This window comes from Carcharodon carcharias, chromosome 7 (assembly GCF_017639515.1).
Source record: "Carcharodon carcharias isolate sCarCar2 chromosome 7, sCarCar2.pri, whole genome shotgun sequence".
NCBI classification, from domain to species: domain Eukaryota; kingdom Metazoa; phylum Chordata; class Chondrichthyes; order Lamniformes; family Lamnidae; genus Carcharodon; species Carcharodon carcharias.
This window is the reverse complement of record NC_054473.1, coordinates 19879511-20167868: the sequence shown is the minus strand read 5'-3', so window position 1 is coordinate 20167868 and position 288358 is coordinate 19879511. Positions and strand designations below refer to the sequence as shown.

At 43.2% G+C, this 288358-nt stretch overlaps 5 protein-coding genes across 10 annotated transcripts; all 5 read left to right on the top strand.

Annotated features, from left to right (window-relative positions):
* The first annotated feature begins 31704 nt into the window (after positions 1 to 31704).
* LOC121279974 (hyaluronidase-1-like) lies at positions 31705 to 49402 on the top strand. The gene is made up of 5 exons (XM_041191597.1): positions 31705 to 31721; positions 34178 to 34293; positions 35120 to 35994; positions 48369 to 48458; positions 49082 to 49402. The coding sequence occupies exons 1-5, from the start codon at positions 31705 to 31707 to the stop codon at positions 49400 to 49402; spliced, it is 1419 nt and encodes a 472-aa protein (XP_041047531.1).
* An 18823-nt stretch (positions 49403 to 68225) lies between these two features.
* On the top strand, positions 68226 to 113979 carry LOC121279734 (hyaluronidase-1-like). Its single transcript, XM_041190992.1, has 5 exons — positions 68226 to 68339; positions 72977 to 73096; positions 107069 to 108049; positions 109858 to 109947; positions 110265 to 113979. The coding sequence occupies exons 2-5, from the start codon at positions 73022 to 73024 to the stop codon at positions 110586 to 110588; spliced, it is 1470 nt and encodes a 489-aa protein (XP_041046926.1). The 5' UTR covers positions 68226 to 68339; positions 72977 to 73021; the 3' UTR covers positions 110589 to 113979.
* Positions 113980 to 132100: 18121 nt separating this feature from the next.
* Positions 132101 to 173008, top strand: LOC121280370 (interferon-related developmental regulator 2-like). 3 transcript variants are annotated; one of them, XM_041192308.1, is made up of 13 exons: positions 132101 to 132414; positions 140854 to 140913; positions 151855 to 151965; positions 154286 to 154370; positions 154459 to 154583; positions 155105 to 155262; positions 161281 to 161331; positions 163327 to 163505; positions 164512 to 164620; positions 165612 to 165746; positions 168446 to 168574; positions 169384 to 169479; positions 170490 to 173008. In XM_041192308.1, exons 1-13 carry the CDS (start codon positions 132378 to 132380, stop codon positions 170568 to 170570), a joined length of 1356 nt encoding a protein of 451 aa, XP_041048242.1. In that variant the 5' UTR covers positions 132101 to 132377; the 3' UTR covers positions 170571 to 173008. The 3 variants fall into 3 exon arrangements, with proteins under 3 accessions (XP_041048242.1, XP_041048243.1, XP_041048244.1); XM_041192309.1 differs by lacking the exon at positions 140854 to 140913 and having other exon boundaries at positions 132102 to 132414; XM_041192310.1 differs by lacking the exons at positions 132101 to 132414; positions 140854 to 140913 and adding an exon at positions 140965 to 141069.
* A 1918-nt stretch (positions 173009 to 174926) lies between these two features.
* Positions 174927 to 188518, top strand: LOC121280372. 2 transcript variants are annotated; one of them, XM_041192312.1, is made up of 5 exons: positions 174927 to 175112; positions 176155 to 176310; positions 183076 to 183220; positions 185065 to 185328; positions 187149 to 188518. In XM_041192312.1, the coding sequence occupies exons 2-5, from the start codon at positions 176164 to 176166 to the stop codon at positions 187328 to 187330; spliced, it is 738 nt and encodes a 245-aa protein (XP_041048246.1). In that variant the 5' UTR covers positions 174927 to 175112; positions 176155 to 176163; the 3' UTR covers positions 187331 to 188518. The 2 variants fall into 2 exon arrangements, with proteins under 2 accessions (XP_041048246.1, XP_041048248.1); XM_041192314.1 differs by lacking the exon at positions 176155 to 176310.
* An 8532-nt stretch (positions 188519 to 197050) lies between these two features.
* On the top strand, positions 197051 to 265167 carry LOC121279658 (monocarboxylate transporter 5-like). 3 transcript variants are annotated; one of them, XM_041190876.1, is made up of 9 exons: positions 197228 to 197268; positions 231503 to 231556; positions 236673 to 236805; positions 238268 to 238411; positions 239153 to 239314; positions 245165 to 245836; positions 253898 to 254109; positions 259801 to 259894; positions 264073 to 265167. In XM_041190876.1, the coding sequence occupies exons 3-9, from the start codon at positions 236688 to 236690 to the stop codon at positions 264306 to 264308; spliced, it is 1638 nt and encodes a 545-aa protein (XP_041046810.1). In that variant the 5' UTR covers positions 197228 to 197268; positions 231503 to 231556; positions 236673 to 236687; the 3' UTR covers positions 264309 to 265167. The 3 variants fall into 3 exon arrangements, with proteins under 3 accessions (XP_041046808.1, XP_041046810.1, XP_041046809.1); XM_041190874.1 differs by lacking the exon at positions 231503 to 231556 and having other exon boundaries at positions 197051 to 197268; XM_041190875.1 differs by lacking the exons at positions 197228 to 197268; positions 231503 to 231556 and adding an exon at positions 209891 to 210030.
* Positions 265168 to 288358: the final 23191 nt, after the last annotated feature.

The following is a 288358-nucleotide window of genomic DNA, read 5'->3' as shown; positions in this document are numbered from 1 at the left end:
TTACTCTTCTTCCAACAGTGCCATGGGTTCTTTTACATGCAGATTTAACATTTCATCCAAAAGACAGCTCCTCTGACAATGCAGCACTCCCTCAGTATCGTACGGCACTGACGTTTCAGTTTCTATGATGGGCATGACACTGGAAGGGAGTTTAGATTTACTGTTAAAAGGATAGATCACTGAAGCTATTAGCGCAGTGCATGGTAGGAGTAAAGAGAGCACATAGGTCCTTGGCAAGTACAGATAAAACATAGAGGAAAATTCTCAGGAGGTGATTATGTTGCATAGAACATTGCTTCATCCCTACTTGCAAGTTCCATGTACAATTCTGGTCCTTTATATTGAGAAGGACACCCACACATTGAAGATAGGGGTGTGCAATGAAGGACAGTTAAATTATTACCTGGGATTTGGTACCTGAATCATAATGAGATGTGTTTATATTTGAGACGGCTTTAAGGGTAAAATGATTGAACTATTCAAGATCCCCAGGTGTATCAACGAAATAAATGACAATATGTTTTAATACAGCCACAGATTCTGCAACATTTACAGAGCAGCATTAAACTTACAAAAGGAAAATGATAATAATTGTTGACATTGAGCTATGCAGAGGTCTGTCAATTCTTTTGAATTAATTCTAGAATAGGTGCTTGTCTGGCAAGGTCAGTACTTATTGCTAATCCCTAAGTGTCCTCTAAAAGGTGCTCGTGAGTAGGTTTCTTGAACCACAGCAGTGTTGTGAGGTGAAGGTGCCATTAGATAAAGGGTTCCGTGATTTTGATCCAGTGACAATGAAAGAATTGTGGAATATGACCACATCAGGAAGCAACAATGTTTACATACACCTGCCTTGGCCTTCCAAGTGGTGAAAGTTGTGGATTTAGGAAGACTTGCCACCCTACAGAGTGTACAGATTGCAAACATGGTGGTGGGGGATTGGATGTTTACACTAGTGGGTGAAGTGGGAATCAAATGGAATTCTTGGCCCTGAATGATGAGAGTTCTTGCAGCTGCTCATGGTGATGAGTCATTTACTGTAGAATATCCAGCCTTTGACCTGTTCCAGTGGCTGCAGCATTTATGTGGTTGGTCCAGTTGAATTTCTGGGCAACCATGACCTCAGGGTGTTGATTGCCAAGATTTTGATGACGGTTATGTCATTGAATGCCAAAGGGAGATGGCTTAGGTGCTATTCTTAGAGACAATCATTTCTTATTAATTTATATTGATTCCAGTTCATGTTAAATTAAAAATTGCAATAAATGAAATCTTGTTGGTAGTTTCTTCATTTGGTACTCGTTGGGTAAGTTTCTTTCTTTTGGTTTATGGATCCCCACAGAAATCATAGCAATGTGATCACTTTCAGTTTGTTCCTGCAATGTTACTTTAACTAAGGTTCCTGATTTTAGGGTTATTAATAAATGTAAAACAACTCAAATTAATGAAAGTGACCTTAGCTACAATCTGTGCTGGATGCCATCATGAATAAAAACACCAGGCTTTGTTTCCAGCTTACAGTTACATGACTGAGGTAATGTGTCATGGAAGAAGACAAAATTCATTTTGCTTTATGTAAAATCTCCTTGATGACAGCAGTAATGTGTGGAGATGGATGACCTCAAATCCAGAGGGGAATATAATTGAAATTTAAGGAAAAGGGAGATCTGATGTCAGTGATAATGTTTATTTGATTGGATTCTAAGGAAAAATAAGTTGGCATTGGTAAAAATTAATCAATTGTCATTGGGCAAGGGGTTTTTATTGACATTCTCTGTTTGCATGACATGTACCATAACTGATAGAGGAAAAACGTTGTGTTCTGTACTGTACAGAAGTTTTGTAAAAAAATCAATTAACATTTAGAGATGAGACTTTAATGAACTAACTTATCAATATTGAAACAGTGGAGTGAACATTTTGGTGGCAAGGGGAAGAGTCACAAAAGGCTTGGCTTTTAAAGTTGCCTTTCAACTTTGTTTTTTAACAGGTACTTTAAGACATGAACTACAATAGCACTGTCTGCAGCGGCTCCACCACGCTCTTCCCACCAGTTGGTGACACTGTCTGCAGCGGCTCCACACCACTATTCCCTCCAGTACATGGCACAGTCTGCAGCGGCTCCACGCCACTCTTCCCTCCAGTACATGGCACAGTCTGCAGCGGCTCCACGCCACTCTTCCCTCCAGTATATGGCACAGTCTGCAGCGGCTCCACGCCACTCTTCCCTCCAGTCAGTGGTGCTGTACCTTTGAGACTGTTGCCAGGTGTGGGGGGTGGTAAGTGGGGGGTGGCACATTTTCTTCCCAAAATCATTGTCGATCGGACAGCTGTTCGCTGCCCTGATTGACTCACCTTGTAGTCACCTGATTGGTCATTCCGTCAGTACGCTCCAATTGGTTAATCAAGGATTCCACGGATGAGCTCATTTGAAGGTATTGTGTGTGGCAGAGTGGAGGGAGCTTTCTGGAAGAATTCACCAGGGTAAAAAGAAATCATCTTTTAACGAACTATATGAAAATTACTGAAAAAAATCGGCGACTTAAAATGTTTCTGAAGTATCCGGGAATAATGGTGCTGCTAGTAATTTTTGGAGGTCACAGGGTTAATTTTTGGCTTGTGCTGGGGTAATTTATAGGAGTTAAAGGGGGGAGATTGAGAGAGACAGAGTGGGATGGGGAGAAAGTACAAGACAAAGTGGGAAAGGAAGGAGGAGTAAGATCCACAGAGTGGAAAAGGGAAGGAGAGTGAGAAAGACAGAGGTGGGGGAGAGTAAGAAAGACAGAACAAAGAAAGGGGAGGAGAGTTCTATTCTCTGACCATTAGTCTGTTGGGGGGACCAGGGATAGCAGTAACAAAATCAACATGTTAGTATCTGTTGGATTCACTTCAATAATTTGTGGTGTCACAGGAGCGAGAGATCGAGCCTTCACCCTGGACTCAGATCTGTCTGTGGGGAATGGCCTAGGCTTTGCCTGAAGGGGCTTGGGGCAAGCCAGGTCCCAAGACTGGGAGACTTGCCGCGAAACATAATTCACCCGGGATCCCATTGAAATTCTGTATGGAATAAAGTGAGAACATTCTGTGATTTGGTGACATTAAAGACCCAGTAATGAGGAATGTGCAGGATATTGTGTGTGTGACACTACAGGGCCAATAATTGTGAATGCTGGGACAGAAAGCATGGTGAGGCTCTGTGAAACTAGTAATATGGGATACTAGCATAAGCACAGTGTGTAGCACCACAGAACCAGAATACCTGTCAGAAAGCTTAGTGTTTGGCAAATGGATGTAGAAATTGGAAATGCTGAAACATGAACAATCTATGTAGCATCTGCAGGACTCAGAAATGTCAGGGACTGGCAACACAGAGCCAGGAGTTGGAAATGTCATGGAGCAACAGGTAGTTAGGTATTATAGTCCTGCAGTTAGCAATGCCAGAGGATAGGGCTCAGACATTAGTGCCTGCAATCAGAAATGTCAATGCATGAAGTAAGGTTGTATCTGAGACACTGCAGAGCCGTGGGTGAATGTCCTGCCATTTGACAGTTTTGTGCTCGTTTTCCAGTGCAGTTGCAGTACTTAGTTGTTCAGTCATGGCATCTTGTGTTTTAATGATCCATTTTTTCCTCTTTGGAATCAGTTACAGTCCAGAGGGAGGCCATTTGGTCCATCATGTCTGTGCCAGCTCTCTGTTAGCAACTGAAGTAGTCTCACTCACTCATCTTTTCCCTGTAGCCCAGAAAAGCGTTTTCTCTTCAAATAATTATCCAATTTCCTTTTGGAAGCCACATTTGCCACCACATCACACACACACATTCAGGCACCGCATTCACAATCCTAACCGCTCACCGTGTAACAACCTTTATTCAAATGTCACTTCTGATTCTTTTGCCAATCACTTTAAATCGGTGTCTGTTGATTTAAAAAATGTTTCATCAATGGGAACAGTTTCTCCCTATCTACTCTGTCTACAACCCTCATGATTTTAGATACTTTGTATTGTATCCTTTATCCTATTTTGCCATATTATCTAAATGCTGAGAGATTGCAGAGCTCTGAGATGCAGCGGGATCCAGGTGTCCTAGTGCATGAATCGCATAAGGTTCATGTGCAAGAACAGCAAGTAATTAGGAAAGCTAATAGAATGTTATCATTTATTGCAAGGGGAATTGAATACAAAAGTAGGAAGGTTATGCTTGAGTTATACAGGGCATTGGTGAGACCACATCTGGAGTACTGTGTACAGTATTGGTCTCCTTATTTAAGGAAGAATGTAAATGTGTTAGCAGCAGTTCAGAGAAGATTTACTAGCCTAACAGCTTGAATGGAAAGGTTGTTTTATGAGGAAAGGTTGGACAAGCTAGGCTTGTATCTCCTGAATTTAGAAGAGTAAGAGGTGATTTGATTGAAGCATATAAGATCCTGAGGGGTTTTGACATGGTGGATGTGGAAAAGGTATCTCTTCTTGTGGGGAATCTAGAATCAGGGGTTACTGTTTAAAAATAAGGGACCATTAATTTAAGACAGAGATGAGCAAGGGGGTGAAATGTTATCGGGGGTAGGCTGGAATTTGAAGTTGAGGTTACAATCAGATTAGCCATGATCCTATTGAATGGCGGAGCAGGCTCAAGGAACCGAGTGGCCTACTCTTGCTCCTAAACCACATGTTCCTATCTTATCGAAAGCCTTTTGGAAATCCAAATGCAACACATCTACCCATTCACCTTTCTCCATCTTGCTTGTCACTTCCTCAAAAATTTCTAACAAATTAGTCAAACATAATTTTCCTTTCACAAAACCATGTTGACTCTGCCTAATTGTATTATGATTTTCTAAATGATTTCCTGCCATATCCTTAATAATGGATTCTAGCATTTTCCCTGTGACAGATGTTAGATTAACTGGCCTATAGTTTCCTGCTTTCTGTCTCCCTCCTTTCCTGAACAGAAATGTTCCAGAATCAAGGGAATTTTGGAAGATCACAGCCAATGCATCTATATCTCTGCACCCACTTGTTTTTTAAGACTCTAGGATGCAAGCCATCTGGTCTCAGAGATTTTTCAACCATTAGTTCTAACAGTTTTCCCAATACTTTTTCCCTAGTAACTGGGATTATTTTAAGCTCCTGCCCTCATTTGCCTCTTGATTTTCTTTGATTCTTGAGATGTTTCTTATGTCTTCTATACAATGAAGGCAGACACAAAATATTTGTTGAACACTTCTGCTGCTTCCTTGTTCCCCATTTTTAAATCCCCAATCTCACCCTCTAAGGGACAAATGCTCACTTTATTTACTCTTTTCCTTTTTTAATAGTTGCAGAACCTCTTACTATCTTTTTATATTTCTAACTAGTTTTCTCTGATACTTTAATTCCTCCCTTCTTATTTTTTTAGTCATTCTTTACTGGTTTCTAAAATTTGTCCAATCTTCTCGCTTATCTCTATTCTTTGCCATATTGTATGCATTTTCTTTCAATTTAATGCTATCCATATCTTCCTTAGTTAGCCACAGATGGTGCATCCTTCTCAAAGAGTCTTTCTTTCTCATTGGAATATATCTTTGCTGAGAGTCATGAAATATCTATTTAAATATCTGCCATGCTTCTGTATTGTCCTACCTTGTAAGTTATTTTCCCAGTTTACTTTAGCCAAGTCTGTCCTCATACCCTTGTAATTGCCTTTATTTAAGTTTAAAGCTTAAGTCTTAGACTCACACTTCTCACCCTCAAACTGAATGTGAAATTATATCATGTTATGATCACTGTTGCCTAGAGGATCATTCACTATTAAGTCATTAATTAATCCTGCTTCATTGCACATTACCAGGTTTGAAAAGCCTGCTCCCTATAGCATACTGCTCTAAGAAGTTGTCCTGAATACACTCTATGAACTCATCTTCCAGGATATCTTTGCCAATCTGATTTGTCCAATCTATATGAAGATTAAAATCAGCCATGATTATTGCAGTACCTTTCTTACAAGCCTCCATTATTTCTTTTTGTTTAGTCTGTCCTACAGTGTCGTTTCTGTTAAGGGACTATATACTACCTCTACAAGTGACTTCTTACCTTTGTTATTTCTTATCTTTAATCAAATTGATTCTACATCTTGATTTTCTGAACTATGGTTATCTCTCACTACTGTACTAATGTCATCCTTAATTTACAAGCTACTCCACTACCATTTCCTAGCTTCCTGCCTTTCGGAATTGTCAAATACCCTTGAATATTTAGTTCCTAGCCTTGGTCACCTTGCAACCACGTCACTAAAATGACTATCAGGCTATACATATTTATTTCTATTTGTGTTATCAATTCATTTGTTTTGTTATGAATGCTGCACTCTTCCTTTTTTAATACTTACAGAACCTGTTACTATCTTTTTTATATTTCTAGCTAGCTTTCTCTCATATTTGAATTTCCCCCTCCTTAGAATTTTTATTCATTCTTTGCTGGTTTCTAAAATCTGTCTAATCTTCTCACTTACCACTAATCTTTGCCACATTGCAGACTTTTTATTTCAATTTAATACTATCCTTATCTCCCTTAGTTAGCCACGGATACAAAGCCTTTTGACGATACCTTCTATCACTTTGCTGATGATTGACAGCAGACCAGTGATGTGGTAATTGGCTGGGTGGGTTGGTTGGACCTGTTTTTTGTAGTCAGGAGAATTCAGGGCAATTTTCCACATTGTCGGGCACTAACTCAAGATATAAAATAAATGAATGTCAGTTGATTTTGGAAACCCTGCACTCGCTTTACAGTGACTACAAATTCCGAACTACCTCCGATTTTACAAAATACTAACTTATGTAACATAGGGTAGAACCTTCTGGTCAGCATGTGGAGGCAGGCCCCGTACACCAACATGTAAAATGACGCGCAGTGATGTCAGGCGTGCGTTCTGAAGTCACCGGGCGTCATTCTGATCTTCAGTTCAGCGGAGTTGACTGCGCGCCCTCTAACTGTCAAAGGCCATTAATCAACTAATTGAAGTAGTTGTCAGGGCTGCCCATCCAACCTTAAGCTTGGTGGGCAGGTGAAGAGCCCAGGCGGCCTTTGCATTTTTCATGGAACCTCATCCACGGGCGGAATGAGGTTTCCTGAAGGGTTTAAAACTTTAATAAAATTTTTTTATTAAAATCCATTGACATGTCCCAGCTCATGTGACACTGAATTTTTAAAAATTCTTTTTTCAAGTTTTCATAATCAAATTAATCTCCCAGAGGTAGCACCGTGCCTCGGGGATTTCTGTGCTCTCTCCTGCATATGCGCAAAAGAGTGCAGATCCCTCCTCCCCCCGCCCGCATAGGTAGCACTGAGCGCTGGGCGAGCCTTAACATAAAATGGCAGCGTGCAGCCAATTGCTGGCGGCGATCAGCTGTGCGCCTGCCCGTGCCTGCTCCCACCCAACGGGGAGAAAATTCTCCCCCTATACTCTCATTGCCATTTCCGTTTACCCAATCACAAAACAGCATTGTCTCTAATAACCATATTTCACTGTGCTATCTATAAGTGGCTATGTTCCAAACCCAATAAATATTCCAATGTAGTGTCTTTATCTTTTGAGAAACATTTTATACACTCAACACTGAACCCTAACAGGGTCAAAACCTTGAAGAACTTGGTGTGAATTTCAAACCATTCTAATTATCCATGGCTGCACGCAGACTCTAGCATGATTAATGATTGAGCAAATAGCAATTGAAGTACATGCACTGTTATTGTAGCAAACAAACATACTTGGAACTGGCAAAGCAATTTTTTTGTATTTACTCTTTCATGGGACGTGGCATCACTGGCAATGCTAGCATTTGTTGCCCATCCCAAATTGCCCTTGACCTGAGTGGCTTGCAGAGGGCAGTTAAGAGTCAACCACGTTACTGTGGATCTTGATTCGTATGAAGCCCAGACCAGGTAAGGGTGGCACATTTCCTCCCCTAAAGGGCATTAGTGAACCATTAGGGTTTTTATAACAATCAATGTTAGTTTCCTGGTCACCATTACTAAGACTGGCTTTCAATTCCTGATTTTATTCATTGAATTTAAATTCCACCAGCTACCACAGTGGGGTTTAAACCCATATCCCCAGAGGATTAGCCCGGACCTCTGGGTTAATAGTCCAATGACATTACCACTAATATTACCACTACACCGCCACCTCCCAGTGACAGTGAGACTGCAGTACTCTTCACTGGATGACTATTGCTCCCGGTATTAGTTCAGTTTCTTCTGTATTGTCAACTTTGTTGCATTGTTGGGCTTACTGACTTCTCCAAATGAATCAACTGATGATCGCAATCTGAAAAATAACAGCAAGAAGGTAGATACAAAAGTTTATGTTAATTGTTAATATCAAGATACTGACGCTCATCCATGCTGTTTACATGACAAAACAACTAGTTACATAAATACAAAAGTAAAGTACTGCAGATGCAGGAAATCTGAAATAAAAACAGAAAATGCTGGAAATACTCAGCAAGTCTGGCAGCTCCAGTGGAGAGAGGAACAGAGTTAACATTTCAGATTGATGACCTTTCATTAGAACCGGGAGCCTTGGAGCAGAGATGGTTGAGGAGAGATTTGATAGAGGTGTTCATGAGGGATCTGTAAAGATTAGATTAGATTAGATTGTTCGCATTGGTGGAATGATCGAGAACCAGAAGACTCCAATTTAAGGTCATTTGTAAAGGAAGAAACAGCAGCTTGAGGAAACAATTTTTTATGCAGCAAGTGGTTCGGATCTGGAATGCGCTGCCTGAGAACGCGGAGGAGGCAGATGCAATCGTGGTTTCCAAAGGAGAATTGAGTCATCACCTGAAGAAGATAAATTTTCAGATCTACAGGAAAAGGCAGGGGAGTGGTTCTAGGTGGGCTTCTCATGCAGAGAGCTGGCCGAATAGCTGTTATGACCACAGCCAGTGTTAATTGCTGCGCAAACCAAATCCCAGAGGGAAACTTAGCTTAAACATTCCAGAGTAGGCTCGGGGTCACAAACTGGTGAGCACATCACTGACACCGGTCCACAGCTGGCGGAGGAAGTGACAGCCGAGGTCTCTGACACCCGGAGGACTGCTGGAGACCAGGCCCCTGCGCAGCCCCATGCAGATGACGAGCCTCTGGATTCGGTCATAAAAGATCTGATGGAGCTGCAGACAGGCAGAGGAACATCAGGCAGATCTGCCAGAGGCTATGCGCAGACTGGACCGAGGGCTGGAGAAGTCCGCCCACATTCTGTCTACAGTCATGTCTCCAACATGCGAGCACATGGCTGCCTCCATGAAAATGGTGGCAGCTGCCTTGGAGACCCAGGTCCAACAGAACATATAGTGGTTGTTGGATATACGCTCAGACCTGCACTCCATCATTCTAGCCATGGATGCAGTGCAACAATGATTAAGCAAGAGGGGGATGGGACATCTCAACCTCTCCCCTTCTCCTCAAGAAGTCAGGCAGCTGCTATCACCCACCCACGGGGAGGAGGAACGCCAGCCAGGCATTCTGGGAGCTTCAGCACAGGAAACTCCAAGGATGTCCTGTACTCAACCTCCCCTCTGCTAGTGACCCCATCAACTCCAGTAGGTCAGGCTGAGGAAGGTGCACCTGAACCTTTGCAGGAAACCCCTAGCAGGCTGGGACCTTCTAGATGACGCCCACCAAAGTCCTTCCAGTCAACATGGCACAGCAGTCAGCAGGCTCTCTCCACCTCAGATGTGGATGCTCTTAGACATAGCGTTAGGGAAAGAAAGATAAAGAAACATTAAGGGCTGAAAGGTACGCCAGACATATAATCACTGTAAATATCAATCACAATAGTAGATATATGTATAATTGCACTATGTTTATGGTTGTACTCTCATCGCGCTGCTAGTTGCTGAAATGATTGCGTGCGTTTAAGGGCATTCATTCCCGAGCACCCGCAGATGATAGGGGCCTATGAAATCACCATTTATTGTCTCACATCATCTGTTGTGCAAGATATAAGGGTCCTGAACTGTGATGAAGGCATCCTTGGGCATCACTGTTGAAGTCAAGGCTTTGGTACGAATCTGGCCACCCAGCAGGTACTTGTGATGCAATTAGGATCCCTCTGAGAATTCTTTCTGAGCAGCCTCTACAGCCGTTGCCTCTTGCTGCTCCAGCCATGGCTGTTCCTGGTGCTGGGCTGCCCTGCGCCAGTTCCTCCTCAGTTGCTCCGTGGCTAACAAAACAGCAAGGTTTCCGTCAGCCATCACCCTGAATGCCTGAGGTGCTCTGTGAACACATTGCAGTGATCCATGTAGTCATTACATTATTTGAAAATTTCCCTTCGTCCCATTCTGACCCTGATCCCTACTGTCCTCGAGGTCACTGATAACCTGATTTTTCATGACTACGCTCATGAAACCCTACAGTACCCGGCCATGGCCATGCGACTCCTACCCTACTGGATCCAACTCTCCACTGTTACTGTCACCATACCTCCGTCTGCCTCCCAGTGCCCTAATCTTAGCCCTCAGGACCCAACCCTCGGCATCCATGGCCTCACTCTTCAGATGATTCCATCTGCCATTGTGACCACCCAGACAGCCCCTCCTCAACCAAACACATGACCAATGCCCAGTTGAGCTGATCATCCTGCCTCTTTTGGCCATAGACAGCCTGCATTATCCTTCTCCAGAGACCCTGCACTATCCCTCCCACTGCCACCACCCTGCCTCAAGCATAGACTGGCATTTACAGATGCTCCCCAAAGAGGATAATACAATGGCAACGCACCGTTAATCATTGCAGAAGCCTACCTAGCCATGTGGACACCGCTGACGTACAATCGTAAATGTGAACCTTCTCATCTCTCACTGACAGAGACGTTCATTTGGAGGGGCACTTAATTCTGGCAAGCTGACTTTTTAATGAGCATGCACGGCATGCAAGTGAATGCAAAAGGGCTTCCCGACGTTGCTCGTTGGGAAGCTAGACCCACCTTTATAGTCCCGAGAACGCAATTGCAAAAGTTCACCCCACTGTCAGGTAGTGGATTTTTGGCCTCCTGCCAAATTAAGATCCCCTGCCTGCAAAGCTCCCGGAAGGTTGCAGCCTATGATCCTATTAACTTTGTTTATCTTTCCACGGGTGCTGCCAGATTTTCTGAGTGTTTCAAGCATTTTCGATTTTTATTTCAGGTTTTCAGCATTGCAGCATTATGCTTTTGCACAAGAAAGCAGTACGGGCATTAGACCAGGAGCTTGGCACTTCCACTTTGGGTGCAATCGGGAAATGGCACCCAAAATGAGCTTGAAGTTGTGCTGGTTAGGTTACAGTTTGTGTTTTTGCAAAGAATTCAACTGCACAACCACAAACGTAAAATCTTCCATGAGCCAGTTCATTTGGGTTGTCTATTTTTTATTAACATGTAATCAATGCGGTATAAAATGAGTTTTCCATCAAAATGGATCATTTTTAACAATGGTGTCCAGTCCTTCCCCAGTGACTAATCTGATTTAAAATTACTAAAAATGGCACAAAAATGCACTGAGCCATTTCATAATTTAGTTTGCGTAAACCAGTCAGTTTCTTAGTAAATTAGATATTTCTTCATGAAAAATCTATTAGGACGTGCCTACTATTGTCTGGGTGCCTAGGAAAATAAGCACAGTTTGAACAGATAAAAACAACAAACTGCGGATGCTGGAAATCCAAAACAAAAACAGAATTACCTGGAAAAACTCAGCAGGTCTGGCAGCATCGGTGGAGAAGAAAAGAGTTGACATTTCGAGTCCTCATGACCCTTCAGCAGAACTGGGTGAATCCAAGGAGAGGGGTGAAATATAAGCTGGTTTAAGGTGGGGGGGAGGGGAGTGGTGTTGGGTGTGGGGAGAGAAGTGGAGGGGGGTGGTGTGGTTGTAGGGACAAGCAAGCAGTGATAGGAGCAGATAATCAAAAGATGTCACAGACAAAAGAACAAAAGAACACAGAGGTGTTGAAGTTGGTGATATTATCTAAACGAATGTCCTAATTAAGAATGGACGGTAGGGCACTCAAGGTATAGCTCTAGTGGGAGTGGGGGGGCATAAAAGATTTTAAAATAATGGAAATAGGTGGGAAAAGAAAAATCTATATAAATTATTGGAAAAAACAAAAGGAAGGGGGAAGAAACAGAAAGGGGGTGGGGAAGGAGGAGGGAGTTCAAGATCTAAAGTTGTTGAATTCAACATTCAGTCCGGAAGGCTGTAAAGTGCCTAGTCGGAAGATGAGGTGCTGTTCCTCCAGTTTGCGTTGGGCTTCACTGGAGCAATGCAGCAAGCCAAGGACAGACATGTGGGCAAGAGAGCAGGGTGGAGTGTTAAAATGGCAAGCGACAGGGAGGTTGGGTCATTCTTGTAGACAGACTGCAGGTGTTCTGCAAAGCGGTCGCCCAGTTTACGTTTGGTCTCTCCAATGTAGAGGAGACCGCATTGGGAGCAACGAATGCAGTAGACTAAGTTGGGGGAAATGCAAGTGAAATGCTGCTTCACTTGAAAGGAGTGTTTGGGCCCTTGGACGGTGAGGAGAGAGGAAGTGAAGGGGCAGGTGTTGCATCTTTTGTGTGGGCATGGGGAGGTGCCATAGGTGGGGGTTGAGGAGTAGGGGGTGATGGAGGAGTGGACCAGGGTGTCCCGGAGGGAGCGATCCCTACGGAATGCCGATAGGGGGGGTGAAGGGATGATGTGTTTAGTGGTGGCATCATGCTGGAGTTGGCGGAAATGGGGGAAGATGATCCTTTGAATGCGGAGGCTGGTGGGGTGATAAGTGAGGACAAGGGGGACCCTATCATGTTTCTGGGAGGGAGGAGAAGGCGTGAGGGCAGATGCGCGGGAGATGGACTGGAAACGGTTGAGGGCCCTGTCAACGACCGTGGGTGGAAAACCTCGGTTAAGGAAGAAGGAGGACATGTCAGAGGAACTGTTTTTGAAGGTAGCATCATCAGAACAGATGTGACGGAGGTGAAGGAACTGAGAGAATGGGATGGAGTCCTTACAGGAAGCGGGGTATGAGGAGCTGTAGTCAAGGTAGCTGTGGGAGTCAGTAGGCTTGTAATGGATATTAGTGGACAGTCTATCACCAGAGATTGAGACAGAGAGGTCAAGGAAGGGAAGGGAAGTGTTAGAGATGGACCATGTGAAAATGATGGAGGGGTGAAGATTGGAAGCAAAATTAATTAATTTTTCCAAGTCCCGATGAGAGCACGAAGCAGCACCGAAGTAATCATCGATGTACCGGAGAAAGAGTTGTGGAAGGGGGCCGGAGTAGGACTGGAACAAGGAATGTTCCACATACCCCATAAAGAGACAGGCATAGCTGGGGCCCATGCGGGTAACCATAGCCACACCTTTTATTTGGAGGAAGTGAGAGGAGTTGAAGGAGAAATTGTTCAGTGTGAGAACAAGTTCAGTGTGTGAACAGCCTTCTCGAACAGTGGAACAACCTTTCCATTGTTTGTGGCACCTGCTGTTCAAATAAACATTTGCTGCATATTGAACAAAAATAGTGATAAGCCTCAGTAACTATTTGATTTGTAATAATTTATAATGATGGTGTGAGGGACTCACTCTTTAAATTATGTTTTAAGTTTCCAAGCTGAATAAGCAAACCTCTTAAATAAAAACAAGTACAATAAAGCTCAGCACCAATTCTCATGCATGAAAAAATTATATTCCTGTTTTTTAAATTATTTCACGGGACGTGGATGTCACTGGCTAGGCCAGCATTTTTATTGCCCATTCCTAGTTGCCCCTTGAGAAGGTGGTGGTGAGCAGCCTTCTTGAACCCTGCAGTCCATGTGGTGAAGTTACATCCACAGTGCTGATAGGGAGGGAGTTCAAGGACTCTGACCCAGTGACAGTGAAGGAACGGCGATATATTTCCAAGTCAGGAGGGTGAGTGGCTTGGAGGGGTACTTGCAGGTGGTAGTGTTCCCCTCTATCTGCTGCCCTTGTCCTCCTAGGTGGTAGTGGTCATAGGTTTGGAAGGTGATTATGAGTTTAGATTTCAAAGTATAAAGCTTAACTGTGGCCAAAAAAGAAATATCATTTGTGTGTGTTAATTTTGCCAATACATGAAAAGTTGAAGAAGAGAATTACTCAGGGATACTTTCTGTATGAATGCCATGAGATGCCTTGTTAGTTTCTGCTGCTTGGGCGTTCTCAAAACCCTTGCCCTGTGTGAGAAATAGAGCTTTTCAGAATATTATAGAATTACTACAGAATTAGCAGGCACAGTATGAGACCATCTGACAGAAGACCATTTTCTTTCTCTCTCTGGAAAAACCCATAAACAGTCCCTAGGAATGTCAAGTTCACTGGGTCCAGGCTTCCATGTTGATATTCATAAGCTGATAATATGGCATCTTGTACCCTCTTATCTATACAAGTGCCTAATGGAGGCTAACAAATGGCTGCCAGCATGAGGTAAACTAAAAGGTCACCTCAAGCTAAAATGATGAACAAGTGGAGAAGTGACCGCCCTGATGTCATGGGTACCTACCCTGTTTCATTGGTTAGTAAGGTTTGAACAAGTGATTGACAAAGGGTGGAGAACCAACCCCTAGAAATAAAGTATATTCACGTGTGCTCGGAGGCAGCAGCCAGTCCTCATCAGGCAATGGCCTGGACTTCAGATAGAGAAAGACCAGGGAAAGTCGAAGAAGACAGAGGGGAAGGGCTATCCAGCACTTCAGCTAGACAGCAGAATACTGCCATCACAATCTACAGATATCAACACAACATCCGCCATCTGTATTCATCCTCTGGGATTAATAAACTGCTCTCACCTTTCATGGGTCATATGCTTTTCCTATCTATTTAGCTTATGCATCATATCTAAACTATAATTTCTTAATAAACTTAATAAACCAGCTTAAAATCACTTACGAATTCTTGACTGCCTATTTTGGGTAACCTGTGACACCTGAACATTAAAACTTACAAACTGGTGTGACGTGGGATTCACAGTGTTCGATGTGACCTTGGCTTGAAATTTGGGAAACTACAGTCTCAGGTTGTAGTTAAGTGATCATAGTTCCTTGGGGAAGCCAGGAGTCACAATGGCATTGACAGAGGGAATGTCTGATAGAAAGTCTAACTGAGAAAACAGACACACCTGGAATGAGAGATATCTTGAGTATTGTAAAATAGCGCAACAGAGATTACAAGTGTATTCTTGATAGGCTTTCTAAAGTGGCTCAGAAAGGCAAGATTAAGGTAAGGTTCAGAATAAGTTGGCCTACGGTGCACATGTATGCACCTTACAACTGGATAAAAAGTACAAGGCGTTAAGGTCAATAAGTTGCAGAAGGAAAGTGATGGCTGGCAGGAGAGCATTGCTGTTCTGCACAACCAACTACACTGGGAACATAATAAGAGTGTGTTATACGAGGAAAAAAACTAGACCAAACACAGGCACAAAATATTGCTTTACTGACCGAAAATACCAGACAAACCAGGGAGTTAGAAGACACAAGTGGAAATTTGAGGGAGTTAATTTAACAACAAAGTATTGCCTCCCCTGAAGCAGACCACTCCCTGTGCTTAGCTAAAATCAAACAGCTTCAGGCACAAATCAGTCAACAGTGGGCACTTGTGGCTGCTGCCAAAACCAGGACAGGTGGCCCTAGCCTTTGCTGGAACAATATTGTTGAAAGCATGTTCCCCTCTGCTCCACCTCTCCAATTGGATGAGGGAATGCCAGTGTGCGGAGTCACATGAGCTAAGGGCAGAGGACAGTCTAAAACAAAGACAGAAAGGGTTGTGAGGAATGGTGAAGATCCATTGACTAGCCAGAAATCTGGACCACCCCAGGGTATTGGTGCTGTGAAGGTGTGCTCCAGTGCACCAATTTATTGCAACTGCTTGGGTGACTGTGACTGCCATAGTAGGTGCATGGTGGAGGCTAACAGTAACAGTGAGCACTGCTTTCCCCCTCCTCCTCTACAGCTGAGTCCTGTCCCTGTCAAGCAGCAATTAGAATTGAGGCAGCAATAGAAGCCATGCGAATGAAGAACAGAGTTTAGCTTGTTGTTGCAGTGCATCAGATGCCTGGACAAGTAATTCCAGACCCCTAGTGACTGCAGCAAGCCTCCCATTGAGAAAGGTTTCTGCTCTCTGATATGGTGGTGGTAGGAGGCCAGTGGACTGCACTGTTGATAATGAAGGCCATGAATAATGAATAATGGTAGTCAGCTCTGACTCCTCCACCACCATCATTCACAATCCCTACCCCAGCCCCATGAAGGATGTGTCCCAAGTTATATCAGACCCTGCCAGGAGTTATGAACCGGTCACCCCTGATGTCCCCGAGGTACAGGCAGTTCTTGAGTCTGTCCCAGGTGTATTCCCAACCCATCTACAAGATTGTGAAGACATGATCAAACCCAAAGATATTAGCAAACCGCTATATGCTCCCATGAAGTAGTATTCTTATCCAACTGACAAGGTAGATGCTGAGAGGTTGTTTCCCCTTCTGGGAGAGTCCGGGACCAGAGGGCATAATCTCAGAGTAAGGGGTCACCCATTTAAGACAGAAATGAGGAGGAATTTCTTCTCTCAGAGGGTAGTGAATCTGTGGAATTCTTTACCACAGAGGACTGTAGAGGCAGGGTCATTAAATATATTCAATGCAGAGATGGACAGATTTTAGTCAATAAGGAAATCAAGAGTTATGAGGAAAGTGGAGTTGAGGATTATCAGATCAGCCATGATCTCGTTGAATGGTGGAGCAGACTTGATGGGCCAAATGGCCTGTTTCTGCTCCTATGTCTTATGATCTGTGTGATTTAATTACATTTGGAGTCAGGTAGACTGCAAGCTTGAAATTATCAGAAGAGGCTAAGTGTAGAAATGTGTTTGAAATGTTAATGAGTAAACATGAATGCTGTCTCAGCATGTAAGGCGCGAAGGGTATTTGCATTTTTATATAAGTGAAGGGATTGTTTGGGGATTTCAAAGGGATGTCAATCTCTTTTACAACTAGCCAGATCAGCAAGGCTAAGGAGTGTGTATATTTTCTCCAAAGGTTACTGACAATATTGGCAACATGAAAGTTTTCTATATTATGGGAAAGGTACAGTTCCAAAGATATATGGAACAATGGAGTTACATATTAAAGAGAGAGAAACATATGTAAATGAGTATGAAAGGCTATGCTGAAGGCCATGTAAGATATTACAGGATTGTTTGAAACAGCCTCAATGAAGTCTCCAGCCATTTGTGCATCAGGCTGTTGTGCCCAATAACTAGAGTTGGAGAAAGCCATTTGGGTTTTTTAAAATCTAAAGCCTATTTTGGACTGTTGTCTTAAAGAGGGTGTGTAACTGGGAGTCAGGTTAACTAGGAATTTTAGGATTTGCTATAGTATTAAATAACTGTGTGTGTTTGAAATCTTTTGTTTTGTTAATAAATATTTTAATTTAATTTTTAAAATCTCTAAATGTCTTAGTGGGCTCATTACTTCTGAATTCAGTGCATACATCTTCTCGTAATAAATACAAATTGCAAACCGTTGCGACAAATTTTACTTGTGGATTTGGTCTGCCTGGCAAACATCATCTTCCAATGTCATAACAGAGAAAGAAGCTAAAAAGTTTGGAAATAGTTTATATTCAATCTAAAATGCTGCATTCTTCCATGTTGAGAGAAATTAAACATGAACATTTTAGTGAAACTGAAAAAATTGAAAAATATTTGAAAACTGAATAACATTTTGAGTTAAAGCTCTCAGTGTGGATTTATTTTGGCCAAATCATACTTGTATCAATTTGAAAGACACCGAAGATGTTTCCCAAATGATAAGTCTGAATCCAATTTGAACTTTTCAAGATACTTGTGCCAGAGTTAAAATAACTGCTAAAAAAATCAAATTAAGTTAAGTAGAACATATCAGAACTTAAAAATTGTTTTAAGGGAGAAAAAAGGATAAATAAAATGGATCTGGGGAAATATCCTGTCCCCTTTGCCACAGTTAAAGTCTTCAAGGTTGAAGGGTTTGTTTAACAGTGAAAGTTGACTTTTCCTTTTATCAAAGTTGAAGGGAAAAGCTAGTAAGTATATTTGGAACAAAAAGTTTAAAATATAGAGTTTTGTGCTTCTTTGATTGTGAAAGTTGTTTTGAAAAAAAAAGTAAAAACGTGTTGCAATTGCATGCCAGGTTTTCTCCTCCCCACCCCCACCCCACCTTGAAAACAAGCAGTTAAATTAACCCTTTCTGCTGACAGCTTTTTTATTATATATACTGCTAAATGTAAATATTGGGAATTATTCAATTTTAAGTTTCTGAATTTACAGATGTGGTTGGACAAATTAACCCAATAGGGTCCTAACTAGAGCCTCAATATACTGTTTGTGTTTTTTTTAACAGTTAACGACGGTTTCCAGCTCCTCGTGAATACAGATGGTGCAGCATGAAATCCAGTTTGAGAATTAAAGCGTGGTCTGATGACAATTTGCACTAAAGGTTTTACCTTTCGAAGAGTTGGCCTTCACCATTCAGACCATTTGTTATCTTCTAAACCAAAGTCCTTGAGAACGGGAGATGTGGAAGTTACCTCTGAACTGGTGGCAAGCACTTCTATCTCTGATGCAAAAGGTGACATACCTCCAAATGTCAAAGTGTCAGTACCTGAGAAGATTCTGTCCCTCCAGGGAGAGAGTCACATTAACCTGTGACATACTGTTTGGGTAAATTGCATCAAATTGTATTGGTGGGCCTCTTATGCCTGTGGCATTGAGGTTCACAGTGGTCCTGAATTTTTTCACCTCAGAGTCCTTCCAGGCATCATATGGAGATCTTTGTTGGGTATCACAGCCAGCCATCCCTCACTACATGAAGGTTTTTACAGATGCTATGTTCAAATGTGCCCACGTGTTTATTCCATTTAGCAAGAGCAACATCAGTCAGTCAGTCAGGGCCAGAGGCTTCGGTAGGATTTGCGGGATTTCCAACAGTGCAAGGGGTAATAGATTGCATACATATGGCAATTAAAGCACCATTGGGACAGCCAGGGGCATTTGTCAACAGATAAACCTTCCATTCCATCAATGCACAGCTTGTATGTGACCACAAGCAAAGGATAATGCAGGTGTGTCCATGCTATCCTGGCAACAATCATGATGCCAACATACTGAGACCCTTCCAGCTGCCAGGGATGTTGTGTTGACTGGAACCCTTGGATGGCCGACTTCTGGGTGACATTGGTCTGCTCAAAATGAAATTTCAATGTTTGGACTGGTCAGGTGGTGCTCTTCAATACTCTCCTGCATGAGTTTCACTTATAGTTGTGATATGCACAACACAGCACCCAGAAAGGGGAAGCCCTGGCAGAGGGGGATAAATTGGAGGGAGCCCCATCCTCTGATGAGGATTCTGACTCCATTGATTGGCAGAGAGCTCTAGCACCTACTCCACTATAAGAGTGAACACGGCCATGTTGGCTGTGCCGCCTCTTGTCCTGGCCCTCTCTCGGGCATTATGTACCCTCTTCTCCTGCAAATAAAGAAGGACATTGTAATGAATATGCTGGCTACAATCATGCTTTCTAATGTGTGACCAACATGTCCTTTGTTGGCATTTCAATGCTTCTTAATGTTCCTTGCTCACTAACAGGTGCTGCAATTCTTAAGCACCTCCACCCCACCACAAATTCCCCTATAGCCATGTAGAGTGGTAGGTCTTGTTCATGTTGGCTTGTGCACTTGAGCAAGACACTTGGCAATCCCACATTTTGACCCACAGCACACCCTCACACCCTTCCATATAGGTGTTGTAGGATGCTGTGTGTACCTGCAAGTCATTATAATGTGAAGGTGCTCGGCAGAGCAAGGATTAATGTGGGACTGGAGAATAGCACTGCCATGGTATGATGTATAGGGTCACATGGCAATAGACAGAGAGAACAGTCTAAAAAGAACTCTCTGGAAGCAGCCTGCATGGAGACAGCAGCACTATGCATGACAGTAAACTGGGACCTGTATATAGTTAAAAATTAACAATAAATGGTTCATGTTTAAACATATAAGTCTCAAGATCTCATCTTTGAGACATCTAAAGAACCCATATTACAACATAGTGATCAGTGGTGATAATACAATATGGTTTGCAGTGCTGGGAGCTCCTAAAAGATATCATGTCATATGGACTATAACATGGTGAGCAGTGGTGGTAATATTAAAGGTGGCATTTAAAATGACAAACCCAAAACAGGATCCTAAGGTATGAGAAACTAAAATCAGCTGAAGCCTGACCAGAGAGATGTGCACCTAAGAAGAAAACCTGAAGAAACAGTTGAAAAAGCTTTGTTACAGACTTGGAAGTTGAGGAATCCACCATTGCGAGACCCCTGAATGTTACAAAGTGAAGATACTTGCTCAGATCACAAAGATGGGTGAGCACAATTACAAAAATTGCAGGACCTCTGAGTGATACAGAGCAAAAATAAGCTCAAATCACAAATAGGGTGAACAACACTACAGAAAATTGAAAGACCCTGAGTAATGCAGAGTCAAAAGTCCTTGACAGTTTACAAGACGGTGAGTAAAAATACAAAAAAGAAGCTTTACTTATATTGTAGAATAGATGGCAGTCCCAGGGCTCAGCATATCCATAGGGCAGCTGGAGGAAAGCTGCAATTCCAGCTAGCATCATGTAAGACTTCTGCAGAGTTAACAGTCTTGAAAGTTTAAAAGTTCAATAAAAAACCTGTGGAAAATGAAGTTTAAATTTTTTTTAAGAAATAACGCCCGCCAAAACTACCAGAAAGAGGGACATTAAAAAACAGTTAATACAAAAAGAGAAGAAATTGCTGCAGTTGCAAAGTTAAAAAAAGCAAAGCAGTCACGATTGCTGGGGAGTCTGCCAAAATCATAAAAGCACATGAAAATCACACCGATAAAAAACGACAAGCTGCAGAGGGCCTGAGTGAAAAAAAGACTAGTGCCTTAAAGGGGCAATAAAGCTGTAACTACAGGTAAAAAAAAACAGCCATTGACAGCAAATTAGAAGAGCCAGGTGCATTTTTGCTACAGAAAGGTCTAAACCAGACCCAAGACTGGTAATCTTGGAGAAGACTGTGTTTAGTGTACAGAAGGAGTACAGGATTAAATAAGGAATCAGAAGAAGAACAAGTTGTTAAGTTTTTATTCATCCTTGGTTCATTTTCTGGTGAAGTACTCCATACCCAATATATATAATCAATACTCGACAACAATTGGTGACATATTAAATGGCTTTGACAGATATTTTAAGCTCCACATTATAGAGAACACAGACCCTAGAAGGAGGTCTAGCATACCCCAATAAAACACCAAGGGCAACAAGAGGCCCTAGAGAGAGGGCAACTCCCAATAAAGCAGAGAGGGCAACAAGAAACTCCAGAGAGAGGGCAACAAAAGATTCCAGATGGACTGCAGTGGTTCAAGAAGGCGGCTCACCACCACCTTCTCAAAGGCAACTAAAGATGGGCAATAAATGCTGGCGCAGCCAGCGAAGCCCACATCCCATGAAAGAAAAAAACCAAGGGCAAGACCCCAGTGAGAAGAAGACAGAAGATCCCACAGTGAGGGAGAAAATATTCAAGCAAAGCACAAGATGGTTGCCGATCATGTCAGTGTGATGAAATGCACAAACAGAAGCATTTAGCGCAGAAGAAAGAAATGTCTGAGATCTGAACAAACAAATTTCAGAGACAACACAAAGGTATCCGATAAGCCTGAAGCATTTGCAACAATCTTTTGCCAGAAGTGCCGAGTAGATGATCCATCTTGACCTCCTCCAGAGGTCCCCGGCATCACAAGTGCCAGTCTTCAACCAATTTGATTCACTCCACGTAATATCAAGAAACACCTGAAGGCAATGGATATTACAAAGGCTATGGGCCCTGACAACATTCCGGCATTAGTACTGAAGACTTGTGCTCCAGAATTTGCCATGCTGCTGGTCAGGCTGTTCCATTAAAGCTACAACACTGGCATCTCCCTGACAATGTGGAAAATTATCCAGGTACGTTCAACACATAAAAATCAGGACAAATCCAACCCAGCCAAATATGTCCCATCAGTCTACACTCGATCATCAGTTAAGTGATGGAAGGGGTCATCAACACTGTTAGCAAGCCACAATTGCTTAGCAATAACCTGCTCATTAACTCTCAGTTGGGGTTCTGTCTCCCAGCTCCTGACTTCATTACAGCCTTGGTTCAAATATGGAAAAAAGAGATGAACTCCAGAGGTGAGGTGTGAATGACTGCCCTCAACATCTAGGCAGCATTTGACTGAGTGTGGTATCAAGGAGCCCTAGAAAAACTAAAGCCAATGGGACTCAGGAGGAAAGCTCTCCAGTGATTGGAGTCATACCTAGCACAAGGGAAGATGGTTGCAATTGTTGGAGGTCAATCATCTTAGTTCTAGGACATCACTGCAGGAGTTCCTCAGGATAATGTCATAGGCCCAACCATCTTCAGCTGCTTCATCAATGACCTTCCTTTCATCATAAGATCAGGAGTGGGGATGTTCGCTGATGATTGCACAATGTTCAGCACCATTTATGACCCCTCAGACACTGAAACAGTCCATGTCCAAAAGCAGCAAGACCTGGACAACATCCAGGATTGGGCTGACAAGTGACAAGTAAGATTTGCACCACACAAGTTTCAGGCAATGACCATCTCCAACAAGAGGGATCCTACCATTGCCCTTGACATTCAATGGCATTACCATCTCTGAGTCGCCCATTATCAATATCGTGGGGGTTACCATTGACAAGAAACTGAACTGGAACAGCCATATAAATACTGCGTCTAAGAGCAGGCCAGAGGCTAGGAATCCTGTGAAGAGTAACTCACCTCCTGTCCACCATCTACAAGGCAGAAGTCAGGAGTGTGATGGAGTATTCTCCGCTTGCCTGGATGAGTGCAGCTCCAACAACACTCAAGAAGCTCAACGCCATCCAGGGCAAAGCCCACTTGATTAGCGCCCCATCCACAAGCATTCATTCCCTCCACCACCTCCCTAACAGCACCTACATCACATGGGCTGCAACGGTTCAAGAAGGCAGCTCACCATCACCTTCTCAAGGACCATTAGGAATGGGCGATAAAATGCTGGCCTAGTCAGCGATACTCACATACAGTGGCAACAGTGTGTACCATCCACAAGATGCGCTGCAAGAACTCACCAAGGCTCCTTAGACAGCACCTTCCAAACCCAAGACTACTACCACCAAGAAGGACAAGTGCAGTAGATACATGGGAACACCATCACCTGGAAGTTCCCCTCCAAGTCACTCACCATCCTGACTTGGAACTATATCACCATTCCTTCACTGTCGCCGGGTCAAAATCCTGGAACACCCTCCCTAACAGCACCTACATCACATGGGCTGCAACGGTTCAAGAAGGCAGCTCACCATCACCTTCTCAAGGACCATTAGGAATGGGCGATAAAATGCTGGCCTAGTCAGCGATACTCACATCCCATGAATGAATGAAAAAAGGAGGAATTAATGAGCCTCAATTCCACAGTTGGCAAATAAAAGCAGGAGTTGGGAAAACTCAACCAATGTACAGCTAAGCAAAACAACAGGCAGAAAAGGCACGCAAATAAGTTGCGACCCTGGAAGACTCCTTGAATAATCAATATATAGCCATGGAAAAACATGAGAAGCTAAAAAGAACGTTGAAACTTACTTCAGAAAGAGCTGCTTTGGAACTGTCAGTAGCAATGAAATGATGCACTAAAGCCCAGAGTGAATTCGCAAGAGGTCAACAAGGAAATAAATGGTTGAAAGAACAGTTGATTGTCCCTCAAGATCAAACGCAAAATTCAGCGACATGAAGCAATGAAGACAGTCTTAAACAGCAGAATGGAAACACAGCAGAATAAACTCGAGGAGACTTTGTTAAATTACAGGAAAACTCAAGATGAAGCAAACGGGCTTCACAAAGAAAAGGAAAACCTGTTGAAGAATCTTCACACGCTACAAGGATGCCTCCGGACAAAGTTTATTCTTCTAGAAAATTACGAAGGGAAGCAAAACAAATTTAACGTCCCTCAGAACAAACTGAACAAGCGGTTGGCAGAGAAAGCTTAGCAATGTTCTACATTCCAGGAGGAAGCCAAAAGCTCCAAGAAAAAACTGAAGAGCAGATGAACCAGCTGGATGGAACTGAGAAGGCACTGAAAGGAAAAACTGTACAACTTTCCAAGCTGCGAGCGGATAATGAGTAAGGGGTAACACAATTCCAAAACTGAAGCAAGTTAAGACTTTGCTGGAGATGGACCTGGCCAACAATGAACCAAAATGAAGGACAAGGACAAAGTTCTGTTGCAGACAGAGAAAGAAAAGACAGAAATAAGATCAAATAAGGTAAACCTGACACTGAAGCGCATGGCACCAGAAGAAGGAAAAGCACTGGATGTCTCTGACGTGCTGAGGGCCATTGAGCTCAATAAAAAAATTCGTTTGAAAATAAAACAGCAAAACAAATGTTTGGCTGAGATTGTGAAGCAAGTGGAAATAAATGTTCCATTTGCAAACCTCCAGAAGCACCTGGTGGACGCCACTGATAAATGCAAGCCCACGCTAGGAACAAACATTCCCCTCGGAAAGAATGGGACAAACTCAGTGTCCGAGAAAAGCAGGCGGCTTGTTAAAAAAGAGAACTGCAACTCGAAGGAGCGCAAAAAATGAATCAAATGGTGGTAACCAAGTACCAGAAACAGAGAGTACTAATCCCATTCCTCCAAACACAACAGGCCAAGATGTGGAAGAACTGTTAAGCCTCAATACCGCCTGAATTCATAAAGTCAGAGACTTGGGATGGGGGAGAAGGGAAAGCAAGTAAAGATTGCATTACAAATAGTTATACTCCATTGGAAGGGAGGAAAGTTTTCTTTAGTGAAGAGAGGGGGATGTTGTATGATGCTGTGTGTACCTGCATGTCATTGTAATGTAAGGGTGCTTGGCAGAGCAAGGGTTAATGTGGCACTGGAGAAAAACACTGCCACGGTATGATATATAGAGTCACATGGTAATAGACTGTAAGAGCAGTCTGGAAAGAACTCTTTGGAACCAGCCTGCATGGAGATAGCAGCATCTTGCATGGCAGTAAACTGATACATAATTAAAGATTAACAATAAATGGTTCATGTTTAAAGATACAAATCTCAAGATATCATCATTGAGACATCTAAAGAATCCATATTACAACAATAGGCCCATCTTTGAAATGGTTACAAACTCACCCTGGCAAATCGTAAGAGGACATTCAGCCTCTTACAACACTGCAATCAAGTTATTTAGATGACCCCACGGCTGCTGACCTCCTCTACGACCTCCATCCAGGCTGCTTTGGTCTATCTGGGAGCTCTCCCCTTCCCTTCTGCAGGCATAAGGATCTCCCGCCAATCACACACAGCTTGGGGGACTCGCAGGAAGTCATTATCAAACCAAGGGGCCCTCCTCATTCTGGCTCCCTCAGCAGCTGGTTGCTCCATTCTCTCTTCCAGCTGTGGAGACACAGAGAGAGTTAACGGGTAGAGTTTGAGTTTTTTCCCTATTCACTTGTTATTGAAGGCCAGGGAAAGCAATACTTAATAAGAATTATCCACAAGATGGATACATAGCCTGTTGCTTTGATTGTACGTAATAGCCTAGGCATTAACAACACTCCTACAAAAGAATAAGGAATATCACTGAGTGAGATTATCTGCAGCTGGGGCATGCCTATTCAAATCAATTGCAATTAGATAATTCTGGTAGGTGTAGCATGTTAGTTATCCTGCGTAATCAAGGAATTAAGGAAAACAGCTTGTATCTTAGAAATGACTAGGTTACCTAAAAATTAGTTGTGAGAAACCAATAAGGATATTTCCTTCTCAAAGTGGGGAACTGTAAAAAATGGTACTTTTCAGAATATTAGGGGGAGATGGTGACACAGTGGTATTGTTACTGGACTAGTAATTTTAGAGACCCAGTCTAATGCTCTGGGGAAATGGGTTCAAATCCCACTATGGCAGTTGGTGCAATTTCAATTCAGCTATAACCTGGAATACAAAGCTAGTCTTATGGTGACCATGAAACTGTCATCAATTGTCAAAAAACCCAACTGGCTCACCAATGTCCTTTAGGGAAGGAAATCTGCCACCCTTACCTGGTCTCGCCTACATATGACTCCAGACCCACAGCAATGTGGTTGACTCTTAACTGCCCTCTGAATTGGCCTAGCAAGCCACTCAGTTCAAGGGTAATTAGGGATTGGAAAGAAATGCGAGCCTTGCAATGCCAACATTCCATTAAAGAAAAAAAAAAATAGAATTATTGCAGAAATAGCAGACATAGTATGAGACCATCAGGCAGAAGGCTGTTTTCTTTCTCTTTTGGAAATACACATCTTAACAGTCCCTAGGAATGTCGATGTACCCTGGTTCAGACTTCCATGTTGACATTCCTAAATTGATAGAATGGCACCATGAACCCTTTTATCTGTAAAAATATTCGTAAAGGCTAACAAATGTCTCCCAGTATGAGGTAAACTAAAAGGTGCCCTCAAGCTAAAGTGTTGGACAAGAGAGGAGGTGACCACCCTGACATCTTGGGTGCCTGTCTTGTATTCATTGGTTGGTATGGTTCGAACAACATAGGGCATACAACCAACTCTTAGAAATAAAGTTTATTAACGGGTGCTAGGAAGCAGGGGGCAGGCCACATTAGGCAGCTAACTGCCTGATCTTCAGATGGAGGAAGGCCAGGGAAGATGGTGGAAGACTGGGTGAAGACTTTCCTAACACTTCACCTAAGGGGCAATAAACTGCCACCACAAGCTTCAGATATGAACACAACCTACACCACCTGCGTTCATCCTCTGGAATCTGCTCTCATCTGTCACAGGACCCATGCTTTTCTTATCTATGTAACTTAAGCATCACTTATAAATTATTGCCTCTTGATAAACTTAATGGTCTACCTTAAAATCACATGAATTCTTGACTGCTTATTTTGAGTAATTTGTGACTCCCAAGCATTAAAACTTAGTCCTGCTTTAAAAACTCCAGTTAGGTTGCAGCTTTTTAAATTGATGTGCGTGCAATCAGTTGAATCTCGCAATTTCAACCTGGAGGGCATGGCCAGATTGTGGGCCTGATTCAGACAAACTGAATCTTGAACCAACATAAAAGATCAGAGAAAACACAAACATAAGCATTCTTGGAAATAACTCACTTAATTCTATACTAAAAGCTCCCTGATCCTTTGCAATCATTCAGCCGATTGAGCTCAAATCTGGACACAAAGCAAATGGAAAACCTGCCTTGAGACGTGGGATCTACCACTCAGATCTGGATTGAACAAAGCATTAAGGATGTCAATGGCTTCAGTCTGCGCCAGCAGACAAGGCTGTTGATGGATTCAAACCAAATTGCATCAGTTTTGTGGATGTTGAGATGTGGGAACTTTTGGCTCAACCAGGACTTGATGCAGGAGAGCTTTGAAAATAAACTTGAAATTGAATAAAAGTGGTTCCATATTACAGAAGCTCTATTTGAATTTCAAGTCCAGTATTCTTTCCAATGTCAGTAGTACCTGATCTTTAAATCAAAATTAGATACGTGTAAATAACAAAATTAATCATTGCTCTTTAGAATTATTTGATCCAATAATCTCTCCATTGTCAGTGTCACCTGTTGTTCAAATATCCATTGGGTGTGTACAGATCAAAAATAACTATAGTGCTCTGTAACTATTTGATTTGCAATAATTTGTAACAATAATGAGTGGAACTTGATTTTTAAATTACGTTTTAGTTTTACATCCATTATAAACAAACCTTTTAATTGAAAACAAGTTAAAGTTTAATACAACTTCTTTATGCTTGAATATATTATCTTTCTGATCATCAGTTTACATTTCAACATATAAAGCTTAACAGTGACCAAAAGAATGGTATTTGTGTGTGTTTATTTTGCTGATGCCTGAAATGGCAAAGAAAGAGAATTGCCCATGAGTGCTTTTGTATAAGTGTCACAAGATGCCGAGTCTTTTTTTTTGCTCCTTGGGTGTTGCCAAAACCTTTTCCTTCTATAAATGCTCCATCTATGTTGCATCCTTTTCATTGATTCCTAACAGCTCCACTCACAGCGGCATTTCACCATTTGGAAAGTTGAATGCTGTCGAAAATAAGACTGTCCATTCTTAAGTTTTTTGACATATTTTTCTAATTTAAGACTGTGCCACCAATTTCTCTCTTTCTCACCTAGATATTACCTGGCTTTGCATCTGTTCCACATTGAAACCCTAATGGGATTGCTATTTTCTATGCAATCTCTTCTATGTCCTTGTGTACAATGTGTGCAAACAAGTCTCAAGTTACAAGATAGGTGCAATAAATAGTGTTTTTGCCTGCAATGCTCATGGCATAGAGATGTGCTTTACTTTTTCTCTGCAGAGTGACTGTTGGAAGCCACCTTCAAAGCAAATGCGTTTCTGAAGAATTCCATGTGTACTGTTATGGGATCAATCACATGTACCACACTGGTCACTCAAGTCATGGCTAAAGCTGCACTGTTTTGAATCATTCACATGGTGACAGAGAATGCAACTTTGTAGTAGAACTTTTGGTCAGTCACAGAGTGATAGGGGATTGGCATGACACAATTGGTCCCTGTGGCATTTCACAAGTTACAGCTTGCCAATCCAAAAAAGACCCATTTATCATTACTCTCTGCTTCCTTTAGCTAACCAATCCTTTATCCATGCTAATATTTTACTCCTTATACCATATGCTCTTTTCTTGCATGGCATCTTACCTTTGATGTGGCACCTTATTAAATGCCTTCTAGAAATCCAAGTACAGTATATCCAACAGTCCTCCTCTAACACCTTGAATGTTATTTCATCAAAAAATTGTAATAGATTAGTTAAACACCATTTCCCTTTCACAAAGCCATATTGGCTCTGCCTGATCACATTGTGATTTTTTAAGTATCCTGCTATAACTTCCTTAATAATGAATTCTAGCACTTTCCCTGTGACAGATATTAGGCTAACTGGCCTATAGTTTCCTGCTTTCTGCCTCCTACCTTTCTTGAATATAGCTATTAGCTATTTTCTAATTCACTCCGCTTTGGCAGGAAGAATAGGAAAGCAGTATACTATTTAAATGGAGAGAAATTGCAGAACTCAGTGGTCCTGGTTCATGAATCACAGAGTTGGTATGCTGGGTGCAGCAGGTGATTGGGAGGGAAAATGGAATGTTGGCATTTATTGCAAAGGAAATGGAATATAGGAGTGGGGAAGTTTTGCTGCAGCTGTACAGGTCCTTGGGCACCAGGATGTTGCCTGGGCTGGAGCACTTCAGCTATGAAGAGGGACTGGATAGGCTATGGTTGTTTACCTTAGAGCAGAGAAAGCTGAGGGGGGACCTATGAGAGACATAGACAGGATAGATAGGAAGAAATTTTTTCCCTTAGCGGAGGTGTTAATAACTAAGGGCATCGATTTAAGGAAAGGGGCAGGAGGTTTAGTGGCCAGCATAGACATGATGGACCGAAGGGCCTGCTTCTGTGCTGCATAACTCTATAACTCTATAAGTTGTCACAAGGGTTTCGATAGAACCTAATGGTGGGCATGTGTCATTTCTGTAATTTATACATTTGCTAAGGGTCTGAAAAATAGCTAGATTTTATCTAACAATCTTCATGGCCATGGGCTGTATTTGAGGATTTTGAGCACTTTAACACTTGATAAAATGCCAGCATTCACAGGCCTCTCATTGGTGGTTGAATGCCTCTCAATTTGACAAGGAAATAGTACTGTTGCCTGTTTATCTCTGACAAGCGATGTTTATTTAATTACCCCCCCTCCACTTCCTCCCTCAGGCTCCTATCCCTTTGGTGTAGTAATCCAAGTGGTGAATCATACCCATATTTTATGGCATTCAAGAGTAGTGGGCGAGCTTGGCTCATTTGGTTGTGCACTTTGATCTGAATCAGAAGATTAGGGGTGCAAGATGTCCTCTGTTACTTGAGCTGATTACCCAGGCGAACATGCCAATGAAGAATAGAGAACGATGTGCCATCATTTGGCTCAGACTTTAAACCAAGGTTCTGTCCGGACTGCCACTCTGTTCCTGGTTTTTTACCTGAATGTTTTTCCCATCCTGTCTCGCCTGACCTTCCGGCTCAGGCTGGGCGAGACCTGGGTAGTGCAGCACGCCCCTGGAGCCTAGTGTCGAGTGCAGCTCTGTTGGATGCAAGGAGGTCACACTCCCTTTTTTACAGCACTAGCTGCTGTAAACCAGGTGTTAAAGGTCCAGCCAAGTTTTAAGGTCCTTGACAGGTCAGGGAGAAGTTAAATGTATAAGGTGAGTGGGTAGTATTTGGGGAGGGGGAGTTTTTTGATGGGGGAAGTCGAGGGGGGTGGGGGGGGTGTGGTCAGGCCTCGGAGTGGGGAGGCCTCAGCGGGTTGGGGGAGTGGTCTGGTCAGGTCAGGCCGTGGCAGGGGAGGTCGGGCTTCAAGAGGGTGGTGGGTTGTGTCGGGTCAGGCCTTGGGGGGAGTCAGGGTGAGAGTTTCGCCTGATGGGGATGGGGGGAAAGAGTTCCCGTGGAGATGGGGGGAATCCGTTGGGTTGGGGAGTTCCAGTCAGAAGGGTGAGTCCCGTGAGCATGGGGGATGTCCCATGGGGGTGTAATCAGGGGGGGTGGGAGAGACTCCTTGGGGGGATCAGGGGTGGAAGTCCTGTGGTGGGGAGCAGTCGGTGGGGGGCGTGTTGGGGGAGGTCCCTGGGGGGTTTGGGAGTGTGGGTTAGTCCTGTAAGGGGGCCAGTGTGGATCTGTGCAATAGCTACCCCGAAGTTAGAAGAGGTTTTAATCCTTCTAGCCTTTTCCAGGTAACTTTTGACGTAACCCAGTCAGAACCATCTGAGGTTTATGTTTTAAATCGCATCTTTGGATGGTTCCCAGTGCAGAACAATTGCCCAGGGGTGGTTTGCACTTCCAGGCAAATGTCATGCAAACCTTACCTGTGGACCACGGAGAGGAGCTCCACAGCTCATCTTTGGGGTACCCACCCCTAATACAATGCCCCGGAGCTCGGATGTTACAGTCCATTAACTGACCACTAGCTGCACTGCTGTTTGTGAGAGCATAGAATAGCTGTCAGATTCTACCCCATAACAGCTGTCACTTTTAATAGTCCATTCAGTGAATAACTTTAATTTGTCTTCTTTAAATCAGAAATATTTTCAGAAATTAATTCTGAAGAACTTCACTAAATAGGCCATACAGAAATCATAGGCCTAAATATATGGGCTGAATTGTGTTCTCTTTTTCAAATCATTTATGAATTTAATGCACAACTGGCTTTTTGAAAAGGAACATGATCTAAAGAGCACTCAAGACCTAATTACCAGAGCAGCTGTTTGAAACAGTCGTTGCATTTTTACAAAACATTACTATTTGGACTTGTCTGCCAGAGGTATTTTGCATTTTGTGAGATCTGCTTTATCTCTGCTAGAGCAAGAATCTCACTTTCGTGCACCTGTACTAGATTGCTGCAGCCTGTGGAGGATGGTAAATAGAGAACAATGGGCTTAGGGTATCATATAGGAAATTGGGAGCTGGTTGTTCTCAGGTTTCTCAGTCACAAGTTGTAGAGTAGGCTTCCTATCCTCCTGGCTCTCCCTCCTGCCTCTCAACCGGGGAATGACGTCCAACACAAGGTAAGCCTGGAGTGATGGGGAGAAAATGATTAATCCAGTCGGTACACTGTTTATGGAATAGGACAATAATGGGTCAATCTGGGAAATATTGTGTCAAACATCACCACTTCATTAGAACTCTAGTGAGTGGCATTGTACAGGAACAGGAACTAATTGGTTGAGACAATAGCTCCAATTTCCTGCTCTGTCAATTTTTCAATGTAACAGATAGTTTACAGTGCGTCCGATCAACGTATCTGCTAATTTTTTGTTTGCAGTGCGCAACCGATTCATTTTAATTCACGGGCCCTTTAAATTTTCTTGCACAGCTGCACAAGTGCAATAACTTATTAGATGGATCAACTTGTGTACGGCCCATTTGGGAACCTTTGGTTGCACGCTCGCACGGCTTAGAGAGCACATTGCATCAAATATGTACAATATTAACTCGTGTGTTTCCCGGTGTAATTCCCATCAATTGTGCCATAACAACACTGGATGTCAGGGAGACATTGTGATCTTTGGAGTTGAACTTTTTGCTGATTATTCCATGGTGTTCACTTATGCTTCATTTAACGAAGCAGCTCAAGTCAGGCTTTAGAGGGACCTGAATAAATTTTCAGTCTTGGGCTAACATGTGGCAGGTAATATTCGTGCCACATGGTGACAGGTAAAATTACCATATTGAACAAAGTAAAGCCCAACCACCTCCCCATGATCACACCACCATCAGCAAGGCCCCCACCATGAACATCTGGAGGTTAACCTTAAACAGAAGATGAACTGAACCAGCTATTTAAATACCATTTGGCTACTTAACAGAGCAGAGGTTGGGGCCTCACTTCATGACCCTTCAAAATTTCCCCACCACCTGCAAGACTCGAGTCAGGAATTTGATGGAATAATCACCACTTCTCTGGATGGGTGCAACCACAACAATATTCAAAATGCTCAACATCTTCCAGTACAGAGCAATTCACTTGATGATACCTCTGCTGCTAGAGTCAGTTCAAACCCCATCTATCGCATTGTGGCTGCAGTATGTGCAATCGACAGAATGTACCACAGCAATTCACCAGAGGTGACAAACAAACCAGCTTCCCCTAGGGAATGTGAGACTGAAATGAGAAGACCCTCTTCAGTTACTTTTATAGTATTTACCTTCCCTGTGGCTGCCACTAAGAGCAACGAGGTGGAGTGAATATTATCATCCTTCAGATCCAAGTCCCCCACTCCCCCCACAACATCCTGTTCAATGAGAGGATTCACTAGCAACCTCTCTGAACAGCTAGGAATGGGTAACAACTGCATCCAAATATCGAAAACCAAATTTTTTTTTAAAGTCTAACTCATTTTGATCGCAGAGTCATCAATGGTACAGACTGCAGAGAATTTCAAGAATTTCATGTTTATATTTCAGATTTCCAGCATCCACATTATTTTGCTTTTGCATCTGTGTATTACTGTCAGTGTAATTAAAGTCACTTGGCATTTGATTGGAAATTATAAATATTAGAACGATCAGAAAAGAGCACTGGAAACAACACCAGTAGACATTTGTGACATGGGTAATTCAAAACCTATGGCTTAAAGGAAAATGGGGCTGTTGATGGTGAGACTCACTCTTTGGAAAGGAAGTGTTCACCTCTCCAAGGAAGGACATTTTAGCAACAATTTCTGGAGTTCTCTGACATTCAAAACAGTGTCAATCAAACATGATAGAAACAAGAACATGCTAATGTGGTTGATGTGACTTAACAGATACAACAAAAAGATGTTTGAGGGTAGAAAAAATTAAAGTGAATGCCTTGTAGACATCCCTCAAATTAATGCTCACCATCCTTCAATAGTCTTATTAAATTAAAAAGTACACTGAAAATATGATGCAATAAAGAGAATGTTTTTTAACAGCTTTTCTTCAATTCCATTGAGAAGCCACAACCTTATTACAAATGAATAGGCCACCATCCAAATCAAGAAAGTCACTGGGACACCATCCAGTTTGACACTACACAGTGATATATATGTATATGGTCTTCAAAAAGCTCCATTCTGCTTTAGGACTAGTTCCAACTTTTGTTATTCCTTGCATTATCAAAAAAAATTCTGCTTTATAGTAGTGTGAAACTTGTTGAGTAACACTTTACTTTTATTGAATTCTAATTTATTCTGGGTGTGTGACCAATTTTCTGGATGGAACCTGATTCTGGCACAAAAGATTGTGGAAACCTGAGATGCACTGAACAAATTTTGCTTTTACAATTCCCCGAACATTTGCACCAGTTACACCAACACTGGGCAAATTGCACCAAGGAAACCCAACATAATCAAATGGGAATTCCAGGCACTTCAATATCAAACTTCAGATGTACATTATAAAGGAAATAGGATTGTACAGATAGAGCCAAACTGTGTGTAGTGTTCTTTTCCTCCCAAAGTTATTTTCTTTTCAATGTCATTATTGCCTTTTTGGGAAGGCACGCCGAAGTAAGTGAGCAGCAGTGGGCCTTCCCCGGGATCGAGGACCTCGGAGACAAAAGGCCTATTCGCCATGAGCAGCTCTTCAGTGCCCAGCAGTGCCACTGGGGAGGCAGTAGCTGCTGCCGGTGCCGCACCCACCCAAGGCCTAGGATCACTGGGGCACCCAGACATGGCTAAGCGATGGCAGGAGCAGGGGCACAGGGTGGGGGCTGCGGTGGAGAGGAGGTTGTCAGCAAGGCTCTCAGCGGGCTCCTGTTCTTGATGCCAGGTCCCTCGATCAGGTACTAAGTGCCTTTGAATGAAGGCACCACCCTCCTCCCCCACTCTCGGAAGCCAGCAAACTACCCTGTCAGGCTTGTTTTTCCAGCTTCCTGCATGATGAGTCCTTCGCCAACCACTGGGTGAATAACAGCAGTGGCTGGATGTGGCCATTAAGTGGGCATCAATTGCCTACCTATGGGCCTCAATTGGCAGCGGGCAGGAAGGCTGTCCACAAGCCTGCCTGCCATGGATTTAATCATGATGGAAGTTGGCCTAGGTGAGCCAACAATGTACCCGGTTAAACGCCCCCAACCCCAGCACCAAACTCACCACGGGAGAGGGCATTAAGTTCCGCCCCACGAGTGAGAACATTAGACTAGGTCAATTGTAGCATCCCAAATGCTGACCTGAGGTCAGCTAACTCAGCACAGAATAGGGATAAACCTTCAGTCTTTTTACACTGCATCCCTAACTATTATACATTGGATCTAGAGCATTTGATTATTTGGCATGGAATTTCTTTGGTTTCCAAAAATGATGTCTTTTTGGTTTGTATCTTACAGAATGATCTACAGCAATTGGGAGAGCTTCATCAGCTGCTGAGAAAAGGGCCACAGTCATGTTATCAGGTCTCAAGCTACTCGCAGGCAGTTTTTTTTATCTCTCCACCCATCCAGCTATCTTATGGGGGGTAGAATCAAAGCCAGCACTGGCTTCACCAATGATCAACAATAAGCCATTTACTGTGATTTGGAATGCACCTACTGAAAACTGTAAAGCTAAATATGATGTTGATTCGGATCTAAGTCCCTTTGATGTTGTTGAAAACAAAAATGAGATCTTTATGGGGAATAAGATTACCATATTCTACAAGGACAAATTGGGGCTCTACCCATACTATACCCAAGAGGGGACCCCAGTGAATGGTGGTCTTGTGCAGAACGCCAGTCTACCCAGGCACCTCGAAGTAGCAAAAGAAGACATTGACAATTTAGTGGATCAAGACTTCAGTGGTCTTGCAGTGGTAGGTTGGGAAGAATGGCGACCACTTTGGGTCCGCAACTGGGGCTCTATGGATATCTACAGGAAAAAATCTAACGAACTAGAAAAAAGCAAAGACCCCAGTTTACCTGATAGTGAGATTCTCCAGATTGCCAAAAAGAAATTTCAAACAGCTGCAGAGAATTTTATGAGGCAAACACTAAAAGTAGGACAGACTCTGAGACCAAAGGGCTGCTGGGGCTTTTATAAATTTCCAGAATGCTATAATTACATAAAGGACAACACACAAAGCGATTACACAGGCCAATGCCCTGAGGAAGTTATCCCTAGAAATAACCAGCTGGCATGGCTCTGGAAGGCATCACAGTGCCTGTATCCCAATATCTACATCCCTCAGAGAGTCGAAGACTCAACTCAAGTTCAAAAGTTTGTTCACTACAGGGTTAAGGAGGCTCTCCGTGTTGCTGCCCTTGGTCGATCCAGTGAAGCCCTGCCCGTTTTGGTTTATGCCAGATATTCGTACATAAAAACACTCGACTTCCTTTCTGAGGTAAGCAAGATAATGTCCAAAATAAGTCAAATGGCACAAATGGCTTCAATTCAATAATTTGCAGTGCTGATTTCACAGATTATGGGGCTCCAGCTTGGATTTTGTGTTCCCAAGTATGGCGTGCAGAGCCGGTAAAATCCCTGGCGCAGCACACCCACCTTGGGAGAAACAGCCCCAAATGGGCAGATTTTTTGTTCCAGCAGTGGGGAAGGTGGATGGGTGCATTGGGTCCATCCTGGAAGCAGTTCAGAGGCAGCCACAAGGGCTGCTGAGCCCGAAGTGGGCCATTTAAACAGCTTGCCTCAGTGTTCTGGCAACTTTTGTCCGAGTTGTCATAGAGTTAGGTCCAATAGCCCTCACCCCTCACACACTCCCAATCCGCCGCCGGGTGGGGTGTAGAAGGAGGACCTGTAAGGAGTTCCTGCTGTGAGGCAGAAAGTGGGTGCAAACGTTGCTGTTAATTGCTCGGAGGAGACATCAATCAACAGACAGGTGAGTACAAACTATAATAATTGTCCAGCTGGTTGTTGACACTGGAAGGGGATATCAAGACCCATCAAGGTATTTTCCCCAGGAAAATATAGTCATTACTGCTGCCTATTCTCATTGCAATGAAGGAGCACACTCTACAAAGTTAAAGTTGGAAAAGCTTCACAACACACAGCATTGAGATGGCAGCACCTTGGTACCATCAGCTGCTCATGATATCCTGTATTGACTCAGATTAGGGGATGGCTCATAGGCATCACATTTGCCAGGAACCTTGCCCTTCCACCTGCCCTCTTTCCAGCCATCTCTCAGGGTACAGCCATGCCACTGAACCTCACAGCTGCATGCTGTCATGACAGAACAGTGTGTCTCGGAGCTTGCAGGTTAGCAGGGTAGTTTGTGGTCAGGAGCGCAACACGCTATCTGCAAGCAAATGCCAGACCACCCAGCATTCACCCAGACCTATTTCTACCACCCCCACTCTAACATTAGGCATTGATGAGATAGAGTACATAGTTTGTGTCTGTGAGCAGGCTTGTGTGAGTGAGACCATTTAAAACTGGAAGCCTTACATGCCCATGTTATTTTTTTCATTTGTCATGTCTGAATTTCACAAAGCAGACCAGTGGGGAAGGGGCAAGAGGGGCTCCCACCCACTTCAGTGGTCAAGGAGGTCAAGAGAAACCCCAACATATTATATCTCAGTGGCTGGCGGAACTAACCAACAGTGACCAAGAGCAGATAGCCTCTGCTGTGGGCACAGCAGGGGACCATGGCCGATCATGAATTCAATGCAGGAAGAAGTTCCATGACTTGCTATGCTCCAGCAAGGTGAGTTGTTCAACAGTAACACACAGAGTTCCAGGTGATGGTTCAAATCTGAATGCTGCACCAATGGTGGGGGGTGGGGGGACCTCTTCTTTGGCGTGGAGGCTTGTATGTCCAAGGTGCTCCTGTAGGTGCACAAAGTAGAGTGTGAGTGTACGCGCTGATGCACTGCCAGATTCAAGAGATTTGTCTCTGGTGTGTAGTTGGAAGATCTGGTACATAAAGGGTTAATGTGGGACTGCATACAGTACTACCCACACAGTGATGTAAGAAGACACCTGACCCAGAACCATGGTCAGTCCAGTGATGGACATAGTTGGGTTAAGACCTAGAACGGAGTCAGCTCCATACCTGTACCTCTACTGTGATGATGTACATGGTAAGGAGTTGTTAATAAAGACTTGTTGTTACCAGACTCCAGGCTGGAATCCTACTTCATGGTGTCCAAAGCAGGATTCTTCATGGTGGCAGCATCAGGATTAAAACTCTCATCCACGCAAAAATGCTGAGAAATTAAGAAAATGGACAACTTCCATGGATTCTGCACGGAACCCAACTCCCAACTGAAGCTACAGATGCTGATAAAATTCACCAGAAAGAAGAAGCTCCGGGGACACAAGTGCCTGGAAACAGACAAGAAAGGTAGAAGTTTTACTCAAGCGGAAGACTCCATCGCATCCCCCTTGAAAATCCAGCTTCAGCAAGCTGCGCTCACAGCCTGCAGGGGTAAGATCTTTTTTTAAATTCCAAGCCAGCTATCCCTGAGAAACCCCTTTTTTAAGTCATTCAGTCAGAAGCGCCGCTTAAATGCAACTCATTGCTAAACCCAATCCTAGACTCCAAGTCTCGGCGCGTGGCTGCCAAGTCCGGCAAGTCCGGCAAGAAAAACAATCATCGTTGACAATTCATTCCGTCTGCTCCAGGTACCTTGCGGCTATCCAGGTTCGGAGACAGCAAGCCCACGGTTCTTTCCCAAGAGCTCTGACTCATAACACGATACCGCCGAATTAATTAAGTCAGCAGCCCGCTGCCCTTGCGCTCCCTTCTTCGGGCAGAGGCGCTTCACTGCCACTTTGAAAACCCCGCCAAAAATCCGGCAAGAGCGGGAGGGTCCTTTGTTCAGCAGCAACCGCCGAAACCATCTTGGAAGCTTGTAATCTCTTAAAGCTGTACCCATGCTTTTTAAAATCTTCAAAAATGGATTGCAATTCCGCACTTCCAGTTCCACTGGGATTCCCGCATGGCCCCGACCAACCACACAACTGGGGCAGAATTTTATGTCGCGCAGGCAGGCGCACATGCCTGACCTGGTCGGACGTAAAATCGCAGGAGGTGACGTGAGGCAAGTGTCCTGACGTCATCGTGCAATATTTTGCTTGGCGGGTGCGTGCAAAACCTGGAAGCGCACCCGCCAACAATTAAGTGGGCAACTAAGCCCAATAACGGCACAATTGCCTCCGATTTTTCGTGGCCCTAACAGTTGGCGGACAGGTGAATTGGCCAGGCGGTGGCCTTTACATTTTTCACCAAACCTCATCCAAGGTCGTGAAATAAAATAAAAATAAATAACTGTGGACAGCATTTTTATGAGGTATATTTTCAGGTGCTTGGTTGTGATGCGTGGATATTTTTTGCAGCTTTTTAAAGCTTTACTTCATCATTTGAATGCCTGCAGCTCCCTGAGGCAGCTGTCTGCCTTCAGCGAGCTCTCTCGCAGTCCTCACCCACGCCCATGGTGACATCGTCGCCCATCCTCTTCCCGCCCTCCCCCCAGCAGCGCTGGGCCTTTCGGGGCGCGTTTCACGCTGACTGGCTATGGATTGGCCAGCCAGTGTGAAATAGCGGTCAGAGGTCAATCGCTGTCAGCGGTCTGTCTCCAAGGCCGCTCCTAGGCCCACCAATCACGCGCGCCTGCCAAAGGTAAATTTCAGGCCTGGAGCCTTTGTGGGGGGGGAAAGGTTTTTAAGATACAACATTGCTACAGGTCTAAATAAAAATTAGAGGCAGAACAAGTTAGAAAATGTCTTTATTTGATTGGACCAATAGCAGACAGCATCAATGCATGATAAGTTATTGATGGATCATCTGCCAAATTAATGATGTTTTGAAATCTTTCGATGTTTATTTCAACTTGAGAGCCAATAAAATACTGGAAAGAGCTAAATTTACTAAGAGAGTCCAGAGCTCTGGACAACCTGTTGATTCTTCATTAACAATCTCTATAGGATGGCAGAAGGATGTGAATACGGTAATCTAAAGCCTTACCTCATCCGAGACAGAATCGTGGTGGGTGTTGCAGATGATTCACTCTCCGATACCCTACAAGCTAAAGATGATCTTACCCTAGACAAGACTATCCAGCTAGCTAGACTGTCTGAACTACATGAACATCCTAAGGGGAGAGAGCATTTCATGGGGAAGAAACCAACCCTCTGTCCACCATATCAGCTCACAGAGATGCAGGGGCCACCCAAGTCAAGGAAAGCAACCCCTGAACCACCCAGTGTAGTGTCCTTGTCAGTGCTGCAGTGTGAAGCACCCTCACAGACAAGATCAATATCCTGCGAGCACTGCCCAATACTCCCACTTCAATAGACAGGGGCACTAGGGCAAGCTGGGCAAGTCAAAACCCCAGCACCACACAGACATCCAAAAGGTCATCCAGGAGGTCGAGACTGAAAACCCTGAAGACACACAGCCATTCTTCTTGGGTGACATCAAAGGATACAGTTCTTCGTTTTGGAATGCTGACATCCTGGTAAATGGTCACCTAACCAATTTTATATTAGATTCAGGTGCCAACATGACAGTCCTGTTAGACAAGGAACTATGGCTCCAAGGCCTTTGGATTCGAACAACAGGCACTCCACTGTATGGAGCAGGGGGAGTCCGACTCCCAGCCATCGGCATGATCCTTGAACCACTGAAGTATGGTGACAAACAAACCGTTGAGCTGGTGTATGTTGACCACAGTCAGCCTTTCCATCTTCTGAGCAGAAGTGCCTGCATAGCCCTCGATCTTCTCCAACCAGCAGGAGATGTTAAGACTGCCACAGTCGTTAGTCGGCCAGAACAGCAAGGTCCTGAGTCCTCAAACACCAAAGACTATTCAGATTCTGATTTCACCTGTGATCTTCCTTTTCTGTTTGTGGAGCAGGTTTGCCCATCATCATTCCAGATCCTGGAAAGTCCCCAGTGGTCAAACCAACCTATCATTCACAACATTATTACTACACCTCCAGTGGAAGTGGTACCAGAGAAGGATCAACTGTCGAGGAGCCTCTACCTCCAACTACACACCAACCACTGTGCACACATGGCAACTTCCAGCCAGCTCGCCACAAGGCATGCTGGAACCTGGTAACAGTCTCACATCATGAACAACAAACAGCAGAGGTGAACATGCCACTCAATCTTCTTCTTTCCACAGGAATGCTATTCCTCAATCTCAGAAGCTTCCCGCCATCCTAAATGGAAAAGAAAAAAGAAAAAAACACGGCCAAGTAGATAAATACCATTTTTGTCCACGATCAAGAGTAACAACAACCATACATCGCCATACCAGCCAGACCAACCAGACATGGTCTAACCTCAAGCAATGAAAGAAACAGATGAAACCATACCCAAAAATCAGTCCAATCTTCAAGCCAACAACAAGAACAAGCAACACCAGAGCCTACCACTCTCCCGACAGAATGGCGAACCAGATATGGAAGGGTTATAAAGCCTCTTCACCACCTTTAACTTCTAGGACTTGAAGGGGAAGATCAAGTAGTGAGGATGTTGTTAATGTTAATACTGCAATGGCAATAATGTTGAAATAGCATTACGTTTGTAACAATAAGGTTAATGCACAAGATTTATAGCAATGTAAGACTTGGAAGTAAACTAAAGTAACTCTATACCCATGGGATAAAGACTTAGGGGAGGTGTAGTAAAAGGATCTGGTACATAAAGGGCTTAAATGGGACTGAGTACAGTATCACCCACACAGTGATGTAAGAAGACACCTGCCGCAGAGCCAGCGTCAATCTGAAATGGACACAGTTGGGTTAAGACCTAGAATGGGGTCATCTCCGTAACTGTACCTTCGACTGCAATTATGTACATAGTTTTAAACTGTTAATGAAGACTTGCTGTTAACAACTCCAGACTGGAACCCTACTTCATGGCGTCTGAAGCAGGATTCTTCATGTCGTACTATACATTAGGCTAACATTGCTCTGTATTTTGTATCGGCCCATAATGCCAGGGAGGTGGCCCAGACTGGGGAGTGGGTCCGTGAGGCTATGGGTGATCAGGAACATGGAAGAGCCAACCATGGAATTAGCCAGGATACCAGCCCAGTTGGTGTCGGGAATGGAGAATCGCCCAGAGCAGTTGCTAAAGGTGGTGGTAGGGGCTCTTTGGAACATGCTGGTAATGGTATAAGTGATCCAGTTAGTTCACTGCGTAGAAAGGGACATTGGTATGAGAAGGAGTGTGAAGGTTGGGTTGCATGATAAGGACACCACAATTATAGAGAGATGCTAAAGGCAATGGCTTATATCAGAGCATGCTCTCACAATGTAAAGAGCTAAATATCATTACCTCCTTTTGTGTCTCAGACAGGTCCTAGTGCCACTTACTCACTCCCTTGCCCTCCCAGCGCCACCCCCCAACTCCCCCACCCTCCTCCAAGGCCACCTCATGCCTCAAGCCTCCATCAAGAGGAGGAAGACATTTTATTTTTATTCTTTCATGGGTTGTGGGCGCCGCTGGCAAGTCCCTCATTTGTTGCCTACCCCTAATTGCCCTTGAACTGAGTGATCTGATAGGCCATTTCAGAGGGCAATATGCTGAAAACTACCAGGGCCACTCCCTCCTGATTGTACACTACCTGTGCCACTACCTCTGATGGATCTGCCCTGTGGTTTTATTTTCATGAAATGTGGGTGTCGCTGGCAAGGCCTGCATTTGTTGCCCTTCCCTAATTTCCCTAGAATTGAGAAACTTGCTAGGCCATTTCAAAGGGCATTTAAAAGTCAACCACATCACTGTGGGTCTGGAGTCACATGTAGACCAGAGCAGGGTTTTATGCCATTCAATGATAGTTTCATAGTCACCATTACTGAGACTAGCTTCATATTCCAGATTATCATTAATTTGAATTCAAATTCAACCAGGTGCTATGGTAGGAATTGAACCCATGTCCCCAGAGCATCAGCCTAGGCCTCTGAATTACTAGTCCAGTGACATTAACACTATGCCACCTCCCTATAACAGAGAGGCAGTGTCACGTCTGATAACTCATACTCCGCCAACACAGATACTAGCACATCAGATGGAGGTAATGTACATATAGAGTCAGTGGCATGTGGTGAAGGGCATCACATCAGAGTGCAGGAGGAGGTGTCTAAGTCAGAGATATTTGTGCACAGTTCCCCTCAAAGAATGGGGGAAACTCATGGTGATGCTCCTGTAAGCAAGGAGGTAGGACCTCAGGCATCACCTTATGGGGCATTAGAGCTTCAGCAGCAGATGTGCGGATAGCTTGTGGAGTTTCCTGAGGCAATGCTAGCTCACTCACTGTGAGTGGAGGGGTCCATGTCTCGATGAGCTAGACTTTGTCTCGGGGGTTCAATAGCATGAACTCCAACTGTGAGTGAATGGCCAATCTCATGGAGAGACACATGCATCATCACTCTGAGTGGGTGCAAGAGCAGTGTAACTCCCTGCAAAAGGTACAAGGCTCACTCAGTGTCTAAGTGCTCACATCCATGGACTACATGAGAAGCTGTGAACCCTTAACAGGACCTTCACACTGGTGGCACAAAGATTGCTGGAATGAATGACTGCTGCACCCCAGCAATCAGCCCCAGGTAACCTACATGGAGGCCAGCCTAGGACTGTGGAAGTTGGTGAGGAAGGCGAAGGTTCTGAGGGCACCTCAGCACCCTCATCTTCTTCTAACTGCTCAGGCTCACTGCCAGCGCCCTTGTTAGCGCTACTTGACCCAGTGACAATGGCTGGCCCTGCAAAAATACAGAGGCTGCAGTCTGAAGGAGGTCCCCAGTGAGCCCCTGAACGACGCAGCTGGCCACCACGCTCCTCAATGCCATATAGCACGAGAGGTGGTCAGACAGCCTCCATCTCCTCCAAGGCAACCCGGGGGTGTGGGGTGTGGTGTGGGGGTGGGGGGGCGGGGGGGGAGGGTACTTCGCTGGAGCATTTGTGAGTGCAAGGCATCATTTTGCCTCCATCGCTGATGGGTTCACCGTGGTTTCATTTCATGCCAATTTGTTTATATCATAACGAAGCACATCGTAAATACAAATCACAATTTCTGAAAATGTTTTGGTCTGCTTTTGTACACTAATACCCTCAATGAGAATGTTTACAGAATAAACAAGCTTCTTACCATTGGCACTGAAGACTGCATGCTGAAGTCCATCTCTCATTGGCATCATCAGGAGAAAAAGTGTGTACATGTATGACTGGTAGTGGAAGGCTGCTTCCTTCTCCAGACCTTCAGATAAGGTGGTAGTACACCAAGGGTTGCAGTTTGAGATGCTCCTTGCAGTATTTCTTGTCCATCAATGTTTGTCTTTAAGGGAGGATCAATGATCAGACTCAATGATCAAATCCAATTTATCAGGCACACTTCAAGCATGAGTGCTGTGTCGAAGGCAGTCATCTGCATGTGATTGTTACACAGTCACTTATGTGGATTTTCTGCATGTCAACATGTATGCTCCTGGGAAGACTGCTTGTGTGGTTTCTGCACTGCGTTTGAAGCTTTGTCTTCCAATTGGTAGAGGCTGTGGGGTCACAGGGAGCCAAGGTGTTGGGCAGCATTGCATGTTGCAGATGTCACACACTCCTGACACCGGATGCTGGTGATGGATGGGTAACGTGGAAGGTAATGGAAGGAGTTGCAGACACAAGTGTGGCATCACTCTGCACAATGTGCAGTCACTGCAGTACTGTTCGCACGCACAGTCAGATCTGAAGATCATGGGTGTAAAGTCATGCTTCCTACTAGCACTCTTGGCATAGCTTACATGGTTGGACTAGATGGCATTTTCTCCGGCTCATTGACAGCCTCTAACATATGTATGCATGGTCCAGGTGTGAAGGACTTCTCAAGGTGTATTTGTGCACTATGTTGAAGCCAAGGGTCTTGATTTGGTCATGATTTCAGCCACGTTGATAGCATTGATTTCAGTATGTGCTGTTGATTTTCTCTCTTTTTGAGGATGGGCATTTCCCTGAGGAAGTGTGACTTCCATGTTAAAGGTTTATTATGTGGAAGCTGCTCACTGGTGACTGGCTGATGTAATTTATGACATCTCAAGAGTCTAGGAGAATCTATAATGAATCAACAGCCTTCTGGCGATGATCACCTCCCGTAAAGAATATGCCATGGCTACATGGGCCTGCCCCTCAGATGGTCTCCCATTGCCGCCTTCTTCCTCCTTCTGTGGGTTATATCAATGACCCTAGACAGGGGCCTCCTCCTCCTGCTCCTCATCCTCCTCATCATCCCTCTCCTCAGATGTTCTTCCCCTTCTGGTTATAGTGCCCTCCCCTGGACCATATTGTTGGGCATGCAGCACATGATGACTATTCTAGTCATGCATGCTGGGGAATATTGTATTGCTCTTCCAGAATGGTCAATGCACCTAAAGCAAGATGCCAATAGCCTGCTCTTCCGTGTTGCCGGTCAGCACATTGCTGTTGTAGTAGTGCCTTTCGGGCTCCGTGTACAGTCAACTAAAGGGGGTCAACAGCCACCTCTTTGTCCCCCAGAAGCCAACCATGGACTTGTGTCGGTGTCTGAAAAAGCTGAGGAATCCTCCCATTCCTCAATATAAAAGTATTGTGGCAGCTTCAAGGATACCATGCACATCCATGCCGGAATGCCCAAGAGTGGTTGCACACCACCTGCACATTCAAGGAGTGGAAGGATTTCCTGGGCATGAAGGTGTCAGGTTGATGACTTGATGCCCTTGTTTGCGATGTGAGTGCAGTCAACAGCCCCCTGTACTAGAGGGAAGCCTTCTAATTCTGCAAATCCTCTGACCCTCTGCACCCGCGGTGCCACATCGATTAGGAGGTTTATGTGCTCCTCCAGGGCATCTGTAACTGCCTAGCTGTACCTGTGTCAGCTGCTTGTGATATGCCATAGAGGACAGCAGCTGATCCCTGGAAAGACCCAGCAGAATAAAAATCCAGAGCCACTCTGACCTGAATTGCTGCTGGCAGAGCACGAACATCTGCAGGCTGTGGAACCAGGTCATGCTGCACAAATGCACATATCATTGTAACCAATTCCTGGGTTAATTTGAGCCTTATTCTGTGCTGTTTTTCCGTCATATCTGGATATGACCGCAGCGGCCAGTGCACTCTTCTTTCAGGGTAAAACCTTGTTGTCCTCTTCCTCCTAACTGGTGCACACTGCACTGCTTCCAACTCTTGGCTCCCCACCCGCACCGCACCCCCCCCCGCCCCGCACCACCCCGCCACCCCCGCCACACTCTGGCTGCAAGTTTCTCCCACATACATGCCTGTACAGCCCAAATATACAAAGGTGTCATCCCCATTTTGCAACTTCTTTGGCACAATGCATGCTTGTCCCTTATCTGGCACACTCTCCTTCCTCCCACCTGGATGCCCCAGTCAGGAGGGCCGGAGATAAATGCCCTTCCAAGGCCGCAGGCCCCACTCTCCAACTCCCTTGGGTGTCGGCCTCACACCTGTGCTTGAAATGGTTAAACTTCTATGGCACTTACTGAAACATTTTAAGGTCTCCAAAAGGGGATCTGACCTTCAGCTAGTTTTATGACTTTTACTCAAATTTGTAAATCCAGCAAGTTGCATTCTGGAAATGACTGCGACTAAAATCACTTCTAATTGAAAGCAGTTATACTTTTAAATGTGCCACTCCTCTGTGAACTGCACAATCTGCCCAACCAACACCTCCCCCCCCATCCACCCCCATTCCCACCCTCGACAAAAAATGCTGGATGCCAGATTTGGGGGTGGAGTTCCAGATTCAGGGTCCAGGTGCCTTTTTGGATAAGGCTCAGAGCCATTCCAACTCTGCAAAGATCCAGCCCTCTCATTGATAAAAGCCAATTCAATACATTTAAATCCCTTCAAGTATCTAATCCCTCATAAAAACAAACATTTACATTGATAGCTCCACACCAAAGACAGCTGAGCACTCAATAATCTCTTGGAGCTGTCAAGCAATCAGTGAGCTAATAGGCCCCCACTGTCATAATGATAGGTTGTGGAAGCAGTGCTAATACTGTAATGATAACTCTCAGGCTCATATCAACAAATGCCTATTGAAATTGCAAGCACTGATTTTTTTCAACTCAGAGGCATAGCAGGTTTTTGTTTCTCAAAATTTAAAGAGCAGGAGATTTAAATAACTTGAGAGCTTTACAGTTCCAGGGACATTACCCATCTTTAATGCACATTCACATCTACTTTTAAAAATCGTAAGTCCACACTGCGAGAAACACTCTTGCAAAAATAGGGTCTGTTTGAACTCAGCACTGAGTTCAAATGGACCTGCTGTGTTCAGGTTTCCCTATGTGCATATCATACGCTGACTCCTTTTTCTCTACGAAAATTATATCTGTCAAAAATGTGGGTGGCATTCCTGGATCCAAGGCCCCAGCACTATTTTGATTAAGACTCTGAAATTCCAGGCTTCAGATTTGAGTCTCAGTTTCAGCTATTTTTTGTATTTGGGCTTTCTTCATGCTGTCGGTAGGTGAAGCACAGGAACAAGCAGAGATGTATTATCTAACTAACAAAAAAAATACACGTAAAATGTCTGCCCTCAATACTCTTACCCCATATACCAGCTGGCCATGAAAATGTCTGGGATTGTTCAGCTCTTCTTCTTAAGCAGTACTTCGGTATGGAGGGTGACTTGCTTCCACTCCAGTTCAATGGGTTCTGAGATGGCTGGTAAGTCCAATTGTGATCTGCATAATCTGCCACTTGCAGGGCAGACATTGCTTGAAGGGTTAGGTAGAAGGGTTGCTTGAAGGTTTGTGCACCCAGTCTGATGACTGTTTGTGTAGGAGGCTTTTTTCTAGCCCGCCCTTACATGATGCGTTGTTAACTAACGATGGGTTACACCAACATACCGCCCTCCATCTGCCTTTGTCATTCAGCTATGCTTTAAGCTCTGGAATTCCCTCTTTACACCTCATCAGCTCTCTTGCCCTGCCATTAAGATGCCCCATAAAACCTAGTTCTAGAAAAATGTTTAAATATTAGTCACTTAAATATTTTGCACAAACCTAGACGACAAGATAAAAAAAGTCAATCTAGTTGGTGCAATCAGCCCTTTAGAACAACATAGTCAGACACCAATACATTGTGTGGTAGAATTTCTACCAGAGATTTGCTGGGGAGATTATTTCCAAGCTGTTCCTCCCCTCTGCATTACTCTCTGCCACTTCTGGTATTCACTCCTGGAATTGATGGGAAGTATACAGTTCCACGGTCAATAAATGTGGAGCCATATTGAAATCTTCCAGCTCTTTCACAAGTACTAGCAGCTGGTATCAAGGCAATAGTCGTAGATAGCAGGATTGATGTCACTGTCCACTTTCTGATAGGTAATGGTATGTGGCAGAGGGTGAAATGAAAAGCTGAGGAAGAGGAATCAAAAAGGGGAGGGCTTTAGTGAGGGGGCAGTGTTCCAGCCTTGAGGAGCATTAAGACTTGGGCTCACACCTAGACATGCACTCACTGTGAGATTTTTAGTCTAATATGAGCTGTATTTGAGACATGGGGAGACAAAAAGAAAAGGCAAACTAACCTTGAGGTGCTTTTGAGCACCACCCACCAGCTGGCTCAAGATCACCTTTAGTCAGCACAAGGGGACTTCTCCATTTAGTTGGTTTTCGTTATCAAGTATGCTGTTGTAAATTACTGTGAAGTAACATGAGAAATATTTTGATCTTCTAATGACTTGAAATCCGGCTCGATCCAGAGTACTTACTGTTTCCAATATGTAATTACCATCTTTACCTGTCATTTTCCAGATTGACTTGGTACATACCATTGGAGAGAGTGCAGCCATCGGGGCCTCTGGAGTGGTTCTATGGGGGAATATGGACTTTGCACACACCAGGGTGAGTATTTCATTCCCAGACATGTAAACACATTCAATTGAGGACATGTGACAAGCGGCTGTGAGCTGGAGACAATATTCTATGATGACCCAACCATGTAACTAATTACAAGTCGAATATCCTTTGTCTGCACATCCAAAAACTGAACTTTTTGAATGGGCTATGCAGTTAATTTGTATGTTAATAAAGCAATGTAATATTATATTACAGATATACAGGTGTTAATTGCTAAGAAGTAGGGCATGTGGGAGTTGGCAAATGGAGAAGCCACCTAGTATTTATAGACTATAGCTAGCCTAGGCTTAGGCTATAGTAATGTAAGTAGGCCTAGGCCTACCATATATACAATAGATCCAAAAATTGAAAATATTTGAATACCGAAACACAATTGGACCAAAGGAATTCGGATAAAGGATACTCGACCAGTAGCACTTAGATGGAGTTGTCCCCACCTTTTGACATCTCTGTCAGATAATCCATTGGGAGCTGCTAATTCATGGCTGAAGTGTTTCATGTGCCTAGAACTCTTGTTAAATTTACTACATATTTGAGAATATTGAAAGTGCTGGATTGATTCTTAGAACATCTCTTAGCATGTGTTTGTGCTTGTATTTTTCTATTAGCAAACCTGTATGGATCTGAAGAATTACATTGACAAGCAGCTTGGAACATATGTTCTAAACATTACTAGAGCTACGATGTTATGCAGCAAGGTTTTGTGTAATGGCAACGGACGATGTGTGCGGAAGGACCCTGAATCCAGAGCTTATCTACATATTGATCCCAAATTCAATAATGTTATCTCTGATCTTATTTCTACTGGCTCTGTACAGCCCCATGAAGAATTCCATTCTGAAGCTCTGAACAGCATGAAAGAGCAGTTTAAATGCCAGTGCTACAAGGGAGGGATGGGGCCCAATTGTGAGGCTGAATCAAATTTTTAGATTGGTAATTCTTTTTTCCTCCTTTTCTTTCTTTATATTTCAACTTTAGGTGGTGATTCACGCTTGCAATCCTCAGATCAGTAGCTGTAATCCCCATATAATGTCTACACCTGTGCACCTTTCAGTAGGCAATCACACAACAATCAGGGGCTGGAATCTTGGAGCCGATGTTGATCAATGGGATTTGACCAACAGAGCGCACTGGTCAGCCAGCCTCAAGGCTGCCACGATTTTGAGGGCCCGGCCATATGTGTATTTAGCAGACAAACTGCAGGGGTCAAATAGAAGTCCTGATGCATTTGACTGCTCTTTGGCCTCTGGAATGTTGGTCAGTCAGGACATTGGCAGAGACCATTAGATAAGAGCTCAGATGGGAAAGAGAGTCAAAGATAGGATGGGGTGAGGCCAGGCCAGCAGCACACTGCAATATTTCTGTGGAGCCAGGAGGGGCACTCCTGTTCTGTCTGACTCCACAAGTAAAGCCGATATCTTTATGCCCTGAATGCCAGTACCCATGGGCGGAGAGTTTTCATTGTACCTTCCGCCTACGTGTTCCATAAAATGGCAATTGAGATCCTACCCTGCCATTTGTGTCCCAATTTGCATGGTGAAAGGCCTATCTCTGTTTCAGCCAGACTCATGAACACCCCAGTGCTAGGGCACCAGCCTATCCTCTTCCCGTCCTATTAATACCAATTTTTCCTCAAGTGAAACTTGATCCCCATGGATGATCTTTATCGCCCATCTGCAGTTGTAACCCCATCACCACCATCCTATGCAAATCAGCTAAGCAGCTTCAGGAATTGAAACCTATTGTAGGAATATTGCCATGTCTCAGCCAGATATTCACAGTATACCACTAAAGATAAGCCATGGAAACAATTTGTTCCAAAATTGTACCCCAAAAAATCTCCCATTCTGCTTTCCATTTGTTCTGCAGCACGCACTATAGCCCTGAAATTGGTCATTTTACACTTGTGCCTACATGAGGCAAAGGTGCAGCCAAATCACAGACAGAGAAGACTTGTGAAGGAATGCAGCTATAAATGCGAAATTATAAGAGAATCCAGCTATAAATATGGAGTTATAAGATTAAAAGGATTGGTTCTCCTATGTAGCTGGGATTAAAAATTAAAAACATAGTTCAGCTGAGGAACAAAAGTTTATAAAGTTTATAAACATGCCTGTGCATAATTAGGTGCTCTAGGACGCCAACATCCTGTGGCATAAGATATGGTATACCCTCTAACACATGGCAGTTAATGAAAAAATAGAAACTGGCCTCTACATCACCTCAGCAAGGCATTGATAACTTGTGATATACAACCAAACAATGGATAATATTAAAAATGCCTCAAAAATCACTTGTCAAACTGAATCCTGGAAATTGAGTATAGCAAGGAAGTAGCCACTATCTGCACCTCTCAGTACCTTGTTTGACTGAAGGATGTTGACTCAAATGAAGGATATTGGTTAAATCAAATGATGTTTTCCAGCATGTGTGTTTAATATGCTACATGCTGGTTCAGCACTTTTATGGTATAAATATTGGAACCATACAATAGGATTTTTAGATTCTTTGGGTTCACTCCAGCTGCTCCCAAGGTAAAGACATGACTGCTCTAGTGTAGCGCTAATAGTTCTCCCTTAATTGGAATGGAGGTATCTCACTAGGCTCAGTGGCTTTCTACTCAAGGATTTAAGGTAAATGCTATCTTAAGTATTGATGGATGTCTTAAATATCTCTCTATAACATTATTAAGACTTGGATTCTCTAATGGAAACAAGATTATACTTACCTTTCCTAGAACTGTCAATGTTGCGATTACCATCAAAAGTGAATTGCATGTTCAGTTCTTTAATAAACTTTTCCATCATTTAGGAAAATATACTGTCTCATATGGTCTTCTGTATCCAAACTCAAAAACACATCTACGTACATTTTTCAGTGGAGAGTGCATTGTTGAGGACAGATTCTGGACCCTTATAATATCCCGGTTGTTATAATCTAGTCTAAACTTGTTTTAAAAATAAATCTATCTGGAGGGCAGTAGTATTCTCTGGTGGTTCCTTTCTTTCAGGAAGAGGTTAGGCCAGTTCTTCAGGCCCCTTTAAGTGTCTGAGAGGCCTGTATTTTTCAACCTTAAGTGAGAGTGATCATCTGAGGAGTAAGCCTGATCCGGAATAGTCCCAAAAAGGGGCTAGGATTTTAATCCACTTCAGACTGGTCACGCTGATAACTGAGTGGCTAAACTAATGCAATAGGCTCCTAGTGCCTGGAAAATAGTGAACCTAAACCCAGTGAAAATATTGAAATACTTTGTGAAGAAGCCAATGGTTTATGGAGACCTTCTCAATTATATAGCTCACAACTTGGAGCTGCACAAGAAGACGTCCAAGAAAAAGCCCTCAATTTTCTCCCCCCTCCTCCCCCTGTACATCTTCTCACCCGCTCAGCCAAAAGTGACACCCAGAATAGGGAAAGCAAAGAGAAGAAAAATAATAAAATACCTCTGAAGTTGCTGTATATACATTCCAAAGTTGCTAAATGTTTCCTTAATATTCCAAAAAAAACCACAATACTTGTGAAGTATTTCTTTAATTTCCCAAGATGTGGGTGTCACTGGTTAGGCCAGCATTTATCATGCGCCTCTAATTGCATTTGAGAAGGTCTTGGTGAGCAACATGCTTGAGTGCAACTGAGTAGCTCGCTCGACCATTTCAGAGGATAGTTGAGAGTCAACCACATTTCTTTGGGTCTGGAGCCACATACAGATCAGACCAGGTATGGACACCAGATTTTGTTTCCGAAGTATATCAGTGAACCAGATTAGTTTTTGCAACAATGCAGAGGTTCATGGTCACAATTAATGATATGTAATTAATTGAATTTAAATTCCCCAGTTGCTGTGGTGGAATTTGAACTCATATCTCTGGATCATTATCCCAGGCCTCTGGATTACTAGGCCAATATCACAAACACCGTGCTACCGTACCCACAACTACTGCATCACTCTATCGAGTTTTTCTTTCGTATACTTCTCTAATTATCCTCAATTTCAAGATAGAGAGGAATAGGGGAAAGAGGTCTTTGTTCATCAGGAGCTAATATAAGTGGTCAAAAATAAAGGTACATTACTTTAATGGCGTTGCTTACAATCCTTTGCAAGCAATTGTGTTAGCACATCTTGTGTCAATAAAATAGTAAAACCTTGTGTCATGGCTTTTCACATGTGAGAGCTGGTTACAAACCTAGCTTCAAATAGATAGGGTGAAAGCCCTCCTCTTTCTCCGATTCTAAACCAATAATTTTGATGTAGTCTCAATCCAGTCCACAGACCCAAATTGTATAGTTCAGTATTAGTTGGCAGACCACACAACTCATGCGACAGTGTGCAACAGTGAGTTTGGACATAAGTGATGTTCTAGTAGCAATGTGGAGGAAGCCACATCTTTTGGCCATTCTATAATCTAACTTACTTCAATGTGCTTAGTGCAACATGTCAAAGAAAGTTCATGCCAACACAGGTAGCTCTCACAATGATAAGCACAAGAATTCACTATAACTAGTAAATATTCTCCAGGGTACAGCCTTACTCAAGTCCTTTCTGGGTTCATTGCCTCATCTTCTGAGCCAAACAGAGCCCCATACTTGCCCATGAGTATCACTAGCTCTGACAGCTGTCAATGGAAAAACTTGATGCAAATGAACATGCAGCTTATCCTGCTGCTTGATATCAAAGGAATGTTTTGAGCCGATTACCTAGTCTATTTATCTGGTGTACAATCAGTTCTACCGGGTAATCTTTTTTCCCTTAATCTTTGACTATTATAGCATTCTCTCTCAATATTCTGTTGATCAGGTGTTTGCAGTATTCTGCAAATATACTTGTGTGAAGACTATTGTTTGATGCATCAAGGCAGCATAGCCTGGAGTGAGAGAATAGAGTTGTGTGCCTGTGATTCCTCACACATTGAGCTCCTCGTTTCACCAGCACTGTTATCAGTTCATGCTAAGAGTCATCCAGATTATCCTCTACAAGGATAGAAATTTCCAGAGTGTGTCAACCCAGAGCTGGCCTGCAAGAATATAGTTGCATCTCTTGTTACAACATGAAAATATCAATGACGATATTTCTGTTACAGGCACCTTAGCCAATCATGTGCACTAGGCTGTCATGAACAAGCTTTCCATCATGAGCTGTTCTTTATTCTTACTGGCTCAAGCCAAAAGGAAAGGGGAAAGCTGATAGGCTGTAATTACAGTAGAGATACATAAAGGGTGGACAGAAATGTTTCAGGAATATGTAGACAACTCTAAATTAAGTATTGAACAGGGGCATCAGATGGGTGAATATGGACAAAACTGTAGAGGGTGCGTAGTCACAGCTTCTACTCAAAGGACAATGGGGTAGGATAATTCACAGCTGTACATCCTAGGCCGCTGCTTAAATACTGTAATCTCCTGATTCTTGCCTGTGCCAAATAAAATCATAACCATTACCAATATGGTGCCAGTGCTGAGCAAGTGAATAGAGAGTCAAAGCTCCAGAGAGCTTAAATGGTTGAGCTGTTTATATGGTGCAGCATATTGAGAATGTGTATGATCACCAGCAAATGAAAGCGAATCTGGTGGAACGCAATCTATGATTCAATACGAAGTCATCCCTTCCTGTGTAATTATGACTTTGAAATTTCAATGTCTAGTGCTTGAGTGCTTATCAATAAACATTCTAAATGGAGAAACAAAATGGTGTGTGTATGATATGTCTGTTGGGAAAGGTTATGTACATGTAAAGGCAGGCTTGGTAGCAGGTAGAGACCTGTGAGATTTCAGAAAAAAAGAGGGAATGGGGGTGTAGTATAATGGGTTAAAGGTTATGGTAATGAGTTACTGATAAGTATCATGATGTAACAGTGACATCAGCAGTCATGTGCTGGAGACTCTGTGGAGCCCATGGAACCATCTGTGCTCATGAGAGATAGACTACCTTGTAATCTATCATGTAAACAGTATTAATAAAGTAGCTTTGAAATAACCCGCCTGAATCAAACCAAAGTTGGTGTTTGTGGGTTTTTGAGGTGTACATGCAGATATATGAATTAAGAGCAGCAATTGACCACCCAGTCCCTCGAGCCTGCTCCACCATTCAATAAGATCATGGCTGATCTGACTGTAACCTCAATTCAACATGCCCGCCTACCCCCAATAACCTTTCAACCTCCTGCTCATCAAGAATCTATCTACTTCTGCGTTAAAAATATTCAAAAACTCTGCCTCCTCATCTCTGTTTTATACGGGCAACCCCTTATTTTTAAACTATGACCCCTACTTCTAGATTCTCCCAAAAGAGGAAACATCCTTTCCACCTCCACCCTGTGAAGACCCTTCAGGATCCTATATATTTCAATCAAATCACCTCTTACTCTTCCAAACTCCAGTGGATATAAGCCTAACCTGTCCACCCTATTTTTATAATCCACCCATTCCAGATATTAGTCTAGTAAGCCTTCTCTGAACTGCTTCCAACACATTTACATCCTTCCTTAAATAAGGAGACCAATACTGTACACAGTACTCCAGATGTGGGTCTCACCAGTGCCTTGTATAACTGAAGCATAACCTCCCTACTTTTGTATTTAACTCCCCTTGCAATAAACAGTAACATTCTAATAGCTTTCGTAATTAGTTGTTGTAGCTGCATACTAACCTTTTACAATTCATGTACTAGGACATCCAGATCCATCTGCATCTCAGAGCTCTGCAATCTCTCAGCATTTGGATAATAAGCTTCTTTTTTATTCCTCCTACAAAAATGGACAATTTCACATTTTCCCACATTATACTCCATTTGCCAGATATTTGTCCACTCACTTAACCTATGTCACTTTGTAGTCTCCTTATGTCCTCTTCACAACTTACTTTCTGACCTATTTTTCTGTCATCAGCAAATTTAGCAACCATACCTTCTGTCCCTTCATCCAAGTCCTTTAAATAAGTTGTTTAAAGTTGAGGCCCCAGCACTGATCCCCGTGGCGTACCATTTGTTACATCTTACCAGCCAGAAAATGAACCATTTATGGCTACCCCCTGATTAGAAGATAATCTTCTATCCCTGCCAATATGTTACTTCCCTACACAATAACCTTTGATGTGACGCCTTATCAAATGCCTTCTGGAAATCTAGGTACAGTACATTCACCAGTTCCCCTTTATCCACAGCACATGTTACTTCTTCAAAGAACTCAAATGAACTGGTTAAATATTATTTCCCTTTCACAAAACCATGTTGATTCTGCCTGATTGCCTTGAGTTTTTCTAAGTGCCTTGCTATAACATCTTTAACAATAGCTGCTAATATTTTCCCTGTGACAGATGTTAAGCTAACTGGCCTGTAGTTTCCTGCTTTTTGTCTCCCTTTTTGAAAAAAAGTGTTACATTCACTATTTTCCAATCTAATGGAACCTTCCCCGAATCTAGGGAATTTTGGAAAATTGAAACCAACACATCAACTATCTCACTAGTCACCTCTTTTAAGACTCGAGGATGAAGTCCATCAGGACTTGCCTGCCCGCAGCTCCAACAATTTACTCAGTACCACTTGCCTGGTGATTGTAATTTTCTTGAGTTCTTCCCTCTCTTCCATTTCCTGATTTACAACTTTTTATGAGATGTTACTTATGTCCTTTCTTATGAAGACCAATGCAAAATACCTGTTCAATTCATCTGCCATATTTTCCATTATTAGTCCTCCGACTCATCTTCTATAGGACCAACACTATTGTGTGCCAATGTGTAAAGTGTGATATTCACCAAACATGAGCCACACTGCGATGAGGTCACTGCTTCATGGTTTTGGAATTGAAAGCACTCAGGGGTGAACTTTGACCTGTAAGACTAAACTCAGGCAGGTTTTGATAATAACAATAATAATATACAAAAAACTGCAGATGCTGGAAATCCAAAACCAAAACAGAATTACCTAGAAAAACTCAGCAGGTCTGGCAGCATCGGCGAAGAAGAAAAAAATTGACGTTTTGACTCGAAATGGCAACTCTTTTCTTCTCCGCCGATGCTGCCAGACTTGCTGAGTTTTTCCAGGTAATTCTGTTTAGGTTTTGATAATGCTACTTGTGGAGTGATTTGCTCTTTCTGGACGGTATAACATTTGGAAGTTCAAACCACTCAAACTTAAAACACAGAAGGAGATTATTTGGCTCTTTTGTTGATGAAAAACTAATCCCAAACAATGGGGAGAATCGTCCCAGATTTGGTGCAGTAGCAGGTGGGTAAAATGACGTTTAACCCGCCGGCTGTGATGACAGGCTTTCACACTGTATCGTCCCAAACCCGCCACCTTACTTATGCATTCCCGGGAAACACGCCATTTCCATGGCTGGCGGGCTCTCATTCATCTGCCTGCCATCACCTCGCTGTTTCATCTTGCCAGGCGCCATATTTAAAGTTCAACGACGCGCACCACATCTCAGTGCTTCCAGCCCACGACTGCTGCAGGGAAGATGTCCACAAAAGGCAAGAGAGCTGCAGCCCCCAGGTTTAGCGATGCAGCACTGGAACACTTTTTGGATGCTGTGGAGGCCCGGCACAATGTCCTCTGTCCCCCAGTATGGCCTAGGATCGCATGTATCCTGTCAAGCCAGTTTAAAATTTTATATGTTTTAATTAGATCACCTGTAATTGTTATAAACCCTGGGAAATACATACCTAGTCAACTCAATATCTCCACATTCCAGGAACCATTCTAGCAAGCCATTGTTGCACTCCCTCTAGGACATGTATGTCCTTCCTTAGGTAAGGAGACCAAAACTGCACACAGTATTCCAGGTGTGGTCTCAGCAATGCCCTGCATTATTGTATTAAAATATCTTTACTCTTATTCTCAAAGCCCTGTGTAGCAAAGGCTTGCTTGGCAATTGCCTTCCTAACTGCTTGCTGTGCCTCCATATTAACTCACTGTGATTCATGTATAAGGACATCCATGTGCCTCTGAATGCAAACCTTTCCCAGTCTCTCACCTTTCAAAAAATATTCTGCATTTTTATTTTTCCTATCAAAGTGGATACATTCGCACTGTATTTTGACGCACTGTATTCCGTTTGCCATCTCTTGCCCACTCACCCAGCCTGTCTATATCCCTCTGCAGCCTTTTACTCTCAGTTATTTGTATGTACGATTTCTCGTAATGTGAATTGTAACGGGTACCTGTAAAGGGTGAATGGTATTGTTAACTAATATTTTTACCAATCTAGTAATGTAATTAGTGTTTAAGTTGACCTTTGAATCGATCGCTCATTTCTTGTAGCTCTTGTGTTCAGACTGCGTAAAGACAAAAGGTTACATCTTACAAAAAATCTAATAGATTTGTGAAACACTGTGTCGACACTACCTAATCTGGATGGAAAGCCAAGAAATAAAATGGCATAACCTGAACATTAACATCAGGCTCTTCAAGGGTAATATGAGGAAGCAATTCATCACGCAAAGGATAGCGGAAATATGCAACTCTTCCCCCAAAAGGCAGTTGAAAAATTTCAAAACTGAGGTTGAAAATTTTTGTTTGGCAAAGGGCTATTAAGGAACCTGGGAACAAAGTGGTAGATGGATTTGAGATACAAATCAGCCTGATCTGCTAAAACGGTGGAACAGTTTAGAGGGGTTGAATGGCCTAATCCTTTCCTGATTAAAGTCAAGTCATAAGGTTCTACTTCACCAGGACTGAAAATGAAAGCTAATTATTCTGCTTTTGTGCATCCCCTACCAACTGTTGCAGAGGCCCATTGAAGAAACCTTGACATATAGAAGTCAGAATGGACTTTGACATACAGCAGTCTGAATGAACCTTGGCGTACAGCAGTCAGAATGGACCTTGACATACAGAAGTCAGAATGGACCTAGGCATACAGCAGTCAGAATGGACCTTGGCATACAGCAGTCAGAATGGACCTTGACATACAGAAGTCAGAATGGACCTTGGCATACAGCAGTCAGAATGGAACTTGGCATACAGCAGTTAGAATGGACCTTGGCGTACAGCAGTCAGAATGGACCTTGGCACGCAGCAGTCTGAATGGACCTTGGCAAACAGCAGTCAGGATGAGACTTGGCATACAGCAGTCAGAATGGACCATGGCGTACAGCAGTCAGAATGGACCTTGGCATACAGCAGTCAGAATGGACCTTGGCACACAGCAGTCAGAAGGGGCTTGGCGTAAAGCAGTCTGAATAGACCTTGGCGTACAGCAGTCAGAATGGACCTTGGCACACAGCAGTCAGAATGGACTTTGGCATACAGCAGTCAGAATGGACCTTGGCATACAGCAGTCAGAATGGACCTTGGCGTACAGCAGTCAGAATGGACATTGGCATACAGCAGTCAGAATGGACCTTAACATACAGCAGACAGAATTGACCTTGGCGTACAGCAGTCAGAATGGACCTTGACATACAGAAGTCACAATGGACCTTGGCATACAGCAGTCAGAATGGACCTTGGCATACAGCAGTCAGAATGGACCTTAACATACAGCAGACAGAATTGACCTTGGCATACAGCAGTCAGAATGGACCTTGACATACAGAAGTCAGAATGGACCTTGGCATACAGCAGTCAGAATGGCCCTTGGCGTACAGCAGTCAGAATGGACCTTGACATACAGAAGTCAGAATGGACCTTGGCATACAGCAGTCAGAATGGCCCTTGGCGTACAGCAGTCAGAATGGACCTTGACATACAGAAGTCAGGATGAGACTTGGCATACAGCAGTCAGAATGGACAATGGCTTACAGCAGTCAGAATGGACCTTGGCATACAGCAGTCAGAATGGACCTTGGCACACAGCAGTCAGAATGGGCCTTGGCATACAGCAGTCAGAATGGACCTTGGCATACAGCAGTCAGAATGGACCTTGTCACACAGCAGTCAGAATGGACCTTGGCACACAGCAGTCAGAATGGACTTTGACGCACAGCAGTCACATTGAACCTTGGCATACAGCAGTCACATTGGACCTTGGCAAACAGCAGTCAGAATGGACCTTGGCGTACAGCAGTCAGAATGGACCTTGGCGTACAGCAGTCAGAATGTACGTTGGCACACAGCAGTCAGAATGGACCTTGGCACACAGCAGTCTGAATGAACCTTGGCGTACAGCAGTCAGGATGACACTGGTATACAGCAGTCAGAATGGACCTTGGCGTACAGCAGTCAGAATGGACCTTGGCTTACAGCAGTCAGAATGGACCTTGGCTTACAGCAGTCAGGATGACTCTGGTATACAGCAGTCAGAATGGACCTTGGCGTATAGCAGCCAGAATGACCTTGGCACGCAGCAGTCAGGATGAGACTTGGTATATAGCAGTCAGAATGGACCTTGGTGTACAGCAGCCAGAATAGACCTTGGCATACAGCAGTCAGAACGGACCTTGACATACAGCAGTCAGGATGAGACTTGGCACACAGCAGTCAGGATGGACCTTGGCATTTAGCAGTCAGAATGGACCTTGGCACACAGCAGTGAGAATGGATCTTGGCATACAGCAGTCAGAATGGACCTTGGTACACAGCAGTCAGAATGGACATTGGCGTACAGCAGTCAGAATGGACATTGGCGTACAGCAGCCAGAATGGACATTGGCGTACAGCAGTCAGAATGGACATTGGCGTACAGCAGTCAGAATGGACATTGGCGTACAGCAGTCAGAATGGACCTTGACACACAGCAGTCAGAATGGACATTGGTGTACAGCAGTCAGAATGGACATTGGCGTACAGCAGCCAGAATGGACCTTGGCGTGCAGCAGTCAGAATGGACCTTGGCGTACAGCAGTCAGGATGGATCTTGGCATACAGCAGTCAGAATGGACCTTGGCATACAGCAGTCAGAATGGACCTTGGCGTACAGCAGTCAGAATTGACCTTGGCATATAGCAATCAGAATTGGCCTTGGCATATAGCAGTCAGAATTGACCTTAGCATACAGCAGTCAGAATGGACCTTGGCATACAGCAGTCAGAATGGACCTTGGGGTACAGCAGTCAGAATGGACCTTGGCATACAGCAGTCAGAATGGACCTTAGCATACAGCAGTCAGAATGGACCTTGGCATACAGCAGTCAGGATGGACCTTAGCATACAGCAGTCAGAATGGTCCTTGATGCACAGCAGTCAGAATGGACCTTGGCACGCAGCAGTCAGAATGGACCTTGGGGTACAGCAGTCAGAATGGACCATGGCATACAGCAGTCAGAATGGACCTTGGCGTACAGCAGTCAGAATGGACCTTGGCACACAGCAGTCAGAATGGACCTTGGCATACAGCAGTCAGAATGGACCTTGGCACTCAGCAGTCAGAATGGACCTTGGTGTACAGCAGTCAGGATGGACCTTGGCGTACAGCAGTCAGGATGGACCTTGGCATACAGCAGTCAGGATGGACCTTGGCATACAGCAGTCAGAACGGACCTTGGCAGACAGCAGTCTGAATGGACTTTGGCATACAGCAGTCAGAATGGACCTTGGCATAAGGCAGCCAGAATGGACTTTGGCATACAGCAGTTAGAATGGACCTTGGCACACAGCAGTCAGAAGGGGCTTGGCGTAAAGCAGTCTGAATGGACCTTGGCGTACAGCAGTCAGAATGGACCTTGGCACACAGCAGTCAGAATGGACTTTGGCATACAGCAGTCAGAATGGACCTTGGCATACAGCAGTCAGAATGGACCTTGGCGTACAGCAGTCAGAATGGACCTTGGCGTAAAGCAGTCTGAATGGACCTTGGCGTACAGCAGTCAGAATGGACCTTGGCACACAGCAGTCAGAATGGACTTTGGCATACAGCAGTCAGAATGGACCTTGGCATACAGCAGTCAGAATGGACCTTGGCGTACAGCAGTCAGAATGGACATTGGCATACAGCAGTCAGAATGGACCTTAACATACAGCAGACAGAATTGACCTTGGCATACAGCAGTCAGAATGGACCTTGACATACAGAAGTCACAATGGACCTTGGCATACAGCTTTCAGAATGGACCTTGGCATACAGCAGTCAGAATGGACCTTAACATACAGCAGACAGAATTGACCTTGGCATACAGCAGTCAGAATGGACCTTGACATACAGAAGTCAGAATGGACCTTGGCATACAGCAGTCAGAATGGCCCTTGGCGTACAGCAGTCAGAATGGACCTTGACATACAGAAGTCAGAATGGACCTTGGCATACAGCAGTCAGAATGGCCCTTGGCGTACAGCAGTCAGAATGGACCTTGACATACAGAAGTCAGCATGGACCTTGGCATACAGCAGTCAGAATGGCCCTTGGCGTACAGCAGTCAGAATGGACCTTGACATACAGAAGTCAGAATGGACCTTGGCACACAGCAGTCAGAATGGGCCTTGGCATACAGCAGTCAGAATGGACCTTGGCATACAGCAGTCAGAATGGACCTTGTCACACAGCAGTCAGAATGGACATTGGCACACAGCAGTCAGAATGGACTTTGACGCACAGCAGTCACATTGAACCTTGGCATACAGCAGTCACATTGGACCTTGGCAAACAGCAGTCAGAATGGACCTTGGCGTACAGCAGTCAGGATGACACTGGTATACAGCAGTCAGAATGGACCTTGGCGTACAGCAGTCAGAATGTACGTTGGCACACAGCAGTCAGAATGGACCTTGGCACACAGCAGTCTGAATGAACCTTGGCGTACAGCAGTCAGGATGACACTGGTATACAGCAGTCAGAATGGACCTTGGCGTACAGCAGTCAGAATGGACCTTGGCTTACAGCAGTCAGGATGACACTGGTATACAGCAGTCAGAATGGACCTTGGCGTATAGCAGCCAGAATGACCTTGGCACGCAGCAGTCTGGATGAGACTTGGTATATAGCAGTCAGAATGGACCTTGGTGTACAGCAGCCAGAATGGACCTTGGCATACAGCAGTCAGAACGGACCTTGACATACAGCAGTCAGGATGAGACTTGGCACACAGCAGTCAGGATGGACCTTGGCATTTAGCAGTCAGAATGGACCTTGGCACACAGCAGTGAGAACGGATCTTGGCATACAGCAGTCAGAATGGACCTTGGTACACAGCAGTCAGAATGGACATTGGCGTACAGCAGTCAGAATGGACATTGGCGTACAGCAGCCAGAATGGACATTGGCATACAGCAGTCAGAATGGACATTGGCGTACAGCAGTCAGAATGGACATTGGCGTACAGCAGTCAGAATGGACCTTGACACACAGCAGTCAGAATGGACATTGGCGTACAGCAGTCAGAATGGACATTGGCGTACAGCAGCCAGAATGGACCTTGGCGTGCAGCAGTCAGAATGGACCTTGGCGTACAGCAGTCAGGATGGATCTTGGCATACAGCAGTCAGAATGGACCTTGGTGTACAGCAGTCAGAATTGACCTTGGCATATAGCAATCAGAATTGGCCTTGGCATACAGCAGTCAGAATTGACCTTAGCATACAGCAGTCAGAATGGACCTTGGCATACAGCAGTCAGAATGGACCTTGGGGTACAGCAGTCAGAATGGACCTTGGCATACAGCAGTCAGAATGGACCTTAGCATACAGCAGTCAGAATGGACCTTGGCATACAGCAGTCAGGATGGACCTTAGCATACAGCAGTCAGAATGGTCCTTGATGCACAGCAGTCAGAATGGACCTTGGCACGCAGCAGTCAGAATGGACCTTGGGGTACAGCAGTCAGAATGGACCTTGGCATACAGCAGTCAGAATGGACCTTGGCGTACAGCAGTCAGAATGGACCTTAGCATACAGCAGTCAGAATGGACCTTGACGCACAGCAGTCAGAATGGACCTTGACATTCAGAAGTCAGAATGGACCTTGACGCACAGCAGTCAGAATGGACCTTAACATACAGCAGACAGAATTGACCTTGGCGTACAGCAGTCAGAATGGACCTTGGTACACAGCAGTGAGAACGGATCTTGGCATACAGCAGTCAGAATGGACCTTGGCACACAGCAGTCAGAATGGACCTTGGCACACAGCAGTCAGGATGAGACTTGGTATATAGCAGTCAGAATGGACCTTGGCACACAGCAGTCAGAATGGGCCTTGGCACACAGCAGCAGTAAGAATGGACCTTGGCGTACAGCAGTCAGAATGGACAATGGCATACAGCAGTCAGAATGGACCTTGGCACACAGCAGTCAGAATGGGCCTTGGCACACAGCAGTCAGAATGGGCCTTGGCACACAGCAGTCAGAATGGGCCTTGGCACACAGCAGTCAGAATGGACCTTGGCATACAGCAGTCAGGATGGACCTTGGAGTTCAGCAGTCAGAATGGACCTTGGCGTACAGCAGCCAGAATGGACCTTGGCACACAGCAGTCAGAATGGACCTTGGCGTACAGCAGTCAGGATGGACCTTGGCGTACAGCAGTCAGGATGGACCTTGGCATACAGCAGTCAGGATGGACCTTGGCATACAGCAGTCAGAACGGACCTTGGCAGACAGCAGTCTGAATGGACTTTGGCATACAGCAGTCAGAATGGACCTTGGCATAAGGCAGCCAGAATGGACTTTGGCATACAGCAGTTAGAATGGACCTTGGCACACAGCAATCAGAATGGACCTTGGCATACAGCAGTCAGAACGGACCTTGGCATACAGCAGTGAGAATGGACCTTGGCATACAGCAGTCAGAATGGACCTTGGCGTTTAGTAGTCAGAATGGACCTTGGCATACAGCAGTCAGAATGGACATTGGCACACAGCAGTCAGAATGGATCTTGGCATACAGCAGTCTGAATGGACCTTGGCATACAGCAGCCAGAATGGACTTTGGCATACAGCAGTTAGAATGGACCTTGACGCACAGCAGTCAGAACGGACCTTGGCATACAGCAGTCAGACTGGACCTTGGCACACAGCAGTCAGACTGGACCTTGGCGTACAGCGGTCAGACTGGACCTTGGCACACAGTGGTAAAATTGAGTCATGGTGAAAAACAGTAAAAAATTGTGTAATTACTTTAAAATGTTTGGGGATCTGTTATTGTTTTTAAAACTGTTCAAAAAGTACTTTTATGACTTTTTATCACTTGTAAAGGGATCAGTTACACTTTCTGGATAAGAAATATTGGTCCATGTGAGCCGGTGACCCTTGCACTGGAAGCAGTGTCAACAGGAAGGAAGTTCCATGGAGGCCATGTGGCAGCCAGGGGCAAGGCAGAAAGGGGAGAGCTGGAGATATGATCAACAGGCCAAGTTGGAGAGCTGGATTCCTGAGTGGGCAGAAAGCACATTTATGTGTCAGTGCTGATCCTTTCCCTTCCGAATGATTGGATGCCCAGTCTCAGCCATACCATAGAGATGGCTTTGGTAGGTCCATGCTACCATAGCCAATGGCAGCTAAGAGTTGTGAAGGTTTCTGAAAGAAGTGAATCATTGTGCAGAATATTACATGGGAAGCTGTGGTCTACGTGGAAGCTGTGGTCTACAGAGAAACAGCTAAGTCCTTGAATGAAAGTGACTGGAATGCCGCTTGGAGGAACTGTGTGCTGAAACTGTGCGTCCGTGCAGGTGGAATTGACTGCCTATTTACCACATGAGGTAGTGCCTGTTGTATCTACTATCGCATGTGTGATTTGCACTTTGTACTGAGTGTGATTTGCCCATTAATTTATGTTTAAGACCATTTCAAATCATGTTAAAGTAAAATTTGCAAAATGGAATCATGTTGGTAATTTCTTCATTTGGCTGTTGCTCGGTAAGTTTGGTTCCTTTCGTTTATGGACCCCCACAGAAATAACAGCGTTATGATTATTTTCATTTTGTCCCTGCAATGTTGCTATTACTAAGATTCCTGAAAGTTTTTAGGGTCTGTAAGAAATGTAAAACATCACAGGTTAAAGTAGCCCCTCAGTTGTGGGGCTACATTTAGTGCTGGTTGCCATCATGAATAAAAAGTACCGCATGTTTGGTGGGGCTTTGTTCCCAGCTTATTGTTACATGGATGAGGTAATGTGCTGTAGAAGAACAAAAAATGAATAATTGTCCTTGTGCTTGACCATCACAGCCCCTTAGGTAAAAAAAAGTTTTTCCTCACATCCCCCCTAAACCTCCTGCCCCTCACCTTGAACTTATGCCCCCTTGTGACTGATCCTTCAACTAAGGGGAACAGCTGCTCCCTATTCACCCTGTCCATGCTCCTCATAATCTTGTACACCTTGATCAGGTCGCCCCTCAGTCTTGTCTGCTCCAACGAAAACAACCCAAGTCTATCCAACCTCTCTTCATAACTTAAATGTTCCAACCCAAGCAACATCCTCCAGTGCAATTGCATCCTATAATGTAGCAATTAGAACTGCACACAACTCCAGCTGCAGCCTCACCAAGGTTCTATACAACTCCAACATGACCTCCCTACTTTTGTAATCTTTGCCTCAATTGATAAAGGCAAGTGTCCCATATGCCTTTTTCACCACCCACTAACGTGCCCCTCTGCCTTCAGAGATCTATGGACACACACACCTTTGTTCCTCAGAACTTCCTAGTGCCATCCCGTTCATTAAATACTTCCTTGTCAAATTACTCCTTCCAAAGTGTATCACCTCACACTTTTCAGGGTTAAATTCCATCTGCCATTTATCTGCCCATTTGACCATCCCGTCTATATCTTCCTGTAGCCCAAGACACTCAAGCTCACTGTTAACCACCCGGCCAATCTTTGTGTCATCCGCAAACTTACTAATCCTACCCGCACATAATCATCTATGTCATTTATATGAATGACAAATAATAATTGGCTTAGGATTGGAAAAGGGTAAAATCAGTTAGAATTCCTGAGAACAATTATTATCCATTGACATCAGCCGGTAAATGCATCCATATCCATAATGTTTGCAAACAGGATTGATGCCCTATGTTTAATAATCTGCTGACATTTGCACTCTAGGTTTACATGAAGGATGGCCATTTGGACGAAGTACCACAGGATTAATTGAGCCTGTGATACGTTATTCTATTTCCTTAATCTATCTCAACATTCATCCGGCTTCCTGGCCCATTCTTTTTGCAGCGTTGTCTGCTCAATTTGGGTAAATTATAAGTGTTCATAATGCCAATGAAGGTAGGACATACTCATAATATTGGTGATGCTGCTTTGTATGGTTAACAAGCCACTCCACAAATAGCATTCCTCCAGTAACTGAGCTCTAATTCACTCCTCAACTACAGCAAGCATCAAGGAGTCTTTGAGTGGTTTGAACAGAAAGAACTGGAGAAAGAAAAATGTGAAATTGTTTATTTTGGCAGGAAGAATAAAAAAGAAGCTTATTATCTAAATGATGAGAGATTGCAGAGCTCTGAGATTCAGAGGGATCTGGGTGCCCTAGTGCATGAATCATAAAAGGTTAGCATGCAGGTACAGCAAGTAATTAGGAAAGCTAATAGAATTATCATTTATTGTGAGGGGAATTGATTACAAAAGTAGGGAGGTTATGCTTCAGTTGTACAGGGTACTGGTGAGACCACATCTGGAGTATTACATACAGTACTGGTCTCCTTATTTAAAGAAAGATATAAATGCGTTAGAAGCAGTTCAGAGAAGATTTACTGGACTAATACCAGGAATGAGCAGGTTGTCTTATGTGAAAAGGTTGGACAGGTTAGGCTTGTATCCACTGGAATTCAGAAGAGTAAGAGGCGACTTAATTGAAACCTGAGTGGTCTTGCATGTGGAGAGGATGTTTCCTCCTCTGGGAGAAGCTAGAACTAGGGGTCGCTGTTTAAAAATAAGGGATCGCTCATTTAAGACAGAGGTGAGGAGAATTTTTTCCCATCAGAGGGTTGAGAGTTTTTGGAACTCTCTGCCTCAAAAAGCCGTGGAAGCAGAGTCTTTGAATATTTTTAAGGCAGAGCTGGATAGATTCTTGATTAACAAGGGAGTGAAACGTTACCAGGGGTAGACAGGAATGTGGGGTTGAGGTTACATTCAGATCAGCCATGATCTTATTGAATGGCAGAACAGGTTCGAGGGACCAAGTGGCCTACTCCTGCTCCTAATTCATACGTCAGTAGGAAAGTGGGATGTAAGGGTCACTAATGGGGAAGCGAAGAAAGCCAGTACTTAAACAGTGAAAACAAGGAAAGTCAATGATTCGCAGTGCTTAGTTCCCAATATTGTTTGTGCAGTGTTGCACAGCTCAAGTGAAAACCAATTGCATTTTCACTTTTCATCTTTGTGCCCCCCTCCAAAGACAGAGGGAAAATTTTAGGAGAATCATGGTGGATGATTTTTCACACCTTCGGTCTTACACCTGTGCAGCATCATGGTTGGTGAGCAACCAACAGGTCTTAGCAATGGGTGGTGTGTAACACCAAGCTCCTAGAGAAACTGGGAGATTATTTTCTCCTACATTGTTAAATTATTTGGCAGTAGTAGAGTATATATCTGCCTCCATTTTGTTTTCTTTGCTGGTTCAGGTTTTTATTTGTTTCTTTAAACGTTATTCATTCACTGCTCTCCCACCGCTCACACTTCAACTGGACACATCTTATGTCTCTTTCCCCGTTATCAGCTTTCCTTCACTGGGTGGCGCTGTCTGCGGCGGACCCGCTCCTCTCTTCCCTCCAGTTGATGGCGCTGTCTCCGGCGGACTCGCCCCGCTCTTCCCCTTCAGTTGCTGGCGCTGTCGTTGGCGGACCCGCTGCGCTCTTCCCCTCCAGTTGGCGGCGCTGTCGCTGGCGGACCCGCCCCGCTCTTCCCCTCCAGTTGGCGGCGCTGTCGCCGGCGGACCCGCCCCGCTCTTCCCCCTCCAGTTGGTGGCGCTGCACCTTTAACTCGACCAAGGTCTTTTTTTTTCCCGACCGTCGCCGGGTCGGGGGCCCAGGGACGGCAGTAACGAGATGAACACGTTAGTATTCGCTGGGAATCACTTCATTGGTTTGTGGTGTCACGGCAAATTGGCGGGGGTGGGGGATCGAGGCTGCAGGTTGGGACTCAGGCCTCACATGTGGGGAATGGCCTCGGCCTCGCCTGAAGGGGTAGGGGTTGGGGTTGGGGTTGTGGGGGGGGAAGCCGGGTCCCAGGACTGGGAGACTTAACAGCGAAAAATAATTCACCCGGGATCCCATTGAAATTCTGTATGAAATAAAGTGAGAACATTCTGTGACTTGGTGACACTAAAAGAGCCGGTAATGGACACTCCAGAGCCTGGGACTGAAGGGGCTGAGGCTTTGAGACCAGGAATGTGGAATATTAGCATAAGCGCAGTGTGTGGCACCACAGAACCTGGAATACCGGGCAGAAAGCCTAAAGCCTAGAGCTAGGCAAAAGGAGATACAGAAATCTCAAATGGGGAGGCATCAGCACTGTATGTGGCATTATAAAACCAGGACTCAGCAATGTCAGGGACTGGCACCTACAGAGCCAGGAGTTGGAAATGTCACGCAGCAACAGGTAGTTAGTTAGGCACTGCAGTCCTGCAGTTAGCAATGCCAGAGGATGGAGCTCAGACCTTAATGCCTGCAATCAGCAATGTCAGTGCATGAAGTAGTGAGATTGTCTCTGAGGCGCTGCAGGGCTTTTTGTGAATGACCTGTCGTTTGGCATAGCATTTGGCTCTTTTGCCTGTACAGCTGCAGCAGTCGGTTGTTTAGTCCCCACAGTTTCTGTTTTTGTCATCGTTTTTGCCCTGTTGAGAATCATAGAGCTGATACAGCACAGAAGGAGGCCATTTGGTCCATTGTTTCCATGCCAGCTCTCCGTAAGAGCTAGTCCTACTTCCCCACCTTTCCTCTGGAGATCTGCAAATTTGTTCTCTCCAGATAATTATCCAATTCCCCTTTGAAAGCCATGATTTAATTTCGAGTGTCAGTCTCTCTCAGGTAGTGCAGTCCAGATCCTAACTACTCGATGCATAAAAAAGTTTTTCTAAATGTCACCTCCTGTTCTTTGCCAATCACCTTCAATCAGTGCCCTCTGATTCTCAACCCTTCTGCCAATGAGAACAGTTCTTCCCTACCTACTCTGTTCAGATCCCTCATGATGTTGAACATCTCTATCAAATCTCCTCTCAACCTTCTTTTCTCCAGGGAGACCAGCCCCTGCATCATCAATTTACTGTTGTAACTGTCTCTTATCCCTGGGAGCATTTTTTCCTGCTCCAATTCCTTCCGATCCTTAATAAAGCCCAGAGTTGGTCACAGTTGAGACCCAACTGGAGTTTAAAAGTTCACCAAAACTTCCTTGTTTTCATTCTCTATGTCCCTATTTATAAAACTCAAGATTCTTTATGCCTTATTAACCACTTTCTCAACCTGCCACCTTCAACAATTGTGCACATTTGGCCCCAGGGCCCTCTGCTCCTGAACCCCCTTTATTTTATATTGCTTTTCATCGTTCTTCCTACCAAAATATATCATTCCACATTTCTCTGCATTACCACCAACCTGTCTATGTCCTCTTGAATTCTATTACTATTTTCCTCACTGTTCACAGTACTTCCAAGTTTTGCATCACCTGCAAACTTTGAATTTGTGCCCTATATAATCTGCTCTTGTTAACTGAGGCTGTTGAGATTTGTTTTAATATTCATTTTCTTTTGTCTTTACTTTCCCCTGACCGTTCTTTAGCCCTTTCTAGCCCCCCCCCCCCCCCCCCCCCCCCCCGGAAATGTTTGTAGAAATCTGCTTGTTGAAGACATTTTAAAATCTGTATTTTTTGAGCCTTTGATATTCTTCCTGTCTTGAAGGCTGTCATTCAGACAACCAGATGCAGTCACAGGTAGCTTTTGCAATACCTCCTCTTATTAACTATTTTTCATGTGTTATCTAAGACATTTAGAACAACAAGCTTGCATCCAAGATAATCTAGGTTAGTCAAGCCCATAGATATGAGGGGAGATCTGGAGAACATCGATTGGGTAAATGGACTAAAATGTATGGTGGTAAATAAGCAGTGGGAAACAATTCAAGATATTCCACAAGAATATATTCCATTGAAAAACAAAACTTCAGTGAGAGAGATCCACCTATGGATTAAAAAGAGGCTTGTAATGTTGTAATGTAAAGAGTAATAGTAAGTCTGAGGACTGGGAGTGTTTTAGAAACCAACAAAAGGGCCATCAAATGGTTGGTAAAAATAGAATGAGAGAGTAAACCAGCCAGGAAATAAACCCAGATTGTAAGAACTTTTACAATTATATAAAACAAAAGAGTAGCTGAAGTAAATGTTGGAGAATGAGGAAATGGCAGAGATATTAAACAAATATATTGTCTGTCTTCACAGTAAAATATACAAATTACATACCAGAAATTGGGGGTAAGCCAGGGGCCAGTAAGAGTGAGGAAATTAGGATAATTAATATCAACAGAGAAAATGTACTGCAGTAAAATCTGACACAGCTCTAGACTGATCCCTGGGTTGAGAAGATTGTCTTATGATGAGAGGCTGAGTAAATTGGGTCTATATTCTCTGGAGTTTAGAAGAATGAAAAGTGATCGTTTTGAAACATAAAAGATAATAAAAGGGACATGACAGGGCTGATACTGGAAAGTTATTTCATCTGGCTACAGAATCTAGAACAAGGGGCCACAGTTTCAGGATAAAGGGCCAAACATTTAGAACAGAGATGAGAAATTTCTTCACCCAATGTTTGTGAATCTTTGCAGTTCTCTACCCCAGAGGGTTGTGGATGCTCCTTTATTGATATATTTAAGGGTGGGATAGACAGGTTTTTGGTGTCTCAGGGAATCAAGGGATATGGTGAGTGGGTGGGAAAGTGGAGTTGAAGGTCAAGAATAGCTGTGATCCTCTACATTGATTCCTCTACATTGGAGAGACCAAACGCAGACTGGGCGACCGCTTTGCAGAACACCTTCGGTCTGTCCGCAAGAATGACCCAGACCTTCCTGTCACTTGCCATTTTAAAACTCCACCCTATTCTCTTGCCCACATGTCTGTTCTTGGCTGCATTGTTCCAGTGAAGCTCAACGCAAACTGGAGGAACAGCACCTCATCTTCCGACTATGCACTTTACAGCCTTCCAGACTGAATATTTTTTCAACAACTTTAGATCTTGAACTCCCTCCTCCATCCCCATCCCCTTTCTGTTTCTTCCCTCTCCCATTTGTTTTTTCCAATAATTTATATAGATTTTTCTTTTCCCACCTATTTCCATTATTTTTAAATCTATACCTTTTATGCCCTTTTAGTCTTATTTCACCCCACTAGAGCTATCTGTACCTTGCGTGTCCTGCTATCCATTCTTAATTAGCACATCCTTTTCGATAATATCACCACCTTCAATACCTCTTTGTTCTTTTGTCTGTGACATCTTTTGGTTATCTGCTATCACTGCTTGCTTGTCCCTACAACCACAACACCCCACACCCCCACTTAAACCAGCTTATATTTCACCCCTCTCCTATTTTTACTTAGTTCTGTTGAAGGGTCATGAGGACTCGAAACGTCAACTGTGCTTTTCTCCGCTGATGCTGCCAGACCTGCTGAGTTTTTCCAGGTATTTCTGTTTTTGTTTTGGATTTCCAGCATCCGCGGTTTTTTGTTTTTATAGCCATGATCATATTGACTTGTGGAGCAGACTAGATGGGCTGAAAGGTCTTCTCCTTCTTATGGCCTTAATCTGTTCCTCATCTAATGTCTATGAGCATTTCAGTAACAGTTACAAGATGCCGATCGAGAATGGGCAGCAAGGTTTTCCCCCTCTATAGCCCACAGGCACCGAATTCAGTTGAAGCACATGTCAAACTATTTAATTAAGATGCGCTAACTCAGCATAGACCAGGGATTCAACCTGTAGCCTTCCTGATCTGTATAACCTCAGCTGAATGTTGGACAGTAAAATTACCAACTGAACTATCAAAGAATTAATGTATTATAATTGGTTTACTAGGCGTTGTTTTAACACATTTCCTTGGTTGTGAAAACAGATGTTGTAGATGAATAACCCAGTTTCATTTAAACCCCTGAAACTTTCAGTAGTCTGCACCACATTGCTGCTGCAGTGTAATGAGAACTAGTTGATGTGGAGGAGTGTAATGGAGGAAGGCACTATCCAGGACAGTGGAGAGATCTTGTGACACAAAATATAAGTGCCTGTGAGTTGCCCCATTTAAGTTCCTCTTGCAGGGGCCAGGAAAACAGCCACAGAAAAGGAAACAAGAAGAATTCGCCTCAGGGGCCCTTAGGTTAGGAAAGTGGGGGCATCAAAAGGTCTCATCTGCTCAACCTGCTCAATGTCCTGTGACTCCTTCCACGCCTGACGGAAAGTGTATCTGCATTTATCAAGTGATAGCAGCTTTTGGCTGCCTTAATTCTTCCTGTTGTCAAATGACTTGCTGCAACTCATGCATGAAGAATGGCTTTTTGAGCTGCGCACAGTCGGAATCAGTACCCCTGAGAGAGGAGGAGATTGGGGGAAAAGAATTAACAAAAGCAAATAGTCTTATCGTGCTATCTTCCCATTCATTAATGTTGAATTAACAACCTGCAGGCTTTCTTAATCATTAATATCTTGCCCTGATGCAGGCCTGCCTCCCATTGGCTGATTACAAACTTCTGGTTGTTGTGGTTATGTCCAAGATCCGGGCCAGCCCGCCCACAGGGGCTGATAGAAGATGTGCAGAGCCAGGCGAAGGAAAGATCGAGGTAAGTTCGTTGTCTAAATGATTGACTATGTCAGACTAAACAAATACATTTTTGGGTAATGGGTCAATATCTTTAAAATAAACGGTCTGAATCCTAAATCTCTTCATCTGTCCCCCACCCCCCCGTTTAAGTTGCTCCTTAAAACCCACGTTTTTGACCAAGCTTTTGATCACGTGTCAAAATGTCTTTGCATCTATGTCAGTTTTGTCCAGTTATGCTCCTGTGAAATGTTTTGGCTCGTTTACATTGTTATTAACATTTTAAATGTTAATTTTCCACCTACTCTTGGCTTTCCTGGGCACATTATAACTGTCTCTATACTAGTCTGTTAGTTGGGGCACTGTATAGCAGTCACTCTATCACAATTCATCTGTTCTTGTAATTGAAAATATTACACCAAATATGACTGCCTCTTCTCCGCTCCTGACAGAATGTTGACAACCGCTTCTAAATCCTCTTGCAGCTTAAGGGAGCCCAGAAACAGTTAATGTCTCCTTTCCTGGAAAGTAAGATGACCAGTGGAGAATAAATGGCCAAATATATTGCAAACTATTTTTCATGGAATATGGGCAACGCTGGAAAGACCAATAATTATTGTCCATCCCCAGTTGCCCTTGAGAAGGTGTTGGTGAGCAAACCACCTGTGGTACAGGTACTCATAGGGTGCCTCTAGGTAAGGAATTCCAGGATTTTGACTCAGCGACAGTGACAGAACGGCAATATAGTTCTAAATTGGGATGGTGTCTGACTTTGACGGGATCTTGCAGGTGGTGGTATTCCTCTGTCCTTGTCCTTCTAGGTGGGTAGCAGTTGGGGATTCGGGAAGTTTTGTTGAGGGAGCCTTGGTGAGCTGCTGCAGCGCATCTTGCAGATGGTGCACCTGGATGGTGTCAAACCTCTTGAGTGTTATTGGAGCTGCATTCATCCAGGCAAGTGGAGAGTATTCCATCACACTCCTGACCTGTATCATGTAGATTGTGGACAGGCTTCCACAGAGAGTTAGGAGGCAAATTATTGATGCAGAATTCCCAGCCTCTGACCAGCTTTTGTGACCAGAGTGTTTACGGTCCAGTTAAGGCTATGGTCAATACTAATTCCCATGATATAATGGTGAGGATTTAGTGACAGTAATACAGTTGAATATAAGGATTGTTGGTTAACTGTCTCTTGTTGGAGATGGTCATGCCTGGCAGTTGTGTGGCACAAGTGTTACTTGTCACTTATCAGCTTGAGTTCAGGAACAAGATCATGTCTTTCAACTCAGCACTCTACAGCCCTCTGCATTCAACATTAAGTTCAACAATCTTAGATCAGAACCTCTTCCTCCATTTTGTTTTTTTTAACTGGTTGTTTTTTCCCGTTTCTTTATTCCTTAACTTTGCAATTGGATGGCTGCTATCCAGCCATTCACGCCTCATGTGGACATGTTTTTTGTTTCTTTACTAAACCCGTTACCATTCCCTTTGGCTTTTGTACCATGAAACCTTTTGTCGTTTAATCTCTCCTGTCTTCCATCCTATCACAGACCTTCCCTTTTGTTTTTCCCCTCCCTCCTCCATTTCATTTTCTCAAAACCTATTACATTTCTGTCTTTCCTCAGTTTGATAAAGGGTCATCGACCTGAAACGTTAACTCTGTTTCTCTCCACAGATGCTGCCTGACCCAATGTTTATGGCCAAAACTTGCTCTGTGTATCCATGATTCTGTAAGATGGTGGTGGGAATCAATTATTTATTTCTTTTTTTCCTAATTTTCTCTCCACCCTTCTCAGGCAATTATTGAAGTATATTTTGATATGCACTGGCATCACTTCGGTACCATATTTTTTCATGCGTGACAATAAACACTGGCAGGCTGCTTTTTAATTCTTTAGTGGGACACAAGTGTTGCTGGCAAGGCCAACATTTGTTGCTCATTCCTAATTGCACTTGAGAAGGTGATGGTGAGCTGCCTTCCTGAACTGCTGCAGTCCATTGGGTTTAGGTACCCCTACCGTGCCAGTAGGAAAGGAGTTTCAAAAGTTTGACCCTGCAGCACTGAAGGAATGGTGTTATCGTTCCACGTCAGGATGGCTTGGAGGGGAACTTGCAGGTGGTGGTGTTCCCATGCATCTGCTGCCCTTGCCCTTCTAGGTGGTAGAGATCGCAAGTTTGGTTGGTGTTGCTGAAAGAGGCTTGATGAGTTACTGGAGTGCATCTTGTATATGGTATACACTGCCAGCGCTGTGCATTGTTGGTAGAGGAAGTGAATGCTTAACGTGGTAGATGGAGTGCCCATCAAGCGGACTGCTTTGTCCTGGATGGTGTTGAGCTTCTTTAGTGCCTTTCGAGCTGCATTCATCCAGGTGAGAGGAGCTTAGACTATGTGTCTTGACAATGAGTGTCGCTCAGCATCACAACCAAACCTGATTCTGGCATCATCTGGAATCCTTACACTCCCTGCAGAAGCTGCCGTATGACCAATCTGGCCAATTTTCCCTCCTTGAATCCAAGGGTCACAGAACCTAATTGTAGCACCCCTTAGCTGGGATCTGCAAACTCCACACAGACTGGCTTTGAAGCTGAGATTTCCTGATCTGTTCAGCTGAGCTGCTCACTGGATAAACACACTAAACAGTTCAGAGATTTCCTTCAGGTGAAATCTGCCTTCACTTCTGGAAAGAAAAAAAGTGTTACGTTAATACATTTGCCCCTTTTAAAACCACAACTTAATCAATCTTTGCATCTGGAAAATTTTGTTTGAATGCAAGGTCTCAAACTAACCACAGCCATTTTCTTGATCATGCAAGTCAGGTGCTTCAGGGCATTGGGTCATAGAACCATACTGTGTGGACTGAACCTGATCAACAGGAAGGATGCTCTTGGAAAGGGTGCTGTACCCTCACAAATGGAGGCTACTGAAGCTGTGCAGCAGCATGTACAAAAAGAAGGGCCATCATGGAATGGCTTCAACGTTAGGATTTTCACATAGGTTTGTTGGGAGAGAGCCCCCTCAAAGCGGCTGCTCTGTGCATTTGCACCATTTTACTGCCACCTGTGCTATCTGATGATCACTGGCCCAAATCTTCCAATTAGAGTAACAACGTTCACTGCTTTTGTGTGTCAGGACCTAGAAGATGACGCAAAGCATGTACATGCACGATACTTCTACATGAACTTTAAAATTCCAGAGGGCTGCGGTATGCTGCCCAGACCCCTCTGTGGAAGCAAACGACACTGACTCTGCAGTTGGAGACTTGGGCCCGATGCCCTGAACTTGCCCAGAAATTTACACCAAAATGTCTAAACTTTTAATCGCAGGCATAGGACCAGGGTTCTCGGGAAGGGCTTTTTCTTATACAAAATGTATTTGAAAGCAAACTTGAAGAACGATCAATAACCACCCACAATCACCTCTTTTTTTCCACATTTGCTTGCATTGCATTAATGTTTATACAAACTCAAAAACAATTAAAAGTCTTTCAAAGATTAAAAATAGTAAAAAAAATTAGAACTTTTTTAAAAAGGTACTGCAATACTGCTGAATCTCAAGGGGCATTTTTCCACCAGGGCTGTGGCCTCAGCATTTCTGCACCTCACCTGAAACCCTCTTTGCACCCTGACAGCAAATCCCTAAAAGCCCCAGCACAATAACGCAGAAAATCTGAGCCCCTGTCTGCACTCACATGCAGGAGGGACGAGAGAAAACAAAGGGCCACTTTATTTGGAATCAAGCTCTGAGCCAACAGTGTTAAGGTTCAAAGCCATGGACCGTGCCAAGTTTTTCACAGATCATTTTTGGCTCATTTAGTGAGGGGTGCTTGCAGAAGGTGTTTCAGATGGAATACATCATAGAGAGGCAGCAGGACAAGCACTTGACAGCACTTCAAAGGGCAATCAAATTGGCAGGCACAACAATGACAGCTGAGACGTGCCTTTTTATCTTGTGCACTCCAGATTTGGCTCGTCCCTGTTCCCACCTCAGATCTACCTGTTTGGGCAACAGACCCATTTTTCCATCAGTTAAGACCCTGACCTCATCAAGATCCCGATTCACCCCCAACAGAGGGGAGTTGCTGATCTATAATCTGACCTATCTCCATTGGGAAAATCCAGACCCAGGACTTTTGAATCAGACTTCTTGTGGGAGGATTTGTAGTTGTCAGCTGGTGAAGTGAGAAGTTGATGATCAGTACTTTGGTGATCAGTACTTTAGAACAGCAAGGGGTGACTATTGGGGTTACATGATCACATTCCCAAATTGCCATGGACCCCTTCCATGTTTTGTGCCTCTGGCCTGTACAGATATTAAAGTTGCCAAGTAGATTACCTTCCTTTCGAACAAAGAAATGGCCCATTGTCGATCTTCAAGTTCTCGAAGTAAAAAAAGGACAAGTTTCTTTCGAAGAGGGGTGAGAAAAGATCTTGCCAGGAACTTGTAACCAAAATGCCCTTGAAGTTCTGCTGGTTAGGTTAAAGTTCCAGCTTCTGCAAAAATGTATTTGCATAATCAGAAACATAAAATCTTCCATGAACCAGCTTAATCGGGTTGTTCTTTTTCTCCTCACAAAAAGTATTCTTTGATGTTTTTAAGAACGTTAACCAAGTACACTTTTATCAATACAGTTAACAATGGGTTTTTCACAAAAATTAAGTACTTTATAAAGGTGCCTAGTACTCCACCTCTGAGAAACCTGATTTAAAATCACTGAAAATGACAAGTTATATCAAACCATTTGATGACTTAATTTGCATACACTTGTCAGTTTCTTAATAGATTAAATATTTCCTGATGAAAAATCTTTTAGGGTCTGCGCATCTAAGGAAACGAGCACAATTTGAACAGCTTTCAGGAATCCATGCATGGTGGAATCTCTCCATTTCAATTTATAGGCCATGACCAGATTGTGGGCATGATTCAGGTGAATTGAATCTTGAACCAACATAAAAGATTGTGGAAAACACAAACTCGCATTTAATGTTGTGTTTAAAACTCCCTCTTCCTTTGCGCTTGTTCAGCCGATTGAGCTTGAAACTGGGCACAAAACAAACGGAATCTCTGCCTTGTGAGGTGGGATTAAACACACAGCTCTGGCTTGAACAGAGTATTAAGAGTGTCAGTGGGTTCAACCAGAGCAAACAGACAAGGTAGTTGATGGAGCCACACCAAATTGCATCAGTTTTGAGAATGTTGTGATGTGGGAAATTTTGGCTGAACCAGGACTTGATGCAGGAGAGCTTTGGAAATTAAACTTGAAATTGAATAAAAGTGGTTCCATACTATGGAAGATTTCAGATTCAGTAATTTTTCCAATGTTCATCGACTGTTCAAATAAAAATTGGGCTTTGTGTTCATAACCAGAATAATCATATCTCTGAGTAGCTATTTGATTAATAGTAATTTGTAACAATGGTGCCTGGGACTCTGTCTTTAATATATGTTTTAGTTTTCCACCCACTATAATACAACATTTTTAAATAAAAAGTGCAATAAAGTTCAACACAACTTCTCTGTGCTTGAAGAAATTATCTTTCTGATTGTGAGTTTACACTTCAAAGCATAATGCTTATCGGTCACCAAATGAAAAATGGAATTTGTGTGTTTATTTTGCCAATCTTACAAAGTTTAAAAAGGAGAAGTGCACAGGAGTATTTTTCGTTTAACTGTCACAAGATGCTTTGTCACTTCCTGCTGCTTGGGGGTTGCCAAAAACCTTTTCCCTGCTATAAATGCTCCAGTTATGTTGCAATTTTTTTTACTGATTCCTGCAATTCATTGCTAGGATAACACTTCCACACACTCTGGCATTTCACCACTTGGTAAGTTAAATGCTGTCAAAAGTTAGACCAGTTGGATGTATTTTTGAAACTGTTATTAGGATCACAGTGCTCTTAAAATCTGCCTTGTGCATTTTAAAGAAGTGGATGCAGACAAGGACAGACTGTGTCATCAGTCTCTCTCTCTCTGCTAGATATTACTTGGCTTTGCATCTGTTATTGATTATCAGTTAAACTTTGTTCCACGTGGAAGTACAAAAGGGATTGTTTTTTTTTTCGCAACTTGCCTAGCTGTATGTCCTTGTGCATAATGTGCACAAACAAGTCTCAAGCTAAGAGATAAGCGTAATAAATACAGTGCTTTTGGCCGATAATGCTCATGGCATATAGATGTGCCTTTTTTCTGTACAGTGACTGTTAGAACTCGTTTTCAAATCATGAATCATTTCTGCAGAATTACATATGTACTGTTGTGGGATCAATCATGTGCCACACTGGCCATTCATGTAGTGATTATCTCTGCATTTTTGTAATCATTCACATGGCAACAGAGAATGCACCATTGTATGCGACTGTTGATCTGTCACAAAATGATAGTGTACTGGCATGACACAGTTGTCACTAGGATTTCATTAGAACCTAATGGTGGGCATGTGACGTTTCTGTGATTTTTATATTTGTTAAAGATCTGAAAAATAGCCAGGGGCACAAATCTGGATTTTATCTTACAATCTTCATGACCTTGGGTTGTATCTGAGGAGAGCATTTTGAGCAATTTAACACCAATTTTCACAGGTCTCTCATTGGTACAGGAACAATTAGCAGCGATGAATTGAGTATCACACGAGAATCATACTTCTTTAAAAGTAGAGTCAGGCTCAACTGTTGAGTGCCTCTTAATTTCACAAGGAAACAGTACTGTTGTCTGTTTATCTCCCACACTTCTGTTTATTTAATTACCCACTTCCTTCAGGTTATTACCCTTTGTGTACAGTAATTCAAATGGTGGATCATACCCACAGTTTATGGCATTCAAGAAATTTTGCAAGATTTGCTCATTTGGTAGTGGTTTTTGATCTGAATCAGAAAGTTGGTTCAAGCTCTCCTCCTTGAGCTGATTATCCAGGCGGTCATGCCAGTTAAGTACTGAGAGAGTCCTGTATATTGAGCCATCTTTTGGGTCAGAATTTAAACCAAGGTTCTGTCCATCTGTTCAAGAACAGCAATGGCTTCTCCTGGTCTTGTCAGAAAAACACATTAGCTGAATACTAGCCACGCTGTTGTTCGTGGGAGCACAAAATGGCTGTCAGATTTTACCCCATAATAGCCATCACTTCATAAGTAGTCTATTCAGTGAAGAACTTTAATTTGTCTTCTGTAAATCAGAAATATTCTTAGAAATTAATTCTGAAGAACTTCACTAACTAAGCCATACAGAAGTCATTAGCCTAAATATATGGGCTGAATTGTGTTCTCTTGTTCAAATCATTCATGAATTTAATGCACAACTGACTTTTTGAAAAGGAACATGATCTAAAGAGCACTCGACCTAATTACCAGAGCAGCTGTTTGAAACAGTTGTTTCATTTTTACAAAACATTACTATTTGGACTTGTCTACCAGAGGTATTTTGCATTTTGTGAGATCTGCTTTATCTCTACTAGAGTAAGAGCCTCACTCTCGTGCACCTGTACTAGATTGCTGTAGTCTGTGGAGGACAGTGAATAATGGGCTTAGGGTATCATATAGGCAATTGAGAGCTAGTTGTTCTCAGGTTTCTCAGACACAAGTTGTAGAGTAAGCGTCCTATCCTGTTGGCTCTCCCTCCTGCCTCTCAACCAGGGATTTGTGTATAACACAAAGTAATCCTGGAGTGATGGGAGAAAATGATTAATCCGGCAGGTACACTGTTTATGGAATAGGACAATAATGGGTCAAGCTGGGAAATATATATTACACCGTCTGTCCAACAGAACTCTAGTGAGTGGCATTGTACAGAAACTAATTGGTTGAGACAATGGTTCCAATTTCCTGCTCTCTCAATTCTTCAGTGTAACAGGGCACTCAGGTGGATAATGAATCGGGGACATTCTGGAGTTCCTGCTCCAGTCCTTGCCTGTCCACTAGTTTCCTACGCACAAATAGTTTACAGTGCGTCCGATCAAAGTATCCTCTAATTTGTTTCGAAATGCACAACCAATTCATTTTAGTTCACGGGCCCTTTAAATTTTCTTGCACAGCTGCACACGTGCAGTAAATAAGGGCCGACGTGTGCACAGCCTGTGTGGAAACTTTCAGGTGCACGATCGCAAAGCTTAGAGGGAACACTGCATCAAATATGTACAATATTACTATTGTTTGTATTTCATATCATTCTTGAGTAAATTGCATTTATCCAACACTTCCTTAGTTTTCACTGAAAACATTTAAATCAAATATGTACAATATTGACTGGTGCAAATGAGGGAAATGTGGCCCCAGTGTATTTGCCATAATTTGTGCAATAGCGACACTGGATGCCAGGGGTACATTGAGATTTCTGGAATTGGACTTTTTGCTGATTATTCCATCGTGTTCAGCTACATTTATATTTCATTTAATGAAGCAGCTCAAGTCAGCCAATAGCAGGACCTGAATAAACATTAATTCTTGGGCTAACATGTGGCAGATAATATTCATGCCACATGGTGACAGGTAAAATTACCATATTGAACAAAGTAAAGCCCAACCATCTCCCCGTGATCCAAAATGGCACCATCGTCAGCAAGACCTCACCATGAACATCTGGAGGTCAACTTTGAACAGAAGCTGGATGGCTATATAAATACCATGGCCACTTAAACAGAGCAGGAGATGGGGTTCACTTCTTGACCCTTCAAAATTTCTTCGCCATCTGCAAGACTCGAGTCAGGAATTTGATGGAATACTCGCCCCTTTTCTGGATGGCTGCAACCACAGCAATATTCAAGTTGCTCAGCACCTTCCGGTACAGAGCAATTCATTTGATCGTGCTCCTGCTGCTGGATTCAGTCAGTACACACCCCGTCCATTACTGATGCATTGTGGCTGCAGCATGTACAGCTGCATTGAGAGGCACATTTTTGTGGCAGACAAACCCCACCCTTTGTGCACCTGAAGTCTGCAAAACATAAAATTCCAGGTTAAATGTTTTCAGTGAAAACTAAGGAAGTGTTGGATAAATGCAATTTACTCAAGAATGATATGAAATACAAACAGAAAATGTTGGAAAAACTCAGCAGGTCAAGGCAGTCTCCATAGCAAGAAGCTGAGTTAACTTTTCAGGTCGCTGACCTTTTGTCACATTTCAGGTTGCTGAGCTTTTCTTGAATGATAAGTGTTGTGCTGATAATACTGGTAATAAGGCTATTTTCATCTTTTTGTATAAGATCACAAATGATTGAGATGTGGAAAAGTGGTAAAAGAAATCTTATTAATTAGGTTATATTTTCAGAATTTAATAAAACTTTTAATAAAATTTTTGAAGGATTGGGAACACTAATTTGAGAGAGGTCTACAAGACATCTTTTTTACTTTTTCCCTCAAACATTTTTTATTCATTCACAAGATGTCAGCTTCACTGGCTGGGCCAGCATGTATTGCCCATCCCTAGTTTCTTTGAGCAGATGGTGGTGAGCTGCCTCCTTGAACCGCTGCAGTCCACAGGTACACCCGCAGTGCTGTTAGGAAAGGAGTTCCAGGATTTTGACCCAGCGACAGTGAAAGAACAGCAATATATTTCCAAGTCAGGATGGTGAGTGACTCTGAGGGGAACTGGCAAGTGGTGGTGTTCCCATATATCTGCTGCCCTTGTCCTTCTAGATGGTAGTGATTGTTGGTTTGGAAGGTGCTGTCTAAGGAGCCTTGTTAAATTCCTGCAGTGCATCTTGTTGTATCTGGTAAGCCACATCAACCATAGTAGCACAGTCTTGGTTCTCTTCATGTTGGATTTACACTTTTTTGAATGCTGGAGAACTCCTGAAATTGTTGCTGAAAATGTCCATCGGTGAGCTGAACACTTCCTTTCCAGAGAGTGTCATCGTCAGCAGCCCCTTTTACCTTCAAACCATAGATTTTGAATTGCCTATATCATGAGTGTCTATTTCTGTTTCTCATGTTCTTTTCTGATGGTTCTAATATTTATAATTTACAACAAAAGATGAATCCGCTTCAATAACATTGACAGTAATACACACCTGCAAAAGCAAAATAATGTGGATACTGGAAATCTGAAATATAAATAAATACTTGAAGTACTCCACAAGTGAGGCAGCATTTGGGGAGAGAGAAACAGAGCTAACGTTTCAGGTTAATAACTATTTGATTTTATAATACACAGCTGATTTGGTAGAGGTGTTGTGCTTAATGTTTTTAACTGCACTGATGTGAGGTTCTCAGCCTTGTATTTTCCTAATAAGCCACTCACATTTCTTGTCGCTGCTCGTCATCTTGAACAGGTAATTGGAATTAAAAGAAGAAATATGTGTTAAAACATGGCCTCACCTTCTCAGCTCTACAATCCTCCTAGATCTCTGCACTCCAATTCTGGTCTCTTACACATCCCCAGTTTCCAATGCTCGAAAAATCAGTATCCGTTCCATGAGCTGCCTAGGCCATAAGCTCTGGAATTCCTTCCTCAAACCCCTCTACTGGTCACTTCTGCTTTGAAAAGCTCTTTAAAATCCACCTGTGTGAACAATGACCTATCCTAAAGTTTTCTTATGTAGTTCAGCTTCAAATTTTATTTGATAGCTCTCCTGTAAAATGCCTTGGGATGTTTTACTATGTTAAAGGTTCTATATAAATGCAAGTTAGAACATAACATAAGAAATAGAAGTAGGCCATTCAGCCTTTTGAATCTGCTTTTCCTTTCATTATGATTATAGCTGACCTACCTCAATTCATCCTTTCCACACTATTCCCACACCCCTTAGTGTCCAAATACTTATTGATCTCTGTCTTGAATATACTCAAGGACCGAGTATATCCAGAGCTTTCTGGAGTAGAGGAGGAGAATTCCAATACTCCATAACCCTTTGAGTGAAGAAATTTCTCCTCATCCCCATTCTAAATAGCTAACCCCTTATTCTGAGACTGTGGCAAGTCAGGGGAAACATCTTCCCAGCATCACTTTATCAAACTCCTTAAAACATTTTATGTTTCAATGCAATCACCTTTCGTTCTTCTAAGTTCCAGGAAACATAGGCCCAATCTACTCGATCTCTCCTTACAGGGCAATCCCTTCATCCAGGAGTCTGTCTAGTGAACCATTGTAACATGATCAGGAAGGCTATTGTCTGAAGGAGACCAAAACGGTACATATGGGGCAGAATTTAATATGGGTGGTGGGGGCCCATCATACCATATGAAATCTGGTGGCACTCCTGCCAACCAGATCACAGGGAGTCCTGACATAATGAAGTTCCTAATCGACAGCAGGAATCCTGCACCAGGGCTCTTGGCTACTCCGTGGTCATTTAATTGCTGTGCTATCATGTCTGGGGCAGATATTCTACAATGCCCCTGCCCCCCAAGAGCTGCCAGACAATCAGAGGCCAGCAGCTCTGGGTTCTCAGGGAAGGCGCTGCCAACTGGAGTGGAAGGGAATGGGAGTTGACAGCATGGGCAGGGGTTGGCTTCCTGCAGCCTCTACCCCTTCACAATGCCTAATCCCACAAAATGGGGCAGAGGATGCCTGAGGAAGAGTGATCCCTCCCATCATCCCACAAAAGACCGCAGGCAAACCTGACCGGGTTGCGGGTCAGCCTCCTTGGATAGCAACTCCCCCACCTGTCACTGGTTGAATACTGGCGGCGGCAGGATGTGTTGTAAGGTTGTATGTTGCCTCTTGAAGAGGTCTAGAGGCTTCTGATTGAACAAAAACTGTTTATTAATAACATAAATATATACATATAGGATATAATCCTGACTAGGTGCTATCTTCATGCCGACCTCTACCAGTCTCACTACTACACCCATGTGACTCTTCACATAGTAAGGCGGGTGGTGCTATTTCCCCGGTCCCACATTAACCCTTACAGTCCTGAAGACCCTATTACTACATCTGCCCCAAAGTCTTTACCCACATGTTTTTGCAACTATATTGACATGCTATTCCTTCTCCCTCCAAATCTTTGACTTTACAGATTCAGATGGTCTGGAGGTTTTACGACTCCTCCAGATCCCGTTCTTTTCAAGTTTGGAGGAGTGGTAACTTCAACTGCTTTGGGCTGACTTTGATGGTCTGGAGATGAAGTTTTAGTACTTGATGTTGCAATTATTTGGGTTTCTACATCTAGTTCACATAAATGTATGTTAGGAGGTTTGCCAGAAAGGAGGAGGTTTGTCAGGAAGAATGAGAAGACATTTCCTTTCTGTTAGATTGTGCCTTCCGGGGTATGTATTAAGTAAGACCATCATTGATCTTCACCTCTCAGGACAATGATGCTTACTCTGTCAAGGTCCCTGATCCAAACTCTGTGACCTTCGTTTAGCCTGGGCAGGTTTCTAATACAATGCCTCCTATTGTAAGTGGAAACTTGTCGCTGTCTATAGGACTGTTCTGGTCCTGAACCTTCTGATTGTCCTTGACTGCCAACCCTGGGATTAATTTCTTCAGCAGCATGGGAAGTTCAGTGCGAAGTTTTCTGCTTATCAGCTGTTCTGATGGGGCTAATCTACAATGTAGTGGGGTGGACCTATGTCAAAAGCACAGTTGGAAAGACATCATTTGTCTTCAAGAGGTTTTAATAGTGTGGACGCCCCTTTCCACCTCACCGTTAGATTATGAATACCTTGGGCACTGGTGAGGTGTTGAAATCCTTAAATCCTGGCAAAATGATTAAAGTATTTTCTAGTGAAATTCGGCCCTTTGTCGGACACCACCTGGTTCAGGGAGCCATGGATCACAATGATTTCTTTCAACGACCGATTTTGTAATCATTGTGTGTAAATGCTTCACTTCGATCCACCAAGAGAAACAGTCAACAATGATGAGGAAGGACTTTCTTTTGTGTATGCATAGATCCATTAACCAAATGTCCCCACAGTCTGGTAGGGAGAGGTGTGGGGATAAGGGGGCTCCCTTTGGACTGGTTTGTGCAGCGCACACACCTGGCAGTTTAAAATCATCTCTTCAATTGCTCTTAATTTTTCCTGGCCATCACACTTCAGACTGGGCATGTACTCTGCACTTTGTGACACCCAAGTGGTCTTGGTGGATTCATTGTGGAATCTCCAGCTGGAGCAGCACTTCACTTGCACCTCCTTCAATTTGGTCTACTGCACGCAATGCTCTCAATGCGGCCTCGTCCACATTGGAGAGACCGAATGCAGTCTTTAGGTGACCACGTTGCAGAACACCTTCAGTCCGTCCACAAGCATGACACAGACCTTCCTGTCGCTTGCCATTTCAACACCATCCTGCTCTCGCGCCCATATGTCTGTCCTTAGCCTGCTGCAATGTTCCAGTGAAGCCCAATGCAAACTGGAGGAACAACACCTCATCTTCCAATTAGGCACTTTACAGCCTTCCGGATTTAACATTGAGTTCAGCAACTTCAGACCATGAACTCTCTATTTTCAACCCTTTTTTCACAATTCATTTTTATTCTTTATCCACTTATTTTTATTTTTTAAATTATTTATTTTTATTTTTATTCTTTTATTCATTGTTTTATCCCATTTTATTCAATTTTCGATCTTTTTTTCCCACCCCCACAAGGGCCATCTATGTTCTTGTTGTTCTTTGAGTGCTTACCCTTGTTCTGCTATTATCACATCCTGCTTTCTTGCCTTTTTTAGCTCTTAGCACTACCATTAACACCCCCTTTGTCCTTTTGTTCATGACATCTTTGTTAATCTCTCCTTTGCCCCCACCTATCGCTGGCCTCCTACCTAGCTTCACCTGCTCCACCCCCCCTTAAACAGTATAAATTTCATCACATTTCTACTTCTCTTCAGCTCTGAAGAGTCATACAGACTCGAAACGTCAACTGTTTCTCCACAGGTGCTGTCAGACCTGCTGAGTTTTTCCAGCATTTTCTGTCTTTGTTTCAGATCTTCTGTAGATTGGTATACATCCGAAAGAGTATTATCAGCCACACCCATTACTAGTCAATCTCTATGAGCTCTGACTTAAGGTCACCACTGTCACAGCCTTCAGCCAATCTATATAATTTATTTATGAAGGAGTCTATGGTTCCCCAGGCTTTTGGACTCTCTTTAAATTTTGCTCACTCCAAAATTTTATTGCTTCTTAGGTTAATATAGCTGTCAAAGGACTGCATGACCTCTTAAAATTTATTGGAAGATTCATTTATTCTTTGTCTGGCAATTATGTCTTTCGCTTTTGGACCTACTGAATATAGTAGTGTATTCACTTGTTAAGCCTCTGTTTTCTTATTCAAACCTGATGCTATCATATATCTTTAAAAATCTTCTCCATAACGCCCAATTTTGCATCTGGTCTGGCCTTCCCATCTGCCTTAATTGGTCTGGCAGCTTTGATTTGTCATCCATGGCCATTTTCAGCCCAGCGGAATACAGCTTTAATTTTGCATTATTAGCAAACCCAGATACATTACTCTCGGTCCCCTCATCTAGGTATTGAAATATGTTATAAATAACTGAGACCCAAGCATGGTACCCCACTAGGTATAGCTTACCACTCTGACAATGACCTGTTTACTTTCTGTTACTTACAGGCTTCAGTTTGTACAAATATATTACCCTAAATCCCATGTACCCTAATTATGTGTTATAATCTCTTGTGTGGAACCTATTCTTTTGAAAATCCAAATACGTTACATTTATTGGTTCCCTCTTATCTAATCTGCTAGCTACAACCCCGAGAAACTTGGGCAGATTTGTCATAAATCTGTGTTAGCTCTTCTTAATCATGTTTATAATTGCTCTCTTAACTTGCCCCAATAATAGGTATTAGCATTTTCCCAACTGTTAATTTCAGGCTAACCAGCCTGTAGTTCCCTATTTTTCTTCTTTCTTGAATAGTGCTACCTTTCAGCCAATGGGGACTATTCTTGAACCTAGGAATTTGTGGAAGATCAAAACCAATCATCCACTATCTCGGTAGCTTATTGTTTTAAAACCCTCAGGTGCATGCCATCACATTCAGGGATTTGTTCGCTCCTCTTAAAAGTCTCATTAATTTCTCCAGTACTAATTCTTTACATGTATTATCCCTAAGTTTCGCATTTCCATTCGACTCTTGGTTCCCCATTACTTCCAGAAGGTTTTTTTTATATATCTTCTACTGTTCTACACACCTAACATTAATTTACATTGCAATACCCCCTGATTCCTCCTCCTTCTGTAACTCAACTGCTAACCTTGTGTAAGCCAGACATCTGAACTTGTAGCATTTGGCCTGCTGCTTCAATGCCTTGAAAACTGCCTTTAAATTTTAAAAAAATGTTTGCTTTGCATCTGTGTATTCTCTTTTCTACTGGTCTGTATTGTCTCTTAACACATTTTAATTTTGCTCCTTTAATCTGGAGCACTGTGCTATTCTTCATTGCAGCTCTCCCATCTGACATTTAACCTGCTTTATCATGCTTTGTTGTAAACGTCTAGAATTTTTTGCCATCCCCTCACAGGCCCTGCTAATTTTTTTTTAGATTTTCTCCCGGTCTGGTTTCCCACCATCCTGCTCATCATTTTGCAGTTTTGCTCCCCGATTGCTTTTTGCCAAGCTTGCCCCTCTACTTTATCTCTCCCACTCACATCCTTTTATCTGACAGCCCTAGCTTTTTTTTGTCCCTCTTCCACTCCTCATTTTTGCTTAGGCCCTCCAGTACTGGACACATTGTTGCCCTTCCACTCACTAGATCACTCACTAGACCACCCACCAACTTGCCCACCTGGCTTTTTAAAACGTAGTTTCTTCTTTGGGTTCCATTCACTTCCGTTTTTCTCCCTGTTGCCCCAGCTCCAGCCCCTTTCACTTCATTAATGTATTGCTGCCCACATCGAATTATCATTGTTGCCCATTGCTTTAATATACTCAATTTTATTATTAAAATGCTGCCCACTGATCCATTAGTTTCTTTTTAGCTCATCACTATGCTCATTACTATATTTACTAATGGTGTCCATGCTCTCGAAGTATATTGATTCAGTAGTTGCTGGTGCTGTATCAATTCAGTGCTGCCTGCATATCTGTTTTGCAGTGTTCATCAGTCACCTTTAGTTGTTGTCTGGGTGTAGTGATGCATGTGGCCTGTGTTGGTTTTTGTAGTTTGGGTTTTTTTTATTGTAACTGTACAAAAAACATTTTGTTATACCTTAAATTCAAATTTACTGTTAATCTAGAATTAACTATCACACTGACCACTTATGCTGTCCCAATTTTAGGGTTTTCTGACAGCACATTTTTTTGAAACATCAAAATAAAACTGTATAATATTGTATGGATCTTGCCTCCCCATGCACAATGTCCCAAGTGATTTACTGGTATATATTAAAAATAAACCTCACTGACCCATTGAAGAGGAAGACTGGCAAAATGCTAACTTTCATGAGGTCACAGGACCTAATTGGAGTGTGAGACAAAAATCAAATATTCACACAAAAAATGTATGCATTTGTTTTAGTGATTATAGAATGAGGAACCTGGTTTATGCATGTTTCAATGCGACCTGCTGTCTTTCCCCAAAGGTGGACATTCTTTTTCTTGGCACATGAATAGACACTAAATTGAATTCTAACATTTTATTGCTGTTAGTGTGAGAAGATCATTACTGAAGAGTTGAGAGCAGTTCCTCTGCACCACTGTCCTGAGTTTGTGGAGGCCTGTGCAGACCTCATCAATGAAGAATGGAAGAGGAGCAAAGCATCTCGGCTTCATTCACTCCAGAAATCCTCCAATTGTTTCCCAGTTTGTCTTGTATTGATAAGGACTTTGAAGAATGTCTGCAACTCTGGGAATGAAACTAAAGGCCAATTGGTGGGTCACAGTAGGCTCTCCCATGTGGTTGGCAAACCCACTGCCTTGTTTGTGGAGACAGTTGTTATTGCTAAGGAGTTCCGAGGCAAGGGTTACGGTAGAAAACTAATGGAGGCCACTGAAGCCTATGCCAAGCTCCGTGGGTTCAAAACTCTGTATCTCACTACTCATGATAAACAATATTTCTATTCCCATTTGGGATATGTGTTATCCAAACCAGTCCAGAATGCAGGGTCAATGACCACATTCATGCACATGGAATTCCTTGAAAAGCTGTCTCTGAGTTCTACTCTGCAACCCTCATGTAATTCCAGTCACTGCCAATCATCAGGGACAGTTTTAGGTTGTTCAGGTGTTGTATCCTCAGGTACTACTCCCCACCCTACATCTCCTAACTCTTCATCAACTCAGTTACATTTACAGACCCCAATCCCAGCTCCTAATCCTCCATCTTTTTCACCATTTAAGTTTCTCCCTTGCCCCTCTTTACAAATATCTGCTCCACCGATTTCTGCATCTGCTCAAATACATAGACATAATCCTCCTTTACCACATCATCCCATGTCATCTTCGCAGTCAAATGAGTCAATAACTTCTCCAACCACTTCTCTCATTACATTCTCTTCACAACATGGACAACATCAGGCTCCCGTGTCTTGTATCTCAACCACTTCACAGTTAGATGCATGTATTCCCATCCCACCCCCACCCCCACCCCCGCCTCCATCCTCACAATTATCCCAATTTCCTTGTCATTCTGATACACCAGGAAACACGCATAAACCGTTTAAAGGAAAAGGAGGTGATATGCAGAACCAATTGGAGACCCCTTACCGAGATGTCAAAGGCCTTCCTGTCTTCTGGATGAAGAAGGACATGTAACTTGATAAAAAATCTGTTTGAAATGCATTAAATAAGCTGGTTGAAGGATGCCCTTTGAGTCAGCTGGTGCCAAATGAAATGCAATAGGAAACAATCTAAAACGACTACCTTAAGAACTGGTTGTTGGTGGCCTTAATAATTGGATGGTTGCCTAAGTTGATAATTTAGACTGGGAACTATATTACTGTTAAGTTGATATCAGTTAGTTTTTAAGGATATAGAGCCATCTAAACATGGGAGAGAGATTGTGTTAACTTGGGGCCCGCAGTGTTAGTGTTCAGCTGGCATCTTCTGATCAGACAAATACCTTTTGACAGGCCTGCTCTTGAACTAGCTGTTCCGCGCTACCTGTTTGCCATCAGGGATGGACACAATGTCTTAATTTTAAGCAAAATGCATGAACTCTCTTAGCAACACATGCACGATTAGACTTGCTATGTGAGTGTCTTGGTTAGTAAGGATTCTAATATGACAGTAGAACACAAGACTAAGGAAAAGGTACAGCAGCTTACAGGCCACCGAACAATAGAGATGGCAAATAAGTGGAGTTTTACAGGCAGTTCACAGCTATGTAGGAACAGAGTAGTAATAATTGGAATAAAGGTAGCATGTGGTCAAAGTGGGGAATGCTTTTTAAAATGGGCCCAGTACTGTTTCTTAGATCAGTATGTTTCTAATTCAACAAAGAAATAAACATTGCTTATTTCTCCCTGAAAAGTGAAGTACAGAAAATATGTTTTTTGAAAGTAGAGCAAATAAGAAATACTGACCACAACGTAGTAGAGCAAATAAGAAATACTGACCACAACGTAGGTTCAATGTATTAAAAAAAATGAAGAGTCAATGATCAGGGAGTTGGACTGGTTAAAAGTTAAGTTCAATGAGATAAGAGATGATAACTCAAATTAATGGGACAGAAAAGCTAGCAAACAGGTCAATAGATTGACAGTGGGAAATCTTCAAATTTAAGATGTATAGTATGTACAATTCCTAAATATATTCCTAAAAGGCCTAAAGGTATACAACCATAAATAGAGCTCTGTGGATAAATTGGTTAAAGCTAACCTGAACCTTAAAAGGGAGACACAATATCAAACATTAACTCTGATTCGCTCTCCATAGTTGCTGCCTGAACTATTGAGTATTTCCACCATTTCCTGTAACTGTATGAACCAGTTAATATCAGTTGTGGGAAAACTCTTAAAATCCATAATCCAAGATAAAAATAGTATTAGAAATGCATGGGTTTATGAAGGACAGTCAGCAAGAATTTGCTAAAGGCAAGCTGTGTTTGTTAAATTTATTGGAATATTTGGCATAAGGAGCAAAATTGTCTAACATCACTAAAGTAGGCAGCTGGACAAGCATCATTTCATCTAGCTTTTAAGTGTATGAGAATATACTTTACTTAAAAACCCAATCATATAAAAGGACATTAAAACCACAGAAAACATACCACAAGTGTGATACCAGCAATGGAAAATGGCAGGGGTGGGGGGAGAAACTGGAGACACTAGAATGTTTCCAGTGGAACACAGCAGACTAAAAGAATGAGGAGATACACTAGGAAAATTTCTTTACTGGGGCATGGAATGCTTGGTCATGTGGAGTGGTTGAGGCAGAGATTATTGTATCTTTTGAAGTCAAATCAAATAACAGGACAATGGGTAGAGTGAGCTCAGGTTTGGATTGAACAAGCACAGGCACAGTAAGCCAAATAGCTGTTTTCTATGGTATAAACCTCTGTTCTTGTATGTTTAATGTGTGTTCGACCACGAGCACTGAACTAGCAGTTTGTTGTCTGTTATATTTTGTTGATTTGTTTACATGTGAGTTTGAGTACTTACTTGAACTCTTCAGAATAAAACATTGTGTTCCTGTGATACGTTACTTTTCATTCTGCTAATCAATCATTTTGACACTGAAGTAAATTAAATTCTCAATGAGTTAATGTTTCCATGAATCTGCGTTAACTGTTGTTCCCAAGTGGCTGGTATGGGATTGCAAATTTGATGTAGGTTGGGAACCTGCATTTTACCTCTACCCCTGGCACTGTGCCAGCCCGAAAACAGTTAAACAGTTCACCCAAACTAAATTTTTTTATTTTGTGTAATTTATTGTACTCATTAAATATACTGATAAATATAGTGTCATTCGAGTTGCTTTGTAATCTATATAATGCTGTTGCTCTACAGCCTTGGCTTGTTAACTGTTGTGCTGGATGGCACATATTCAACTGAATCGGTGAAGATATCTTGAATTTAATTTTGTTCAACAAAAAAATTAGAGACAGGCTGTAGATTCATTTCAGCTCATTCTCTTCAGTTCATACTCTCTGATAGTTTGTCCATTACTTTTTCCATTTTGCTAAATTTTTGTGTTTCCAGGTGAAATTTCTTTGCTGAAGAATGAAATATCATCTATTCCTGATAATTGTGCTATAAAATTGGATTATCCAGTAATTTGAAATAAGCAATGTAAATAACACACAAAAGTTGGAATTAAGTGCCTAAAAATGATCAGATAATTCAAATTGAACAACTTGAGTGAACTAATTTTTCCACTTTTTTCACCATTTATTAGTATTGACCACACCAAGGTATGGGAGAAAACAGGTTGGATGTTAGTTTAAACTCCTTCCAAAGTGCACCCATTAACATGTCTTAAACTTATTTGTATAGATGTGCCATTTCCATTTCCCACACCAGATCCTTTTGTGCCCTCTAAGTAAGACTGCTAATTTAATAATTAATCGGTGTTAATTTTATTCTTGAATTATACATGCTAGAATTGTGTTGAGGCTTCCTGTAACTGATTTCACTTCAGACCTGTAAAATGCAAAAAACAGATTTCATTCTGTTGATCCAAGCTGAAGTGGATCTTTGGTCACGGTGCTTAAAGGACATTTTTTTTAACCTGTCTGAGACATCCCATCCCTTAACCTTGTTTTGAAATGGGACTTGTATATTCTGCATTGCCTCACCTGTAAGGGCATTCAATTAATTATGTACTCTAAACTTCCACATACAAATGAATATGAACAAGGAGCAGTAGGCCATTCAGCTCCTCGAGCCTGCTCTGCCATTTAATAAAATCATAGCTGATCTGTATCCCACCTACCGCCGATAACCTAGCAACACCTTGCTTACCAAGAATATATCCACCTCTGCCTTAAAAATATTCAAAGACTCTGCTTCCGTCACCTTTTGAGGAAGAGAGTTCCAAAGACACAAGAACCTCTGAGTGAAAGAATTTTGCCTCATCTGTTTTAAGTGGGCAACCCCTGATTTTTAAACAGTGACCCCCCTAGTCCTAAATTCTCCCACAAGAGGAAACATCCTCTCCACATCCACACTGTCAAGATCCCTCAGGACCTTACATGTTTCAATCAAGCCGCCTCTTACTCTTCTAAACTCCAGCGGATACATGCCTAGTCTGTCCAACCGTTCCTTATAAGACAACCCACCCATCCCAGGTATTAGTCTGGTAAAGCTTCTCTGAACTGCTTCCAACACATTTGCATCCTTCCTTAAATAAGGTGACCAATACTGTACACAGTACTCCAAATGTGGTTTCACCAATGCCCTGTAAAACTGAAGCATTACCTCCCTAGTTTTGTGTTCAATTCCCCTCACAATAAATGATAACATCCTATTAGTTTTCCTAATTACTTGCTGTACTTGCAAACTAGCCTTTTGTGATTCATGCACTAGGACACCCAGATCCCTCTGCATCTCAGAACTCTGCAATCTCTCACCATTTAGATAATATGCTTCTTTTATTCCTGCCAAAATGGACAATTTCACATTTTCCCACATTAAACTCCATCTGCCAGATCTTTGCCTGCTCACTTAACCTATCTATATCTGTTTGTAGCCTCCTTATGTCCTCTTCACAACTTACTTTCCTACCTATCTCTATATCATCAGCAAATTTGGCAACCGTCCCTTCATCCAAGTCATTTATATAAATTGTAAACAGTTGAGGTCCCAGCACTGATCTCTGTGGCATGCTACTCATTACATCTTGCCAACCAAAAAAAGACCCATTTATGCCTGCTTTCTGCTTCCTGTTAGCCAGCAAATCATCTATCCATGCCAATGGATCTATACTATGAGCTTTTATTTTCTGCAATAACCTTTGATGGCATTTTATCAAATGCCTTCTGGAGATCTAAGTACACTACATCCACTGGTTCCCCTTTATCCATAGTACATGTTACTTCCTCAAAGGACTCCAGTAAGTTGGTGAAGCACGATTTCCCTTTCACAAAACCATGTTGACTCTGCCTGATGACCTTGAGCTCATCCAAGTGCCCTGCTATAATTTCTTTACTAATAGCTTCTAACATTTTCCCTACGGCAGATGTTAAGCTAACTGGCCTGTAGTTTCCCGTTTCTGCTTTTTTGAATAATGGAGTTACATTTGCTAACTTGCAATCTAATGGGACCTTCCCTGAATCTAGGGAGTTTTGGAAAATTAAAACCAATGTATCAACTATCTCACTCGACACTTCTTTTAAGACCCTAGGATGAAGTCCATCAGGAATAGGCCATCATCCAAATCGGGTAAATTGTGAGAATACTGTCCCATTGAAAGTTGGGCACTACATGGTGTCATACATGTACATGGTCTTCTTAAAGCTCTTTGCTTTAGGCCTAGTTCCAGTATGACAACTCTTTGTTATTTTACTCCTTTCATCAAAAGAACAAATTTCTGTTGTATAATAGAGGGAATGTTGTTCTTTAACATTTTACTTTCATAGAATTCCAATGCACAATCCAAGTCAGGATTTCAAACTAATGTGACATATATGCCTCAAGATTCCCACATGGATATTATTGGGATTCAGAATGGATATTATAGGGATTCAGAATCACAAGTGTTAGTAATGCTGATGCTATAACACCACACTTCTCATGACCATGGTGCTTTTGTTACTTCAATTATTTCTTCAACGAATATCATTTAATTTTTTTAATGACTGGACAGAAACACAGGAATATTCAACTGCTGGTTGGACACTCTTTTGTGAAAATTGCTCTTTATTGCTCATAAAACTTTGAACTGAATTTTATTAATCAATAGACTGTAAGTACACATGTAGTTTACTAGCCATTGCACTGATACTTAATAAGATAAGAGCCCATGGTGTTGAGGATAGTATATTAGCATAGATTGGCCAGCTAATAGAAGACAGGGAATTGGGATAAGGGGGGCATTTTCAGGATGGTAACCTGTAACTAGTGGAGTGCCACAGGGATCAGCGCTGGAGCCGCAATTATTTACAATTGCTCATTTCCCCCCTTCAAGTGGATGCCCTTTGCTCATTACCCCCCCCCCCCCACCCATCCCACTGCTCTCCTTCCCCTCCCCCTCCCCAACCTAAAGATACTACCCCCTTTCTTCCTCCCTGCCTGCACTGTACTGAATCTGGGATCCACTGGGGCCTTCATCCTGGTCCTGCTTGCAGTCACATCGAGGACCTCATCATGTACAGTCTTAACCAAGTTTGAAATCCATCAAAGCCAGTTTATAACTAGATTCAGGTAAAACCACACCTTTTTTGTTGACCCTAAATAATGCATGCCAAAGCTACATAATCAAACAACTGAATACAGCGGTACATAAATGATTAAGTATTTAATGAACTCCATGTGACAACATATGATCTATGGACTTCAATACAAATGCAGAGTGCAGTGGACCTTTCATTTCTGTTCTGTAAATTAAGGAGACCTGCATTTTGCAATGCATTGTTAATTGTATACTGAAATTATCATAATTGTGCAACCCTTTTATTATTTTATACCATTATTATTATTCAAGTGGTTGTCTATAACTATGTTATGAATTACGATTACTTGTTTTATTTGTACTACAAATCACCACAATTGTTCACTGCCACCATAATCATTTTTCAACAAACAATTGCCTATCTAAAATGTCCAAAGGTACTTCACGGGATAGACAAAAAAAAGTCAACAGCAAGCCAAAGAATGAAATAAAAAGGGCTGATGACTAAAAGCTTTATCAAACAGGTAGGTTTTAAGGACCGGCTTAAAGATTGAGATCCATTATTTTAAAAAACAGTTATATCAAAACATAAATGTGATCCCATAGCTGTTAAATTGTGTAAAATAAACCACGTTGAGTGTCAACAGTTCTACAGAAGACCACTGGCTGCGGGGTTTCCCAATATGAAGCAGCCGTTGGCTGCAATGTGCTTTGAAACATCCTCAGGGTGTTATGAGGCAATATATAAAAGCAAATTCATTTGTTTCTTCAGTTTTTCTGCAGGAGATGCAGAAGCATCAGCTTGGGTAGTGGTGAGTAAGCCAGTCATCTTGCACATGTTGGCTGTGTGTAAAATATTATTAACACTTTACAAAATTTATATAATGACAATTTGTAGAATCGGAGCTCCATTTTCCTGACGTTTATCAAAAAATATATAAATATGCTTTTAAGAACAGAGCAACTGCTTGGTGAAGTTTACAAAATAATGACTATTTTTAATTTCTTAACGTAATTAGAGTGCTTACAATGGACACAGTCAATGAAGGGAAAGTCATTTGGCTTCTCTGCAGCAAGAATCAGCAACTATTTTTAGTCAGAGTACTGTTAATGAAGGTGTTAAAAACAGACTGGAGAAAACTGATACTTAAAATGTGGCTTCAGAAAATTAACCAATTGTTGATCATGCAATTTGAATAAAGTATTTTTGCTGTAAATACAGAGAAATAGAAGTTACATCACAATGAAGGTGTGGGATATATGTAGACACTGAGGTTGGACTAAATAGTATGGTCATTATCTTAGTCTATGCTGTATCAAAGGAAACTATTGATAGAGCCAGTATGCATATGCTACATGGCAGTAAAAGCATGGAAAACCATATTTATGCTATATATGTGAAATCCATAGAAGCTTTAGGGGTGTATAGGGAAATTTAAGAAGCGTGTGAGCTGTCTTACCAACCATGAACATGTAATAATGTTTAAGATTGCTGTAAATTTGAGTAAGTGTGATAGAAACCTTGATAATTTTTTTACTACTTCCATGTTTCAAATCATTTTACCAGCCCTTTATAAATAATTTCACACTTTATTTCGACATTTATTACTGGTGAAATTAAACTGTCAAACTTAAATCAATTGTGAAATTTATTGCAATATTTTAAAAGGTCTTTTCATTGTTATCAATTCAGATATACAGGCAAGGCTCATTGCAACCTGGTTGAATTCTTTAATGAGGTGACGAGGGAGTACATGTAATTATATAGGATACTTAGCAGAAAAAGCAGGCCATTTAGCCAAACCAGTCTATCCCAGTGTTTATGCTCCACTTCACAGAATCTCAGAATTGTTACTGTGTAGAAAGAGGCCATTCAGCCCATCGTGTCTGCACCAGCTCTATGAGCATTTTAACTTAGTGCCAATCTCCTGTCTTTTCCCTGTGAACCTGCACATTATTTCTATTTAAATAATCATCCAAGCCCTCTTGAATGCCTCAAAGAATGTTATTTGAGACTCTTCTTTCTTTCCTCATCTAAATCTACCATTGTAAACATCCATTCCCTTCTCCCTCATCTGCTTGTCTAACTTCCCCTTAAATGCATCTGTACTATTCACTTCAACTGCTCCCTGTGGTAGCAAGTTCCACGTTCACACCACTCTTTGGATAAATAACTTTTTTCTGAATTCCCTATTGGATTTCTTGGTGACCAACTTATTTTGATGGCCTCTAGTTATGCTCTATCAAAACCAATCATCATTTTAAAGAATTCTATTAGGTCACTACTCAGCTGACTTTTTTCAAGAGAAAAAAGACCAAGCCTGTCAATGTTTTCCTGATGTGTATACCCACACGTTTCTGGTAATATCCTTTTAAATCCTTTCTGCACCTTCACTGATACCTAACGTTTTTTTATAATTTGGTGACCAGAACTGCACACAATTCTCGTTAACTGTGGTCTAACCAATGTTGAAGACAAGATTAATATAACTGTCAGAGAAATTGCCAAGCCTGGTTGTGAAGAAGGCACTGAGACTAAACGCTTTGGTAGAGACTGTTTATTGCTTGTCATAGAGGTGACTTCTCCACTCCAACACAGTCTCTCACAGTGCTGGCTGTCACTTTAATTACACATCTGAGTATAATTAGCTAATCTATACCCAACATCTGTTCACCTTATTCCTTAAACTACTGGGTATTTAACATCCGTCAACAGAACCCATTAGATACTAACAGATTCCCCTCTTCTTTAAATTAAATTGATATGCAAACAAAAACTTCATAAGAAAAAACACACAATGTCTTATTATCAATATTTTACATATTCCATATTCGCCCCTCAGCTTGAAAACAAAAAAAAAATTAATAAGGTTACAACATGAAAATTTCTGTGTTCTCCTACTCCATTATAACACAAGGCGTCTCTCTTCCAGGATATTCAACAATTTATTTGGATGAGCAGTTCTTTTTGTGAAACAACGTGACAAATGGTGACTTCCTTTGGAAATCTTGCTTTCCAACATCTCTTTTATACTCGTGAGATCAATCCTCAACCTCTTTTGCGTGACACTCTTTGTCGAATGGACATTGTCCCAGAGCAAATGGTTATCTTTATAGCATTCTATAGGCACGTTTTCCCCTGGTTGCCCCTTATGTAGGAATTCCTTTAAATACTCGATAAATACATGGCCATATCTGTCGCTGTGTAAGTGTCTCCACAGCTAAGGCACTTTTAACTACTCTCTATTTTTTTGATTCCCAGGCTCATGGACAACATTTAACATTTCTTCCCAATAAAAATATAATAAATCTTGCTGTACTCGAATAACTATTAGGAAGGTTAGTGTGAGAGACATCACTAAAAATTACTAATTTCATCCCTTCTGGGTCACCTAGGTCTGGAAATCTGAGCATAATTTCTTCTAAACTTAACTCCTTTAAGGTGTTATTTGCTTTTTACACTTCCCCAACTGTAGCAAATTTCAGCATGGTGCTCAATTCTAATATGTCATAGCACACATCCAGTCTAGTTTGTGTGCATAACCAGTTTAATTGCCTAATTAAGCTTCTTAATTGATCTGCTTCTTCCTTGGTTGTAGAGTCTTACTTTTGTGAGGATCTGGCCCGGTTTATCGGAATCCTATTAACATTCTCTAAGTAAGACAGTTGAGTCAATTTAGTCTGCCTAATGTCCAACCCTATATACTTAAAAGCTTCAGAAGCCCAATTTCCAATTTTGAATTCCTTTATAATTTTATCTATCACAAATTTCTCAAATGATGCAGATCCAACACCCCCCCCAACACAGGAAATCATCTACATGTGTTAAGAAAATGCCTGCTAGTTTCCTTAACAGTACCAAAGAAACATTGCTGGATCGGCTTTTAGCTGAGGACAACCAGCTTTTTGTAGGACAGACCTAACTGGAAAAATACCATACCCTGGATGCATCGTTTAGCCCATAAACTCATTTTTTCAGCTTCCATAATTTCCCCTCTATTTCTCCAGCTTCTTTTGGAGGCTTTAAGAATAGTCCTCTTTGAAATTGTTCCCCTTGCAAAAATGCTGCTTTGTCGTCAATGGATTTACATTCCCATGAGTATGTTGCTAAAAGTGCTAGAAAAATCCTTAGACTTACTTTCCTTGATGTTGGAGAGTCTGCTCTAACTTCCTGGTTGCCCAGTTGTTCCTCAGATCCCCGAGCCTTAGCTTTTATGTACCATCGGGAGGTACTTTCTCCATACGTATACATCTATAGGACAACGCTGGTTGTCCGTTGTCTGGCACTTCAGTGTAAATACCAAACACTGTCCAACTGTCAAGCTCTTTTTGTTTTGCCTCCTTTACCAATTTACTAACTTGTTAGTAGCCACTAGAACTTCTCTATCGTAGGGGCTTTCCTGCCCTTCCTACTATGGTGACTTCCCTCCAATTACTAGCCCCTTCTGGCATATATGCCATCCTAATTCCAACTTGTGGTGGTTGACTTTTTGTGATAAATGGCCCTATCCTGATCTGCATGGACAGAGTAGATAGTCAGAAGCTTTTTCCCAGGGTGGAAAAGTCAATTACTAGGGGGCATAGATTTAAGGTGAGAGGAGAAAACTTTAGAGGAGATGTGCGGGGCAAGTTTTTTTACACAGAGGGTAGTGAGTGTCTGGAATTCGCTGCCAGAGGAGGTGGTGGAAGCAGGTACGATAGTGGTGTTTAAGAGGCAGCTTGACAAATACATGAATAGGATGGGAATAGAGGGATATGGACCCCAGAAGTGCAAAATATTTTAGTTTGACAGGCAATATGATCGGCGCAGGCTTGGAGGGCCAAAGGGCCTGTTCCTGTGCTGTACTTTTCTTTGTTCTTTGTTCAATATCACTTGGTCTACTCTCAGTTAGCTCGTAATCTTCTGCCACAATCTGTTGTTCGTACATGTCCAGCATCTGTGTGTGCAAAATGCATGGTTCACAGTTTCCATCTGCAGGCTCCAGCAATGTGTAACAGTGCAAGTAAGTCGCTTGGAACGTACTCTAATTGTTTGGTTAGCATGTTGCAAGATTATCATTTTGCTATCAGCGCCTATAACTTTTCCTGGGCCTCTCCATTCTTTCTGCCCTTCTACTTTAAACCACGCCATGTACATGGGCTTAAAATTCATTTCTGGTGGCCTGATTCGATACCTCAAAGCTCTCCTGGTTTTTTTCCTGAAACCTCTGCCTTAATAAATGCCCTCCTCTCTGCTTTTATGGCATTCAAAAGTTCTGCAAAAGTTGAACTAATGGCAGTCCCCTCCAAAGCCAGGGGATGGTCCCACATTATTGAAGATATCTTCAGATTCTTGCCATAAACTAATTGATAGGGGCTGTAGCCCCCAGCCATCTGGAACGTGTTTTTTTGCGTGTACTGCCCGCAGTAGAGCAGTTGTCAATTTACAATTCAGTTAACCAGCTAAAATTTTTCGGGAGCATTTTGTCAATCACAGAGTGATTTCCTCTCATATCCCATTACTAAAAGGACTTTCTGCTGCTGTGTGCATTGCTACCATATTCAAGTTTTCACACATACTCCTAAATTCAACCCTTTTCTTCTCCGCCGATGCTGCCAGACCTGTTGAGTTTTTCCAGGTAATTCTGTTTTTGTTCTCCTAAATTCATCATTGGCAAGTTCTCCTCCATTGTCTAATAAGAATTTAGCTGTTGCTCCCAGCCCCGTTCCTATCCATCTTTCCATTATTTTATCAGTTTTTTTTTGTCATTGATTACCATCGACAGACTAAATCTAGTCGCCACATCTACAAAATGTAGAAGAATTTATTTTTCTTTATTCCCTACTTTGAGGTCCTTCATTATGGTTCCATTAAAGTCTCTGCCAGTGGAAGACTTACAAGAGAACACCATCATGACCAGTAGTATATTTTACAAATATTACATTTTTCACTAATATCCTTGACAAGTCTAGTGTATTTCTCATCCAGTACCCCTACATTCTTTAATAGGATTTTCAACCTCTGGACAGAGGGATCTGCAAATTGTCAATGTAGTTTGGTAATAATTTGTTTCTTCTGCTTTAAATCCCTATCAACAGCTGCCATTAATTCCTCTTTTTAACACTATGATTAGAGATGATAGGCCTTAAAAGAATATAATAATATCCTGACTGTAAGTTGCAAACCTCCCAAAAATAATTGCTTTATCATGCTCCATGTCCAACTTCATTTGGGCCTTTTTCATTGAAGGCTTACTTTACACTAAAGGCAAGTCACTTGATACCACACCATTACTGATAAAATGATTTACCCATGCTATTTCACACGGAATTACTGTTCTTTTCTGTGATTTCAATGTATTGCCGTCACCGGACCCGAAACAAGTAGAATTGTCAAATTCTTGACTTTTCTTTGGTCTTCCTTATTTAAAGAACCCATGTAACGTCTTAGCCAGCCCACTCCACATACCGTGGACGTACACCCACTATCTAGAACTGCACAATTGAACGAATCTGCGACTAGGATACTCATTACTGGACTGAAGCTGCTGGTGACCAACGCAATTCTTTCTGATAGGTCAGAATCGTCCTCCTCACCTTCCATGGCATGTATTGTCTCAAATCCTCAGTTTTTCATTTTTGGGCAATTCAACGCATAATGATACTTAGAGCTGCATCTGAAGCACCTATTGATCACCCCTTGGTTATACCTGGGGTTCATCATCCTTCCTTAATTGCCCAACTCTCGCTGTCTGCTATAGCTTCCAAAAGAGTCTCTGTCCTCATACTACTTATTTGTAATTCATCTTTCGTATAGATATTTGGGCCCGGTATTCAAACGGTCTCAAAATATTGCTAGTATTGTTTCCTCCATCTTTGATGTCACTGCTGAAGAGCCCATTTGCACCATAAAAGCAGCCAGAAATTAATGCTTTCCCAGAATTATTTATTTTAAGGCTTTGGACATTTGAACCAAAAGCGTATCTTTCTCCTTGAATCTAACTCTGGTTACAATCAAGAGCCTATCTATGTTTGATATCCTTGCACAATTCAATAATTTAAAGGCAAGTACTGATTTAGAAATTTCCAAGTGGAATCGCTGTAATTTTGTATGTAGTTAGTAAAGCTCCACGGTGCATTCTTCTATGAAAGAATCATCTATTTTTTAAAAATTTATCAAAGTCCAACCAAGCCTCATAGAAATTCAGTAAATTTCATATAAATTTTATCCATGAATCTCAAGAGATTGTTCAAACCGCCTTCATTGCCCAGTTCCTGAGCATCTAGTTCTGAGAACACTGAGCAGCTGACCTTGCTCCTGACAGGAAGCGAAAGTGCCAGAGCCATCCATTGCTTGCTTTTTAGTAGAGACACAGCCCCTGTCCATATATCAACTTTTATTTTTCCATTGATCATAAGGTTCCGTTTCACAAAATAGTGATGGAAAATCATATCCTTATACCTCATAGCCTTATACCTGTCTCAGTCATCTTTCTTCAAAGAGTCTGCAATTACAGTTTTCTCTCAAAAGAAAAATATAACTCCAATACTAGCTTTCTGTCTGGAAGTAAATCCTAGTCTCCAATCTTCACTTTCAGGCAACCATCCTCTTCTAGCAAATGTCAGAGAAATTCCCAAGCCTGGTTGTGAAAAAGGCACTGAGACTAGAATGCTTTGGTAGCGACTGTTTATTGCTTGTCATGGAGCTTACTTCTCCACTCCAACAGTCTCTCCTAATGCAGGCTGACTCTTCTTTATATACACACTAATCAATACCCAACACCTGTTCACCTTATTACCTTAAACCACCACATATTTAACATTCATCAACAGAAACTATTAGATACTAACTGTAACTTACCTACTCTGTTATTCTATTCCTCTGGAAATAAAGCCTAGTGCATGGTCTGCTTTTTTTATGGCCTTGCTAACCTATTCTGTCGAAGGGTCATGAGGACTCGAAACGTCAACTCTTTTCTTCTCCGCCGATGCTGCCAGACCTGCTGAGTTTTTCCAGGTAATTCTGTTTTTGTTGTGCAACTTTCAGTGATTGACGTATTTGTACTCTGAGACCCCACCTAGACTTGCACCTTTCAAGTAATAAATGATCTCCCTATTCTTCCTACCAAAATGGACTGCCTCACATTTTTCTGTGTTGAACTTCATTTACTAATTATTTGCCATTCTGCAAGTAGACAAGGGTCCACGGGCAGGATGAGGTTTCATGAAGTTTTTATAAATTAAATAAAGTTTTCCATTAATGTTCCTTGACATGTCCCGGCTCATGTGACAATGACACATAAGGGAACATGTCTTATAATATTTTCTTTTCTCTATTTAGCTTTTAAAAACTGTAACTAAAATCTTACACTGATGGCCTCTAGTTTTTCTTCCCTGCAAGTGGAAACTCTCTCCCAGGGTCTATTACAACAGTCCATAATCTTAAAGGTCACTATTAGACCATACTTTCCATGAGAAAAAAGACCCACTCTGTTCATCTTTTCCTGAAGCTTCTCATACCATTCTTTTAATTTTTTGCACCCTCTCCAGTGCTTTTAAAAACTGTAACTAAAATTTAAAATGAAAGAGCGCAGGTCCGAACTCAGGGATTCCCCCCTCCCCAGCCCACACAGGGAGCGCACAGCACTTCTGGGTGCGCATGACACTAGTTGGGCCTTAATTGGCCCACCTACTTAAATGGCAGCACGGACCCAATTGGGAGCACCGATTAGGTTCGTGCCCGCACAGCCACCCCCCCATCCCCAACGGAGGAAAATTCTGCCCTTGGGGTTTACTTCTAGAGGAATGGAATTGAAAAATAGGAAAGTTATGTGAAACATGTATTGAACCTTGGTTAGGCCATACTTGGAGTACCATGCACAGTTCTGGTTGCTGTATTACAAAAACGATCAAGAAGCATTGGAGAGGGTGCAAAAAATTAAAAGAATGTTATGAGAAGCTTCAAGAAAAGATGCACAGAGTGGGTCTTTTTTCTCATGGAAAGTATGGTCTAATAGAGATCTTTAAGATTGTGGACTATTGTGATAGACACTGAGAGAGAGTTTCCACTTGCAGGGAAGTAAAATAGAGGCCATCAATGTAAGATTGTCACCAAGAATTCAAATTGGGAATTGAAAAGAAACTTCTCTACCTAGAGACTGGGGAGAAAGTGGAACTGTACTGAGGGAAGTGGCTGAAGCAAATATATGTGCATTTAAGAGAAGATTAGATAAGCATGTGAAGGAGAAGGAAATAGAGGGTTATGTTGATAGAGTTAGATAAGAAGCATTAATCCTGTCATGGTCTGGTTAGGCCAAATTACCTCTTTCTGTGCTGTATATTCCAAGTAATTTAACATAATTATCATATATAATTGCTTCTTACATATTGCTTGCACTAGAACATTTGAAATGTATTCCTTTAGAAGTAGCAGGCCAAGATATTTAAAATCTATCTGTGCTATCAGTGCTATCTGATCTTCCAAAGAACCTTGAGGAGAAAATTCTGGTCTGCATGGACTTTTAGTTGGGTTCCTTAATTGAGAAACAGTTTTGGAGATTGATGGAAATAAAGAAGTCATTACAAAGAAAGAACAACCATTTAATAAGCAGCATTTTAATCCACAAGCATGACATTCACCATAGCTTTAATATTAACCCATGACACATTAGATTTGAAAGTCATGACTTTTATGTAGCTGGGATTGTGGCATTAATTCAGCAAATCAATCTTATTTCGTTTCACAGCTGACTCTGACATATCTTCCAGAAACAGCTTAACTTATAGGCCTCTGGTAGGATTTCCAAGGCCAGTGTGGAGTCTACCACAAAGAGAAGGGGCAGAAAATTACTACTGCATTATTATGGCGTCTGCAATAGTTTAAAGAAACCGGTTGCCAGGCAGAAAAACATGAGTCAGCAAAACCTGCTGGTGAAAGGGAGAGTGTGTTATTCACATCGCCAGTAAATTGCACACCATGTAGTGGGCTATTTAACTTCTACATTGAGCTCCAACAATAATAAAACATCAAATGTTGTACACAGGTGTTACTAATGTCCGATGTTGCAAGTAAATAAGCAAAAGTGCACCATTCTGTCATTAGTAGCAGCAGAAAGTTCCTTCATCGCCAGATCTGCAGCTAACTTCGTGCTCTGAAAGAGACATTTGCCTAATGTGCATCCTCCTCTTGTGGAACAATATAGATGATCTGTCCCCTATTAAATAAAGGGAATTTATTAACTAACATTGCAGTGTGGCATGAGCTAAAAGTTATTTTTGTACTATTGCTATATAATAGTATTGAATTTCTAATAGGCTATCATTTAGAATAATAGATGTTACTAATATCATTGTCAGCCATTTGGTGATCTAGAGTTGTTTACTTTATGGCTTGCTCTCCTCTTCTGGTGAAGGCACAGGCATAGATCTTGACTTTGTGCAGTAGTGGAAATAACAATCAGAAGATTAACGGTCACCTGCATTATACTCTTGCACAGAGCCATGATCTATCTTTCATTGGTGCAGGAAAGCTTCCAGAATTTCACTGAAGTGGGCTTTCTTCATCTCTGAGTGAGATAGTGATCAACAAGTTACTTTACCAGAAGAAATTCTTTCCCTCATCTGATATTAACACAGGCACAAATGTTTGAGTCATAGCCATAGCCTAAGCTAGGTTAATTGTAGCATCCCAAATGCTGTTCTGGCTGAGGTCAGTTAACTCAGCACAGAACAGGAATCAAACTTCAGTCCTTCTTCGCTGCATACCTAACTATTCAATGGATCTAGAGTGTTTGATTATTTGGTGTGATATTTCCTTGGTTTCCAAATGAGCTTTTTTTGGTTCATATCTTACAGAATGATCTAATTGGGAGATCTTCAGTTGCTGAGAAAAGAGCCACAGTCATGTTATCAAGTCTCACACTACTCGCATGCACTTTATTTTATCTCTCCACCCATCTAACCATCATATGGGGGGTAGAATTTAAAGCAGCATCGGCCTCACCAGTGATCCACAGTAAACCATTTATTGTGATTTGGAACACACCTACTGCAGGATGTAAGACTAAATTTAATGTTGATTTGGATCTGAGTGTCTTTGATATTGTTGAAAATGAAAATGAGAGCTTTGTTGGGAAGAATATTACTATATTTTACAAGAACAAATTGGGGCTCTATCCATACTATACCGATGAGGGGACCTCAGTGAATGGTGGTCTTGTGCAGAACGCCAGTCTATCCAACCACCTCACGGTAGCTGCAGAAGACATTGTCAGTTTACTGGACCAAGATTTCCATGGTCTTGCAGTGATCGATTGGGAAGAGTGGAGACCACTTTGGGAACGTAACTGGGGACATCTACATATCTACTTGAAAAAATCTGAAGAACTAGTAAGAAGCAAATACCCACATTTACCTGAAAGTGAGATTCTCCAGATTGCCAAGAAGGAATATGAAACTGCTGCACAGAATTTTATGAGGCAAACACTAAAACTAGGACAGACTCTGAGACCAAAGGGTTACTGGGGCTTTTATAAATTTCCAGATTGCTATAATTACTTTAAAGAAGATACGCCAACCAAGTACACAGGTCATTGCAATAAGGAAGATATCCCTAGAAATAACCAGCTAGCATGGCTCTGGAAGGTATCGCAATGCCTGTATCCCAGTATCTACATCCCTGAGAAGCTAAAATCCTCAAATAATGTTCAAATGTTTGTTCACTACAAGATTAAGGAGGCCCTCCGTGTTGCTGCCCTTGATCCAGCCAGTGATGCCCTGCCTGTCTTGGCCTACTCCAAATATTCATACATAAAAACACTCGACTTCCTTACTGAGGTAAGCAAGATATTGTTCCAAATTAAATCAAATGACATAAATGGCATTCAATAAAATAATTTGGTTTGTTGCTATCATGGATTGCAAGACTTTGATTTCAGTCCTAGATTCAGCTGCTTTTTGAATTGGGCTTTCTTCATGCTGTTGGTAAGTGAAGCACAGGAACAAGCAGAGATGTATTATCTAACTAACAAAAAAAAGCAACAAATGTCCATCTTCAATACTCTTACACCATATACCAGCTGGACGTGAAAATGTCTGGGATTGTTCAGCCAGCCTTTAAATGGAACTCTAAGCTCTGGAATTCCCTCCTTATGACTTCTCTTGCCACTCCGTAAAAAGATGCATTGTAAAATAAAGTTCTTGAACCGGTTTTTGGCCACCTGACCTAGTCTTCCTTATTTGCTCTGTGAGGTGCCTTTCATTATGTTAAAAGTGCTATAAAACTGCAAGTTGTTGTTTCAGGAAACTTGTACAAGCTGGCCATGTAGGGAAGGAATTTGAGCTAAGATATGTTGCTATTGAAAAATATTTATTATTATAGTAGCTTAAAGATTATACACACAATTTGAAAGGAAAGGGGCTGGATTTTATGCTGTGGGCAGTGCCCCTGACCCTGGTACAAATGTTAGGGGCAAGTTCACCCCTGCTTTGCCAGGTTCTCCGTCAGCCATTTAATGGTGGGGGGGGGGTGGGGTGGGGGGTGGAAGCACTGGGATGGAGAGAATGGGGCTGGGCCTCCAATGGACACAGGGGATCATTTAAGGAGATGCAATGCCCCTTGCCCAGCCACCAGATTGCCCTGTGTAACCTGCCAGGCTGCACGCTTGGTGTGGGCCTTGCCTGCCGCGAGTAAAATCACAGCAGCGGTGGGAGAGTCTCAAATGGCCCATAGGTAGGCAGGCCTCCCAATGCCACCCCCGCCATTGGTAAAATTGTGGTCAGGGTGGGTTGGTGGATGGCCAATTTTATGCCCTTCTTGTCCCACCTGCCAACTCACTGCTGGGGTGGAGGCAGGGGGTTGGGGGGGGGGGGGGGTGCAGTGGCGGGGTGCTGCTGCTGGAAAAATCCAACCCAACAAAAAAAATCCATCTAGTTGGAGCAATGAGCCCTTTAGAACAATGTATTCAAACACTAATACATTGTGAGGTAGATTTCCCATCAGACTTATGCTGGAGAAATTGCTTCCAAGCTGTTCCTCCCTCTTCATTACCCTCCTCCACTTCTGGTATTTACTCTGGAAGTAACGGGAAATATACATTTCTGCAGTCAATAAATGTGGAGCCATATTGAAATCTTCCAGCTCTTTCACAAGTACTAGCAGCTGGTATCAAGGCAACATTCACAGACACCTGGATTGATGTCACTGCCCACTTTCTGATAGGTAATGGTATGTGGCAGAGGGTGAAATGAAAAGCTGAGGAAGGGGAAAAGATCTTAAAGGAATCAGAAGGGGAGGGCTTTAGCAAGGTGGCAGTGTACCAACTTTGGGGAGTATTAGGATGTGGGTTCACACCTAGACATGCACTAACTGTGAGATTTTTCATCTAATATGAGCTGTATTTGAGACATGGGGAGACAAAAAAGAAAAGACAAACTAACCTTGAGGTGCTTTTGAGCACCACCCACCAGCTGGCTCAAGTTCACCTTTAGTCAGCACAAAGGGGGATTCTCAATTTTATTGGTTTTCAATATTGCATGTAGTGTTGTAATTACTGTAAAGTCACATGAGAAATATTTTTATCTTCTAATGAGTTGAAACCTGGCTCAAACCAACATACCTAGCATCTATATCTGTCTTTTTCCAGATTGACTTGGTACACACCATTGGAGAGAGTGCAGCCATGGGGGCCTCTGGAGTGGTTCTATGGGGAGATATGGACTTTGCACGCACCATGGTGAGTATTTCATTCCCAGACATGTAAATACATTCAGTTGAGGACATGTAACAATTGGCTGTGAGCTGGAGACAATATTCTATGATGACCCAACCCTGTAACTTGGTTGTATTAAGTCATTCCCACCTTCTGACAACTTTCTCAGATAATCCACTGGACCTGGTCATTGTAGTGTGAGAATATAAACCTGTTACTTCATGGCAGAACTCATTAATATGCCTAGATCCCTTGTTAATTTTACTACATTTTCAGAGAATATGAAGATGCTGAATTTATTCTTAAACTCTCTTAACATGTGTTTGTACTTTTTCTATTAGGAGCGCTGTGAGGCTCTGAAGGATTACATTGACAAGGAGCTTGGAAGATACGTTCTAAACACTACTACAGCAGCCATGTTGTGCAGCAGGGTTATATGCAGTGGCCATGGACGTTGTGTGCGGAAGGACCCTGAATCCAGAACTTATCTACAGCTTGATCCCAGAAGCTTTGAAGTTCTCTCTATTCTTAGTTCCACAGGATCTGTATTAACAGCACGTGGAGAATTGCATTCTGAAGATGTGCAAAGCATGAAAGAGCAGTTCACATGTCAGTGCTACAAGGGATGGATGGGGTCCCATTGTCAGGAAAAATCAGGCTTTTAGATTGGGAATTGGGAGGTATTCTTTCTTCCTCCTTTTTTTTCATTATATTTCAACAGAAGGTGCTGATTCACACTTGAAATCCTCAGGTACTACATCTGAATGGATATTCTTATATTAGATGAGAGTGAGAGTTTCAATAGGCTAATTCAATTGTTGCATTCCCCATATAATGTCTACACCCGTGCACTTTTCAGTGGATAATCACAAAGCAGAAATTAAGAGTTGGTACTGTGAAGTCAACGTTTATCTCTGGGAGTCAACCAACAGAGTTTACTGGTTGGCCAGCTTCTAGGCTGCCATGATTTTGGGGCCCGGCCTTACCTATACTTAGCAGGTTCACGGCAGGCGTCAGATCTCATCGATCATTGGCCTCAGGAATGAAAGCTAATTGGCAAAGAGCCGTTGGTAGGTGCTCAGAGGGGAGAAGGAGTCAAAGCCAGGATGGGGAGAGGCCAGGCCAGCAGTGCGCTATAATATTTCTGTGGAGCCAGGAAAGCACTCCTGTTCCCTCTTGACTCCACAAGTGAAATCAATACCTTTATGACCTGAATGCCAGTACCCTTGGGCAGAGAATTTTCATGGTACCTTACATCTATGTGTTCCATAAAATTGCAATCGAGATCCTAACTGCCATTTGGGTTCTAATTTGCATGGGAAAAGGTCTATCTCTGTTTCAGCCAGCCTCTTCAGCACCCCAGTGATAAGGGGACCAGCCTAGCCCCTTCCCATCCTATTAATACTGATTTTCCCCAAGTGAAAATTGGTCCCTTAGACGCTTTTTTACTCTCATCTCCTGTCGTAACTCCATCACCACCATCCTACCTGAATCAGCTAACACAGCTTCAGGAATTGAAACCTATTGTAAGAATATTGCCAAGCCTCAGCCAGATATTTACAGTATATCGCTAAAGGTATTACTTAAAGCATTTCTCTATTTTACTTTGCTCACCAGCAAATACTTAATTTTCTGTCATCACTTTTACAGTCTCAAATCCCAAGAATGACATCAAAACTGCAGATCCAGGATCTGCTCCTTTTTAACGCATTGAACACAAAGGTCAAGATTGGCTGTGTTTCTTCTATCTAGTTGAATAGTCTGTCAGTACTCACTGTAGACACCTTCATCTGAATAATATCCAATTGGGCAAGATAGCTTCAGGACCCATGGAACTGATGTACCTCAGCAAGGAGTCAGCAGCTTCCAGCAGTAAAGAGGGACAAAATTGGCAGAGAAGGGTAATGGATATGTCAACCTGATAGAAAGTATCCATGTCAGCAAAACCAGCTAATGTGTACATTTTTAGTCTTCATGATGATACACTAAAACTTAGTAATTAAGGGAACTATTGCTGAGCTTTTAGGCACTCAGCCTTGGCAACAATATGCGCCAAAATTGTACCCCAGAAACCCTGCTATTGTGTTTCCCAGAGGAACATTTGTTCTGCAACACACGCTATAGCCTGAAATTAGTCATTTTGGGTTTGTGCCTGTATGTGGCATGGCTGCACCCACACCAAGGGCAGGGTGGATTAGTTACACTGAAAACTAAGTGGCCAAACAAATTGCTATAGGATCCTAGTGTCTGGAAAACTGGCAGTAAGACCTAGACCCAATGAAAATATAGAAATAGTAGGTGAAAAAGCCAAGGAAATATTGTTATGATCTTCGTCATAACCAATAACTTATTAAAAAAATAAATAAATCTGAAATCCCAATTATTTACTGAAGGAATTAAGCCACAAGATTCTACAGTTTAAAACAAAAGAATTTTAACCACACAGGAGTCAAACAAAGCAAACACTAAATAGTATCTTAGGTAACCACCTATACTCTTAAAAACCAAAATCAACATAAGTTATACATGAACTAACACGCAAATTGCGGTCGATTATAAACTATAAATTACACAAATGTGTACAACTGTGTTACAACTAAGACTGACCTTATTAATTGGCTCAGCATATATGCCATCAATCTCAGTCACAAAGTCCTTCAAAACTCTGTGTTCCTCACAGAGTTTCAGCTCCTCCTCTTCTAGGATTTAGCCTGACCCCAGCTGACAGCAGCGCACAACCAACCCGAGTTCCCCAAGCACAGTCTTCACCAAAAGTGGCACATGTCTACACAACCTCCTCAACTCTGCTTATGATGGTCTGGAGGGCGTAGATCTATGAATGCTATCTTCAAGTAACAGAAACAGCCACACCAACTGTATGTTTGCGCATTCTCAGCTTCTGGATCTAGCCTCCATCTTGTTCAGCCTGCTAGTACTGCACGACTGGAATCAACACAGATGGCTCTGTGTCCTTTTATATGGGCTGGGATTTTCTGGTCCCACCTGTGCAGTTGCTAATGGCAGCAACCATCACAGGCGGGAACAGAAAATTTGGAGAAGCAGCCAAAAGTCCATTGACTTTTGGTGGGACCAGAAATTCTTGTCCATGGTTTCAACCAGTTTCAGTCTCTTAGAAGTTCTGCTTTCCAATCTCAATTTCAGTCTTAGTTTCCTTAGAAATTGGAAAGATCAGTTTTCTTTCTCAGTTTCTCTTTTCAATTAGGGTCTGTCTGAAAAATACAAGCTTTGAAACCATGTATTCCATCACAATATGGAGACCTGTTCTAAATCATCCACCTGTGTCATTGTACAGCTCACAACTTGGAGTTGCAGAAGAGTCTGGCCTTCCAATGTTTCCTTCCTTCCTCCTCATGTACATCTTCCAACCCTCTCAGCCAATATTGACATAGAACGGGGAAAGCAAAGAGAATAAACATAATAAAATACCTCTGACTTGCTGCATTCCAAAGTTGCTAAACTTTTCCTTAATATGCCAAAACACTCAGTGCATAATGAAGTTTTTACTTAATTCCCAGCAAGTGTCCGCCTCTAGTTGTCTTTGAGAAGGTGCTGGTGAACAGCTTTGTTAAACATAACTGAGTGACTTGCTCAGCCATTTCAAAAGGCAGTTAAGAGTCAATCACATTTCTGTGGGTCTGGAGCCACATAGAGATCAGACCAGGTATGGACACCAGATTTTGTTTCCGAAGTATATCATTGAAACAGATTAGATTTTGCAACAATGCAGAGTTTCATGGTCACAATTACTGATATGTAATTAATTGAATTTAAATTCCCCAGCTGCCATAGTGGAATTTGAACCTGTATCTCTGGATCGTTATTCCAAACCTCTGGATTACTAGGCCAATAACAGAAACACTATGCTACTGTACTCAAAGCTGCTGCATCACTTCAACATAAAAGTGGTACATTGACTTTTTCTTTCTTATACTTCTCTAATTATCCTCAATTGTCAGGACAGAGGGATAGGGGAAAGCGGTCTTTGGTCATCAAGAGCTAATATAAGTGATCAAAAATAAAGATACATTATCTTAATGTGGTTTATTACATTCCTTTGCAAGCACCAGTGTTAGCACATCTTGTATCAAAAAAACAGTAAAAATTTTGTGTTCATGGCTTTTCACATGTAAAAGCTGGTTACAAATCTAGCTTGAAATAGGGTGAAAGGCACCTCTTTCTCCAATCTTACACCAATAAATTTGATGTAGTATCAATCCAGTCTACAGACTAGAATTGCAGAGTTCAGGATTAGTTGTCAAAGCACACAACAGGTGCAATAGTGTGTGATCTTCTACAATTGGACATAAATCACATTCTAGTAGCAGTGCAAAGGAAGCCGTACCTCGTGGCCGCTCCATATCCTCACCTCTGAATCACAAGGTTCTGAGTTTAAGTCCCATTCCAGGGCTTGAGTACAGAATCAAGGCTGACGCTTCAGTGTAGTACAGAGGGAGTATTGCACTATTGAAGGTGCAGCCTTTTGGATGAGATGTTAAACTGAGGTCCCACCTGTCTGGGTGAATGTAAAAGATCCCATGGCACTCTTTTTCAAAGAAGATTTATTGGAGTTATATCCAGTGTCCTGGCCAATGCTTGTCCCTCAGTCATTCTTTCAAAAAGCAGATTATCCGGTCACTATCACCTTACTGCTTCATTCATAAGTGTTGGCGGAATACGAATGTTACTCTGTGATGCCGACCCAAAAGAAACAAAGTGCTTAGTTCCACATATAAAAGGAAGCTTGTGTGAACACGGATAACTCTAACAACAATCAGTACAAAAGTTCATTATGGATAATAAGTGTGCTCCAGAGTACAGCCTTACTGAAGTCCTGTCTGGGCTCATTACCTCATCTTCAAAGCACAAGCATTATACATGCCTGCAAGGGTCATTGGCCCCCAAAGTTGCCAAATGGAAACACTTCATACAAATAACAGTGCAGGTCGTCTTGCTGCCTGATGTTAAAACTAATTTGTTGAGTGAATTACCTAGTCTATTTATCTGTTGTACAATCAAAGCTGTTTTTCCTAAACCTTTGATTCCTTATAGTATTATTTTTCAATATTCTGTTGATCAGATGCTTACAATGTACTGCAGTTATACTTGTGTGGAGACTTCTTTGATGCAGCAATGCAGAAGAGCCAGAAGTCTCAGTTGCATGCTGTAATTCCTCACACATTGAGCCTCTGGTCACACCAGTGCTGCTTATCAGTTTGGTGTTGAGATGTCCAGGTTATCCTCTGCACAGATGGAAAGTTACAGACTGTGTCAACTCAGGGCTGCCCTAGCAGCCAATCCCAAAACCGTACTGAAGGTGATCTAAGCAAAGCTTGTCCACTTGCTCTCTCAACTGCATAGGTACACCATAAGAAAGGGAAAGGGGAGAAAAGGAGTGTACGAAAATATAGGCTTAGAAGAGGACAAACAAGTTTAATGCTCAAAAGGGCTAAATAGCTAAAGAAATCTTCAGCTGAAAAAGTTTTGTAAAATAAACTGCGCAAAAGGCTTAAATGTGTTTTTAGATTACACTGGTTACAGGGTAGCAATAGCTTAAAAGCTAAGAAAAACCATGAGGTATCTTATCATTGCAAACAAAAGAAAAGTCATTGAGTTAAAGAAGTACTGTTGCAATTAAGATACTCATTTTGCTGCAAATGTTTTGCGAGTCTCTGCTAGTTTTCCAATATTAGGATTCACTAGAATGCATTTTACTATTAAGTTTTACTGTACTTTATTCTCATTATTTCTTTATTAAAATTAGTAAAAAGAATGATGTTTAGGCTTGAATTTCTTTACAGTTAGAATTTTATCAGTTTCACAATCTATAGGATGAACCTGCCCAAACAGCCAAGTCTGAATGAGTATCAGCATCTCAGATTAAAGAAGAATAATTGTTGCAGTATTAAAGTGTCACCTGTTGTAGCAAATGCTGTAAGCCAAAAAGAGGAAAGCATTACAACATGAAAATGTCAATAACAAAATTTCCATTATGTACACCTTAGCCATAGTCATCTGCACTAGGGCATCACAACCAAACGTAAAGCTTTCCATCATGAGCTGTTCTTCATCCTTACCGGCTGAAGAGCAAAAGGGAAGGAGAAATTAATGGGCTGAAACAACAGTAGCGATATTAGAAAGGGTGGGCAGGAACATTTAGGATATAAGTAGGGAACTCAAAATTAACTCAGGGTGGAGCATTGAAGGAGGGGCACTTGATGGCTGAATATGGACAAAATTGTAGAGAGTGTGCAGAATGGAGTCACAGCTTCTGCCCAAAGGACAATGGGTAATATAATTTGCAGTTACACATCCAAAACTGCTTTCTAAATACTGGAATCTCCTAATTCGTACTTGTGCCAAGTCATAACAATGACCAATATGGTGTCAGTGTTAAACAATTGAACAGTGTATCCAAGAGACTATAAGAAGGAATTGAAATTTCAAAGAGCTTAAAATATTGTGCTGTTTTTACATTGCAGCATACTGAGAATGTGTTTGATCAGCAGTCAATTAAAGCAAACCTGGTGGAACTACGATCTACATTTAAAATGAAGCCTGATGGCTTTGAATTTTTAATCCATGGTGTTTGGATGCTTATCAATAAACATTCTAAATGGAGAAGCAAAATGGTGTGTGCATGATACTTGCAGTATGTTGGGAATCATGACATGTTTATAAAGGCAGGCTTGGTAGCAGGCACATACTGCCAAGGGAGAGTACATTTTTAAACTTCCTATTATGTTGTTTGTGGTTTTTTTGAGGTGTAAAGTGTGGTTCAACCAAACATGAGCCACATTGCGATGAGGTCAGTGCTGCTTGGCTTTTGAATTGAAAGCATTCTGTGGTGAACTTTGACCTGTAAGGCTAAAGTCAGACTGGTTTTGATAATGTTACTAGCGGAATGATTTGTTCTTTCTGGTCGATATAACATTTGGAGAATGGAGCCACAGAACCTTAAAGCACAGAAGGAGATTATTTGGACCACTTTATCAATACAAAAACTAATCCTGCACAACGTTATATGTTTTTTAAAAAATAATTATTGTTGATGTCCTTTGAGCAACTTAATATATCTCACCACAATCTTGCAGCTGTTATGTACACAGTCATATCCTGCTTTTTAAAGATTGAGAAGTTTTGACATTGAATACCAATCACACCAGAACAAGTGACTCTGTGCCTCCAAATAAAACTAAACCCAAGCAGAAAATTAGAACTAAGTCGATGGTACAAACCTAAGAGTGTTAGGACAGAGTTTCAAATAATTCCAAATGGATGAAGATATTAGTTATTCAACTTGTGACAGTAAAACATATGAACATTATTATGAAGATCAGTTCATCAAGGTTTACAAAACAAGATGTTGTGGCCAAGCACAAAAAAAGACTTGCATTTATGTAGTGACTTTCACTACCTCAGGATATCTTAAAGCACTTTAGAGCCAATTAAGTACTTTTCGAAGTGCAGTCATCTGTAATGGAGGAAAATTGGCAGCCTCATTAAAGTACACAGCCAGTGCCACAAGCAGCAATGTGATAATCACCAGATCATTGGTTTTAATGATATTGAGGGATAAATATTGGCCAGGGCACCAGGGACACTTCCCTTTTCATGCTTGAAATAGTACCATAAGAACATAAGGAATAGGAGTAGGAATAGGACTATTAACATCCTGGGAATTACCATTGGCCAGAAATTGAACTGGACCAGCCATATAAACACTGTGGCTACAAGAGCAGGTCAGAGGCTGGGAATTCTATGGAGAGCAACTCACCCCCTGATTCCCCAAAGCCTGTCCACCACCTACAAGGCACAAGTCAGCACTGTGATGGAATACTGTCCACTTGCCTGGATGAGTGCAGCTCCAACATTCAAGAAGCTGAACACCATCTTGACAAAGTGGCCTGTGTGATTGGCACCACATCCACCACCTTCAACATCCACGACTGAAGCACAGCGGCATCTAGTAGATACACTGCAGCAACTCACCAAGGCTCCTTCAACAGCATCTTCCAAACTCGTGACTCCACCACCTAGAAGTTCAAGGGCGGCAGATGCAAGGGAAAACCACCACCTGTAAGTTCCCCTCCAAGTCACACACCATCCTGTTTTGGAACTGCATCACTATCCTTCACTGTCACTGGGTTAAAATCCTGGAACCCCCCCTCCCTAACAGTACTGTGGGTGGTCTTACAGCACATGGACTGGAGCGGTTCAAGAAGGCAGCTCACTACCACTTTATCAGGGGCAATTGGGGATGAACAATAAAAGCTGACCTAGCCAACGATGCCCACATCCCATGCATGAATAAAAAAGGTTCAGGTCCACTCAGTCATTCAATAAAACCATGGCAGATCTGATTGTAGTCTCTATTCTACTTTCCTGCCTGACCTCATAACACTTGAACCCCTTGTACATCAAAAATCTAATATATATTCAATGTCCCAGCCTCCACGAGGTACAGAATTCTGGAAATTCACGACCCTATGAGAGAAGAAATTCTTGCTTAGATGGGAGACTCTTTATTCTGAAACTGTGTACCCTAGTTCTAGATTCCTGCACAAGGGGAAACATCTCTCAGCATCTACCCTGTCAAGTTCGCTCAGAATTTTAATTTATTTCAATAAGATCACCTTTCATCTTCTAAACTCCAATGAGTATCGGCCCAATCTGCTTAACATTTCTTCATAAGACAATCCCTTTATCCCAGAAGTCAGCCCAGTGAACCTTCTCTGAATTTCTTCTAATGGAGTTACGTTCCTCCTTAAATAAGGAGACCAAAACTGTATGCAATACTCCAGGTGTGGTCTCCTCAATGGCCTGTACAGTTACAGCAAGACTTCCTACTTTTATACTACATCTCCCTCCCAGTCAAGGCCAATATTCCATTTGCTTTCCGAATTACTTGCTGAATCTGCATGCTACTTTTTTGTGAATCATGTTCAAGGACATCCAGATCCCTCTGTACCACAGCATTCTGTAGTTGCTCCACACCTAAATAATATTCAGCCTCAAGGGTCTTTTATGTCCACCTTAGAGGATGTGCAGGTTCTCAGTCTCATCCAAAAGCTGGCACTTCTTATAGTGCAGCGCTCCCTCAGTATTGCACCAGTGTATTACCTTTGCTTTTGTACTCAAGTCCCCAGACTATGACTCTGAACCTACAATCTTCTGACTCAGAGGCAGGCTTGCTACTGCTGACCCATGGCTAAGGATATCTTCAAGGGAGAAGGAACATTAAAAAATACTTTGTGTCTTCAAATTGATCCAACGTCTCATCAAGACAGCTTTTTGTATTCATTCATGGGATGTGGGCATTGCTGATTAGGCCAGCATTTACTGTCCATCTCTAATTGCCTTTGAGAAGGTGGTGGTGAACTGCTTTCTTGAACCACTGCAGTTCAGGTAAATCCACAGTGCTGTTGGGGAGGGAGTTCCAGGATTTTGACCCAGTGACAGTGAAGGAACAGTGATATATTTCCAAGTCAGGATGGTGAGTGATTTGGAAGGGAACTTCCAGGTGGTGGTGTTCCCATGTGTCTGCTGCTCTTGTCCTTCTGGATGGTAGTGGTTCTGGGTTTGGAAGTGCTGTCTAAGGAGCCTTGGTGAGTTCCTGCAGTGTATCTTATAGATGGTAACACTGCTGCCACTGAGTGTCGGTGGTGGAGGGAGTGGGATGACAATCAAGCAGGCTGTTTAGTCCTAGATGGTTACGAGCTTCTTGAGCGTTGTCGGAGCTGCACTCATCCAGGCGAGTGAAGAGTATTCCATTACACTCTAGACTTGTGCCTTGTAGATGCTGGACAGGCTCTGGGGAGTCAGGAGATGAGTTGCTCGCTGCAGGATTCCTAGCCTTTGACCTGCTCTTGTAGCCACAGTACTTTTATGGCTTGTCCAGTTCAGTTTCTAGTCAATGGTAACCCCCAGAATATTGATGGAGTGGGAAATTCAGCAATGGTAATGCTTTGAATGTCAAAGGGTGAATGTTAGGTTCTCTCTTGTTGGAGATGGTAATTGCCTGGCACTTGTGAGGCACTAATATTACTTGCCACTTATCAACCCAAACCATAATGTTGTCCAGGTCTTGTTGCATTTAGACATGGACTTTTTCAGTGTCTGAGGAGTCGCAAATGGTGCTGAACATTGTGCAATCATCAGCGAACATCTTCACTTCTGACCTTATGATGGAAGGAAGGTCATTGATGATGCAGCTGAAGATGGTTGGGCCAAGGACACTACTCTGAGGAACTTGCAGGGAACATAAATGCAGACTGTAAAAGCTTCTGTAAGCATGTATACAGTCTGAAACAGGAAAATTTATAATAGAAAACAAGGAACTGGCAGAGAAATTGAACAACTACTTTAGTTCTGTCTTTGCAGAGGAAGACACAAATAACTTTCCAGAATTACTAGGGAACCAAGGGTCTAGCGAAAAGGAGGAATTGAAGGAAATTAGTATTACTAAAATAATAGTGCTGGAGAAGTTAATGGGACTGAAAGCCAATAAAAAGGCAGGGCCCAATAATCTTCATCCCAGGGTACTAAAAGAGGTGGCCATGGTAATAGTGGATGCGTTCATTGTCATCTTCCACAATTCTATAGATTCTGGAACAATCCTGGCAGATTGGAGGGTGGCAAATGTAACCCCACTATTTAAAAAGGGAGGGAGAGCGAAAACATTGAATTACAGACTGGTTAGCCGAACCTCAGTAGTAGGGAATATGCTAGAGTGTATTATAAAGGATGTGATAACAAGACACTTAGAAAATATCAACAGGATTAGATAAAGTCAAATGTATTTATGAAAGGGAAATCATGTTTGACAAACCTACTGGAGTTCTTTGAGGACGTAACTAGCAGAATAAATAAGGGAGAACCAGTGGATGTGGTGTACTTGGATTTTTGGAAAGCTTTTGATGAAGTCCCACATAAGAGGTTCATGTGTAAAATTAAAGCACATGGGATTGAGGGTAATATCTTGTCATGGATTGAGAATTGGTTAGCAGACAGGAAACAGAGAGTAGGAATAAATGAGTCTTTCTCAGAGTAGCAGGCAGTGACTAGTGGGGTACTGCAGGGTGTTATGACCCCACAGTTGGTAAAGCTGACTTCTTAAAAAATCCCAGAGGGAAAATTTAAACAACTGTCATAACCTATATTTTAAGTGATATGTTTGAGATGCAACTCTAAATTCAGGAATCAGACCACCAGTTCTCAAGAGGTTTTATATGAAACTAAATGAAACATTTTATTAATTTACACAAGTTAAATATATACACATGGCTACAAATTACTACAATCATAACTTTTAACAAATTTCCAAACTGATCTCCATCAAGGCAACAGCAACCCATAGACTTAACCAGACACCAGGCAAAGCATTTTCACCTTACAAATTCAAAATGAGGTTCCTTCTACTTTGGTTTCTGTGGAGATAGTTGGAGGCTTACAGCTACTTTGATCTTACATTGCATCTGCCCTGCACTCACAAAATTGCTGAAGTTATACTTTGCCCATCTCATTGAATGAAAATTCTCATTGTATCACCAGTCTCTTTGAACTCCACCTCTTCCAACAATAAAACCCCTTTCATTGTATCAATTTTATTAGTCTTCTTCTTATCGTGTCCATGGACAGTCTATACACGGCCCAGCCAGAACTGGACACATTTATGCGCCTTGTTGTTGAAACCGGTAAAATCTGCAACAGTGCAGGGTTCCTCTAGCGATAGGCATTGCAGGAGATGTTGCATAGTCCACATTCACAAGTTGTCGGGCTGCTTGTATATCCCCATTCGCTTAGTGACACATTTGAATGACCTACACCAGTCCTAAGTCTGTTAAGGCACTTCCAGGTTGCCCAATTGCAAATAGCTCCTGGGGGAAGGCTTTCATCTGGTAGAATTTCCATCGCTAGGGGTTGTTCGAGACTGGTGAGCCAGTCTTTCCACAAGGCGATGGGGTTGATTGTAATGGAACAACACTGTTCATGAAGCGCTTCCTTGACTTTAGGCGGCTGGGTGTAGGTGTATGACCATGTAGAGGGTGCCTCTCATCTGATGTTTGACGGAGTTCCTCTTTCTTGCTGGCTACCGTTCTTCTTATATCAGGGGGAGCGATACCCACCAGGATATATAGGCTGTTGGTGTTTGTTGGTTTTAAACAACCTGTGATAAGTCGGCAGCTTGCATTCAGATCGGCATCCATCTTCTTGGCATGAGTAGATCTTTCCCATGCAGGGCAGGCGTATTCGGCAGTGGAATAGCAAAGAGCAAGTGCACTGGTTCGCAATGTTTTCGAGCTTGCTCCCCATTTTGTGTTAGTGAGCTTATTCAGGATGTTGTTTCGTGTGCTCACTTTTGCCTTTGTCTTTTCGATGTAGTTCTTGAAGGTGAGGCATCTGTCAAGTGTGGCTCCTAAGTAGATAAGGTGCTCGCAATGCGTCAGTGTTGCTCCACACCAGGTTACTTTAAGCTGGCGTTTGGCTTCACGGTTTCTGAGGTGGAATGCACAAACTTGTGTCTTTGATGGGTTTGGGCGAAGGTGGTCTTCTTCATAGTAGGATCTTAGTCTCTCCAAGGCCACAGAAAGCTGTTTCTTCATGGTGTTAAAATCAGTGCTTTGAGCACTGATACATAAGTCATCAGCATATATAAAACAGCGTGTGACACCGTCTATAGGTTGGTCATTCGTGTAGATGTTGTACAGCAGCGGTGCAAGCACGCTTCCCTGAAAAAGACCATTCTTCTGAATATGCCACCTGCTGTGCTTCCCACCTAGTTCAACATAGAACCGGCGATTCTGAAGCTTCCTTACTAACAGCTCTGTTAAGTGAATATCTTTTGTCATCTCTAGGATCTTGCAGAGAAGACGTCCATGGTTCACTGTATCGTATGCTGCTGACAGGTCTACAAAAACAGCATCTGTTATCATCCCTTGCTCAAAACCATCTTCGATATGTTGTGTGAGGTTGAGCAGTTGGCTTGTTGTTGATTTGCCGGGGCGGAAACCTGCTTGGTCTGGAATGATCTTCTCATCTACAGTTGGTGCTATCCTATTGAGTATCAGGTGTTCAAACAGCTTATTGGTGTGGCAAAGCAGTGAAATTGGCTGAAAACTCTTAGGATCTGAGGGATCTTTTCCAGGCTTTAATAGTGCTATTACATGTGCCTTCTGCCAAATATTAGATAGCTTGTATGTTGCCAGACAGTGGTTGAACAATTGTAGGAGCCATTTCTTTGCTTGCTGTCCAAAATGCTTTATCTGCTCCATTGCTGTGCTGTCAAGACCAATTGCTTTCCCGTGTTTTAGACTAGATATACCAGTTTCCAGCATTTCCATGGTGAATGGTCCAGTGAAGTCAGGGTCATCGCTGTACTTCTTCCTATCTAGTTGTGCTCTTGGTTGTTTCTTGGTGATTTTTCCATTTTGGAGCAACTGGTGTGCAACTTGGTTAGCAGACACATTTGGATGTTGGGCAGCTTTCTTGGGATCGCTTCCAACTTTGCGTATGAGAGACCATGACTTCTTGCTGTTTTTTGTAAAATCTGTTGTCTCTATTAAGGTGTCCCAGGTGTTTTGATGTTCTTGAGAGATACTTAACATTACCCTCTCACCGGTATTGTTTCCTCTGAGAAGGGGTCAGATTCAAACATTGAGACATACTCCCAGCAGAGTTCAGCATTCTCCTTGGTGAGACCAGAGATGTAGTGTGCTCTACAACCTCGGGGGATCTTCCTTCTGGCTGTTTTCTGGACAGCTTTTGCAAACAGGTTGTAGCACTCAGGTAATGGTTTAATGCGTTTAACCTTGTGATCAAGTGCTCGTGTGAACCCATTCCAATCGGCCTTCTTGAAGTTGAAGCGCCTTTTGAATGGTATGACGGTTGGTAACACTGCTGCATTTACCTGGATACCAATAGGACGGTGTTGTGTCTGTGGTATTGGATCTGTGACAAGCTTCTTGCAGAGGCCAGCGATGTTGTTGCTGACAATGGCAAGATCTGGGTTATAACTACACTTCCAGCGGGCACTGTGGAAGGAGGCTGGCAATTTAGGATTGTGGATGAGACTAAGCTGGTTAGCATCCATCCATTCTTCAACTGCTTCTCCATCATTGTTAGACTCCTTGTACCCCCATTGGGTACCGTGGCTATTAAAGTCTCCAATGATGATTTGTGGTTTACTGTGCAGGTTGGGTACAGGGTTAGAGAAGCTGAAACCAGTGCCAGGTGGCTTGTTCACTGAGGTCACTACTACTTTGCTCAGCTCTACAGTTAGAATTTCGATGCTGTCTTCCTGTTTTAGAAGTGGCTTCTACAACTGAACCAGCTCTAACAAATACAGCACTGCCATATTATCGATGAGGTCTTTCAATAACCAGGGACGTTCCTGGTATTTTTGGGCAGTTGTTCTCACTTCCTCTGTGTGTCTCCTATGGGCAGAGGACATCACACTGCAACTCATTGCATAATGTAGCGAGGATGTTTTGTTTAGCTTCAGAGAACCCTTTAATGTTAGCAGATATAACAGTCAATGCCGGTCTTGAAGAAGACCCGTGTTTCTGACATCAACGACTTCCGTCTTCAGGCATGATGTTGGTACTTGATCAAATCAGCGATACGAAAATGCTGTATACTCTACTTGTTGTGCATGGTGGTGGTAGAATTGGTTGAAACAGGGCCGCAACGTGAACGCTTCTACCTTGATCCCAATTTTATTAGTAATCTAAACATATTGCTTGGTCTCTGCTAGCTAGGTGCCAGATTTCACCCCACTTCTTGAATACCGTATTCAGAAAATGCAAATGCACTCTACCTCTCTTACATCTCAAAACTAATACACATCAAAGCACTCAGACTAGCTGGCTTTAATCCAATTAAGACACACCCACAGACTAAACCTCTATTTTAAAAGAAAAATATTTTCCAATAATATATATATTAATAGCTTCATGACAAGAGATAAATGCTTGGGACCAGCTAGTCACAATATATATCAATTATTTAGATGAGGGAACTAAATGTAATTTTTCCAAGATTGCTGACGACATGAAATTTGGTGGGACTGTGAACAGTGAGGAGGGTGTTAAGAGGCTTCAAGGTGATTTAGGCAGGTTGAGTAAGTGGCCAAATACATGGCAGATGCATTATAATGTGGATAAGTGTGAAGTTATCCACTTTGGTAGGAAAAACAGAATGGCAGAGTATTATTTAAATGATGATAGATTGAGAAGTGTTGATGTACAAAGGGACTTGGATGTCCCTGTACACCAATCACTGAAAGCAAGCATGCAGTTGCAGAAGGCAAATGGTATGTTGGCCTTCATTTCGAGAGGACGTGAGTACAGGAGCAAGGATGTCTTACTGCAGCTGTACAGGGCCTTGGTGAGACCACACCTGGAGTATTGTGTGCAGTTTTGGTCACCTTGCTTAAGAAAGAATTTCTTGCCATAGAGGGAGTGCAGCAAAGGTTCACCAGAGTGATTCCTGGGATGGCAGGATTGTCGTATGAGGAGAGATTGGGTCAACTAGGCCTGTATTTGCTGCAGTTTAGAAGAATGAGAGGACATCTCATTGAAACATATAAAATTCTGATAGGGCTGGACAGACTGGATGTAGGTATGATACTTCCTCTCTCAGGGGCTCTAAAACAAGGGGTTACAGTCTCAGGATACAGGGTAGTCCATTTAGGACTGAGATGAAGAGATACTTTTTCACTTTTGGGGATGGCGAACCTATGGAATTCTCTAACACAGACGGCTGAGGAGGCCAAGTCACTGAATATATTTAAGAAGGAAATAGATAGATTTCTGGACTCTAAAGGTGTCAAGGAGTATGGGGAGAGTGCAGGAATATGGCGTTGAGATGGAGGATCAGCCATGATCAGACTGAAGGGTAGAGCAGGCTCAAAGGGCCAAATTACCTACTCCTGCTCTGATTTTCTATGTTTCTCTGTTTCCTGCAGTGATGTCCTGGGACTGGGAAGATTGACCTCCAACCACCACAACCATCTTCCTTTGTGCTAGGTATGACTCCAACCAGTGGAGAGTTTACCCCCTGATTCCCATTGATGCCAGTTTTGCTAGGTGATGCTGCCTTAATGTCAAGGGCAGTCATTCTCACCTCACCTCAGGAGTTCAGCTCTTTTGTCCATGTTTGAACCAAGGCTGTAAATAAGGTCAGGAGCTGGGTGGCCCTGGTGGAACCCAAAGTGAGCATCAGTGAGCAGGTTATTGCTAAGCAAGTGCCGCTTAATAGCACTGTTGGTGACCTCTTCCATTTCTTTACTGATGATCAAGAGTAGACTGATGGGGCGTAATTGGCTGGGTTGGACTTGTCCTGCTTTTTGTGTACAGGACGTACCTGGGCAATTTTTCACGTATCTGGGTAGATGCCAGTGTTGTGGCTGTACTGGAACAGCTTGGCTAGGGGCGCAGCAACTTCTGGAGCACAAGTCTTCAGGACTATTGCCGGAATATTGTCAGGGCCCATAGCTTTTGCAGTATCCAGAGCCTGCAGCCATTTCTTGATATCACATGGAGTGAATCGAATTGGCTGAAGGCTTGCATCTGTGATGCTGGGGACCTCCGGAGGAGGCTGAGATGGATCATCCACTCGGCACTTCTGGCTGAAGATTGTCTCAAATGCTTCAGCCTTATCTTTTGCACTGATGTGCTGGGCTCCTGCATCATTGAGGATGGGAATATTTGTGGAGCCTCCTCCTGCAGTGAGTTGTTTAATTGTCCACCAGCATTCACGACTGGATATGGCAGGACTGCAGATCTTAGATCTGATCTGTTGGTTGTGGAGTTGCTTAGCCCTGTCTATCACTTGCTGCTTATGCTGTTTGGCACGCAAGTAGTCCTGTGTTATAGATTCACCAGGTTGACACCTCATTTTTAGGTATGCCTGATGCTGCTCCTGGCATGCCCTCCTGCACTTTTCATTGAACCACGATTGATCCCCTGGCTTGATGGTAACAGTAGAGGGGGGGGATATGCCGGGCTATGAGATTACAGATTGTATTCGAGTACAATTCTGCTGCTGCTGATGGCCCACAGCACCTCAGTCTTGAGTAGCTCGATCTGTTCAAAATCTATCCCATTTAGCATGGTGGTAGTGCCACTGTTCTGCTTGAAGCTACATGAGGGTATCCTCAATGTGAAGCCAGGATTTCGTCTCCACAATGACTGTGCGATGGTCACTCCTACGATACTATAATGGACAGATGCATTTGCAGCGGCTAGGTTGGTGAGAATGAAGTCATGTATGTTTTTCACTCTTGTTGGTTCCCTCACCTCCTGCCGCAGACCCAGTCTAGCAGCTATGTTCTTTAGGACTTGGCCAGCTCAGTCAGTAGTGCTGCTACCAAGCCACTTGTGGTGATGGACATTGAAGTCTCCCACCCAGTGTACATTCCGCACCCTTGGCACCCTCAGTGCTTCCTCCATGTGGAGCACTGATTCATCAGCTGAGGGAGGGCAGTATGTGGTACAGCAGGAGGTTTCCTTGCCCATGTAATAATCTCAGGATTACTACCCGAGCCACGGGCAAACAGGCATAGTGGAAATAAAGTCAAGCAGTTAAATATGTGGCTCAAAGATTGGTGTGGGAGCAAGTGCCGCTTAATAGCACTGTTGGTGACCTCTTCCATTTCTTTACTGATGATCAAGAGTTCATGGGGCACTGGCACCAGTACTGGGGTAGAAGGGAGCTGTTCTGGTGGGATGGGCTTCACTTGAACCATGCTGGGATCAGTGTCCTGGCGAATTGAATAATTATGGCTGTAGAGAGGGCTTTAAACTAAATAGAGGGGGGAGGGTTTTAGAGAGGGTTACATAGGCTTACAAAGCAAAAGGATATGGCAGTATTGCAGGGCAACTATTTAAGTAATGATACCTAGACAGGAAGGGACAGAATGTACAAACATACAAAACAGCAGCAAATAAAGTTAAAGGTGGAAAAAATGGTAAAAAAAAACTAAAATTAATGGCTCTATACTTAAATGCACGTAGCATTTGGAACAAAACTGCACAAATAGAAGTTAATGGGTATGATCTTATCGCCATTATGGAGACATGCTTACAAGGAGATCTAAGCTGGGAACTAAATATTCAGGGGTATGTGACTTTTCGAAAGGACAGGCAGGAAGGAAAGCTTGGTGGGGTAGCTTTGTTAGTATGAGATGGAATAAGTACAATAGCAAGAAATGACTTTGGATTGGGAGATGTTGAAGCCATATGGGTGGAGGTAAGAAATAACAAGGGGAAGAAGTCTTTAGGCCTCCCAATAGTAGCTATACTGTAGGACAGAGAATAAATCAGGAGATAATGAGGGTATGTAAAAAAGGCAGTACATTAATTATGGGTGACTTTAATCTTCATGTAGATTAGGAAAATAAAATTGGCAGAGGTAGCCGCAAGCAAGAATTCATAGAGTGTATTTGGGACAGTTTCATGGAGCAATATGTTGTGGATCGAACCAGGGATCAGGCTATTTTGGATCTAGTAATGTGTAATGAGGCAGTTTAATAAATGATCTCAGAGTAAAAGATCCCATAGGAAAGAGTGGCCACAACATGGTAGAATTTAACACTCAGTTTGAGGGTGAGAAATTTGGGTCGGAAACAACTAGGCTAAACTTATATAAGGGTAATTACAATGGAATGAGGGCAGAGTTGGCTGGAGTGGACTGGGAAAGGAGTTTAGCAGAAAATGGCAGACGTTTAAGAAAATAGTTCATGACTCACAACAAAGGTGTATCCCAGTGAGGAAGAAGGATTTTAGGAAGGGGATAAACCAATCATGGTTAACCAAGGAAGTTAAGGATAGTATCAAATTGAAAGAAAAAATATACAATGTAGCAAAGATTACTGGTAAGCCAGCAGATTGGGAAAGTTTTAAAAGCCAACAAAAATGATCAAAAAAAAGGGAGAAAATAAACTTTGAGGGTAAAGTAGCACGCAATATGAATACAGACAGTAAGAGCTTCTTTAAATATATAAAAAGGAAGAGAGAGGCCAAAGTGAACATAAGCCTCTTAGAGAATGAGGTGGGGGAAATAATAATGGGGAACCATGAAATTGCAGAGGAGCTGAATAAATACTTTGCATCAGTCTGCATGGTTGGAGTCACAAATAGCTTTCTAAAAATATTAAATAATCAAGGGGCAAAAGTGGGGGCGGGGAGGAAATAAATACAATAACTATCACTAGAGAAAAAGCATTAGGGAAACTAATGATGCTAAAGGCCAATAAGTCCCCTGGACCTGATGGGTTGGTTGCATCCTAGGATATTAAAGGTAGTAGCTACAGAGATAGTGGATACACTGGTAGTAATCTTTCAAGAATCCTTAGATTCTGGAAAACTGCTAATGTAACACCCTTATTCAAAAGGGAGGGAGATGAAAAACAGTTAATTAAAGGGCAGTTAGCTTAACATATGTCATTGGGAAAATGTTAGAGCCTATTATAAAGGATGTAATAACAGAACATTTAGAAATGCATAATATAATCAAGCAGAGTCAACATGGTTTCATGAAAGGGAAATCATGCATGACAAATTTATTAGAATTACTTGAGGAGGTAACAAGCACGATAGATAAAGGGGAACCAATAGATGTTACCTATTTGGATTCCCAAAAGGCGTTCGATAAGGTACCCCCTGTAAGGCTATTTAATAAGATCCCATGGTACTGGGGGTAGTATATTAGTGTGGATAGACGATTGGCTAACTAATCGAAGACAGAGAGTTGGGATAAGGGGAGCATTTTTAGGATAGCAACCTGTAACTAATGGAGTGCCATGGGGATCAATGCTGGGACCACATTATTTGCAATATATATTACGACTTGGATGAGGGAAGTGAATGTACTATCGCCAAGTTTGCAGAAGACACAAAAATAAGTGGGAAGGCAAGTGGTGAGGATGACACAGAGTGTACAGAGGGATATAGCCAGGTTAAGTGAGTGGGCAAAATTTTGCAGATGGAATATAAGATGGGAAAATGTGAGGTTATGCACTTTGGCAGGAAGAATAGAGGAGGCTAATACTATTTAAAAGGAGAAAGACTGCAGAAAGCTGCAACACAGAGGGATTTGGGTATCCTAGTGCATGAATCACAAAAAGCTAACATACAAGTTCAACAGGCAATAGGGAAAGCAAATGGAATGTTGGTCTTTATTTCAAAGGGGATGATGTTTAAAAATAGGGAAGCCTTGCTAAAACTATACAAGGCACTAGTTAGAACACTCCTAGAATACTGTGAACAGCTTTGGTTCCCTTAACTAAGGAAAGATATATTGGCATTGGAAGCAGTCCAGAGAAAGTTCACTAGGTTGATCCTGGGTATGGAGGGATTTTCTTATGAGGAGAAGCTGAATAGGTTGGACCTGTACTCATTGGAGTTTAGAAGAATGAGAGGTGACCTTATTGAAACATAAGTTTCTTAGGGGGCTTGATAGGGTAGATGCTGAGAGGTTGTTCTCCTTGTGGGAGAGTCTAGGGCCAGAAGGCATAATCTCAGATTAAGGGGTCACCCATTTAAAACAGGGATGAGGAGGAATTTCTTCTCTTAGAGGGTAGTGAGTATGTGGAATTCTTTACTGCAGAGGGCTGTAGAGGATGGGTCATTAGGTATATTCAAGGCTGGGATAGACAGATTTTTAATCAGTGAGGGTATCCAGGGTTATGGGGAAAAGGCAGGAAAGTGGAGTTGAGGATTATCAGATCCTCAAGATCTCATTGAATGATGAAGCAGATTCGATGGGCCGAATGGCTGACTTTGGCTCCTATGTCTTATGGCTTAATAGCACTATTGATGACCCCTTCCATCACTTTTCTGATGATCGCAAATATACTAATGGGGTGGTACTTGGCTGGGTTGGATTTGTCCTGCATTTTGTGTACAGGATGTACCTGGGCAATTTTCCACATTGCCAGGTCGATGCCAATGTACTGGGACAGCTTGGCTGGGAGCATGGCTATTTCTGGAGTACAAGTCTTCAGTACTATTGCTGGAATGTTATCAGGACCCATAGCCTTTACAGTATCCAGTGCCTTCAGCCATTTCTTGATAACACATAGTGTAAATTGAACTGGCTGAAGACTGGCATCTGGGGACCTCAGGAGCAGGCCGAGATGGATCATCCACTCAGCACTTCTGACTGGAGACAATTGCAAATACTTCAGCCTTGTCTTTTGCACTGATGTGCTGGGTTGCTCCATCACTGAGGATGGGGGTATTTGTGGTGCTCCCTCCTCCAGTTAGTTGTCTGTCCACCACTATTCATTACTGACTTTTGTCTTGTAGATGGTGGACTGACATTGAGGAGTGAGAAGGTGAGTTATTCGCTGCAGAATTCCAAGCCTCTGACACTTGTAGTTACAATATTTATATGGCTGGTGGCCCAGTTAAGGGAGGTCTTGTGGCACAGTGGTAGTGTCCTTACCTCTAGGCCAGAAACTTTGGGTCCAAGCCCCACTTCAGGACTTGATCCTCAAGAAGGTGCGCTCATAGTGTGGCCAAACAGATTGATTATCAGACTGTAAGTCTTTCCAATATACCTGATGACAGGCAGTAAGAGTGGGAGAGTTGCTTATTCAGCTATACTGCAGAAGGCAAACCACTGCAGGAGTTTGCCAAGCATAATCATGGACCAATCCAATGGAAGTGCATAGTCACCAACACCCTGTTAGGGTATGGTGCCTGAAGGAGGGGTTCAGTTAAGTTTATAGTCAATTGGAATATTGATGATGGGGGAATTGATGGTAATAATAATGAATGTTAAGGGGAGATGGTTAAATTCTCTCTTGATGGTGATGGCCATTGCCTGTTTCTGGACAGAAATAATGGGCAAAATGACAAAAAGGGATAACAAGAGAAAAAGTTAGTTTCAAAAAAAAACAGGCAACAGGTGGGCGGAAACTCCCCAAGTTTTAAATCCCACATAATCCCCGGCACGTGACATGTTCCCGCCCTCGCTTGGCGCCGGCGGAGTCACGTGGGTCCCGCTGCCCGCCAGGGCCGCGAGAGCGTCAGCCAGGATTGTGAGTCCGCGCTTGCGCCACGCGAGCGGGGCATGCCGGGTGATGTAGTTTCACCCCGGGGCAGCGGCCGCTGTCCAGGTGGGAATTCTGGCGCCGGCGCGGACTACAACTCCCGTCAGAGCCCGCGGCGCCGGCCGGCTGGAGAGCACAGTGTGGGAGTGAGAGGAAAGATGGTGGAGGTGTGTGCCTGGTTGTCCCGTCATCATAGCCAGAAAATCCGCAATATTAAGCATTGTAACCAGCGTGGCCGCTCATCTTTAACAGCTCTCGATCGTGTCAAGCCCAGTAACCGGTCCCAGAGGCGCTTGCCTTCTGTTGGCTGATATAGGGCCCCGCCAGCGAGAGAACCGTCCCGGCCGAGTCAAAGCGCCAAACACCAAGAGCGGAGATGCCGAAATCCCGGGGCCGGACTGGCCACAAAAAGGGTGAGGGCCAGGCTCGAGGTTCATTAGGGATATAATTCAGTGTGTACCAGGGCTGAAAGCTGGGGTCAGGTAGGTATGTTAACAGGCCGTGGGCTGGGTTCAGTAACTCCTGGGATGAGGGTGGGATGGGGGGTGTTGGGGTTGGCGTGAGGGGTAAGAGCCAAGCTCGGGGTTTGGTATCAACTGTGGATGAGAAATCCATGGTCTGGGTTAGATATTTACCGAGAGTGAGAGCTGGGGCCAGCGCTCCATGTGTTTGTACCTGGTGGGGAGGGGGATGGGGTGAGAGTCGGGGACATATTGGGCCATCACCCTCCCAAGTCCCCCTCCAAGCCACGTAGCATCCTGACTTGGAACTATATCGCCGTTCCTTCACTGTCACTGAGTCAGAGTCCTTGAACTCCCTCCCTATCAGAACGGTGGGTATACCTATGCCACATGGTCTACAGTGGTTCAAGAAGGCAGCTCACTACTGCCTTCTCAGGAGCAATTGGGGAATGGGTGAAAAACGCTGACCTAGGCAGTAATGCCCATATCCCAAGAAAGATTTTTTAGAATCTGTATGTAATGGACTGAGAGCTGGGGTTAGACTTCAATATGAACTGGGGTCAAGGTTTGATACATACCAAGATGTCGGGGTGGTGAGAGCTGGGGCTAGAGTTCAATAGGCACTCGTGGCAAATGCTGGGGCTAGTGTAGGTGTAGCATTATGGTCAGAGGTGAACTGGGGCCAACAACTGACTTTTAACAAGGTGATCAAATATGCAAAGACTTGTATTATACAGGTGGGAAGATGAGTCCTAAACGTCATTTAATAAAGCCAATGCAGAGTCATGGAATAGGGAAAGGATTATTTTTAAAAAAGCAAAGTAAGGTAAAAGTATGACATTCTACTGGTCATAGGAAGAAACTTGCTTTTATGTAACATTGTTTGGTTTTGAAGTGTAATCAATGTTAGAGTCTAGGGAAACATGGTGTCCAGTTTGCATATAGCAAGGTCCTACAAATGCAATCAAATAAGTAACCAGGTAATAAAAGCAAAGTGCTGCAAATGCTGGAAATCTGAAATAAAAGCAGAAGATTCTGGAAAAACTCAAGGCCTGGCAGCATCTGTGGGGAGAGAAACAGAATTAATGTTTTGAGTTCCAATACCTTCGGAATTGGAGAGAGGTAGAAATGTGATGGATTTTATGCTGTTGAAAAGGTGGGGAGAGGCAAGCGGAGCACAATAGAAGGTAAAGGGATAGGTTAGAAGGCAGGAGAGATTAAATGACAAAGGTGTAATGGAACACAAGACAAAGGGAGTGGTAATGATAGTATTAAACAGTAAAGCTTTGGTCCAGAGTAGGTGTTAATAACAGGATAATGGTCAGCGGGTAAAAACAAAAAAACTGCGGATGCTGGAAATCCAAAACAAAAACAGAATTACCTGGAAAAACTCAGCAGGTCTGGCAGCATCGGCGGAGAAGAAAAGAGTTGACGTTTCGAGTCCTCATGACCCTTCAACAGAACTGGGGTCTGAAAGCAAAATAGCAGAATGTGTTAATAGCAGAAAGAGGGTCAGCACTGTAAATAACCAGATCGTCTGTTTTAAGGTGTTGGGTTCTTTCCCACACCGGGCCTCGTCTTAATGTCTAATCCAAAAGATAGCGACTCCCTAGTATTGTACTGCGCTGAAGTGTCAGTTTGTATGATGGGCATGACACTGGAAGGGAGTTTAGATTTACTATTGGAAGGGTAGACCACTGAAGCTATTAGCACAGTGCATGGTAGCAGTAAAGAGAGTACGTAGGTCCTTGGCAAGTACAGATAAAACACAGGAAAATCTTCAGTAGTTGATTGTGTTGTATGGAACACTGCTTCAACACTACTTGTGAGCTACATGTACAATTCTGGTTCTTTACACTGAGAAAGTATGTACCCACACATTGAAGGCAGTGCAGTGAAGGGCTGTTAAATTATTACCTGGATATGGTACTTGAGTTATAATGAGATGTGTTTATATTTGAGAGGGCTTTAAGGGCAATATGATTGAACTATTCAAGATCCTCAGGGATATCGAGAAAATAAATGACTTTTAATACAGTCACATATTCTACAACAAGACCTCTAGCTAGAAGGGGAACATGATAATAAGTATTGACACTGAGCTACGCAGAGAGCTGCGAATTCTTTGGAATTATTTCTAGGATAGATGCTTAGCTGGCAAGACCAGTATTTATTGCTAATCCCTAAATGTCCTTGAAATGATGTTTGAGTAGGTTTCTTGAACCACGGCAGTGTTGTGTGGTGAAGGTGTTTCCACAGTGCCAATAGGTGGGGAGTTTTGTGATTTTGTCCCAGTGAAAACGATGGAATATGACCACGTCAGGATGATATGTGGCTTGGAAGTACTGATGATTCCATGCACCTGCCTTGACCTTCTAAGTGGTGAGGATTTGGGAAGTCCTGCCATCTTAGTCGTACACTGGTGGTGGAGGGATTGGATGTTTAGGCTGGTGGATGAATTGGCAATCGAATGGAGTTTGTTGTCCTGAATGATGAGTGTTCTTGCAGCTGCCCATGTTGATGAGCCATTTACTGCAGCCTTTGACTTGTTCAGTGATCATGGCATTTATGTGGCTGATGCAGTTAAATTTCTGGGCATTGGTGATCTCAGGATGTTGAAAGTGTGGGTTTTGATGATGATAATGTCATTGAATGTCTAGGGTAGGTGGTTAGGTGCCCTTTATGGCGATTATCATTGCCTGGTACTAGTGTGGCACAAATGCTCTTTTTCACTTATCTGCCTAGCCCTGGATGTTGATCAGGCTTTGCTGCATACAAGCATTGATTATCTCACAAATAGAACTGAGTACTGTGCAATCATCAGCAAGCAGCCTCACTTCGTACAATATTGGTGAGTACATGTCATTTCATCATTAGAAGCCATTATCAGTATGATAATGGCTTCTTGCATCACTTGCTGATTAGAGCAGGTTTAAAGGGTGGTGATTGGCCGGTTGAATTTGTCCCGCTTTTTATGGGCAGGATGTACTTGGGCAATTTTCCATATTGGGTAGATGCCAGTGTTGTAGCTGTATTAAAACAGTTTAGCAAGGGGCATCATTAGTTCTGGAGCATATAATATCAGCATTACTGCTAGGATGTTGTTGGGCATCCTAGCCTTTACAGTATGTAGTGCATTAGAAATACTGTATGTACTTTAGGACATATAGCGACAGGAAGGAGATTAAAACGATGGTGTTTGATGTAGCTTCATCGAGTTGATCCCTGGATGAGAAACTAGTTATTAGGAGATAGTAGATTTTAAAGCAGAAAGAAATATCACTTGCACAGCAACTGTATATGCAGGACATCCCAAAATGCCTATTAACTTTTTTTTGTGTATAACTATTGCCACAGCCAATTGTGAGCAGCGAGATCTCAGAAACAGCAAATAAAATAGATGACTAGATAGCTTGTCTTATAATGTTGATTGAGTGATCATTGCTACCTGGGACAATAGAAAGACTCTGTACTCTTTCAGTATTTCATGGGACCCATCTGAACAGGCAAAAGCAGCCTCTGGGCCATTTGACCATAGGAACAGGAGAACTGTTCAAATTACCCAACAAAGACCCATCAATCTCAGGCTTGTAAGAGTCAGTTGACCCAGCATTCACAGTCTTTTAGTGAGAAATTTCAGATTTCCAATGCTGTATGAAAAGGTGCTTACTGATTCCAATCCTAAATGGCCTGATTTTAAGATTATACCTGTTTGGTTTGAGCTCCTCTACCAGAGGAAATAATTTGCTTGTGGCTTATTCTCTTTAAACAGCTCAATTAGATCACTTCCCAACCATTTCTCAAAGATACGCAGTAAATTTTGTGGCACTTCACCAACTGGAATTCTTTCATAACTGGAATTTCTAACAGCTTGATTTTTTTAAAAAGCCAGTCACTTTCAGTGTTCAGAAAATGCATTCCTTAAAAAAAAACTAATAATACTAACATTGTAAATCTGTAGAAGTTGTTTTTAGCCCTTACATTGAAATTATTGGGCCATTTTTGGTTATTGTGCCTGAACAAAGATATACCACACCTTACTTTGTGTCTGGAGTAATGTAACTCTCTGTTAACTGGCACCACCTATTCCCTGAGCATGCTGGATAACAAAGATTTTACTGTATTGGGCTTCAAGGAGGTACAACACAGAATGATGCGTGGATGTAATGGTTTAAATTGTGACATTGCATAGTTTTGCCTTGTATTCCTTGAATGTGGAAGATTACAGAGTGATCTAATTCAGGAATTTAAGGTGATTTAACCAAATAGATTGCGAGAATATAAGAAATAGAGTAGGCAGTTTGACACATTGAATGTGCTCCGCTATTGAACAAGATAGTGACTGAACTTTGCTTTAACTCCACCTTCCTGTATTTCTCAATTCCCTTTACTCCCAAAAATCTAACAAACTCTGTCTTGAATATACTCAATGACTGAGCATCTGCAGCTGTCTGGGGTAGAGAATTCCAGAGATTTACAACCCTTTGAGTGAAAAAAAATTCTCCTCCTCAGTGCCAAATGGCTGCCCCCCTGTTCCGAGACTGTAACCCTGTGTTCTAGATTCCCCAACAAGGGGAAACATTTTCTCAGCATCTGTCAAGCCAGTTAAGAATTTTATATGTTCCAATGCGATCACCTCTAACTATTCTAAACCTTGAGACATATAGACCTATTCTGTGTAATTTGTCCTTAAAGGGCAATCCCCTCATTCCAGGAACCAGTCCGACTAGCCTTTGTTGCACTCTCTGGGGCAACTATGCAATTCCTTAGGTAAGGAGACCAAAACTGCACACAAAATTCCAGGTGTTGCCTCCGTTACAGTTTCTTGTTATCCAAGCTCTGTGTAACCAAAGCTAACATGCTATTTACCTTCCTAACTGCTTGCTGTTATTACAATTGAGATTACGAACATGCATTCGAATTAGGAGCAGGAGTAGGCCACTCGAGTCTGCTCTGCCATTCAGTAAGATTATGGCTGATCTGATTTTAGCCTAAACTCCACATTTCCTCCTATCCCGATAACCTTTCACCCCCTTGCTTATCAAGAATCTATACCTCTGCCTTAAAAATATTCAAAGATTCTACTTCCACCACCTATTGAGGAAGACAGTTTCAAAGACTCATGAACCTCAGAAAAAATTTCTCCTCATCTCAGTCTTAAATGGGCAACCCCTTATTTTTAAACAGTGACCCCTAGTTCTAGATTCTCCCACAAGAAGAAACGTCCTTCCCACATCCACCCTGTCAGGATCTTATATGTTTCAATCAAGTTGCCTTTTGCCTTTCTGAACTCCAGCGGATACAAGTCTGTGATGTAAGCTTGGATACAAACTTATCCAATGTTTCCCAATAAGACAACCCTCCCATTCCAGGCTATGGCCTTGTAAACCTTCTTTGAACTGCTCTCAATGCATTTACATCCTTAAATGAGGAAACCAACACTGTGTGCAGTACTCCAGATCTGGTCTCGCGAATGCTCTGTATAACTGAAGTATAACCTCCCTACTTTTATTTCCAATTCCCCTCAACAAACAATAACATTCTGTTAGCTTTCCTAATTACTTGCTGTACCTGCATACTAACCTCTGGCAATTCATGCACTGGGGCACCTAGATCCCTCTGAATCTCGGAGCTCTGCAATCTCTCACCATTTAGATAATATGCTTTTTTTATTCTTCCAAAATGGACAATTTCACATTTTTTCACATTATACTCCATTTGCCAGACCTTTGCCCAGTCACTTAGCTTATCTATATGCATTTGTAGCCTCCTTATTAATAGGTTTATAAGATTATTTTTTGGAACTGTGTCTTTAATTTAGGGTAAAATGAAGGGGTTCATGTGACTTGTGCTGAAGTCTGTCTGACATCTGTCTGGGTGGTTTGATTGTTAGAGATTAAAGGGGACCCAAATTGTTTTACTGGGAAAAAGGTGCAAGGTGTTTACACTTGGAGACAATGGCAGCAGATTGCATGCTAATAGACCGTGAATATCCAAAGTCCCAGGAAAATGCTGAGAATGTCAGGCTGTAAACAGTTGTGCTTTAAACTATACATTTAGTTCCAAGATGTAAGAGAGTTGAACTCTTGTGGATAGTTAAATCGGTACTTTTACCTGGATACAAGGCTGATGTGATTCATGTTGCCATACAAATGGGGTTTGAGGGGGTATGGGTTTCTAAGATATCCCTGAACATTCACAGACATGGATATTCTGCCAGGGTCCAAGAGCAAGAGTGCAGCATACCTCTATGGTTCACAGCACTGGAAAAATGAAATTGAAAGATTCACCCAGCTTGCACTAGAGGAAGGATTTCCTGTAATCCTGTCACTGTGAAGGACAGTTCTGGGGTTAGAAGTTCCCAGGCTGAGAAAGGAAAAGAACAGAAATAAACCCTCAGGAGCTAAGAATCATTTTAGACTGATTTCAGAATATCTCTTTGAAGGACAGAGTACCTATGAGGTGTTTTTTTTTGGTTGTGCTAAAATAACGAGGGTATTCTATTCTGGGGTTTAAAGTACAAAATACCTGCAGAGATAATCAGTGAATAACTTCACACGCGTGGCATTGTATTCCATCTGCTATTCTCTTTTCCACTCATCTAGCCTGCCTGCTTCTGTTGCCTCTTTGTCCTCCTCACCATTTACTATGCCAGCTAACTTTGTATTGTCAGCAAACTTGGATATATGATACTTAGTCCCTCTCCTCTAAGTCATTAATTACTTCATAGATTAGAAATACGTGAGGCCCAAGTCCTGATTCTTGCGGTACTGCACACGTTATAGCCTGCCAACCTGAAAATATCCCCATTTATTCCTACTCTTGTTTCCTGCCCTTTAACCTTTCCTCAATCCATGCTAATATATTATCCCCAATCCATTAAGTCCTGATCTTGATTAACAAGCTCTTGTGTGGCACCTTATCAAATACTTTTGGAAATCCAAATACACTACATCCACGGGTTCCCCTTATCCATTTTATTATTTACATCCTCGGAAATCTTAACAGGTTTGTCAAACACTATTTCCTTTAATAAATCTGTGCTAACTCTGCTTAATCTGGATGGAAAGTGGCAAAACTTGAACGTTTAACATCCGGCTATTCAGAGGTAATAAGACAAAGCACTTCTTCACACAAAGGATATGGAAATGTGCAACTCCTTCCACCCCCTCCCGCCCTCCCCGCACCCCCTCAAAAAAAAAGCTTTTGTAAATTTTAAAACTGAGATTAATAAAATTTTGTTAGGCAAAGGGTATTAAAAGTGGCTAGATGGAAATGAGGTCCTCACCTAACAGAATGGTAGAACAGGTTAGAGGGATTGAACGATTCAATTTCATTGAACCCTGTTCTCTGATTGTTGTGCTATCCTGATCAAACCAAGCTACGAGGCATCCCTTCACCACAGTTGAGAATAAAAGCTATTTTTTTCCTGCTCACGTGCAACCGACTGGCTGGTTGCTGAGGTCCACTGAAGAAACTTTGGCACACAGCAGTCAGAGTGGGGGGTGGGGGCATTGTTAAAAACAAGGACAAAATCAACTTGAAATGGTCATTTTAATGCGGTGGTATTTGCCTTTTATTCACACACAAAACCATATGCACATTTGATCACCTTAAAAATGTATTTGTCCTTTTCAGGTAGAAAGCAAGGCAGATAGATATTGCTGCTGGCTTATGCCAGTGAAGCTTACTTTAAAATTAACTTTGTGAAATGACTGCATAAAGGAATAATGTAACGAGGTGTCACTTACTGACATTTTGTTCCTGAAAAATTACTATTACTGAGTTTCTTGAAAGATGATGTGTAAAACAATGCAAAATTAATGGAAATGGCCTCAGTTGTAAGGCTACATTTTGCTGGATGCCAAAACACCAGGTGTTTGGCAGGACTTTATCCCATTTCATATGGCAGTGTGCTGGGGACCTCCGTACTTGCCCTCTGTCTTATGTATAATCTGCTTGATGACAACAGTAGTGTGTGGAGATGGGTAACCTTAAATGATGTGCTCTAACAGACAGTCACCCCAATTCAGAGAGGAATGCCATTGAGATTCAAGGACAAGGATAATCTGATGTCAGTGGTAATGTTTATTTGATAGAAATCTAGGGGATAGATGAGTTGGCATGAGTAAGAATAAGTCGATTGTCATTGGACAATTGCCAGGAATTTTTATTAACTTCTGTGTTTGCATGGCATGTATCGTAACTGGTAGAAGAAAAAAAAGAGTTCTGTACCGCATTGAGGTTTTGTAAAAAAAAGTCAGTTAACATTTAGAAATAGTATTTTAATGAAATTGTTACTTAGTTAAATAGTGAACATTTTGGCAGTGAGGGGAAGAGTCACAAAATGTTTAATTTTTAAAGTGGTTTTCCAACTTTGTTTCTTAACAGGTTCTTTAAGACATGAACTACTACAGCTGAAGGTTTCAGCCAAAGTAGCTCAGCAGAAAGGTACTTGTCATCATCTGTAGTCTGCATGATGCATGGCCACTGTTGCTTCCTTCACCATTTTGCGGGTTTGGAAGAATTGGTGCTCCTGCTCTCTTGGATTTACAGCAAATATTAAAATATAAAGCTGCACAAATCCCAGTGGTCTAGTGTGTCAAGGTACGATTCAGTGTAATACTAAGATCAGTTCGTGTTCTGTTATCTGATCTCAACCCGGTATGTAGTTGAGTGCGATAATTGACCTTGGGGCTGGAAAAGGGTAAAATCAGCTAGAATTCCTGAGAACAATCATTATCCACTGACATCAGCTGGTAAATGCACCCATGTGCACAATGATTTCAAATAGGATTGATATCCTCCTAAATAATCTGCTGATGTTTGCACTCTAGGCTTTCATGAAGGATGGGTGTTTGGATGAAGTACCGCAAGGTGGGGTTGATAATAGTGGTACAAAATTGTTTGTATGAAGTGGACAGGAGTGCAAGTATAAAACCTTATCGGATTATTTTGTTGCCTTTCCTGTTTTCTTAATCAGCCTCAAACTTCATCTGGCTTCTTGGCCCGTTTTTGCTGTCTTGTGTGCTCAATCTGGTTAAGGTGTTGTTAATGTCATCTTGCTGAAGCTGTTTTGTTAACAAGCCAATTCACAAATGCCACTCCTCCATTAACTGAGCTGTAGCCCACCGCTCGAACATCAAGAAGAACAAAATAAAACTAGAGAGAGCAAATGAGGAAAGTGGTATGTGGAGTATGATGGAGAAGCAAAGAAAACCAAAACTTACGCAGGACTTAGTTCCTGATCTCGAAAGCAAAGTCAATGATTAGAAGTGTTTAGTTCTCAATATTATTTGCCCTGTTGTGGGACAGCGCATGAAGAAACCAGTTCATTTTCCTCCTCCTTTGTGCCCCCTCCCAGGACAGAGGGAATATTGTAGGAGAATTATCTTGGATGATTTTTCTCACCTGTCATCTGCATGTTCAGCAGCATTGGTTTAGGCCAACAGCAGCTTGTCATCTTACATCAATGCCCAAGAGAAACTGGGAGATACTTTTCTCCTAAATTGGTAATGTAGGGGGAGTTCTATGGACATAAAGAGGGGTCTCAGCAGGGGAGCCAGTGAGAGACCAGTATTTGCTCCTTTGGGAAAGACCTGCTGAATTACAAGCCAATCAGGGCAACTAACAGGCCATTGGCAGACCTTCCAGAAGGTCAATACCTCGGGCAGAAAGTCCTGCCTGTCGAGATAGCTGGCAGTCTTTTTCCTGGGCAGTGCCTCCAGGGAGGAGTGACCTAGCCAAGAGGGAAGTGACAGCAGGAGGTGTTTCGTGGGATTTGGGTTGTGGAGGGGTGAAGGGGGTTGGCAACAAAGGCAGGGGGTGGGTCTCAGTGGGCACCTCAATGCTGGGCCCCTCAAGCACTGAGTGACTTTGAATGAGGGCCCCCTGCCTGGGAGACCACAAGCAATTTGCATAGACCAAGCACTTCCCACTTGGCAGCAGGATGAGGCCCTTAGGTTGGCATTAATTTCTCATTTAAGAGCCTCAATTGATGGTAGTAATGCAGGAAGGCCATGGGCGGTAGTCCAAGGGCCTTCCTGCCATAGACTTGATTGGTGCGAAGGTGGCAGGGTACCCACCTGCCACACTCCCTGATTAAATGCTTTCCTGCCTCCAAACTCACCACAGGGAGGGCATAAAATACTACCCACAGTGCATGAAAATAGTGGAGTTTAAATCTGTATCTGTAATACTCTATGCAGGAACATTCAGTGTTTGCTCTGCTGATTAACTAGGGGAGGGCCTCGTAAGTGCCACATTGCAGCCAAATCCTCCTCCTCCACCCAAAACAAAGTCCAGACTACTCCCCATCCCCACCCCACTGCCTGCTATTATACAAGCCTGGCAAAACTCCAGGAGTGAGTTGTAAAAGAACCATCCAGGCTTGCCCTGTCATTTGCTATCTATTGGAACGTAATGGATTATTCCGTGTACTATGCAAACTTATGTTGCACTTCTGTTAATTTTGCCTGTTCCCAAACAATTATGACATTCCCAAACAATGTGACAACATATGATCTATGGACTTTAAATACAAAATGCAGAGTGCAATAGACCTTTCATTTTTATTCTGTAAATTAAGGAGACCTGCATTTTGCAATGTAATGTAATTATCTGTATGCTGAAATGTTCAAAATTGTGCAACCTTTTTATTATTTTGTACTTTAATTATCTACAACTATTTTATTAATTATGATTAATGATTTTATTCGTGTCGCCATCACATTTTGGCATGTGCCACCATAGTGATTTTTTTAATAAACCTATCAATGTTCTGTATTCACCTATTTAAAATACCTTTCGTATGCTGCAGCCTTATTTGTTATCTCCATGGCAATGTACTGAATTAATTTTATTTGGAAATTTTATGCTGTCGGTATTTTTAATATAAAGCTGCTTTACTTCTGGTCCCCCACTTAGCATGTAGTGTAGATTGTTTTTGATCTGAGAAAACAAGAAATGCATATCTCCTAGGTCCAAACCTGTGAAGATGCTTAGACCTCCTTTTTGCATGATGTGGCTCACTAGATGGCGTGTTTACATATACGTAAAGGCCCACAGTTTTTTCAAATTGTTTGGCTTGTCCATTAGGGAGGAGAACAATGGAGATTTTGCAGTCTTTCCTTCCTGCTTACGTGTATTTATATCAGAAATGCGTGGGTCAATTAAGGTATTGTTAGCTTAGAACTTTTGCTGCACTGCTTGGAACTGAAGGCTGTATCTGTTCCACTGCCATGGGATGCAACAGTTGTCAAATACTCAGTTTTTGATGTCAGACTATGTTGTGATGGAACAGGACCAAATTGAAAGGTTGGAGCAGGCAGTTCCATTCAGCTGTGTGCAGAAACCTTCTAGTTATCACAACTCAAGTTCCATATCATCCACCATGATGTGAAAACTGTAGGTCAATGTCTTACACTGCAATAACTCATAGAATTACTGCTGATTGAATGAATATACAGTATCAAAACCAAACTATGCCGCTTCCTGATCAGGTGGCAATTTATTTCTGTACTCTGCAGTGGGAAATTGAAGGTATATTGGTTGATTAAAATAACATCTGCAAATCTTTACTGTATAACAAATACAAATAAATTATGGAATAAGCCTCACCTTTATCTGCTAGCCTGCAAGGTGCTTCATGTACTTGAGTAAGAGAAGGTACTTGATGTGCTAGAGATAAATATTTGAGAGATTGAATGCTGTTCAGTGAAAATATTTGTGGTGTTAGGTGAACTGATTTTTCTTCAGTTCTCACCAACAACATATACATGTTTTTGTCAAAAAGCTACCGGGTATGGGAAGTCTCCATGTTGCTGGTCTTTAATCTTGACAGAATGATATTCTGCTTATTTAGTACAAGGTTGCCTGTGTTAATTTTTAAAATGTTGCGTACATCCAGTGCAATTCTAGAATGTTTGTTTTCTTTGTAGATCAGTGCTACAAAACCTGGCTTGTTAAGGAAACAGGAAAATTTATAAAGATTGAGTTAAAAGTTTCTCTGTATGCAAAACCAGATTCCCCTTTGTTCCTTTAAGCTATGGTGCATACACATGTAATGTGTTCCCTAAACATAGTATGAACGAGCCAAACCACTGTCTAATAGTGTCCATTGAATTGCTCTGGAAAGAGTACAGAGATTTACAAGAATGTTGCCAGGACTGGAAAATTGCAGGTATGAGGAAAGATTGGATAGGCTAGGGTTGTTTTCCTTAGAACAGAAGAGGCTGAGGGGTAACCTAATTGAGGCGTACAAAATTATGAGGGGCTTACATAGGGTAGACAGGAAAGACCTGTTTCCCCTAGCTGAGGGGTCAATTACCAGAGAGCAGCGATTTAAGGCGATTGGTAGAAAGATTAGAGAGGATATAAAGAAAAACTTTGTCACCCAGAGGCTGGTGGGTGTCTGGAATTCACTACCCAAATTGATAGTTGAGGCTGAAAAGCTCAACTCATTTAGAAGGTGGATCCTGTATCTGTACCTAAAGTGCTGTACCCTGCAAGGCCTCAGACCAGGTGCTAGAGAGTGGGATTAAACATGAGCTGCTAGTTTCTTTTTTCTCTCTTTTGGGTTGAATGGCCTCTTTCTACACCATAACCTTTCTATGGTTAATTATATCTTTGAGGAATATCTCTGGATTTTGATCTGATACTGAAGCAAATATTGATTTTATTTTTGGGCATGAATTTCAAGCCCAGTAGTTTCTTTCTATGCTTACAGGAACATAGGAGTAGGCCATTTGGCCCATCAAGGCTGCTTTGCCATTCAAATAGATCATGGCTGATCATCTACCCACTTTCCTGCGCTATCCCCATATCCCTTGCTGTCATTAAATCTAGAAATCTATTGATTTCTATCTTGAAAAATGCTCAATGATTGAGCTCTCTCAGCCCTTGGAGTAGAGAATTCCAAAGATTCTCCACCCTCTGGATGAAGAAATTCCTCCTCATCTCAGTCCTAAATGGCCTGCCCCTTTTTCTGAGACTGTGCCCTCTGGTTCTAGACTCATCAGCCAGTGGAAACATCCTATCTACACATACGCTTTATGCCCTGTAAGAAGTTTCTTAAGTTTCAATGAGATCACCTCTCATTTTCAGAATGAGCGCAAAAGAGCGCACTCTGACAGTTGGGGAATTCATTAGCCTTTTTGATTATATTTGGTATCTGGCTAGCAGCTGTACGAAACAGCAGAGTGAACATGAACTTCAATTGGTACGATTTATCATTATTCACAAAGCACTTTTCTCCTTCCTGTCATCTTCCTGCTGCTCATTTTAGTTTTTCTGTATTCTAGGCTGCATTTGAGATAAGCTCGCAGTTATGAAAGGGGTTATTGTTCCAATTCACTATTTCAAAGCTCCTTATTAATGCCAGAGATTTAATTTTCAAAAGAGAATTGTAAGCCAGGTGTTGTAGGGGTATGCCAAATGTATGGTGCCATGAATATTTTAAACATTAATATTGCCTGTTTTTGTCATGAAGTTGTGCAGGACAAGTACTTTTGTATAGTGGGGATAGGCTCCATAAGTTGATAGGCAGCACCCTTGCAGACTACCAGGATTTAGAATGGCATTGGTGAAGGCCTTAGAATTAGTCATGCATTGTAGATGAAATGATGTATACTCTGATAAAAGAATGAATATGTTTCATAACATAAGGTTTTATTCAAAATCACATGGTAGGAGAAGGTTATCAAATGATTGTTTTGAATATTGCAGGAAGAATGAATTATTGTAGTGTTGAAAATGCATCTAGAAGGGATTGTTATTTAGGTATAGATCACAAACTTGCTGCCTTGGCATTGTCAAATCTGAACCTGAGATAATGCAGACTTTTTCCACCTCTACTAATAAGAATATAAGAAATAGGAACAGGAATAGGCCATTCGGCCATAAAACATAGGAGCAGAAGTAGGCCATTTGGCCCATTGAGTCTGCTCTGCCATTCAATGAGATCATGGCTGATCTGATAATTCTTAACTCCACTTTCCTGCCTTTACCCATTATCCTTAATTCCCTTACTGATTAAAAATCTATCTCTGTCTTGAATATACTTAACGATTCAGCTTCTAAAGCCCTCTGCAGTATGGAATTCCACAGATTCGCTATCTTTTGAGAAAAATTTTTCCTCGTCTCTGTCTTAAATGGGCAACGTCTTACACTGAGATTATGCCTTCTCGTCTTACACTCTCCCTAAGAATCTTATGTTTCAATAAAGTTGCCCCTCATTATTCTAAACTCCAATGAGTACAGGCCCAAACTACTCAACGTCTCCCGTAAGAAAATCCCACCATCCCCAGGATCAACCTTGTGAACCTTCTCTGGACTGCCTCCAATGCCAGAATATCTCCCCTTAGATAAGGGGACCAAAACTGTTCGCAATATTCTGGGTGTGGTCTAATGAGTGCATTGTATAGTTTTAGCAATTATTTTTATACTCCATTCCCTTTGGAATAAGGCTAGCATTCCGTCTGCCTTCCCTATTACCTGTTAAACTTGTATGTTAGCTTTTTGTGATTCAATGCACAAGGACTCCCAAATCCCTCTGTGCTGCAGCCTTTCCCCATTTAAATAATATTCAGCTCCTTTATTCCTGCCAAAGTGCATAACGTCACATTTTCCCACATTATATTCCATCTGTCAAGTTTTTGCCCACCCACTTAACCTGTCTATATCCCTCTGTAGACTCCTTGCGTCGTCCTCACCACTTGCCTTCCCACTTTTTTTGTCATCTGCAAACGTGGCGATAGTACATTCACTTCCCTCATCTAAGTCATTAATATATATTGTAAATAATTGTGGCCCCAGCACTGACCCCTGTGGCACTCCACTAGCTACAGGTTGCCACCCTGAAAATGCCCCCCTTACCCCAACTCTCTGTCTTCTATTAGCCCATCCTCTATCCATGCTAATATACTACCCCCAACACCATGGGCACTTATCTTAAGTAGCCTCATGTGCAGTACCTTATCAAACACCTTTCATATTACATCTACTGGTTGCACTTTATCTATCCTGCTTGTTACCTCCTCAGAGAATTCTAATAAGTTTGTCAGTTATGATTTCCCCTTCATGAAGCTGTGCTGACTGCTTGATTAGATTGTAATTCTAAATGCTCTATTACATCCTTTATAATAGACCCTAACATTTTCCCAAGGACAGATGTTAAGTTAACTGGCCTTTCGTTAACTGTTCTTTTGTCTCCCTCCCGTTTTGAATAAGGGGGATATATTGGCATTTTTCCAATCCTCTGGGACTTATCCAGAATCTAAGCATTCTTGGAAGATTACTACCATGCATCCACTATCTCTGAGATTATGCCTTCTGGTCCTAGACTCTCCCACAAGGGGGAACAACCTCTCAGCATCTATCTTGTCAAGCTCCCTAAGAATCTTATGTTTCAATAAGGTTGCCTCTCATTTTTCTAAACTTCAATGAGTACAATCCCAACCTACTTATCCTCTCCTCATGAGAAAATCTCTGTAGCTACTTCCTTTAATATCCTAGGATGCAATCCATCAGGTCCCCTCATGCCTCTCGAATCTGATAATCTGATCGGATTGTAGCCTTGACTCCACCTTCCTGCCTGATACCCAATAACCCTTGACTTCCTTGTTGATCAAAAAATCTGTCAGACTCAGCCTTGAATATATTCAATGGCCTAGCCTCCACTGCTGTCTGTGGAAGAGAATTCCAAAGACTAATGACAATCTGAGAGAAGAAATTCCTCTTCATCTGTCTTAAATAGGCGACCCTTATTTTTAAGCTGTGTCCCCTAGTTCTAGATTTTCCCATGAGGAAACATCCTCTCAGCATCTACCATAGCAAGCTCCCTCAGAATCTTATGCTTCAATAAGATCACACCTCATTTTTCTACACTCCAATGAGTGTATGTCCAATCTGCTAAACCTTTCCTCATGACAACCCCTTCATCCCAGGAAACTGCCAAGTGAACCTTCTCTGAACAGTCTCCAATGCATGTGCATCCCACCTTAAGTAAGGAGAGCAAAATTGCACACAATTACTCTAGGGTGTGGCCTCACCAATGCCCTGTACAGTTGTAGCAAGAACTCCCTACTTTTATCCTCCATCTTTCTTGCAATAAAGACCAACATTCAATTTGTCTTCCTAATTACTTGCTGTACCTGCATGCTATCTTTTTGTGGTTCATAAACGAGGACACCCAGATCTTTCTCTACCACTGCATTCTGCAGTCTCTCTCCATTTAAATAATATTTTGCATTTCAATTCTTTCCGACAAAGTGAATAACAATGCCCACTCACCCAACCTATCTACATCACTTTGCAGACTCTTTGTATCCTCCTTGTAATTTGCTTTCCTACCTATTTTTGTATCGTCAGAAAATTTGGTTGCAAAACAGTCAGCCCCTTCACCCAAGTCATTAATGTAGAATGTAAATAGTTGAGGCCCCAGAACTGATCCCTGTGACACTATTGGTTACAGTTTGCCACATTGAAACTGACTCATTCATCCCAACTCCGTTTCATCTTAGTTAACCAATCCCCAACCAATATATTGTTCACACCAATATATCACTGCCAACGCTATGAGCCTTTACTTTGTGTAGCACCTAATCGAATGCCTTATAGCAATCCAAATACACTACACCTACTGGTTTTCCCCTTTATCCACCCTGCTTGTTACATCCTCAAAGAAATTTCATAAATTTGTCAAACATAATTTTCCTTTCAGAAAAGCATGTTGACTCAATTGTATTATGATTTTCTAAGTGTTCCAGTACTATTTTCTTAATACTGGTTTCTAGCATTTTCCCAATGACAGGTATTAGGCAAACTAGCCTATAGCTTCCTGCTTTCTGTCTCGCTCTTTTCTTGAATAGAGGTGTTACATTTGCTGTTTTCCAGTCCACTGGGAATTTTGCAGAATCCAGAGAAGTTTGGAAGATTACCACCAATGCAGCCATTGTCTCTGCAGCCATCTCTTTTAAGATCCTCAGATGCAGGCCATCATATCTAGGAGATTGGGCAGCCTTTAATCCTATAGTTTTTCCCAGAAGCTTTTCCCACATTATCCTGATTGTTCCTTCTTCCCTTTTGCATCTTGATTTTTCTACTGTTCTTGGGGTGCTTTTTGTCACTTCTGTGAAGACATATAAAATACTTGTTCAAGTCTTTGCCAACACTGTTTCCCATTATTATTTCCCCAGCCTAATCCTCTAAGGGATCAACGCTTACTTTTGCTGTTCTTTTCCTTTTTCTATATTTGTAGGAGTTTTTACTGTCTGTTATATTTCTTGCTAGTTTTCTTTCATACTCTAATTTTTCCCTTTTTTCTTTTAGTCATCCTTTGCTGGCTTCTAAAAATTTCCCAGTCTCCTGGCCTACCACTAATCTTCACAGCATTGTAAGACTTTTCTTTCAGTTTGATTCCATTCTTAATTTCCTTAGTTAGCCACAGATGGTGCATCCTTCTCATAACACTATGCTATTTTAATGCGAGTTAGATCTAAAAATTTGACAAAAATATTAAAAGCATTGTTAAATTAAATCTATTTATATATAGATGTATAGATTCAGTACAGGTTATTTTTATTAATGTTTAAACTCTTGTAAATTACACAAGTGGTTGCCAGCACCTTTCACAAGACATTCAAATTTGAAAACAATAAACTGGCCTCAATTCATATTGAGTGGGTGTTAGACAATGAGTGTGGCTTACCTCACGCCCCAACTGATTGGATGTAGCAGGAATGAGGAAATGATTGAAAAGTAAGCTCTATGATTTATGGGACTGCTTTCCTTGCCAGTATGGGCAGTAAGTTGGTGAGCCCCAGAGGCAGTTTCAGAGATTGAGTGTCCTGATTGGCAGAAAGATCGATAGGCAATTCAGGAGTTATCCAGCAAAAGGAGCAATACTGGGAATATTCAACAGGACTGGCAGAATCTGTGGAGAGAAAAACAGCGTTAACGTTTTGGATCAATGACCTTTCATCAGAACTGGGAAGTTTGGGAGAGGTAACAAAATAAAAGGAAAACCCAAAACCAGTGGCAAAAAAAGAAACAAATTGAGGGCAGAGGTTATGATCTGCAATTTTTGCATGCTTTGGTTTGGAATGGTAACTGTTTGTAATTCTGCCATTTACACTTCCTCTAGGCATATTGTTTGTTTCTCTACTTGCCCCCTTACCGTTTCGTTTTCCTTGCACACCAACCCTTTTGCCATCTATCTCTCAGCTGCGTTTGCTGCCAATGCGGTACATGCACAGTTGTACTGTTTTACTCCATAGCATCATTGTGAGCGACAGAGATTAGAATTAATATCAAATATACTTTGAAGTTCCTTAGATCCTCATGGGCCAAAAATTTTCATTTGTAATGAAAAATAAATTAATATAGTGTGTTTTTAAATTAAAATGGTGGTGGTCATCCATCTCGTAAAGTAAAACTATGTAATCTCATCATTTTCTAAATATTAAAGCATCAATGCACTTTTGCATGAAACAATTCAAAAAAACTTGCAGATCAATTTGAAAGCCTTCAGATATTGAATAAACAATCCTCCAATTCAGCATATAATGCTGTGTTGGCTTAACTATAGATTATCTGGAAAATTCTTGCATAACCAGATGGTAAAGAACCTAATATAACAGATTTGTTAAAAACAAAAATGTATAAATTTAGGTTCTTAAAGATTTGAATGTAATAGTTTTTGGACTGAAATTGTTCAGTTCGAAAATCTCCAAAATAGTTTTTTTTTTAATGGTTTTGCTGGCATTGTCTCTCCGGCCAGTGGGCTGTACATGTGCAGGTATCAGCAGCCATCTTATGGAGAGACAGTGTTATCTCTCCTGCCCTCCAACCAATCACAGCCCTTCTCTTCTGTTCTTTCCTCCACCCCCTCCTCCACTTCATTGACTGTATGCCTTCAAAGCCTGTTACATCTACTTTTCCAGTTCTGCTGAAAGGCCATTGACTTGAAGCATTAACTCTTTTTCTCCTGCTATAGATGCTGCCAGACCTTCTGAGTATTTCCAGCATTTTCTGTTTTGGGTTCAGATTTCCAACATCCGCAATATTTTGCTTTTGTCATCTAGCAAAAGTTCCCCTCCCACACTCAAAAGTTTGCTAGTTACAAGTTGCTATCCAAGTGTTATCTTGGGTCTCCTGGTTTTGTATGATGGAACTTATATTTTCAAAAATATTAAAAGGAAGGAAAACATAGTTCAATATAGCGTTTTACGTGTGCATCTCAAATGTCTGAAAGGTTTTTGCATGCCATGGATTGCAAATTCATGTATGGTACCACACAAAGCAGTGCTTGCACAGATACAAATTGAAGTTAGTCACACTACACTCTTACCTTGGTGCAGGAGCGTAATTCACTTTACTACACTTTGTCTGCAGGAGGACGGAATGGAATTAAAGGGGAGACTCCGGCCAGTGATGATGATCTCGCCAGTGAAGTGCTCAGCCATTGCAGCAGTGCCAGTGAGTCGGCCAGTGTGCCTGAAGAAGGTAATAATGAGATGCATTACCTACAGTGTTTGAAATTTCAAGACCCGGTACATAACTTAGATTTGAAGCAAGGTCTGAGCCCTTAATGTTTAGGAGTGTGCAAGTGCACCATCTGAATGCCTGGGACTTTGCAAAATCAGATGCAGGTTGATAACTTTGCTTTTATGCTTAATTATCATTGAGAAGAGGAAGAATTATCTCCTTCCCCTTTAGAAGTGCTAACTAGAGTTGCATTTGTTTCAGGAGATTAGAAAACCTGGAGAATCATTAATTGTGGTTAACCTGCATGACGTTTTAGAAGTGCTCCAGAACTCATTGCATCCCTAGCCACGCATGTATGGCAAATTTCTCAGGTGTGACTTGTTTACAGAAAGCAGGATAGATTTATATTTGATCAATTACTGCCCCATTAGTCTACTTTTAATCATCAGGAAAGTGACAGTAGGAGTTGGTGATTGTACTATCAAGCAACTCTTATTCAGCAATAACCTGCCCGCTGATACACAGTTTGGGTTCCACCAGGGCCACTTGGCTCCAGACCTCATTGTAGCCTTTGTCCAAACATGGACAAAAGAGTTGAATTCCAGAGATGACGTGAAAGACATTAAAGTAGCGTCACGGAGCCCTGGCAAAATTGAAGACACTGTGAATCGGGGAAAACTTTCTGCTGATTGGAATCATATCTAGCACGAAGGAAGATAGTTGTGGTTGTTGGAAGGCAAGTCATCTCAGCCCCAGGACACCACTTGCCAGTATAAAAGCAAAATACTGCGGATGCTGGAAATCGGAAAAAAAACCCAGAAAATTATATTATATTATACATTAATGATCTAGATGAAGGAACTGAGGGCATCCTGGCTAAGTTTGCAGATGATACAAAGAAAGGTGGAGGGGCAGGTAGTATTGAGGAGGTGGGATGGTTCCGGAAGGATTTGGACAGGTTAGGAGAATGGGCAAAGAAGTGGCAGATAGAATACAAAGTGGGAAAGTGTGAGGTCATGCACTTTGGTAGGAAGAATAGAGGCATAGACTATTTTCTAAATGGGGAGAGAATTCAGAAATCTGGAGTACAAAGGGACTTAGGAGTCCTAGTCCAGGATTCTCTTAAGGATAACTTGCAGGTTGAGTCAGTAGTTAGGAAGGCAAATGCAATGTTGGCATTTATTTCGTGAGGACTGGAATATAAAAGCAGGGATGTGCTGCTGAGGCTTTATAAGGCTCTGGTCAGACCACATTTAGAATATTGTGAGCAATTTTGGGCCCCGTATCTCAGAAAGGATGTTCTGGCCCTGGAGTGGGTCCAGAGGAGGTTCACAAAAATGATCCCAGGAATGAAAGGCTTAATATATGAGGAACATTTGAGGACTCTGAGTCTATACTTGATGGAGATTAGAAGAATGAGGGGGGATCTGATTGAAACTTACAGAATACTGAAAGGCCTAGATAGAGTGGATGTGGGGAAGATGTTTCCGTTAGTAGGAGAGACTAGGGCCTGAGGGCAGAGCCTCAGAGTAAAGGGAAGATCTTTTAGAACAGAGATGAGGAGAAACTTCTTTAGCCAGAGAGTGGTGAATCTATGGAATTCATGCCACAGAAGGCTGTCGAGGCCAGGTCATTTAGTATATTTAAGACCGAAATAGATAGGTTCTTGATTAGTAAGGGGATCAAAGGTTGCGGGAGAATGGCGTTGAGAAACTTATCAGCCATGATTCAATGGCGGAGCAGACTCGATGGGCCGAATGGCCTAATTTCTGCTCCTATGTCTTATGGACTCAGCAGGCCTGGCAGTTTCTGTGGAGAGAAAAGCAGTCAAAGTTTTGATTCCATACGTGCTGAATCTTTCTGGCATTTTCTGTTTTTTTTCAACACTTGCCAATGTTACTTGCTGCTCATCAGCCCAAACCCTGAATATTGTTCAGACCTTGCTGAATCAGGGCATGGGTGGGCTGCTTCATTATCTGATGAGTTGCAAATGGAATTGAACATAGTAATCATCAGCAAGCATCCACGTATGATGGAAGGAAGATCATCTGTCGAAATACTTCCATGTTATTTGTCTCAACCACTCTTTTTGGTAATGAGTTCCACATCCTGAGCACTGATATTTTGCAAGAGCAAATTTTGCAATTGTGTGCTGCACTGCCCTTGAGATCAAATATCCTCCATAGTATCATCTAAATGATGATCAACTTTCAGTGGCAGGTTCTATAATATGTTCTTTTATTTTTGAAAATTTTGTGTGTTTCTCTTTCACATTTTTTCTCATTAATGTCCCAGGGAAAAACTTGGCAAATAACTCTGTTTTCTTTTTATTTTTTAGGAAATGAAGCCATTAATGAACAAATGGCCCAAGAGGAAGCTGAAGATAAATTGAAGGAATGTATTGATAAAACAACGGATAAAAGGTAAGGCAGGTTTGAGAGCATTGCATTTGGCTTTCATAGCTAGAGTTATTTTTCTTTTTTGTTACATTAATCCATTTTCTATTTTTAGTGCAAAAACAAGACAAAATGCCCTTGAAAGCCTCAAGTTAGCATTTTCTTCCAAAATCCTGTCCGACTTTTTGGTGGAAAGAAGAGTCACCCTCACTGACTGCTTGGAACGCTGCTTAAAGAAAGGTGCGTGTATCTTGATAAGCTGAAGTAGAAGGTTCAGAGATATTCAGCTTGAAGAGATGGCTGATAGATCCTTACCTTGCAGGACTGACCTTGAATACGATGAAATGCTTGTAACTCTTCATTCTCACCAGAAGAGCTCAAATTTTGCCATGGTGAACTACAATTAGATTTGAAATAAAAGTGAATGTACTGGAAACACTTAGTAAGTCAGGCAGCGTTTGTGGAGAGAGCAATGAAGGTAGCATTTTGCAATTATGAGTTTTCATCAGAACTGGAAGATGTTGCCAATGAGCAGTTCTTAAACAAATACAGAGCCAGGAAGAAAAGAGAAGCGAAAGGTCTGTGATAGGGTAGATGGCAAGAGGAATTAAATGACAAAAGGGACAGAGGTGCAGGGCAGAAGGAACTGATAATGGGACAAACATGGAAGAGCCTCAGAAGTGGTGTAAGTACGTATCCAGGGGAAAGACTGATTAAGTTCTAAAACAACTTTAGTTTTGTATTTACTTTTATTTTTAAAGGAAAGGGTGAAGAACAAGCCATTGCAGCTACTGTCATATCCTTACTATGTATTCAGCTGGGATCGTGCAAAGAAGGTGAAGATGTTTTCAAAACGCTGAAGTCTGTCCTGATTAATATCTTTACTGACAAATCATCTAGCTTGGCTGCCAGACACAGTGTAAGTACTTTATTTTCCAAGTGATGCACGTCCAAGCTTCAGTACTTAGCCCTTTAGGCCTGAATGAGATCGGAAACCTGTTAGGATTTGCAAAACTGTTCCTAAAGATTTTTAAAATAAACACTAAATTGAATTTTTGCCATTAGACCTGTGGTAATGAAGTATCTTTAGGAAATGGGAGTGCCTCATATTGTGGGAATATAACCATACCATAAGAAATTTTGGGTGACAAGACAGATATTTGTGGTATTGTGTATAAACAAGTGCTGCATTTGGTCTTCAACCCCTATGTTCCCTTAAAAGTCTAGGACCTATCAGTCGATCCACATCCAAAGGTTCTTTTCCTCTCATTGCCAAAGTTGGGGCAATGACGTCAGCCTCTCTATAGCAGTAGACAAGATTAGGCAAATGGAACATTCTGTTTAATTTGACTTTGCCAGATTTTTGTTTCTGTTTAGGGTTCCCAGGAGACAGGTACCAGCACGAATCGACAGAATTCCAGAAAATGCTAAAGGGCTGAATTTTCTGGATGACGTGTGGGTGGCGGGCCCCACACTTCAGTGCTTAAAATGGTGCGCGCTCATGGGCAAGCGTCACCACGGGTCATCGCGATATTTAGCTGGGCAGGCGCACGATGAAGTGCGACGCGCGCCCACCATTAATTAAAGGGCTTGTTAAGGCCCTTAACTCAGCAGTCGATGCCGATTTTGAGGTGCCCGTGTGATCTTCAGCTCAGAGCATGGGCACAGCAGGCAGCCGGGTAATTGACTTTTTAACAAAACTCATCCACGGGCAGGGTATGTGGGCTCAGTGGGATTGTCAATGTTTTATGTGAAGTATTTATTGCAGCAAGTGTTTTAAGCTTGCCTGTGTGATCGGTAGCAGTTCAGATCGATTTCCAGCATCCTCTGTACTTTGAAGCTTCAGCTCAGCAGTCAGTAATCTTTATTGGGCCTGCAGCTTTCTGGAGGCCTCCATTTAGCCTGGGTATGGGTTCTGACATCTCCACTGGATGCAGCTCCTCTGAGGACGAAGGGAGGGCTAGAATAAGGAGGAGGCCAAGAGTGGACAGTCAGCCTCCAGGGGAGCCACCTTTGGGAGGCTAGATGCAGGCACAAGGGGCGCAGGCCCAAGAGGTTGTCCAAGGTGGAAGGGGCCGCAGAAGACGCCACTATCCTGCTGTCAGGGTATATAGGCGGTGAAGCAGCTATCTCAATATGAATAAGGTGCAGTGCCAAAGGAGGCTCCAACTGTCACGGGAAACAATCAACTACATCTATCAGATGATTGGCCCTGTCACAGTTGCCCTCCACTTCTGTGCACCTGGCTCCTTCTAGGGCTCGGTGGATGATCTTTGCATTGTCTCCCAATCAGCTGTCCACACTCATGTTAAGCAGGTTACAGATGCTCTGTTCAGACGTGCATTGACCTTTATCCACTTCCGCTGCGACCAGGCAAGCCAGGCACAGCGAGCCAGATGCTTCGCGGCCATTGCTGGCTTCCCCCATGTCCAGGGTGCTATAGACTGCATACATGTGGCCATCAAGGCGCCAGCAGGTGAGCCCGGTGCCTTCATCAACAGGAAGGGCTTCCATTCCGTGAACATTGAGATAGTGTGAGATCACAGGATGTAGATTCTGCAAGTTTGTGCAAGGTACCCAGGCAGCTCCCATGACGCCTACATCCTCAGACATTCCCAGGTGCCGGGGCTCTTTAGTGCACCGGCTCGGCTGGTTGGTTGGCTGGTGGGTGATGAGGGCTATCCCCTCAGAAGGTGGCTCATGACGCCTCTCCGCTATCTAAGAACAGAAGCTGAGCAGCGGTACAATAGGAGCCATGGCTCCGCAAGAGCTGTGGTGGAGAGAGTCATCGGTCTTCTCAAGATGCGTTTCTGATGCCTTGACCGCTCAGGGAGTGCACACCAGTACCCCCCAGGTCGCATCTGTGATAGTGGTAGCATGCTGTGCTCTGCACAATCTTGCGCTGGAAAGGGCAGATGCAGTTGACAATGAAGACCTTGACGCAGTGGATGCAGCTGCACACGATGAATCCAGCAGTGGCTCTGAGGATGAGGAAGCACAGGGCGATGATGAGGGGCAGCATGCCGACCCGCAACTACACCAAGGAGGCAGGGACACCCGGGACAATTTAATCCAACGAACCTTCAGCTAGCACCACGCACATGGATCAGCAGGACCAGCCTTGCCTGGCACATCCATCCGTGGTACTTAAGTGCTACATCTTCCACTTCTTCAGCTGCAACTAAGGGCTTAGTACATAAACATCAATGTCCACTCAAACACTCATAATATGCCTGTGAAACAGACAAATGCAGCACAAAAGAGACATCCTCAGCCATTGTCACAAATGTGGACTTTGTTGCCATCCATCAGATGGTGCCACCAAAAACATGACAAAGCGTTGCTCTGACGTTCACAAAAATAAATTCCCTAATCTAGGGGCAACAGAAAAGCACCAGTGAGAAACCCATGGAGTGCCTAACGTGCCTTATGCTTACGTTTGCGGGTGCCTCGTCTTGGTGACGCCCCATCGCTCGGAGTGACTTGTGAGACAGCCTGCTGTCCTGTTGGCTTCAATGACCTTGGTGGACATCCTCTGGCCCGTGGAGCCTGTGCTGGCCCTGCCTGGGAGGGAGTGGCCAGTTCCAAAACTGGCACCTCCCCAGTTGTCGCAGCCTCAACGGATGCAACGGTCACTGGCAGAGGGGCGGAGGAGCTGCTGCCCTCATCCGGAGCGCCCTGAGAGGAGCTCATAGAGATGAGAGGCAGCTGCTGCGCTGATGTGAGGTCACTTTGGACCTCCATGCTCACCACAGATGGATGGGCATTGAGCTGGGACACTTGGTGCCCAGAACATCTCCCACATTGCCAATGACCACCTGTGGCCACGAGTGCTGTGAGGGCTTGCATGGCCGAGCGTAACCCAATCAGATGCTGGTCAATCTGTTGGAAGCTTCTCTCCATGAGAGTCGCCAATCTCTCATTGGAGGAAGCCTGATGATTTGACACGAGTTCATGCCATCACTGACACTCTGCCTGGATTCCTCCACCACAGTGACCAAATGAAGCACACCCTCATGCAACCCTGCTAGATACTCCCGCACATCCTGCCGCTTGTCCTGCAGCTGCTGCAAGGCTGAGATCTCCAGGGGCACATCATCACGGCCTGACTCAGCATGTGCCTGGTCCCCTGCAGTCATCTGGCTGCTGGCGCCATCGGCGCTCTCTGTCTGTGCCATCTCCTCCAGCGATTGTGAAGTGCCCTCTCCACTGTGCCCTGGGACACCAGCCGACGTCATAAAACCCACCGATGTGGTAGTCGCTGTGCTGGTGCCTGGCTCGCTGAAATGATGTGACGCTCGTGACAATTGACGCCCCTCAGGTGTGGAAGGGGGACACTGGCCGTCTTCCTGGCGGCCATGCGGTGGTGATGCTGAAATTAACAAGGACAGTGGATGAGTTAGCATTCAGTCAGTAACACAATTCATCCCTTTCCCCCCCTAGGCTCATAATGTGCTCAACCTTCAAGAACCTAAGGAGACAAACATTTGTGGGGTGGTAAATTGTCAAGAGGAGGCCCAAACATTACACACGCATACAGATAGGCTGGTCAGATGGCCTAAGTAATGCCACGTGGAATGTTATGTGGATAAGTGAGAGGTTAAGCACTTGGGCAAGACAAACAAGGTACGGGAATACAGAAGAAATGGTAGGACCGTGGAAAATAAGGACGATTACAGGGGCGTTGCTGGGCAGACCTGTTAAGGTAGCAGGGCAGGAGCATAAGGCGTTTAATAAGGTAAAAGCCAGACTTACCTTTATTAGCCGAGGAATAGAATAGGAAAAGGGAGATCGTATTGCAAGTGCAGAAAACGCTGTCGAGGCCACAGGTACACTTCTGCGTTCATTTGTGACCTGTGCTTCGTGGGAGGGATGGCTTTGGAGTGGAGAGAGTGCAGAGGCTGCTGACCAGGTTGCATGCTGGCCTGGAGAGTTGGGAGTTATGAGGAAACATTGCATATACTTGTGACATTTGCCGTGGAGCACAGGAGATTGACAGGTCACGTTATTGACCTTCATGCCCTCTATGTTATGAGGGGCATAGACTGGGTGGACAGAAGGCAACATTTCCCCTTGGTGGAGGGATGACAAATGTGGTAGCATTTATTTAAGTTGAGTGCCATGAGGTTGACAGGTGAGGTGCTGAGGACCTTTTGGACAGAGTAATGTGGGGCCTCAAAAGCTAAGGCTACCTGCTGGGTTAAATGGCCAAGGCCGATATGGTACTCACCCTTCCAGAGCGCAACAAATCATTGAAGCGCTTGCGGCACTGGGTCCCTATTCGACAGACAACATCTTGGGAGCTGACCACCTCCTGCCAGGCCCGCTTGGTGACGGGGGTCTCCTCCTCCTCCCTCCCTCAGGAAACAGCACCCCTCGACGTGCTGCCATCTCCTCGAGAAGGGCAGCAAGGCAGGCATCAGAGAAGCGAGGGGTACATTGGCCCCCCACTGGCCTACCCTGCAGCCTGCCCTCCGGAGCCTGCTGTGCCAGCCCCCTGCGGCTGTAGCTGGCCATGGTCATCAGCCTAAAGAAGGCTGCCTGGCCTTTCTTTATACAGACTGCCGGTTCCCCATTGGAACTGGTGGTTTGTACACGGCCGCCACAAATTTGAAAATCCCGCTCTCCACGGGAGTGTGAAATGCGCTAGGTGGGCCTTAATTGGCCCACCCGCGCAAAATGGTGCGACGTTTGACTCTGCGCCTGCCCGCGATTGGGTCAGGCCCAACGAGCAGAAAATTCTGCCCAAAGTTGATTTTGTCATGGGCATACAGAAAAATAAAAAGCTGAGCATGAGTTATTATTTGGTACCTGCAGTGACCAATCCCATGGTCGTCAGCAGCCGTATACAACACAAGCAAAACAAAGGATTAGAGGACAAAGCACAAATTGAATTTTAATTTAACTCAGACTCATCTGTACACTATCCATCTACATCAACCTATGGAGTGCATCATGTGAATCAAAATCAAATTAAGTGCCTCACACATGGGCCACCATAACTGCATCAACACCAGCTAAACCTATAAATGTACAAAATGCAATAAAACAATATCTGATGCTTTTGATTGATTTACAAAATTCTTGTTCCTGACCATAAAACCGTGATTCCGCAAACATGCCTCTTTTCAAGCATACATAAAGAATGGCTTATAATAACGTAGCTGAACACAGTTAAAACTTCCAGTTGGATTTTGTAGAGCAACTATCAGCATCAATCAGTGCTGATAAAGCATGAGTCCTACATGGCTCAGAGGACCAAATGATTTTGTATGAAGCTAGGAACGAACCGCACTGAACTGCCAAGATAATGCAACCTGGCACCCTTTTATGTCCTAGCGACTGATTTTTTAAAAATGAATATCAGAAGAATGACAGCACATACTGACACTACATGTATGTAAAGGAAAGAAGATAAAATATAATTGTTTCAAGGATATAGTTATCATTCCCCGGTAGCACAGGTTCCCCTTGACTTATTTTTAAAATGGCTGGAAATAGAGTTTGGTGCCAGTATGGAATCTGGCCTGTTCTGCTTTATGGTATAGAACTGTTGATATATTAAAAATGACAAAGGCACATTTGATCAGTGCTGTTTGGCTGAATTAGTATGTTTAGTCAGCTAGTGTTTTACAACTTTCAGAATTGGCTATGGCTGTAAAACTGTTACAGTACAACCATTGTTGAATATGTAATTGGTCCAAAGCAGTAAAATTATTGAAAGTTTAAATATTTTTCATCCATTGCTCTACATATGGTGAATCTTTTGCATAGTTCTAATTGTAAAGGTTTCAAAGCATCTAAGCTAAGGTACAGTTTTACTAATTTCGACAGATACTAAAATGAGTATTGGGCTAAACCTTCACCCATCCAGCCTTTTGGTTGGGAAATATATTTGGCTAAGTGTAGCTTAATGTCTGTTTTTGCTTCTGTTTAGTGCGCCACTGCTCTGGGAACATGCTGTTACATTGCTGCTAATGAAGCAGAGGTGAGTCTTGATTTGCTAGTTAACTTTCTTTTTCTAAAAGAGTAGACACTTGTTTTGGCATTTGTTCAATAAAACTGATGGCATACTAAATCAATTTGTTAATGTATAGTACTGTGCTGTGGTGCTCATTTTGAGGCTCAAGGCCCACTGCTGATCCTAAAAGAAATTAATTCCTGTATGTGTGAACCTCGGACCGTAGTAGAGCCAGTTACTTTATCCAGCTATGGAAGTGGCATCTGTGGAATGCAGTTAATCAGGGTTATTATAGACTTTTAAATTTGTTATCCTAGAGTTTTGCCAGATTATTCTGGGGATCAGAGAAATTTTATAGTACTTTGGCTTGTTCCTGCTAAATTGAGTAGAGCCCATCTTGGTTGGGGCAAATTGTATGTGGTCTGTAAAAGGAATTGATTTAAATAATAAAGTCTGAACCATACGCATAAAATGTTGGAAATACACAGGGTTGTTGGCATCGATATTGGGGAAGATAATTTAACTTGGTCTGCTTATCTCAGTCATGAATGTAGGTCGCAAATAGCTGGGGTCCCAACACTAATCTTTACAGCACCCCACTAATAACAGTCTACCAACTGAAAATAACCTGTTTTATTCCTACGTTGTTTTCTGCCCTTTAACCAATACTTGATCCATGCTATCATATTACTTCCAAACCAATGAACTATCACCCTCTGTGACACCTTGTCAAATACCTTTTGAAAATCCAAATATATACATCCACTATTTCCCCTTTACTTACCCTGCTCATTACTTCAAGAACATCTAATAGAATTGTCAAACCCAATTCCCATTTCATAAACCATTTTGACTTTTCCTGGTAATGTTGTGATTTTCTAAGTGCCCTGTTGCCACTTTCTTAATAATCAATCCAGCAGTTTGCTGATAGCTGATCTCAGGCTGACTGGTCTGTAGCTCTTTGTTTCCTCTCTCCCTCCTTTCTTGAATAATGGTGTTAGATTTCCTACTTCATAGTTCACTGGAATTGTTCCAGAGTCTAGGAAAGTTTGGAAGATCACAAGCAATGTAGATGTGTCTTTTAGAACCCTAGGATGTAGGCCATTAGGTCAAGAAATTTGTTGGCTTTTAGTCCAATTAATTTCTCCAGTATTTCTTTCTTAATATTGCTTTAACTTCCCCATTTTCATTAAATCTTTGGTTTCCCACTATTTCTGGTACTTGCTTTGTAAATTCCACTGTGAAGCAATAAGCAAATGACTTCTAATTTTGTGAGCTCTGTGATAGTCTGACTGAATGCTGCATGTAATGCTTTGGTTGGATTTGCTGAGGTATCCTACATCAACGCTGATTAGTTTGAAGTAGCTATATGTTGAAGAGCATTAGTTACTATACACAACATGAGACATCTAATTCCTATCAATCCACCATGGGAAATATGTTTACTCTATTATTCCTATAAATATTCCTATTTCAGGATATAGTTGGAATCCAAATTTCATTATTGAGATGCATCAGTGCATCATAGCTGAAATTAATCAGCACCTAGCTAGTTTAGTGGCTTGGATAAGTTGCTAGTGATTAGAAGAAGTAATTCATGAATATATTAATCTGTAATAAAGATTTGTTCAAAACTGCAGTTAATCGTAGAGTGTTCTATTGTGGATTTTTAATACTTCACAAATGCCTAACACTGAAATTCTGTTATGATTGTGCAGGAATTGTCAGTGATTTCAGCTGATCTTTGCTCCATTAGCCTTTAAATGTTGGGCTTCTGTAAGACTACAGGAGATGATCAAAAATATGAAAAGTATTGAACAACCAATTGTATGAGCTAAACTTTGGGTTGGATTGTGAAAAGCAGAATCTTTAAAGATTGAAAGTGCTCCCTACACCAGAGTTCCCCTTTATGATATATAGTTTGTACATTCACATCAGAAATGAACATATCACACTATAAATGTTTCATAAGCTTCCTTGTTTACTTCTAACTTTTTTTTAACGTGTGTTTATCAACTTCAGGACCTTGTATCTTGCCTGACATGTTTGGAGAGTGTCTTTAGTGCTTCATATATAAAGGGGGATGGATCAGTGCCCTCCCACAATTCACAGACTCAAGTCCTTCACTGCAATGCTCTCCAGTCCTGGTCCTTACTAGTTACTCTCTGTCCACCCTCCAGAATTCAAAAGCTGTTGGAAAAGTAAGTGTAAATGATTACTGATATAGGTCTGTTACTTGTAGTTGCATCTTAATGTTTTATTTTAGTACCCGTTTATGGTAAAGACAAGTTAAGTGCCTGTAGATTGATCAGTAATACAACTCTAAAGGTTTAAAAGAAAAATACCATTCTGTGACTTTGGAAGGAGCTCTTTTGAGGCTGCTAAGAAAATGCTGTCAAATCACCCTTTCACATATTCTAGGAGGAAGTAATTTCAGTGTAAATCAAACTCTTTCTCTCCCCTCCCCCCACCCCCAAACTCCCATCCTTAGTTAGTGAACCAAAACTAATTAAGATCTCTACAACACCTTGATAGACATCAGAATTTGGATTGTTTATTGCAGCCTTATGACGTTGTGAAAAGATCCAAATAGCTGATGTTACAGGCAGCCAACAGTTCAGTAATTTTTAATTGAATTCTTGTCAAATATGCTCTTTCCAGCCTGAGCAACTTGTCACTGTTTAACTATGTAAATGAGAGCCCACTCCAGGTCTTTATCAATGCTGCAGTGCAGCTAGCCATTAGAAAGTGAGAGGGGAATGCCAAGGGTGAGTCACCATCATTTTGGTAATCATCAGGCACTGACACGAACTTACCTTGCCAAAAATACCTCAATGGTTAATACAGTTGTCCAGGAGGGATTGCCAATTTCAGAAAGAAAAGATGAAACAACCTCGGATCACTTCAGAAACTTGAAATTAAGATGCTTCTCTTGATTTACCTGCCTGCTCGCATCTGATCTGCCACCCTCCCCAATCCCCATAAAATGATGCATAAGCTCAGCTGTTACCTCAAGCTGAAATTAGAACATCCTCCTGTTGAGTCTGAACTTGTGTCCTGTTACTCCTATGGCAAAGCCCATTGTGGCCAAGATAAGCTGTATGCTCAAAGAAAATCGGATTTCATTATATTTAACATAACTTTCCTTTTATTGTTGATCTGACAGAAATGTTGTTGTACTAATGAATTGTTAACTATATTTTCCAGTCATCTCTCCAAATTACCTGACCTCCTGTGTAGTGATAATGTGACCTTGCGAATAGCAGCTGGGGAAGCGATAGCACTTCTGTTTGAGTTGGCACGCAAGACTAATCAAGTAAGAAGCCCTTTGTATTGTGCACCTTCCTGCAGAGAAATGACACAATCACTTCTCTATGCAAAGAATTCGCTATTTATTTGTACAGATATGTATTAAATTTTCAAAGATTCAGAAGTTATTCTTGTCACCATTCTCATCCCTCTCCCCATTGCGTACCTTCGATTGACAAACCTGTCTTTGAGGGGATTGAAGTCCAACCTTTGCGATTTGAGTTTTTAGACGAAGTAACACTCTGCCTATCTGCTACTCTTAGTTTATTAACTTTCCTGCCCTTAATTTTAAGTCAAAAAATAATGACTGTTTACTTTGTCATTGATTTAATATTATGTAAGCAATTGCACAGGTAAAAGTCCTCTCGATTGATGTCACTGGAGCATTAACCAGACTTCAGTCCTACAGATAATTATTGAATTGGACACACCTTTGTGTTAAAATCAGGCTTTCTTATACCTCTGGGTTGAATGCATGTTTGCTGTTTTGAAAGCTATTTATTAAGTGAGACCTAGGTTGCGCTCCTAGGTTTGAATGTCAAAAAAAATCTGTGGTGCAGTAAAGTGTAAATTACCAACTGGATTTTATGATAATTCCCATTGGAAACATATAAATGTTCTGTATGGTTCTGTTTGGTCTGGTGCTGGCTGGAAGTTCCCAGGTTCAATGCCCCTGAACTGGACAGTTATTGCAGCACTTGTGTAAACTAGCAGTTAGACTGTGCAGCCTAAATATATCAAATTGATGTATGGTAGGAGTGTTTCTCTCTCTCTTTGTGATAAATGTGTTAGGTGAATCTGAGAACTCTCTACTTGAATCTGGTAATAACTGATCCAGGTAGTGTTGAGTACTATTACGACAAAGTTTTTAACAACCACCTACTCTGTCAAAATTGAACCTTGATGACGATGTATGTAAAATCCACTTCGTTTTGCTCTGAAGGCATTAGCAGTTTTCTGTTATATGATCTCGTATGTCTTGCTGTTTTATTTCAAAGGAGTTTTTGTATGATGACACTGATCAACTTTGTGAAAAGCTGAAAGCATTGGCAACCGACAGTAACAAATACAGGGCAAAAAATGATCGGCGAAAGCAGCGCTCCATTTTCCGAGATGTCATGCATTTCATTGAGGTACATTATGTTCAAATTGTCTTGAAGACAGAAAGATAAGTTCAACATTTTATAACCAACAAGAATGAGTGCAACACAAAATTAATGGAAAACTTGTAGAAGCTTAGACTTCTCACCGTTAAGACTCATGCCAAAACTTTATTGTCTGATTACGTTAATGCCTTTGTATGGATGAATTGAGAGAGGCAGTGTTGAAGCTTCAGTGAAATTTGGTGGGGAGGAATTAGCTTTGTACAATCGTAGGCAGTAAAATGTCTATTACAGTTTTTTAAAAAATTCCATAAATCATACCAATTTTTTTTTTTTAAATACTCACTGATACCTTCATGGATAAATGTGCCATGTGCACTGGTACTAGGCTGTGGAAACCATTTTAGCCAGAAGGCAAGTTCTGTGCTCACTGACAGCAGGAAATCTGGAAGAATGGATTTCTCAAATGATCTGCTCCTCCCAGCCCACCAGCAATGTTGTAAAGACACTTTGTAGATTCAGAACCCTTCTCACCCCCCTTTCACCTGCCAAGTTTCCTGAGGCCTGGGAAGCCCAGCTGAGATGAGTTAGAAATAGAATTACTCTTCTAATACTCTTAATGTCTGTCTTCCTATTTTATGATAGTTAAATGACCAAGCCACCTCCCTAAGCAGATTGGTTGCCCACCCCTTGTCCCACCTCTGTTAAAACTGGAAGCAGACGAGCTGGGTTCCTGTTGATTTTTTAAAATTTTAATCTTTGACCTAACTTATCTGTTTTTAGGAGTTAAAATTCAGTCCACAGTGTCGATTGTTAGAATTTTCCTGAGTTAAAGAATTGTGGCGGGTTCGAGTAAAAATTGTACTTGTAATCCAGAGATAAAATAAACCGGTGTGTCCCATACTAGCTTGCATGCTTGGGTCTTCCTCCAGGACATGGGAGGCTTGAACTTGCCTAAGAGGTGTCCCAAGTTAAAGATACCCAGATAATCCAGAAACATAACTATATAATTCAGTTCTGTCCTAAGTTAGGTGTTGTAAGTGCGCTGCAGTTTGTCTCGAGTATTTTATATAAATATAAACCAGTACTGAATGAGCACTACACCGTTGAGTGCCAACCCGCAGATGGGGTATTAAATCAGATAATGTGCCTGAGATAAACAGAATATAAATATGTTTTCTTTCTGAACTGCATACCTTAGCTTATATAGGTTCTATTAAGAAAAATACCACTTTAAAATGCTCTAGAACTGTATGCTGAAAAATGACTATAATTTGATTTACTGCATGAAGTATAAACAAATAAAAAGCCAGTCATGATAATATCACTGATTACTAAACGATGAATGCATCTGAGTGGGTTATCACCAACAAAATCCTGGTGCTAATTATTTACAGCTTGCGTTATCAGACCATTAATCATTACATAATTTAACCAGAATAACCTGCTGTAGATGGAGATTGTCAAACAACACTGGTAGGCATAAGCATACTTCACGCAAACCTGTTTTGGAGGTTGCAGTCTGTTATTAAAGTACCTGTGCCTCCCAGACTGACTGCTGAAGACATTTTATGAGTACAAAAATCCATTTTTGATTGCTGGTTTTGGCTGACCCATGTTGCCTCAGTAGCTAGCTTTCAATGCACTCTGAAGGAAATCTGTAACTGACAAGAAAGTAAATAGAAACCAGATGGTGGGTGTTGCTCATAATCCTTTTAAGGAACTGGCTCAAAACTACTGGTATTTGGGCTTGAGGGTGGTTGTGAGATTGCATTTGGTTGTCCTACGTTAGCCTGTTTGAACTTGGTTGTGTGAATTTCTTAATTACAAAACTGAGTTGACTTTTTCGTGGGGCATTAAATCGAACTATGTTGCAAATGAATTCACTGTTGAGCAAAACAGATATTTGCTTCAGATCTAGTTGTCCTGTACTTGAATCGATAATGCAAGGTCCTGAAAAGGCCTAGGAAAAATGTTCAGTGGTCATGAATTTGGATACCTGTTTAATCAGTTGTGTAAAGCTTTTTTGAAGATGCAAATTGAAGTAGACCTCTTGAACAAGCTGATTTGTTTCTTGGTGTGATCACTTAACAATCTGCATAGCTAACTGATTGGGGATTTATTTGTTTCTTGAATATAAAATGTTTGTTGGAGTGATGAGTGATTAGAAAAATTTCTGACTGAGCTACGGTAGCCAACTGGAAAAACTTAGAACTTACCATGCTAGTGAGATTCTTTTTTAGGACTAATCATACACAAATGTCGCTGAGTGACATTATTACTCAGCCAAATTGGATAATGGGTGTCAGGAACTTAGTTACAAGCTTATAATTCTGTAAAATGGCTTTGAACACATACTACATGAATTTATATTAAACGCTACTGAATACTTGGACTATGTTTCTGCTTTCTGCAGGTGTGTTGAGCTTTTTTGCATGGAAGAAGCAATGCACTTTAAAAGATGTTAACTAATTCATCTTAAACATAAAGTAACTATGACAAGCTCGTTACTTAATCGATCATTTGCCAGAAAAACGGTTTACCTCAAGTAGTATTTTACATTTAGAGTAGGTCTCGGTAATTGCTGTTCTTGGGGAAATTATTGTAAGTCATTTGTAGAAGGACAGGACAGTAATGCATATGCAAACCTGATGCATGTGCTGTATTGATTGTACTTTAATATGGAATCAAAAGTAATTTATAAATGACTAATTTCTATTTCTTTGTAGGATAAAGTGTGTCCAGAGGAAACAATCAAGTTTGGGATTGAGTGCCTTTACATAGATACTTGGGTCAGAAGAAGAGTCTATGATGCCTTCAAGGAGATTCTTGGATCTGGTATCAGACACCATTTGCAGGTAAAAAAGAAAGGTACATGCAGAACAAATTAAGTAAAGCTGACTTGTTTGAAACAACTCGCTATGACCAATAGCTATTGGGATATGCATTTTGACATGGATATATGTGCAGTGTCAAGTAAAGAATTATAAGCAGGAACACACTAACTTTTCTCTTCCATACTCCTGCCAACAGACCTAAAGGCTGCAGCATAGTTTAATGGACCTTTGAGAGTAGAAATTTTGCCCCCATCTGCTGCCCTAGCTGGTATCATCTGACTTGGCACAGGCCAAGCCAGACTCAGGACCTTTCTACTCTGTCTGGTTCAGGACTATATCATTCTGACATTATGGGGAGAACGCCACCAATTTTTTGCTAGCTGAGACTTGATAGTAGGTGTAAGAAATTTTCTCTCGGGCCTTTGACACTCTTGCCATTGAATTGGCTGCTGAGACTACTGTAAGCAGCAATAGTCAGGAAGCTTTTTTTTATCAGGAGCAGATGGGTTCTCCTGAATGGTGAGAAATCACACAATCTTTGTCTAGCCTCTTCTTCTTTTCCCACCTTCTTAAAAAAAACCCCAAAGCTTTTCCACCTCAAACTGTTTGAACACAGGTCAGCGGTTTGTTCCATAGTGGTGTTCTCAGAGATGATCCTGAAGCTTGAAAACTGCTGAACCAATATGCAAAAATACACTATGCATTATTCCAAAGGCACTCTGTACATGTCACATTATAATGTACCAGTTTTTAATTTTAGAATCTCTTTTTGACAAGTTTTTGATTTCAACTCCTCATTCAATTTTGGTTAATTTTTTTTGCTTCCAAAGCATAATGAATTACTGCGGGATATCTTTGAACTGGGTCCTCCTCTAATGCTAGATGCTGCTGCTATCAGGGCCAATAAAATTTCAAGATTTGAAAAGGTAAGCACTTTGGATTTCTCTCTTGATTTTTAAATATAACATATCCCACTTATTTAAGTAGTATGTATCCAATTTGAAATGCTTATAGTATTGGGTTTTTTTCTCATTCTCATTCTCCCTCTTATCCGATTTGCAAAGTAGGTAAGAGGTGAGCATGAATGAGTCATATTTCCCTTATCTTCGGGAGTGGATTCACTGTGATCTAGAACTGATCATACTGGGAATTTTGGACAGTAAATAGTTGACTAGTTGGTCTTGAGACTTGAAATGTGATTCAAATTTAGAAATATTCTCTCATGGATTAGAAATTGCATGCGAGAACCATAGTGATTTTCTGACTGCTCTTCCTCTCCTCTCCCTCTTTGTGTGGAGGTACATTCGTTGTTCAACAATTTAAGGGCTGCATCTTAAGTTACTACCCTCTGCATCTAATTTGCAAGGTTTATAATTGGGATATAGTTTGAATTATTAACTTATGGTTTCCGTTTGTCTTTTATATTTTAAAGTGTTTTAATTAATTAGGCCACTCCATTCCTTTATTGAAGCTAATTGTCTTTGTGAACCTGTTTATTGTAAATTCTTGTTCTTGCCCCAAAGGGGTTTGATGCTGGAGCACAGTAAGAATTACTTAATTATGCATCCATATCCACTTTTGCATTATTTTACGAAGTTTCCATACTGGTAGAGTCCTATTCCGTTGAGGTCTGCCGCATATAAATGTGTTGGCTAGGCGAATGTACAAACTTGCTGTTGGGTTTCTGCCATTCCTGCATGAACTTGATCTTGAAAGGTGTGCTGGTTTTGTGGCAAACTTGGGAAATGAAGTGCCTTACAGGGCATACTTTTACCACCTGTTGCCGCCATCTGATGAGTTTTGGAGGCTGCTAGCATGAACCTATCATTTAAGGTTTTCTTTTACTCATAATGCTATCGCAATTTTTATTATATTTATTTGTGTCTGTTGTTAGAGAGTAAGAGTAATTTGTTGATTTACATCTTTCCTGAAACAGCATCTGTACAACTCTGCAGCATTCAAAGCAAGGACTAAGGCAAGAAGCAAAGTCCGGGATAAAAGAGCTGATGTACTTTGAGAAACCAAAACAGGCATCGTGTCAGAACTCTTTCTGTAAATTTTAATGTCCCTTGTCACTGTGATATAAAGAACACTCAACAGGGTTTTCTGAATTGTGTAAACAATCATGGGGCCTTTTAATTTTGCATACATGCACAGTTCCCCTTGCTGTGTTTGCTTTTTATTTGATTGTTATTTCGCAAAATCAGCATTTTAAATTGTATAAAAATTATATAATTTGTAGGGTCGGTTCAGTAAAAATGTGTTACAATGGATTGATCCAGCCATCAGATTAAGGAAATTAACGTGATTGTCTCCACTTGACCTTTGCCTTGCAGAGTGAACTTGTAAATTTAGTCACTTCATTCAAAATATATTATGGTGAAATTGATTAAATATTTCAAATTAATTTAATTTTGCAAAAAAAAAGAAAAGCACAAAAACAAGTGGGTAGTCTTTTGTAATTTTCTACCTACATTTTGTACCACTATATTTCTCCTTTTTAAATAAGAATGAGTAGTCGCAGTGAGAGCTGGGACTGGAGTTGGGTTTGGAAAAGGCTGAGCGTATAGACTCACCTCTTTGGATGTGGTAACCAGACATTATATAATACCTAGGATTTGATTTTGAAATGGAAAATCATTCCCCTCTGGCTGCCTTCTATTACACACCGAGTCAGTACAACTGATGTCCTGCAAATTTAACCTCATCTCCAGATTTTCCACTTTCCGTGCCATTTAAAGTAGATGAAACCTTGCAAATGAACTTTGACATTGTAATTCCTAGGGCCTCTCTAGATAGTTGAAATCACATGGTACAGTAGAGACCATTTACAGCTGAATGTACGTCATTTTGAAAGTACATGGTTTTGTTATTTGTGGGACTTGTCATGACTCCATGCATCCCTTTTAGATTTGTGCTCTTTCTTACCAATACGTATTTGCAGTACAATATTTCCACACTAGGTCTGTGACACTTCAGTCTTAAAATTATTTATTCAGGGCATACATTTACAATAGACTTGAAGCTGAAATATTGTAAATTCAATTTATATAAAAGAATTATTGAAAAAAATGTTTTCTTAAACCCCAAACATTTCTGTTTAATTTAAACCAAAGGATGAAACAACAGTTGCTTTAATATGATTGCTCTCTTTTTAATTTTTATTTTTATGAATCACTGAAACTTCCTGTAGCCTCTGTCCCAGCCTCTGGCTGGGAGAATTCCACAGGTTTTTCCAATGTTGCTCCGTGGCCATAAGGATTGTCTGAGTGCTGACTGAGGTTGATTCTCTTCTTCCCCTTGGTTCGTCACATATTTAATCTCAGTTCGGTCCTGCACTCAAGCACCCAGCTGGCAGTGGGGTTCTTGCTTTGGGCAGTGTGGGTATGAGATGGAGAAAAACTGAGAAGAGTTATGTTACACCAATGCTGAGATTAACTGTATGCTATTATAACTATTGATCCTGGGACTCCAAATCTGTGATATAGTATACTCACATATGAAATCAGTCAGTCTCCTTGCTTATGCTTTTGTCTATTAACCCCATATTTTCTATAAACATAATATGGAATTACTATTACTGACATTTGGATGTTGATCTTGAGAGTTTGTTTTCACTCTGTCTGACAAACTAGCTGCAAATGTTTTGACCTTGGAAGCCATCTTACCCTGATGCAGATGGCATTGAGTTATTGCCTGACAATATAATTTTGTACTTTTGCTCAGGAAACAGAGTTGGCATACTAAGTTTGTACAATTTTTTTCTCTTTTTACTTGCATGTTTGGTGCTGCCCAGTTGTAGGCTAGAGCACATTCTATGTCCCATCACCCTCATTTCTTCCATTGCCAACTTGAAAATGCCCATTAAAAAAGTTTTGTGTTAACATAAATCAATATTTCAGAAAAGAAACAGGCTCATATTCACACATTGGCAACTAATCAGGAAGAGGGATGGAGATTATTGCTCTCAAATCAAACAACAGTGGACCCAGGAGACGTCATAGATGTTGCATTTTTAAGCCTTCTTAATTCCATTGTGTCTGTAAATGGCTATGTTTGACAGTGCTGCATGTAAGCTTCAAACTTATTCGTGATTTGGCAACACCCAAATGTCAGATGGAACAAATGTTAAAAATGAATCTCTCCTCTGCCCCAGTTGATTGTAATCTGGGTACTTGGCCTTTATCTCCCCATCCTGGAGGATTGGATTTGGAGTTCCTTGGTGCCATCCCCCTCAGCCATCCTGGGTAGATTAAATCTGAGCTACTTGGTTTCCACCAAATTTGATGAGTCTGCCTCTAGCTGCTTCAGACAAGTCATACTTTTATGCAAACAGTTTTTAACAACTAAATCCTTTTCCAAGTCTCTCTCAAGAATAAAGAAGGATTTTTGTGTATGTGCCTTTGCATCATGTATGCTGTATCTAGAAAAGCTTATTAAATATTGCAAAAGTAATGATGTTTCTTTATCTTATTGCTTGGGTGTTGGGTGGAGGCTTTGGAAGCATGGAAGGGTGGCAAGAGGCTGGCAATAAAAGGGATTTTTAAAGAAATTGTCTTTTAAATCAAAGTAGAGGGGAAGCCTTTCAATCATCAACATGGATAGCTGTCATTCCAAAATTCAAAACCTCATTTTCCAATTGGGTTTAAATCACTTGGAAAAAGCAAACTGAGATCAAGTTCAACTGAGAAAAAGGTGTTCATGATAATTTTTTTGCCAACAGATAAACTGCAGCTGCTGCTAATCACAAGTGTTCCTCAGTCAACCATTTATAACAACATGAGCAGTAATTAACATTTCAAATGCAAGATTTGCTTGAAAGTATGCTTTGAGAATTCAACCTGCTTCAAAATATTTTTGAAAGTCAAACTCAAATCCTCAGGATTTGAACATTTATATCAGCTCAGAGACCTACTGACCCAAACAAGGCAAAACTGCACATGCACAGATATGATAGGCAACTCTCATGAGACCTTGAAGCTTTAATGAAAGGCACTAGTACACTCAATTCACTGGGTGAATTAGACTAATTTAATTGTTTTCCCTTTTTTCGGTGGTTCTAACTATTCATTTAGGATTAATTGTTTTCATAAGGTCTTAGTTGCACACAAGGCAGGAGCTTGCTTTTGATTTATAAATTCTGTAACTCTTTAGGTCGGATTTGCTGTTGTTTTACTACGACCAGCAAAGTGTGATTGTGAAGTACTGGCATACAAAGCATGACACTATGCAATGCCAATATATATACACAGTGCGTTTGCTGTATGAGTATGACCCTGAAGGGTCTTGACAAGGTGGATGTGGAGAGGATGTTTCCCCTCGTGGGAGAATCTTGAACAAGGGGTCACTGTTTAAAAATAAGAGGTCGTCCATTTAAAACCGAAATGAGGCAAAATTCTTTTTTCTCAGAGGGTTAAGAGTCTTTGGAACTCTTCCTGAAAAGACGGTGGAAGCAAAGTCTTTGAATATTTTTAAGGCAGAGATGTATAGATTCTTGGTAAGCATGGGGATGATAGGTTATCGGAGGTAGGTGGGATGCAGATTTGAGGTTACTATCAAATCAACCATGATCATCTTAAATGGTGGAGCAGACTCAAGGGGCCAATTGGCCTACTACTGCTGCTTATTCATTTGCTCAAGCAATTTTCTCATGATGTTAAAAATGAATCAGAAGTGAACTTCATAACTTAGTGGATAGAAAACCATACCGAAACACTGATTTCATGTGCAGTTGAAACCAGTATTGCATCACATGGAATTTTCAGAAACCTTGAGTTGGTTTATTTTTGACTGAAAACTGTTCAAAAATAATTTTAAAATGTGTAATTGTTGTCAAACACCAGTTAGAAAAATGTAACTACAAATCAAAAGCATCGTGCAGTCGACCAATAACTGGTAACCTGACAATAGCAAAAGTGAAAGAATTCGGCCCATCATGGCTATGCCTGCTGTTCGAAAGGCCCCATTCAATGACCACTCCACCACACTTTACCTGTAGCCCTGCACGTTTTTTTTCCTTTTCAAGTATAAGTCGACTTCCTTTTTGATACTATGGCTTCAAATGCAGCTGTCGATCTTTGCTCTTGCTATTTATGATTTCCCCTCAGCTCTTGAGGTCGTTGTTGCTGATGGGTCGGCTGGTATTTACTACCTGTTCAGCTGCCCAGTGAAAATGTGCTGCTTGGCAGGATGGCGACAGCTGTCTTACTGTCTCAACCCTGCTCTATTCACAGCTGCACCATTATCTGAAGTGCCTTCAGTGTAAACTAACAGGCTATTTTTAACTCGTTATGTTCGGATCACTCCTATTTTAGAAGAGAATTTATTTAGTAAGTGAATGTGAGTGCTGAGAGCAGACCTTGGTCAGACACAAAAAAAAGCCCATTCAGCTCTGAAAGATCCCTGGTGAGTTTCATTCCATGGGCTGCTTCTTGGTCTGTTCCTTCCATTCTGTTAGAATTGCAGAACTACACAGTCGACGAGGGGAAGAAAATGTAAAAGAACACCGTCTCTGATCGCTGGTCGTGAGAATAGATTTATCCTGCCACTTTTAATCCAGGTAAGTGATTGAGTTTACAAATGGAGTTTGCAAGATGAATTGTTTCATAAAAGGAATTTGGACTTTACATATGGACATAGGAGCAGAAGTAGGTCAGGAATTGATAATGCAGCAGCCACATCAATTGCATGCGTTTGTTTACAGATATAATTTGGTAAATAATTTAGAACCAGATTCAGTGGCATGTCAGCACATGTTGATTCACAAATTCTCTTTTGTAACGTGGGAGATCTCTTAATTGTTGCTACGGAATGGCTAAATAAGTACACGTGTACTGAATAAGGCCATGCAGCGTGGTCCAGTTCAAAACTACACAAACCACTGAACCAGTGAGTGATTAAATTCTTTCGCAACAAAAACAGAAATACCTGGAAAAACTCAGCAGGTCTGGCAGCATCGGCGGAGAACAAATTTGATGTTTCGAGTCCTCATGACCCTTCAACAGAACTAAGTAGAAAAGTAGAAATTAAATTCTTTCTCCGTGCTGTGTTAGCTGATCTGAGCCAGCGACAGTGTCTGGGGGCCACAACTGGGGCCCTAAAGGTAGCAAATATATATTTAAAAAGGCTGGTATTTATAAATCATTTTTAAAATCCTCCCTAATTCCATACTGTTAGACAGAGACACTGGTGTTAGGTGAGGCTGGGATCTTACTCTTGTGCCGTGGTCAGAAACCAGGTTCGTGTGTGTAAATTAAAACAGAATTACCTGGAAAAACTCAGCAGGTCTGGCAGCATCGGTGGAGAAGAGTTGACGTTTCGAGTCCTCATGACCCTTCGACAGAACTTGAGTTCAAGTCCAAGAAAGAGTTGAAATATGAAAGAGTCCAAGAAAGAGTTGAAATATTTCAACTCTTTCTTGCACTCGAACTCAAGTTCTGTCGAAGGGTCATGAGGACTCGAAACGTCAACTCTTCTTCTCCACTGATGCTGCCAGACCTGCTGAGATTTTCCAGCATTTTCTGTTTTTGTTTCAGATTTCCAGCATCCGCAGTATTTTGTTTTTATCACCTGCAATGGTTTCTCTTCCCACTCCCCCACAGTTACTTCTGATGTCCTCCAAGAATCTATCATTGGTCCCCTTCTATTTCTCATCTATATGCTACCCCTCAGCAGCATCACCTGAAAACAGAGTCTGTTTCCACATGTACACTGATGACACTCGGCTCTATTTCACCACCACCTGTCTCTTATCAAAGGTACCATGTAAATACAAGTTATTATTGTGTGGATGGGATATTCCCATGTGCTGTAGCATTTGGGTATTATTGGCACTTAATGGAAAATAGTTTTTAGCTGTGAAATGTACTTTGGATTGGTGAATTCTTCAATGGCTTAGTTGGTAAGTTCTACACTGTACAGCACACTTATCTGTAGAGTGAGTTAACTGATCAGAACTGGATAGCAGCAATACAATTAACCTCAATGCCCCTGGACTAGGGGGAAAGAAAACGGCACTGAAGTTAGCTCACTGCAAACCAGCGAGCTAAACTGGAAGGAATAGTAGATGAGGAGACGTACAGGCTCGGCTATGTTACTTCCCATTCTCAGTCTGGGCTCGTTCATCAAGATTGGCAGTTTGTGTGAGTTATAGAAGGACGGCTAGCAGCTGTGAAATTGCACCCAATCATAGGTCAGAGAGATGGGGGAAAACAGGAATTCAAAACAGAGTATTTGTTACCACTAATTTAGCACTGATTTAATCATCACTTTTAGGCATTGCAGTCTATACCACATAGGTAGGCAATGCTTTGCAAAATAAAACTTTATCACATATTTGGAAAATGAGGAGAGTGTTGATTAGCAATAATATGAGAATTCTCCGCTGTGGATTACATCACATACACAGCATAGAAACAGGCCATTTGGCCCAATGTGCTGGTGCTTATATTCCACACAAGTGTCATCCCAGCCTTACAGCTTTTTTCAATTCTTTACCTCTCATGTACTCATCTAGCTTCCTTTCAAAAACACCTGAGCTATTTGTCTCAACCACTTCTGTTATAGTGCGTTCCACTTTCTAACCACACCAAGTAATGAAATTTCTCTTTATTTCCCTAATGAATTTACGAAGAACTGCCTTGTATTTATGGCCCCTAGTTTTTGGATTCCCCCACAAGTGGGAACAATTTCTCCACTTTTGCCCTGTTCAACACATTAATCATTTTGAAGCATTCTATCATGCTACCTCGAAACCAAGTTCTTCTAAAGAGAAAAGCCCAACCTGTTCAGTTACTATAATCTCTCGATACTTGCACCATCCTTGTAAATCCGTTTTTATATTTTTTTTTCCAATGCTTCTGTCTTTTTTGTGGTATTGAGAATTCCAATGCATAAACCAGGCAAGTGAGTGCAGCATATTAAAATCTGGTTTAGCCTAACTAAATAAAGTGCTGTACTTCACATAAGGATTAGAGAATGGATGGAGAAAATTTCACCAGCTACATCATGCTTGTGTAGTGATGACAAAAAGGGGACAATTTGAGTTTATTTGAAAAGAATGATCAACCCTCTACTTTGTTTCAAATGTGGTTTAGGTTAAAAAAAACGGTACCATGTTTCTTTCCCCTCCTTTAACTGCCATCCTTTCTCTCTTCCTCTTGAAGGTCACTGCTCCTTTGCAGCTGTATAGCTCGACAAATGCTTGTTAACTTCTGCTAATTTTTGAAAAAGATCATTTTCTGTGTATAAGCACAGATAGTTAAGGTTGTTTGAGCATCGGAGACATCATAGCCAAGTCTAGTCCTGTCTTCACCTTGTGGTGTCTACGCACATTCAGTTCTAGCCAGAGTCAGGAATTTGGAATTCTGTTGACTTACTTTCTGTTCTTTCAAGGGATGGGAACATTGCTAGCTAGGCCCGCGTTTGTTGCCCATTCCTAAATGCCCATGAGAAAGTGGTGGAAGTGCCTTCTTGAACAGCTGCAGCCCATGTGTTGTAGGTACACGCATAGTGTTGTTAGGGAGGGAGTTCTAGGATTTTGACCCAGGAAGAGTGAAGGAAACAGCAAAATAGTTCCAAGTTAAAATGGTGTATGGCACAGAGGGGAACTTGCTGGTTGTGGTGTTCCCATGTGTCTGCCGCCCTTGTTCTTTAGGTGGTAGAGGTTCCAGGGAGAGATGGTGGCATAGTGTTATTGTCACTGGGCTAGCATTCCAGGGACCCAGGGCAATGCTCTAAGGTCCAGATTCAAATCCCACCACAGCAAATAAAAATCTGGAATTAAAAGTCTACTGATGACCATGAGCCCATTGCCGTGTGTCACATAAATCCATCTGGTTCACTAATGCTCTTTTGAGAAGGAAATCTGCCATCTTGTGACTACATGTGAGTCCAGACTCAATTATGTGACTGGCTCTTAAATGCCCTCTGAAAAAGGGCAATTGGGTTGAGCAATAAATGCTGACCTAGCCAGCCAGTCCCACATCTCATGAAATGGAGAAAAGGTTTTGAAGGTGCTGTGATAGGAGCCTTGGCCAGTTGCTGCAGTGTATTTTAGATTGTGCATATGAGTATCACTGGTGGTGGAGCAAATGAATGTTTAAGGTGATGGCTGAACTGCTGATGAGGTAGGCTTCTTTGTCTTGAATGATGCCGAGCTTCTAGAGTGTCATTGGGGCTGCAATCATCCAGGAAAATGGAGAGTATTTGATCACACCTGACTTGTTCCTTTTAGATGGTGGACAGGCTTTGAGGAGTCAGGATGTGAGTTACTCGCCACATACTTCCCATTCTCTGACCGGCTCTTCTAGCCACTAGCTGGTCTATACAGTCATCTTGGCACAGAAGGAGACCATTCAGCTCATCGAGTATGTGCTCACTCTCTGTAGAGCAATCCAGTCAGACCCATTCCCCAGCTCTGTCACTATAGCCCTGCAAGTTTATTTAATTAGTGCCTATGCAATTTCCTCTTAATCATTGGCTGTCTCTGTTTTTACCACCATCACAGGCAACAAATTCCATGTCATTACTACTCGTTTCTCACATTCCCCTTTATTTCTTGCCCAACACATTAAATCTGCCTTTTAAGACTGCCTCCTCTCGTCCATGTGTCATCAACCAATGGGAACTGCTCTTCTTTGTCTACCTTTATCTAAACCTATCATAATCTTATACACCTATATCAGATCTCTCCCCAACCTCCTTTTCTCCAAGGAGAACAATCCTAGCTTCACCAACCTAACCTGGTAGTTAAAATCCCTTTTCTGTAGAACCACCCTGGCAAATCTCCTCTGCACCGTCTAAAGAACATTCACATCCTTCCTAAAGTGAGATGACCAGATCAGGACACAATACACGAGTTGTGGCCTAACCAGAGCTTGAAAAAGGTTCAGCTTTTGTACTCAATAGTGTTATTTATGAAGCCAAAGACCTCTTATGCTTTGCTAGCTACTCTTTCGATATGTCCTACCACATGAATCCCAAGTCCTCTGCCCCTGCATACTCTTTAGAACTATGCTATTAAGTCTTTATTCCCTCTCCCCTTTCCTTCTGACAAAATGCATCACCTCACAATGCCCTGTATTAAATTCCGTCTGGCACTTTTATGCCCATTCCGCTAGCCTATTGGTGTCCTGTTGCAGTCAACTGATATCATCCTGACTGTTTGCCACACTTCCAAATCAATCAAGACAGCGATCCTAACACTGACTCTTGTGGAACACCGTTACCCTCCTCTGGTCAGAAAAACAACCATGTACTCTGACCTTTCTGTCCTTAGGCCAATTTTTTGTCCAAGCTGACATTGATCCTCCTATACAAGAGCCTCAACTTTGTTAACTAGCCTTTTATGCTACTTTCTCAAATCCTTTCTGAAAATCCAGTTCAACATCCTTCATCGACCTTCTCTGTTATTTAATTTAAAAATTCAATTAGATTTTTCAAATATAATCTGACTTTTTACAAATCCACGCTGGCTCTCCTTAATTAACTCCAACCTCTCCAGGTGCCTGTGATTTTCTCCCTGATCTAAAACCTTACCCACCACTGACATTAAACTGGCCAGCATGTTGTTAGTAAGAATGTCCTTGCACAATTTCTTGAACTAGGATGTCACATTTGCCACACTCCAATCCTTTGGCACCTGCCCCATATCTAGGGAAGATTGGAAGATCATGGCAAGCCCTTATGCTATCTCTACCCTCACTCCCCTTAGCAACCTGGGGTGCAAGCCAACTGGACCATAAGCCTAGCCAGTCTAAGCATAGCCAGTCTTTCCAGCACATCCTCCCTATCAGTTTTCACTCCATCCATTACCTCTGCCATTTTTGCTTCTACTGATATTTTGTTAGCTCCTCTTCCTCAGTAAAAGCTGATTCAAAGCACTCAGTGAGCATTCTAACCTTGCCCTTTGCCCCTAAGCACACATCACCAGTTAAGCTTATTCTTTTCTCAAAGATTTACTTTATTCATAAGATTTGTAAAAGTATATTACAAAACATTGTGAATTGAAAGTGCAATAAAATTCAACTTTCCTGAATAGTCTTGACAAGGTCGACACGGAAAGGATGTTTTCTCTTGCGGGTGAGTCCAGAACTAGGGGCACTGTTTTAAAATGCCCTTTTAGGACAGAGATGAGAATTTTTTTCTGAGGGTTGTGCGACTTTGGCACTCTGTCTCAGAAGGTGGTGGAGGCAGGGTCATTGAATATTTTTAAGGCAGAGGTAGATAGATTCTTGTTAGGCAAGGGAATCAAAGGTTATCGGGGTTAGATGGGAATGTGGAAATCGAAACACAAGAAGATCAGCCATGATCTTATTGAATGGTGGAGCAGGCTCGAGGGGCCGAATGGTGTACTCCTGTTCCTATTTCTTATGTTCTTATGTACTCCACAAAGCATGTTCCATCTGAGGTGCCTGAACACAAGTTCCATATACTTGATATTCACAATGTACATTCCATGGTAGGCATACAGCCAGAGTGATTCTACGCAGTTTCTAGCCCCCAAGTACACTATGATTGAAAGACCTTAGACAGTGACCTTTCCCCATTGTGCTTCTGTGGCAGCTGCCCCAAGCTTTAGTGTGTGCCCCTCCACATAGTCCTGGACCTTGACCAAGGCTGGACCTTGGTCGAGGATGACTTTTTGCACAGGAGGACCAAGGAGTGTCATTCACTGAGTTGATGGTCCTCTAGTTGCAATTGATGTTTATCTCAGTCTGTGTCCCTGGGAACAGATTGTGGAGCATAGGGTCCTGCTTGGGATGAACCTCGACAAAAACCACTACATCTCTCTCCAGACCCTCTTTGTAAAGGTACGTTCCAGAAGGAGATAGACAATGGCCTCTTCACCTATGCAGCCACCACAAGGGCAACCTGCAGAGGGGGTGAGACTAAGTTTCTGGTCACCCCAGAATGTTGATGGTGGATTCAGTGATGATAAAGTTGTTGATCATCAAAGGGAAATGGTTAGATCCACTCTTGTTGGAGATGCTTACTACCTGACACTTGTGTGGCATGAATGTTACTTGCCACTTACCAGACCAAGCTTGAATGCTGTCCAGGTTTTGCTGCACATGGGCATGGACTGCTTCAGTATCTGAGGATTTGTGAATGGTACTGTATACTGTGCAATCATCAGTGACCATCCCCACCTCTGACCTCATGATGGAGGGAAGCAGCTGAAGATGCTTGAGCCTAAGACACTACCCTGAGGAACTCCTGCAGTGACTTACCCCTCCTAGATCCATTGTTAGAGAACTCTGCATTGACTGGGGTTCTAACCTGAACTGTTCATGGCAGCTTTTGTGTATTGAAACTATTCATTACTTTAGCTGAGTCACGAGGGCAGACTTATGGATCTTCTGTTCGTTGTTAGAAATAATATTGAGAAATATAACCACATTTTTGATTAAACATAGTATTAATATTAAAAAATATTGTTATAAATTATAGCATTCGGTGGTCTTCACCTCCTTAAATTCACACATACACCTAAATAACTTTAACAGCCAATAATCTTCATCTCCCTCCCAGCAACTGCCAGGAAATATACAAAACCATACAAACTAAGAAAGCAAATGAAAAGGTATTTTTTAGTCTAACTAGGAGAGACAGCAACTAACATTGACATACTAGCAATAAGGTAGAAAAAATATATCCCCAACTTCCTTCATTCCACCATTGTTGGCCTTGCCTTCAGATGACTTAAATTCCCTTTCTAAACCTCTCCACCACTCTCTCTTACTTTAAGACACTACTTAAAACTTTCCTCTTTGTCCAAATTTTGGATCACCTGTCCTGATGTCTCCTCCTTTGACTCAATTTTTATTTGATAACGCTCCAGTGACCATTGGAATATTTCACTACATCAAAGCCTCTATATAAATGTAAATTCTTGTTGGTATAAGTGGAAAGATGATTGCCAGGGCAGAGAAGGAGAGACTAGAAGGGGGTGACCAGTGCTTGGTCAACGAGACAGATCTTAAGGATAGTCTTAAGGGAGAAGTGGGAGGTTGAAGGGTTTAAACAGCAAATTTAAACAGCAACATGGCCAATGGTCAAGAATCCTCTTTGAATGCAGAAAACAATGGAATCAGAGATTACCTTTCCCACCGAAGATCTTTCCTACCTCCCTTACCGCCACTGCAACCAGTCCCCCTCCCCATCCCGCCCATACCATCCTGCCCACTACCTGCCAAAGTTGACTATTTGGATTTGTGCATACAAAACCATATGTGGCTGGTGATGATGGCCTTGGACTTGTTCCAAATAGTGTAATATGTGGGAGATGAGAGTGACTATGGCTAGATTGTGAAGTGGCAAGCTTGGTGTCATGTTGGAGAGCTGCTTCATCCACTCCTGTCTGCTGGTCCAACAGCAGCCCCTCAATCATCTGGATCAAGCACTGAGCTCCTTCGAGTAAGCTATTAGCCCGTAAAGACTCTCCGCTGTGCAAGCAGCTTTCACTGTGCTTTAATGCCTTTGTGAATGACAATGGTGTTTTTGCTCTTGTTTTAATGCAGATATTGAAAGTGGCACCTTCCAGTTCAGTTAGATCCTCAATGCAGAGCGACAGTGACCCGCACGAGATTGTACTCCATGTTGTGGAGTCTATTAATGACTTACATCGCACCAACTCCAGCCTCGAGGTCACTAAGTCTTATTCAGGTAACTGCTGTGTTGACAATCTGTGTTAAATATGTCATCAATTCAAATCAATGCATCTGTAATAAAGTGCTGGATAAAAGAATTTGCTTCAAAGATTAAGACATGCGTCAAAGGAATGGCTACAGACAGTAAGATTGACAAAATGTAGCTCTGAGACATAAAAAACTGAGGGGAATTGCAAGTGGACATTGACAGGTTAGGGGAGTGGGCAGATATATGATAAAGGCAGATAAACAGATACTACTTTTTGAGAGAAATGAAATATATCTAAAATGGTGCTCTCAAATGTTTCATATAAATTTCAATGGAGTGATTGAAAAAAAGAGCTCCAAGGATACAAAAACCTATATTTTAAAAAAGGGTAAATAGCACTGTAGACTTTACATAAAGTAGCACCGAGTATGAAAGCAAGGAAGTGATGTGCAAAAAATTGTGCAAACTGTTGATGAGATCGCAGTTGCAGCACCAGATTTTAGACTGGATATCAGATGCAAGGGCAAGGAACATTAATGATCTACTGGAGTGATAACAGGGATTAAAGAAATAGTCACCTGAAAGACCTGAAAAACAGTGATCATGTTTTCCAGAACACAGTGGGGTGGGTGATCTAATTAAAATATTCAAACGTTTGAAAAGGCTTAAGCGTTTGTGTTTTATATAGTGTGTTTCAGAAACTCAGGTGTGTTCCAAAGTGCTTTATGAAGCATCTTTGAAGTTTAGTCACTGCTGTAATGAAAATATGTAAGCAAATTTAAGCACTGCAAAGTCACACAAACAGCAAAAAGATAATAACCAGATAACTTGCTTTTGGTGGTGTTGTTTGAGGGATAAATATTGACCACGGTACTAGGGATAGCTTCCCCGCTTTCCTTCAATATAGTGCCATGGGGTCTTTTATGTACACCTGGGAAAGCAGATAGCCTTGTTTAATATCTCAACTGAAAGACAGCATTTCTGTCATTGTAGCCCTTCCTTGGTACTGCGCTGACATGTCAGCCTAGACTATGTGCTCTGGTGTAGAACTTGAACCTACGACCATTTGGTTTAGGTGCCCTTTGTTTTGGTGACTCTAGATAACTGTGCAGCCCATCTGCCTCCATTTTGCTTCTGTGTTGGAGCCTTCAGCTTACTTGGCCCTGTGAACTGGATTCCCTCTGTCTTTCTACCTTTCTCACTTTCAAAAGCCTGTCTCTCTGACCATTCCTTTGGTTACTTCCCTTGATGCTACTCAAGGGGAGACAGTGGCATAATGGTGATGTCACTAGACTAGTAATCCAGGGGCCCAGGCTAATGCTCCTGGGAGACGGGTTCAAGTCCCGCCATGACAGCTGGTGGAATTTAAACACAATTTGAATGCAAATCCAATCTTAGTGATGGCGACCGTGAAACTACCATCAATTGTTGTAAAAATCCATCTGATTCACTAATGCCCCTTAGCAAAGGAAATCTGCAATCCTTACCTGGTCTGGTCTACATTTGACTTCGGACCCACAGCAATGCAGTTGACAGTTAACTGCTCTCTGAGAGCCACTCAGTTCAAGGCATCGGCAACAAATACTGGCCTTGCCAGTGACACCCACATCCTATGAAAAAACTCATAAAAATCAGCATTCCCTTTCTCTCCTTTGTTTAGCACCTTGACACATTTACAATGTTGAAGGAGCTGTACAGGGCAAGGTGGCGCTTTGTTATTTCCGAAGAAATCTCCCGAAATGTCTGTTGGAAACCATTCCATTCGACAGGTAGATTTCGCACAGAAGCATCGCTCCGCTGTTCAGAGAAAATGATCGCTATTCTTAAATATTGTTGCATTGTTCACTTTTATTGCATTATCATTATTGCAGGTCAAACCCGTTCGAGGCCTTCAACCATCTTGATTGCTCAGGAGACCTCCGCAAATGGGCTGGTGACTGCTCCTTTGCTGGCAGAGAGAGAGCGTGAGCCAGCCTTCAGTCATTTGGCCAATTCAGTCCAAGAGTCCCGAGATCAATGCGAGTGCAGCTGCGTTTGCTGCCAGTCTACCAGCTGTGATAAAGTTTTCTATGCAGTATTAATCACGCTGCTGCTGGTCAGCATTGCTGTTGGAATGTTCACTGTTTACTATACAGGTAGGGTTGAATTGTCTGATCATTTCTCTTCAAACTTGACGCATGTCTTGGCCACTATTGGAAGCTGTGTGTCACCTTGCTTTGCCAACTTCATGCACCTCTGAAGGATTGTGCTTGTTTTTGATTCCGCCTTCAAGAAATCACTACTCTTCTCCTTCTTAGGCAGCCCTTCAGTCCCAGGGGTGACTTTCTTTCACTCTGGTTTGGTGGGTTCTGAGCTGGCTGATTAGTCCAATGTGTGATCTGCAGACTCTGCCACATGTGGGGCAGGGTGGTGCTTGAAGGTTTGGATAGTCGTTTGAAGGTTCGCACACCCTCTCCCATGCCTTGACTTCACTGCTGTTCCCGATTAAGTTCCCCAGCGTGTTCGCTGCCTTCCCGAATGAACCTTCTACGTTTTGGTCGGTCACAAGTCAGGGCCCCGCCACGAGTCGACAGGGATGCTTGAACTCTTCAGAGAGGCTTTGAGGACATCCCAAAAGCATTTCCACTGCCTTCCTGAGAGTCTTTGAATATTTTTAAGGCAGAGTTGGATAGATTCTTGGCAAGCAAGCAGGTGATAAGGTTTTCGGGTGTAGGTGGGATGCAGATTTCAGGTTATTATCAGATCAGCCATGATCTCACTAAATGGCGGAGCAGGTCAAGAGGCTGAATGGCCTACTCCTGCTCCTTGATTGTATGACCGAGTTTCAAGCAGAGCAGTTGCTTTGGGAGTCTAGTGTCAGGCATCCGAATGACCTGACCACCGAGCAGAGCAGGTTTTGAGTGATTAGCACTCGAGCACCTACCATTACAGTAATCAGACTGAAGTTCTTGCTTTTTCTCCCCCCATGACTAGGTCCCCAGCTATCCTCCATCTCAATGAAGTCAAACACATAATTTCAAGTCAGATGGTGTGTTTTGATGCAAGAGTCAGTGACATAGAGTTTCTGAAACAAATAGTGTGCTTCTGGGTGGCTTTAGACCTACCACCTGTGAAATAGAGAGGTTATTTTTTTACTGGACACAAGTTGCTTTGCTTTAAAAAGCTGCAAATTCCATTTTAAAAAAAGCTTTCCCAAATTTGTATTTGAAGTGAAAACTATGTAAACTGGGTGCGGAGCATAGACAGTGGTGTGTGCATGATGGTCACAAACTAATGACGTGAAGAAAGTGTTAGGTTTCTGACACCCCCACATGCTCTACCGGGAGCTGTTAGCACTCATATTGAACTCCAAGCCTTGGGCTTAAAATATGCTTCTCTAGTGGGAGTTGCACATTTGACACTGGAGCCTAATTAGTACTGTGGATTGCTAGCGATACTCGCTTCAGTATCGCATCCTAATTAGAAATAGTGTCAGCACTTGGTGTCAATATTTACGTCGGAATGGAAAGTGTTGCACCCTCTGTGGGTAGATGCAGACAAAATTTTCTTAATGAGGGTCAGCATGTTGGTTTTTAAGTTTCAATGGCCCAGTGTGATAGGATGTTGGGTTTGTGCTAGCAATTCCCTATGAGGCTCAGTTCCTAAACTCAGCTCTTGGCAACGAGGAAGAATCTAACAAGTGATTAGCTACTTTCTTCCAAGAAGGAAGGAAAAGTTCAGGAGAGGAGTGACTCCAGCCCACTCCCACAGATCATTTACCCAACAGTATCAAGTAACATTAGCAAAGTCTGGGGAGCTGTTTGGCCAGTTTATCCTTTATGCCAAGTGCAGGAGTGCACGTAGTCCAGGAGAACTCCACAAAAGAACGGAAGAACTTTTCTAATTTCCAAGAAAATATTCTGAATATGCATCACAGTTGAGATTGAAGCTAATTCTTTTTTATTAACCTAAACAGAAAAAATGAACAAAGAGCTCGCAGAGATTTCCCATCGGTTGGATTCCTTGGACCAGAGTGTGAGACAGGTGAAATTTACAAACTACCTACTACGAAATCCAATGAATGTGACAGAGAGCATGGACACAGCAAGAATACATGGGTTACATTTCGAAGAGAGCACAACTCTCTTGAAAACATAATTATGATGTGAATTGATTGCAACAAGGGGTTCCTCTAATAAATGCTTTGGCTATAGATTGTGTGGTGAAGCTGCACATTAACTAAACACAAACATTAGACTGATATCTCTCCATCTCCGCGTCCATCACACGCTCTGTCTGAGAGGTTGGTGAATATAAGTGGAACATAGAAACGTCATAGGCTTCAATAATAAAAACAGAAAAGGCTGGAAGTACACACCAGGCCTGGCAGCATCTGTGGAGTGAGAAACAGTTAACATTTCAGCTCTGTGACCTTTCATCAGAACTTCACTTTATTTCCAAATTAACATGGAAAACAGGACCATTGACTGCTTCTCCACCCACATTACACATGGTTCCCACATGCATAGATATTAAAAATAAAAACAGTAATTGCTGGAAATAATCAGCAGATCAGGCAGCCTCTGTGGAGACAAACAGGAGTTAACACTTCAGGTCAATGACCTTTCTTCAGAAGTGGAGATGTCAAAAGATTAACAATTTTTAAGCAAGTACAGTTAGGGGTGGGAGGAGGTAGGGTTGGGGTGGGGCTGAGGGTGTTGGAGAACAAAGGGGAAGGTCCATGAAAAGGTAGAGTTTGGAAGTGCCTAAATGACAAAGAGATGAAACCATAAGATGGTGATATGGCACTTGCAAAGAAATAAATGATAGGTGCAAAGGTGGTGTAGATGATTATAACAAAGTGGCTGAGGAGGAGGGAAGCAAGGAAAATCTAGCACAGATTGTTCTCCCCCCGCTCCACCCCATCCACCTTTTTACTGTCTTGTTACTTGCTTATAAACAGTTCTACCATTAACGTTTTCCAGTTCTAATGAAAGTTTACAGATCTGAAACCTTAACCTGGTTCCTCTCTTCACAGATTCTGCTGAGCATTTGTAGCATTTTATGTTTTTATTTCAGATTTCCAGCAAATCAGTATTTTGTTTTCGGTTCTAAATTATTAAACACGCGTATGACATCTGTTTAGAATTTATTAACATTTTTGTCAAAATTAACCTTTTGTTAATGGTTAACAGTGTTTTGCAAATAAAGTGCAGAAATTGCACATTGTAGTGTCCAGTGTTGAATCTTGCAAGAGCAGAGGAAGTTCTTCAATGTGACCCTATGACAAGACAACTCTTTTTGTAATTCAAAATTTCTTTTAAATAAATTGAACATTCCCACTGATCACTGCTCTGTTGCCATGAGTACTATGGCATGTTTCATAGTAATGCAGCATATAAAAATGCATGGTACATTTTAATAATAAAACAGGGGGTCCAAGTTGGAAGTCAGTTACACCCACATGCAACTTTCACGCTGAATGTTATAGCACTTCGTGATGCGAATGATGTAAGGCAGTGAATGGACCGGTCATTTAAGAGATGCTATTGTAGGAACATTGGAAACTTTTTATCTTTGTGGACCATCTATTGGAACAGCACTGAGTCTCATGGGTCATGTTTCCATTGATTTGCATATATATCAAACACCATATCCACTACCAGGTCCGAGTTTTCTGATTCAGGGCATGTTGAGGTCCTAATGTTGTGAACAGTCATTTCGGACCTGTAAAATTAAACACAAGCCAGATAATAATAAATATCTATAAAAATAGAACTGAATTGCCAGGGATTCATGTACCAGGTTACCAAGGAATGCAGGCTGCAGATGCCTATGCTCTGTAGTTTGGACATCCCTGATTCATTTTTATGTAAAATGGAGATGTTAATGGATCAGTGTTAGGAAATTTGTCACCGTAGTTCATACATGTATGGAATATTGTGCCCTGTGAATTTTTGCATTTAGAATGGTTGGTTTATCAACAGTTCTAAATCAAGGTGGTCAGTTATGAAATCACAATGTCCTGTATCAGCCAAATATTTTTCAATCAGTACAAATCCTTGATATGACATTATATTGAAGTACCCGTTCTATAATCTTCTATTTGACACAATATACATCAACAGCCAGAAACTGTACATTACCTCTATTACAGACTGGAAGGTGGGCACATGTCTGAAGATATAAAGATGAATTTGGTCAGTATGTAATCACTGGCTACTTCTGTGCTGTATAGCACCGGTGTTTGTGTCATGGAGCCTAGTCTGATTTTGGTTATCAAAAATCTGTTCTGAGTCTAACATTAAGATAGGAAATAGCTCAGTGTGTTTGGTATCAGTGTGCTGCATCACGCATGACGAGTTTCTAATCTCAGATTTGTCATTGGGGGAAGGTTGAACCAGGACTGTTTATACGTCATAGTTGGTAAAGTTGGAATGTTGACACACGAGGTCAGAGCATGAATAAAGTGATTAGACTGTAAGGGTGTGACTTTATGCTCATAATCCTCCACGTTTAATATCCTGATCTTAATCATGCCAATGAAAGGAAACGGCAAGTCAATCCATGGTTTTACTACACACTGGGGGATGGGAGTAATTGTAAAATCATCCCCTCAAGTATGCGTTGGTTTATTAGGCTACTTCTGTCATCAGGGGATGAAGTTAACCAGCTATATTCTTTTGGAGTTGGTGTATTGCTCACAAGACTGTTTGGGGACAAAAATAAAAGGAGGTTTATCCTTATATGCTTTATTTTTTGAAGTGGTATTGTAAAGGTCTTTTCAGTGGGTAGCTTATTCTCTGAGCCAGAGAATGGTTCATGGGCCAGAGAGAAAAGAATCATCAAATTCATTGAGGATAAAGCATTCTTACTCTAATATCACTGTGCTCATGTGACATCATCTCGCCTGCACTGCCCAACTAGTTGTGAAACAGCAACCCTGGAAGATATTAATCCAATATATGATCTAATTTAAAAAAAGTTAGCAGTTCTCCCATCAATTCTGAAATTCACAATAACGCACACATACATTGAGGTACAATAATACAAATGCAGCTAAGATCTGAGTTCATTATATTTTAGCCATCAAGGGGTTCTGTACTGTACGTAAACATTCTTTGTAACGTGCACTTTGAAAAAATTCATTCATGGGATGTAGGCGTCGCTGGCTAGGCCAACGTTTATTGCCCATGCCATTTAAGAATCAACCATATTGCTGTGGGTCTGGAGTCACATATAGGCCAGGTAAGAATGGCAGATTTCCTTCCCTAAAGGATATTAATGATGGGTTTTTACAACAATCAACCATGGTTTAATCAATATACTTTGAATTCTAGATTTTTATTGAATTCAAATTCCACCACCTGCCATGGCAGGATTCGAACCAGGGTCCCCAGAGCAGTATCCTGGGTCTCTGGATTTTTTCCCTGCCCCTCCCCCCACCCCATCTGCTACAGGGTCATCTGTTATCTGTTCCCTGATGTTCTCTCTCACAATGCTACCCTCGTTCTGCTATTATCACATTCTGCTTTCTTACTTTTATGCCACTATCAGCACCTTTTTTAGCACTAACCACTACCATTAACATTCACTTTGTCCTTTAGTTCATAACACCTTTGTCCCCACCTATCACTGGCTTCTTTCCAGCTCAACTTGCCCCACCCCCCTTAAACAGTATAAATTTCATCTCACTTCCACTTCTTTTCAGCTCTGAAGAATACGGACGCAAAACATTAACTCGGTTTCTCTCTCCACAGATGCCGCTAGACCTGCTGAGTTTTTCCAGCATTTTTTGTTTTTATCTCTGGATTACTAGTCCAGCAACAATACCACCTCCTCCATAGTCAGCATTGCTCCTTCTATGCTGCATGAATTATTGAGTGCTTTTTCTTGCCAAATTTATTTGCCATTTTCCTGTTAATCTGAGGCCATTGCATATGCAATTACATCCATCAATGAGTGACTGAAATGCCATGCACATTACCTTGGCTTACTGTTGCTGATGCTGTTCGCCTGCATTTAATGTCAGCAAGGCCTATTGTTAGTTTAGAATTTAGAATGGAACAGGTGAGCAAAGAATTCTGTGCAGCAGTCAGCATGGCACAGCATTGAAAGCACAAAAGACTTTCTACAATTATCCTAAATACTCATTGAAGGTCAAGAAAGAAATGTATTCCTTGAGTTTTGTTGTATAGTATGCGAGGGGATAATTTTTTTGTTGTGGTGCATAGTGTTACATTATTTTTTTGAATCTAGTCATGATACCGCCGATCAGAGCAAGTCATGCTCCAAGACTGGGAATGAATTGCAGACGTGCACTGAACTTGCCCTTTCATAAGTCATCTGTTTCAAGTGAGGAAGGAATAAGAAAATAGGGGCAATAAAGAAAAGCTACGCTAGTTACATTACAACCATGTGTGGATTGCTGTGGGTATGGCAACCACCTGTCTTCTGCTCAACAATGACAACCATGGCAGACAGTGGGGATTCATGTAGCTCCAATGCACCATTTCAGCTCAGAATCCACAGTAATGTGTTTGGAAATTGTAAATGTTCTGCTGAATTTTCTATTTTTTATCAGGCCTTCAAGGAAAGGAGAGCAATGAGCTGAAGCTCTTCACATCTGGCTTCATCGTATATCCTGATGTTTTCACTAATGAGTTACGCTGAGATTATTTGTGGAGGTAAAAGGATGGAGCACTGTTCAATAGTCAAAGTAGAATTTAGTGGTTTGTGTTTGTGTGTTGGACAGAAGGTGCCTTTAGTAACTCAATAAGTGCACTTGGTTACTACCAAGCCACATAGCTTGGGAAAATAAAAATACCTGGAAAAACTCAGCAGGTCTGGCATCATCTGCGGAGAGGAATACAGTTAACATTTCGAGTCCTTATGACTCTTCAACAGAACGAAGGAAAAATAGAAATGAGGTGAAATATAAGCTGGTTTGGGGGTGGGTGGGATGTAGAGCTGGATAGAGGGCCTGTGATAGGTGGAGATAGCCAAAAGATGTCATAAACAGAAGGGCAAAGAGGTGTTAAAGGTGGTGATATTATCTAAGGAATGTGCTAATTAAGGGTAGAAAGCAGGACAAACAAGGTACAGATAGCCCTAGTGGGGGTGGGGTGAAGGGATCGAAATAGTCTAAAAGGTAGAGATAAAACAATGGATGGAAATACATTTAAAAATAATGTTCCAGTGAAGCTCAATGCAAACTGGAGGAACAGCACCTCATCTTCCGACTAGTCACTTTACAGCCTTCCGGACTGAATATTGAGTTCAACAATTTTAGATCATGAACTCTCTCCTCCATCTCTTTGCCGATACCCCCCCTTTTTTCCCCAATAATCTATATAGATTTTTCTTTTCCCACCTATTTCCATGCTGTTCTCGTCGCATTCTGAGATCCACACTCAGTGCCATGCGCCGCCATTTGAACACACTCGACCTCTCCCTCCAGCAGCACCACCATTCATTTTATTCTTCGTCTCATTCGATGCCTCAACAAGAAACTTTGTCTCTTTCTTTCAGGTGCAAAGGAACGCAAGCTCTAACAACTCATCGACACCAACACCGATCCAGGACCCTCCACCCCTGCCTGTCCCTCTGTGCCCATCCCGTCTTCCAATCCCAGCCCCGGCTGTGTATTCACCATACCCCCTGACCTTCCCCTCTCTGATGCTGAACTTCAGTGCTCAGCAAAGGACTTAGTTTCATAGCCTTGCGCCCTCATCTCAATGAATTTCGGGCTCGGCACAATGCTGAACTCTTCTTCCGCCATCTTCGTCTCCGTGCTCACTTCTTTGGGCAGGAGTCCTCTCCCTGTTCAATGGATCCTTTTACCCGCCTCCAATATTCTCCCTCCACCTGGACCCCTCCCTCTGGATTCCTACCTTCTCTTGATTTTTTTCATTGTTAACTGTCGGTGTGACATTAGTCGTCTCAATTTCTCTGCTCCTCTCACCCACTCTAACCTGTCTCTCTCTGAACTTGCTGTTCTCTCAGGTCCAACCCTGACATTGTCATCAAACCTGCTGACAAGGGTGATGCTGTTGTTGTCTGGTGCACTGACCTCTACCTCGCAGAGCCTGAGCGTCAACTCACAGACACTTCCTCCTACCTCCCCCTGGACCATGACCCCACCACTGAACATCAAGCCATTGTTTCCAGGATTGTCACTGACCTCATCTCCTCTGGAGATCTTCCTTCCACAGCTTCCAACCTGATAGTCTCCCAGCCTCGGACGGCCCGCTTCTACCTCCTACCCAAAATCCACAAACAGGACTGTCCCGGCAGATCAATCATGTCAGCCCGTTCCTGCCCCACGGAACTCATTTCTTGCTATCTTGAATCCATTCCCTCTCCCCTTGTCCAGTCCCTTCCCACCTACATCCGTGATTCCTCTGACACCCTACATCATATCAACAATTTCCAGCTCCCTGGCCCCGACCACCACCTCTTCACCATGGACGTCCAATCCCTCTACACTTCCATGCCCCACCGGGATTGTCTGATGGCTCTCTGCTTCTTCCTTGAACAGAGTCCCGAACAATCCCCATCCACCACCGTCTGGCTGAACTTGTTCTCACACTGAACAATTTCTCCTTAAACTCCTCTCACTTCCTCCAAATAAAAGGTGTGGCTATGGGTACCCGCATGGGCCCCAGTTATGCCTGTCTCTTTACGGGATATGTGGAATATTCCTTGTTCCAGTCCTACTCCGGCCCCCTCCCACAACTCTTTCTCCGGTACATCGATGATTGCTTCAGTGCTGCTTCATGCTCTCGTCTGAACCTGGAAAAACTTATTAATTTTGCTTCCAATTTCCACCCCTCCATCATTTTCACATGGTCCATCTCTGACACTTCCCTTCCCTTCCTTGACTCTCACAGTTACCTCAACTACAGCTCCTCACACCCCACTTCCTGTAAGGACTCCATCCCATTCTCTCAGTTCCTTTGCCTCCGTCGCATCTGTTCTGATGATGTCACTTTCCAAAACAGTTCCTCTGACATGTCTTCCTTCTTCCTTAACCAAGGTTTTCCACCCACAGTGGTTGACAGGGCCCTCAGCCGTGTCCGGCCCATCTCCCGCACATCCGCCCTCACACCTTCCTCTCCCTCCCAGAACAATGATAGGGTCCCCCCTGTCCTCACTTATCACCGCACCAGCCTCCACATTCAAAGGATCATCCTCCACCATTTCCACCAACTCCAGCATGATGCCACCACCAAACACATCTTCCCTTCAGCCCCCCGGTAGCATTCCGCAGGGATTGTTCCCTCCGGGACACCCTGGTCCACTCCTCCATCACCCCCTACACCTCAACCCCCTTCCACTGCACCTTCCCATGCAACCACAGAAGATGCAACACCTGCCCCTTTACTTCCCCTCTCCTCACCGTCCAAGGGCCCAAATACTCCTTTCAAGTGAAGCAGCACTTCCTTCAACTTAGTCTACTGCATTCGTTGCTCCCAATGCGGTTTCCTCTACATTGGAGAGACCAAACGCACTTTGGGTGACCGCTTTGCAGAACACCTTCGGTCTGTCCGCAAGCAAAACCCAGACCTCCCTGTCACTTGCCATTTCAACACTCCACCCTGCTCTTACACCTACATGTCCATCCTTGGCCTGCTGCATTGTACCAGTGAAGCTCAACGCAAACTGGAGGAACAGTGCCTCATCTTCCGATAGGCACTTTACAGCCTTCTGGACTGAATATTGAGTTCAACAATTTTAGATCATGAACTCCCTCCTCCATCTCCAACCCCTTTCGGATCACCCCCCTCCCCCCCACTTTCTTCCCAATAATTTATATAGATTTTTCTTTTCCCACCTATTTCCATTATTTTTAAATGTATTTTTAAATGTATCCATTGTTTTATCTCTACCTTTTAGACTATTTCGATCCTTTCCCTTCACCCCACCCCACCCCCTCTAGGGCTATCTGTACCTTGTTTGTCCTGCTTTCTACCCTTAATTAGCACATTCCTTATATGATATCACCACCTTTAACACCTCTTTGTCCTTTTGTCTATGACATCTTTTGGCTATCTCCACCTATCACTGGCTCTCTAGCCAACTCTACCTGTCCCACCCCCCCCTTAAACCCGCTTATATTTCACCTCTTTTTTATTTTTCCTTAGTTCTGTTGAAGAGTCATACGGACTTGAAACGTTAACTGTGTTCCTCTCCGCAGATGCTGCCAGACCTGCTGAGTTTTTCCAGGTGTTTTTATTTTTTGTTTTGGATTTCCAGCATCTGCAGTTTTTTGCTTTTATATTAGATTGGGAAAATCTCAGGTTCAGTTTCTGATCTATGCTGATCTTTGTTACTTCAATGATGGGCATGATATAATTTGTTTCAGTATCCCCATGATGGAGGGGGTGATCAGCCAGGATCCACTCATCAAATTACCCTTTCCACAGTGAGGTGCATGTCAAAGATAAATCTAAAAAAAACAAGAATTGCCAAGGCTTGTTAGGAGGAGATGGAAAAGGCAGATAAAAAGTATCAGCTACCACAAGACAAACAAGTGACTGATGAATGACTTAAAGCAAGATTTTACCGTGATTGATGGGCTAATAGTTACAGTAGGCTTTCCTAAAATAATAATTTTAAGAATGTGGGGTCTGTCTTTGTTGATCCAGCTAGGGTTGGACATATTCCTAGGGCTGTTTTTATACTTTATATCTTCATGGGACGTGGATGTCACAGGCTAGGCCAGCACTTACTGCCCATCCATAATTGCTCTGGAGAAGGTAAGCTGCCTTCCTGAGCCACCGCAGTCCATATGTTGCAGTTACACTCTCAGTGCTGTTTGAAAAGGAGTTCCAGGATTTTGGCCCAGTGATGATGAAGGAATGATGATGTATTCTTAGGTCAGAATGGGAATGACTTGGAAGGGAACTTGCAAGTGGTAGTATTTCCATGAGGCTGTTGTTGTTCTACTTGACCGGTAGAAGTCATGGTTGTGGAAGGTGCTGTTACAAAACCCTGCTGCGCTGGAGGGGGTGCCAATCAAACCGGCTGCTTTGTTCTGGCTGGTTTTAATTTTCTTGAGTGTTGTTGGAGCTGCACTCATCCAGCCAAGTGGAGAGTATTCCATCATATTCCTGATTTGTGCCATGTGAACAGGCTTTAGGGAGTCAGGAGGTGCAGAATTCCAGGCCTCTGAACTGCTTTTGTAGTCACAGTAATTATGTGGCTGATTCGGTTCAGTTTCTGGTCAATGGTGACCCTCAGGATGTTGATGGTGGGGGTTTCAGTGATGATAATCCCCTTGAATGTCAGAGAGAGATGGTTAGTCTCTCTTTGATGTCATTATATGGCAAATGTGGCCTTATGTGTTTAAGCAAAATATACACATCATAGACTAGAAAGCATAGTGTCATAGGATCATCATGGAACAGAAGGTTACCATTCCACGCAACGAGTTCAAACCTGAATGCTGTCCAGGTCTTGCTGCACGTGGTCATGGATTACTTCATCACATTGTCCTTCAGCCACTAACTAGCCTGCCACAACACTCCTGTTATTCTTTGTAGCCAACTGAAAAGTGAAAAGACGCTATTGCTCGATTGGAAGGTTCTTGACTGTTAACTAAAGAATCTTTTCTTCCCAAATCTAATATTTTTATAACTAATGAACAAAAATGTTAAAAGAACATTTTAAAACCAAAATGATTTTAATAACCCCATGATTTTTCTCTTAGGTTTGCTCCTAGCAGTGTACTGGAAATTAATCCTTTAATTCCTGAAGGATTGGCAATCTTATACCCCAAAGAAAGCTCTGACAGTTTCAGGAAACCGAATGATCTCCAAGTTGGTTCAAGGCGGGTTTGTCAACCTCAGCCGCTAGGGGTGGGCTGTGCCTGTATAACAAGGCAAAGGCTGAGAAGGCACGCTAGAAACAGTCCGGAGAGGGATAGAGGTGGGGATGTAACAGAGAGAGAGAGGAAATCGGCAGCACAGAGAAACAACTGAAATAAAACAGAAACCAACACAATGTCCGGTCCAAGCAGAACCCAACGTGGGAGAGTGCAGGAACCCCCTGAAGGAGGCTGGGGATGGGTCATTGTCTTCGATCTCTTTGTGGTGAGTGAGAAGTTTTACAGCAAGAGGATGAATTGTAACAACTACCTGTTGCAATCTCAGGAGTTGAGTTGCAAGGCAGCGGATTACGCTGAGCCTGCTCTCAATGGAGTGAAGTTTCTGCGCTAAAAACAAAATGCGGAGGACGGTTCTCACTCCAGCAGAGAATTGTTTCTGTGGAGAATTTATTTAACGTCAACTGTGCCTGGAATAAGAGCCTGGTGGAGATCGCGGGATATTTGTTTTCCATCTGAAACAACAGTGAAACTCTGGAATAAGGAGGCTTCCCTGTTTTCGGGTCAGATTCGATAATTAGCAGCAGAAGATGAATTCTAAAATTAGAGTTGGGATGAAACGAGTTCCCCGGTGTAAAGCTTTCTCAAGTTTGTTGCGCAGAGCGTATCTCTGATATTGCTGTAGTTCAGGGTTGAATGAAGTCACATGAAGAGGAGTTAAGTATATACATTCATGTAAATAATTGAGGTGCTAATGGTGTACATCAGTTCTCTTAGTAATGTACTTTGTGAAGAATGTTGTAAGCGATTTTTTTTTTCATTTGTTTTCTGATGGGTAGCTAAAATTGACATGACTACACTTAATGTCAAGTTGCCTTGAAGTTGGTCGGCCTATTCCTGGCGATTGTTTTACAGCTGGGTGGCTGGCATTACAGGACATTGACAGTCTCTAGTCCCCAAATTTGGCTTCCCAGCGCCCATAGTTTCCGTGCTACAGGTACCGTTCCGCTTATACCACCTGTAGCTGGTTCACCGGGAGACGATGTGGGATGGAGGGAAAATAGGATGTGGGGCGGCGGGATGTGGTTCAGGTGGGGACATACCCAACATCTTCAGTGGTTTCAGCCACAGCCTCAATCGTGGCCATTTCAATGATAGCAGGTGCCCTCTGCTCTCTGGGGGTGAAGACTGTACCCAACCCTGAGGCCCTGCGGCCGCTGGTAGTGTGTCCCATTGTCCTGCAAGAGAGGGAAGTGTGCCGACGAGTGTGATAGAGTATGCCTGATTGATGTGCCTGCCATAGTTCTATAGCTGGCAGTGCATTCACATTGAGAGATTTGGGTGTGAGTCTTGTTGCAGTGCTAAGCACTGAGATGAGGCTATGAGTGTTGGGTATGAGTTGTGTTTTCCAGACTATGCTGGTAGATGAGTGATGGCGTTATGGTGCATTGAGCTGTGTGGGAGGATGCTGGTGCAGTTGTTGGCATATGGCATTGGAGGTTATGTTCACCAACCTTGATCTCTCATGCGCCATCACAAAATTTCTTCCTGCAATGCATTCATGTCTTCCAAAGCTACATTGTTGGCATTGACAGCAATTCACTATCTGCGCCCACTGTTTTCTCAGTGCCTGTCTGGAGGGCCACCTGGCCCTTGTGGGAAGACAGCTTCTATCCTCCTGTCCAGTTCCTGCCCCAAGACCTCCAGTGCTGCTTCAGAGAATCTTGGAGCACACACCCTGCCTTTTTGGGATTTGTTCAGAGACTATTCTTCAGCTTTTTCCAGCACTTGCTGCAACCAGAATGCACCTTCCCTATGAGAGGTGCAGCCTGGCTTTAAGTAGTGCAGGCTATCTTTAAGTACTGCTAGCAGGAGGTATTGTGGTGCAGTGGTTGGTGTTCTTCCCTCTGAGCCAGAAGATCTGGGGTCGAGACCCACTCCAGGCTTTGATGGCGATGGATAGTATGTTCACATCAGGCCAAGCAGTTTGGTTATCAGCCTGCAATTCCTTCCAGTATACCTATGGAAAGCAGGAAGAGCAGGAGATCCTGGTCAGCCAGAACCGTGTGGTAGCTGCAGTCTCCCCAGATTAAAAGGCTTCATGTGCAAGCTCTTACCACGTGCTACTCTCTGTTTCAGGTGTCCCCCTCACTTTGAGGGACTGCTAATGATGGTGATGAAATGCTGCCAGCCTTACATGAACTTGGGCCCCCTGCTGAGGTGTATAGCCTGGGCTGCACACCAACATCATATAAAATATCAGGCAGCATGAATGATTGGATATGAGTTAATTACCCATGTCCTGTGCTCATTTTTGAACCTTATCCAAACTTTCCCCCAGATCGCAGTGCATCAGCAGCCCTGATGATCCACGCAATCTGCATATGTACAGCTGGCTCCAGGACTGGTGTCAGTAGTCACTCAATTTTATAAGATATGAGAAGCCACCATATAAATTCAAATTTCTTTTGTTCCTGCTTTTCTCTATGGTTTCATTGCTGTACATTGTTGCTGAAGATTGATTGTGCATCTAATCTATGGCATATCTGGTCAAAGCGTACTTGATGCTGACAAAGGGTATAAAGTAGAGAAGCAATCCATTCGCAAGCATTGCTGTTTCTCAATAGGATGTGCACATTTTGCTCTTAAGCAACTTTAGCTTTGTGTAAACAGAACTGCAGAACACAAGGTGTAAGGATATTAATGAATTACATCCACTTTAATTGCTAAGATAGCTCCACTGATAACCAATGCAGACAGAATGAGTTGATAGGCTTCCTTCTTTACTTAAATTCCAATTATTTTATTCCCGGTGTGTTTATAAGTTTCACCTTAGCTATGAAATATTTGGTGTTTCACTCTAGTTACATCACATGAGTTCAGTGACACGACTCACATATTGATCCCTTGCTCATGAGTTGCTTAGTCATTCTCACCCATTGGAATAGAAACCATCCCCGGTGTGGTTTGCAGCATCCTCTTAATAATCCCTTTATAACCATAAAATTATAAACATTTTACATGATTTCAGTGATACAATAAAAAATAATATTGCAAATAGTATGATTTGTATAGCTTTGGTATTAGAAAATAAGCAGCAAATTATATGAGTCTTGTCAGAGTGGAATGTTAGACTGTGTTTCATATAATTACCCTAGTGAAGAAGGATCCATGAGCAGTCCATTTATATTGAACAGTGTCATAATGAGGGGTGTGTTGTTTTATTTCATTAATTTATGGAATGCAGGCATTGCTGTCTTGGCCAGCATTTATTGCCCATCCCTAATTGCCCTTGAGAATGTGTTATAGTTTCTCTTAAAGGGAACTTAACAACATATGAACCTAGGGTAAAAGCTGTTGACGTATGCATACAAAAGAAGACAATGAACATTTTCATTTGTTGCGATTTACCATATTGCCTCCATATCAAGTTGATGAACTCCAAATAATATGGAGGTTTACATAAGGTGAAGGAGATGATATAATAAAATTCATCTGAAGCAGAGGAGACAATCTGTGCAGTCATCACCTCTCAAACAAGCATAGAATTATTCTATTCTTTGTTGAGTAGCAATATTTTATCTGAGTGCCAAATTTCCTGCCTTATTGTTTCTGAATTTGTTAGGGATGAACTTTAATTATATTATGTTTTGGAGGCTATTCAGTTGCTTTTTATGTTGCTCAGGAATACATTTATTGTTCAGATTCTCTTAGCCTAGCTCCAAGGGAATCCAAGAATGGATTTTCTTTTAATAAATTATTGGGCCAATTATTATGAATCTGGCCAATCAATTCTGCAGCTTTGTTTGGAATAAGTCATAGTTGTAAAGTGAGTTCTCTCATGACTCATCATTTCACTGATCGTGGAAAATTCCCATATATCATTTAAGTTTAGAGAGTGGTGTAATAGAATAAGTTATTTAAAAACCCACTCAAGATGATCTCAACCAGCTTGAGCAACTAACTGAGATGGTCAGTCACTTGCCTGTTTTGCACGTGAGACTGATTGAAAATGTTAAGAGTATAAAAAGTTCAATTTTTCTAAATGGGTTGAGTCTCTTGGAAGAGGCATCTCGGATGGAACATAAGGTGTGATAACTAACCTTCAGCTTAGCATTTCCCTAGTGGCTGGGGTAAAAGGTAAAAACAAAAGCAACTATAAATAGTTTGGCATCGTGTTTGGCACCACTCTGCATCTCACAATCCTCTCTAAATGGCCACAGTGACATTTTCAAAGACATTATGGCCAGGATTTTGCAGTAGTAATGATATCGATGTTGACAATGTTCACCGCCATCACTCCATTGAAACTGACAGCAACCTCTGGAGTCCACAGTGGTGCAGAATAATCCAGAGACTCAGAAGTTGCAATCAGTGATCCTACACTTCTCCTGTGGTACCCCTTCAGAATGCAATTCTGGAAATCAAAGGAATTGGCAAGAATTTTGACTCATATGGTGGCTTACCACCACCTTCTCCAGGGCAATTAGGGGTGGGCAATAAAATTCTGGCCTAGCCAGTGATGCCCACATTCTGTGAAAGAATTTTTAAAAATGCTGTTTATCTCACTGCAAAAAGCCTTGAAAAGTCACACCTTGTTGAATGAAGTGAAACTGGGTTTTTAACAGTGTACTGACTTCATAATTACTGCTAAACACATTCACTGGCCCTGAAAAACTACTTTTATATTTGTGGAACATCCAGTTTCTCCATGATGATAAAAAAAATTCACAAACTGTTAAAAAAGTTCTTAAAATCTGTTTTTTTAAAGTTTTTTTATTTTAGCTTTAACTTAATAAAATCATTATTTATTTTTCTATCTCAAAATTTAAGTTAAAAGTGAAGGATTTTAAGAAATTTTAACTTGTTAGTTTGCAGCATAAGAAGGGTAACAATCACAGGCAGTGGTCAAAACCACCTGTATATGGATGCAGTCAGCACCTTCAGCTCGAACCCACTGTCAGAACGCAGGCTGATGAGCATCTGTGACCCATTTGAACTAGCCTTGGAAGTCAGAGTAAGCTGCTGCAAGAGCCAGGCCATCTTCTTTATTCTAATAAAAGGTCGTCGACTTGAAACATTAACTCTGTTTCTCTCCACAGATACTGCCTGATTTGCTGAGTATTTCCACTTTTATGTTCTTTGGACTGCGTGATCTTTTGTCCTCTTCACTGTATGGTCCAATTACCTGAAGGTGCTGGGAATATGGTTCAAATGGCCACAGCGTGCACCAAAAACTGGGAGGAGTGGATGGTCAAAGTAAAGCAGAACCTGGTCACGTTGGAGTGACTCTTTTTCTCCGTTGTGGGTAAGAACCTGGTCATCAGGTGCAAGTTACTCTCGGCGTTGCTGGATGTTCTGCAGGTCTGGCCCATGCCCGGCCCTGCATCACTGCAGTCGCCAGAGCCACCTTCTATTTTATCTGGAGATCAAGCACGCATCTTGTACAAATCTCCAGATAAAGAATTGAGAAATGTACCCAATGTTGCCCGCATTATGAGTGACTACATCAAGCTGTGTGTAGACCCTCGATATACAAACAACAAATGCTGAGCCTCTGTCTGTTGTGAAGGATGGTTCTGGCCACATTGCTGTGGAATGCTTCATTCAGTATCACCTGCCCCTCTTGGAAAAGTTTGTGCCGATAAACACTTTTGACCACAAGTCCATCAGGTAATGGTCCGCACATAATGTCCCCGAGGCCCTGTGGGAAAAGGAGCTGGTGAATCCTGTCAGATGGGGCTGAATTTTGCCCCCGTTGGGGGTTTTGTGCAGGGGCGGGTGGGAGCGAGCGTGAACCCTATTGGCATCCCTGATCGGGTGCGCGCTGCCATTTTACATAGATGGGCCAATTAAGGCCGGCTCAGCGCGACGCTCACCTGGAAACTCTGAGCGCTCCCTGTGTGGGCGGAGGGAGGAATTCCCTGAGTTAGGTTTGGAAAGAGCACAGAAATCTCCCTGAGGCACGGGTCTGCCTCAGGGAGATTTGTTAAAGTTTTAAACATCAAAATAAAGAAATTAAAAACTTTTAAAACATGTTCCCTCATGTGACAGTGTCACATGAGCTGGGACATGTCAATGAATTTTTTTGAAAATTTTTATGGAGTTTTTAAACACTTCTTGAAACATCAGAGGTTTCATGAAAAATTCAAAGGCCGCCTGGGCCCTTCGCCTGCCCCCCAACCTTAAGGTCGGACGGGCAGCTCATTTAACTATTTTAATTCATTTTTAATAGGCCTTAATAGGCCTTTGACAGTTCGGCAGGTGCGCCGCCCCCGCTCGCTGACCAGAAAATTCTCCCCATGGTTTTTTAAGCAGACTGTCAAAGTCATCTGGTAAAATACCTCAGCACCAGTACTTTCAGACAAGCACCAATCCATAGCCTGGTTGGTGGTGAGAAGGGCCTTCCTCATCAGATCCTTCCTGCTCGGAGTCTCACCCTCTCCACACGTTGCCCTCAAAACAGCTGCAGAGGGGAAGAGACTGTTGCCCATCTCCTTTCGGAATGTACCTTTGCAAAGAATGTCTAGAAAGAGATGCAGTGGTTTTTGTTGGGAGTTCATCCCTGGCAGCTCTGTAACGCCAGACTGTGTGCTCCACAGTCTGTCCCCGGGGACACACACTGAGACAAACATCACCTACTGCTGGAGGAGCATCAACTCAGTGAAGGACGCCCTTTGGTCGGCCCATAACCTGTTGGTCTTCCAGTGTAAAGAGCTGTACATGGCCAAGTATTGCAAACAAGCATGTTCCAAGGTCCTGACTACGTGCTGCAGTGAAGCTTGATGCAGCCACCAAAACAGTCCATCGGGGAAGGGGCCCTCTTTCCATAGCATATTGATAGACTAGAGTCCATGCAAAACCCATTAGGCTGTATGTACCTGTTCGCAATCTGCATTGTAAGTGGTGTAAGGCACTCTAGATGGCCATGCACTGTATTTAACCAAAATGATCTGTATTGCACTTTACAATCTGCCACACCTGAATTGCAATGTACCTTGATAAATTTTATGAATAAATTTTATTTTTGTGATAGAACACACATACTTGCAGCAGAGGAATAGAAATAATCTGAAATGAGAGAGAAATTTCAAGAAGTAGGACATGGAAATAATAACATCAGTCTGATTAGCTGCTCACAGGCAGCCTGTCTGGAATGACGATACCCTGGATACCTCCCCTTTCCTCTTCCTCTCCCTCCTCTTGAGGTGCTCAGCAAAGGCCTGGTGATGAGGCCTATGCCCTCGGCAAAGGCCTGCGCCCTCATGAGAGTCGGTGTGCGGCAGATCACCATGAAATCAGAGACACACACTGGCGAGTGTTGTTAGAGCCCCATCTCCCCTTCCCCCACCCCAACCCCAACCCACCCCCCTTGCAGCCCAGGCAGCAGAACGGCAAATGCATGATGCCCCAGTGGCAGCATGGCTCTCATTGTTGCGCACTGTTCCGTGTGGTCAAGTAAAGGAGGGAAGTCATAAGCCGCGGGTAAAGTGCAAAACCCTTGTCATCAAGTAGCCACCCTCCAGTTCATCATCAGATATGGCAGGAATAGCTGGGTGGTGCTGGATGAAAGCATCCTGGCTGCTGCAAGGATCGCGGGCATTCACTGAAATAATGTAGTGTGCACTGTCACAAACCAGCCAAAGCTTAAGTGAGTGGAACCCAGTTCTGGGTCCCTGTAGAGACATGACAGAATCGCAGAATCTCTTTGAGCATTCAATAGCTCCTGCACCATTTGGAGCCTGGCCACTCTTGCTACATACTGTGAGATGTTGGTGATGTCCCCAGTCCGCAGGGACCTGGGGTGTAGAAATTTAGGGCGACAGTGATCTTGATAACCACTGGCAGTGCCATCCTCTCCCTGCCTGGTGGCTGCAAGTCTGTTTTGAGGAGGTGGCACAATTCAGTGAGCATGTCCTTGGTGAAGCGTAGCCACTGCAGACATTGCTGCTGGCTGAGTTGCAGGTGGGAGTGCTGCTCTCTCAATGCCTTAGTTACATAGGGCCTTCTGTTGAGAACCCTCTTCCTCCGCCCTTTGTGCACAGCTTATCCTCTGTGTTGCCTGTCTTACATCTCCTTGATCTGCTGTAGCACAAGACTGGCTGAAACTATAGCCCTCATGAATGATAGCAGGCTTTATGCTCAGTAGCCATCAAACTCCACTGAACTCCTTGAAATAGTTCAGCACCACTCCCTCCTTACTCCAACAACTTCCTTCTTACTCCAACAGCTTTCAAAAGCTCCTCCAACAACACAGTAAAGAGTACTTCCACTAAGTGCAGCTGCAAAGAAAATCAAAAGCACTTCATCTGAAAGTCCATTGCTGATGCCTTTACAAAGTGCTAGTGGGATGGGTCCTCATGCAGCTGGATGCATATTCAGTTGAGAGTGTTTAAGAAAGGCCGTTAACAGGACCTCTGAAGTCTAAAATGGCAGATCTGGTGCCAAATCACCGGTAGATGCTGAATGACATCACGATCTGCCCACTCTACATGCTTTCACTGTGTGAATGGCATGACCACACTAACGCCCTTTCAGTCATGGCTGACTGTGCCATAAGTGGTCAGAAATTGGTCGGCCACTGCTTTCAGCACCTCCGGGCTCCAGTAGCGTCAACAACTGCAGTGCTAGTGAGCTCAATTTTAGACCCTCATACCCCTCAAAGCATTACTACTTTCTCACCAAGTGCGAGCAGTGGTAAGCATCACTGCTTAATAACTAGTGATAAAACAGATTTATTAATTAGCAACTCCAGCACCACATTTGCAATGTTTTCTTTTTTTTAAGGCAGTGTTTACTTTTTGACAGTGCACTGCAGATTGTTTAAAGCTACATCAGAATAATTTAGTCATAGACCTGGAGCTGGTGCCCTGCAGGAGACACAACAATCACACAGGTCGGTTCTTGGACACAAAATTGACTACACAGATTTTCCCCTCTCCCTTGTATCTGATAAAGGTTGTTAGAGTTAATTGCTTTCTCTCCAGAGAGATATTGCTTATTTTCAAAGCCTAAGTAAATACTTAATTATAAATTGCTTTAATAAAGTATAGCCAGACAGCAGGCAGGGATTAACTTAACATTTAGAAGGTGCTTTGTTAATTTTTACTTACATAGGATATATGGCACAGCAACCGGTCCACCTCGATTTTATTTTCCACTCAAGCCTCCTCACATATTTTCTCAGTTAAATCTACCATTGTAACCCTCTATTCCCTTCTCCCTCATATGCTTGTATAGCTTCCCCTTAAATGCTTCCATGCTATATGCTTCAGCAACTCCCTAAGGTAGTGAGTTCCACACCCCCATCACTCTCTGGGTAAAGAAATTTTACTGGATTCCCTAATGGCTATCTTCATGGCTATCTTATATTGTTGACCTCTAGCAATGCTCTTCCCCACAACAGGCAACATTTTCTCTGTATCCACTTGATCCAGGCCTTTCATCATTTTAAAGGTCTCAAATAGTCACCCCTCAGCCTTCTTTTTTCAAAAGAGACCCAGCCTGTTCATCCTTTCCTGATATTTATGCACACACATTTCTGGCATCATCCCTGTAAACCCTCTCTGCACCCTCTTCAGTGCCTCTATGTCCTTTTTATAATATGGTGACCAACATTGTATGCAGCTCTCAAAGTGTGGTCTTAGCAAGTTTTGATACAGGTTTAGCATTACTTCCCGAACTTTTCAATTCCATCCCTCTAGAAATAAAGCCTAGTTCTGGGTTTGTTCCTTTTATGAACTTGCTAACGTTTGGCGCAACTTGTAGCGATTGTTGTATTTGTACTGCAAGATCTCTTTGTTCCTCTTCCCCACCTGTACTTGCACCTTCCAAATATTAAGTGACTTCCCTATTCTTCTTACCAAAATGTACAATCTCCCTTTTATCTGTGTTGAACTTGGTTTGCCAACTATTTGTCCATTCTGTAAGTTTATTAATGTCTTCCTGTAATTTGTTGCAGTTCTCCTCAGTACTGACCATTCCCCCTGCAATTTGGTGTCAGCTACAAATTTACAAAATGTAGATTTGATTCCAAAGTTCGTGTCATTAATTAAATTGTGAACAGCTCTGGCCCCAGCACTGATCTTTGAGGAACACTTTGTCCGAAGTTCTTCCACTGTGAATAACTACCCTTTTACTCCCATTCTTTGCTTTCTATCTTGAAGCCAGTTCAATCAATTCTGCCCTGACTCTGCATTCTTTGACTTATTTATTAATCTAATACTTATTGAAGGCTTTTTGAAAATGCAGGAAAGCACATCTACTGCATTATCACTATCTACTCTCTCCGTTAAAAAATTCAGTAAGATTGGTCAAGCAAGATTTACCCATTTGAAATCCATGGTGACTATTCATTATTTTATTTTTCCTTTCTAGGTGCTCTTCGGTTCTCTCCATTAGTAAGGATTCCATTATTTTTCCTACCACCGATGTTAACCTGACTGGTCTATATTTTCATGGACCTTTTTTGTCACCCTTCTTAACTATAGGAATTACGTTACCAGTCCGTTAATCCTCTGGCACTACACCTTTTTCTAATGAGTTATTAAATATATGTAGTAATGCCTCTCCTACCTCTTCCCTTTTAAAATACATGGATTCAATCCAGCCAACCAAGGTCTTTATTTTCTTTGAGTTTCATTAGTTTACTCAATATATCCCCATTTTTATTTTAAATGCATTTATCTCATTACCCATCTCATCATTCAATGTCATCTCTCTGGTGAATACTGAAGCAAAATGATTAACTATCTCTACCATCTCTCTATTGTTACTATCCTTGCACTTCCTTAGTGGCCCTATTCCCACCCTAACCTCCCTTTTTATTGATGTGCCTGTAAAATATTTTACTATTTTATAAACATAGAAACACAGAAACTAGGAGCAGGAGTAGGCCATTCGGCCCTTTGAGCCTACTGCACCCTTCATTATGATCATGACTGATCATCCAACACAATAGCCTGCTCCTGCTTTCTCCCCATATCCTTTGATCCTTTTCACCCGAAGAGCTATACCTAGCTCCTTCTTGAAAACATACAATGTTTTGGCCTCAACTAATTTCTGTGGTAGCGAATTCCACAGGCTCACCACTCTCTGGGTGAAGAAATTTCTCCCCATCTCAGTCCTAAATGGTCCACCCTGTATCCTCAGATTGTGGCCCCTGGCTCTGGATTCCCCCACCATCGGGAACATCCTTCCTGCATCCAGCCTGTCTAGTCCTGTTAGAATTTTATAGGTTTCTATGAGATCCCCCCTCATTCTTCAGAACTCCAGCGAATATAATCCTAACTGACTCAATCTCTCCTCATATATCAGCCCTGCCATCCCAGGAATCAGTCTGATAAACCTTTGCTGCACTCCCTCTATAGCAAAAATACCCTTCCTCAGGTAAGGAGACCAAAACTGCACACAATATTCCAGGTGTAGTCTCACCAAGGCCCTGTATAATTGCAGCAAGACATCCCTGCTCCTGTACTCGAATCCTCTCACTTTGAAGGCCAACATACCATTTGCCCTCTTTACCGCCTGCTGCACCTGCATTTGTTTTATGTTCCTTGATAATCTAATCTCATAGTTCATCTTTGCCTTCCTAATTTTCTTTTCTGATTTCTCTCCTAATTTCTTTTTATTCTGTACCCTCCTGTAATCCTGTGCTATCTGTGTACTTACTCTACACCTCTTTCCTAACTCTCAAATGCTCCCTTACATCTTTGTCTATCTTGGAGTCTCACTAATGTTTAGTTTGTTCTTGAATGTTGCTGAAATAGGAGACATGTTGCCAAAGCTTTTCACCTTATCAGGACAAACACAAGAATACAAAATTTCAAACATTTTATATTACAGGAGAAGAGGGCTGTGATTGGTTGGCAAGACGACTCTGACTGACCAAGGCATTGCCAAGGAGAAATCAGTGGGGAACCATAGATTCCCCAAAAGCTTGTGATTGTTTGAAATTTTGTATTCTTGTGTTTGTCCTGATGAGTGCAAGATGAAAAACTTTGGTAGCATGTCTCTCTTTTCAGCAATATTCAAGCTCTGTACTACCAAGCAACTGTTTGTTCTTTCCTTTTAACAGAATATATTTTCCTGCACTCTGTCAAAAGCTGTTTTAAATGTTTCCCATTGTTGTTTTTCATTATTGTTTGCCAATATTGTTGCCAATTTTGTTTTCCCAAGCTCTAATCCTGTTGGGGCTTATTTGACTTGAGAAAAGTATATTGAGGGGTGCAGGATCGAGAATTGTACGTGAAAGTAAGAGAAATTTTCTACTTCAGAATCAAAGGTATGTGAGGCATCCTTCCTTGTGGTCAGTACTGAGCCTGTAATCATTAACCGCTGCAGAATGTATGTTCATAGTAACAATCATTCAAATCATTTGTTAATAAGTTCCACAGAGGCAGTAGTCATGATCACTGACAACTGCATAACAAGGTGAATACCCAGGATTGCATCTGTACTCATTTAGCTAAAACCTCTGGCTGTTGATGCAGAATTATGTGACAAGGAGGAATGGAGGGGTTCTGAAGGGACTTGAGCTCCTGGCCTCCTTAGCAATTATAGAATGGAGGAAGATTTCAGTCATTCTGCCATGGGGAAGAACAGTAAAGGCAGGAGGTTGGTCACACAGGATCACTCCTTTGGATAACGTTGATCCTGCTTTAAGAACGGGCAGAGACGCAAGAGGAGGTTGCTTGGTTTATAGAGAAGCATGTAGAGAATGTTTAGGTAAAGCACACAAAGGAAGTGGAAAGTTGGCTCACCTGAATTAGTAACCAGGTGATCATAATCTCAGTGTGGACAAAAACAATGACATTATCTTTCTTATTTAGTTGTTGGTAGCCATTTGAAGGCATAGCTGTTACTGCAGCCGGACATGGAGTTTAATAATAGTGGCGAAAAATAATCTTAGACTTTGAAATTAAGAAGAGTGGGAACCCTGAGTAGGAGCTGTTTGAAAATAGAACAGAAGCACCGAGCAGCTGAATCTATGAGCAGCTGAAGAGAAAAGGAAATGCAAAGTGATGGCACGGTGAGTTACCAGTAAATATTTAATCCAGCTATAACTTAAACTAGACCGAGCAATTAATTAAAACATTTTAATATATGTTAAGTTGATTTATTACTTTAATTAATTAAACCAATAATAATTTTAAAGTTATATAGGAATGGCATTGCATGAGGTGTGCCGTAACTATGGCATGTGGAAGTTTGTGGAGGGCATTATGATGCTGGATAACCACATTTGCAGTAAGTGTTAACATCGCGAGGAGCTTCAGCTCAGAGATGTTGAGCTGGAATCTGAGGCGCAGACATTGTGGGGCGTTGGGGAGGGGGAGAGTTATCTGGACGCTTTTGTTTCCAGGAGGCAGTCAGTCACACCTCTTAGATTCGGTAGTTGTGCAGATCTGGTTAGTGGCACTCCTCAACCTTCAAACATCTGGGCATTTTATCCTGCCCTGAATCGCGAAGGATGCAAAAATGCGAAGGCCGCCTGGCCAATTGGCCTTTGCGCCAAGTGTGAAAGTGCGCAGGCACTAAAAGTCCCTGTCGATTGGGGCTATAATTGAATTAATTGGAACTTTGATTGTCAGTGGGCATGCTTTCGACACCCATGCACGCCCACCAACTGTGATTTGGCATGATGTTGGGACGCCCACCCAACATTTGCCCGCACGATTTCACACTAGTTTGGGTCGGCTGAGTGTCCGATCGCGGCAAGGAACATTCCGACCCAGGATTCTGAAGGAACTAGGTGAAAACTTCACAGGTGTCCGAATTATATCCCTCAAATGTTTTTTTTTTCAATTTGGGAACCATTACTTTAGATTGAGGAATTGTGCATGTCACTGCTTTATTTAAGACTGGTGACAGAAGAAAACCGGGGAATTATAACCCTCTGTTTAACATCTGTTGTCGGAAAATTGCTAGAATCCATAATTAAGGATAGGACGACTGAACATGTGGAACGTTTTCGGTTGATCATTGGATTTATGAAAGGTAGGTCACGCCTGACAAACCTAATTGAATTTTTTTTGTAGAAGCGACTAAAGTAGGGGAGAGTGGAATGCCTATGGATGTTATTTATATGGACTTCCAGAAGGCGTTTGATAAAGTCCCTCATAACAGACTGTTTGCTAAAAGTTGAAGCCCATGGAATTGACAGCAAATTGTTGACCCGCTTCAGAAATTGGCCGAGTGGCAGGAGACAGAGTCCCAGGTTTTCGTCATGACGAAAAGCCTCTCCCGTCGTGCCAAACAGCCCAGAAGCGGCCAGAAATTCTAAGCCCTGCCCCTGAAAATGGCATGTTGCATTTTCATGGGAGTGGAGTAGGGGCAGGGTTTGTGCATGCGTGGTTTATGGATGCAGCTAGCCATTTAAATTACCAGCTGCCTCCCGTGAGGTGGATTTTGATAGGCCAGGAGTGTGAAACTCAGAATATGCAGATTAGATCGGGTAAGAGGAGGCCTGAACTTGTTGGTTCGTTTAGATAGCCAGGGTATCCCTTTAGAGAGGTAAGGTGTCCCTTTGGATATGGTCCCAGGATACCTTTGGGAGAGCTGAGACACCCATTGGTAGAGGTAATCCCTTTGGGATTATTAAAAGTAAACATGATTGTGTGCAAAAAGTGTATAAACTTATTGGAAATGCCATGGAACTGTCCAGCTGCCAAAAAACAATCAAGGAATGGTCCAGTTGCCAAAGAACTGCCATGGAACAGTCAAAGCTGTCAGGGAACTGTCAAAGTGGTCAATGAACTGTCAAAGTATACTAGGTGAGTTAGCTTGGAGGATGCAAGAGCAAAGGGTGATGGCTGGGGGAATGGGTTGGCAGAGATGGCACTAAGTTGGCATGGGGCTATAAAGGGTCATGGGGATGTGGGGGGCACAGGGGTATGAGAGGCCATGGGGGTGGGTAGAGGGACATGGGTTGGCATAGTGGGTATGGAGGGGCTATGAATGTTGAGTGGAGGGCTTGGATTGGCATTGGGGTATGAGGGACCTTGGGGTTGGGTGGGGGGCATGAGGCAGCATAAGTTGGCATGGATAGGGCATGGGGAGGGTATAGGGGGTGAGGGGTGGTGAGGGCTGGAGGACTTGGTTGTCTTATTCTTTTTAAAAAATTTAATAGTGGCAGAGGAAAGAGGCAGACCTTCTGCCCAGCCTTCCTCCACACCTTGTAGCCTTCTCACCTGTTCCAGGAATGGCGGGCCAGACTTCTATTCCAGCCCACCACTCCCCTGCCCCCACCCCCCAGAATGAAACTCTGACCTGCAGGTGACTATTTTTAAAGGTCATGTTTGCAGAGCCAGGAATTGTCCCATCTCTGCATATCCAACCTGGAAGCGCAAACCTGGGCCAGAGCGTAGGGATAATGGGCAGGGACTCTAAATGTTAGGATGTGACTAGTGGTGTCCTGCAAGGATCTGTATTGGGGCCTCAAATATTCACCGTGTTTATTAATGACTTAGATGGTGGGATAGAAATTAAAATATCCAGGTTTGCTGAAGGCACAAAGATAGGCAGTATTGTTAGCAGTGTAGCTGGAGGCATCAAGTTACAAAGCGATATTAATGGAGTAAATAAATGGGCAAATCTGTGGCAAATGGATTTCATGGGAGGAAACGTGAAGTCATCCACTTTGGATCTAAAATGGATCGATCAAAGTCCTTTCTAGATAGTGAAAAGGTGGCTGGGGTTTGAGGTACATAGATCATTAAAATATCACGAATAGGTACAGAAACTAATCAATTGGGCGTATACTGACCTTTATACCTAAAGGTCTAGAAGTACAATGGGGTAAAAATCATGTCTCAACTCTCCAAAGCCCTAGTTAAACACATCTTGAGTAATGTGAGCAGTTCTGGGCACCACACCTTAAGAAAGTTATATTGGCGTTGGAGGGACTTCAGCATAGCTTTGTCAAAATAATACCTGGACTCCCAGGGTTACTTTATGAGGAGAGGTTACACAAACTAGGGAAGTATTCCCTGGAATTTAGAAGGCAATGGGGTGAATCGGTCAAAGTTTTCAAGATATTAAAAGGAATAGATAGGGTGGATAGAAATTTCCTATTTCTGCGGATTGCAGAGTCTAGGACTGTGGGTGGGGTGGGCATAGTCTAAATATTCGAGTCAAACCTTCAGCAGTGAAATTAGGAAACGCTTCTACATCCATTCCAAGTTTGGAACCCCTTCTGTAAATAACAACTGAAGCTTGATCAGTGGTAAATTTTAAAACTGTGGCTAATAGATTTTGATTATCCAAGGGATATGGGGCAAAGGCAGTGAGGGAATGAGGTCACAGATCAGCAATGATCTCTGAATGACAGAACAAGCCTGAGGGGATAAATGGCCTACTCCTGTTTCTATGTTCTTATGCTATGTGAAGGTTAGCGTATGGGCATTTTATGTTACTTTATTTTTTTCTGCTTTTTTTTTAATGGAGTCATTAGCCTACATAAAATAAAATCCAACACAGAAACTTAGTATTAGTTCACTAATTATTTGCATCACAGCATAATTTATGTTAAAACGGGTTAGCTGCTGCATCAAGATAGAAGATGAATGAATTTTATACAAACGTGTTGAGGGTTGATAAGATAATGTTACACAATATAATACCAAGGCCATAGAACATACATTGAAAGAAAGATTAAAAGTAGAACATTATGTGAGGAATTTCTTATTCATTACCCGGAGTTCCGGCATTCGTTTTGATATCAAGGAGCACAGAACAATTCAATGAAGTTTGTAGAGGAACAAGGTCAACTCATGTAGATATAGCAAATCAATGTTTACTGTGCCTTGTATCACTGTATACCTTGACCAGTTTCTTCCTCCAAAGCAAAGCTATCTAAACTGCAGTCAGAAAACCACATGCAGCTCCCGAGCCCTGTCACACCAAGTTTATTTGGCCTTGGCATGCTATAATCTTCCTGCAGCGCCACTTTATTATTTGCTGCCTCATCACCTTGCAATTTGAAGGGCTCAGAGGTCTTGAAAGCTGTTTTACCGCAATGGTGAATTTCTCTTAAACCAGAAATGCCACTGTCGATCAGCATAAACAACTTGTGATACTTACACAACACAATGAGTGCACTGAATTAAACTTTACTCCATACATAGCCTGAGGTAGATATATGAGCAGCTGCAAAACTCAGCGCTTCGACACTCTTGCTCTAGAATTCTTGATTGGTAACACATTTGTGTTACAGTGAATGTCAAACAAAAAAAAAACTTCCGTATGGAAAAGGAAGGCAGGTTCATGTGTAGGAGCAAGCGTTATGTGTAAGGATAAAGCACAGCCTCCAGCAGTTGCCTTCTCCAGAAACGACTTGGGGTTCTTAATGCACTTACATGCTGTGGCTCAGTTTAAAAAAAAATATTCATTGCAGGCAAGGCTGGCATTTATTGCCATTCATATATGACCAGAGAAGGTGGTGATGGACCTTTTACTGGAACTGTTGGTAATGATTTGCTACATTTTTGCGTGGCTTGCCTGCACCACTTCAGAGAGCAGTTAAGAGTCAACCACGTCGGTGTGGGACTGGGGTCACATGTAGGCCAGACTGCGTGAGAACAGCGGGTTTCCTTCCCTCGAAGACTTTACTGAGTCAGCTCTGTTTTTACAACAGTCTGACAGCTTCATGGTCACTTTTACTGATACCAACTTTTATTTACAGATTTTCCGTCAACTGAATTTGAATTCTCAAACTGCCATTAGTACAAAACTTAGGATTACAGGTAGAGTACCTCAGATCTGGCTATCCGAAAACTGGATATTTTATTTTTGTTCTCCAGTGAACCTTGATCCTACTCGACCCAGCCCGGGAAAGTTCGGGGAGTTGCTGATTACTGACCAGTTTCACTGGCCTGACGTTTCCCATGCTCCAGTGAACGTTGACCCTGGTGCATGTGTGGCAGAGACAATTGAACTCACCCAGGAAAAACAAGGCTCTTGCAGAATCCAATATTTAACTATGTATTGTACTTGAGATCAGGAAATATGCCTGTTCTTGCTACAGTAAAAGACACCTGTATTGAAGCTTGATGTCAAATAGAAGCCCAATGGCTTAAATTTCAAACATTGCATGTGTTTCCCAAACTCCTTTAAGTTCCATGGACACTGGTTGCCTTCTTACAGCTGGTCGAAGTCAGTTCAAAGAGAGTTATTAAAGAGTACTATACAATCTTGCATGAGTAAGAAACAGTTTTCAGTTACAGCTACAGGGTATTTTTAACATCATTTCAATTAGATTAATCTTTTCTCATTTTAATCAGGGTGCGCTGGTGTAGGGGAGTGGGGGAGACATGAAAAAGTTATTGAATCCAGTGCATGAGAAGTGAATTAATACCAGCAGTGACATGACCATTAACCTAAAGGCTTTGCAATTGGTTTTCCTGCACCCGCTATTCACTGAAATAAGGTTTTTGGATTAAGGTGATCCGAATTTTTTCCCGAAAACCAGCAAGTCCCGAAATCCGGGACGGACTTGGTCCCAAAGTTGCCGGATTTGAGGTATTCCTAGGGCAGAATTTTACATCTCGCGGGCAGGCACGCACCTGACCCGATTGGGCGTGAAATCACGCAAAATGACGTCGAACGATGTCATCCCGCATGCAAACAATTTTCAGGTCGGTGGGCACACGCAGGTGTCAGAGCTGCCCAATATCGATTAAAAGGCCACATAAGGCCATTAAAAAGGCAATTGATCCTGATTTTATATTGTCCGTGCACTTGCGCGCTCGTTGCACGGGTAAAACGGGCAAGCGAGAAGCTCACGTTTTGCAAAACCTCATCCAAGGGCAGGATAAAAAGGGTCAGCAACATTGCCAGTGTGAGTAGTGAGGAGTTTAGGGGATAGTTTGCTGCTGGCTGAACTTGACAGCTTCAGCTCCGTTTATAGCTTCATTCTTAGCATTTCTAGTCTTCATTTCAGGACTCATTGGTGTCTCCAAGGCCCACAGAGAATTTAGACCATGTGGATCCTTCCAAGTGTCAGACAGCCTCCAGTTACTCTGGTAATGGGGGTTGTGGTCTCTGCTAGAAGCACCTCCTCTGAGGAGGAAGAGAGGGGCAGAACGGAGAGGAGGCCACATGTCCCAGTGCAGCGTCCAGGGGTGCGGCCTATGGGAGGAGAGGTACAGGCACAAGGGGCGCAGGATCCAGCAGGTTGTCCAAGGCGTGAGGGGCCGCAGAAGACACCACTATCCTGCAGCCAAGGTTTACAGGCAGCGATGCAGCTACCTCAATATGTCAGAGGTGCAATTCCGAAGGAGGGTCTGCCTCTCTAAGGAGACTGTGACCTCCGTTTGTCATTTGATTGGGCCCGAGATCACCTCCAGCTGTGTGGGTGGACACCCAATGCCAGTGGCTCTGAAGGTCACAGTGGCCCTCAACCTCTATGCCTCCGGCTCTTTCCAGGGATCAGTGGGAGATCTGCGTGGAGTGTCCCAATCAGCTGTCCACAGTTGTGTCTAGCAGGTGACGGAAGGTCTGTTCAAGTGGGTAATTACATTTATTCATTTCCATACGGACGATGTCAGCCAGGCTGAGCGAGCCAGAAGCTTTGAAGCGATTGCTGGGTTCCCTCACATCCAGGGTGCCATCGACTGCACACATGCGGCTATCAAGGCGCCAGCGGGTCAGCCGAGTGCCTTCGTCAACAGGAAGGGATTCCCAATGAACATCCAGATAGTGTGTGACCACAAGGCACCGATTCTGCAAGTCTGTGCAAGGTATCCTGGAAGCTCCCTTGATCCTTACATCCTGAGACACTCCCAGGTGCCGAGGCTCTTCACTGCTCCAGCCCGAATGGATGGATGGCTGCTGGGTGACACGGGCTGTCCATTGAAAAGGTGGCTCATGCCGCCTCTCCGCCATCCAAGAACAGAGGCAGAGCAGCGTTACAATACAAGTCATGCCTCCACGAGAGCTGTGATAGAAGAGAGGATCATAAGTCTCTTGAAGTTGCTCTTCCGATGCCTGGATCGTTCAGGGGAAGCACTGCAATACCCCCCAGAGTGGGTGTCACCAATAGTGGTTACATGCTGAGCTCTCCACAATCTGGCACAGGCAAGAGGAGACCTAGTGGAGGAAGAGGATCTTGAGGCAGCTCTTCTTGAGGATGAATTCAATCGTGAGTCGGAAGAGGAGCACAGTGAGGATAATGCTGAGGGCATGGAGGCAGACCTCGGTAATCTCCAGGGAGGCAGGGACATCAGGGACGCCTTGATCCAACGCTCCTTCAGCTGGGCTGCCAAAGATCTGCTTCCACCTCATGTCAGGGCTGCCACCTCCATCCCAGGTGTCTGAAATGACCCTTTCATTTGAACCCAGAGTCCACTCAGTGCCTGTGCAATAAAGTTTAGAGGCATTCACATCCAGCATTACAGACTGACATACCCTGCACCAAAAAAAATGTTGAATCATACTCAGTCCATTAAGACAGAAGCAAAATTTGTATAGTTTTGACACTCAAAGCAAATGAACATTACCGTATCTGGTGTTAACGCCCACACCAGCAAACATATAAACAAAACACCCATGAACAGTCCCTCTTGTGCTCATGGTGCCTTTAACTTATGTTTACGAGTGCTGCATCTTGCTGCCCACTCCCCCCTGCCCACCCCCCACTCCCCCTTGCTGGCAGTGGCATTGGAGACAGCCTGCTGGCTCTGCTGTCTTTTTGACGATGACCTTATGGTTGCCCTCTGGTCAGTGGAGCCTGTGCTGGCCCCAGATTGGAGGGAGTGACCAGTGCCATGGCTGGCATCTCCCCAGTCATCACAGCCTCATCAGATGCCATCGTCACTGGCAGAGGGGCGGAGGAGCTGCTGCCATCATCCAGAGCACCCTGAGAGGAGCCTGCAGAGATGACAAGCAGCTCAAGTGCCAACATGAGATCACTCTGGACCTCCCTGCTCACCATTGATGGATGGGCACCTAGCTGGGATACTGGGTGTCTCATCCATCTCCCACATTGACACTGACCACCTGAGGTTATTGCCTGTGTGAGGGCTTGCAGGTTGCGGGTCCGAGCGCAACCCCAGGAACCCCTGATTCTGTCCCTGGAGCTGCATCTCCATGAGGGTTGCCAATTTCTCAATGGAGGAGGCAGTGCGCTCAGCCTTGAGGGTCAACATAGCGCTCATGTTCTGCATGGACTCCTCCACAACAAAGACCATGGCACGCATACCCTCATGGATCTCCACCAGATCCTCCTGCACATCCTGCTGGACATCCAGCACCTACCGCCTAAAAGTCCTCCGACTGCCAGTGCCCTGGGCACTCTCATCCTCCGCCTGCTCTTCAAGCGAGTGTGAAGTGCCCTCACCACTGTGCACCGACATTCTAGCAGCCAATCTAATGCTCACCTAGGCACTGGTATCTGGTTCAGAAAGTGGATGTGACGCAGGTGCATCTGAAGCCTGGTGGTCCTCTGGAATCAGGGGTAGCTCTTCGGGGTCCTGCATTCGAGTGCGTGTTAGTGAATCTAAGGGAGAACATTGACATGCAATTAATTTAGGTCATCACACTGTCACTGTGCATGCCAGGCGCTATGGTGAGACGATGGAGATCTGCATCATGGTGTCATCGTCCTTCAGTGATCAATGGGGACTCCAGGTTTGAGGCTCCCATTAATGCTGAGACTACACAAGAATGTTTGTACAATCTGACACTCTCACCTCTGTGCATTGCACTCTTACCTTTGTCAGAGACACCGCCTTGCCACGACCGGCTGACAGAGGTGGGTGGCGACTCCCCAGCTCTAAAGCGTCCATTTCAAACCTGGTCATGATGAGGAGGTTGAGCAGGCCTCTGCCTGTCCATGACCTCTCTGCTTGGTTATGGCTCATCTTCTCCTGAAAGGACAGAGGAGCATGGATTAGTCCACTCTCTACCTGCAGCACTATAGCAGCCTGGCCAACACCAGCTGAGGAACACCTTACATGGCACATCCGAGTTGTGGCCCTCGAGTCTCAAGGCACTCAGTCCAAGCAGCCAGGGCTTCACCCCCTTGGCCAGCTCCGGCATCATTGACAGTTGGTACTCAGACTCAAGCACCCCTGAGCTCCACGGGGGTACGGCCAGCCCTTAACACTGTACCACACTGATCCATGCCAACACAGTACTCACCCTTCCTGAGCGCAGCAGGTCGCTGAACCTTTTATTGCACGGCACCCATGTGTGCCACATGGCATTGTGACTGCTGGCCTGCACTGCCACCTCCTCCCAAGCTTTTTTTGGTCTGATGTGGTGGCTTCCTCCTGTCATCCCTGGGAACGAGGGTGTCCCTCCTGGCACCCACCTCCTCCATGAAGACCATGAGGCACTTGTCTGAAAAATAGGGCCTTCCCACCTGATGTCTCCAGCTGCTGTTGAGCCCATTGCTGCAGTCTCTAGGACGCAGAATGATTCCCCTCCCCCCCGGTGCCAATTTTAAACCACCTGCCGGGTCGCCATTAGACCCAGCACTCCACAGGCCCCCGACACAGCCCAGCCCAGCCCTTCCCAAGATGCGTTTCACGCTGAGCGGGCCTTAATTGGCTAGCCAGCGTGAAATTGCGATCATTGGCCGATCGCGGTTGGGGACCTGTTTCCCGTTGCTCCCAGGCCGGCCGATCGCGCCCGCCAGCCAAGGGTAAAATTCAGGTCCTAGTATGATCATCATTGCACTAACATACCTGACCTCCATCTGACTGTGAACATGGGATTTATGGGATAAAAATATTCACTCTGCCCCCAGTTGGAATAAACCGGAAACTCATATCCGAATTGCAGATTTTGAGCCTGTGAGTTTGCATTTTTAAAGATAACTGAAGGAAAGCCATGGGATGGGAATTTGCAAGTTCCCAGCATATGGTCATAGCATATTCCAGGATGGAATGTGGTGGAATAGTCATCCCCATGTGTGATGGATGCAGGGCCTTCTCATGCTTCAATCAAGAACATTTCTGTGTGTACTCTTGAATTTTTTTTATCTCAGTAAACTTGGAAAATGCACCATTTTATATTGAGACATGGATTCCAGAGTGAGACCAGAGCCAGGTTGTCTATGGTAACAATAATTTATCTGATAATTGAGAAAATAAAGGAGATGATGACTGTACCTAATAAATTAATTAGTGACGCAAGTTCTCTTTATCTTGGGCATGGCACTTTAGGGAGTCATTTAAAGAGATTCGGTTTTATTGCTCACGCTTAACATCTTCAGTAAACTGAATTACATACTGATGTGAGGACCCAGCAAGGGATTCTGCTTTAGCATCATAGGACATAGAAGCAGGAGTAGGCTATTATTTAGCTCATTGAGCCTAATCCACTATTCAGTGAGAATATGGCTGATCTGTGACCTAACTCTGCCATTTAGAAAGTCCTGTGATCAATCTGATCTATCTGTTTTAGGACCGAACTGTATGACCTCCCACTTGCCCACATTGAAATCCATGTGTCACAATTAGCTCCATGCACTTAATCTGTTAGTATTAGTTTGTAATTTTATTTTTCCATCTACACTGCACACAATGTTTTGGTGTCATCGGCAAACTTGAATATGTTGCTGTCTATCCCATTATCTAAGTCATTAATAAATGAGATGAAAAGTTGAGAGTCTAACAAGGAGCCTTCTGGTGCACCACGAGCCACATCCTGCCACTTAGAGTACCTGTGCTTTATCCCTACTCTGTCTGCTACTGCTCACTCAGTTTCCCAAACAAGTCAATAATTTTCCATTAATTCCATAAGATTCAGCTTTGGCCAATAGTCTCTTATGAGGGTCTTCATCAAATACCTTCTGGAAGTCCATGTAAATAACATCAACAGACCATTCCTCTGTCCACAACTTTTCTCACCTCTTCAGAAAATTCTTTAGGCATAACCAACTCTTTATAAATCCGTGCTGGTTCTCTGATCAGCTGAAAGTTTCCAAGGTATTCATTCACCCCATCCATAATTACAGCCTCCAGGGATAGTTTTTTTTTGTATGGAAGGGTTTAGCACCCTGCCACCTGAAGAGTCAGCGGGGAATGCATCCATGCCGATCACAGCAGCCCCGCAGCCATTTAATACGCTGAGATCATTAATTGATTGGAGGCTGGAAGTAGTCCCGCCTCAAAGAGCGGCTGACCAATCTAAATGGCCACAGCTCGATAGTCCCAGCAGCGCCACCTTGAGCGGTGTCTGCTTCTGGGACTACAAGCTGTCTAGAAGCTGGAGCCCCCAGGACCAGGGAGTTGCAGGGTCTCACAGCAGGGATGGGAGACGAGGCCGCTGGTTGGTGGAAAGAGGTGGGTGGGGGATGACTCCCTAGGTGCTCCCTCCCTACCAGGCCAGGTAGGGAGGGAGCACCCAGGGAGGGGAGACATTGCAAGTCACCCAATTTGGAAAGGGGACCAGTGATGGAGGTGCACCCCTCCACTTTCCTGACTTGAGACCTAAGCCAGATGATCAGCTGAGCTCACCCCTCAGTCCTTGACCTCCTTGCGCTGAGTGAAAAATTGCAGCCAAGTGGGAAGCACCCCTTAAGTGGCCACTAATTGGCCAATTGAAGGCTGCAATGGGGTTAAAGGTGGACGGGCTGTCCTAGACCTTGCACCCCCCCCCCCCCCCCCCCCCCCCCCCCCCCCCCGCCAATAAAATTGTGGACAGCTTGGGGGCAGGCAGGAAGCTGGTAGGAAGACCACCTGGGGAAATTTATCTGCCCTCTGCCTGGAAACCCTGCCAGCCGGGGACTTTAAAATTCTGCCCTAGTAATTTCTCGGCAACAGATGTTAGGCCAACTGGTCTATAATCAAAGTGAAGAGAGACAAATAACTAAGGGACACAGTGGTCTGCAGTGTCCTGCTTCTTTATACCTATTAGGGAAGATCTTTAGGAATCATTGTCCACAGAACTTACAGTCAGAGCCTGTGACCAAAATGTTATTGGAAAAAATGCTTCTTCTGAGAATGTAGAGGAAGTATTGTACTGCTGCACTCTGTATGTTTTCTGACTGTGTAATTATCTAGAGTGAATGAGTGATGTGTGCTCTGTCGGAAGGCAGCTCCTTGGGCTCCTTCTCAGCTGTTTCACCCTGAGCTGTTTTCTTGGCAGTTTTTATCAGTGGTGGTTTCTCATTGTCTTCCACTGTCAGAAGCAGGGCGAGGAGACAGGTCTCAAGTCTACCTCACCCGCAACAGGAATTGGACCTGTGCTGCTGGCTTTACTCTGAACCACACACTAGCCATCTAAGCCATCCAGCCCTTGTCCCCACAAATATCTTAAATATTAATCAATTTGACAATTGTCTTCGCCCGGACATTATGTTCCCTCTGCCGTGGGTGGGGATGGGTGGGATGTGGTGTAAAATTCGCTGGTTAGCCTTCCCAACTGTTTCTGACCTGTCCACAATTTTACGAGGAGGGGGGTCAGGTGAGGCCATTCAGTGGCTAATTATTGGCCACCTGAGGACAGCTTCTCACCTGGTCACAAGTCTCTGGTCAGTGGGAGGAGCTCAGGATTGGTGGGAGGGGATGCCTGGCAGATCATCCAGCTCGGACTTTGGACAGGAAAGTGGCAGGGGTGGAGGGTGGGGGGCCTCCATCACTAGCCCCCTTTCCAGATCAGATACCTCCATCCCCCCAGGGTCTGTCCCCTGCTGCCACCCCCCTCCCCCATACCCCAGGTGCTCCCTTTCCGCCTGGTCTTGCCATCACAGCCCCATACCCCCACCATTCCCCAGGCTTCTCCTCCTACCCCTGCCACGAGACCTCCACACTTACCTCTTTCCTGGCTCTGAGGCTTAGAATCTGGGGACTGTTTGTAGTCAGAACAGTGGCCACCGCCCTCGATGATACTGCTGGGACTATAGCGCTGCCGGCCAGTCAGATTGGCCAGCAGCTCTCTGAGGTGGAACTTCCAACTGAGTGAGGGGCTGCAATCTCATCTCTAGCCAATTAACGCTCCATAGAGCATGAAATGGCTGCGGGGCAGCCGATATCAGAGAGGATACATTCCCTGCCAACTCTTCAGGTGGCAGGTTGGGAGACCCCGCCACTCACAAAATTCTGCCCCATGAGGATGTAATTTACCTTCTCCCTAAATGAAAGGAGGACACGGTGAGCCATCTAACCCCATATAGAAGGATAATTGCTACCTCTGTTATACAGGCTTTCACATCAGAAGATATCTAAGGATATGCATTCTAGTCCACATGAGATGAAAATCTACGTATGTTAGCTGTTGACATGGGATTGGTTAAAAGTTTGAGAGAAAGTCTAAAGTTGTAACATAATGGATATATGATCTTGAACTTTGTAACATCCATGATATTTTTTGACTGCGTGATACATATGACTTTAAGCAAGAAGGTAAAAGCAAAATACTGCGAATGCTGGAAATCTGAAACAAAACCAGAAAATGCTGGAAAAACTCAACAGGTCTAACATCATCTGTGGAGTGTAAAACAGAGTTAACGAAACGTTAACTCTGTTTCTCTCTTCACAGATGCTGTTAGACCTGCTGAGTTTTTCCAGCATTTTCTGTTGTTGTTTACTGCAAACAATAACCTTGTTTTAAAAGCTTTTTTGGGAATATATCATGTTAGAAAAAGAATTTATCATAATTTAAGGCAGTGGATTTGGTCTCCCTTTCTTAATGAGACAATTTATGCATGACATTCAATTCTTGTCAAGCTCTCAGTTTTGCCACACTCTGTTACAATCCCTTCATATTATTAGGTTCTTGGTTACAGCATTATCTCTAGGGCTGTGCCTCTAGCCATGTTGTTCCAGTACAGCTACAACACTGGCATCTATCTGGCAATGTGGAAAATTGCCCAGGTATGTCCTGTAATCAAAAAGCAGGATAAATCCAAACCGGCCAATTACGGCCCCATCAGTCTGCTTTCCATCATCAGTAAAATGTCATCAACAGTGCTATCAAGTGGCACTTGCTTAGCAATAACCTGCTCACTGACGTCAGTTTGGGTTCCGCCAGGGCCACTCAGCTCCTGACCTCATTACTGCCTTGGGTCAAACATGAACAAAAAAACTGAACTCCCAGGGTGAGGTGTGAGTGACTGTCCTTGATATCAAGGCAGCATTTGACCGAGTGTGGCATCAAGGAGCCCGAGCAAAACTGGAGTCAATGGGAATCAGGGGGAAGACTTTCCGCTGGTTGGGGTCATACCTAGCACAAAGGAAGATGGTTGTGGTTGTTGGAGGTCAGTCACCTCAGTTTCAGGGCTTCACTGCTGGAGTTCCTCAGGGTAGTGTCCTTGACTCAAATATCTTCAGCTGCTTCATCATGACTTTCCTTCCATCATAAGGTGGTGATGTTCGCTGATGATTGCACAACGTTCAGCACCGTTCACGACTCCTCAGATACTGAAGCAGTATCCATGTCCAAATGCAACAAGACCTGGACAATATGCAGGCTTGGGCTGGCAAGTGGCAAGTAACATTCGCGCCACACAAGTGCCAGGCAATGACCATCTCGAACATAAGACAATTTAACCATTGCCCCTTGATACGCAATGACATTACCATCGCTGAAAACTTACTATCAACATCCATTGACCAGAAACTGAACTGGACTAGCCATATAGATACTGTGGCTACAAGAGCATTTCAGAGGCTAGGAATCCTGCAGTGAGTAACTCACCACCTGACTCCCCAAGGCATGTCCACCACCTAGAAGGCACAAGCTAGGAGTGTGATGGAATACCCTCTACTTCCCTGAATGAGTGCTGCTCTACTGACATTTGAGAAACTTGATACCATCCAGGACAAAGCAGCCACTTGATTGGCATCCCATCCACAAACATTGACTTCCTCCACCACCGATGCACAGTAGCAGCAGTGTGTACTATCTACAAGATGCTCTGCAGGAACTCACCAAGCCTCCTTAGACAGCACCTTCCAAACCCATGCTATCATCTAGAAGGACAAGGGCAGCAGGTAGATGGGAACACCACCACCTGGAAGTTCCCCTCCAAGCCACTCACCATCCTGATTTGAAAATATATCACCATTCCTTCACCGTCATCTGGGTCAAAATCCTGGAAATCCCTCCCTAACAACACTGCGGGTGCACCTAAAGCACATAGACTGCAGCGGTTCAAGAAGGCAGCTCACCACCATGTTCTCAAAGAAAATTAGGGATGGGCATTAAATACTGGCCTAGCTAGTGATGCCCACATCCTATGATCGAATCAAAAAAAGTACATTCCATTCACATTATGGACCTCTCAGTTATAAGTGTATTAGTTTTAACTCAGCTTTCCCACCATAATACACTGTGGGAAGTTCCTGTTTATGCAACCTTCATTATACTACAGATACTCATGGCTTCTAAGGAGCATGTTGCAATATCAACAGAGTGCGCAGTGTGTGACAGATGCAGCAGAGGAGGTGCCAACCCAGTATTTATGCTAGAGTGACAGCTTTACATATCCATTATTGCAAAATCACTTCACAGTTGACATAGCACTGGACTTGTTCACTCACTATAAAAACATAAACGCTAAATCATAAATCTCTTGCTTCATAATACGATAGCGGGGCGGGGGGGTGGGGGGTGCGGGGGAGCACATGTTGACTCTTTTTAATAAAAGCAAAATGCTGTGGATGCTGGAAACCCGAAATAAAAACAGGAAGTGCTGGAAAAACTCAACAGAACTGGCAGCATCTGTGGAGAGATATACGGAGTTACTAGGCGGAATCACTCGTGCCCGCCATCGGACATCGGGAACCTCATTGTAATACATCTCCATATCATTATAAGGCTAGCCCGCCGGAATCACCCTCCCGCATTGGATCGTCTGCCCAGGTCAGCATGATTGAATGCTGATATGTGACATGCACCTGGTGAGCTGCACATCACCTGGGACTTCGAGGTGTGTTTGCCTATCTTTCTTTGGACAGCAGTTGCAGTCAACAGTGCCAGGCTTTGCAGACCGCACCACATCACTTTTAGAGGGACTCACGGGCAGATCTCTACCTACCAGACCAGCCATAAGGTGGGTTTGTATGGCTGCAGGAAAAGGGCTTGCTTGGGGAAGGGGGAGAAGTGGCCTCAGGTAAAGAAAGAGGCTGCAGGGTGAGGGCTGCACTGGGGAAGGGGTAATCCCAGGGTTTGTGTGAGAGCACGTGTTGATTTGTACAAGTGATCTCAAGATGGTGAGGGCTGAGGAGGCAGTCTCCAGAGGAGATGAGGCCAGATGGAGATTTGAGAGTGTGTGTGAAAGACTGAGTGGTGATGTCCCTTGAACTGGCAGTGAGTGAGACATCAGTGAATGCGTGATGGCCTTGTGAGTGTGTGAGTTCAGAGTGATGAGACGGTTGCCTTAGCCTAGCAACACGGATGAGATCATTCATACTTTTTCTGCATTGGATAGCCAACCCCTTCTGTGCAGCATTGACGCTGATCACCACTGCCACTGCCTCCCAAACCAGAGTGGTAATGTTGTTGCCCCTCCTGTGGCCAGAAGGGGGGGGCAGAGGAAATCGTGGCGGGCCTCCACAGCATCCAAAAGGCGCTCGAGGGATGTGTCACTAAACCCGGGGCTGCGGTCTTTTTGCCTTTTGGGGCCATGTCTTACTTACGGCAGTCCTGGGCTGGAAGCACTGGAAGGTGTGCACGTGGCTGTACTTTAAATATGGCGCCTGGCGTGATGAAGCGGCGAGGTGATGGCGTGTCTGGTGATTCGGAGCCCATCTGCCATGGAAATGGTGTGTTTTCTGGGAATGCATTATTATTGAGGTGGGTTTGGGACAATACGGCGTGAGAAGCCACCATTGTGGCTGGCGGGTAAAATGATTTACCAACCTGCGACTGTACTTCTTGCAAATCTGGGATGATTCCACCCAATGTTTCGAGTCCAATATAACTCGTCTTCGGAACTGAAGAGAGGTGGGGATGTGATGGGTTTTAGGCTGTTGAACAGGGGAAGGGGCGGGTGGAGCAAAAGAGAAGGTCAGTGACAGGTTAGAGAGAGGGGGAGATTAAATGACAAAGATCTCATGGAACACAAGGCAAAGGGAATGGTAATGATAGTATTAAAAACACAAAGCATTGGTCCAGAGTAGGAGTTAATAGCAGAATAAAGGTAAGCGCTATGAGAAAGCAAAAACATGAGAACACGATACATTCTGGCACTTAGAGAAAAAAAAATCAAAATGCAGGACAGAGTTCATGGTCTGAAATTGTTGAACTCAATGTTGAGTCCAGAAGGCTGTAAAGATGAGGTGTTTTGTGCTCTCATCTGGAACTGGAAATACTCACCAATTTTGCTTCCAATTTCCACCTCTCTCTCATCTTCACATGGTCCACCTCTGACAATTTTCTTCCCTTCCTTGATTTCTCTGTCTCCACTTCTGGGGGTAGGCCATCTCCCACTATTCATTACAAGCTCACCAACTCCCACAGTTCAACCTCCTCACTGTAAGGACTTTATTTCATTCTCCCAGTTCTAATGATGATGAAACCTTCCACAATGGTGCTTCCAACATGTCTTCCTTTTTCCTCTGCTGAGGATTCCTCCCCCACTATGGTTGACAGGGCCCTCAACTGTGTCTAACCCATCTCCTGTACCTCTGCCCTCAATCTTTCCCCCTTCCTAATGTTAGAAGGATTTGCAGATTGAATCTTAACCTATTTAGCCACATTATGAACATACCTTCTTTGCCGATCAAATCTTGGTGTGGGACTTGAACCAAGATCTTCATGGTTTAGAGGCAGGGATTCTACCTAGTGCGCCATAAGACCTCCAGCAATTAAGCATATAGAATAATTGTTAGCAACAACCCTTGTCCCAAGCACTAAAGATTGAGTGGGATAGCAGCAAAAGAAATTACATTACAGTTTGTGTCATCACACTGGTGCAGTGTCCTTTCCAGAAACTGAACAGTTGGAAATATTACACATTTTTCTTTCACAAACATTGTGCAAAGTTTTGATGTTTAAAAAAATAATTTCTCCCACTCTCTTCTGGCTTTGTGGTCTGACGCAGTATTGAACTATGCAAATCAAAATGTCACAGACCATCACTGAGAAATAAAGATTTGCATTTATATAGCACATGTCATAACCTCATAATATCCCAAAGCACTTTATACCCAATGAGGAACTTTTGAAGTGAGTCACTGTTGTAATGCAGGAAATACGGCAGCCAATTTGCACACAGCAAGCTCTCACAAAACAGCAGTGTGATAACAACCAGGTAATCTATTTTAGTGATATTGATGGAGCCATGAAAATTGGCCAGGGCACCAGGAGTAATTCCCTGCATTTCTGTGAAATATTGGTATGGGATATTTTGACATCCACCTGAGACAGCAGCTGACACCCTAGTATAATGTCTCATCCAAAGGACAGCATGTCTGTTAGTGCAGCACCCACTCAGCGCAGCACTGGAGTCTCAGGCTAGATTTCTTGTGCTCAAGTTTCAGGAGTGGGACTTGAACCCACAAATCTTTGGATTACAGAGACAAGAGTGCTGCCCACTGAGCCACCCCTGACTGATTTCAACTAAATTGGCAAGAGGATCACTGCATTTATTTTTGTGCGCAGGACCTGGGCTAGGGAGGGGAATAAGCTGCAATTCTTGTTCCTGATTGCTGTTGGAAAAATGCATTTGCATGGGCATTGCGTAAAGACTGCAGAATGTCATTAAATAATATTCTCCACTAAAGGATTTCCACTTTCCATCTTCTCTATGTAATCCTCCTTCAACTGGGAGGTTTTCTAGAGGCAGAGTTTCTGATATGTGAAGTCAATGCTTCTCTGTATTGACTGAATGGAGACATTCTCCACTGGATGGCAAGGACATTCTGCTAAATATTTTCTGTTGTTTTCTTCCTTGTTTTGTTCAACTGAATGGTCCTTTATCATGAGATGCTTCACAAAATAAGACAGCTAAGAATTGCAGTATTCACTTACAGAGAAGTGGCCACACTCGAATGATACAGATGAAATTGGAATCAGGTTCCGAATGAAAGTCCCACCTGTGTAGCACTAGAGCTAACAGTCCTGTGAATAGTCCTGGAGGTTTCTATCATTGACAACTGATTGGGGCAGGGGAATGGCATTCCTGATATGTGTCATATGTATGGGATTCCTTCCTCAATCAGGGCATCCAGATACCTACAAGGAACATAAGTAACAGGCAGCCGATTCAATATTGCCCATTTTACAATACCACCAACTGTCAAAGAGTTAAAATTACTGTCATAGAGTGTTATTGTACCTTTCATCAGAAAGTTTATATCATAACTTAAATAGAGTAACCAGACTTTGTGTCGAGCCTTCAGGCAATGCCGCATTACCAGAGCTGGAATATAAAGTCATACTCTGGTTTCCAGGGCTCACTTACAGAGGTGGGCCTTGAGTTTCTGCCTTGGGTAAAATCAGTGATTCAGGTGCAAATAGTGCTTGAGTGTACGCTAGTTTTTTTAAGATACATGATTTTTTTTCGCTCTGGTTCCCGTTCAAACCCGTTTGGATATCCCCGGATATAAGATTTTCCCTGAGTCAGTGCCAGTGGGCAGTGTTCTAGAATGTATTTTTTATCTAATTGCTTTTGCATTAAAATCTGTTCCTTGGTTATGTTTGAGACTGGTAACTTGGAGCAGTTTGACTAAAATAGCTGAAAACAGGTTTATCATTGAACAAAATGAGGTTTTTTAATAAGAATGTCTGGTCCACTTCCTGTGAGATACTGAACAACTGAAAATGAGTTTTAAACTCTATATAAAATCTATAGAACCATTTGCTAATTACATTGTAGAATGGTCAGTTTCCTATTAACTTTACATATAATACCGAAAAGTTTCTAAAATGTCTCTACTGGTGTTGTAATGCTTAAACAATGATTAATTTTAAAAGTTTCCTTCAAGGCCTGTAACCAGGCACAGTAAGTGGAAACTCACAATGGTGGTTAATTCAGTCTTGGGCTATGGCCAATTTTATGGGTGGGGCTGGTTTCCAGCACAATGGGCCAAAACCTTTGAGGAAAGGTAATCACAGTCAGATTGCTGCTCCGCTCCTTTGTGCTTACCTTAGTCAGGAGCTGCACATTTCTCGCCCGACTTTCCAATTCAGGTCCGCTAAGAAATGTGCAGTGTACCAGCTCCTGGGACTCTTCTGTGGAGTGTAGCAGTGTCAGGGGAAGTGAAGTCACACACCCTTTTTTATGGCACTAGCTGGCAGAAAGCAGGTAACTTTAAAGCTCCCAGCCACTTTGAGAAGCCAAGTTGGGGCTCAGACCCCGTGAAAGCCCCCATGCAAGGACAACATGCCTATTGCCTGGGAAGTTCAAACTTCCAATGGGCAATTAGCCTGCACTGGAAACTATCCGATACTCCGATTTAAATTGGAGACATGGGATGGTTCTGACTCTCTTAGCAGAATAGTTATCCAGGAAACATTAGAAAGATTAAAAGCACTTTTTACTCTTGAGTAACTATAATTCTGACCTCCAACCCCATGGCCCCCTACATCCACCCCACTGGACTCCACCCCCGATTAAACCCCCAAACCCCGATTACCCTCCAACCCCTCCAAATAGCCCCCCAACCCCTGAATGCCCCCCTACTACCTTTCCCACCCCCCCAGATAACCCCACCCCCACAACTACCCCCCACACTCCTGAGAAGCCAAAGAGAAGATAAGTGAGTAAGGTATGTGGATAGGATGGTGGTCGTGGAGGGGGGTGGGATTGGATGGTTCAGGGGGCTTAGGATGGGTCGTGGGGGGATAGAATGGGTTCAGGGGACAGGATGGGTCATGGGGGCCAGGAGTGGGGGATTGGTGGTTAGTCAGGGGTTTGGAGGGTATTCGGGGGAGTGAGGGGGGGTGGTCGGGGTGACATGAGGGTAGTCGGGGATTGGGAAGGGTAGTCGGGGTGGGGGGGTGGTGGGGTAGTCAGGAGTGTGGTGGGGTAGTTGTGGGGGGTGGAGTTAGCTGGGGGGTGGGATTGGAAGTTTGAACTTCCCAGGCAATTGGCATGTTGTCCATGCGTGGGGGCTTTCTGGGGGTCTAAACCACCATCCCAACAACCCCCCGACTGCATCCCAGGGAACAGAAGTTCTGGGCCAAAGTTTTTTAAACCATTGCAAAAGATCATGGAAAGCTGATTTGTACTCTGTGCAGTTTACACGTAAAATTCCTTGATTTTTTTTTCACCTCTCTGACTGATATGGGGGATTTGCACCAAATAAAACCCAGCGCAACCTCACGGGAACTCCTTTCCATGGTTTTTTATTGTACAACACAAGAAATCAGTAAACTCTAAAAGCATAACACCCTTGTATTACATTTCTGGGGTCCCTCTTTGCATTTCTACATCATGACTCTCAAGATTTCTCTTTCCAACTTGTATCCTTCTCTCCTTCAACTCCCCCTTTTGTTTTCTCCCCTACCTGCCCGTTGTTTCATGTCTTTTGAGATTGCCTATCCTGGCCCCACCATGTCCCGACCTCAGGTCAGTGACTCCCTGTCTCTCTCTCTCTCTCAAACAGGTAAATTGAAGTGACCACTCTTAGGGACCGAGGCAACCTCATCCTCACCCTAATGTGAGTGAAAATATTCTTTGACCTTAAATGAAGTTTGATTGACTTGCAAATAGCATCCTAATAATGCTAAAGTGTTAAGGCTGTAGTGGTGGTCAGTCTGACCAAAAGGTTGTTGGTGAGTGGGAATGAACTGGGGGGACAAGAATGTGGCAACAGGCTGAGTAACACAGGTTTGCAATCGATTTGCTGTAACTGTACCTTGACATGATGACGTTAAATGATTATTACTAATAGGTTGCAACTTGGTACCAATAGATGACATTTGGTACTGTGCCATGTAAATATTGTAAAATGTTAAGACGCCGTAGGGTATTTACCTTTCCTGTAACGATATCTATTCACAAAGTGTAGAATACTTTGGATATTCCTGCCTGGTCTCTATTTTAATTGTAATTTTCATTTGGGTTCCTATGCCACATGACATTTCATGATCTGCAAGCTAACAGCTGGAGAAAACTGTTTGGTCTGTTGTAATTTTGTATTTCAATTGGAATTATATTCGAATCAAGATGAATAACAAACTTTTTACACCTTAGGCTGGAACTTATTTTTTAAATAAGGAATTATATTTCTCTCAGTAACTCATAATGTTTCCTCATTTGCATTTAATTTAGAGATTTAAATAGGCAAGTAAGTCTAACCATGGTATTCTGAGAGTCATTCTGGGAATTATGTAGATAGTGGGTATGGTAGCATATTGGTTATGTTACTGGACTAATAATCCAAAGGCCTAGATTTAATGATATGGCAGCGGGGTAATTTAAATTCAGTTAATTTTTAAAATATTAAATAAAAATCAATAGCATCAGTGATGGTGACTATGTAGCTAACAGATTGTTGTAAAAGAACCATTTGACTCACTAATGCTTTTCAGGGAAGCAATTTTTTTTTATTATTCTTTTGCGAACTTTGGACTTGGCTGACGAGGCCAGCATTTGTTGCCCATCCCTAATTGTCCTTGAGAAGGGAAATCTGCCATCCTCTGGCCTAAATGTGACACCAGACCCACAGCAACAAGGTGAACACTTAAGATAAAAGCTGAATAATGTGGATGCTGCAAATCTAAAATACAAACAGAAAATGCTGGAAAAACTCAGCTGGTCTGGCAGCGTCTATGGAGAGAGGAACAGAGGGTGGAATCCTGTCAGGTTTGCACTAAGTGTGGTAGCGGGCGGGAAAAAGGATGTTTTACCTGCTGGTTGCAATGGCGGCTTTTCACATCATATCATCCTAATTCTGCCTCATTAATCATGCAGCCACAGGAAACATGCCGTCTCACTGGCGGGTGGCCTCTGAATCACCTGCCATTCCGTTACCTCACTGTTTCCTCACTCCGGGGCCATATCTAAACTGCAACTGCGCACTAAGTTCTCAATGCTTGCAGCCCAGGACTGCTCCAGTAAAGGCATGGCCCTGAAAGCTGTGTAGAGTTCAGCGATCCATCACTGGAATGCCTTTCGGAGGCGATGTGATGTCCTCCATCTCTGCTCTGGGGACAGGAGTCCCAGCAATCTTACCACTCCGGCTCGGGAGGCGGTGGCAGTGGTGATCAGTGCCAACACTGCACAGAAGGGGTTGGCCATCCAATGCAGATAGAGGATGAATGATCTCATCCGTGCAGCCAGGGTAAGACAATTACCTCATCACCACTCTAAACTCACACACTCGCAAATCCATCACACATTCACTGGCATCTCACTCACTGCCAACTCAAGGGACGTCACCACTCACTCTCTCACACACACCCTCACATCTCCATCTGGCCCCATCCCCTCTGCCTCCTCAGCCCTCACCCTCTTGACGCCACTTGCACAGATCAACATGTGCCCCTACACACACCCTGGGATACCCCCCTTTCCCAGTACAGCTTTAGCCCTGCAGCCTCTTCCCTTGCCTATGGCCACTTCTCCCCCTTCCCCAAGTAAGCCCAAGCCCTGCAGCTGTTGAAAAGCCTTATGGCTGGTCCGGTGGATAGGGACCTGTCTGTGAGCCCCCCCTAAAAGTGATGTGGTGCTGCCTGTGAAGTCTGGCACTGATGACTCTGAGTGACCAAAGTAAGGTAGGCAAGCAAACCTCAAAGTCCCGAGTGAAATGCAGGTGCACGTCGCTTATATACAGTTGTGCCCAGATGATCCAGCATGGGGGGATGATTCCAGCGAGCAGGGCTTATAATGATATGCAGATGTATTAAAATGAAGTTCCCAACATCTGGCAGTGGGAAAGGCGGCCTGCCATTGACTGGTGGAGCGGATGATCACAAACTGGTTTCATGACTTCATGAAACCAATTTTGAACTTCCCGCCACGTGGTCTGCTCATGCCGGACATGATGCCCGATGCTATTGGGCACGGAAAATTCCGTCCAGAGTTAACATTTCGTGTCCATATGACTCTCCTTCAGACTGTTCACTGCACTTGGAAATGGCCCAGCTAATCAATTCAAGAGCAGTTAGGGATGGGCAATAAATGCTGGCCTTGCCAACGACACCCACAACTGTGAATGAATTACAAAAAGAATGACTTGCCTTATTAGCCAATGAGTGTGAAGTCGAGGCTAGATTTCTGTTTCAAAGAGTAAATGATAAACTGGAATCGGCAATTCATGTAGCGACTTCTATCCTGTGATTCATCAGAAACTTAACAAACCTTTAGAACTTAACCCATCCCCATCTTCTCACCTTCTTATGTGACTTGCATGAATCCTAGAGGAACGTGGTGTGATGTGGCTCCATAAATGTCAAATCAGTGGACAGGTCACCACTGGAAGCTACTGAGAGCCTAGATGGTATGCACCCCATTGGAAGGGGAGACCAAATTAGAGGTAGTCACAGCAAATGTCTCTCACATTTCTCCAGATAATAGTAAACAGCAAAAAGAGATGACAAAAGAAGTGATTCATTTTGGTAGGAAGAGTGGCAAGAGGCCAGATGAAATAAAAAATACAATTCCAAAGGGGCTGAAGGAGCAGAGTGACCTGGGGGCATATGTGCACCCATCATTGATGGTGGCAGGGTAGGTTGAGAAAGCATTTAAAAAAGCATACAGAATCCTGGGCTTTATAAATAGGGGTATAGAGTACAAAAGCAATTCAATTATGATAAAACTGGTTCAGCTCAGCTGGCATATTGTGCCCAGTTCTGGCCACCACACTTTAAGAAGGCTGTGAAGGCATTCGAGTGGTGCAGGAAAGATTCACAAAAATGGTTCCAGGGAAGCAACTTCAGTTACGTAGATAGATTGAGAAGCTGGGGCTATTCTCCTTAGAGAAAAGAAAATTAAAAGAATATTTGATAGAGGTATCCAAAATCATGAGAGGTTTGGACTGAGTAGTTAGGGAGAAGGAAGTTAATGGAAGGATCAAGAACCAGAGGGCACTGATTTAAGGTGATTAGCAATGGCAACATGAGGGGGATCTTTTTTATGCAGCGAGTGTTTAAGATCTGGGATGCACTGTCTGAGAGTGCGGTGGAGGTAGGTTCAATTGAAGCCTTCAAAACAGATTTGGTTAATTATCTAAAGAAATCAAATAAGAGGAGACAGCCCTTAAGCCTCTCTATCCAAGAATTCTACAAAGCACAGAGTATGGAGATCCTAGGAGAAAAGAAATGAAACTCCCAACACTTACATCTTATTTTCACAGCAAACAAAGCAGTTTCTTAAAATCCCCTGAAGGTCTTGTCATTCCCATCTCTGTAATCTCCTCCATTCTGACTACCTCCTCCGGAACCCACCCCACCAAAATCTCTGGCCCCTAGTGCACTACTATCCCCTTTAAGAGCCTGCTTAAAGCCTAAATCTTTGATGAAACTTTTAATAACCCCTTCACTTCCTTTGGCTCGGCATCCATTTGGCCTGATTATATCTCTGTGAAACTAGCGGCAGTTTTCACATGTACACTGACAACCTCCAGCTCTACTTCACCACCACCTCCCTCGACCCACACCACTGTCTCGAAATTGTCAGACAGCTTTTGTGCCATCCAGTAACGAATGAGCAGAAACTTCCTCCAACTAAACATTGGGAAACTGAAATCAGAATCTTCAATCTCTGCCACAGACTCCATCCATCTCCCTGGCGCTTCAGACTGTTTGCAACCTTAGTGCCATATTCGATCACGAGATAAGCTTCCAATCATATAGCCATGCTATCACTAACATTGCCTACTTCCATAATGTGTGCCGACTTTGCCCCTTTCTCCCCTTCATCTGATGCTGAAACTGCGTGTACCCCTTTGTTATCTCTAGACTTGAATATTCCAGCCTCTCCTGGTTGGTCTTCTACATTCTCCCCTCCGTAAACTTGAGATCATCCAATGCTCTTCTGCCCATGTCCTAACTCACACCCAAGTGTTGTTCACCCATGCACGCTCACCTACAATGGCTCCCAGTTAAGCAATACCTTACAATTCCAACCCTTGGTTTCAAATCTCTCCGTGGCCTTACGCCTCCCTTTCTTTGTAATCTCCTCCAGCCCTCAACCCTCCAACATATTTGTGCTTCTCTAACTCTGGCCTCCTGAGCTTCACTGGTTCTAACTGGTGTCTATACCTTCAGCTGCCAATGCCCCAAGCTTTGAAATTCGCTCCGTCAACCTCTCGTTCGCTCTACCTCTCTTTTCTCCTTTTGTCCTTTGACCACGCTTTTGTTCACCTGCCCTAATATCTGTTTATGTGGCTTGGTGTCAAATGTAGATTCACAATGCTCCTGGGAAACACCAAAGATTATTTCCTTTGTTAAAGGCTCTATATATGTACAAATTTCTTGCTGTCATTGTAAAGCAACTTAAAGGTGTGATATAAACAATGTTTGTTGATGGTGGCAGTGGTTTTGTCATTCCAGGTGAATGAACCAGTTAATTTTATGCAAGTGTAGCACAACATTAATGCCGAATGAAGCAACAATAACGCCAGTGACAACTAAAAGCAATGTTGCCCACAGCTGTGAAATAGTAGCACAGTTTGTTGGTTTAACAACAGTCCGTGCTATGTGGGATCTTGATTTACAATCCTCCAATTGATAACCACACGTGCTATGTTGCTCAGCAGTGGGTTGCCATGGGGAAAGTACCAGATTCAAGCTCTGAATGTGATTTTTGTTCTATCCCTTTGATTCTTGTAGATAAATGTGTTGGGAATGGGAATACTGAAATCGTTTGGGATCTTATCTGCAGCACTTCAAGACACATTCCAGGCATCTATGGAACAGATCAGCTGGATTGGGTCGATTTTGTCATGTGTACGTTTGACAGCAGGTATTGTTAATATGTAAGGCTTTTCTCTGTCGTGTAGAAATACAATTTCTAACTTTATAATGTATGAAAAATATTACATTTGCATACACACTGTCTACAAATATGTTGAGATGTTTTTGTCACACTTGCTTGTCAACCTTTTTTCCATTATAAGTTGCTGTATCCACATTTATAATGGAAATTGCTTATTCAATCTTAAAAGTTTACCTTCCTGCCAGTATTTGCACCTCAGTTCTATGCCTGCTAGCTCCTCTGGCTGGGCTCCGAAGATACTTGAATGTTCCTTTATGAGGATGAGGATGAAAGGAGTGGCTCAGTGTCTGTGCTAAGGGTGCTCTATATGGTGAGCAAGGACAGGTAAATTGAGTGGTCAGGAATTGCTAATCTATCTGAATAGGAGCCCAGAGCCACCTAGTCAGTTTAGGAAATCCACCTCAGCTATGCCGGTTTAGCCTACCTAACAAGATTAGCAATCAATCCCTCAATCAACATCACAAAAGCAGATTCTCCGACCATTTTCACATTGCTGATTGTGGGAGCAAATTGGCCGCAGTGTTTCCTACATTATAAAAGCAACTACATTTCAGAAGCACTTCATTGTCTGTAAAGCGCTTTGAGAAGTCTGGTGCTCATGGAAAGCACGATATATAGGCAAACCTTTTTATCAGATTCGTCATCCCGGCCTATCTGCTTTGACAAGCACCCGCAACCCCAAAAGCTAATCCTGGCCCCGTCTGTATATCTTATTCATCACGTTCTAATCAATAGAATTATTGTTAGGAAAATAAAGGTATCTTTAAGTGTGATTTTAAAGAAATATCTAAATAAAATGAAAATGAAGAACAAACCATCAGCCTAGAAAATTCTTGGGCTTGCTCCTGCAGCGGTAATCTCTGCTGCTCAGCGTGTTGGGGTCAGGGGTCAAGGGGGGCACCTAATTTAAGGTGGTCACCAGGAAGAGAAACTGCCCTGTTGGCTCCATTGACTGCTAGCCTATCAGATGTCTGATCGTCTCTCCTGAACAGAATATTGCTGTCAAGGCGTTTAGGAGGGTCCAGGACAGAGACATTCGGACATCTCTGAAGTGGAGGTGACCGTGTTAGCACGCTCAGGCTGGGGATGTGGTGTGTCCTAGTCAAGGACAGTTTTCTAATTTTGCTCTCACGGTCAGTCTACGCCAGGGCCAGGATTTTATGGCTCCGCTGTAGCGTGTCTCTCCCTGGCAGACACAGTGAGCCATTTAAATCCCCATTCAGTTTGGCGGGACCGTAATATTCCACCCAGGCAGGAGGGGCCGTAAAATCTTGGCCCAGGAGTAGGCCACTGAGCCACTGAGAGTCCATGTAGATTTAACACTGGAAAGCTGCTGATGGAAATAAATCTGAATACCAAGTGATCATATCCCTGCTGCTTTCTCCCCCTAAGTAATATTGTTTTGGGCTTTTGCCATTTTCTGTTCCAGGTCCAATTGCTGGTATATTCTGTGCAAAGATAGGCGAGAAGCAAACTGGAATTCTGGGAGCAGTTATGGTATCTACTGGACTGTTCTTAAGTTCGTACGTTGACAGAATTGCCTTCCTGTATGTCACCCTTGGCTTACTGACAGGTAAGAGCAATATTTACTACACTGTACAGGAGAAACATCCTATGTAGTAAGAGTTTACTAGCAGGAAGAAGTGGTTATGAACTCTATCCCTTTATTTTCCAGTGTGAGAGATGCCGCCACAATGGGCCGAAGTGTCTCCTTCCACACTGAATGAGTCGACGATATTGAGGGAGCTATTTAAATATTTCATTTAAGGGGGAACAGGGACTCAGACTGGACGACAAGGCTCTGAGTGAAGCAGAGCAACAAGGCATGGCCAAATCTAACCATTGAAGGTACCCCAAGCAGCCAGTTCCCTATCTGCTATAGGAAGCCCCTCCAACACGCACAGACGCTGGAGCAGAGGGTGTTGTGTAATTGCAGTTCCATGGGCACAACCCGTACTCTAAGGGAAACTCAATGATGCTGCATTTCTGGCGTAGTTTAGTTAGAAACATATCTGTGGCTTTCGTCAAACGATGGTCTTCACGGGAAGCACAGAATCACCGTTTAGCTACGATCCTTTTTTTTTACATATGGGAAGTTATTTCCCTGTTATGTGGGGAATTGTGTGCTCGATCCACACTCCTCCCCTGCTGTGGGTTACAGCAGTAAATCTCCAATTTACAGAGCCTTAGCACTGCCTCTTAATGATAAAATCTTTGCTGTTAAGGGAATCCCAAAGGTAACAAATTGTCTTTCCCTCTGCATTCTCTTGTTCTGCAGACCAAAGGTAAATGTGTTTCTTGGTATGTTTTATAGGGTGTGGATTTGCCTTCCTATCTCAGGCTGCAGCTCTGAACACAACCAAGTACTTCCACAGAAAACTTACCATCGCTTGTGCCATTTCCCGCTCAGGAACAGGGCTAACTTTCGCCCTGGCTCCATTCCTTCAATACCTTCTCGGTGAATATGGCTGGCGAGGTAGGTAACTAACTAAATTCTCATTACAATTGCATTGCTCTATTAAGTGTGTTGCATAATCAGATGCACCTACTGTCATTGTCAAGTGGGTTTTTGCCCTATAGACTGAGCTATCCTTGTTTTTCCACTAAGACTTTATTAGCTAGGCCCACTGGAACAACTTTTGGACATCCTTTATCCTCGCTCTGGCTGCAGGATGGGCTGCGGCGTGACCAAAAAGGCGTGGGAGGCAGTCGCAGCTGTGGTCAGTGCCAATGCCCTTCAAAAAAGTACCTAGTGCTGCAAGAGAATGAATGATCTCCTCCGTTCCACCAGGCTAAGTCTCCTTTCTCATACTCTCAACTCAACCCATCACACATCCACAGGGCCTTCCCTCACTGCCAGTTCACAGGATATCACCATTCACTCTCTCTCACACTCACTGTCATTGTCCTCATCCCATCCATGGGACCACTTAACACCCACACAGGCCAGTCATACTTATCATCTGGCCCAACAGGCATCCTGCTTACACGCTCTATTCATGCAGATCAAGCTGGTACACAACAAGAGGGAGAGGTTGCAGACCAATGGAGTTGGTCTCACCGGGTTGTGATCCCGAGGCTATTCTAAAGCTAGGTCCCACCAAGGTTTGTGTCCCTGCGCTGGTGGAGGGTGTGGGTGAGTGCGCTGTGATGGGTCTTCAGGGAGGGTGCCTTCAGATTTCTCTTCAGAGGTGTCTTCGGGCTTGATTGGAGGCCCTGGATCATGGATCCATCGGCTGTTTCCCAGATGTGCCTGCAGAAGCAAGGGGAGATAGTGCATGGCAGGGGGCTGTGGAACAGGACACATCACTCACAGCATGGTTGACTGATGGATGTTGCACTGCTGGGTCCTCACTTGGTAGAGCTACCCCTTTTCCACAAGGAGTCAGCCTGGGGCCCCCAAGCATCCATAGGGAGGAGGATCAGCAGGTGCACACACCTGGGCCATCCATCCAGGTGACTCTGGGAGCATCCGGCCCATCCAAATCCCATCTTCCTGTGGCCTCAGCAGCTCCATCTCCACAGACTGAGGAGGGTGCCACTGCCACACAGCAGGACCCTGAAAGCAGGCTGGGGCCCTCCAGGTCTTGGCCCTCCTGGGGATGCCCGCCAAGCTTATCACAGACAGGACGCCACAGTCAGCAGGCTGTCTCCACCTCCGCTGTGGATGTCTGAGGAGCACCAAGATGTAGCGACAGAGTTGGGAAAGTTAAGAAGGTGTAGTTGCACAGCCTGGGTATGGGTGCTAATCACTTGTACATACTGTTCACTATTGTCAATAAACTCCCAGGGATGTCTCCCTGCCTGTGGCTCCTTGTTCTGATGAGCAGTGTTCTTATCACTCAGATGTGAAACCTTTCTGCACAAGATAAAAGGCAGGTGTCTCAGTCCAGGGCCACTTCCCTGTGCTCTGTGCAGCCATCAGACCACAGTGATGGTCTGGCCTCACACTCCCTAAACACATTACTGATGCCTGCACCTCGACGGTGCTGGTCGTTGCTACCAGAATATAGTGGGCAGGCGTCACAGAGTTCCATCATTCTCTCTGTGTGCACTCAGCACCTTTAAGGTGGGGCTGGCCCCTATCTCTTCAGCATCTGTGACCAGTGACACTGTGCTCCTGAAGGGCTCAGGTGCTGAAGGCGGACAAAGGATCAGATGCTTCTAAAGTTTCATGGCTGCATCACAGAACGCATGCTCTGGGAGGGGGGGTGGTGTCGGTGGCATAGTGGTATTGTCACTGGACTTGTAATCTAGAGACGCAGGGTAATGCTCTGGGGACCTGGGTTCAAATCCTACCATGGCAGATGGTCAAATTTGAATTCAATAAAAATCTGGAATTAAGCCTAGTGATGACCATGAAACCATTGTCAATTGTCATAAAAACACATCTGGTTCACTAATGTCCAGAAATCAGTTGTCCTTACCTGGTCAGGCCTACATGTGACTCCAGATCCACAGTAATGCATTGACTCTTAAACGTCCTCTAAACAAAGGCAGTTAGAGATGGGCATTAAATGTTGGGCTAGCCAGCAACACCCACATCCCAACAAATAAATAAAAACATTCTCAGAGGCTATGTGAAGATCTATGGAGTGTCCTCACCACATATCATTGTCATCATCCTCCTGCAATCAAGTGACTATTAGGGCCTCCACCATGTCCCATGTCCCCATGACAGGAGCATTATCACAGAGGGTATGCACACTGCCATAAGCCAGACCAGAGTCAAACATTCAGAGATGCAATGTGAGGATTTATGGTATCTCCTCACTGCATGTCATCATCATCTTGCACAAATCTAGCAGCTATGAGGGCCTCCCTTAGCGCACCAGCCTTGTCTCTGGCAGTGCAAGGGCCTCATCGCTGCCTTCGAGGACCTCATCCCCGTCAGCGTCCTCCTCATCCGAGGAGACCTCCATCTCCTCCTCAGCCAGCTCCTCTCCCCATTGGAGTACCAGGTTGTAAAGGGCGCAGCAGACGACGATGATGCGTGGCACCCTCTGCGGACTGTATTGCAGGGCTCCACCAGACTGGTCCAGGCACCGGAATTTCACCTTCAGCATCCCGATGGTCTGCACCAACAAGTTGCGAGTTGTAGCATGAGCCTCATTATACCATTGCTCTGCTGCAGTCTGAGGCCACTGCACAGGTGTCATCAGCCACGGCCTTGTCCCCGAGGAGCCATCCCTGCAGCTGCTAAGGACCCTGGAAGACTTCAGGGACCTGTGACCGACTGAGAATGCAGTGATCATGAGCTCTCCCTGGAAACCATGCGCAGACCTGCAGGATGCGTTTCTGATGGGCGCACACCAGTTGCACATACATCCTTTGCGGCTGATGTAGTTGATCGCATGTTGTGTTGGAGATATGAGCGCCACATGAGTGCAGTCGATGGTGCCCTGTGCCTGTGGGAAACTCCAGATCTGGGCAAATCCAATTGCTCTTGTGTCCTGGTCCTGAGTGAACTGCACAAAGTTGTGGAGAAGATGGCATCTGTGACCTCATGGATGCATTTGTGGGTGGCGGATTGTGAAGTCCCACAGAGGTCACCTGTGGAGCCCTAAAAGGAGCCACTGGTGTAGAAATTGAGTGCCATAGTCACTGGCAGTGGATGCCCTCCCTGTCCTTGTGGCGCCAAATCCTGCTGTAGCTGGCTGGCATGACCGACCAGTTCCCTAGACATGCACAGTCTTCGGCGACACTGGTTCTCGATCATCTGCAGAAATGAAAGGCGACGTCTGTAGACCTTGGGTGTCACTAAGTGCTCACCAGCAACAGCTCTGGCTCTTTGGCAGCGTGTGTGGGAGCCCCAGCCACCCCTTCTTCCTGAGGGTGCTGCTCCTGCCTCTGTGCAGCCAGGAGTCTCAGCTGCTCTCTCCTCTGTCGTCTTTGCTCCCTGGAAGCCACAAGGGATACAGCTAGTTCACCAGGCTCCATGATCCTGATGTATTCTTCCTGCAGGATGAAAGAGAGAGACACGTGTTTAGCATGGGTGTACTAAGAACCTGGTTAAGTGTGGAGGCCCCTTTAAGGCTTCCCAGAGAGTGCTGGCCACCACTTGGATGGCCAGAGATTAGTGTGCTGCATAGCTGCCTGAAACACCACCCACCTCCGCCCCACTCCATCCGACTGATTGGTGGCAGCTTTGCCCACTGGACTGCAGGCTGTGCTCTCAGCTCAGGCACAGGCATTCTCCTCACCCGCACTGCAAGGCTGCGCTGTTAACTTGGACCATGGGGGAGACTGGTCCAAACTGGGATGCTGACATTGCAAGAGGCTGTGAGCATCTCCACCAGTGACTGCTCCATAGCAAGCTTTAGCAAGGAGATTGTACAACGTGCCCAGTCATCCAGCTGTTCTGCAGTCCACTAAAACACTCATTATTTTGCAGTCTGTGCTGGGTGGGGGTGAAAAGCTCTGGAGCACTTGGCGGCACTTTGATGCCTCTGTGTTGCTTGAATGGGCAGATAAACTAGAGGCCTGACTCTAATCATATCAATGGCTGCACCAGAACTGTCTCAGTTGCAGAGGGATGGTCACTTTATATAAGGTGTCCCTAATGGACAGCAGCTTCCCTTGCCCCCCTAGCCCCTGCCCCCTGAATGCTTGTGCACTACATTCAACCACAGGGCACCCCTAGCACCCCCAAGTTGCCTCAGCAGGGCTGCCTTTGCCCAACGCCCCCCCCCAACCCCCCCCCCCCCCAACAATGCTTGAAGTCCAACAGGCGATGCTGGTGAGCACTGCGCAATGTCACTGCGCACTCACTCCCCATTCCCCTCAAAGCACAGCCCGCCAAGTGCATGCCTTATATATGCTGCTGTGAAACACGTCGGTGGGAAGTTGGGGGAATGATCCAGCAGGCGGAGGGAACGATTCCGGCAGGCAGGGCTAATAATAATATGCAGATGTATTACAGCGAGGTCCCCGAAACGCGTCCCGCCATCGGTGGGCTAAGCAAATGATCACGGACTTGCTTTCCCGCCGTTGTGGAACTGATTGCGCCATATTGTCCACTCACGCCATCGAACATGCCCGACAGCCGCGGGCACGGAGAACCCTGGTCATTACCTTTTTATCCCAAGGGTTTGATTTGTATCAGTTGCTGGAGAGAAAGCTCACTCTTCCCGATGGCTGTAATGGTTTGAAGTAAAATACGGGAGGCAGTTTGAGTCCAGTTCCTGGGTACATACGGTCAAAGGTCCATTATTCTGCCAGGACAATTTGCAAAGTGAAGGTCCCACCAGACAGGAATGCAGGATTAAGAGGGGGCCGCTGTACTATTGGCCAATTGTGCAATTTAGGAGTGGATTTTTAGTCCTCCTTCCAGGTGAGCATGGAGGCCGGTAGGCACGGAATTTCGTGCCGCTGATCGATGTGCAAGTTTGCAGGCACCTTCCCGCCCTGGGCCGTTTCCCCAGGGATGGGATTAGGGTGGCTGGGCTACCCTGCCTGCAAGCCGTGGGTTGCCCATTAAAGCTCTTTAAAAGGCTATTGAGGTCTATTGTCAGAGGCTGATTGCAGTTTTCCAGGGTGTGGGGGACTAGGCCAGCTGCCTGGAGACAGCCTCCCAGCTGTAGACTGTTGTGCCAGCTTTGAGTGGCTAGCGGCCTGTCTGGTTTCAGCTGTGGCTGCAGGCCGCCCTGTGGCGGGGTTCCCCCTTCACTGTGGTAGCCCAGTTCAAAGTTTAAAATGTTTGAAAGGGGGTACCACCATCTTGAGGCACCGTCTCTTTAACTCATCTGAAAAGTCAGCCTGCTTGGTGGTTCTTCAGCGATGGAAGGCCTTCTGCTGGTGATCTAGCTTCAAAAGCTAGTCCGCCATCCTTAATTGGATAGCGAGCCTATCCATTGGCCACTCACAGGCCAATTCGAGGAAAATCGCAGCCAATCCCCCCACAATGCAGTCTCCTGACCTCCGTTTAACCCTGAGGCTGGGGTTGCAAAGGCCTCGGGGAAAAATCCTGCCCTTAGTCTCCTCCGTAGCAAGGCCGCACACTGTGATTGGTGCCTCAGAAAGTTATTCCTTATATAGGACATCAAATCTAAACCCCTCAATTAGATTATAACATGTACCTCACCCCCACATATCCAGAATTCAACATATATTAGTCTTTAATTGCCTCACTGTTAAGTATCTGTTATTCTCTGTACAATTGTTCGCTCCATGTTACAAAGTGTGAATATATGTTGACATAATTAATTTTGCACATTTCCAAAACGGTGTTTTTTCTCTCTATTTATGAGAAAGGACATTCAACATTGTACCTTTTAAAGGTACAGGGCTCATCAAGTTAATGATTTCTGCTGCTTGTATTGTACAGGTGCCGTCCTCATCCTGTGTGGATTAACACTGCACCTGATTCCACTGGGAATGCTGAACCGTCCAATTTATTTAAAGCAAGACGTGGCCAGGGCTAGTGATCAGAGCAAATGCCAACAGAGAAATGACAAAAGGGACGTGATCACTACGGGAGTGTCAGGGGCACAGCTACCAATCAGTCGCCCTCCAAAACTTGTCCGAGAATTTCACTCGAGTCAGAATGAACTGGAGGAATCTAACTCCTTACGATGTGATGCGAAAGAGGCTATCGAGCAAAATCACCGTGCTCCCGCTGACTTGTCAATTTTACAACCTGGGGACCTCTCCTTATTTCATGAACCAACTTTATTAAGACAGTTGCATTCCACTGACCTGCAAGGCTGCAAAGTCCAAAATAGGAATTCAAGCCAAGTGCTGGACACAGTTACCGTGCCAACTGACACAAGACACGAAGGCTTCTGTAGGGAGCTTGGTGCCCATCTGAATTCAATTTCAGCTGGTTTGAGAAACCTCATTGACTTTTCTCTGCTGACTGACCCACTCTTTATTATTTTCACTATTTGCACCTTCTTCAGCCAACTGGCCTATTTCATACCATATTTTCACCTGGTAGCCAAGGCCAAAGCTTTGGGCATTGAACCATTCCAAGCCACCTTACTCATTTCTATTCCTGGTAAGTGCTTTATCATATCATTCAATTATATATAGTATAATTATTCACACACTCAGGTAATTAATGCTATCTTCCTATTGTTACTCTATTGGACTTTATCACTGCGGTAAAAAGGTGACAATGTTTGGATGGAATTTAATTGGCAGTAGAAAAATGCCAATACTATAGGAAGTTGCATTCTACTACATTTAGTTATTTGTTTCATAGAATCACAGAATGGTTACAGCACAGGAGGACACCATTCAATCTGTTGTGTCCGTGCTGGCTCTCTACAAGAGCACCTCAGCTAGTCCTCTGCAAATGTTTTCTCTACAGTTGCTTATCCAACTCCCTGGCCTGAATTTTTTGCTCGTTGTTATGACCCAGCAGTTGGTAAAGCTGAATTATTTAAAAATCACAGAGGGAAACTTTGAGCAACTGTCATAACCTAATACTTTTAAGTGGTGTGTTTGAGAGCCAATTCTAAATTCAGGAATCAGACCACCAGTTTTTGACAAGTTTTATATTAAACTAAATGAAACATTTTATTAAGTTACAACACATTGAACACATACACATGGCTACAAATTACTACTATCATAACTTTTAATCAATTCCCAGACTAATCTCCACTAAGGCAACAGCAACCCATTGGGTTTTAAGTAGACACCAGGCAAAGCATTTTCACCTTACAAATTTAAAATGAGGTTCCTCTCACTTTGGTTCCTGTGGAGACAATTGTAGGCTTACAGCCAATTTGATCTTACATTGCCTCTGCCCTGCACATACAAAACTGCCATCAGTTATATCCAGCATATCTCATTGAATGTATATTCTCATTGTATCACCAGCCTCTTTGAACTCTAGTTCTCCTAACAATAAAACCCCTTTCATAGTACCAATTTTATTAGTAATATAAACATATTGCTTGGTATCTACTAGCTAGGTGCTAGATTTCACCCCACTTCTTGAATGCTGTTTGCAAAAATGCAAATGCACTCCACCTCTCAGACATCTCAAAATTAGTACACATCAAAGCACCCAGGTTAGCTGGCTTTAATCCAATTAAGACACACCCACAGTCTAAACCTCTATTTTAAAAGAAAAATATTATACAGATTAATAGCTTCATGACATCGTAAGGTGCGCACGATCAGCGGGGCTGGGAGCAGACAGGAAACGTGCCCCTGACCGCGTTTTCACACTGGTTGGTCAATTATCATCCAGCCAGCGTGAGATACGCACTGGAGAAGGCTAAGCACTGCCGGTGGGGGTGGGAAGAAAGTGGATGCTGGTGAGCACTTCCACTGAGCCCCCTGAAGGCAGACCACTGCCTAAGGGAGCTGCAGACCTCCACAGAATAAACTAATCAACAAAAATACTGCAAAATATGTCCATGCAGCACATTCAAACACCCGAAAGCATACCTTATAAAAAACCAGTCCCCAGATACCTCTTTTAATTTTATTTCCCCCGCAGAGATTTCATCCCTCCCTGGATCGAGGTTTGAGCAAAGATGTGAAGGCCGCCTGGCCGATTGGCCTGTCCGCCAACCATAAAAACTGGACGGGCCGTGAAAAATTGCTTTCTATTGCCTCCTTAATGGGCTTAATTTTGGCGGGCACACTTCCGACTGCCACGTGCACCACCAAGCGAGATATCACATGAGTGTGCAATGACGTCAGGATGCTCGCCTGATGTCATCTCGTGCTATTTTGCCGCCAGACAGGTCAGGCGCACCCCTGCCCACGGGTCCTAAAATTCTGGCCCTTTTTAAAAGCCCCTATTGCATCTGCCTCCACTACACTCTCAACTATTGCATTCCAGATCCTAACCATTCACTGCATTAAAAAAAGACTTTCCTTAAGCCACCATTAGTTCATTTGCCATATATCAGCGTCCTCTGGTTCCCAACCCTTCCGCCAAAGGGAACAGTTTCTCCCAGTCCACTTCCCTGTGGAATGATTTTGAGCATCTCTTTCAAATCTGTTCTCAATCTTCTCTTCTGTAAGAAGAATAGCCCCTGCTTCCCCAATCTATCCACATAAATGAAGTCCCCAATCTCTGGAACCATTCTCATCAATCCTTTCTGCACCCTCTCTAAAGCCTTTGCATCCTTCCTAAATTGTGATGCCCAGAATTGGACACCATACTCCATTTGAGGCCCAACCAATGTTTTATAACGGTCTATCATAACTTTCTTGCTTTTGTACTCAGTGGCTCAACTTATAAAGACCTGGATCTATTGAGCAAAGGGTTAACATCAGAAGCACATGATACTGGTGTAATGAGGATGTAACATCACCATGATTGAGAGATCTGGAGGGAGCAGAAGTTCCAACCTTGTGCAGAGGTCCCAATATATACATGGTAGCTGTAAATAAAAAGTAATGGTTTTAACAAAGCTACAGTCTTGAGCAGCTTGTTATGGTAGAATAGACAAGCCCCGAAGAGTCCCGTCCAGATCCCAAACATGCGATGAAACAGCGTGCCTTATTAACCTCTTTCTCAATCTGCCCTGCCACCTTCAACGATTTGTGCACATATACTCCCAGGTCTCCCTCTCCTGCACCCACTTTGGAATTGTGCCTTTTATTTTGTATGTCTTTCCTTGTTCTTCCTACCAAAATGTAGCACCTCACACCTCTTTGCATTTCATTTCTCCCTGTTCCACCAGAAGCCACACAGGAACAGACTGGCCTGATTTTCCCTTGCTTTCTCTAGAGAAAAGCTTCCATTCCTTGAGCCATCCCTTTCATTGAATCAGGATGGCCCCACTGGACTGGGCGCTCACTACATGAGGAGTTGGAGGCTGTGAGCCGTGCCGTACATTGTATCACACCACTCTCCCTCTTCTAGAATTAAAATCCTTATAAGGTGACTGATTATCATTGACAGATTTCAGCTATACAGTGCTATTGTGTGATGCTCAAAATAAGTTGATCTCTGTGCTTGCCTATTCTAGTGTATCTGTGCTATAAGTGAAAACAATAGTGCGAGTCTGAGAGTGGGCAACTGTCCGTTTCATCTTGAGCTCTGAAGAAGGGTCATATGGACTCGAAACATTAACTCTCTCAGGGATGCTGGATCCAAGCCAATTCCTGACCTGATTAATTCAAATTAGACAGAACCCATCAATTCTTTTTTGCTTTAACAATGTGTTATAACCTAATGAATAGTGAGACAGCTTCACAACAGAACAATTTTTTCTGTTTGGGGAAAAGAAAACATAATTTCAATTGTTGCAAAATACGTGCTGTTCTAAAGGTGCAAGTTAAATTAATTATCAATTGCCCGGGAGGCATTTAATGGTGTAAGGCTGTGGAGCGGGATCTTGGTAACTATTTTGATCCCAGCCATTACAACTTTTGGCAAGAAATCTAGATTGTGTTACAGAAATAATTAATCAGTTCTGCTTCTCTAGCCTGTTTTTAGAATTTTTTTCAAAGTCAACCCTTGGGGTATTCACTCCCTACCCTAGAAGGTGGGTGAGATTGCTGCTCCCAGCATTGCTTTATAATTGGCCATTAGGGGATCTTCAAACAATAGGTACATAGCACCACACAATGGTTGGAAATAGATTTGCAGCTGCTAAGAAAGGAGTGAGGCCATGCATTGATAGCCAGCGCTTTCACATCTCAGAATACCCCAAAGCACTAAGAAGAAAAACAAGGAGAGAGCAAGAGAAGTGGCTGGGATGTAATATATAAGGGAACCCCAAGGTTTTCTATAAGTATGTAAATAATAAAAAGGTGGTAAAAGAAAGAGTAGAACCGATTAGAGACAAAAAAGGGACTTGCATGTGAAGGCTGGAGAAATAGCGGAGGTATTGAACGAGTACTTTGCACCTGTCTTTACAAAAGGAAGAAGATACTACTCAGGCCGAAGTGAGAGAGAGAGAGTAACTGGTACACTAGAAAAATTTACAGTTGAGAAGGAAGAGGTGTTAGAAAGGCTATCTTTACTTAAAATAGATAAGGTACCAGGACAGGATGAAATGCATCCAAGGGTACTAAGGGAAGTGATAGTGGAAATTGCAGAGGCACTAGTGATAATCTTCCAGTCTTCCTTAGGTACAGGGGAGGTGCCAGAGGAGTGGAGAATTGTGAATGTTACACTCTTGTTCAGAGAGGGTGCAAGGTTAAAGCTGGCAACTACAGACCAGTCAGTTTGACCTCAGTGGCAGGGAAACTTCTGGAAACTATAGTTTAGGATAAAATCAGTAGTCACTTAGACAAGTGCAGGATAATTAAGGAAAGTCAAAATGGATTATTTAAGGGAAAATCATGTTTAACTAACTTGCAGGATTTTTTTTGAAGAGATAATATAGAAGGTTGATAAGGGAAATATTCTTGGTGTGGTGTCTATGGGTTTTCAAAAGGCATTTGATACAGTGCCACACAACAAACTTGTGAGCAAAATTCTAGGCCATGGAATAAAAGGGAAAGTAGGCACTTAGATAAGAAATTGGCTGAGTGACAGGTAACAGGGTAGTGATAAATGGTTATTTTTCAGGTTGGAGGAAGATTTGTAGCAGAGCTCCCCAGGGTTCAGTGTTGGGACCCTTGCTCTTCCTGATGTATTTTAATGATTTAGACTGTGGTTGTGCAGGGCATGATTTCAAAATTTGCAGATGATATGAAGATTGGAAATTTTGTCAACTGTGGTGAGGATAGTCTTGAACTTCAAAAGGGCATAGACATGTTGGTGGATTGGGCAGACAACTAGCAGATGAAGTTCATTGCAGAGAAGAATGAGGTGATTCATTTTGGCAGGAAATTTTTGGTGAGATAGTATAAAGTAAAGGGAGAGCCTCTAAAGGAGGTGCAGAAACAGAGGAACCTAGGTGTATGTGTACATAAGTCATTGAAGATGGCAGGGCATGTTAAGAGAGCAGTTAATAAAGCATGTAGTATCTTAGCCTTCATTAATAGAGGCATTGAGTACAAGAGTAAGGACGTCATGTTGAACTAGTATAAGACACCAGTTAGGCCTCATCTGGAGTACTGCGTCCAGATCTGGGTGTCATACTTGAGGAAGGATGTGAAGGCATTGGAGAGAGTACAGAAGAGATTCACAAGAATGATTCCCGGGATGAAGAACTGTAGATATGAAGGTAGATTGTAGAAGTCGGGACTCTTTTCATTGGAGAAAAGAAGGCTTGCATTCAAGTTATTCAAAGTATTCAAGATCCTGAGGGATATGAACAGGGTAAGTAATGAGAAACTGTTCCCACTCAAGGGAGCATCCAGAACTAGAGGGCACAGATTCAAAATAATTAGCAAAAGTAGTAAATGTGATATGAGGAAAGGTTTTTTCACCCAGAGGCTGGTTGGAGTCTGGAACAAACTTCCTGAAAGGGCAGTGGAGGCAGGTTTGATTGAAGTATTCAAAAAGGAATTGGATTGCTACCTGAAAAGAGAGAATGTGCAAGGTTATGGGGATAAGGCAGGGGAGTAGGACTAGGTGGAATGCACTTTCAGAGAGCCAGTGCAGACTCGATGGGCTGAATGGCCTCCTTCTGCACTGTAACAATTCTGTGATTCAGTTTTCAAAATACCTTTGAAGCGGGATTACTGATGTGATAAAGGGGAACATGACACAAAGCAAGTTTGCACAAAAGATAGTGAAATAAATGACCAGATAATGTCCTCGTGATGTTGGATGAGGGATTTTTTAAAAAACATTTTCATGGGATGTGATCATCGCTGACAAAGCCGGCGTTTGTTGCTATCCCTAATTGTCCTTGAGAAGGTGGTGGTGAGCCAGAAAGTTCCCCAACAACCAGTGCCATACGATCTTTTGCATTCACCTAAGTAGGCAGTTCAGCCATCAGTTGAATACCTCAACTATTATGTCTGATGGTACAGTGCTCCCTCAGCTATGCACTGAAGTGTCAGCCTGGAATATGTACTCAGGCTCTTGGAGCAGTAATTGAAGCCACAACCTTCCGACTCCTGGTCTACAGTGTGACCAATGAGCCAAGGCTGACAGTGTGCTACCCCCTATGCTGTGGTTCAGCTGACCTCGTTGGTGCAGGTTTAGACACCAAATAGAAGTTAACCACATCCTTAAAGAAAAATCAGATGGAATGCCATCACTGAGGCCTTCAAATGATAGTTATCAGAGTAGCATGGATGGACAGAGTGGCATGGATGGACAGAGTGGCATGGATGGAGAGTGGCATGGATGGAGAGTGGCATGGGTGGAGATCTGGGATCAACTGTTGCTCTCTTATCTACAATTATTACATAGCCTGAGAGGCATGAAAATTGGGGGAGGAAGTGAGAAGAATTGGGGAGTTTTCCTGGCTAATAGTTATCCCTCAACCAAGGTAATTAAAACAGATTATCTGATCATTTATCTTTTTTAAAATTAATTCTTGGGATCGAAGTGTCATTGGCAGGACCAGCATTTATTGCCCTTTACCAGGTGGTGGTGAGCTGCCTACATCTGAGTGGTTTGCTCATTTCAGAGGGCAGTTAAGAGTCAGTCTTGTAAGTCTGGAGTCACACATTGGCCAGACTGAGTAAGGACAGCAGATTTCCTCCTCAAGTGAACCAGATGGATTTTTATGGCAATCTTTTAGTTTCATTATCATTATGGATGAGACTAGAGTTTTATTCTAGATTTATTAATTAACTGAGTTTAAATTCCTCCAGTTTCTATGGCGGGTATTTGAATTCACACCTCCAGAGCATTAGTCCACACCTCTGGGTGGCTAGTCCAGTAAGATAACCCCAATGCTACCATCCCGTACTATTGCTGTTTGTGGGATTCTGCTGTGATTCCCTACATTTCAGCAGTGACTACACTTCAGAAATACTGTTTCAGCTGTGAATTTCTTTGGGAAATCCTGAGGTCATGAAGGGTGACAAAAATTAAAGCTATTTTTTTCACCTTAGAGAGTATTTATTCAGTACATTGTAAATTTGAGTGCCTTATTTTCTTCAGGCCTGTACTTTAACAATGGGCGTGGTTTATATTTTAACCTCTGGCTATTGTTGCATTATAAATGTAATTAACTGCAAAATGGAAGTTAACATGATTGTTTCAAATGCAAGGTTAGTGACAATATAATCAATTTTGACTACTTACATACTTAAAGGGGACAAAAGTGCATTGTTACGAGGAAAGAGAAGGCGAGCGCAGACTAGGCCTATATTTCCTGGAGTTTATAGGTGATCTAATTGGTGCATATAAAATTCTTCAGAGGCTAGACAGGGTAGATGCTGAAAAAATATTTCCCCTGTCCTGTGAATCTAAAACATGGTGGTCACAGTCTCAGAATAAGGGGTTGGCTATTGAAGACCAAGATGCTGAGGAGAAATGTCTTCACGTGTTGTGAATCTTTGGAACCCTCTCCTCAGAGAGCTGTGAATGCTCAGACATTGAGCATATTCAAGGCAGGGATCAATAGATTTTTGGGAACTATGGGAATTAAGGTATATGGGGAGGCAGTGGCATAGTGGTATTGTCACTGGACTGGTATTCCAGAGACCTAGCGTAATCCTCTGGGCACCTGGGTTTGAATCCTACCACAGCAGACAGATGTTTGAATTCAATAAAAATTGGGAATTGACAGTCTGATGACAAAGCCATTGCTGATTGTTGTAAACACCCATCTGGTTCATTAATGTCCTTTAGGGAAGGAAATCTGCCACCCTTATTTGGTGACTCCAGCCTCACAGAAATATGGTTGACTCTTAAATGTTCCCTGAACAAGGGCAATTAGGGATGGGGCAATAAATGCTGTCCTAGTTAGCAACACCTACATCCCAGAAATGGATATTAAAAAAAAAGTGCAGAAAGGCAAGAGATCAACCATGATCTTATTAAATGGCACAGCAGGCTTGAAGGGCCACATGGCCCAATCCACATCCTATTTCTTATATTGACGTGTTCTGATTGGATAGCTCTTTCAAAGAGCTGGCTTGGACTTGCTGTGTATAATTCTATAATTCTACAAGAGGAGTTATCTTATTACCACATACAGTATGATTCTAACTTAATTATTTTCTTTGTCAACGTTCAGTGTGTTACAGTTACAGACAGTTCTTAAAATTCAAGTTTTTATTGCAGGAATTGTTGAGATTGTGACTCAGCTTATCTCTGGCTATGTCGCTGACCGTAACTGGATGGCAAAGTATCATTACCACAAAATCTACCTACTCTTCTGTGGAGCTGTCAATCTTCTGGCACCCCTTGCAAATACGTTCTCAATGCTAATGATGTACATAGTGGTTTTCGCCGTGTTCTGTGGGGGTTATCTGACTTTGTTGCTTCCAGTCCTGGTGAGAGGAAGTTTATTCATTACATTACTTTTATTATTCTTATCCTGTTTAGGCCCGACGCTCACTACATGTCATTCACCCTCCGTCTTCCCGTCCTCTATGTCAGCTTCTCAGTAAAAAGTCACTGGAAAGGATGTTTGAATCACCTGGGATGATTTTTCCACCCTTTAATTGAGTAGGTTTTCTTGCCTCCAACTGGCCACTAAAAATAGCAACACAAGTGGATGAGGTCATAATGAGTGTAAAGAACATACAGTGGTTCATTTCCAGAGAACAGAATTCAAAAACCAATATCACTTTATAGAGAACTTTGGTTAGACCATACCTTGGACTTAAGGGTATTGTAAACAATTCCAGTCTCCAGAAAGCACATGGAAGCATTGGGAAAGTGCAGAAACAGTTTACAAGGATGTAAACCAGAACTAAGAGGATGTACCAATGAGGAGAGATTAAACAGGCTGGAGCTTTAGAATTGAGAAGGGGTTCAATAAGTGTGAATGTGGAGTGTAGGGTTGCCAACTATGACTCCTGGAAGTTTTATCACATCACCTACCCCACCCTCCGGCCATTAGTTGGTCAACACGTCCATCCTTGTGAAGTCTTGCCGTCTTGCACCAACTGGAAAACAAAAAGGCTCATTACCCAATTGGATGGAGCTTGACTGTCAGCCAAGCAGCCTTTCCCCCTCCCCTCACCTCCATTTTTAACATTTTTTATATCTGGTAAAGAAAAATGCTCAAAAAAAAATAGATTTAAAAAACATATGTTTTTAACGTCCCTATGATTTTTCTCGAGGGTTGCACACGGCAGTGTACTGGAGATTGATCGTCAATTCCTGGAGACTCCAGGCCAATCCTGGAGGGTTGGCAACCCTCATGGAGCGAGTGTTACCACTTTCGGCCCAGTCCAGGTCAAATGGGGCACAAATATAAGGCAGCCACCAACTAAGATAGACAGATTTTAGGAGGATTTTCTTCACACAGAGAGCACTGAGAATGTGGAACTAACTGCCACGTTGAGGTCTGAATCTTGTGTTCTGAAGTCGGACATATCCCTGATCCGAACGGGTGTAAAATTGTGCGAGAAACGGACGTGCAATATTGAGGTGGGCAGCCACACGTGGGAGTCGGAGCAGCGCCTGCTGACAATTAAAGAGCCAATTAAGATAATTAAAAAGCCCATTGACCGCGATTTTACATTGCCCGTGTGATTTTTAGCTCGTCGCACAGGCAAAACGGGTGGACAGAATTTACGTTTTTATCATGTCCTCATCCACGGGTGGGATAAAAAGCCCCCTGAGCAGCAGCACTTTCTCTGTCTTAGCCAGTTTGTTGTTGTGTGAGTACAGAGTTGTCCCAGGGTTTCTTGGCGTCTCGTCTCCTTGTCAAGCTTGCCTTTCAGCATCTCAGGTCCTCATCTTCCCTGGAAGGTTCCTCTCAGTACTGCAGCACAGTGCACCTTCATTTTCAGTGCTCCCCTGCATCCCATCTAATGGAGATAGTGTATTGTGCTGAAGGAACCTCCTCTGAAGAGGAAATGAGGGGCAAGAGGGAGAGGAGGCCAGGTGGGCGTGGGCAGCATCCCAAGGACAGACCTTTAAGAGGAGAGGCATGGGCTCAGTTGGTGCAGGGCCAGCGGGGAGGCCAAGATGAGAGGTCACGCTGAAGATGCCACTATCCAGCATCTAGAGTGTTCAGGCAGTGCTCCAACTGCCTCCAGGTGTCTGAGGTCCAGTGCCACAGGAGGCTCCGCCTCTCCAGGGACTCAGTGATAGCAATATGTCACATGATAGATCCGGAAATCGCCTCCAGCTTTGTTGGCGGACACCCCATGCTGGTGGCTTTGAAGGTCACAGTGACCCTCAACTTCAATGCCTTCTGTTCCTTTCAGGGCTCAGTAGGGGATCTGTGCGGTGTTTCTCAATCAGCTGCACACAGTTGCATCAAGCTCGTGACTGATGCTATCTTTAGACATGTCAGCATGTTCATTCACTTCCGGACAGACGAGGTGAGCCAGGCGGAGAGGGCACGAGGCTTTGCTGTGATGGTTGGGTTCCCCTGTGTCCAGGGTCTAATAGATTGCACTCACCTGGCCATCAAGGAGCCAGCAGATGGGCCTGGAGCTTTTGTAAACAGAAAGAGGTTCCACTCAATGAATCTTTAGATCGCCTGTGACACAGGGCACAGATTCTCCAAGTTTGTGCCATTACCCTGTGATCTCACACAATGCTTATGTCTTGTGACACTCACAGGAACCAAGGCTGTTCGTGGCTTCTGTACAAGTGGATAGATGGCTTCTGGGTGACAAGAGCTATTGCTTGAAGAGGTGGCTGATGACCTTGCTCTGCCACCCAAGAACTGAGGCCAAGGAGAGATACGACGGGAGACATGCCTCCACAAGGGCGGTGGTGGAGAGGGTTGTCAGGCTGCTGGAGATGCACGTCAGATGCCTGGACCTGGTCAGGGGGAGCATTGCAGTATCCTCCAGAGCATGTCTCCTTCATAGTCGTCGCATGCTGTACTCTGCTCAACCTGGTTCTGGCAAGGAAGGCCCACTGGAGGCTGAGGAAAATGAAGCAGCTTCATAGGCCAGGAAAGATGACACAAGTGATGACTCAGAGGAAGAGCCTCGGGAGGCGCAGTGTGAGGACCTTGATGTAGAAAACAGGAATGTTCATGGAGGCAGGGACGCCAAGGATGCTTAGATGCAGCGAACCTTCTGCTGGGCATCCAAGGCATCGATGCCTCGTCAAGCCAATGGCACTGTCTCCTTTGCTAACAATCATTAAATGAGAGCCCAGCCCAGTACACCAACACCACACAATGCCATACTTTTACAAGCCTGTGCTGTATCTGGCACCTATTCATACCATCCAGCCAACTCAGCCCTTTTAAGTCAAACAAATGTTTATGTTACTTCACTTGAACAAACAAAGTGTCCATCCATAACACGAGTCAAAATAATTAATGCAAAAAATGTATGCCTGCAGGTGCTGCATCTTGGTGCCCCACCCCACCCCTCGCTGACAGTGGCATTGGGGGCAGCTGCTGACTGTACTGTCCTGGTGGCCCTGATGACCTTGGCAGTCATCCCCTGGCTGCCAGAGCCTGCCTGGGAGAGTGCCATTGCCGGGCACTCTTTAGACATCGCAGTGTCATCAGATGCAGCGGCTACTGGCAGAGTGGCAGAGGAGCTTGTGCCCTCATCTAGAGCGCCCTGAGAGAAGCTCATAGAGATGACGTCTGCCAGCATGAGGTGCATTTGCACCTCCCTGCTCACCACTGATGGATGGGGACCAGCAGGGAGACTAGGTGCCTCTTCCATCCCACACTGCCAGTGACCTCCTGAGGCCAGTGCCTGTGAGAGGGTTCGCAGGTCCGAGTGCAATCCCAGGAACCCCTGAGCCTGCTCCTGAACTGCCTCTCAGTCACCATTCTCTCAATGGAGGCATTAAGGGTCAACGCAGAATCCATGCTCTGCAAAGACTCCTCCATGATGGAGACCATGGCATGCAGACCCTCATGGATCTCCACCAGTTCTCCCCGCGCAGGACATCCAGCACCTGCTGCCTGATGGATGACTCCAGAGGCTCATCATCTGCCTCAGGTGCAGCATGGTCCTGGTCTCCAACAGTGCTCCCACCGTCAGCTCCCTTGGACCTCTCTGCCTCTGCCAGCACCTCATGAGAGTGTGATGTGCCCTCACCGCTGTGCATTACCCATGGAGCCGAATAACTAAAGTCCAGCGATGTGTGAGTATCTGCACCGGTCCATAGTTCAGAGAGACAGTGTGATGCTGGTGCAGGTGTGATGCCTTCCCCGGAGCTCAATGGGGGGTCCTCAAGGTCGCCGGAAGCTCCTGCAGATGGTGCATCTGAGGGAAGAAGGCATAAGATCAATACATTCAATAATCACAATGCATGTTAGACAGGCTGAGGAAACAGTGGAGACTGGCTGCATGGTGCCATCTGCATTGGAACTTCAGTGGGCTCTCTGGCTACGACAGTTCAGTTTCTAATGAGAGGAGCCTGTTATGTTTCCAATACCCACCTCAAAGGCATCTGTTACCTGCACTCTTACCTTCATCTGAGACCCTCGCCTCACCACGACCGGAGGAGTGGGCTGGCCACTGGCATTCAAGCTCCAGTGCATCGCTTTTGTGCTTCATGAGGATGCACAGATTTGGCACTTCTCCACCCGTTCTGTGGCGCTCTGCCATGTTGTGACTGCCCTTCTCCTGACAGAAAAAAATAGCCTCATTATTGCTCCGTCTCCCTGAAGGTCCGTTCCTGGTTCCCACCCACCCTCCCACCTGGGCATTAGGCGGGCCGTGTCACAATGGCACATCTCACCCTGCAGCGCATTGAAACCAGTTGTGCTGACATCCCAGCCTTGGCAGGGCAGGTTTCAGTGCCAGTTGGTATACACACTCTTAGACCCCTGAACTAGTTCCTAGCAACGGGCACCCAACTAAAGTTCTCCACACAGGTCCATGCCATCTCTGCACTTACCCTTGCTGACCTCAGCAGATCATTGAACTTTTTGCGGCACTGAAGCCACGTGTAGTGTACCATGTCGTGCCCACTGACCTGGTCAGTGACTTCTGTCCAGGCCTTGTTCAGGTGAGGCGGCCTTCTCTTGCCATCCCTGGGAATTAGGATATGCTGCCTGGCACTAACCTCCTCAACCAGCACTCCTAGGCACTCATCTGAGAAATGGAGCGGGTTGGGGGGGTGGGGGGGGGTGGTGGGGTGCAGAGTGCCCACCTGACCTGTCCTCCTGCCTTCCATGACCACCAGGTGCTGAGGCCATGCCTGCACACTGGGACGTTTGTTGGATTGCTTCCAAACAGCTCCCTCAGCCTCCCCCACAACTCCTGGCAGCCTTCAGGAGCTGCCTCTTCCATTTTTTGAACCATTGGACCCAGTGCCCAATGCGTCCCCACTTCCACGCACAGAAGACACATGCAGCAATCGCGTCTCACCCAGTGCAAGATCGTGTTCACAACGCGAACTCAGCCGGGAGCAGGTTATACATCTGCCTCCGACTGCGCCAACTTCGGACGCAAACCGAAGGTAGAATTCAAGCCTGAGTGTTTGAGGCAGGAGGCATTGATATATTTATTGAAGAGGAGCCTTGAGGCAAACATGAGAGAGAAAGAATAAGAAATACTGATGGGGAAGGGGAGATTGCAGGCAGGTTGGGTTCGCGTGGGAGAAGGTGCATGTGGAGTATGTAGACCAGCATAAAGCAGTTGAGCTTTACCGTAGATTCTATGTAATATTGCAGAATCCTACCCCACATCAAGAAACTTGTCAGAAGATTGTCGCATGAATATTTATGGCTCCAAATTCACATCTTACTATTCAGTAAATTACAACAAAATTAAATTTAGGATCTCTTACAATAAAGCACATTGTTTTATTCATGACAAGGGCATCATTTCATTCAGAGGGTATCTTAGCTAAAACTCTGCTGCGCCAATTCATGCAGTGACGTGCAGCAAGTTTAAATATCAGATTTGAACGTAAAAGTGAAGTCCTCAGTTGGGTTAATGTTCCTATGCTGGAGCTAGTGGTCCTCACCACCCCCACCGCCCCCCCGGAATTCATTATCCTGGCTTCAGATTGATGTAAATTCTGAGCACATTTTATGCCTGAAATATGTTTTAATTAGGACTTTTTTTTTTTAGGTTGACTTTATTGGAATCCATAGATTACAGCAAGGAATGGGCCTCTTCCAGTTCTTTGTTGGTCTTGGCTGTTTGGTCGGGCCACCAGCAGCAGGTAAGCAGAACCTTGTTGTGAACTCTTGCCTGCACCCAAAGGATTATCAGGTGAAGTTCAGCACAAAGCCAGTAGCTTAGGGCTGTAGAAAAGTTTGAGAAATGGGCGTTCCAGTGATTGCTGAAATGATACTTTCAACTCGCTGTTCGAGGCAAAAGTGTCTCGCCAGTCCCAGGTGGATTGTAATATGAAGCAGTTCTGTGCATGGTTCAGCTGCTTAACGCAGTAACTATAGCTCACACATGGAGGATAAGATGGTCCCCGATTTGATCCCGTATGTGTGTTATGACCTGGTAGATGATGTGTGCCAGGTGGATCAAATCCATGAGGGAAACTTGATTACGCAGCCACGATGGTTTTACAATTCATATTTATTTTGAGAAGCGTGCTTTGAATTCAGAAGTAATAAGACTACCAAGATTTCAGAGATTTTTAGAAAACTAAATTAAACATTTATTGACAAAAGAAAAGATTTCAAGCACATACATAAGTCTACAAATCACTAATTTAATAACTCCTAAAACCCCTAATTAATCTGATTCCCAGTTACACCTCTGTTAAGGCAACAGTAAAAACAAATAGATTTAAACAGATTCAGGCAAAGCGACACAATACCCTGGACAGTTGTATTCAAATGAGTTTTCTCAGCTTCAATTCCTGTAGACAGCGACTTGGTGCACAGAGGCTGGAGGCTTTTCACACTGGTGTTAGATCTTAGAATGCCTTCTCCTGTTACAGATATCCTCATCTCCTTTATACATGTTTCTCCCTTTTTAATGCAAATTCCACTGTTCTGATATGTCTTTTGAATTTTACCTTTCTCATAATATAAATCTTTTCATGGTACTAATTTTATCAATAATCTTTGGGAAAAATAAACACACTGTTTGACTTAGCTTCTTCTGGCTAGGTGTAACATATTACCATCTCTTTGAAATTCAAACTACTCAGGATTATAAAAAAATGCAAATTTTCCTTGCACCTCACATTCTAAAACTTCAGCCATGTTTACATATTTAGCATCTCAAACCTAGTTTCCTTTTTGATTACTCAAAACCTCCAGACCAGCTGTCTCCAATTCAATTAAATCCCACTATTAACCTACCTTTACAATAATTCATAATAATATTATGAGAGTTATTATATTTTCACGACAATGTGTTAGTTATTCAGTCTTAGTTGGCCTGGTGATGGCAGCACTAAAATTGGCCTCAGTCCTTTGGTTAAAGAAAGAAAAACCAAGCCAGTGGCCCAACTCCTGATGATGATCCAATTACCTCCCCCCTGGAAGTGCACATGAGTGGATGTCGAATGAGATTGGAATCAGACTCTGTTGAGACACTCCTTGCAACTGTCACACACGAAGAATGGTTGCTTAGGCGAGATGCAAGATGACACTTGACAACCATGGAACTGTAACCCAGCAGGTTGGAACAGGACCTTAGGAGACGAGGAGCAGAGGATGGAAAAGAAGAAATCATTTACATTTTAACCACAATGAGGCAATAGTGAAAGTGTCTGACCAGCTGCTTTGCTATAACATATGGGCGGAAGTTAGAATGGCTTAAGAACCATTCTATTAAAATCATCAGCATCTGTGGAGAGAAAAACAGAGTTAACATTTTGAGTCTGCATGGCTTTTCTTCAGAGCTCTGAATATAGGGACTCGAAACATTAACTCTGTTTTTCTCTCCACAGATGCTGTTAGATCTGCTGAGTTTTTCCACCACTTTCTGTTCTCAGTTCAGATTTCCAGCATCTGTAGTATTTTGCTTTTATCTATTAAAATCATTGTTGGAGCAAATTTCACCACATGACGCAAAAGTGCCTGTCATGTAAGCTATAAACAGGGGAGTGGCCTAGAGGGTGAAGCAATTGAGCATTTGACTCCTAGCTAGATGCTGGGTTACAAGGCTCACATGTCAATGGGATGAATTTCCTGAGTCTCAAGTTTGCCTCTCACTCCAATCTGCCCACATCAATTATCTTTTCTCCACTTTCAGTCCGATCGGCATTCAGGCTGATTCTCCCAAATGGGTGAGTTTCCTCATTGCATAGCTAAAGGCTCCTTGTCACTCAGCCATTCTGCTTTAACTTCCTGGGTTTCCATAGTTCCAAACACAGGACCCCTTGCAACATTGCTCTCAACCTTGCTGATTTGGGTCAGCGAATCTTTCCTGTCTTCTGCAAGGTTTATAGAAGCAATGGGCTGGATTTTATGCTCTGCCACTGGCAGGTTTGAAGGCAGGGAGCACATAAAATCCAGCCCGTCCCCTATTCTCTTGCCCCACCCCCACCGCATTGGACACCACTTCCAGTGACACCGCTGGTGCTGGAGAGCTGCCGGCCCCTGATTGGCTGGCAACCCTCTGAGGCGTTACTTCCTGTCCCTGAGGGGCCGCAGTCCTGCCTCTCATCTATTAACAGCCAGTTGGCTCTTAAATGGCTGCCTGGGCAGCCTCCCCTCAATTTTTACAGCTGGTGGGGTGGGGGAGGTGCAACGGGGGGGGCGAAGGTCGGTGGGGGGTGGGGGGGGGGTGGTGCTCAGGGACCACAGTGCTCTGTAAAATTTTGCCCAACAGTGCACTAGTTGTGCTAAAACATAGAGCTAACTTACAGATATCGTGGTTTCAAAGGTTACATTATGAGGATCGGTTGGACAGTTTGCCCCTGGCTTGTGTTTCTTTGAGTACAGAAGATTGAGGAGCAATCTGTTCTAGGTATTAAAAATGATAAGATGATTTCTTAGGTTTAGACTAAGAGAAAGCATTTCTTCTGGTGGACGAATTTTTTTGTTTTTATTCATGTGGGCATCACTGGCTAGGCCAGAATTTATTTCCCATCCCTAACTGTCCATGTTCAGAGGGCATTTTCAGAGTCATTGCTGTGGGTTTGGAGTAACACGTGGGCCAGACCAGGTAAGGACAGCAGATTACCTTCCCTAAAGGACATAAAGATGGGTTTTTACAACAATGGTTTCATGGTCACCATCAGACTTTTAATGAATTCAAATTCCACCATCTGCAGTGGTGGGATTCAAACCCAGGTCCCCAGAGCATTACCCTGGGTCACTGGAATACCAGTTCAGTGACAATGTCACTATGCCACTGGCTCCCCGTAAATGAGGAGACTTAATTTTAAAATTAGAGCTAGGTTGTTCAACAGCGAAATCTCAAAGCACTTTTCACACAAAGGATATTGGACAGCTGGAACTCTCTACCCCAAAAGATTGTGGATGCCGGGAGAATTGGAACTTCCAAGACTGAGATGGCTAGATGTTCGTTCGGTAATGTTATCTAGGGATGTGGAGCAATGCCATCTAAATGGAGTTGAGGTGCAGATCAATCCTGATTTAATTGAATTGCAGAGCAGAAGCTGAATGGCCTGTTCCTGTTTCCATGTTCTTACCCAAAGTGACAATCCTCTGGTTATAATCTTCCGCAATCATATCTTGAAAGCTACAGCATTGCACTCCAAATAGATGTAGGTGTACAGTCAAATACATTACAAGACAAGTAATCCAGAGGCCTGGATTAACGATTTATGGCAGTGAGTTCAAATCCCACCACAGCAGATGAGGAATTTCAATCTATTAATGGAATAAAATGCTTGTATCAGTAGTGGTGACCATGAAACCATTAGATTCACCAATGTCCTTAAGGGAAGGAATTATTGTCTAATTATTATACTATGAATACTGGGAGAGTCTTGAGAGTATATCACTTTAGTTCCTGGCTGCAAACAGCACATGAAGTAGCAAAGATGATATAAATTGGGGGCAAATGCATATTAAGTGAAGAACCAATCTAACATTTCAAAAGACCTAAGTGAAACAGAGGGTTAGTATATCAATGCCATGGAATGGATGATCATTGATTCGGAGTTCAAATCTAGTTCTGTTAGGGATGAAACACTGACTGTATACATGCAGTGCTGCTCATTATTTAATATGCCATCCCTAGCTGGTCTGGCCTACATGTTACTGCAGACCCACTGCAATGTGGTTGACTCTTAACTGCTCACTGAAATGGCCTAATAAGCCACTCGGTTATGAACAAGAAGGTAGCTCACCAGCACCTCCTCAAGGGCAGTGGGAATTCATAACACAAAAGGTTCTGATTTGTGTAGAAGCTTTTAATTCCTGTCAGTCGGCTAAAGTCCATTTTGCTTGTTTCTAGGTGCTCTTTACGATTTCACCAAAGATTACAATGCTTCATTCCAGCTGGCTGGCTCTTGTTACTTTGTCGCATTCCTAGTTTTATTTTTTGTTCCACTGGCTGAGAGAAAACAGTCCAAAGAGGCCAAGAAGAGAATAATGGAAGACCCCAACAACTTGGCTCCAGCGAGCATTATCCCTCCATCTCTTGAGGGCTCACCGATGAAAGAGCACTTGGAGCTGGAAAGCATGGTCTGAGGGTGGCCCTTCCCAGCAGTGCTTTAATGAGCTTGGGTGTTGAAAGTACCAGGCCCTGGACTTTGCTAGAACTGGTGTCCTCAGTTTAGATGGTAATGGAATAATAAATGAATGAAACCACTTCTGTCCAACAGAAATGAAAAGGAAAAGGTGGTCAGAAAATCACATGGAGGAGAAACTGGAAGTTTGGCAGATCTTTATGGCTTAACTTTTTATATCGATTTCAAGCCAAAGTTAGAAAGGAAAGCAGCACTTTATTTGAAAATTCATATTGAATACTGAAGAATATAATAATTTCAACAGAGCAATATTTATGAAATTTTCATTTTATAAGTTTTCAGTCTGGGGGTATTGAACAATACGCAACCTAGGAGCTGATGCAATTGAGACCATCAGTGTTTCCCAAGACATGTAAAGGAAGTTTTAAAGGATTGGAGATGACTAGAATATTTTCATTAAAGGAATTTCAAAATGAATTACAATGTTGCTGGTAGTCACATTGTCGAATTATTGTACTATGAACACTGGGAGAGTCTTGAGAGTATATCACTTTAGTTCCTGGCTGCAAACGGCACATGAAGTAGCAAAGATGATATAAATTGGGGGCAAATGCATATTAAGTGAAGAACAAATCTAATATTTCAAAAGACCTAAGTGAAACAGGGGCTTAGTATATCAATGCCATGGAATGGATGATCATTGATTTAGAGTTCAAATCTAGTTCTGTTAGGGATGAAACACTGACTGTATACATGCAGTGCGGCTCATTATTTAATATGCCATCTGTTCCTTTTGATCCTTCCTTCTGTATAGTGCCTTGGGACAGGTTTTCTATATTAAAGTTGCTGTATAAAGGCAAGTTGTTATTGATTCAATTCTTGCCTTTACCCTCTCCTGCCTCAGTGTTTTATGACTGAAAATAGAATCCTTCTTCTCTCGCACTTTACTCATTCTGGTTCAATGCCTTTCTTGGCTACGGGTTCATTACCTGCTCCTATCTCTCTTTCTCTCTCTCAATTTGATATTCTTTTACTTTATGATTTCTACCACTCCTCTCCCAAAGCTGTATTATGACTTGATTTGTTGTACACTTATACTGGTCCTGGCTTGGTTGCGCTCCCACTCTGCTTTCCATTTTATCTCTCTCGTCTAAAAGTTTGGCAAAAAAAGATTTGAAATTCAGCTGAGGCTGTATGTGCCTCTATGTTTAATTATGGGCTGTAACTTCCTCGGAGTGACAATCAGCGTAAGATTACCACTCCTTGCCGAATTACTTACTCTAAGTTTCTTCTGTGTCCGTCTCACCCAACCTTCCAACTCAGGCCGGGCCAGACACAGGCAGCACAGCTGTCCACAAGTCCAGCATTGCAGTCCAGCAGTGTCGGATTGAAGGAGGATATGTCCCCTTTTTTACAGCACTAGCTGCCGTAAACCAGTTAAGTTTAAAGGTTCATTTGAAATTGACAGGCCAGGGAGATGGTAAGTGTCTAAAGCAAGTGTTTAGGATTTGGGGTGTCAGGGGAATCGGAGGTGGGGATGGGGGGTGGTTCGGAGGTTGGGTGGGTGCATTGGGGGGAGTGGGACCTCGGGGAGGGGGATGGTTGGGGGGGGGGGTGTTCGGACTTCAGGGGTTGGGGGGGTGAGGGGTTGGACCTCAGAGGGGATGTGGGGGTGGAGGGGGGTTTTGGGGATAGAAAATATATAGCTGTTAAGGGAAAAATCTAGGGAAAAATAATCTTTTTTGCTGAAGTATAAATGAGTAATATGTGATTGGAGAAAAAAATTGAAACTAGATTTTGTGTAATATGACTGATATGATAACAAAAATGGAAAATATCCAATTAAAATGGTTAATAAACTGACAGAGATTTCTAATTATGGTGTAAAAAATTAGACACACCATGCACAACCGAGAATTTTATCATATTTCATAAAATGTTAATTGTACTGCCACAGATTGTAACCTGCAATGTCCAGTTGCAAAAAATATAAGTAACCATTTTTCTGAATGTTCTATTTGGCTTACACAGTTTGTTTAATTACTTCTACCCTAGTACATTCTTAGTAAACTCCCAGACAATTATCAGGCTCAAATCATTATTTGATAATAAGCAGATGGCGGTTGATGGGAAAGATACATCAGAATTTTATTTTTCAGTATGTTTACTTTTTCTCCTGCAAACTCTCAGCATCACTGCCTCAACAAAAATACTCGGTTGGCTGGTGCAGTGAGCTTGATCGGATTTGAATATAGAGTTTGTAAGAATCTGTCCTCCACAGGGTGCTGTTGTTGATCTTGTCAGGCCTAGTGCTGATTTTCTGTCAGAAATAGCAATATGGACTCAGCATCAATATGGTAGATTTTAGCATTGATGTGGTAGATCCCGAGCATTTGGTATGGTAGCTCTCCAGCCAGACTCTTTGACAATCGGTCAAGGCTAGTAAAAGTTTCTTTAGGGAAAATCCCTCCAGGTTTCCTCAGCCTCTCTGGCTGTGTGCCAGTTGTGGCAGAAAGGGTGGCCAGGTGACCTACTTTCAGGCTCATCTGCCCTCCAAGCTAGGACATTAAAATTTGGCTAAAAGACCATAAGATGTAGGGAGCAGAAGTAGGCCATTCGGTCCATTGAGCCTGCTCTGCCATTCAATGAGATCATGGCTGATCTGATAATCCTCCGCTCCACTTTCCTGCTTTTTTCCCATAACCCTTGATTCCCTTCCTGATTAAAAACCTGTCTATCTCAGCCTTGAATATACTAAATGACCCAGCCTCTACAGCCCTCTGCGGTAAAGAATTTCACAGATTCACCACCCTCTGAGAGAAGAAATTCTTCCTCACCTCTGTTTTAAATGGGCGACCCCTTACTCTGAGATTATGCCCTCTGGTTCTGCACTCTCCCACAAGGGGAACAATCTTTCAGCATCTATCCTGTCAAGCCCCCTGAGAATCTTATATAAGGTTATCTCTAATTCTTCTAAATCCCAATGAGTACAGGCCCAACCTACTCAACTCATAAGAAAATCCCTCCACACCCAGGATCAACCTAGTGAACCTTCTCTGGACTGCCTCCAATGCCACTATATCTTTCCTTAGATAAGGGGACCAAAACTGTTCACAATATTCTAGGTGTGGTCTAATTAGTTTTAGTAAAAAAATCCCTATTTTTATAATCCATTCCCTTTGAAATAAAGGCCAACATTCCATCTGCCTATCCTATTACCTGCTGAACTTGTATGTTAGCTTTTTGTGATTCATGCACAAGGACCCCCAAATCCCTCTGGGCTGCAGTTTTCAGCAGTCCTTCCTATTTAAATAATATTCAGGTCCTCTATTTTTGATGTTAAAGTGCATAACCTTACATTTTCCCACCTTATATTCCATCTACCAAGTTTTTGCCCACTCACTTAATCTGTCCATATCCCTCTGTAGACTCTGTGTCATCCTCACCTCTTGCCTTCCCACCTATTTTTGTGTCATCCATGAACTCGGCGATAGTACATTCACTTCCCTCATCCAAATCTTTATTATATATTGTAAATAACTGTGGTCCCAGCACTAATCCCTGTAGCACTCTACTAGTTAAGGTTGCCATCCTGAAAATGCCACACTTATCCCAACTCTCTGTCTTATATTAATGAGCCAATCCTCTATCCATGCTAATATATTACCCCCAACACCATGGGCTCTTATCTTATTAAGTAGCCTTATGTGCGGTACCTTATCAAATGCCTTTTGGAAATTCAAATATATTACATCTACTGATTCCCTTTTATCTAACCTGCTTGCTACCACCTCAAAGAATTCTAATAAATTTGCAACTTGTCACCAATATATACTAAATATGTTGCTATATAATAGTAGTGAAACTGGTGTCATTGTTTATAGCTCTTAAAGCACACATCTCAGGCATTCCCATTTGTCCTGAATAGTCCTTATTGAGATTAATTAAAGTGCCTGTTCACTAGAGCAGTCAAGTAATCTAACAACACTAATATGCATGACAAGGAGACGTAATGTTAGATAGTTCATCTTTCATGATATGCATGGCTTCCTGCACAATGAGCTCCATATCTCAGGTGGACCATTGGCATTTAGATAGCGCCTTTCAGCACCTGAGGATATCCCAAAGCGTTTTACAGCTAATGGAGTACTTTTAAAGTGTAGTCACTGTTGTAATGTAGGAAACAGGGCAGCCAATTTACACACAGCAAGCTCCTACAAACACCAATGTGATAACGACCAGATTATTTATGTTGGTGGTGTTGGCCAGGACCTTGGGGAAAACTCCCCTGCTCTTCTTACAAATAGTGCCATGGGATCTTTTACATCCACCTGAGAAAGCAGACTGCTAACACCTCATTGAAAAGAAGGCATCTTGGACAGTGCAGCACTCCCTCAGGACTTCACTGGAGTGTCTGCCTAGATTTTGCACTCAAGTCTCTGGAGTTGGACTTGAACCCACAGCCTTCTGACTCAAGTGAGAATGCTACCAACTGAGCCATGGCTGATACTAGACAGATGTTGGAAGAAGGATAGGTGAAAATGACAAGCAAACACTGATTTAACAAAACAAAATGTGCTTATCTTAGTTAGTTCCCATTCAGTCTTGCTCCATTGTTATGAAGCAATCTAAGTGGATAATGGATCAAAAGATTAGATTGTTGCTAAATTTATCTGTGCCAAGCAATGTCTGCACGATTCGGAGCCATTATCTCCCAGTTCTGAGTTCTCATGGAAATAGGCCAATGTGCATTGGTACTGATCATGAAAGCTTTCCCATCATACTAATTTTTAGTGGAAATTTATTCATAAAATAACTTGCATTGTTTTAACATTGCATATTTATAACAAAATTTATTTCGCTAAAAATTCCTGCAAAGAGCCTGTGTTCAAAGGTGCTGGGGCATAGATTGAGCTGTATCATTATTACTGAGGCCCCCTGTCAATCATCTGCAAAGCCAATGCTGCTTCCCTAGCCCCTGGGGTATGGTAATGTAGTGGTTATGCTGCTGGATTTATAATCCACGCCGAATAACAATGCTGACACATGAGTTCACAATCCCATGGTAGCTGGGAGATTTGGATTCAATTAATTAAGTGCAAATCTTGAGTGAAAAGCTACCATCAATGATGGTGAGCTTAAAACTGCTGGATTGTCTTAAAAACTGATCTGGTTCCCTGATATCCTTTAAGGAAAGAAACCTGCTGACCTTATGCTGTCTGAGCTATATGTGACCCAGACTCACAGTAATGTGGTTGACTCTTAACTGCCCTTTGAAATGGACGGGCAAGCCACTCAGTTGCATTCAAGAAGGTGGCCCATCACTGCCTTTTAAGGGGAATGAGTGCCTTTGCATCCTATGAATTAACATTAAAAAAAAGGGGGAAAATGCTGTTATGAGGGAAAAGAGCTTTGCAGCCTCATTACCCATCACATGGTGATGTGCTTAACCCAGAGATTGTGCAGAAGGAAAAGGAGGCAGCGGAGGGGAAATGGCTTCAAGCCACCCCAACCTTTAAGATCCAGCCAAGTTATGTCAGAAAACAAAATCCCTTGAACTTCCATTGTTCCATAGGAAAGTTTCTTTTTTACAGACGGTGCATTACGTTGAAAGACAGTTTGAAGGAACATCCCACTGAGCCTTTGAAACCCTTTGTCTTCAATGCACTGAAGAAGGCATGTATTAGACATTTTAAATATTGCAATATTTTTGCACATATTGTATTTTAAGGATTTTTGTATTTGTTCCATTTGTGGATTATATCCCAGAGAAATTTGGGGTCAGATATTAAAGCATGTATTTATTGAAAGTAAGTACTTTGTTTTAAAATATTGAGGAAATATCTTTGTCAATTGCAACAATATGTAAATTTTACGTAAAGCAATTGAGACCCATATTTCTGTCATTTCTGTAGCTAATAACGACTTATTCAGGAAAAGTTAATATAATATCATGCTCCTTCTCCTTAGGAGGCTGAATGCACCACACCACACAGAACATAAGAACGGTTAGGGACAAGGAAAGGGTACTTGGCTTACATGGCTTGTCTCTCCAGTCTCTCCTGAACTGCCTTAGCTTAGTCATTTTGAATGTACCCAATGTCTCTGGGCAGCAGTAGTGACTTTGTGGATCCATGTGGAAAAATTGAATATGATTGCACTTTTTGTGATGGCCACTTTGAGATGTTTTGTAATGTTCTTTCAGATATTTTATGAATAAAGTAAATTTTTCCAAAGAAAAATATAGTGACTTTGTGGAATAAAATGGATGATCATGAATCAGCTGCCCAGTCATATCTTTCCTGATTTTAATTTCCATTGCCTTATGATTGTATTATTGCACTTATGATGTTAGCAATAATGACTAATAAATGAATAATGGTCTGAGGAAGGAACAATCTTCTCTTTCTTACTTTAAGATACTCTATCTACAATCTTTGGTTAGGCAAATGTTACCAGCAGATGGTGCTCATAACCTACTGGAACAGGCACACAGAGTCAAAGGCAAAGCTTAAAGTCCAAACGATTAACGAAGGTAAGTCGATGGGCTACTCTATTTGAGCTGCTTATCTTTACTGTACTCCTCTATGGGCTTCTGTACATGTGGGTTTTTTTTGTAAACTGAATGTGGTGATGCCAGGCCTAGGGTGGCATGATATCTGCCTAATATCTCAGCCTTCCAGTAGATGACCTGAGAGTGACAGAAACCTGAATGAAGAAGGATTAAAATGAACAGAAAATAAATATTTTTTAAAATGTAAACGCTAAACATGTAAAACAAACTTAATTGCCCACTTAAGGCCTCAACTGGTGCCTGGGCAGGAAGGCGCAGGGGGAGATGGTGGGGTCCCCATCCTGCCCCCTCTTGCCTGATCAAATGTCACTGTCCCTCTGACCTTGCCTCTGGGGTTATTAAATTCTGCCCAGTGGTTCAGAACGGAACAGCAGGCGGATACATGCTCAAATTAATAAAATGCATTTTTTTGAACTTTTTCAAAATACGCTCTTGCTTTCTCTTTATGCCTTCCTTTACCACAGAATGATTTCTCATTAAATTAAGTTAGCGACCAGGGTATGGCATTCAATCTGGGTTCAGGGACCCCGACGCCCGGAACAATTCCGGATCCCAAACCCGTGTTGCATCAGTCTCACTGAGGTGACGCCATTTGGAAATGCAAAGGGCCTAACTGATGTGGGGGCAAGTATGGCAGCGAATTAGTGACATTGGGAGCAGCCTGGAAACAAGACACATTTACCTTTGAAAAGGTGAACAGCAGTCAGGACTGAAGCAAATAAGCAGCAGGGACTTCAAAGGGGAAGCACTGGCATGAACAGGCATCCATGGGCAGCACCAAGATTCTCTGATGCTTTCCTTGAGGCTTTAACTGATACAGTGGCAAACTGGAGGAAAATTTTGTTCACAGCGTCCGGGAGAAGAATGCGCCAAAAGGCACAAACAGGGCTTGAATGGAGGTGATGATGGGGTTCGGCAGCAGAGATGTCATTGGACGAATGTAGGTCCAGTGCAGAAAGTGATTCAATGACATATTTAGGTCTGGAAAGATGACTGTCAGGTGACCACTGGGCAATAGGTCTCTAACTCTGTCTACCCCGGCATCCACATGAGCTGACCAGACTGGTGCTTATAGTTCTCCTCAACTTTGTCAGGTCAAGTGGCCAGTTGCATCATTTGAGGCGACAGTGACTCTGACAGCTGGAATAGGTGAGGGAGCGCATCCTACTCATCAAACAGTCTCTCTTCACCCTAGAGGAAAAGAGAATGTATAACTCTCGGGAAATATCTCGGATGGGTGCTGGCATGCCGGACCTCCACACTCTGAGCCCGATGGAAGCGGTGACACTGGAAATTGCGAGGCTGCCATTGCATCAGGCCTTGGCGATGGCGAGATGGGAGTCCAGAATCATTTGATAGCTCAGTCTTCAAGTGAAGAGCATGGAGGATACTCCTGCCCAAGGAGCACTGTGGCTGCAGAACCTATGGGGTTCATTCTGCTGAGGCTCCTGCTGAGTAACCCAACTTCTCATCACCACCTTCTTGTGTTTCCCTCGGGGTCAGTAGGTGGGGAGGAGAATGTCCCAGGCCAGTCATCACCAGCCTCCTCAGTGGGAAGTGTTGTTCCAGAGCCAGCACCATCGCGTCATTCCTCCACATCTTCCACCAACGCAGACACACCCACCTCAACTGGGCCTCAATTAAGATTAGAACAGGGAGCACTAGGTGAGCAGCACATCTTGAGTGAACAGGAGGAGGAGATTGAGGCAGAATCACCTGTAGGAAGTCACCTTCGGAGGACAGAGGACAGACCCAGCCATGCTGGATCCATCCCGGCCTCCTCCTGAGGACTCCATCACCACAGGTGCCTGTCTTCAGCCAATTCGTTCCACCACACATGATATTAAGAAGTGGCAGAAGGTACTGGATACTGCAAAGGCTATGGGCCCTGACCACATCCTGGCAATAGTGCTGAAGACTTGTGCTCCACAACTAGCCACACCCCTATCCAAGCTGCTCCAGTACAGCTACGGTATTGGCATCTACCTGCCAATATGGAAAATTGCTCAGGTATCTTCAATCCACAAAATGCACGACAAATCTCATCCCGCCAACCAATGTCCCATCAGTCTACTCTTGATCATCAGCAAAGTGAAAGAAGGTGTAGTTGACAGTGCTATCAAGCGGCACTAATGCAGCAATAACCTGATGCTTAGTTTGGGTCCTGCCAGGGCCACTCAGCTCCTGACTTCATTACAGGCTTGGTCCAAATATGGACAAAAGAGCGAACACCAGAGGTGAGGTGAGAGTGACTGCCCTTGACATCAAGGCAGCATGTGACTGAGTGTGGCATCAAGGAGCCCTAGCAAAACTGGAGTCAATGGGAGTCAGGGAGGAAAAACTCTTCGCTGCTAGGAATCATAACTAGCACAAAGGAAGATGGTTGTAATTGTTGGGAGTAATCATCTCAGCCTCAGGACATCACTGGAGGAGCTCCTCAGGGGAGTATCCTAGGCCCAGCCATCTTCAGCTGCTTCATCAATCCCCTTCTCTCCAGCATAAGGTCAGAAACAGGGATGTTTGCTGATGATTGCACAGTATTCAGAACCTTTTGTGGCTCCTCACAAAATGGAGCTGCCTATGTCTGTATGCAGCAAGATCTGAACAATATTCAGGCTTGGGATTATAAGTGGCAAGTAATTTTCGCTCTACACAAACACCAGGCAATGACTGTCTTCAACAAGATAGAATCTAACCATCTCCCATTGACGTTCAAAGGCATTATTGTCGCTGAATTCCCCACCACTGGCATCCTGGCGGTTACCATTGACCAGAAACTGAACTGGACCAGCCATATAACTACGGTGGCCAGCAGAACAGGGCATAGGTTGGGAATTCTGAGGCAAGGAACTCACCTCCTGCCTCCCTAAAAGCGGTCCACTATCTCCAAGGCACAAGTCAGGAGTGTGATGGAATATTCTGCACTTGCCTCGATGAGTGCAGCTCCAACAATACTCAGGAAGCTCAACAACATCCAGGACAAAGCAGCATGCTTGACTGTCATCCCATTCACCACTAAATATTCAGTCCCTCCACCACCAACATACAATGGCAACAGTATGTAACATGTACAAGATGCACTGAGGCAACTTGCCAAGCCTCCTTCCTGCTGCAGTACCTTCCAAATCTGCGACCTCTATAACTTAGAAGGAAGAGGGCCGCAAATCCATGGGAACACCAGCTGCAAGTTCCCCTCCAAGTCACTCACCATCCTGACTTGGAACTGTATCATTTGTTCTTTCACTGTCACTGGCTCAAAATCCTGGAACTCCCTTCCTAACAGCATTGTGGGCATCCCTACACCACAGGAACTGCTCAAGAAGGCTGCTCCCTGCCACCTTCTCAAAAGCAATTAGGTGGGCTACAAATGTTGATCTAGCCAGCGACGCTCACATGCCATGAAAGAATAAAAAAATGCCCCTCTGGCAAAGACGCCAGGCCTCACGTGTCACAAACGGGGGGCGGGGTGGGGGGGGGGGGGTGTGGTGGGGGGGTGGCGTTTCTGGAGCATCAGGTGCAAATGAATGTCAAAGATCTCAGAGGCATTGCGGAGCTTTGGGCGGATAATAGAGGAGTCCATCCATGTCCACCCATTATGACTCAGGATTTTTAGTGCATGAGCTCATCCATTGAGATGGTGGCCAATTTCTTGAAGAGTCATATGCAGCACCACTCAGAGCGGATGTGGGGGCAGCAAGAAGCCGCTCATGCCACAAGATCCTGTGACAGAGGCTGCCCCTGCAATGACACAGGCACCGCAGCCCCATGGGCTCCTCCACCAATGAGCTCAGGAGACGAGCATCTCAGCCGCGAGCAGAGACAATGGAGCAGGCTGCCCAGACCTCAACCTCAGCCACAGGTGGGACACCCTGTAGGGGTGGAAAGGAACACAAGGTGCAGTGCCATTAGTTGCAATTTATTGGACCCCTGAGCGATGTTTTCTCAATTTGTTTGTTCACTAACTTTTCCTGTAGTAATAATTGTTTACGCTTTTGATCAGACTTGAGTGCTATTATTGCTTGATGTCAAAAGGGAGATGGATTTAAAGGAAGTGCACTGCTGCAGAGTGGAATTACTGTGAATTTGGTGAGAAGGGAATATTTTAAATTTTAAGGGTTAATCTTTTATAAAATCTAGTACTGCTTGCTTGCAATTTAGAATTCTACTTAAATTTACTGTTTTTAAGTTTTAAGTTTCATATAGGCTTGGGCTGGACTCATCAAGCCCTCTGCTGGAGTGCAGGTGAGATCAACAAATTAAGTAATTGGCCTAAAACAAAAACAAAAATACCTGGAAAAACTCAGCAGGTCTGGCAGCATCTGGGGAGAGGAACACAGTTAATGTTTCGAGTCCGAAAGACCCTTCAAGAGAACTGTCATTTGGGTCATTCGGACTCAAAACGTTAACTGTGCTCCTCTCTGCAGATGCTGCCAGACATGCTGAGTTTTTCCAGGTATTTTTGTTTTTGTTTTGGATTTCCAGCATCCACAGTTTTTTGCTTTTAAGTAATTGGCCTAATCTGGTTCTGTAACTGCCAGATTCACCTGAATCTCAGTAGTATAAATAAGGGAGGTTTAGTGCCCTGTCATGGAATGCACTCGTTCAGAGTGGAATTTCTGTGAATTTGGTGAAAAAGAAAGGAAAGATGCTCTTTTCTTTATCTTTCTCCATCTTTCTCAGCCTGCAGGAGACCAGGAGCTGAAAAGCTGCACAAGAGGGCTGAGTTTTGAAAACATTCAATAGTGACATCACAGGATAAAGGTATTGGTTGATGAGAAACTGCTGTTGGGGAGGGTGCTTTAGAGTGCTGAAGAAGAGTCATACGGACTTGAAACACTAACTCTGTTTCTCTCGCCACATATGCCGCCAGACCTGCTGAGTTTTTCCCAGCATTTTCTGTTTTTATTTATAATAAAGTTAACATAAGGGAAGTAAATTGAAGACATGGCAGGATAACTCTGTGTGGAATGCATGTCCTGTAATATGTGGGAAGTCCTGGATGCTAGAAGTGTCATCAGCTGCAGAGCCTCAAGCTCCAGGTTTCACAGATTGAGCGGCAGCTGAAGTCACTGTGGCAAGGCTGAGAGCTACGTGGATAGCACATTTAGAGAGGTGGTCACACCGCTGCTTAGGAGCATGGAGGCAGAAAGGGAATGGGTGACCGCCAGGCAGCCTAAAAGACGTAGACAGGTAATGCAGGAGTTCCCTGGGGACCTGCTGACTAATCGGTTTTCTGTTTTGGTTACTGGTGAGGGTGTTGGTTCCTTGGAGAAGTGCAGTCAGAGCCAACTTTGTGGCACCACAGATGGCTCTGCTGTACAGGAGAGGAGAAAGAAGAGGGGAAGAGCAGTAGTATTAGGGGATCTGATAGTTAGGGGAACAAGTACTTCTCTGACCGTAGACATGACTCCAGAATGGTATGTTGCCTCCCTGGTGCCATTGACAAGGATATCATGGAATGGCTGCAGGACATTTTTCTGGGGGAGGGTGATTAACCAGAGGTCATGGTCCATGTTGGTACCAATGACTTGGGAAGGAAATAGGATGAGGTCCTGAAAGTAGATCTTAGGGAGCTAGGAAGGAGATTGAAAAGCAGAACCTCTAAAGCAGTAATCTCAGGATTACTCCCAGTCCCAGTGAGTATAGATATAGTAGAATTGAGCGAATAAACACGTGGCTGGAAAGCTGGTGTAAGAAGAAGGGCATCAGACTTGAGATGTTGGGAACAGTTCTGGGGAAGGTGGGACCTGTACAAGCAGGATGGGTTACACCTGAACAGGACTGGGATGACTATCCTTGCAGGGAGATTTGTTAATGCTGGGTGGGGGTTAAACTAGATTGCCAGGGGACTGGGAACCTTAGGGCAAATTCAGAGTAGGGAATGGGAGATGGAGAATTAGCGAGTGCTTCTGAAACACAGAAGAAGTATAGGTTAAAAAGTGCACAGCACAGAAATTTGGCAGTGTTAAAAGGTGTATATGTAAACGCAAGGAGTGTAGCAAATAAAACCGATGAGTTGGGGACACAGATAATGGCAGCACGATGATTTTTTTATTACTCATTCATGGGATGTTGGCATCACTGGCTAGATCAGTATTTATTGCCCATCCCTAATTGCCCTTGAGAAGTTGGTGTCAGCTGCCTTCTTGAACTGCTGCAGTCCCTGTGATGTAAGTACATCCACAGTGCTGATAGGGAGGGAGTTCCAGGATTTTTGACCGAGTGACAGTGAAGGAATGGCATTATATTTCCAAGTCAGGATGGTAAGTGGCTTGGTGGGGGGGGGAACGTCCAGGCGGTAGTGTTTCCATCTACCTACTGCCCTTGTCCTTCTAGATGGTAGCGGTTGTGGGTTTGGGAGGTGCTATCTAAGGAGCCTTGGTGAGTTCCTGCTGTGCATCTTGTAGATGATACACACTGCTGCTACTGTGCATCAATGGTGGAGGGAGTCAATGTTTGTGAATGGGGTGCCAATCAAGCAGGCTGCTTTGCCCTGGATGGTGTTGAGCTTCTTGGGTGTTGTTGGAGCTGCCCTCATCCAGGCAAGTGGTGAGTATTCCATCACACTCCTAACCTGTGCCTTTTAAATATTGGACAGGATTTGGGGAGTCAGGAGGTGAGTTACATGCTGCAGAATTCCTAGCCTCCAACCTGCTCTTGTAGCCACAGTATTTATATGGCTAGTCCAGTTCAATTTCTGGTCACTGGTAATCCCCAGGATGTTGATAGTAGGGGAATCAGCTATGGTAATGCCATTGAATATCAAGGTGTCATGAAAATATAATAATTTGCATAATATTATTACGATTTATTGTGAAAGTGGGTTAATAGTGGGGTTTGGATTAGTTTCTGTGTATGTGTGTGAGATTTAATTGAATTGGAGACAACTTAAAGCCTTCAGTCCAGCTATCAACAAGAAGCTAGGTTTATACATAAACCTAAACCTAAACCATTCCCAAGGGTTACTGATCAAATTAGTACAATGAAAGATTTATATTATGAGAGAAGTAAAGTTCCAAAGACGTATTGGAATAATGGAATTTGCAAAAAAAAGGGGAGAAATACGTATAAAGGAGATGAGGCTATGTGTAAGAGGAGAAGGCATACTAAAATCTAAACCAAGTGTGAAAAGTCTCCAGCCTCTGTGCACCAAGTTGCTGTCTACAGGAACAGAAGCTGAAAAAACTCATTTTGAATGTGGCTGCCCAGGTTATTGTGTTGCTTTGCCTGGGTCTATTTAAATCAATTTGATTTTACTGTTGCCTTAAAGGAGGTGTAACTGGGGGCCAGATTAATTAGAAGTTTTAGGAATTATTATAATAATAATTTGTAGACTTTTTTGCTAAATGTTTAAATTAGTTTTCTAAAAACCTCTACAGTTGCAGTAGTCTTATTACTTCTGAATTTAAGGCATGCATCTCAAAATAAAATAGAAATTGCAAAACGGTTGTGACTGCCTGATCAAGTTTCCCTCGTGGATTTGATCTGCCTGGCACACATCATCTGCCACATCATAAATGCCAATGGTTAGATTCTCTCTTGTTCGAGATGGTCATTGCCTGGCACGAATGTTACTTGCCACCTGTCATCTCAAACCTAGATGTTGTCCAGGTCTTGCTGCATCTGGACAGTATCTGAGGAGTCACAAATGGTGCTGAGCATTGTGCAATCATTAGCGAACATCCCCACTTCTGACCTTATGATGGAAGGAAGGTTATTGATGAAGCAGCTGAAGATAGTTGGGCCGAGGACGCTACCCTGAGGAAATTCTGGGGCAGAATCTTGCCCTTGTCAGGTGGGCTTGGTGGGGCCGGTGGGGAAGCCGGAAGGCGATTTCACGCTGGCAGGCCAATTAAGGCCCACCCAGTGTGAAATGCGAGCAGCAGCGCTCAGCACTGCCTGTAGAGCGAGCAGGGTGAGTGTGAACTTGGCGCATGCACACAAGTGCACGTTTCAGAATCACCCTAAGGCACAGAGCTGCCTCAGGGAGATGAAGAGCTTTAAAAAAAATTGAAAAATGTAATAAAACATGTCCCTTCATGTCCCTGTCACATGAGCAGGGACATGTTATTAATTAAATTTAAAACTTTTATTTTTATTTGCTTTTGGAAACCTCATCCTGCCCGTGGATGAGGTTTCCAAAAAATTGCAAAGGCCACTTGGCCTTTTTGCCTGCCCACCAACCATAAGGTTGGATGGGCAGTGAAAAATTTAACTATCCTTAATGTCACCATTAGCACATTTCTTAGCTAATATCATCACCATCAACACCTCTTTGTCCTTATGTCTATGACATCTTTTGGCTATCTCCACCAATCACTGGCCCTCTATCCAGCTCTACCTGTCGCACCCCCCCCCTTAAACCAGCTTATATTTCACCTCTTTTCTATTTTTCCTTAGTTCTGTTGAAGAGTCACACGGACTCGAAACGTTAACTGTGCTCCTCTCTGCAGATGCTGTCAGACCTGCTGAGTTTTTCCAGGTATTTTTGTTGTTGTTGTGAAAAATTTAACTTAATTGATTCTTTAATGGCCTTAACAGGCCTTTTAATTATCGGCGGGCGCGCTGCCAATTCCTGCGCTCGAGCCTGCCGACTGAACTATCACGCGGCTGTGCATTGACGTCGGGACACTCACCCGATGTCAACGCCTGTGATTTCATGCTCGAGAGGGTCGGGCACGCGCCCGTCCACCGAGGTAAATTCTGCCCCTGCAGTGATGGCCTGAAACTGAGATGACTGACCTCCAACAACCACAGCCATCTTCCTTTGTGCTAGGTATCACTCCAATCAGCAGAGAGATTTTCTCTTGATTCTCATTGACTCCAGCTTTGCTAGGGCACCTTGATGCCACACTTGGTCAAATGCTGCCTTGATGGTTGGGATTTTCCATGCCTGCTGGCATCGGGCGTGTTTGGTGGTGTGTGTGGACAATATGGCAAAGGCCCAAAATCAGCTTCATAATGTCATGAAAACAGTTTGAGATCGTCTGCCCTGCCTGTTGATGGCAGGCTGCATTTCCCTCCATCAGGTGTCGGGAAGCTCATTGTAAGGCATCAGCATATCATTATAAGGCCAGACCGCCGGACTCATCCTCTTCGCTGGATTGCCTGCCCACGTCGGTGAGAAAACACGCCACTGTGTTTCACAACAGCTTATATAAGGCGGGTACTTGGCAGGCTGCACTTTGCTCGGGGCTTCAAGGTTTGTTTGCCTACCTTGCTTCAGTCAGCACTCACAGTCATCAGCGCCAGGCTTCACAGACAGCACCACATCACTTTTAGGGGGGTTCACGGGTAGGTCTCTACCTACCAGATCAGCCATATGTGGGTGGCTTTTCAATGGCTGCAGGGCTAGGGCTTGCTTGGGGAAGGGGGAGAAGTGGCCTCAGGCAAGGGAAGAGGCTGCAGGGTGAGGGCTGTACTGGGGAATGAGGGTATCCCAGGGTGTGTGTGGGGGAACATGCTGATCTGTGCAAGTGGACTCAAGGTGGTGAGGGCTGAGGAGGTGGTCTCCAGAGGAGATGAGGCCAGATGGGCATGCGGGGGTGTATGTGTGAGAATGGATGGTGATGCCCCTTGAGCTGGCAGTGAGTGAGATGCCAGTGAATGTGTGATGGACTTGAGTATGTGAGTTCAGAGAGATGAGATGGTTTCCGTACCCTGGCGGCATGGATGAGATCACTCATCCTCTATCTGCATTGGATGGCCAACCTCTTCTGTGCAACATTGGCACTGATAACCACTGCCATTGCCTACCAAGCCAGAGTGGTAATGTTGCTGCCCTTCTTGCTGCCAGAGTGGGAGTAGAGGACATCACAATGGACCTCCGTGGTGTCCAAAAGCCTTTCGGGGCCATGCCTTCTTTGCTGCAGTCCTGGGCTGGAAACACTGAGCGCAGCTGTACCTTAAATGTGGTGATGGTATGATGAAGTGGTGAGGTGACAGCGTGGCAGGTGAATTGGAGCCTGCCTGCCATCGAAATGGCATGTATCCTGGGAATGCATAATTAACGTGACGTGTTTGGGGTGATGCAGTGTGAAAAGCCGCCATTGCAGCTGGCAGGTAAAACGTCACTTTTCTGCCTGCCGCACTTAGTGCAAATTTGGGATGATTCTGCCCGGTGTCAAGGGCAGTCACTCTCACCTGACCTCTGGAGTTCAGCTCTTTTGTCCAGGTTTGAACCAAGGCTGTAATGAGGTCAGGAGCTGAGTGACCCTGGCAAAACCCAAACTGAGCATCAGTGAGCAGGTTATTGCTAAGCAAGTGTGGCTTAATGGCACTTTGACCCCCCTTTCCATCACTTTACTGATGATGGAGAGCAGGCTGATGGGACGGTTGGATTTGTCTAACTTTTTGGGGACAGGACATACCTGGGCAATTTTCCACAATGTCGGGTAGATGCCAGTGTTGTAGCTGTACTGGAACAGCTTGGCTAGGGGTGCGGAAGTTGTGGAGCACAAGTCTTCAGCTCTATTGCCAGAATATTGTCAGGGCCCATAGCCTTTGCAATATCCAGTGCCTTCAGCCGTTTCTTGATATCGCGTGGAGTGAACCGAATTAGCTGACAATTGGCATCCGTGATGCTGGAGGACCTCCGGAGGAGGCCGAGATGGATTATCCACTCAGCTTATCTAGCTGAAGATGGTTGCAAATGCTTCAGCCTTATCTTTTGCACTGATATGCTGGGTACCTCCATTATTGAGGATGGGGATATTTGTGGAGCCTCCTCCTACAGTAAGTTGTTTAATTGTCCACCACCGTTCACGACTAGATGTGGCAGGACTGCAGAGCTTGGATCTGATCCATTGGAATTGCTTAGTCCTGTCTTGCTGCTTATGCTGTTTGGCACACAAGTAGTCTTGTGTTGTAGCTTCACCAGGTTGACACCTCATTTTTAAGTATGCCTGGTACTGCTCCTGGCAGGCCCTCCTGCACACTTCATTGAACTAGGGTTGATCCCCTGGCTTGGTGGTAACGGTAGAGTGGGGGATATGCCGGGCCATGAGATTACAGATCATGTTTGAGTGCCATTCTGCTGCTGCTGATGGCCCACAGCGCCTCATGGATGCCCAGTTGCTAGGTCTGTTTGAAATCCATCCCATTTAGCATGGTGGTAATGCCAGACAACATGATGGAAGGTATCCTCAATGTGAAGACAGGACTTTGTCTCTACAAGGACTGTGCAATGGTCACTCTTACCAATTCTGTCATGGACAGATGCATCTGTGGCAGGCAGTTTGGTGAGGATGAGGTCAAGTACATTTTTCCCTCTTGTTGGCTCCCTCACCACCTGCCGCAGACCCAGTCTAGCAGCTGTGTCCTTTAGGACTTGGGCAGCTCAGTCCATAGTGCTGCTACCGAACCACTCTTGGTGATGGACATTGTTCTCTGGGTGGGGGACCTCATTCTGTGCTCTTGCCGCCTTCCATGTTTCCTCCAAGTGGTGTTCAACATGGAGGACCACTGATTCATCAGCTGAGGGGGGGCAGTATGTGGCAGTCAGCAGGAGGTTTACTTGCTGAGATTTGACCTGATGCCATGAAACTTCATGGGGTCTGTTGAGGACTTCCAGGGCAACGCCCTCCCAATGATATTATTGCTATAGCAGAAACTTGGCTTAAAGAGGGGCAAAAATGACAGCTCGACATCCCTAGATATAAAGTTTTCAGACTGCATAGAGAGGGGAATAAAAAGGTGGAGGTGTTGCATTATTGGTTAAAGAAACAATAATAGCTGTAAGGAGGGGTTTATACCTAATGAATCATCAATGAGGCTATATGGGTTGAGCTCAGAAATAAAAAAGGGGCAGCTACACTGCTAGGAGTGTACTATAGACCCCCAAATAGTGGAAGGGAGTTAGAAGAGCAAATATGTAGGCAAATTTCTGAGTGCAAAAACAATAAGGCAGTAATTGTTTGACTATCCAAATATCAAATAGGATACAAACAGTGTCAAGGGCACAGAGGGCATAAAATTCTTCAACTGCATTCGAGAGAACTTTTTCAGCCAGCACGTAACAAGCTCAACGAGAGGGGGCGCAATTGTACATTTAGTCTTAGGAAATGAAGCTGGGCCAGTGGATGAAGTAGCAGTGGGGGAATCATTTTGGAGATAGTCACCACAATACAATTATGGAAAAGGACAAAGAGCAGGATTAAAAGTTCTAAATTGGGGCAAGACAAATTTTACAAAGCTGAGAGGTGAACTGGTGAAAGTGGACTGGGTACAGCTACTAGAAGGGAAATCCGTATCAAATCGGTGGGATGTATTCAAAAGTGAGAGTCTATGGGCACAGTGTAGACATATCCCCACAAAGAAAAAGGGTGGTACTGCTAAATCTAGAGCCCCCTGGTTATCCAGAAGCATATAGGGTAAGATAAAGCAGAAAAAGAAAGCTTATGACAGTCACAAAAAGCTTAATACTGTAGAAAGCCTAGACAACTATAGAAAGTACAGGATTGAAGTAAAAATGGAAATTAGGAAAGCAAAGAGGATACAAAAAAAATGATAACAGTTATATCAAGGAAAACCCAAAGATGTTTTGCCAGTACATTAAGAACAAGAGAATAACTAAGAAAAGGGTAGGGCCTATCAGAGCTGTACATGGTAACTTGTGCATTAATGCTGAAGATATGGGCAGGGTTCTCAATAAGTATTTGTCTCTGTCTTCACTAAAGAAGGGAATGATGCTGACATTCTAGTGGAGGAGGAATGTGAAATATTAGATACATTAAGCATAATGAGAGATTGCTGGAGGTACTGGCATACTTGAGGGTAGATAAATTACCAGGGCCAGATGGATTGTATCCCAGGCTGCTAAAGGAAGCCAGGGAGGAAATAATGAGATCATTTTCCAATCCTTACTAGATACAGGTGAGGTACCATAGGATTGGAGGTCGGGAACATTATACCAATATTTAAAAAGGGTGCAAGGGATAGGCCAGAAATTTATAGGCCAGTCAGTCTGACTTCAGTGGTGGACAAATTATTGGAATCAATTCTGAGAGACAGGATAAACTGTCACTTAGAAAGGCACATATTGATCAGGATTAGTCAATATGGTTTTGTTAGGGGAACATCATGTCTTACTAACTTAACAGAATTTTTTGAGGAAGTAACAAGGAAGATTGAGAGCAGTGCATTGGATGTTGTCTAAATGGATTTTAGTAAGGCATTTGACAAGGTCCCACATGGCAGACTGGTCAGAAATGTGAGATCCCATGGGATAAAGAAAATGGCAATTTGGATCCAAAATTGGCTCAATGACTGGAGACAAAGAGTAATGGCCGATGGATATTTTTACAAATGGAAAGTGGTTTCCAGTAGCGTTCCACAGGGCTCAGTGTTGGGGCTCTTGCTGTTTGTTGTATATATTAATGATTTAGATTTAAATGTGGGAGACATGAGTGGGAAATTTGCAGATGATGCAAAATTTGGCCATGTAGTTGATAATGAAGAGGATAGCTGTTGTCTCCAGAAAGATTTCAGTGGTCTGTTTGAGTGGGTGGAAAAGTACAAATGGAATTCAATCCAGAATAATGTGAGGTAATGCATTTGGGGAGGGCAAACAATGCAAGGGACTACTCAATAAAATGGACGACATTGAGGGGTTGAGAAAGTGTGACACGTTGGAGTGCATGTCCACAGGTACCTGAAGGAGGCAGGACAAGTGGATAAAGTGGAAAAAGCATATGAAATGCTTCCCTTTATTGGGTAAGGTATTGAACAAAAAAAGCAGGGATGTCATGTTGGTTAGGCCACAGCTGGAATTTTGTCTACGGTTCTGGTCACCACATTACAGGAAGGACATAATTGCTCTGGCGAGAGCACTGAGGAGATTTACAAGAATGTTGCCAGGGCTTGAAAATTGCAGCTATGAGGAGAGATTGAATAGGCTAGGGTTATTTACCTTAGAACTGAGGAAGCTGAGGGGTGACATAATAGAGGTGTACAAAATTGAGGGGCCTAGATAGGGTAGGCAGGAAAGACCTGGTCTGCCTAGCTGAGGGGTAAATTACCAGGGGGCATAGATTTATGGTGATTAGTAGAAAGAATAGAGGCAATTATGAGGAAAAACTTTTCCATGCGTAAATTGGTGGTTGAAGCTGAAATGTTCAACTCATTTAAAAGGTACTTGGATCTGCATCTGAAGTGCTGTAACCTGCAAGGCTATAGACCAAGTGCTGGAAAATGGGATTAAAAATGAGCGTCTAGTTTTTTTTTTTCTCTTTTTTTGGCTGGTGCAGACATAATGGGCTGAATAGCCTCTTTCTGCATGGTAACTTTTCCATGGTTCTAAGGAAGGGGGTTGATGGGGATGGGGTAATATTCAGACTCTTATTCTGCAGGGAGGAGGTAGCTTTTTTATTCTTCCTAGAAAAATGCATCACTTCACATTGATAGTCATCTGCCTTTTACATGTTCACTCTTCAAATTTGTCATTGTCTCCTTGTATTTTGTTGCAGTTCCTCAGTATTAACTATTTGGTGTCATGCACACATATCGATATTGTATTTCTGGTACCTGAGTCTAAAATATGGATGTTTTGGGCTTCCACAGTGGGCATAGGACCCTGATTTTAAGTATCTGAGTAAGGTTCCCCGCTATTTCTGGCAGATGTGCTGTCTGTGCATTTCAAGGTCTGCATGAATATTGATATGACCACATCACAGGTGCAATTTCTACAGGAGTTTTATTCCAAAATTGTCATCCCGTTACTTCCCAATTTATGCTAAACATTTGTTCAGCAGCAAGGCAAAAATCATCTCTGCTATATAGTTCACCAGACTGATTTCCTGGGAATGCAGGATTGTTGTATGAAGAGAGATTGGGTCAACTAGGCCAGTATTCAATGGAGTTTAGAAGAATGAGAGGGGATCTCATTGAAACGTATAAAATGCTGACAGAGATGGACAGGCCGGATGCAGGGGTGATGTTTCCTCTGGCTGTGGGGGTCTAGAACAAGGGGCATAGTCTTAGGATACAGGGTAGGCCATTTAGAACAGAGATGAGGAAAAACTTCTTCGCTCAGAGGGTGGTGAACCCGTGGAATTCTCTACCACAGCAGGCCGTGGAGGCTAAATTACTGAACATATTTAAGAAGGAAATAGATAGATTTCCGGACTCTAAAGGTGTCAAGGGGCATGGGGAGAGAGTGGATCAGCCATGATCATATTGAATGGCAGAACAGGCTCGAAGGGCCGAATTACCTACTCCTGCTCCTATCTTCTATGTTTTGATAAAGGATAACCTGTTGTCAGTATTGACAAAATGGTAATTGAAATGGTTGAAAACAATGAACATTAATCTGTAATTGTGGGGACAGGTAGGCAGGTAGGCTCGATGTCCATATCATTGGTTTTGCTGATTCCTGGCCTGCTGCTGTGTACTGGACAAAAGCCTCCTGCTTGTACAGATAGAAAGGGAAAAGAGAGGTGGGTTAAACTCTTGGTTTACTGTCATGCATTGCTTAGCCAGCTCAAAGAGCAAGTCACTAATGTACTTGTTGCCTAATCCCAAAGAGGGTTGGCAGGAACCAGGAAACAAATTACCTTGCCTGACTCGTTTAGACAGACTGTGGTTTCTGATGCCATAAAAACCTTGGGCAGAACTTATCATCGCGCGGTCAGGTGTGCGCCCGACCTGATCAGGAGTGAAATAGCGCGCGATGATGTCGGAAGGGCGAATAGGCCAGGCGGCCTTTGTGTTTTTTTTTTACAAAACCTTATCCACGGGCGGGATGAGGTTTCCAACGGTTACTAGAAAAACAATAAATTTTTTAACAACATTTTTTACATGTCCCTCCATGTGACTGAGTCACATGTGGGGACATGTTTACATCATTTGTAAAAAAATGTTATTTTTATTTTTAAAATTCTTCAGCTTCCTGAGGCAGCCCTGTGCCTTCAGGGATCTTTCAGTGCGCGCATGCCTGGACCCCCACCCTGGCAGTGCTGGGCGTTTCAGCACACCTTTCACGCTGTCTAGTCATTTTGTGGCCACTCCTGGGCCAGCACCCCCACCCCCGCCCTTTGAGGGGTGAAGGATCCAGAACAATCTGCAGTGCAATCCATCATGTCCTGTGGAACTCAGTTATGTTTTCAGGAGACGGGGGAGACTTGATCTTCCTGCTCTTCTCTCTTCGGAGGGTTTAATCTTTTCCAAATGTTGTTAAAGCAACCAAATGAATCAAAAAAAAACCCCCCGAAAGGGTTACAAATTCAGGCCAGTTCTAATGAAGCGTCACACCCAAAACACTTAACCTTTCTTTTTCTCTAAATGCATTTCTAAAAGTTTTTTGATTTGAAATTTTCAGCTTTGAGGTTTTCCTCTTTCCAGTGTCCCAGCAGTAATGGGTGCAGGTAGAGTACAAACCTCTCATGGGTTCAGGCATTAAGGTCTCATTCACTCTGCGTATGATTTTTTTCCCCAGCTAGTAATTAACAGGGTCACACAATGTTAGTAAATTGTTCCTTATAGCAGACTTAATGCATGATGTTCCTTGGGGATTGTCCAGGTTGTAACTTCAGCAGGAGATCAGAGTATATCCCAGACACGGCGCTAAAAGTTGGGTTCTGGTCAGGTCGGCTTGTTTCTGTCAATTAATACAACTCCCTATGAGAGGTATCAGATTTAAAATTGTTTAATATTTATACTTTTTTATTTCTACACGATACAGGTCCACTCGACACCTACAGTTACAGAATGCCCGGGTCTCGAAAAACAGACTGAACTCGAAACTTAAGGAGGCAATAAGATACATTTCAGAAGGCTTTTCCTTCTCCACCTTATCCAACAAAACTGTCACCTTATTATGAAACACAAATCAACATTACCCCACCAGTGTGACAAAAAGATGAAGGAGATATGTTTTTAAGTAGACTAATGTTCGTTTTAGCTCATGGTCACAAATCAACACAAGCTGCTTTTACCTAGTGCCAACCCTCTTTCTCCTTCCCCCATTCTGAACAAAAACTACAAATAATTAAGCTCTCATATTAATGTGTAGTTACCATAACCAGCAACTGGGGATCTGGTGTATCAGTCATAATTCCCAAAGACCGGGGCTCTGATGTTACATAGGTGGACTAATATTAACTCCATGATCCGCTAACAAGAGCTGCTTCTCCTCAATGCTTCTGACTTCTCCAGATGGAGCACCAGTTGTAGCCCCTGCTCCCTCGGAGTTGCAATGAATAGCTGTGCATTGCCATGCTGAAATCCCATAAGGAAGGATTTCATTTTAAGATTCAAATAAAATTATAGACTATTACAGCCCCAAGACGAGTAACAAGGTGGTTACAGACTGATTGAAAGTCTTTGGCTCCATGACAGAACAGTAAAATAGGATCTCTATCTCAAAAGGGAAACCAATTGGTGGGAAAAAGCCAGAGGACCAGGACAGTGTCCACTCTCTAAGTCTGAGAGGACCCCTTGGCTTGAGGCAAATCACAAGGAAAAAACTGAGTGGAAATAAA

Coding starts and splice junctions, on each gene's coding strand:
- LOC121280372 (XM_041192312.1), top strand. CDS start 176,164: ATGTCCTCCAAGAATCTATCATTGGTCCCCTTCTATTTCTCATCTATA. Junction 176,311..183,075: donor CCACCTGTCTCTTATCAAAG/GTACCATGTAAA, acceptor GTTTTAATGCAG/ATATTGAAAGTGGCACCTTC. Junction 183,221..185,064: donor GGTCACTAAGTCTTATTCAG/GTAACTGCTGTG, acceptor TCATTATTGCAG/GTCAAACCCGTTCGAGGCCT.
- LOC121280370 (XM_041192308.1), top strand. CDS start 132,378: ATGCCGAAATCCCGGGGCCGGACTGGCCACAAAAAGG. Junction 163,506..164,511: donor ATTCAAAAGCTGTTGGAAAA/GTAAGTGTAAAT, acceptor TATATTTTCCAG/TCATCTCTCCAAATTACCTG. Junction 168,575..169,383: donor GTATCAGACACCATTTGCAG/GTAAAAAAGAAA, acceptor TTGCTTCCAAAG/CATAATGAATTACTGCGGGA.
- LOC121279734 (XM_041190992.1), top strand. CDS start 73,022: ATGTCCAAGATCCGGGCCAGCCCGCCCACAGGGGCTGATAGAAGATGT. Junction 73,097..107,068: donor CAGGCGAAGGAAAGATCGAG/GTAAGTTCGTTG, acceptor CATATCTTACAG/AATGATCTAATTGGGAGATC. Junction 109,948..110,264: donor TGGACTTTGCACGCACCATG/GTGAGTATTTCA, acceptor TTTTTCTATTAG/GAGCGCTGTGAGGCTCTGAA.
- LOC121279658 (XM_041190874.1), top strand. CDS start 197,179: ATGTCCGGTCCAAGCAGAACCCAACGTGGGAGAGTGCAGGAACCCCCT. Junction 236,806..238,267: donor ATGTGTACGTTTGACAGCAG/GTATTGTTAATA, acceptor TTTCTGTTCCAG/GTCCAATTGCTGGTATATTC. Junction 254,110..259,800: donor CTTTGTTGCTTCCAGTCCTG/GTGAGAGGAAGT, acceptor TTTTTTTTTTAG/GTTGACTTTATTGGAATCCA.
- LOC121279974 (XM_041191597.1), top strand. Junction 34,294..35,119: donor GCAGTGCCACTGGGGAGGCA/GTAGCTGCTGCC, acceptor CCACCCATCCAG/CTATCTTATGGGGGGTAGAA. Junction 35,995..48,368: donor CACTCGACTTCCTTTCTGAG/GTAAGCAAGATA, acceptor GTCATTTTCCAG/ATTGACTTGGTACATACCAT.